The sequence below is a fragment of the Lithobates pipiens genome, unplaced genomic scaffold, assembly GCF_037356315.1.
Source record: "Lithobates pipiens isolate NorthernLeopardFrog02 unplaced genomic scaffold, aLitPip1_a1.2 Scaffold_16, whole genome shotgun sequence".
In the NCBI taxonomy this organism is placed as follows: Eukaryota; Metazoa; Chordata; class Amphibia; order Anura; family Ranidae; genus Lithobates; species Lithobates pipiens.
The window spans coordinates 473,680,898-473,969,255 of NW_027507748.1; the positions used below are offsets into that span (position 1 = coordinate 473,680,898).

The 288,358-nt window shown below is 43.3% G+C and overlaps 3 protein-coding genes across 20 annotated transcripts in view; 1 reads left to right on the forward strand and 2 right to left on the reverse strand.

Annotated features, from left to right (window-relative positions):
- Nucleotides 1–7,393, forward strand: part of PCCA (propionyl-CoA carboxylase subunit alpha) — a 1,052,859-nt gene extending 1,045,466 nt beyond the window's left edge. The window contains exon 24 of the mRNA XM_077482961.1: nt 7,173–7,393. Within this exon, the coding sequence (XP_077339087.1) occupies nt 7,173–7,241 (69 nt within the window). The 3' untranslated portion in view covers nt 7,242–7,393. The remainder of the gene's footprint in view (nt 1–7,172) is intronic.
- A 1,936-nt stretch (nt 7,394–9,329) lies between these two features.
- Nucleotides 9,330–51,694, reverse strand: GGACT (gamma-glutamylamine cyclotransferase). Its single transcript, XM_077482962.1, has 2 exons — nt 51,550–51,694; nt 9,330–12,499 (listed from the first exon to the last, which is right to left on the reverse strand). Exon 2 carries the CDS (start codon nt 12,488–12,490, stop codon nt 12,023–12,025), a length of 468 nt encoding a protein of 155 aa, XP_077339088.1. The 5' UTR covers nt 12,491–12,499; nt 51,550–51,694; the 3' UTR covers nt 9,330–12,022.
- Nucleotides 51,695–94,291: 42,597 nt separating this feature from the next.
- On the reverse strand, nt 94,292–231,733 carry TMTC4 (transmembrane O-mannosyltransferase targeting cadherins 4). Of its 18 annotated transcripts, none has more exons than XM_077482953.1 (21): nt 231,629–231,733; nt 229,908–230,023; nt 229,658–229,812; nt 227,731–227,833; nt 216,957–217,167; nt 208,890–209,005; nt 187,699–187,912; nt 181,477–181,564; nt 160,346–160,443; nt 159,866–159,958; nt 156,652–156,813; nt 154,560–154,762; nt 152,540–152,711; nt 136,244–136,375; nt 133,705–133,784; nt 127,907–128,014; nt 127,664–127,805; nt 120,815–120,929; nt 112,341–112,453; nt 105,205–105,274; nt 94,292–95,287 (listed from the first exon to the last, which is right to left on the reverse strand). In XM_077482953.1, the coding sequence occupies exons 5-21, from the start codon at nt 217,122–217,124 to the stop codon at nt 95,145–95,147; spliced, it is 2,217 nt and encodes a 738-aa protein (XP_077339079.1). In that variant the 5' UTR covers nt 217,125–217,167; nt 227,731–227,833; nt 229,658–229,812; nt 229,908–230,023; nt 231,629–231,733; the 3' UTR covers nt 94,292–95,144. The 18 variants fall into 18 exon arrangements, with proteins under 18 accessions (XP_077339079.1, XP_077339075.1, XP_077339078.1 ...); XM_077482949.1 differs by having other exon boundaries at nt 231,527–231,646; XM_077482952.1 differs by lacking the exon at nt 231,629–231,733 and adding an exon at nt 231,451–231,469.
- Between the last annotated feature and the right edge of the window lie 56,625 nt (nt 231,734–288,358).

Genomic DNA, 288,358 nt, shown 5'->3' on the forward strand with positions numbered 1-288,358 from the left:
TAATGAACACTCCAAAAGAGTAGAGGGCTATTGCGTGCAAGGAGAGGAGGGGCCTGTGCTTAGAAATTGCTTTTTTTATAGCAAGTTTAAAGGAGCACTGCCAAAAAACATATTTATGGAAAGGAAAAATACTGCAAGCAAACATTTAAAATGTTCTGTTTTTACTTTTTTTTTTTTGTAGCAGGGTCTCTTTAATTGATCTTTTGAAAGTGGTACCACATGCTTGCATACATGCACACTCAGAACCTATAATAACTATGAATACATTTGGAGGCTTTCATATTTATTGTTGTAGATAACTAAATCAGATTTGTTTTTTTCTTTTTACACTGGACCAACAGAAATGTACTTTCTTGTCAAAGTGAAAACAGATCTCTTCAGTGTGTTTTTTTTAATCTAAATAATAACTTTTGTTTTTCTGAGTCCTCCTTGTAATGTAGACCTATGATTTTGTCAAATTTTGTGAAAAGGTGACAAGGATGTTTGGTCTGCAGTGAAACAACACAATGGGGGTTAATTCTCTAAAGGCAAATCCACTTTTCACTACAAGTGCACTTGGAAATGCAGTCGCTGTAGATCCGAGGGGGACAATCAAGGATAAATAAAAAAACAGCATTTTTGCTTGTACATGATAAACTCAGCAGAGCTTTCCCTGATTTCAGATCTTCCCCTCGGGTTTACAGCGACTGCACTTCCAAGTACACTTTCAAGTGCACTTGCAGTGCAGAGTAGATTTGCCTTTAGTAAATCAACCCCATTGTCATCCTGTAGATAGGCTGGTCTTATATATATACACACACCTAGTTTTACATGAGTCTAGAATATGTGACAAACAAATTTAAACCTATCTCCCACCAACATTTTTTAAGTGGTAAGAGCAGCAGGTTTAATTTTTCCTTTGGAGAAAGAGGGTTCAACTCTTTCGCTGCCAGTAACATATGGCGGCACAAAACCACTCCCAGCTAGCCAAGTCAGTATGCCTTACATCAGCTACATTTCCTACACTGCTTTAGGCTCATGGTCACTTCAGCAACCATGAACTACTGGTAGAATGGTCCTCCAGACTCTGCTGAATAAATAGATGGTGAAAATCAGCATCTAGCATGCTGCTGATCATAGCATTTCACTCATAAAGTGACTCCCTGCTGCTCTACTGACCACAGCAAGGAGAAGCCAATGACAGGTAGGCCCTGGCAAAAATTTCTGTGTATTCTTCACTGTGCACTGTCTCCGCTATGACCACCAGATCCCATAGCTAGTAGCAGCAGAGACAGCGGGCTGTGCAGGCAAAAAAAGAGTGCCTGCCGATCCAGATGTTCAGGATGGCTGAGGATCGTTAAATATGACTATAAGTATAACTTTCCTGAATGAACACCAGTGCGATCACCTGGTGTCCATTCATTAATACTGAGATAGTAAACTTGAATGCCCATTTATGTTTACAATCGCTTTGTGAATGAACAGGAGCACTCTGTAAAGAACCCTTCCTGCTCAATGTATGAGTGCAACTGTGGTTGCAATAGAGAGCTTGAGGACTCAAAAGCTTTCTCTATTTCATAAGTGAAATATCAGGGGTCTATTCAGACCCCTGATATTTTACTAAAGCACCCTCAGCCAGTAGTAAAAAAATAAACAATTTTCCCTATTATGGGATATGGGAATGCATGTGCCATTGTGCCACAGTGAACAGAAAATAGATACTTTTGCTGGTGTGCTGCTGTGCCAGTCATTGTCATTGTTAATGGCACCTTAACTCTTTTTTTATTAAAGTGGAACTTTAGTTCTGCTCCTTTGCACCCCCCCTTGAATTATTGGCACTTTTTTTCAGGGTGAGCAGGTACCTGGTTTTGATCGGTACTCCCTTCCACTTCGGCCAGATCACCATGGTGATCTGAGCAGAAGTCCCCCCTCCCACAGTTCCCAGAAGACTGTGGGACCATTCACAGTGCAGCACTGTTTGTGCATGCACAGTGGGAAACTGAAGCTGTACGGCTTCACTGCCAGTTTTTCTTACTTGCAAAGCCAGCGCTTGGAACAAAAGAAAAAGAAAACTGAGTTGTCATATAACGTACACCATGGTAAACATTTAAAGCGGGACTGTACTGGGGAAAAAAATATTAAAAGCCAGCAGCTATAAATACTACAGCTGCTGACTTTTAATAAATGGACACTCACCTGTCCCGGGGTCCAGCGATGCCGGCAGCCGAGGCCGATTGATAGCTCGGCTCTAGGCTGCTGCCGCCACCATTCTAGGTGAGGGAATCAGGAAGTGAAGCGAATCGGCTTCACTTCCCGGTTCCCTACTGCGCATGCGCGAGTCGCGCAGCGCAATAGGAATTGTCCGCGCTGCCTCTGGGACCTGTGTGTGTCCCAGAAGACAGCTCGGCAGGACAGGAAGAGGAGTCTATGCCCGGAAGTGGGTGTAAATACCTGTCTTTGACAGGTATCTGCACCCCCCTCCCCCCTGAAAGGTGCCAATTGTGACACCGGAGGGGGGAGGGTTCCGATCAGCGGAAGTTCCACTTTAGGGTGGAACCCCGCTTTAAGCACAAATAACATGGTACAGAATGAAAGAACATCTCTTCACAAAAAGTAAAGTGCTATCGTGTCAATACCAATAACAGCATTACCAACAAACATCAGGTGGGTTTATTTGTGTATAGCAGTACCCAGCTAAAGATGGGATAGCAAATAATCTTGCAGCCAACACAGGATAAAAACAGGTCAACAAATATCACAACACTTATTACCATGCTTTGTGGTGTAGTAAATAAAAATAAAAAACTTGTAGCACTGACCCCCGAAGGAGCAGCTGGTTTGGCTGGGCTTACCGTTACCTTCTCCACCTCCTGCTCATCTAGGGGTTTCCCGAGGTTGATGGCCCAATAAACTGTAGAGACCGACACTTGAATCCCTTTAGGAATTTTTATTTGCAAAAAATGTTAAACAGAACACAGTCAGTAGGGAATAGAGGGTATGCATGGTAAAGCTCAGGTACTCTTGGAACTGCTGACACTTGAAATGTCTCTCTCTAGGTGATCCAGGGAATAGCCATTCGCAACTGGATATCTCATCTATTGGATAAATCCCCTTTTAGTGAATTTAGCAGCCGACAGGTGATTTAAGTTTAGCAATGTCTCTGCCACAAACTTAGTTGTAGGACTTTAGAATAGATCAGAAAGTCTCTCACAGAACTTAGCTGTAACTGAAGGATGAAATTAGGAAACTTTAACAGAACCAGTATCTTGCAGCTGGTCTGGCGATACTGTAAGAATGCGGATTCACTTGGTGCCCTTTCAGCTTAGCTTCCAGGCTCTTACCGAGCAGCCAGCCTCATGCATGGCTCTCTTCTGAAGAGTCCTCCCCTGGTTGCGTTTTCAGTTGTTGCCATGAGGGCCTCTGGGGGCTGGTCAGGAGGACCAGGACCAGGGAGTCAGAACATACTTCTGGACTGGAACCCAGAACCACGTGATCTCAGCATCTTAAGTACCCTTTCCCTGAATACACAGCGAGACAACGTACCCGCTTATTGGCTCAGAGAGAGAGATTGGTTCCCAATGCGTCCAACCAGACTGCATTCCAATGCCTGCCAAAGGTGACACCTACACCTATGACCAGGCAGAACATAGTACAGTCCAGCCAAACTGATGCCGATACCATAATTTACTGAAATTAACCCTAAAACCAAACTGGTCTTAGGAAAAACATAAACATAGCGCATGCTCTTCAGGAGCCCGGCGCTACAAAAGTATATACACCTTTTTAGTGTGATTTATGCACATCGGGAAGCCCATTTAACTGAAATGGTCTTCCTTAACATAATTTATGGTAGTGCAAATTAAAATGCCTACCAATGCACAACATTTTGTAATACTTTTTTACTTTTTTTTTACTTTTTTAAATGATATATATTGCTATTCACAACAGCACATTGCCCTGCATTAATAAAATGTATGCCTGGATAATTTTATTACAGCACCCACGTGGTATTCTGGATCGAATGTTACCACAACACATAAGTGTAAAGCCAGCCTCCAGATTTATAGCATTGCTTATTTACAGTTTTGGGTACCTTCGATCTTCACAGTTTCACATAAAGGCACAATTTTAAATTTACACCTGTTAATTATTAACGCAATACAGTTTTAGCTCTGAGATTTAGTAGAAATTGTGTAAGTTATGTTGTGAGCCTAATAATCAGAACCCGATCATAGACACACAACATTAAGCCTGTCTTACGAAAGTAGAAGTTTCTGCTGCTATGTCTGAATTATTTCAAAACCTGTAAACGATGTTCTGCCTCTACACCCCCTTATTATCTACAAAAGTTACAACCTGGGCTACCAAGTTCATTTTCATTTGCAGAAGGCAAAGGGAAAGCTGAATTTTTTGTGGAGGTTACAAATTATTTTTCATTGCCTGAATTATGGAAAATTATATCTTCAGCTCCCGCCACATGCTAGCTATTGTGTACTCATTGGTTGCAATAGGTATATATTGCTAGCACACTGCTTCTACCAATGAACATGTGCAATATTCACACACGTTCCTGGAAAAGGCCATAGAGTAAGTGGATGCTGCAGCAGATACCAGCTAGAAACTGGTAATGCCATACATCAAAGTATATCTCGTACACCGTGAATTGTCAAAATGAATGTTCCAACGTTTACTTGAGAAAATCACATCACAGTAATAAAGTGCACTATTTTGGGACTGCACAGACCCCCTTTGCCAGGCATGTGCAGCCAAGAAACGTTTTACTTTACCTTTGTGATGTGACCTCACATATGATATATACTCTGATGTATGATGTCACCAGTCTCCAGCTGGTATCTGCTGCAGCACCCACGTATGGCCTTCTTCAGAAGCTTGTGCGATGGGAATAGTGCATGTTCATCGGTAGAAGTGTGTTGTAGATACACTTGGTGCAACTAATTCCTTACATATTCTTTCTTACATATTCTACATACTCTTCCAAGCACAAATTTTTTTTTACACCTTGTACCCTATAGAAGAGGGTTTTAGGAAGAAATTAACTATTCCTGGCCATCCTTTGGATTAAAGGTTTGCCCCCGCCCCTTGTCAAAAGAGGGGAAGTAAGATGTCTATTGACAGTTGCTCCACCCTAGAGCAAAGGCATCCCAGCCTTTTGTTTTACTTTGCCCTTTAGAGAGATATATACGAAAAGTCTCTATTGCAGTTTTCTCTCCATTCTTTGTTTTTTCTCTGCTGTATGTCCTTACTTGCTGCTTCCCAAGGCAGACTGCTTTACCTACATCTTGTTGCTGTTTACATTCAAAAGGGGTGTCCTTCTCCTTCCTATCTATGGACCCTTATCTATTTAACAATACATGTCCTGTAATATTCCAGAAAAACGTCTATTTTCATCACTGCAGTGACTCACCCGCACAGAGCCCTCCCCTTGTGCTGAAAGGGTTACTCTCATATAGGGCCTCTGTAAGAATAAAATCACCCTGTTAACTCTACTCCGTAACAGCAGTTCTGCCTTGACTCTCCCTATGTTCTTCCTGGGATGCCCACCCCCCCCCCCCCCCCCCCCATTCTTGCACTATTTGGCAATGAAGTATGCTGGAAGACATTCCTTTTTGCTTCCCTAGGCTTTTTTATTTACCCTTTGTGAAAATGTTATTCCCCATATCCTTCCTTGAAGACATGTCATACATTTATGATTTGCATTGTGGGTGGGGTCCGGACTGTTATATATGTCTGCAAACCATGTTTTTCCCTTGCCGCCTGACTCTATTTCAGTCTTCTCAGGGCGGTCCTTCTATGGGATTCCTCCGTAATCTTCCACTCAGCTGGGAGGTTATTTTGCCATTCTTTCTAGGCTTCTGCCCTTGGGGAACGAATCCCTCTTTCCCTACCTGTACCCATCCTCATAAGACACTCTCAGATTAATGTAATAGTTGCTGGCATGTGTTATTGTCAGCTTGTGTTTTTGTTAAACAAAACCGTGATGCTCTACAGCATGGTCATTCACAACACAAGCCAACAGTTGCAGCTGTACTATCTCCTCTTGCTGCTGGCTGGTCTGTGTTAACCAGCTTTCTTTAGACCCCTTTCACACTGAGGCAATTTTCAGGCATTTTTGCCCTAGAAATATTGCCTGTAAAAAAAAAATCCTGCAAGCAGCATCTTTGGGCCAGTCTGGGAGCGCTGTATACAGCGCTCCCAAAACGCCCTGCCCATTGAAATGAATGGCCAATGCTTCCAAAGTGCCTGAAAAGCATTTTTGGAGCGCCGCAACGTGGCGCTTTTAACCCCTTCGGTCACTAGTGGGGTTTAAAAGCACCCCACTGGCAGCCGAAAAGTATCAAAGTACAGCGGTAAAGCGCCTCTAAAACGAGCAGCGATTTACTGCTAACGTTCAGCGGCCCCATTGTGAGAGTTGCTATACAGAATAAAGGGTCTGTGGCTTCAGCGTTGGCTGTACCTCCCCCATGCAAACACCCATATATTGGGCTCTAGCACTGACAGAACTAAAAGTGTAAGTTTAATTAAAGGATATGTATGGAATAAAAAAATAAAAAAAACATACATACTCACCTCAATGCTGCAGCTGTTCTACTTTGGCTCTAAGACCGAGAACTGAGCCATTGATCACTCAGCTCTCCGTCTTCTTGAAGCAGTGACTGTCAGTCCTCACTCTCTGCTCTGCCTCTGCTCACTGTAGTGCCTGCCTGAAGAGCTAAGATTAGAGAATTATTTCACCTTATTTCTACTTCTTCTAACCCACACAGTATGAGGGGATCACACTGCACAGGTATATATTTAACAGAAGCCAGGGACAGGGATTTAAAACTTGACAGAACCATTGATAGCTGCAGTTAAAACTATTTTGTTTCCAGCTTGCAATACTACAAAATGTAAATATGACTGAGAATGAGAGGTGAATATTTATGAAAAGTAAGGTGTACGTGATAAAACACATGGTTAGATCATCTATAGTTTGCAGAGAAGAGAATTCAAGTGAAGTTTCAATTTCAGAATATTTAATTTGCCTTTCTTTTGTGTTTTTCTTTGTAAATCTCCCATTCTGGGTGGGTAGGTGTTCACAACTGTGTTTCAGACATAAGAGCTAACCATCTGAATACTATAACACTGGATAAAATTATTCTATGTATCTAACTTTATTGTAATGTTTTGAACAGGTAGTAGCTGTGCATTGCAAGCCTGGTGAAACTGTGGGAGAGGGAGATCTACTGGTGCAGCTGGAATAAATCCCATTTTCTTCAAGATTTTGATACTTTAAACATGATTTCACGTCAACTCATATATTCATGTTTTGAGATGACATTCCTACAAAACCAATTTTATACCGTTATATTTATTAGAAATAAAGGTGGGATAAATAAACATGATTAAGAAATTTTCTGTGGTGCCTTATTTTTGTTATTATCACTATTCAGTACCTTTAAGTGGAACTTTGTGATGAATTACAGTTTCTACAGAACTTCTCAAAATGTGGCTTGTAAATCATGCTAATGCTTTTTTTACTTTTCCATTTCTCAGAAGACAAGAAATGTTAATTATTTACTAATCTTTGAAAATTGCATTGCCTAGCATGCGATACATTGCTGTAACATATTTTTTTGTATTATGTTTGTAATGCTTAATCTTCCATGTAGAATCAGTGGCTACTGATTGGTGAACAGTAGATTGTTCTTGAAGGGTGTTGTAATCTTAAGCTTGCTATACACTATGTGATACGATTTTTTTTTTTTATTCGGTGCAGTCTCATTTAGATTTACTAAAGCTAAGTAATTTGAGGTCAAACCTTAACAATCCATTCAATTGGCATAAAATCAAGCAAGCCTTTTGTGCTAAATAGTTGAAGGTAGATATATAGTAGATTGTACAATCATATTGTATAGTGTATGGTCACCTTTTAACCCTTTAAGGTTCTGCTCCACCGTTTGGTAGAGTACATTTTGAGTCACGCTAATGCATTTGAAAAATGTGGACTTGAAAGAGTTAAGGGGAAACTTCTGAGCAGGAAAAAACAATCTTCACCTTGTGCGCTTTACATGTTGGCAGTTTTGTGGCAAACTTCATCACAAATACCATCTTCCTCGCTTTTGATAGAAACTCACGCCTGCATTTTTCCTTCTTTCTGGGTACCAAATGAGAGCGTATGCCTTTTACAGTTACAAAAGTAGCCCCATTGTTTTCATAAGGAAAAAAAAAAGTGGTATTGTCCTTTAAAGGTTTATAACGGACTACCTTCTATAAAGAATTCACTCCGCACGGGACTTTGAAGCAAGTGTAGATCACTGGAGTAGCAGTGTTTAGCAGTAGCAGTACTTCATTGATTCCCAACATCCAGGAGCATCAGGGTCAGTTGTGGTACATGCACAGTTACATTGGCGCAAGCTGGACCAATGTAAAAATATACCATGCCTGGAATTATTTAATGTGTTTCTTGACTTATTAAACATTTTAAAGTGCGTAAATATAAATGTATATTCCAGGCAAAGTGGTCCTCGTTTTTGTAACACTCATTTGATTGTAATACCCAGAGACGTATTCACCATGCTTTTTTTTTCTTTTTTAAATCAAAGAAGATTTATTTATAGTGTAGCAAGCAGGAGGAGGCATATGGTTTCAGGGCAAACAATAAAGTACACCATACAAAAATAGAGCTTGCAGGCCCATTTCTACTCCATAGAGAGTTACATAATGGAGTTTCTGATAATGCTAATATTTACCTCCAGAGTGAAAGCAATATACCGAGAGGCAGCAAAGACACTGGGCCCGAACGGGCCGATTAATGGTCCATAGACAAATATATTGTCTGTCAGCTATGTAGAATCCTTACTACTACCAAATCAATTGGAGATAGACCCGAGGTATGTAACCATTGAGCTCAAAGTTTTTCAGATTTATTGGGACAGCCCAATATTGATTAATATATCTTTTAAATCTGTGTGTCTCCCATGAACTGCAACCATTCCTTATGGGTAGGGGGATCCCCCAACTTCCAATGTACCAAAATGGCCTGGAATATGGCTTATATACACAATACTTAGTTTTGTGGGAAATGTGCTGTTTTAGTAGTGCATGCAATTTAAAATTTCTTTGCTGTATTGATAATTTGTGTCAATTTATGCAGGAGCAAAATGAATCAGTATTACAGTGGAACAGAAACAAAAATGCGTCTTGATTAATAGTGCAATGCTGATACTCCAGGAATGTTTTAAAATCCAGCATCTTAACAAAATAGTCCTAATTGTCAGATTCATTGGATAATCCAAAAAAATAAAAGGCAACTTACATTAAATAGACAGTAGGACAGAAATGATCATAAATGAGTTAAAATTATAATTTTATTGCACTTTATAGTAGAGTATCTCACCAAAATGGCATTTTTATTGCAGGGGGTGCTCAAAATCTGATTTGTATCTTAGTGGAGACTTCAGGGAAAAATCAGTAAGCCAATCACACAAGCAGAAAATATCTTTTCTGGGGGGCGTTCTGTACACCATCTGTGTACAGAATACCTCCAGGTAGCCATACTGCTTTGCATGTTACAGAAAATTACAGAGCTGCACATTGAAAAGGAATGGTAACATTGAATTACAATATCATGACATTGAATTTCATAACACTGAGTTACAATATAACTTGTGGCATAATTGTATATGCTATATTATAATTTATTTATTTTTTCCCATGAAAGTGGAGTTGCTTTTCCCCTTAAAATAACTCAACACACAGCCATTAACCACTTCCCGCCCGCCATATAGCAGAATGACGGCTAGAAAGTGGTTCTGTTATCCTGACTGGGCGTCATATGTGTAGCAGAATAAGCCACGATTGCGCGCAGTGCAGCGATCGGTGGTGTGTTAGTCTGACACACTGCATCTCCGATCGAGGTAAGGTGCCTATGATGTGATCAGCTGTGTCCAATCACAGCTGATCAGTGGACACAGCTGATGGCTTTTCCTCCTTTTACCACCAGGAAAGCCCAATAGAGCCCACCAGGGATGCCAATCGGTGATGCCTGCCAGTGCCTCCTGATCATTGTTGCCTATTAGTGCCAGCTATCAGTGCCCACCAGTGCTGCCTATGAGTGCCCATCAGTGCTGTATATCAGTGCCACCTATCAGTGCTGCTTATAAGTGCCACATACAAGTTCCAATTGGTAGTGCCCATCAGTGAAGGAGAAAACGTATTTTCAAAAAAACAAAGAAAAACTTATTTTTTTTAATTTTCGGTCTTTGTTTTTATTTGTAGAGCAAAAATTGCCCTGTATTAAAGTGGTTAATGTTTAAACCACTGGCAAAAAAAGTGAAAAAAAATGTCCAAATTGTGCCCAAAGTGTCAATATTTTGTGTGGGCACCATTATTTTCCAGCACTGCTTTAAGCCACTTGGGCATGGAGTTCACCAGAACTTCACAGGTTGCCACTGGAGTCCTCTTCCATGACGACATCACAGAGCTGGTGGATGTTGGAGACCTTGTGCTGCTCCACCTTCCGTTTGACGATGCTCGATATGGTTTAGGTCTGGAGACATGCTTAGCCAGTCCATCACCTTTACTCTCAGCTTCTTTAGCAAGGCAGTGGTGTTTGGGGTCGTTATCATGTTGGAAAACTGCCCTGTGGCCCAGTCTCTGAAAGGAGGGGATCATGCTCTGCTTCAGTATGTCACAGTACATGTTAGCATTCATGGTTCCTTCAAACGGTAGCTTCCCAGTGCTGGCAGCACTAATGCAGCCCCAGACCATGACACTCCCACCACCATGCTTGACTGTAGGCAAGACACACTTGTCTTTGTACTCCGCACCCAGTTGCTGCCACACACTCTTAATACCATCTGAACCAAATAAGTTCATCTTGGTCTCGTCAGACCGCAAGACCTGGTTTCAGTAATTCATGTCCTTAGTCTGCTTGTCTTTAACAAACTGTTTGCGGACTTTCTTGTGCATCATCTTTAGAAGAGGCTTCCTTCTGTCATGCAGACCAGTTTGATGCAGTGTGCAGCGTATGGTCTGAGCACTGACAGGCTGACCCCCCCACTCCTTCAACCTCTGCAGCAATGCTGGCAGCGCTCATATGTCTATTTCCCAAAGACAACCTCTGGATAGGACGCTGAGTACGTGCACTCAACTTCTTTGGCCGACCACAGCAAGACCTGTTTTAAGTGGAACCTGTCCTGTTAAAGCGCTGTATGGTCTTGGTCACTGTGCTGCAGCTCAGTTTCAGGATCTTGGCAATCTTCTTATAGCCTATGCCAGTGATGGCGAACCTTGGCACCCCAGATGTTTTGGAACTACATTTCCCATGATGCTCCACTACACTGCAGAGTGCATGAGCATCATGGGAAATGTAGTTCCAAAACATCTGGGGTGCCAAGGTTCGCTATCACTGGCCTATGCCATCTTTATGTAGAGCAACAAATTTTTTTTTCAGATTCTCAAAGAATTCTTTGCCATGAGGTGCCATGTTGAGATGTGAGAGCGATGACACCAAATTTAGCATACCTACTCCCCATTCACAACTAAGACCTTGTAACACTAACGAATCACCTGACATTGGGGAGAGAAAATGGCTAATTGGGCCCAATTTGGAAATTTTAATTTAGGGGTGTGTACTCCCTGTTGCCAGCGGTTTAGAAATGAATGGCTGTGTGAGTTATGAGGGGGGACAGCAAATATATATATATATATATATATATATATATATATGTGTGAATTGTATAATTTAATGCAACAGCGCTGGGGATATGCACATGTTTAATTTAAAGCGACCACACACCTCTTTCCCAGCAGCAGCCCATACACCAGTTTTTAACACTCTATTGTTACTTCATAGACACTTTCCTTACCAAAGCACGGGTACACAAACATCAGATCAATTTATTAAGATAGTTGAAGCCAAATTACTAAAATAGCAGTAAAATTAGTATCTTAAGTATGAATTTGTGTATAATTTAATCAGAATATCTTGTAAACAGTGTATTAAGTGGTAATATTTCCTTTGTGTATAATGGCACGTTTATTATCTGTTCTGGCGATCACAGAAAAGCAATCCATGTGCCCCACAGGAATCGTAACAGTCATGGTAAGTTAGACTAAGCCACTCTGGCTTGTAGCTCGTCGTGCTGTAGACAAAACACTCTATGGTGCTAGCAGCTGGTCTCTCCTCAGGTGAGTCATCTTTACCTTCCCAATCCAATATTTCAATCCTCTTAATAGTGCGTTGGTACATGTCTGGGCAGCCTTCAAATTCATCCAGGAATTGTAGCATCTGGTCATCAACTAAAAAGATTTCTCCAGCAATACGATGACCTGTTCTTGGGACTTCTAAGAGAAATGGAATGTTCTCTTCCTGTGCAATGACCAATGGATACTTGTCCACAGTGCGTCCCCTGCCTTTAAATAATGCTTTTCCAAGCTTAGAATTTGTCATAATGTGATAGTTTGGCTGTCCTTGTTTCAGAGTTCCATATACAAAGATGTTATGCATGACTTCTTCCTGTGGGAAAATGAATTTAGATATATGGATCATTAATCCATTCAAGATAAAGTAAATGGTAGGCTATATCAAATGAATGACACACTGGGGTTGATTTACTAAAACCAGAGAGTGCAAAATCTGGTGCAGCTGTGCATTGTAGACAATCAGTTTCTAACTTTACCTTCATTGTTCAATTAAGCTTTGACAAAAAGAAAAACCTGGATTGGTTTCTATGTAGAGCTGCACCAGATTTGCGCACTTGCGTTTTAGTAAATCAACTGTGTTAATTCTATTTTCTCTAAAACAACTCCTAACATGTCCTATTCTTTAGATGTGGTTTCGGTTATGTTTAGAAAAAAAAAAATCATCTGTTCACCTTCATAAAATGCAAGAGTTTTGCAAGCGTCATTACATCTTCTTATTGTGCCTTACTAGCGTACATAAAATAAATGCTCCAACAGAGAGGTTGAGACTCCAGTAGTTGCCATGGAAGCCGGACAGAATATGGATCGCCTCAGAGTTCCCAACAGTTATAAGAAGTTGTTGCAAAATTCAACTGGTTGTATTACACCTAACACCTCTTTTTAGGCCTTGTATATGCAGACTTAATCTTGTACAGAAAGCTTTAAAAGGCTTTACCAAGATTTCTGTAGCTTTCCAGAATTGAGAACAACTCTCAGATCATTATGGTAGTGCAGGATTTCTTTATACAAACTGCAGGCAGGTTTCTAGTAGCGCTAAAGGTTCCCGGAAGCCTGCTTAAATGTTGGTTTGTTAACCACTTCAGCTTTCGTACCTGTATACCTCTAAGGTCCCTTTCACACAGACGGACCATCCATTGCTCTCTATGGAGCGGTGGATGTCAGTGGACACGTGTCTGCTGACACTCACCGGCATCCGTTCTGATCGGCTAAAAAAAGCCATTCAGTGGGTCAGTTGAGAGTCAAATGGAAACGGACTGCCCCATAGAGAAGAGCAGACTATGTCCCTGTCCAGTCTGTATAGCGGAGAAAACAGGGACCTGTCATCCACCTGCTCAGTGGGGATCAGCGGAAAGATCCCCCGCTGAGCAGGCTGATCCACTTGACGGAGTCTGCCCCATCTGAAAGGGGCCTTATGAATCAAAACAATGTTTATATTTACACTATGGGCCTGTTTATTGACATCAACTTTGTCATCACTTATAATAGCAAAGTAATGCATACATTTTATTCTATAATTTGACTAGTTTAAAATGAAACTAAAATGTTTGTGGTATGGCAGTTATTTGCAAATGAAAAAACAATTCTTTTTGCGACACTGAAAAAAAAACAATTATGAAAACTTTAAAAAAAAATCATGGTAAAAGAAAAAATATATATATACAGGACAAATAACTAATCTCCCAAATTGGGACACAGACAGCAACAAAAACTGACGAGGGTTTTGGTTTTAATTTCTCTCCACTCTATCCAAAACTAAAAAAAAGTTTAGCCTTTAATTACACTTTTACTTTGGATTAATAAGAGGTTAAATAGAAATACATGTTATTAAAAAAAAAAAAATGTAAAGATAATTTTTTTATATAATGTAAATGCTACCCAGTGCTTGAGTTGATGCCATATTGGAGATACGGTCATGTTCAAACAACCCCTATGAAATAAGACAGTTGGTCGACTGGCAAACAAAATGTGTTGTATATGTTATGCTTTATCTCCTTTTTATTAAAATATTCTGTTCAAGGGATTACAAAAGAATACAAAATAGCCATACAGTGACAGATTGGGGGTCTGTCAAAGTTGAAGTATCCTTCAAACTTTTAACTGAATAAAGAATACATGGTCGCATATTCACTGATAAAGTGTATATATAATAGACAACACAAAAAAGATAAATGCATTGTCTAATCCAAAATTTGGTCATAACAATTGCAAACATAACATTACAGGCATACCCTAACTAACCGACACTTGGTAAGTGGTAGAATATACTCGCATGTATAGTACTGAAAGTATCCGTAAACAAACAATGATTCTAGCAAGACTAAACCAACAAAGATAATAATCATTGTAGAATGTTAACAGAAGAAGAAAAATTCTGGCAAAACGAGCAACACTTGTTTGGGTGTTATATACAGTATCTAACAAAAGTGAGTACACTGCTCACATTTTTGTAAATATTTTATTATATATATATATTTTATATCTTTTCATGTGACAACACTCAAATGACACTTTACTACAATTTAAAGTAGTGCGTAAACAGTGTAACTTTGCTGTCCCTCATAACTCAACACACAGCTATTAATGTCTAAACTGCTGGCAACAAAAGTGAGTATACTCCTAAGTGAAAATGTCCAAATTGGGCCCAAAGAGTCAATATTTTATATGGCTACCATTATTTTCCAGTAATGTCGTAACCTGCTTGGGCATGGAGTTTACCAGAGCCTCACAGGTTGCCACTGGAGTCCTCTTCCACGTCTCCATGATGACATCACAGCGCTGGTGGATGTTAGAGACCTTGCGCTCCTCCACCTTCCGTTTGAGTACGCCCCACGGATGCTCAATAGGGTTTAGGTCTGGAGACATGCTTAGCTAGTCCATCACCTTTACTCTCCGCTTCTTTAGCAAGGCACTGGTCATATTGAAGGTGTGTTTGGGGTTGTTATCTTGCTGGAATACTGCCCTGTGGCCCAGTCTCAGAGGGGAGGGGATCATGCTCTGATTCAGTCTGTCACAGTACATGTTGGGATTCATGCTTCCCTCAATGAACTGTAGCTCCCCAATGCTAGCACTACTCATGCAGCCCCAGACTATGACACTCGCACCACCATGCTTGACTGTAGGCAAGACACACTTGTCTTTGTACTCCTCACCTGGTTGCTGCCACACACGCTTCACACCATCTGAACCAAATAAGTTTATCTTGGTCTCATCAGACCACATGACATAGTTCGAGCATTCCATGTCCTTAGTCTGCTTGTCTTCAGCAAACTGTTTGCGGGCTTTCTTGTGCATCATCTTTAGAAGAGGCTTCCTTCTTGGATGACAGCCATGCAGACCAATTTGATGCAGTGTGCAGCGTATGGTCTGAGCACTGTCAGGCTGACCTCCACCCCTTCAACCTCTGCAGCAATGCTGGCAACGCTCATAGTCTATTTCCCAAAAACAACCTCTGGATATGACGCAGAGCATGTGCACTCAACCTCTTTGCTCGACCATGGTGAGGCCTGTTCTAACTGTAAAATTTCCTGTTAAACCAATGTATGGTCTTGGCCACCGTGCCGCAGCTCGGTTTCATGGTCTTGGCAATCTTCTTAAAGTGTAGGCCAGGGACATGCAATTAACGAACCTTCAGCTGTTGCAGAACTACAAGTCCCACGAGGCATAGCAAGACTTTGACAGAGACAAGCATGACACCCAGACGCAGAGCCATGATGGGACTTGTATTTTTCTAACAGCTGGAGGTCCACTAATTGCATATCTCTGGCCTAGGCCATCTTTATGTAGAAAAACTATTTTTTTCTTCGTACTTCACAGACACAGAGCCATAGTAGTTACTATGTTTGTTATAGGCCACCTTCAGGTGATGGACACTAGCACGACCTAAGACAAAAGTGTACTCCCTATATAACCCCTCCCATTACTGGGAGTACCTCCGTTTTTTCACCAGGGTCTAAGGTGTTGGTCATGAGTAAAGATGTGCTGTGCTAAGCTCTACTGGAGCAATCCTTGCTGGGGCTAGCCATGCAGACCGGATCCATTCAAAGTGTATTTTTGACCGAATTGAGTAGTGCCCGGGCTTCGTATCTGAGGAAACGAGGTCTTGCCTGTAACGCTAATCTTTTTAGAGAGCTGGACCCCGGGATCCAGTACTTTTTGGTAGCAAGACCATAAAGTTTTACTGGCAGAGGTGCTATTACAGGTCCAGGATAGTGGGTTTCCTCGAGGATCCCCAGCTCCTGAAGGTTTAACTGAATAACTGAACCCACCATGAAGGGTGACGATTGGGTCTGTTGGTTTACCACAGAAAACACTGTGACGGGAAAGGTAAGTGGAATTTTCAATTTTTTTTTAATTTTTCTTATGAATGTCTCCTTTAACCACTACAATACAGGGCACTTTCACCCCCTTCCTTCCCAGCCCAATTTTCAGCTTTCATCGCTCTAGCGCTTTCAATGACAATTGCGCGGTCATGCTACACTGTACCCAAATGAAATGGTTATCATTTTGTTCGCATAAATAGAGCTTTATTTTGGTGTTATTTATTCACGACTCCGTTTTTTATTTTTTGCGATATAAGCGCAAAAAAAGCGGAAATTTGGAAAAAAAACAATATTTTCTTTTTTCTATTTGAAAAGAAATCCAATAAAATCAAATTTTGTCATAAATTTAAGCCAAAATGTATTCTGCTACATGTTTTTGGTAAAAAAAATTCCGTTAAGTGTATAATAATTGGTTTGTGTGATCAGGGACATATGTACGCAAATGATCATGTACATATGTGTGCAGGTGATCACGTACATATGTGTGCAGATAATCATTGGGACATGTGATTTTAGTGGGACATATGTGGGGGACATGTTTTTATTATTGGGGACATGTGTTTTTATTATTTGGGGACATGTATGTTTTGGGGACATGTGTGTTTTGGGGACATATGTGGGGACTGTGTTTGTACTGTGTGGTGTGTTGTGTGTTGACACTAGACTGATGATCAGTGAGTAAAAAGCTGTAAAAAACAGCTCATACTCACTGATCATCAGCCGGCTGCAGCGTTCTGCTCTCCTCTCCTCAGCGATGACTTCTGTGTGAGGAGAGGAGAGCCGATTGCCTAGCAACCGGCTGTTTGTTTACATCACATGACGGCCGTGATTGGACACGGCCATCATGTGATCAGGAGGGCCAATCACAGAGCCCTCCTGCCGATCTGAGATGTGCCGTGTCCGGGTGACACGAGCACATCGGGATCGCGCCGCTGCGCGGGCACGTGCGCGCGATCCCGCTACTTCTGAAGGACGTTCCTGAACGGCCTATCAGGAGTAGACGGCTCCCACCCGGCCGTATATATGCATTGGCCGGGTGGGAAGTGGTTAAGATCAGTAAATGCTTTCATGCCTATGTGTCACCACTGGGGGCTGTATTGAGCACTCACTGCCTCACGCTCAGAGAGAACGCTGTGTCAGGAGAGCTGAGATGCTTCTTCCTCCAGCAGACAAGACCTCTGGTAAGCTGGGGGGTGGTTCTTCTCCCCACCAGTCGCCCCCCCCCCCTGTGCTGTTTGTCTTTCCCTCTTCTTGGGGGAACTGCTGTAGGTTTTAAAAGAAAAAATTGCACGAACGGCACACTGCTCGGCGGCTTACAGACCCCCCCCCCCCCCCTCGTGCCATGCTGCTCCATCCCGTGGGTCCCATAGGACCTGTAGCCCGCCGCTCACACGGGAAAAAGCTTCTGTTTAAAAGTAAGGGGGAGAGCTGTAGGCAACATGGGGGGCGGGGCTTAGCATGGCATTTGCGTCCTCTGACTTCTAACACAAGGAGGCAAGTTTTAAAAGGCACCATTTGTGTGGTTGCAGGCTGTGGAGGGTCACAAGAGCAAAGGTGGCATTAAGAGGTTTGGTGACAGGCATTTCCTTTGACACATTTTACTGTTGCATCAGGCTGGGCATTAAAGGTAGCAACTGTTCTGGACTATCGCTCAAGCAGTGAATGCAATCCTTCTGCTAGTACATCTGCTTTGTGCATCGGACTATGAGCGGAAGGGGGGGTAAAAAACACCTCAAAGGGCTCTAGAGGTCTGTTGTCGCATAACAGCCTAGATTCATCTCAAAAAAGATGGCATCCTCCTCTGAGAGTGATGGGGCCGGTCAGAGTGAGCCATCAGGAGGGGCTGGTGTTGCAACTGCTCTTGACACTGCAGCCCCTGTGTATATCACTAAGGAGGTTTTTTCTTCTACCATTTTAAGTTTGGAGCAAAAGATTGATACTTTAATCGCATCCCAGCGCGGACCTAAGTGTAGCAGATCCCCGCCCACTGCTCAGGACCCTCATGCTGAGGAACAAGGGGCAAGAGATAATGAATTTCTCTCAAAAGATCAGGAAGAGGCTGATGACTCCTCTTCCGAAGATACTATAATGGAAGGATTGGCTTCACAGAAGAGACTGTTGGTACACTCTCTCACTAAATTGGTCCACCCGACTTTTTGTACTGCCTGTAACGCAGTCAGTCGATGAGCCCACCTCTGGATTGGGGTCATCAAAGCCTCCCCAATGTGTCAATGCCTTTCCTATCCATTCATGGCTAAAGAAGCTTATGTATTCTGAGTGGGAGAACCCAGTTTTTTCCTCCTAAAATGTTTTCTATACTTTATCCTATGGAGCAAGAATTCTATAAGAAATGGAGGATTCCAGCATTTGACGCTGCCATATCCTCTGTGAATAAGAACCTGACTTGTCCTGTAGACGATGCTCAAATGTTGAAGGATCCAACAGATAAGTTAGAATTTCTCTGTAAGAACAACATTTCTCTTGCAGTTTCAGTCGTTCAGCCTGCTTTGGCAGCGATTGGGGTATCTCAGTCCTTAAAGGACCAGTTTGTAGAGGTACTTAAACTTGTTCCTGATCAGCAGGCACAGGAGTTGGCCGGTATATCAGAAGCATTGTGTTTCACAGTAGAAGCTATGAAAGATTCTATTCTCTAAGCCTCACGACTTATGCAAGAGCTGGTGCATGTGCATAGAATCCTATTGTTGAAAAATTGGTCAGCCGAAGCGCCATGCAAAAAGCTCTTAGCCAGTTTCCCATTTCATGGTGAACAGTTATTTGGAGACGATCTGGATAAGTCTATCCAAAGAATTTCTAATAGGAAAAGTTCTCTTTACCAGTTAATTAGAAGTTTAAGCATTTTTCCTTTAAACGTGCATCTTCTCCAGTGCCGACAGCATCAGCCTCCAGGCAGTCTCGACGGCCTCCACCATCAGGTTCAAGAGGTAGATCTCAGGGTCAGTCCCAGGGCCAGAAGAGGACCTGGGGCAGGAAAGACGCAAAACAAAATACTAAAACCTCCTTTATGAAGGGGCGCCCCCGCTCGCTCGAGTGGGGGGGAAGGTTTCTACAGTTTTCAAAGATCTGGCAGGAACAATGTCAAGACTCCTCATTTTCTCAGATCAAACATTCCCAGAAACTCGGGGACAAGGAAGTCTCTCTTTCTGGCTTTGGATCATCTCTTGTCTCAAAGGGTGATATCAGTGGTTACCATAGAAGAGCAAGGGTCGGGGTTTTATTCAAACCTCTTCACGATACCAAAACCAAACAAGGAGGTCAGACCCATTTTAGATCTCAATGATTTAAACCAGTGCTTGAATATCCATTCCTTTTGAATGGAGTCAATCCGATCAATAGTCTCCATCCTATAAGGAGGAAAATTTCTGGCATCAATCGACTTCAAGGATGCTTATCTCAATGTGCCAATTTTCCCTGCTCACCAGAAATGTCTGCGCTTCAAGGTAGTAAATCTTAATTTTCAGTTTGTAGCTCTGCCTTTCGGTCTAGCTACTGTGCCTCGAGTGTTCACAAAGATCCTGGCCCGTCCTTTAGCCACATTAGGGTTCAGGGTATAACAATACTAGCCTACTTAGACGATCTACTCTTGGTAACCCGCCTAAACCCAAGTTTAGTCTCAGCAGTGAATTCCTAGGCTGGATTCTCAACCTAGAGAAATCCTCCCTAAAACCATCAACGAGATTGCAGTACTTGGAGCTGATCGTAGATACAGTTCAGAAGAGGGTGTTCTTACCACAGGAAAGGATCAGTTCCATAAGGGAACTGATTCAGCTTGTCCAAGGAAAGTGGTCCAAATCACAGAGGACCTTGCCCATCAATATTCTAGAGATACAGGCAGTACGTCTGGCCCTAGAGGCTTGGACACTCAGACTATGGAATTGTCCTGTCAGGATCCAATCTGACAATGCCACAGCTGTGGCCTACATCAATCATCAAGGGGGCACGAGAAGCCGTGCAGCCCTAAGAGAGGCGAACCATGTTCTATCGTGGGCAGAAACCAACATTCCTTGCCTATCGGCTATTTAAATTCCAGGGATAGAAAATTAGCAGGCGGACTACTTGAGTCGCCAACAATTGTTTCCAGGAGAATGATCCCTTCACCCTGACATCTTTCTGCCGATATTTCAAAGATGGGGTGTTCCGGATGTGGATCTGTTTGCGTCCAGATTCAACAACAAGGTCGACAACTTTGCGTCAAGGACAAGGGATCCGCTGGCATGTGAAACAGACGCCTTGGTTTTTCCATGGGATCAGTTTTCACTAATCTATGCATTCCCTCCTGTTCTGCTTCCACACCTTCTTCACAGGATCAAGCAGGAAGGGAAGGAGGTGATTCTTGTGGCCCATGAGATCTTGGTTTGCCGAGATTATAAAGATGTCGGTAGGGGACCCTTGGACCCTACCACTATGGCCAGATGTTCTCTTGCAAGGTCCGGTATTCCATCCTACCTTTCAAACGCTAAACTTAACAGTTTGGCTATTGAGTCCCATATTCTAAAAGATTGTGGACTGTCAGCTTCAGTAGTTTCTACCTTGATTAATGCTAGGAAACCGGCCTCCAGGGTCATATACTATAGAGTCTGGAAGGCATATGTCTCTGGTGTGAATACAGGGATTGGCACCCCAGGAAATATGTCATAGATATGATCCTTGAATTCCTACAGATGGGATTAGAAATTAAGCTGGCCCCCATCAAAGGCCAGGTATCAGCCTTATCAGTGTTTTCTTCTCTTACATCAGGGGACACAGAGCCATAGTAATAACTATGTGGGTTAGATTGGCGTATCAGATGCTGGACACTGGCACGCCCCTTAAGGTGTGAACTTCCCCATATAACCCCTCCCAATACTGGGAGTCCTGAGTTTTTCCACCAGTGTCTAAAGTGTTGGGCATGTGTAAGGATGTGTGTACTGAGCTCCACAGGCAGTAATCCTTTGATGAGAGCCAGCCATCCTGACCGGATCCGTTCTGTCTCCGTAATGGACTAAATGAACGGTACCCGGGCCTCGTAATCTGAAGACACAGGGTTTTGCTTGCGAATGCTTTTAAAGCTGGGCCCTGGGATCCAGTACTTTTTGGTAGTAAGGCCAATAAAAGTTTACTGGCAGGGTCTTCTTGCAGGTCCAGGATTGCGGGATTACCTGAGTGTACCCCTGTTCCTGAAGGTTTCCTTTCAAGGTCTCGGAGCCTACCGTGAAGGGTGAAATTTGGGTTTTTTATCTCTGATAAACCCTAGTGTGAGGAAAGGTAGGTGAGATTTTCTCAGCATAAAGGCAAATGCCTTCATTCGGCTGCAGGAGATTTTTAGGGGAAATAGTGGCCCCCTTCAGGGCCATCCCTTACGCGCAGTTTTAATCAAAAACTGCTTCAAGACACCATCCTGTTGGTCTGGAATAAAGAGGATTCAGGCCTTGTTTGTTTCCAATACGTTTGGCTCCTGACATCGGTCAGAGCCTAAATTGGTTGTTATCCAGCAGGAGGGAAAATCTTTATCCTGCAAGGTGTTAACAACAGATGCAAGCCTTCTAGGCTGGGGAGCAGCCCTGGAAGAAGATTCTGTCCAGGGGATATGGTCCAGGTTAGAGGACCTTGCCTATCAACTTTGTTGGAAGTTTCAGGCAGTTCATCTGGCCATGGAATCTTGGCGATTAGATTACGGGACTGTCCTGACAGGATTCAGTCTGACAGAGCCACGGCGGTGGCTTACATCGATCACCAGGGGCGGCAGGAGAAGTCGTGCAGCCCAAAAAAGAGGTGAATAATGTTCTAGCTTTGGCAGAACACAACACTCCTTGCCTATCGGCAATTTTAATATTTCAGGCGTATTGCTTGAGACACCAACAATTATTTCCAGGAGAATGATCTCTTCACCCTGACATCTTCCTATCAATATATCAGATGGGGTACTCCGGACATGGACCTATTCGCGTCCAGATTCATTAATAAGGTCAACAACTTTATGTCAAACAAGGGGTCCGCTAGCAGGCGGAACAGACGCATTAGTCTTCCCAGGGCATCAGTTTTCACTGATCTATGCATTTCCTCCAGCTCTGCTACTTCCGCGCCTTCTCCGCAGGATTAAGCAGGAACAGAAGGAGGTGATTCTGGTGGCCCCAGCCAGGTCCCAGGAGATCATAATTTATCAAGATCATAAAGAGGGCAGTAGAGGTCCTTTGGATTTTGCCTTTATAGCCAGACCTTCTTGCACAAGGTCCAGTATTTCATCTTACTTTATGGACAAGGAGTTTAACAGGTTTGACTGTTGAATCCCACTCTATAAAAGATCGTGGGTGATCTCCTTCAGTAGTGTCTACTTTGATTAATGAATCACTTACTATAGAATCTGGAAGGCATAGGTTTCTTGGTATGGATCCAGGGGTTGGCACCCCAGGAAGTATATCAATAGGCAGGATTCCTGCATATGGGATCTGAAATGAAGCTGGCCTTGACTTTTATTAAGGGCCAGATCCAGGCCGTGTCGTTGTCTTTTCCTATAGCCTCTTGCTTCCCACTCTTGGTGCGTAGATTATTCAGGGGGTAACACGGTTTATCCCCCTATCAAGGCACCTTTAAATCCTTAGTATTTAACCACTTCAATACCAGGCACTTAAACACCTTCCTGCCCAGATCAATTTTGAGATTTCAGCGCTGTCGCACTTTGAATGATAATTGCGCGGTCATGCTACACTATACCCAAATGAAATTATCATTTTTTTGCCCACAAATAGAGCTTTCTTTTGGTGGTATATGATACGTTTTTTATTTTTTGCTTAACAAAAAAAAAAATACCGAAAATTTTGAAATTTTTTTTTTTTGTTTCAGTTTCAAAACTTTGTAAATAAGTAAGTTTTCTCCTTCACTGATGGGGCTACACTGAGAGGCATTGATGGGCACCGATGAGGTGACACCAATGAAGTGGCACTGATGAGGTGGCATTGATGGACACTGATATGTGGCACTGATAGGCGGCACTGATGGGCAACACGGTTGGGCACTGATAGGTGGTACAAATTGGCACTGATAGCTGGCACGGATAGGCGGCACAGATGGGCACGGATAGGTGGCACAGATGGGCACTGATAGGTGGCACAGATGGGCACTGATAGGCAGCACGGATGGGCACTGATAAGCGGTATTATACTGTACTGATGGATGCCAATCAGTGCCAAACAATGCATGCCAATCAGTGATGCCCATTGTGGGCAAGTGCCAAACAATGCATGCCAATCAGTGATGCCCATTGTGGGCACTGATTGGCATCCATTGTGGGCACTGACTGGAATCCCTGGTGGTCTAGGGTGGCATACCTGGTGCTGGGCATCCCTGGTGGTCTGGCGTCCCCAGTGGTCCAGTGTGGGCATCCTCGGGGGGCTGCGCTGATAATCGATCAGCACAGACCCCCCTGTCAGAGGAGCAGCCGATCGGCTCTCCTCTACTCGCGTCTGACAGACGCGAGTGAGGAAAAGCCGATCACCGGCTCTTCCTATTTACACTGTGATCAGCCGTGATTGGACACGGCTGATCACGTGGTAAAGAGTCTCCGTCGGAGACTCTTTACCGAGATCGTAGTTGTGGGGTGTCAGACTGACACCCCGCAACAATGATCGCCGCGACATCCGGTCAGGATTTTGAAACCACTATGCTGCCGTGTTTCTGCTATAGGACGGCCGTCAAGTGGTTAAAATTGGTCTTTTCGGCTTTGCTGAATCAGCCGTTTGAACCTTACGAGAAATTCCCTTGTTTCTTTGACAGAAAGATAATCTTTTTTGCTTGCCATTTCTTCTGCTAGGAACTAACGGCTCTGTCTTGTAAGAGCCATATTTCATCATGCATAAGGATGAGGTGGTTTGATGTCCTCATCCTGAATTCTTACCAAAAATGGTAACAGGTTTTCAAATAAACCAAGATATTAAATTCCAGCACCCTTATTAGGGTTGGTTTTGGTAATTTATTTGCCATCACTGGAGTTCATGTCCTGGTACCGCCTGCAGTATCCATTATATCCATGGTCGATACCATGTGAAGTTGGAGTAAGGTCAATCCAGGAATTTCCTGACATCGGATATACAGTAATCGTGGACATGTTCCATGGGTGCATTCATGCTCTATTGACTTGTCTTATGATAGTCGAGTCCAACATCTCTGTTAAGCGTATATGAACATTGATGTTTATTTTGAAGACGCCCTGTGTATTCTCCAACGTGTCTAGATGGACATTTGGTGTTTCATTTACCTCTGTGTGTAATTTTTCTCAATTATTACTTTTTTGTCTGATTAATCTCACTCACAAGTTTGCACTGTTTATATGTTTGGTTTAGTGCTACCTGTTCAGCACTATTACTGATTTTTCATTTAAACCGGGATATTGTTCTGCCTCTTTTTTTTTTCCAGAACCTCTCAGATCTGTGGAAGAGAGGTCACTACATTCTCTTGATGTAGTGAGAGCAGTCAAGGTCCATTTAAAGATGACTGATCAGATTCAGATTTTTTATTGCCAGATGGTCCTAAAAGAGGACAGGCAGCATCAAAATCTACTATTTCCAAATGGATTTGTCAAGTGATTGTTCAGGCTTATGGTTTAAAGAGAAAAAATCCTCCTTTTCATGTTAAAGCGCACTCCACCAGGGCTGTTGATGCTTCTTGGGCAGTGCATCACCAGGCCTCCATGGCTCAGATTTGCAATGCCGCACCTTGGTCTTCAGTCCATACATTTACCAGATTCTACCAAATTTGATGTAAAAGGTCATGAGGATATCGCCTTTTGACGCAGTGTACTGCAGGCTGCAGTATGACTCACCTTGTCTCTTGGTGCCCTACTTTTGTTTCGTCTCCCTCCCTTCAATAGCCATTACTGTGGGACATTCCACATAGTAACTACTATGCTCTGTGTCACGTGATGTATGATAAGAAAACAGGATTTTTATAACAGCTTACCTGTAAAATCCTTTTCTTTGAAGTACATCACGGGACACAGGGGTCCCTCCCTTCTTTGGTATAGTGTATTGCTTTCCTACAAAACTGAGGTACTCCCAGTAGATGGAGGGGTTATATGGGGGGCACTTTTTGTCTTGGGGCATGCAGTGTTCATCACCTGAAGGTGGCCTTTAACCCACATAGTAACTACTATGGCCCTGTGTTCCGTGATGTACTTCAAAGAAAATGATTGTACAGGTAAGCTGTTATAAAAATCCTGTTTTCCAGCTCTTTACAGAGTTCTTTTCTATCAGGTGCCATGTTTAACTTCCAGTGACCAGTATGAGAGAGTGAGAGAGATGACACCAAATTTAATACACCTGCTACTTTACATTGTAGCAGTGTAATTTTTTCAGTGTTGTCACAAGAAAAGGTATATGATAAAATATTTTTAAAAATGTGAGGAGTGTACTCACTTTTGTGAAATACTATATCTTATAACCTGCATACAATGAAATATCCAATATGTAGGCTGTATGACTAGATGCCTTTGTGACAGATAATGTGATCATATTTTGAACATCAACACTAATAAAGACACCAATGTAGCCAGGCACTTTAGATTACAGCGTGGTCCCTCAGAATACAAATGATAGAACAGGTTGACTCTCCCACCATCATAGGAGGAACTTGTTTCTCTTCTCTGTAAAAGGGATGTTTATTGCATTTTGAACTTTAAACCCGCATTTCTAAGTAATTCGAAATAAAAAATAGTGTAGCGCTTCTAAGGTGAAAAATATGTTGAAGGAATGCTCCTATAACAAAGAACATATAAATGTGTAAATAAAAATAAAGTCCAAAGAAATGGATGTAAGCTTCCGTGGAAGGACCGGCACAATGGTAGTCAGACCGTATCACAATACGAGGCAAATCTCATTAAACGGACATGTCCATGTACGACAGCTTATCTGGAAACATTGGGAAAGAATAGATGGGTACTTCTTACCAGATCTGTTGGACTCACACAGTCATATGACGGTTGAGTCAATAAGGCTTGGGGTCACAATCTGGGACCGAGGAGTGGATCAGAGTGGGTTCATCAGCCTGGTGGAGAGACTTCAAAAGACCGTATATCCAAATGATGAATCTCACCGATGGAACTTCGGAATGGTTAAGAAATCCAACTCAGGTATAGCTCACTGCACTCCGATACTCCAAATACCCCAAATGGAGGGGAAGATATTTAAAGGGTTTAGACCAAAAAAGAAAAAAGAAAGAAAAAGCTCCACATGGTGCGGGTCAGGCGATAAAAAATAGTAATTTATTAAAAGTCAAAAGAGTAACAAATGACTTAGTGATCACAAAGCAATAAGGTAAAATTTAAAGTAAAAGCAATGTGGGGTGCCAACAGCTAGCCCGACGCGTTTCGACACATGTCTTCGACAGGGGCAACCGTCATATGACTGTGTGAGTCCAACAGATCTGGTAAGAAGTACCCATCTATTCTTTCCCAATGTTTCCAGATAAGCTGTCGTACATGGACATGTCCGTTTAATGAGATTTGCCTCGTATTGTGATACGGTCTGACTACCATTGTGCCGGTCCTTCCACGGAAGCTTACATCCATTTCTTTGGACTTTATTTTTATTTACACATTTATATGTTCTTTGTTATAGGAGCATTCCTTCAACATATTTTTCACCTTAGAAGCGCTACACTATTTTTTATTTCTGTTTGTTGAACTTTGTTTGTTTGAGTGTTGGCTGCTGTACTTTTTCACGTATATTTGACCTTAGCGCAGTTGGCTGCTGTGCTTTTTATGTATATTTGATTTTAGCGCAGTGTTTTCCCCTATCCCTATTTCTAAGTAATTCAACCAGTAGTGGGATATTACTCGTTAGTATGAGTAAACCACCCCCCCCCCCCCCCCGATTCTCTTTTTTTCCCTTTCACAAAACCCAGCCCTCCTCCAAACCCCCCCCTTTCCTCCTCCCCCAAACCCCATTTCTTGTCCTTGTTCCCCACCATCTCCCCCCACTTTTCCTTTCCTCACTACCCCACTCCTGTCAGGCTACCTTTAGATCACATTATACAGTATGTGGCTGCTCTCTAACCCCAGGATTTACACTATTTACCTTCTCATTTACCTTCTGATTCCTGTTATTTATTTATTTTTTTTCCAAGGGACTGTTTCTTGCTTTAAGGCTAGGGTCACATCTATGTGGCTGCAGTTGATGCGATTTTACGGCGTCCATTCCGGTCCGTTTTGCAGTTTTGAAGCTTTTCATGCACTTTGTTTTTTCCTCCCTAAACTGTGAGTAGCCGGTTGTTAAGGAGCAGGCAGCCGCCACGTCCTTAACCACTTCACATCCCACATATAGTCATATGACATTCGCAGGAGGGATCTCCCATCCTAGGCAGGCATATGACATCCTGGGCTTCCCGGCCATCTGGGGGGCACCCACGATTGCCTGTTAACTGAGCAGGACCGTGGATCTGTGTGTGTCCTGTCAGGTGAGTTGAGACCGATCATGTGTTCCCAGTACAGAGGAACACCGATCGGTCTCCTCCTCTTGTGAGTCCCCTATAGATAGAATCGCTCTCTAGGACACACAGTTAACCCTTTGATCGCCCCTAGTGTTAACCCCTTCCCTGCCAGTGACATTTATACAGTAATCAATACATTTGTACAGCACTGATCGCTGTATAAATGCCAATGGTCCCAAAATGGTGTCAAAAGTGTCCGATCTGTCCGGCGCAATGTCACAGTGACGATAAAAATCGCAGATTGCCACTATTACTAGTAAAAAAATAATAATAAAATGCCATAAAAATGTCCCTTATTTTGTAGACGCTATAACTTTTGTGCAAACCAATAAATATATGCTTATTGCAAATTTATTCATTTTTTTTACCAAAAATATGATATGGGGGGCACGCATTTTTATTTATTTTTTGTACGTTTTTTAATGCTGGCATTCTTTGGTTTACATTCGGCTGTCAGCAGGGAAGCGCCTTAACCGATTATCCACAGTTTGTTGAGGAGCCTTTCCTATTAGAAAAAAACGCAAAATTCATGGTCCATTGTGCAGGTCCAATGAAGTCCTATATGCAAAACACAATATGCTGTGGGGAAAAAAAATCCCAGGCCCTTTCCAGAAATGCAGTGGCTGAAAAATGCATAGATGAGAACATGTCCCATTAGAAACCATTTTAAATGGACTGTAGTGTGTTTCTGCAAAATGCACTAAAAACACTAACTATTTTTATTTATGCTTTTGCACATGTGTGTGTGTGTGTAAATATACTGTAGATGTTTTATTCATTAGCTTGTAGAGTAATACATCAAATCTATACACTTTTTTCAAACACTTTTCTCCACTTTTCTTTTCTTTTTTTAATTCTCATTTTAATTTCATTTTTTGATGTCATGATTTTTCTTTTTTTGTTTATATTTGCATATTCTCCTTCAATTTCCATAGATTTTTCCATATTTTTCTTTAAAACTCCTTACTTTTTTAGGGCTCATGGTGCTTTCAGTACTTCTGTGACAGGAGTCACTTTGGGTGGGGGGTTTGAGGCATTCAGCTTCCCTTGGGGAACTCTGGAGACTCTGTGTCCAGCTCCCCTGGCCCCAATTATGTGTAAATCACCCGGCGTCCATTAGGGGCACAGGATGACTGTGCTATTTAGACACACTGTACACCCACACTGGAATGTTGTGTATATTGTATGTTGTCTCCTGCTGTTGTGGACTCTTTGCTGTGATCATTTACGGTGGGGATGTATTCCAATGTTCTATTGTGTCTGTCTGCCTTGGATATTATGGGATGTGTATGTAGATCAGCTGTGAGATTGGTGGGGGCAAATTCCTCCAACAGCTCTCCCTGTTGATAAGACTGTTTACTGATGAGAAATTTCAATACACCTGACCTGTGCGTCTATTGTGATTGGACAGTTTATCCCACCCTGAATCCAAGGGTGGGGGGGGTGGGGGGTATCTCTGAGTTGTATATCTGTGGTAACATGTGCTGGAATAAAGGAGTTTGAAGTTCACCCTATACTGAGTTACGGCTGGTGACTCTGTGGGCTAAAGGGTCTTGGATAGTGCTGGTTCTGGACAAAGGAAACATTTATGGCGGACATAATCCTGTTGAGGACAAGGGTTCATCACAACTACATTATGATTCTGACTCCCACCTCTATGACTAAGCCCCCATGGGTGGGGCAAAACTCATCAGGGATTGTTTGCGTAGGCTAAGGCAGTTCCTTATTCTGATCTTACATCAACTCTATCGTGTGTGAAGGTCACACCTGCTATGTAATACAACTACAAAAACTTTCATTTTGACAGCAGGCAATTGCCAGTAATAGCAGGGGGAGAATAGCTAAATGTAGGAGATGCTTCTTAAAAACTTTGACATTTTGTAAGACAATATCTTTGCATTTAAAATGCTGCTGAGTTATTAAAAAAAATGTAAAAAGCTGCCTGAAGCTTGCCTAATGCTTTGTAATAACTTACTGTACACAGTGCTCTTACACAAGCTGAAGTTTGTTAATTTTAGGCTCTGGAGTGGCCTGGCCTTTTAATGTGCAAGATTAACTTTTTGTAAGACATGACATGGTAAAAGATGACATGTTTATAGAGGACTTGTATTTTGGATTAATATCTAGAAAGAATAACTACAAAAGAATTAGAATTCACATGAAAACCAGTCATATTTTTTTTAGCTTCTGCAAGTCGGAGTGTGGATCAGATCAAACCGTTTCATGTAAATCCACTTAACGTTGGGTAGACACAGAAGGATTCAATCATCAACCTAATCCTTATTTTCTGCTCCAGCGGGGAAATCTACCAGCCAGCCTCAATCTGGTCTTACCCAGAACACATATGACACAATGTAGGCTTGCAACTCAAACTAGGTCTCCTATTTTTACAGTCAGGAACCACAAGCCTGTGCACCATCGTACTGAAAGTGTGTGCACCAAAAAAGGAGTCCCTTGTTCATGAAATATAGGGTGGTGAATAGAATTTGCATTCCCCCCCCCCCCCCCCCCAATAATTGAGTGTTTTTTATTATACTGTATTTGATATGTATAGGACCTAATTTTAATTTCCAAGATGTAAGAGTGTGTCAGTGTTCTTCATATTTCTTATTTGAAAATATTTAGATATCTATTATACATATTTTCAAAAATATATTTGGCAGCTGCAAAAAAATGACACATAAAAACATTTGGCAATGAGGTATACTAGTTCTACTATATATATGTGTGTGTGTGTGTGTATATATATATGTATATATATATATATATATATATATATAAAATTGTTGATCATTTTAGAAATGCAATAGTAGGGATACAGAATCATTTTACATGTCTATAAAATTGCTGCTATATAATAGTGTGTTTTGTTCTACTAGCCGCAAATGTTATATTTGCAATTTTCTGACACAGTAGATCTCAGTTCCAAACATGGAGGCTTCCGTTACCTGGAAAACAAAGAACCTTCTGCTTCTTCTATTTTTATTAACAGAATCTTTACTCTTATAGTTAAATGTTCAGTAATCAACACTTATACTCTAGGAAGAAACCTGCCCCAGAAGGAACTGCAAAAGGGTCAGAGGTGAGCACTAAAACACGCAATTAAGTCTCATAAGAGGATTAAGCCACTCATGTTCACTCTGAATCAGAAAAATGAATTGTGTATACATTGTTCAAATCCAAGAATTTAGATGTCAAGACCAATAACTGTTAAATGGAGGAAGTGAGCACATAGAAGAACCAAGCAAGCAAGAAACTAATAAAGGCCTCACATCACAGGCAGCACTGATGAACATTAATGCATCCAATTAACCAGAGCAAATGCTCCAGTGACGTCAGCTGCAACTGCTAAACCACAGTGAGCTTACTATTTTATACCTACAGAATATATTCACTGTAAAATGAATCAGCCATTCTTTCTAGTGAAGTATCATAGTAAATTGTAGGGATGCAGGTATATACAAATGCAAAAATTTGATTGACGAATGCAGTTATAAACCTAAAATTACCTACTGTTATGTTTTTACATTTATATTTATTTTTTGTTACAGCAGTCACCTAATTTTCTTGTAATGAAGTATGCTGCAGGTTGTAGAAGCCTCTGCAGTGATGCTTGGTCCTTCAGAGTGGTGAACTTACTGTGGTGTGGATAATAACAGCTTTGGGTCTAATGTTGAAGAACACGATGGACATTTGCCACTTTGTCCTTTCCATTATTGACAAAAGTCTTTCTGATATTTTCACAGAAGGCAACACGCTCTGACAGGTACCCCTTCTCCACAGCTCCTTAAGTTCATCACTGTGAGGACTGGACATCACTAGAGAGAATCAGCCTGAAGGACACGGGATACCTTTTTTACTGCCAAATTGAGGCTGCAGTTATAAACAAACAAATAAACTATATTCTCAGCTTTAAAGACAACTGCACTTTTTTTTTTTTTTTTTTTTTAACCAATGTTGTAATGAGCCTAGCACACATATTACATCAGCAATATAAATGTCAAAAATGTTTCCACATAAACTAAGATTTTGTACTGTGATTTGTTTTACCATTCTGTGCATTACCTAATCAGCTCTCTTACATTTTTTACCTGTTAAAAAAAAAAATATATATATTTTATCAAGGTCTGCCTAAATTAAAGACTTAGTTCACTTTTTTTATAAACTGGCCAATGCAGATAAGGGGCCTCCATATTTTTGAAAACTGACTTTTTGTTGAGTTTTTACCCTAACAATACAGGGTAACTATTGAGTACAAGAGTTCCAAGACATTAGAGTCCAGTACAACAGGAGAACGCTCCAATCAGAAGCAGATAGTAAGAGTAATGTATATCGATAAGCAGTTAACTATAGGGGAGGGCAGAGAAATATATAGAAACAGAGAGTGGAGTGTGGGAACCCCACCCATTCTCCACAAGTAGTGGTGGCAGGTACCAATGTGCATGTAACGAGGGTAGAAAACAAAATAAAAATTCCACTAGGTTATGTATAAACAGTAGACAATGTTGTCATCACAAGTTCGACTGTAGAATCATATAAAGTGCTCAGCACAAATCTATCCAACCCTATATAAATGACAGAGAGAAGGGCGAGGACATCAAAGAGAGCAGGTGGAAATAAAGGGGGGGTAGAGTAAAATGCCCACTAACCCTGATTCAATTTCCGGTCCACGGGCACTGATGGGGTTCTGCAGGGTAAGAGTCTATTAAGTAGAAAATGTTCATGGAGGGAAACCCAAAAGAAAAGTTTGGGCATAAACAGGATCCAAAAAAGGGATTAAATAAGAGTGTTAATGGCCTGCCAGTAAGGAAGGAGCAGTGAGCAGGACCAGTAAATGTGGGGTAATGTCTCTAGCTCATTTTTAGAGCACCAACAGTGGTTATCAGCAGAAAGATATATAGAGCAGAGCAACTCTGGGATTTGGTACCAGTAAAGAAGGTTTTTATACTGGTTTTCTTTATATAAGGTAAATACTGAGCTTTTTGGAGCTTGCATTCATATAGCTTGCCAAGTCTTCAAAGGCAACTCTTCACCCAAGAATTGCTCCCACTTCAACATGTATGAGGGGCTGGAGATAAGAATTCTATAAATCTGGTAAATAAAACCTTTGGATGATGTTCTTTCTAAACAGAATCTTTCAAACTCCGTCAGTTTGGAAAATTGGAGGGAGGTAGTTGAGGCTTGTGCAAAATGATGGATGTGCAAATAGCTGAAGAAGGCTTGTCTGGGAAGGGCATAGGTTTCCTGTAAGTCTTGGAAGAATCACAAAGTACTAGCATCCACCAGTTGACCGAAAAAAAAAGTTATCTGTGAGGTTAACCACTTGCTGACCTGCCACAGTACATATAATAGGTGGGGCAGCACGTGCACTTTAAATCACATATATGTAAGTCATTTCACCTGTTCCAGTTTAGGGACACGCATATTGTAATGTTATTAAAATTGCCTCTCCTTTGCAATCTGCAGCGTTGCAGTTCTTTTCTAAAATGCAATATGGCTACCTGGAGGTGTTCTGTACACAGATGATGTACAGAATGCACCCTGATATGTAATTTCTTGCTTGTGTGATTGGTTAGCTGATTTTCCCAGAAGTCTGCACTAAGATCAGACTATGGGCATCCCCTGCAACAAAAATTTGATTTTTGGTGAGATACCCCCAAAGGGAAATTACATCTAAAGGGATGCAGACCCTGCAATTTTCCTCATTAGAGACCTGAAGGTGCAGCAGTTGACTGATAATTATAAAACCACTCCCTTGCAGATTCACTCTGAAAATGGACACAGACAAGCAAACAGCATTTTCTTCTAAATAACATAAGGTAGGAATCTGCAACAAAGTTTGGAATCCCTGCAATGTACATAGATCACCCAGAGGGCAATTACCTTTTAAATGTATACAAACCTATGGCCTTAATTTCATTAGACTACAGAGGTTGGGTGCTGGCCCCCCAGCATTGTAGGGGCAAGCGTGCTTCCTTCCTCACTTATCTCAGCAACAATGAGCTCAGCCCATGCGCACTATGTTTGAATAGTGAATTCCGTACCCTATACACAGTTACACAGTAAGGTTGAATAAAGACACCAGTCCATTCTGAGTGTCTACAATTGTCCGTATCCCTGTACATTGCAGACTCACGTTGGTCCATACCCTCAAGAAGCCCACAATCCAAGGTCCCCATTCATATACTAGGGCCAATTTTGGACAGAAGCCAATTAACCTACCTGCATGCCTTTGGAGTATGGGAGGAAACCAGAGTACCTGGAGGAAACCCACGCAGGCACAGGGAGAACATGTAAACTCCAGGCAGGTAGTGTCATGGTTGGGATTCAAACCAGCGACCCTTTTTACTGCTAGGTGAGAGTGCTAACCACTATACCACTATGCCGCCCAATTCTTAACTCCCCCAGCGGCTGACACTCTGCTCCACTGTTTGAAACTCACAGGATGTGGGCTCACAGCCAAACACCCCCCCATACAACCATATGGGTTGAGATGTGTACATTCTGCACATATGCTGCCGCCATATGAATGTAAACAATAGCATGCAGTCAGGGGGCACCACTGATCACACACTATTGTGTACATGATGGCCCTAAATGAGTCATTCATGTGGTGCATGTGCAGTCATTCTGCACATGCGCAGCATGAATGACTCATTCAAGACCAACATGTAAACAGTGTGCAATCAGTGGTGGAGCACCCAGGGTCCATTACTCTGTACACTTGTAGCACAAATGTTTACAAGTGTACAGCGTAAAATACTGTTCTAAAGCAGGACCACCAACACAGATATTTAGCTTGGTTTATGCAGTTAAAGGCTACCAACAAACACAGAAGGGTGCATGGGCTCATAGCATACAATACTGCTGCAATCAGATTAATATGAATTATAGATCTGAATACATCAAACGGGCATACCCATATGCATGAGTGCTTAGACTGGTTTTTCAAATCTATATACAATGATATCGTTCTGCGTTCCCTGGGGAAATGATTGCTGCGTGTTACTGACTCTAGAGATGCTAATGTATTTTAAACCCACAACTATTTACCTTCAGTTTATCTTTCCTTAAAGTGTTACTAAAGTAAAAAAAAAATTTTTAATTAAAATAACAAACATTTTATACTTACCTGGTCTGTGTAGATGTATTGCACAGAGTGGCCCCGATTCTCCTTTTCTGGGGGTCCCCATTGTCGATATTGGCCCCTCCTCATCTTTTAAGGGACTACCAATGCTGGGAGTGAAGATGGCCGAAAAGTTAGAGGGGCTTTTAAACTAGGCGATGGAGGGAGGGTCCAGAGATAGTCAGCGCAGAACATATTCCAGAGGGTAGTATTGGGGGCATTAGTAATAGGTTGACTAAGTAAGTATAGTAACAAGTCATATTTGCAACCTAAATGTAAGGATGGAATTAGGGCGGCTGAGATAGAACACGAAAGACACATAGCGGAGGAGAGCAAAAAAAAAAAAAAAAATTCTTTAAGTATATAAACAGTAAAAGATTGAGGACAGACCATTTTGGCCCCATAAAGAATGAGGAAGGTAATCTGGTTACAAAGGATGGTTAGATGGAGAAGGTATTGAATGTATTCTTCTCCTCAGTCTTCACAAGGGAATCGGGGGGGCTTCAGTAACCAAAACTGCAGAGTTTATCCTCGTGACACATCACAGGAAGCACCCTCATGGCTAACAGAGGACAGAATTAGAAATAGACTTGAAAAATGTAACATTAATAAGTCACCGGGACCAGATGGCTTGCACCCGAGGGTCCTTAGGGAACTCGGTGTGTTTTGTGTTCTGTCTTGTTTTGTTTTGTTCTGTTTTGTTTTCTTGTCCTGTCTTGTAGTGTCTTTGTTATTATATGTGGGAAGGTTAGAGTAAGCGAAGGGGAAAAACAGAGATTGATATTGTAGTATGAAGTTTCGGTTAGACTGAGTCACTAAATGCATGACCAAGGGGAGATGAATACTTGGAGCTTCCTCATTGCTTTAGTTTAGGAGTGACCTGAGTTATATTAAGGTAACCATTTAAGTGATTATTTGACATATGTATAACAGATATTGATGTTGTTGTCCTATATTTTTGTATTTAATTTTTGTGAAAAAAATCTAATACAGACCATTAAATAAGAAAAAAAATATATGTTCTCTGTTACTAGAATTCTAAAAAAGGACTGGTAGAAACCGTGACACTCCCAGATACATATGTACAATGAATCACTAAAACAAACAGATCGGTATCCACTTTGTAACTAGAAATCAGCAAAATGTTAACAATGTTTCTAAGTAATTATCTGCAAAGTATTGAACGGCTTTATCTTAGAAACATAAAAAAAAAATATAGGGAACTTAGTCAAGTAATTGCCAGACCATTGTTCCTAATTTTTACTGACAGTCTCTGTACCAGCTGATTGGAGAAAAGATAATGTAGCACCAGTATTTTAAAAAAGGGCCAAAATACATCCCTGGGAATTACAGACCAGTTAGCCTAACATCAATAGTATGTGAGCTCTTGGATGGGAAGATAAGGGACTATATACAAGATTTTAGAAATGAAAACCGTATCATTAGCGGTAATGTGGAAACCTTGCAAGTAGATCTGAACAAATTAATGGGGTGGGCAACTACATGGCAAATGAGGTTTCATGTGGAAAAATGTAAAATAATGCATTTGGGTGTCAAAAATATTAATGCAATCTACTCACTGGGGGAGAACCACTGGAGAAATCAAGGATGAAAAAAGGCCTGGGGGTCCCAGTAGATGATAGGTTCAGCAGTGGCATGCAATGCCAAACTGCAACTAACAAAGCAAAAAGAATAATGGCATGCATTAAAAAGGGGATTAACTCAAGAGATAAAGCGGTAATTCTCCCACTCTACAAGACTCTGGTCCAGCCACACCTGGAGTATGCTGTCCAGTTCTGGGCATAAGTCCTGAGGAAGGATGTGCTGGAAATGAAGCGAGTGCAGAGAAGGGCATCAAAACTACTAAAGGGACTATTAGTTATGAAAGGTTACGTGCACTGAACTTGTTCTCTCTGGAGAAGAGACGCTTGAGAGGGGATACAATTTCAATGATTTACAAATGCCATACTGGTGACCCCACAATAGGGATACAACTTTTCTGTGAAAGAGAGTTTAATAAGACATGTAGCCACTCATTAAAATTTAGAAGAAAATAGGTTTAACCTTAAACAGCATAGGGGGTTCTTTACTGTAAGAGCGGCAAGGATGTGGAATTCCCTTCCACAGGCAGTGGTCTCAGCGGGGAGTTTCAAGAAACTATTAGATAAGCACCTGAACGACCACAACATACAGGGATATACAATGTAATACTGACATAAAAGCACACACACAGGTTGGACTTGATGGACCTTGTATCGTTTTCAACCTCACCTACTATGTAACCATAGCCAGCCGCTGGTTATGGAGAAAGCTTAGTCCCCACGTTCCCGGCCTGTATGTCTATGGAGTCGTGCTCCATAGACTTATATAGCAGGATGTAGGACCGCCCCCACTTCCTCCCCACTGCATCTGATTGACAGCAGCAAGAGCCAATGGGTATGTTGCTGCTCGAATGCTGTGTGAAGAGGAAGTAAGGGGAGAAAAGATGCAGACATGCACAGCGCTGATCTCTTCTCTCCTCTCTTCCCTTTCACACAGGGAAAGGGGGGGGGGGGCACAGGGACACTGACATTTTGTTTTACCTTAATGCAAACAATGCATTAAAGGTATAAAAAACATTTTTAGGTTTAGTAACACTTTAATGCAATCTGTCATGAGAGAAGCATGGAGGTTGCCACTGATGTTCCTCTTCTTTTGAAAATGCTATTTGCCCAGATGTCATGCATGCCCTCTTGTATCAATACATTGATTCCCTGACCAAGAACAAGTATGGAAATGAGGATTTCTAACTTTCCTGACCTCCATACTTGTTTGAAGCCTGTGGATATCTGGAGGAGGAAATCAGAAGTGGAAGCTCCTGCATTTCTCCCATGACACCTTTTTATGAACACAAACCTAATCCTACGTTGTCAACATATATCAGTTACCTTGAGGTACATATATACGTTTACCTGGTTTGCATACATTCAAACAAAACCAATCTCATATACATATATTTCCTGATCTAATGGGCTGAGAGCCTGGTTCCACCCTCTTCTGCCCCATAAGCCTTGATATTAGTCAGTGAGGCCACCAACCATAGTAATGGACCATTTAGTGAGCATTATCAGGTCAGTGGGGTTGGAGCCAGGCTTCCAACTCATCATTCCAGGAAATGTGTATATCAGGCCCTCCCCGAAATGTTTTCATTCAAAGTAAACCTTGAGTAACTACTGCTGACTGTGCAGGACTGAGTGTTTTACACTTCAAGTTCTTTTTGTTCTTTTTTTTGTAATCTATAAGGTGGACATTCTTCCTGCTGATTATCAGTAGTGGAATAGTGCCCATCTCCCAATGACCAGTAGTGTAAGAGGCCCCTTCTCTCAATCACCAACAATCTAAGGGGGTCCTCCTCCTCTACTGTGTACAATGTAAATGGGCATTTCAAAGACCACCATACTAAGGGGGACTCGTCTTTACTAACTGATTATGTAAATTAGCTTTTACTGACCACCAGTTTAAGAAGAGACTTTACTGACCACCAATAAAAGAGAATGCTACAGTTTTCAATATCCACATTTCTTTTCTGGCCTTTATTATTTTTTATTTCATTTCATTAGTATGATTTAACAGAATTGTCAAATAGAAAAGGTTTCAAAATATGCAAAGTATGCCACATTCTTTCATGTATTTTTATAGTTTAACTTGCTGTTCACACTGATGTAGTGTAGCTGTAGATATTATAATAATAAATATTGTCAGGGATTCCCTTAGACTTGAACATTAGCACAAGGATTCCTGAATGTTGAAGGATACATTGACCTTTGTAAACGTGTTATACAAGTTAGGCTAGAGCTGCATGTTTCTGGCTAAAGTAAGAATCACAATTTTTTTGCTTAGGATGCAGATCACTATTCTCGTGGTGTAACATCATCTTTTATATTATACAAAATCATTTTTTGGGGGTTCTAAGTAATTTTCTAGCAGAAAATGATTTTAACGTGTAAGCAACAAGTGTCAGAAACAGGTTTAGTCTTTAAATGGTTAAACTAACCTCATTTACAGACCAAAGTTCATTCCTTTGATCTAAAAGAGCTAAAGTATACTTTGTTTAGTTATCTCCCAGCGCTGACAATGTTGATAAACATTTGCTTGCTTTTTTTTTTTTTTTTTTTACAGCTCTGAGTGAGTAGAGAACATGAATGAATTGTGTAAATGCTGGATAGAGATTGAGAGGAGGGTTGAATCGAGATCGCAATTCTTTTAAAAATTAGTCGTGCAGCTCTAATTTAGGATGTAACATGTTCAGCAACCTCCCCCTATAGCCTTGATCCCACTCTCCATGACAGCGGACAGGGGATCCTTTCCCCACACCTGCGGTCAGATTTCAAAAACATCACATCTGTGTGGGGCTTCTTTCGTACAGCTGTGTCATTCATTCACATGAATCTGAACTGCGAGGGCACTGGTTAGCACTCTTGTAGTCCAATAACACTTCCTATAGCTTTTAAATAGAAAGCTGATACAGCGGTACAGACAGAGACTGTAGTAAGTGTTTGCAGGATCCTGACATTGCACCCATGATCCACTAATCTGAGAAAAAAAAATTAGCTTTTTTTTTGTCCCTGCAAAAACAAGGTGAGCTTGGTGTACTTTTAACCACATGCCGACCAGCCACCGCAGTTGTACTGCGGCAGAAGGGTACGGCTTGACGAAATTACGTTATGTAACGTCGCTTCGCCCTGTGGCCACTAGGGGCTCCCATGATCGTCACTGAGACACGGAGAACCCGGAATTGTGTGTGTAAACACATAGTTTCTGGTTCTCTGCTCATAAAGAGTATGAACAGCAATCTGTTTTCTTTCCCTGCACAGTCCCATCCCCCTTCAGTTAGAACAGAAACTAGGACACACTTAACCCCTTCACTGCCCCCTAGTGTTAATCCCTTCAATGCGAGTGACATTTTTACAGTAATCAATGCTTTTTTAATTGCACTGATCGTTGTATTAATGCCTATGGTCCCAAAAATATGTCAAAATTGTCCGACGTGTCCGCCATAATACCGCAAGCATGATAAAAATCACAGATCGCTGCCATTACTAGTAAAAAAAAAAATCTATAAATCTATCCCCTATTTTGTAGACACTATAACTTTTGCGCAAACCAATTAATATACGTGTATTGTGATTTTTTTATTTATTTATTTTTTTTACCAAAAATATGTAGAAGAATACATATCAGCCTAAACTGAGGAAAAAAATGTTTTTTATATATTTCTGGGCTTTTTTTTCAAAATTGTCCCTTTTTGTTTATAGCGCAAAAAATAAAAATCGCAGAGGTGATCAAATGCCACCAAAAGAAAGCTCTATTTGTGGGAAAAAAAGAACGCCAATTTTGTTTGGGTGCAACGTCCTACAACCGTGCAATTGTCGGTTAAAGTGACGCAGTGGCAAATCGCAAAAAAGTGCTCTGGTCAGGAAGGGGGTAGAAGCGGTTAAAAAGGCTGACCTAATGTGTAAGCATCACAGTTAATCTGTGTTTAAAGGGGATCCTCAGTTCCCTTCCCAAAAAATTTAAAGTTAGCAACTACAATTGTCAGTGCCCACCAGTGACAACTTATCAGTGCAGCCTCATCAGTGAAGGAAAAAAATCACCTGTTTGCAAAATTGTATAACAAATTATGAAAAAAATATGTTTTTGTTTCTTTAGGAAGAAATAAAAAAAACAGTGCTGATTAAATACCACCAAATAAAGCACTATTTGTGTGAAAATAAATTATAAAAATGTAATTTGGGTACAGTGTTGCATGTCCGCGGAATTGTCAAAGTGTGAAAGCAGAGGCGGCTCTCTAATTAGGCAAGTTAGGTGGGGGCCTCATGGCCGCATAGTTTGCTTAACCACTTAAAAACCGGCCCATAGCCGAATGACGGCTACAGGGCGGTTGTTTAACTCTGGGAGGGCGTCATATGACGTCCTCCCAGAATTCCGCTCTCGCGCGCCCCCTGGGGCGCGCACTCGAGAGCGTCCGTGACCGCCGGGTCCACAGGACCCGGCGCATCACGGATCACGGTAAACGGCCGCTCATCGCGGCCGTTTACCACGTGATCGCTCCGTCAAATGACGGAGTGATCACTTGTAAACAAACCGGCGTCATCTTATGACGCCGGTTCCTCCCTCCCCCTCTCTGTACCGATCGGTACAGCGGAGGGGGAAGAGATCGGTGTTAGCAGCGATGTGGGCTGCATCTGCAGTGCCCACATCGCTGCTCACCGAAAATTAACCCCTCAATTCCCTGCCATTACTCTGCATTACTCTGCATTACTCTAAAATACTGTGCAATACTCTAAAATACTATGCAATACTCTAAAATACTATGCAATACTCTGCATTACTGTGCAATACTCTGCAATACTCTGCATTACTCTGCAATACTCTGCAATACTCTGCATTACTCTGCAATACTCTGCATTACTCTGCAATACTCTGCATTACTCTGCATTACTGTGCAATACTCTGCATCACTCTGCATTACTGTGCAATACTCTGCATCACTCTGCATCACTCTGCATCACTCTGCATCACTCTGCATCACTTTGCATTACTTTGCATTACTTTGCATTACTCTGCATCACTCTGTAATACTCTGCAACACTCTGCAACACCCGCCAATACCTTGCAACACTCTGCAATGCTCTGCAACACCTGCCAATACCCTGCAACACTCTGCAATGCTCTGCAACACCCCGCCAATACCCTGCAACACTCTGCAATGCTCTGCAACACCCCGCCAATACCCTGCAACACTCTGCAATGCTCTGCAAAACCCGCCAATACCCTGCAACACTCTGCAATGCTCTGCAACACCTGCCAATACCCTGCAACACTCTGCAATGCTCTGCAACACCCGCCAATACCCTGCAACACTCTGCAATGCTCTGCAACACCCGCCAATACCCTGCAACACTCTGCAATGCTCTGCAACACCCGCCAATATCCTGCAATGCTCTGCAATGCAATACTCTGCAACGCCATACTCTGAGATACCCAGCCATAGTCGGTGATACCCTGCAATACCCAGCCATAGACATCCCCAGCCCCCTCCCGCCACCCTCCGGTGCTTCTACCGACTCGCCAATACGATCAAAGCCAGAATCTTTTTTTTTTTTTTTTTGCAGGCTTCCCAGCTTAGAGGTGAGATGTGGGGTCTTATTGACCCCATATCTCACTGTAAAGAGGACCTGTCATGCCATATTCCTATTACAAGGGATGTTTACATTTATTGTAATAGGAATAAAAGTGATCAAAAAATTTATTTTTGGGGAAAAAAATGTCAAACTAAAATAAATAAAGTAAAATGAACAATATTTTTTTTTTTTTTTTTTTTTTTTTTAAAGCGCCCCTGTCCCCATGTGCTCGCATGCAGAAGCGAACGCATACGTAAGTCCCGCCCACATATGAAAACGGAGTTCAAACCACACATGTGAGGTATCGCTGCGAACGTTAGAGTGAGAGCAATAATTCTAGCCCTAGACCTCCTCTGTAACTCAAAACATATAACCAGTAAAAAAAAAAATGTAATCGTCGCCTATGGGGATTTTTAAGTAGCGACGCTTGGCGCCATTTCACGAGCGTGTGCAATTTTGAAGAGTGACATGTTAGGTATCTATTTACTCAGCATAACTTCATTTTTCACATTATGCAAAAATTGGGCTAACTTTACTGTGTTTTTTTTTTTTTTAAGCACAAAACTGTTTTTTTTTCCAAAAAAAAGCATTCGAAAAATTGCTGCGCAAATACCGTGGGAGATAAAAAGTTGCAATGACCACCATTGTATTCTCCAGGGTATTTGCTAAAAAAACATATATAATGTTTTGGGATTCTATGTAATTTTTTAGCAAATAAATGATGATTTTTACATGTAGGAGAGAAATGTCAGAATTGTCCTGGGTGCTCCAGAACGCCTGATGGCGCTCCCTGCATGTTGGGCCTCTGTATGTGGCCAGGCTGTATAAAAGTCTCACACATGTGGTATCGCCGTACTCAGGAGTAATAGCAGAATGTGTTTTGGGGTGTAATTTGGGATATGCATATGCTGTGTGTAAGAAATAAACTGATAATATGACAATTTTGTGAAAAAAAAAAAAGTAAAAAAAATCTTGATTTTGCAAAGAATTGTGGGAAAAAATGACAATTTCAAAAAACTCACCATGCCTCTTACTAAATACCTTGGAATGTGTTCTTTCCAAAAAGGGGTCATTTGGGGGGTATTTGTACTTTTCTGGCATGTTAGGGTCTCAAGAAATGAGATAGGCCGTCAGTACTTCAGGTGTGACCAATTTTCAGATATTGGCACCATAGCTTGTGGACTCTATAACTTTCACAAAGACCAAATAATATCCACCAATTTGTACTTATTTTTACCAAAGATATGTAGTAGTATAAATTTTGGCCAAAATGTATGAAGAAAAAATTACTAATCTGCTAAATTTTATAACAGAAACAAAGAAAAATTCCTTTCTTTACAGAATTTTCTGTATTTTTTCTTTTATAGCACAAAAAATAAAAAACCCAGCGGTGATTAAATACCACCAAAAGAAAGCTCCATTTGTGTGAAAAAAAGGACAAAAATTTCATATAGGTCCAGTGTTGCATGACTGAGTAATTGTCATTCAAAATGTGAGAGCACCGAAAGCTGAAAATTGGTCTGGTTATTAAGGGTGTTTAAGTGCCCAGTGGTCAAGTGGTTAAAGAGCCACCTCTGGCTATCGTCATGAATTAGTCCTAGTAAAGTCAGCGGAGCTTTTGTGCCCACCTCGTTCAGTGTAAAGTCACTCCTCCTCTCTGCTCTGTAACACCACGCCCCACCAGAGCACTGCCCAGTCTCCATTACTTTCATTAAAACTCCACCGGAGTGGAGACACACACAGAGACTGACAAATGCCCTGCCCCGCTCCACCCAGCCAGCAAATCCTGCCCGTCTCTTGAGCCAATATCTTATGCAAGGGCACAGGGGTGTGCATGTGACTGGGGGGTTGTGCATGTGACTGGGGGGTTGTGCATGTGATTAGGGGGTTGTGCATGTGACCTGGGGAGTGTGCATGTGACTGGGAGGTATATGTGCATGTGCCTGCGGGTGCATGTGCCTTGTGTTTACAGTCAGGTCTGTTCAGTCTTCTGCCAGTGTCCCAGTGTGCCTGCCCATGATTGACAACCCGGGTCCACCTGACCTGACTCCACCCCACCCTCATCCCCGGCCATCCAGGGCTCCACTGGGGTGGTCAAGAGGTCCCAGCTCAGTCCAGTGCTGATCCTCAGCCATGGTGGGCGAGGCGCTCTTCATTCTGCGCCAGCACTGCTTATGATTGGCTTCTCTGTAGCTATCTCCCACAAGGAGCTCTTCCACTATGGGGAGTCTGGGGGCACCTAATACTGCCTAACTTGGATGATGAGACCACCGAGGTGGTGAAATTTTGCACAGCCCCTTTGCTTCTATGAGGTCAAGTTCAAGGAAATCTATGTTAGTACAGCACTCAGAGAGACGGAGCACTAACACCACACCAGCACTGAGAGTAGCAAAGCACTGACACCAGCACTGAGAGACAGGGAGCACTGACACCAGCGCTGAGAGACACGGAGCACTGAGAGACACGGAGCACTGACACGAGCACTGAGAGAAATGGAGCACCGACACCAGCACTGAGAAAGACAGAGCACTGACACCACCACTGAGAGAAATGGAGCACTGACACCAGCACTGAGAAAGACAGAGCACTGACACCAGCACTGAGAGAAAAAGAGCACTGACACCAGCACTGAGGGAAACAGAGCACTGACACCAGCACTGAGAGAAACAGAGCACGGACACCAGCACTGAGAGAAACAGAGCACTGACACCAACACAGAGAGACAAAGCACTGACAGCAGCACTGAGAGAGACAGAGCAATGGCACCACCACTGAGAGAGACAGAGCAATGACACCAGCACTGAGAGAAACAAAACACTGATACCAGCACTGAGAGAAAGCACTGACACCAGCACTAAAAGAGACAGATCACTGACACCACACCAGGACGGAGAGAGACAGAGCACACTGACACCAGCACTGAGAGAGACAAAGCACTGACACCAGCACTGAGAGAAACAGAGCACTGACACCAGCACTGAGAGAAACAAAGCACTGACACCAGCACTGAGAGTGAGCACTGACACCAGCACTGAGAGAAACAAAGCACTGACACCAACACAGAGAGACAAAGCACTGACACCAGCACTGAGAGAGACAGAGCAATGACACCACCACTGAGAGAGACAGAGCAATGACACCACCACTGAGAGAGACAGAGCAATGACACCAGCACTGAGAGAAACAAAGCACTGACACCAACACAGAGAGACAAAGCACTGACACCAGCACTGAGAGAGACAGAGCAATGACACCACCACTGAGAGAGACAGAGCAATGGCACCACCACTGAGAGAGACAGAGCACTGACACCAGCACTGAGAAAGACAGAGCACTGACACCAGCACTGAGAGAAAAAGAGCACTGACACCAGCACTGAGAGAAAAAGAGCACTGACACCAACACTGAGAGAAATGGAGCACCGACACCAGCACTGAGAAAGACAGAGCACTGACACCACCACTGAGAGAAATGGAGCACTAACACCAGCACTGAGAAAGACAGAGCACTGACACCAACACTGAGAGAAAAAGAGCACTGACACCAGCACTGAGAGAAACAGAGCACTGACACCAGCACTGAGAGAAACAGAGCACTGACACCAGCACTGAGAGAAACAAAGCACTGACACCAACACAGAGAGACAAAGCACTGACAGCAGCACTGAGAGAGACAGAGCAATGGCACCACCACTGAGAGAGACAGAGCAATGACACCAGCACTGAGAGAAATGAAGCACTGACACCAGCACTGAGAGAAACAAAACACTGATACCAGCACTGAGAGAAACACAGCACTGACACCACCACTAAAAGAGACAGATCACTGACACCACACCAGCACTGAGAGAGACAAAGCACTGACACCAGCACTGAGAGAAACAAAGCACTGACACCAGCACTGAGAGAGAGCACTGACACCACCACTGAGAGAGAGCACTGACACCAGCACTGAGAGAGACGGAGCACTGACACCAGCACTGAGAGAGACAGAGCAATGACACCACCACTGAGAGAGACAGAACAATGACACCAGCACTGAGAGAAACAAAGCACTGACACCAACACAGAGACAAAGCACTGACACCAGCACTGAGAGAAATGGAGCACTGACACCAGCACTGAGAAAGACAGAGCACTGACACCAGCACTGAGAGAAAAAGAGCACTGACACCAGCACTGAGAGAAACAGAGCACTGACACCAGCACTGAGAGAAACAGAGCACTGACACCAGCACTGAGAGAAACAGAGCACTGACACCAGCACTGAGAGAAACAGAGCACTGACACCAACACTGAGAGAGAGCACTGACACCAACACCGAGAGACAAAGCACTGACACCAGCACTGAGAGAGACAGAGCAATGACACCACCACTGAGAGAGACAGAGCAATGACACCAGCACTGAGAGAAACAAAGCACTGACACCAACACAGAGACAAAGCACTGACACCAGCACTGAGAGAGACAGAGCAATGATACCAGCACTGAGAGAAACAAAGCACTGACACCAGCACTGAGAGAAACAAAGCACTGATACCAGCACTGAGAGAAACAAAGCACTGATACCAGCACTGAGAGAAACAAAGCACTAATACCAGCACTAAAAGAGACATAGCACTGACACCACACCAGCACTGAGAGAGACAGAGCACACTGACACCAGCACTGAGAGAGACAAAGCACTGACACCAGCACTGATAGACAGCACTGACACCAGCTTCAAGAGACAGAGCACTGACACCAGCACTGAGAGAAACAGAGCACTGACACCAGCATTGAGAGAAACAAAGCACTGACACCAACACTGAGAGAGAAAAAGCAATGACACCAGCACTGAGAGAAATGGAGCTCTGACACCAGCACTGAGAGAAACAAAGCACTGACACCAGCACTGTGAGAAACAAAGCACTGACACCAGCACTGAGAGAGAGAGCACTGACACCACCACTGAGAGAGACAGAGCAATGACACCAGCACTGAGAGAAACAAAGCACTGACACCAACACAGAGAGACAAAGCACTGACACCAGAACTGAGAGAGACAGAGCAATGACACCACCACTGAGAGACACAGAGCACTGAGAGAAATGGAGCACTGACACCAGCACTGAGAGAAACAAAGCACTGATACCAGCACTGAGAGAAACAAAGCACTGACACCAGCACTAAAAGAGACAGAGCACTGACACCACACCAGCACGGAGAGAGAGCACACTGACACCAGCACTGAGAGAGACAAAGCACTGACACCAGCACTGATAGAGAGAGAGCACTGACACCAGCTTCGAGAGAGACAGAGCACTGACACCAGCTTCGAGAGAGACAGAGCACTGACACCAGCACTGAGAGAGACAGAGCACTGACACCAGCACTGAGAGAGACAGAGCACTGACACCAGCACTGAGAGAGACAGAGCACTGACACCAGCACTGAGAGAAACAAAGCACTGACACCAACACTGAGAGAGAAAAAGCACTGACACCAGCACTGAGAGAGACGGAGCAATGACACCACCACTGAGAGAAATGGAGCTCTGACACCAGCACTGAGAGAAACAAAGCACTGACACCAGCACTGAGAGAAACAAAGCACTGACACCAGCACTGAGAGAGAGCACTGACACCACCACTGAGAGAGACAGAGCAATGGCACCACCACTGAGAGAGACAGAGCACTGACACCAGCACTGAGAGAAATGGAGCACTGACACCAGCACTGAGAAACAAAGCACTGATACCAGCACTGAGAGAAACAAAGCACTGACACCAGCACTGATAGAGAGCACTGACACCAGCTTCGAGAGAGACAGAGCACTGACACAAGCTTCAAGAGAGACAGAGCACTGACACCAGTTTCGAGAGAGACAGAGCACTGACACCAGCTTCGAGAGAAACAGAGCACTGACACCAGCACTGAGAGAAACAAAGCACTGACACCAACACTGAGAGAAAAAGCACTGACACCAGCACTGAGAGACAGAGCACTGACACCACCACTGAGAGAAATGGAGCACTGACACCAGCACTGAGAGAAACAAAGCACTGATACCAGCACTGAGAGAAACAAAGCACTGACACCAGCACTGAGAGAGAGCACTGACACCACACCAGCACGGAGAGAGACAGAGCACTGACACCAGCACTGATGGAGACAGAGTACTGACACCAGCTTCGAGAGAGACAGAGCACTAACACCAGCTTCGAGAGAGACAGAGCACTGATGCCAGCACTGAGAGAAACGGAGCACTGATGCCAGCACTGAGAGAGACAGAGCACACTGACACCAGCAATAAGAGAGACAGAGCACACTGACACCAGCAATAAGAGAGACAGAGCACACTGACACCAGCAATGAGAGAGACAGAGCACACTGACACCAGCAATGAGAGAGACAGAGCACACTGACACCAGCAATGAGAGAGACAGAGCACACTGACACCAGCAATGAGAGAGACAGAGCACACTGACACCAGCAATGAGAGAGACAGAGCACACTGACACCAGCAATGAGAGAGACAGAGCACACTGACACCAGCAATAAGAGAGACAGAGCACACTGACACCAGCACTGAGAGAAACAAAGTATTGACATCAGAGCTGGGAGCGTGCCAGCACTGACAACAGCTTTGAAATAGAGGACGGACACTGATGCCAGTACTCTTAAAGAGGAAGTAAACCCTGATGAGTTTACTTCCTCTTTTTTTCCCTGCAAAGGTAAAGCATAATGGACTACTACAGTGCTCGACAAAACCCGGTCGCCAGGTCGCATTGGCGACTAGAATCAGCGACCTTGCGCCTGGGGCAGCATAGCTGGGGGTATCCCGTCTCCGTGGACCCCCCCCCCGCACGATCGCGTCGGGCCACGCGATCGCGTCGGGCCGCGCCGCAGGCGGCCGGTAATTGAGCCCCCGGCTTTGAGGCCTTCTGTGATCCTATGGTTCCTTCTGGAATCTGGCGCCCTCTTGTGGTGGCCGTTGGAATTACAACCAACAATGCTAATGGGCCAGTCTTTCTCCATCCCTTTACTTAGAACACCTAAACAAAACAAAAAAAAAATATATATATATATATATTATATTTATTTATATATATATATATATATATATTTTTTTTTTTTTATTATTTATTCTAACACCCTAGAGAGTAAAATGGTGGTCGTTGCAATACTGTCTGTCACACCATATTTGCACAAAGGACTTACAAGCGCACTTTTTTTGGGGAAAAAATTTTTATTTAATAAAAAAAAAAAGACAACAGTAAAGTTAGCCCAATTTTTTTTTTTTTTATATTGTGAAAGATAATGTTACGCCGAGTAAATCGATACCCAACATGTCACGCTTCAAAATTGCGCCCGCTCATGGAATGGCGACAAACTTTTACCCTTTAAAATCTCCATAGGCGACGTTTAAAAAATTCTTCAGGTTGCACGTTTTGAGTTACAGAGGAGGTCTGGGGCTAGAATTATTGCTCTTACTCTACCGATCGCAGCAATACCTCACATGTGTGGTTTGAACACCGCTTTCATATATGCGTTCGCTTCTGCACGCAAGCTTGGCAAGACAGGGCGCATTTAAAACAATTTTTTTTTCTTATTTTAACTTTTATTTTTATTTTTTTCACTGTTCTTTTAAAAAAAAAAAAATGTGTGTCACTTTTATTCCTATTACAAGGAATGTAAAAATCCCTTGTAATAGAAAAAAGCATGACAGGTCCTCTTTTATATATGATATCTGGGGTCAGAGAGACCTCACATCTCATATTTACACTAAAATGTAATTTAAAAATGTCCCTCTAAGAGCTATGGGCAATGACTTGGAGACAGGTGGGGGGCTGGGGGCTATCTTCCCCTCACTCGTCTCCATGTCAGGCCAGGGACAGGTCCAGATCGCCGTCACGGACCCGGCTCCTAACTTTTTTAGCTGGCTCCTAGATTCCAAGCAAATTTGTCAACGCCTGGACTACTATGCATCGCATAGTAGCCCATTATGTGTCACTTACCTGACACAGGAGCCAGCGAAGTCACGCTGTCCCCTGTAGTCCGCCGCATCCATCTTGCTGGTGGCGTCTCGCAGCTCCGCCGCTGTCATTCGGCGAAGCCGTGATGACATCACTCCCGCGCATGCGCACGGGAGTCGACAAATGTGGCAGCTCCATTTTTGGAACTGCCGCGTTCAGTGCGCCTGCGCGCCGCTGTCTACGGCGCATGCGCCGTAGACAGTGGTTTCCGTTTTCGGGCAAATATCTCCTAAACCATATAGGTTTAGGAGATATTGCTTGGACCTACAGGTAAGCCTTAATCTAGGCTTACCTGTAGGTCAAAGTGGTTTTTAAGGGATTACAACCACTTTAATATATGCAATACACTTTTATGAATTATTTTTTCCCTTATGGATGTGAGTGGGGCCTCATGTCTAAGTTATTTCTAAGGCCTCACAAAGCCTGGAGCCACTTCTGTGTGACAGCGCTGAAATCTGAAAATTGGCCTGGGCAGGAAGGGGGTGAAAGTGCCCAGTAAGCAAGTGGTTGGGCACCGTAGTTTGCCGCCATTCCACGGTCAGATGCAATTTTAAAGATTGAAATGTAAGGTATCTATTTACTCTGTGTAATTTTATTCATCAAAGTGTTTTTTCCCCAAAAAATTGCAATGGAAAAAACAATGTGCAGCTACCATGTGACGTAAAACAATGCAACACCCACCATTTTATTCTATAGGGTCTCTGCTAAAAAAAAAAATATAGATGGTTTGGGGGTTCCAAGTCATTTTCTACCAAAAAAAAAAAGATTTTTACATGTAGGAGCGGAATGTCAGAATTGGCCCGGATGGAAAGTAGTTCTTTAAAAACGGATCACACAGTGAACCTAGCAACCTCTGTTTTGTTGCTACAAAAAGAAAAAACAATATGCTGACAGTCATGGTTATTTCCAGGAGAGAGCTGACAAAATGTAATAGTCTGGACCTACCTATATGTAGGATTCGTTTTGATAATAAGCCTGCCTGGAGCAGTACAAGGCTACAGTGATTTCTGGAGGAGCTCGGGGATAATGCAGACTCCATAGAGGAGTGTTTGCCTGGAAGGAGGCATGTACATGGATGAGGCACAGCAGCAGCTGCTGACAAGAAGCTGTACAGTGTGAGCTCTGCCCTCCTCTGTACAGGGTACAGAACACAGAGGTCACCTCCTGCCAGCTTCCCTATTTATATGCCATGCTCCTTTCATCCTGGAACACTTTAGCCTGTGATTAGAATGTTCTAGGACTTTCCTACTGAACACACTCACCACGTTCACAGATCAGATGAGAAGCCGTCCACAATAGGAAATATGTGAGCCCAGCACTCCTTCCTCTTCTCCTTCTCTTGCCCTGTACAGCCACACCCCCATCACATGACATGCTCTGCCTGCCCAGGGATCAGAGCCCTGTACTGGTGAGCTATTCATTCATGTTCCTTAGTAACTCATTTACTACCACCTATGGCACACTGAGCTGTGAAGACAATGGGGTTGTTTTACTAAAGGCAAATCTACTGTGCACTGTAAAGCTTCACTTTGCAAAGAATACCCAATCACATGCAAGAAAAAATAAAAACCTGCCTTTACAGTGGGGAAAATAACGATTTGATCCTCTGCAGATTTTGTAAGTTTGCCGACTTACAAAGAAATGAAGGGTCTATAATTTTTTTATAATCGGTGTATTTTAAATGATAGAGACAGAATATCAACCAAAATTCAACAAAAAAAAACTCATGATACAAATGTTATTAATTGAGTTGCAGTTCAGTGAGTAAAATAAATATTTTTTTGAAACAATTAGATTTTATTAAAGAAATAGCCAGTTACAATCAAATATAGCAATACATAACAAGCGCAAATACAATTGCCTGTGTGTACCATAGGGTAACAATAGCGTTACAGACTCAAACTCATACTTTTAGTCCTCTTGTTTGCATATAAACAGATTGACAGAAGATCCCTATTAGACTAATAAAATAAATATTTGATCCTCAAGCAAAACGTGCCTTATTACTTGGTGGAGAAACCCTTGTTGGCAAGAACAGAGATAAACGTTTCTTGAAGTTGATGATCGGGTTTGCACACATCTCAGGAGAGATTTTGGTCCACTCTTCTTTATAGATCTTCTCTAATCCTTAAGGTTGCTTGACTGTCGCTTGGCAACTCAGTTTCAGCTCCCTCCATACATTTTCTAGGCCTCTCCATGACCTTAATGTGCTTCTTCTTGAGCCATTATTTTGTTGCCTTAGCGATATGTTTTGGGTCATGCTGGAAGACCTATCGATGACCCATCTCCCATCTGATCAATACAATTTTATCCGATCCTTCTCTGAATCATTTAGATGCACATTGGTATGACTGTATACGTGCCTTCTTGAGGAGGGGGACTCGTCATGTTTGAAAGGAAGAACATTTCTGACTATGACCCTAAGAACACCATCCCTACAGTCATGCATGGAGGTGGAAACATTATACTTTTTGGGGTTGTTTCTCTGTGAAAGGTACAGACCGACTTTGCCACATTGAGGGGCCAATGGATGGGGCCATGTATTGTAAAATCTTAGATGAGAATTTTCTTCACTCAGGCAGAACACAAAAGATGGGTCGTGGATGGTTCTTCCAGCATGACAATGACCCAAAACATACTGCCAAGGCAACAAAGGAGTGGCTCATCATGAAGAAGCACATTAAGGTCATAGAGTGGCCTAGTCAGTCTCCAGACCTTAATCCTAGAGAAAATGTAAGGAGGGAGCTGAAACTTTGAGTTGCCAAGAGAAAGCCAGGAAACAATTAGGATATAGAGAAGATCTGTAAAAAAGAGTGGACCAAAAGCCCTCCTGAGATGTGTGCAAACCTGGTCACCAACTAAAAAGAAACATCTTACCTTTGTGCTTGCCAACAAGGGTTTCTTCACCAAGTATTAAGTCATGTTTTTCTTGGGGATCAAATACTTATTTTACTTTACTTTACTCAATTGCAACTCAATTTATACCATTTGTATCATGTGTTTTTTTTTTTTTCTGTATTTTTGGTTGATATTCTGTCTCTATCTTTTAAAATACACCTATGATAAAAATGATAGACCCTTCATTTCTTTGTAAGTGGGAAAAATTACAAAATCTGCAGGGGATCAAATAATTATTTTCCCCACTGTATACATTATTGGATCATTATCATCAGAGCTTCCCCTCCTAGATCTAGAGCAACTGCACTTGCAGTGCACAGTATAATTTGCCTTTAGTAAATCAATGCCAATGTGACCCAATCACACGATCACGCAATTACCTGTTAACCCCTTCCTGACCAGCTGAAGTTATACTGCGGCAGGATGTATGTCGGTTCTTTAAGATGCTTTTGCAGGTGCGCACTCGCAGCGTGCCCCCGGAGTTGATGCACTTAATGACATAGCGAGAACAGGGATCTGTGTGTAAACACACAAATCCCGGCTTTCTCAAGGGAGAGGAGACAGATTGTGTGCACCTATTAAGTAGGAACACCGATCAGTTTCCTCCCCTAGTCAGTCCTATCCCCCCCACAGTTAGAACACACCTAGAACCTCAAGTGGTTAAAGTAACGCAGTGTTGCATTGCAAAAAATGGCCTGGTCATAAATGGGGGTAAATCTGGAGCGGAAGTGGTTAAATAGAAGTCTGTTCTGCCCTTACAATGTGCTTATCTCTCACTTACCTAGTCCATGCCGGCTTTGAATCTTCACCTCTCAGTTAAAAATCTTACAAAATGCATTCTAACTCCATCCCTTCCTGTAGCATCATGTGACCTTCTAGGAACTTCATATCCCAGTGCCTTACTGCATCACAAATTAGGGCACATTTTATCACTGTGGCGCACACCTCCCTCTTTTTTTATTTCTACCCATGTTACTACTTTCTTTAACCGCTTGCCGACCGTGCTATAGCCAAATGATGGCTACAGCATGGCTCAATAACTCTGGGAAGGTGTGCATTGACATCCTCCAAGAATCGCGTGCCCCCTTGGGCGCTTACTCAGGAATATCTGTGACTGCTGGGTCCGGAGGACCCGGTGCATCATGGTAAATGGCTGCTGAAGTGGCCATTTACCATGAGATCGCTCCGTCAAATGACAATGTCACGTCCGGTTCCTCTCCCCTCTCTGTACCGATCAGTACAAAGAGGGGAGAGATCAGGTGCAGCAGCGCTGTGGGCAGGATGTGTAGTACCCACAGCGCTGATATGTGATAACTCCAGCACTCATCCAGCCATCCATCCTAATCAATACTCAGCCATCCATCCTCATACATGCTCAGCCATCCACCCTCGTCAATACTCAGCCATCCATCCATACTTGGCAATACTCAGCCATACATCCATCCATCAATACACAGCAATACTCACCCATCCTTCCATACTCAGCAATACTCATCAATCCATCCATACTCTGCAATACTCATCCATGCTCAGCCATCCATCCATGCTCAGCCATCCATCCTCAGCAATTCTCAGCCATTAATCCATACTCCGCGATACTCAGCTGTCCATCCATACTCAGCAAGTTTTCATCCATCTATACTCAGCCATCCTCATACCTCCATCCATACTCAGCAATACTAACCCATTCATACTAAGCAATACTCATCCATCCATACTCGGCAATATTCATCATGCCTATTACTAAATACCTTGGAATGTCTGCTTTCCAAAAAGGAGTAATTTGGGGGTTATTTGTACTTCCCTGGCTTGTTAGGGTCTGAAGAAATGAGATTGTCAGTACATCAGGTGTGATCAATTTTCAGCGATTGGCACCATAGCTTGTGGACTCTAACTTTCAAAAAAACCAAATAATGTACACCAATTTGAGTTACTTTTACCAAAAGATATGTAGCAGTATAAATTATGGCCAAAATTTATGAAGAAAATTTTTCAAAAATTTATAACCGAAACAAAGATAAATTAATTTTTTTACAGAATTTTTCTCTTTTTTTCTTGCGCAAAAAACAAAAGGGAGGTTAAGAGGTTAAGATGCCCATACACTATAAAATCTGATTGTCCAATCTCCTTCAGATTGCAGATCAACTATATGGTGCAAGGTTCTGCCTGATTTGATACAAATTGGATGTTCGTTCAGGTGTGTTCTCCTATTACATTGTTTTGGCAAATCTAAAGGGAATTGTACAGTGATTGTACCAGGGGCAGAAGTATAGGGGTCACAGAAGTTGCCATTGTGACTGAGCCCCATGCTGCAGGGGGCCCGTGTGCCCCCCCTCCACGAGTGGGGGCTGCATGAGCTCCCCGATCCTCAGCCGACGCCTTTATCGGTAGTGCAGGAGCTCGGTCATGCTGTGCTTACTCTGAAAGTGAAAGCAAAGGAGAGGTGTCTAGCACAATGTGTGCTGTGCTCTCTGCCTCCCCCTACAGTGCAGTACCCAGCATGGAGAGTGAAGGCACAGTGCTGCAGCTGCCGATCTTTAAAAAGGCGATCTATTTATGCATGTGTGTTTATATGTGTGTGTCTGCATGTTTGGGTGTGTGCATTTATTTGTGTGTATTTGTATATGTTTATGTGTGTGTGCATTTAGGTGTGTGTATGTGTTTGTTTGCATGTTTGTGTGTGTGCGTTTTATATGTGTGTGCGTTTGTGTGTGCATGTTATATGGGTGTGTGTATGTGCGTACATGTATACATATTACTTTTAATCCTGACCCCCTTTTTCTTTACGCACTGATTTTTTTTTTTTTTTAGGGCGGGATCATAATACCAACAAGAAATTACCATTCCTCTGAAAAGCGATGCAGGCTCAGATCACTTTTTAAAGGCATTTTACAGGCAGGGAAGAGGTAATATGTTGCACCTTGATTGGTAAAATGTTGAGAAACACTGATACAGAGAAACTGATCTCTCCATTTTCCTTCCGCAGCTGCTGAAAGCCTGCAGGAGGGAGAGGAGATGTGGGTGGAATAGAAAGATCAGTACCGATATATGCAGCCGCCCCACCACTCCTCCTATGCAGCTTCTTTGTACTGCCCCCCGTGTGCTCTCCAGTACCCCTGTACATTTTCCTGCCCCCCCTGTGCTCTCTCCTGGCCCCTCCCCTTGTCCCCACAGCTCCGCATAGTTCTCCCCTCTCCTACCGGTTGCTGCAGGGTATCTGTCGGGATGAAGCCTTTTCTGAATGAAGAGTCAGTGAGCCATACCAATCACGGACTCAGGCCATTAATAACTGAAACATAGTAAACCGTATTTACTATGTTTCAGTTTGCTAATGAAGGGGCAGCTCTATACAGAGCTATGCCTGTCCATTCATTCTGTGCAGCTGAGGCTGTGTTCTCCATCTCCTTTCTCGGTCTCAAAGGTGAAACATCAAAGGTTTGCTTAGACCCCTGATATCTCATCAAAGCCCCACAACGGGGTAGGAAAAAAAAAAAAAAAGATGCCAGTGGCAGAACTACTAGGGTCACAAATGTTGTGGTGTTTCTGCCACCGGGCTCGGAGGGAAGAGCCCCAGCTAGGGGTCAGGGGGGGGGGGGGCCTTTGTGGTTTCTTGCCCCGGGGCCCTAAAGGTTCTAGTTACGCCACTGGATTGTACGAGTAGTGTATGGCCAGCTATATATATGGGAGGGAGACAGTCAGCTGTCAATGTTCTTGTAATCCAGCTTGGGGAGGGTACAAACACCAATTTCACTTTCAGGCCTCATTCATCCAACATAGTGGGAGAGCACATTTTCTTGGTGCATTTTTTTCGGAGATACACATATTGCAGCCTGCTGATTTCAATGTGCTGCCCTACACAGGAAAAATTTAAGAAAGTAGCTCAAGGGGCATTTTGGTGCGTTGTGGTTTGCACATTTTTTACCATACGTTTGTCGGACGATTTTAAACTCAACAAAATGTGCATTTTCTTATGCATCTATATAATTTGTGGACACACCTATCTAACCAATCACTCTTTGTCCAGTCAGGCAGGCCCTTGCACTACATAGTTGATGGTAGATCTAAAGGAGATTGTACGATAAGATTGTATGGTATATGTGTGGTGAACTTTACAGGGACACACTTCTTCTGTTTTGAATACTACAGCTCTACTCCACATAGCCTGTTATGTGATCATTCAGCTCCTGCACACTCTGCCAAATGACTGATCTATGCAAGAAGAAGGTACAAAACGATCAATGGGTGTGTATAGAGGGAGAATGGTTCAATATCCTGGAGGGGGAGGGCAGGTGTAGTGTGTGCATTATTGAGGTCAGCTTCAACAGTTTTCCCCTTCCCAATTACCAGGATGACGTTTTCCTATAGAGGTTTTCTACTGGAGGCTGAGAAAAAAGCCTGTCCTATAATATAGAGAAAGCTTTATCTTTGCTGCAACAGAGTACTTTAATAAATTCCAGCTTCCCATATTTTCCCCCCATGTACCAATTTACCATTAAATAGCCTTTAGCCTTTAAAGTGTATTCTGTCCCCTACTTGCCTAGATGCATAGAGGGGCCCCACACTCACCTCCAGGCATCCCAGGGGCATAAATGACGCATCTAATTTCCTGACTACCTAATTTTTGGAGGCCCTGGTGCACCAAGACAGTAGAAATAACCACAAATGACCTCATTTTGGAAAACAAATGGGTATTTTCTGAAAGGCATATTGAGTCTTTTAAAAAAAAAAAAAAATCTTTTTTTGCCACAGGTTTTTGGAGAATGCAAGAAATTAAATGAATTTTTTTTTTTACACAAAATTGTCAATTAACCACTTAAGCCCCAGACCATTTTGCAGCTAAAGGACCAGGCCCCTTTTTTCGATTCGGCACTGCTTCGCTTTAACTGACAATTGCACGGTCCTGCGACGTGGCTCCCATACAAAATTGGCGTCCTTTTTTTCCCACAAATAGAGTTTTCTTTTGGTGGTATTTGATCACCTCTGTGGTTTTTATTTCTTGCACTATAAACAAAAATAGTGACAATTTTGAAAAAAATTCAATATTTTTAACTTTTTGCTATAATAAATATCCTCCAAAAATATATATAAAAAAATGTTTTTTTTCCCTCAGTTTTGGTAAAAAAAATATCGCAATAAGCGTTTATTTGCACAAAAATTATAGCGTCTGCAAAATAGGGGATAGTTTTATGAAATTTTTATTAATTTTTTTTTACTAGTAAAGGCGGCGATCAGCGATGGCGACATTATGGCGGACACGTCGGACAATTTTGACACATTTTTGGGACCATTGGCATTAATACAGCGATCAGTGCGATTAAAAATGCATTGATTACTGTAAAAATGTCACTGGCAGTGAAGGGGTTAAGTGTGACCTAATGTGTGTTTCTTACTGTAGGGAGGCGTGGCTTGGCATGTGACATCGCTGATCGTCGTTCCCTATGACAGGGAACAGACGATCAGTGACAGGCAACTAGGAAGCATGGGGAGAGGTTTGTTTACACTTACCTCTCCCCGTTCTTCAGCTCTGTGACCTGATTGCAGGACATCGGCAGCGATCAGGTCCGCGGGTCCCACAGGCACGGTTACGGAGCTCAGGACTGGGTCGCAAGTGCACAACGATCCATGGCTGGGCTCTTAAAGGGCAACGTACCTGTACATGCTTGTGCCCAGCCGTGCCATTCTATTTTTAATGCACATCATAGGCATACTTAGAATTACACAGTTATCACATAGTACATGGCTACATAATCTGCTGCAAGGCCTCGAGACTGGGTATGTCCTCCCAGAATGACACCTGTCCCACCCAGTTGCGTTATGCAGTTTCTGGGCGTGATTAAATTAAAATAGCCTATTCATTTTGAATGGCCTGCAGTGCACCTTAAGGTGTAAATACACCTGAAATCTATATTTTAGTATGTTTGGCATCATTCCTCACTGATTACAGTTTTCAAATGTGAGTTCCCTCAGTTATCTGACTCGGTAAGAAGCCCAACAGCAAATTGAAGGAGCCCTAGAGCAGGTTCACAACACTACTGTTAGTTGGTTCTTTTACTATCAGGATCTCCATGTAAGAAACCATGCAACAGATTTAAAAAAAAAAAAAAAGGTTTTGCTTGAGAAAGTGGTATGCAGTGAGACTTGATGCCATACATACTGAAATACAAATGATTACATACACTTTCACGCACTAAAGAACATTCTAGACCATTTTATGTATCACAGGTCGCTATAACACATATGCTGTGATTTGTGGTGCTCTGCAGTGTGGGTGTATTGCCCACTACCATATTAGTGCATTTAGGTGAATGGACACTGTAAGCTTTGTTTAAGTGAATTCTAGTCCTTCCAATTCCTGTAAGTGCCTCATCCCCACATCAACATCTGCATATTGTATTCATCCAGGTTTGTTGATACTTCCTAAAGTGTTACTAAACCCACGACCATGCATTCACTATATTTGGTCGTATACATAACACGGAAATGCAATTATTTTAGTAAATATAAAAGGCAAAATACCTTTTCTCATCAGCAGTATATAGCAGTCTTATGACTTCTATGAGTGTCTGGTTAAGCTTGTAGGAGGAGTTTTCATTCTACTCTTACTGTCCTATGAGGCTGCAGGGCCCTAACCCTCTGTCTTGACACTGCTGATTGGCTCTGTGCTGATCACATACCATGCACCCCCCCAAGAATAAAAACAAAAAAAATCTTTTGGGGACTGTGGAGATATACAGACTGATTTAACTGTTGTGGGTTTAGTAACGCTTTAATTGTGTGACAGTACCCCCTCTACGTTTATGTACAGTGTGCACAGTCTTTTACAAATAAATGTTTAATACATGCAAAATGATTTCCACAATAGTATTAGTTAACTAAAAAAAGAGTACACACGCTGACGTGGTTTGGCCGGTGCAGTGCTCTTAAGATGACTCTGTTGCCGAAAATTCTCTGTATCTGTTACAGGCGTTGCCCATTTACCTCCCTCCCACCTTTTTCAAGCGGATTGATTCCTTGTTCCGTGCTTTTATCTGGTCACACCGGAAACCACGTCTTAGATTACAACTTCTGCACCTGCCTAAGCACAGGGGTGGAGTTGGTCTTCCAGATGTGAAAGCATATTACAGGGCAGTTCACCTGACCAGGTTGGTGGATTGGCACTGTCATGCGGGGCGAAGCATTGGGTGACCATGGAGGGGGGGGACTCCGGGGACACGATCGGGAGCAGGCCATGGCTATCGACCCCCCTACCAAGGGCTATACTAGACCACCCCACATTGGGTGGTACCCTGCGGGTGGCGAGGGAGGCCTTTCGGAGCTCGTCTGTGTCCCCGGTGCCCTCCCCTATGGTGCCGGTCCTGGGCAACCTGGATTTTATACCGGGCTTCCAGAGTCCCTGCTTCCATCGTCTGCAGATGGGCGACAGGCGGCGGTTATGTGACTTTATTGGCCCAGATGGTCGACTTACTCCAGAGGCGGGGACACGGGCAGTGGACCCGCCACTGGACTTCTGGAGCGGCCTGCAATTACGGAATTTCTTGAGTAACTGTTTGCGGACGCCGGGCATCTCCCGCCCCCTCACGGAGTTGGAGCGGATCTGTCATCGGGGGGAACCGGTGCGGCACTGCCTCTCGTTTCTTTACTCTGCACTGATCCGTCCAGCTGAGGGGTATGTCCCCTCATTCATCGCCAAGTGGGAGGCGGAGCTTGGCACTCGCTTTACTCCAGATCAACAGCAGAAAATTCTCCATTTTGCGCAGAATTCCTCTATGGCCACACGAGTCCAGGAGACGTGCTACAAAATCACAACCAGGTGGTATAAGTCCCATCCGTTCTTCACCGCATCTTCCCTCAGGTGCCTGATTGTTGCTGGCATTGTGGGGTGGCGGAGGGAACCATGTTGCATGTCTTTTGGGCCTGTCCCAAGCTGGTCCCCTTCTGGCGCGAGGTGATCAACACGATCGGTCGTCTGACGGGTGTCTCCCCTGCGGCCTGCCTGCTGCACCTGTCGGAGCGATCCATTAAAAAGTATAGGAACTCTTTGACTATTCAATTGCTGAATGCGGCGAAGGCCTGCATCCCTTTGTGCTGGAGATCGGAGAACCCACCGGCTAAGTCTCTATGATTCTCTAAAATGAACGAATTAAGAGATATGGCAGACCTCACAGCGACGCTTCATAACGGGGAGGAGGCCTTCCGTGAGACCTGGAGACCATGGCAACATTTCACCTACACTGAGGCTTATCTCCGGGAGGTGGCTATGGACGCCCGTTGAGAGAGGGTCTCTTTTCTTTGGCTCCTAGACCCCCCCCCCTGCGGCCGGGTGACGCACACGGTCATTATTCTGCTCTTTTTTTCTTTTGTGTCAGGTTCTTTTGCTTCAACCTGCCTGAAGTCTCCTTTTGCATCCTATACTTGTTCTGTCTCTCTGTTCTGGTCCCTCTTCCTTTCTCTCTGACCCCCCTTCCACTTGTCCACCCTTGTAGTCCCCTTTTTTCAACAACCCCTTCCCCTCTATTTCTCCACCTATTCAGTCCTTTTTCTTTCACAGTTAGATTTTGCCGGCTAATCTATGTAGGACGAGGTGGGTTGTGGGCCTCTCCGGAAATGACTAGTTCTTAATAGTGTAAGCTCTGCCCACCTGGGGCCCGGCCCATCGCCCATCTCCCTCCTCTTCCCTTTCTTTATAAAAAAAACAAAAAATGTGTGCATCTCACTGTACTGCATGGCCATGTGATGATTACCGTTCACCTGGGTGGGTTCATATTGCCTATTGGTGTCAGAGGTCGTAGAGGGGAATTTAGCCCCCTGTCTGGGAATGCTTTCAGGTTATGTTTAAGCCTAAGTCTGGCATGGTCTCTATATCTCCCACCCAGGTGTTATTAGGATGTTTATGTTTTGGAACTATGTCTGTTATATCACTGTTGTCCATGCGTCTGTTTTTTCTTCTTGCATTCAATAAAGGAATTACAAAAAAAAAAAGAGTACACACAAGGCTAAGCGGTTGATCGATCTACACAAACAAGACCAAGGCATTGTATTTTGACAGCGAACCCGCTGGATTCGGGATACACTGGTCAATAATACATTGATCAATAATTGTAGGTGTTTGGTGCAGCCACTGATCATCCAAAACAACACAACAAGTTCTCCTTTAGCCTAGGTTCACATATGTGTGATGCAGCAACCAGCGCAATTCCAGTGCCGATTTTCCTACATCGCATCTCTCCCACAGGCAGTTCACACTGCCCTCTGCAAACCACTGTGGGTGTCAGTACAATGTTAATGACACCCCCATAGCGGTTCACAGATCGCAGTGCGAACTGAGGATTCAGACAGGAATCAGATTGCATGGGTGTGCAGGTCGCCTGAGGCAGTCGTGCTGCCTCAGTGTGAGCCGGCTCAGTTTTTTAAAACTGTAAAACTGATGGGTTTAATTCCGCTTTAATTGAAAAGGAGACTAAAGGCCCTGGTTGAATAGACCAAATAAAAAGAAAATACTTTTTTTAATGATATTTCTTTGCTCCTGACCATAATATATGAATTATGTACAAAAGGGTATGTGTTTCCTTCTGGATAATAATAAAGACTGAACTAACCATTTGGATATGTATTTGTGCATACTCTGGTTCTTTGAAGAGGCCAAGTTTAACCACTTTAATACCAGACAATTTTCCCCCTTTCTGCCCAAGCCAATTTTCAGCTTTTACGCTGTCGCTTTTTAAACGGCAATTGCGCGGTCATGCAAAACTGTACCCAAACTAAATTTTTCTCATTTTGTTCCCACAAATAGAGCTTTCTTTTGGTGGTATTTGATCACCTATGGGGTTTTTATTTTTTGCTAAACAAAAAAAAAAAAAAGAAAGACTAACATTTAAAAAAAAAAAAGTTTTCTTCAAAGTTATACAAATTTGTAAATAAGTATGTTTTCTCAAGTCATCTTCCAGGACGGCACCCTGAGAGATGACTGGTCTCACCTGACAGGAAACACAATCAAGATAGAGGTTACATAGTTTTCTGGTGCAATCTTGCGGTCTTTTAGAGGCACACTTCCGGTTTTCGGGGCTCTTCAAAAATGACGGTGCAGTGTTCAGACAGAGCTGCAGGAGGGGAGACTCACGGCTTGAGTCCAAAGGAAGCTGCTCGGCAGGGAGCAGGCATCCACAGCTACTCTCACCAAAGAGGGGACCCCAACCATGGAACGAAAGGAGGCAACAGAAGCCATTCAGGAGACCACTGGGGGTGAGTCTACCCATGTGGTGGGGGTAATGGAGGGGTGGGTCCCCTAGCCCTTATCCTCGCAGGGGGCCACGGTGTGTGTCCATCTTAGGCTAGTTGGGCTCATTTTCTTGCAGAAACAGAAGCTAATGCCCAGGGAGTCACCAGTAGATCTAGGTCTAAGTGGTGTGGTTATTGAAATGAAAAAATTGGCACCAGATCACACCAAGCCAATTTGCTACAAATGTATACACAAATTATCCAGGAAGGAGACCTCGCAGGTCATGAGAGATTTTCTCTTCGTACAGACAGAAATGTTAACTACCCTCAAGGAAGAGTCCCACCCTAGTAGAGAGGGTTCATCCTCTCAGGAGAGTGCTTCTACACGTAGGGGCAGTAGATACACATGCACTTAACCCCAAAAAACTCCAGCCTCTCAGAAGAGGAAGAAGAGGAGGGGGAGGATCACTCCAGAGCAGGCAGAAATATTTTTTCAGCAGATGATATGGAGGGTCTCCTAGGGGCAATTTATCCTTCGGAGGAAATTAAGGAGCCCGAAGCACAGGCTTCCGCCCAGGATAGGATGTACAGAGGCCTGGTCAGACCTTAGTCTAAGGTCCTGCCTATCCACCAGTCCCTCAAGGATATTATTTTGAGGGAGTGGAAAGAGCCGGAGAGGAAACTTTTACAATTTAAAACTTGGAAATGCAGGTGCCCCTTTAAAGAAGAGGCGTAGGATAAGTTCTTTAAGACACCTAGACCAGGCAATATATATATGGGACCAGATGGACCGCCGGTCCGAGACCCTTGTGCGTAGGGCCTGGGAGGCCAATGCTGCGGCCATGAGCCCAGCACAGGCATCGGCCTGTGTAGCTAGAAATGCGACTTTATGGCAAGGAGGTGTGAGCAGGCATCAAAAACAACGATTGCAAGATGGTTCAGACAAGCCATTTCCATAGCTTATGAACTAGCAGGTAGAACAGTCCCAACCAATCTCAAAGCACATTCTACATGGTCTCTGGCAACCTCTTGGGCAGAAAGGGCTGCAGCATCGGTAAACGAGATCTGCAGAGCTGCAACGTGGTCAAGTCCGAACACTTTCTTGAAACATTACAAAGTAGAATTTTGTCACCTCAGGATCTGGCTTTCAGCAGAAAGGCCCTGCAGGCTGTTGTCCCGACCTATGGTAGGCCTGAGCTACTTTCTCTTCTCTCAGGGTGCCGTCCTGGAAGACGACTTGAGAAAATCACCAGTTAAACTTAATGGTGTTTCTGGGAAGTCAGTAAGTGTAACTGGTCATTTTTCTCCTTCACTGATGGACACTAATGAGGCTATACTGATGGGCACTGATAAGGGGCACTAATATGCAGCACTGATGCTCTGCGGGCGAGGGGCTTATCAGAATCTGGAAGCCCCCTTTAACAACATGGCCCACAGATCCTGACCTTCCCATGTGAATGGATAACCTACCCAGTCACCAAAAAAGCAGTAAAATGTAAAAAAACACCAAAAGCTGTTTTTTGACAAGTCCTTTATTTAAAAAATAGCTCTATCTTCTCCCCGAGTCATCTCTCCTGGTGCCGCCTTCTCCCCGAGCCGTATTCTGCTGCTGCTGCCGTCTCTCCCGGAGCTATCTTCTCCTGCTCCGCTGTCTTCTTCCTCGCTGCCACTGTCTTCTTCCTCGCCGCTGGTTGCCTGCTGGAAACAAAAAAGACTCTCTTCTCCTGATGTTGTCGTCCTCTGTTGTGACGTTCCTTGCTGTCTGACAGTTCTTATGTAGCCATGGGGCTTGGGCAACGATGATGTCACCCAGATAGCCCGCCCCTTGTGACATCACAAGACTACATAAGAGATGTCAGACAGCGAGGGACATCGCAACGGAGGAACACAGCATCAGGAAAAGAGTGTCATGGGGGTAACCAGCTGCAAGGAAGAAAACAGCGATGGTGAGGCACAGGAGTAGACAGCTCTGGGAGAGGCGGCGGCAGAAGAGATGGCAGTGGGAGAAGGCGGCACAGGGAGAGACGGTGGCAGGAGGAAAAGACGGCTTGGGAGAAGACAGAGCTATTTGTCAAAAACCATCTCTTGTTTTTTTTTTTTTTACATTTCACAGCTTTTTTGGTAAATGGGTAGGGGTAGAACCTGGGGGCCCCCTTGTCCAGATTGCGATAAGCCCCCCCACCCGCAGACCCCAACAACTACTGGCCAGGGTTGCCAGGAAGAGACCCTTATCCCCATCAACATGGGAGCAAGGTGCTTTGGTGTGGGGGGGTGCAGAGCAAGCACCCCCCCCCCCTCCTGGACCATACCAGACTGCATGGGGGGTGCTCACTCATCCCCTCCCTTTCCTGACCCACCGGGCTGCATGCTCAGTTAAGGGTCTGGTATGGATTTTGGAGGGGACCCTCCAAATCCATACCAGACTGAAGGGACTGGTGGGGGGGGGGGGTATGCCATTTTTTTCTTGAATTATTTTAGGTGGCAATTTTTTTTTTTACATTCAGCTGTCAGCGAGGAAACCTGCTGACAGCTGATGACTCATCCGTTGCCAAGGACCCGGCGGCTGGCTTCCCGACCTGCTTCTTAGCAACTGGCTATATGAAGTGAATGTAAAAAAAAGATACAAATCACTAATGCAAATTGCGGTAAAAAGGCAGTACTGTCGTTTTGGATGCTGAACGCTGCATTTTGCTTGAAAAAAGTCCCCGTCCCTTTGCAAAAATGCTGAGGCACAAAAATGCATTAATATAAACGTGTTCCATAGGAACCCATGTTAAAAAAATTCCCCTTATTTCTGCAAAAAGCATCAAAAAACGCATTTGTGTGAATCAAGCCTAGGATGTTGTGGTCAAATGCTGAGCTGTAAGCTGACACTGAAAGATGTGAAGGTGTGTCACACTAAACCATGCTCTTAAGAACATTACTTTTCACCACACCCATCAATGTAACACAATTAAAATACCTTGCATTGTATGCATTCGTTTGACTATAGAATTCTGTCCATACTATGAAAAGTTTAGGCCTAAACTTTAGTTATAAATATTTGGATAGGATACACATCTTAAGAAGATTGCATCTACCAAACCATGACTGCAGTCCTCAGTGCCAGGTCTCTAGTAAGATACCGATTTTAGTGAGGAGAGGAGGGAACTTGAGTTCAAAGATTCACAACAGGTTTGTGTGGATATATGTCCCAAGATATTTTAGGGCTGAATCTGTCCATTTTAATTTAAAGTTCAATTTCAATGATTGAAGTAGTGGGGGAGACAATCCCACTCCCATGGCTTTGGATTTACTAAAATTTATTTTCAGGTTTGATAGTCTCCATAGACCTCAAATTCTTGAATAAGGTTTGGCAGAGAAACTACTGGATTAGTGAGGGAAAAGAGCACATCGCCTGTGTATGCTGAGATTTTATGTTGTATGGGAGGACCTATAAAAGGAAGGAATAGTTTGTAATATTGCATCGAGAAGCTGTCCGGAACTGGGGCTTTGCCTGTTTTAGTGAGATTAATTGCAGTTCGGAGTTCATCTAAGGTTATTGGGGTTTCTAGGTCTTCCCGTATCTCAGGTGTCAATTGAGGAAGTCGAGATGCAGTAATATAGTCTTCTAGTTGAGACTGAGATGGAGATCAGGCAGGTTATACAGAGAGGAATAAAATTCTTGAAAGCCATCGGTAATTGTTGGGGAAGTTTAGCTTTGCTGCCTTGGAGGGTGGTGATTTGAGGGATATAGGAGGCTAACTTTTGGTCCCCGATCGAGCAGGCTACCAATTTCCCGCATTTGTCCCCTGATTCGTAGCTGAGCTTGCAGCATCTCTGTATCGCTGCTTTGGCCTGGTAGTTTAGGAGAGTCTATATTTGTGTTCGAAGGGACATGAGTTCTTGTTCAAGTGCAGGGGTCAGGTTTTGTTTATGTTGGTGTTCTATTTTATGGATATCGATAAGGAGAGAGGTAAGCTTCTCCTCCCATTTTCTTTTAAGTCTGGACCTGTGTTTAATTAGAGTTCCTCCAATAACCGCCTTAAGGGGCTTCCCAAATAATTCCTCTGTCACAGTTGGGTTGGTCATTAGTCTGAAAGTATAGAGTTAATTCCATAAAACCTGGGTTTGGAGGAGTTGGAATTTGAGAGCTTGTAGATTAGTTCAATCGGTACATGGTCTGACCATGTGACTGAGCCTATTGTGGAGCTGATAACTGAGCATGAGGTATGAAGAAATATTCTATGCGAGTGTAGACTTTGTGAGGAGGGGAATAGTAGGAGTAGTCTCTCTCACCTGGATGTTGTAGCCACCAGATATCAATCAGCTGCGCTTCATGTAGAGATTGCAGTATGCGTTTGCGAGTGCCAGGGGGATGAGCAACGTTCGTTTACTTTATGTAACCCGGGGGAAGTATCTGCCAAGGGAACATTAACATCTCCTCCCAGTATCAACTGACCTTCTAGAAGTTGGCGTAGTGTGCGGGCCGGAAAATGATCTTGGCGATCATTAGGGGTGTAAATGGTGGCAAACGTAACTTTAACTTCCCCAACTAAACTTTGCACATCCAAGGCACTCCGTTGGATAATAGTATGGAGACACCTTTGGATTTGGCAAGATTGTTAGTCGAGTGATAGTTAACTGGATAAAACCTATTTTTCAGGATGGGAAGTTTATCGTCTTTGAAATGAGTTTCTTGAATGAACGCTACATCTACATGTATTTGTTTCAGATCATTCAATAACATTCATCTTTTTTCAGGGATATTGAGACCCTTGGCGTTGAGCAAACTTATCTTAAGAGTCCATCCAAGGATAGGGAGACGGAGGGTAGTGGGAAGAAGAGAAGGAGGAGAGTCATGTATCAGAGGGAAAGGGTAAGGCAGGAGTGGTTAGAGGAGAGAGGAAGAGGGAAGGAGGGAGGGAATGAAGAAGAAGCGGGATTCAAATCAGCAGGTAGGTCCAAAGGGCGGTATACTCAGGTGTACCGCCTTTGACCCACGGTGGCAAAATATTGCTAATAGTGCACCTCTACTGAGGGAATTCCTGGGCAGGTGTACAAGCCTAAGTGGGAGAGAGGTTAGACAGAGGCTCAACAGGGTTTGGCTCCAGTCCTAGCCAACCAATCCAGCAAATATGCATGAAAACAGCAACCAAACTTATACAACAGGAACAATAACATAGGCAGCTTAAACATCATTTGTCTCCTGTTCAACCTTTAGCAACATAAACGGTAGAGCAGTCGGGGACTAACCTAGTGTCCCCCCGCAAATGTACCTAGGGTGCCTGCATGATGGTAGCACATTAGTCCCGGCTGTCAAAAATGACTGGAGCCGCCACTTCCACAAAGGGAAGGACAGCTCCATCAGGCCCATCCCATCAACCTCAGGGTTGGGGAGTAGCTTCAGAGCCTCCCAGCTAACTCTCGGAAGACACAACCCCTCGGCTCCATCCACCCCCGTGAGCACCCTGCTCTGGTCCAACCCTCCTTCCCAAAAAGGGGGGAAGGGACATCCATCCCAAATGGGGGGAGGGGGGCGAAAAAGGGGCCACTCCCCCCCGCATAGGCTAGAACAACGTCTCCTCTATAGTCTCCCCCTGCCCTCCCGCAGGCAGCGCCACAGGTATCCCAAGCCTCCCAGGTACCTCCAACTTTTCATCCCTCTACACAGTAGTGAATGTGGTTAACACGTTCTACCCAAGATAGAGTAGTAGTTACATGTGCTGTTTTAAGCATCTATTCATCAACATATATTGCTCCACTTCAACATTATAAAGCATAAAAATCTCTGCAGTTATAGCATGTGAAAGGATAGAACATATCATACTTACACAACAGCAGACAAAACAGCAGTGGGGGTGGAATATAACCAGCCATCCACCTGTGGGGAGCAAAGGGAAGCAGGGCACAAAGCGTGATGCAAGCAAAAGTTGGGGGCGGTAAGCTCCCGCAGATGCCTCCAGAAGCAGGGGGGAAGACCATGGTAAAAACAGTGAAGCATGTCCCAATCATTTTACAGGGTAGCAGGCATGGGGGTTAGCTTAAATAGCTGGAGCCAAAGTTAGGTGTCGAGTTTATATCTGCCACATGAGGGTGATGTATGAGTGCAGCCGACTCTCTATCCCCCATGGGGTACATGAGTATGTCCGGGTGTTGTCAGTAAGGCACAGGGAAACATCCAGGCACTGCCAGGCACCAACAGTGGTTTCCATATAATAAGTCAGGTTGGCATCAGGAGACATTCAGTTTAAATTTAAGACTCAGGTTTATCATCTTGCGAAGATAATCTGGATTTCCATCTGGATCTCTGAGGTCAAGATTGACTAGCACACCAAGCCATCCTAGAGCCGGCCCTTCCCACCGGCCAGGAGAGAAACATAAGCCAGTTGGGGATTGGCATGGGGTCCGAGTCTAGGAACGTAAAGAGAGCAAGGAGATCCCCGGGTTACGTAAAGTAAATGAGCGTTGCTCCTTCCGGAAGGTGGCTAAAAGAGGATATCCCCATCTGTAAGTGACATTAAGTCATCTGGCCACATCCAGAAGCAGTCAGAGCATAGCTCTACATTGAAGGGTGGCCTCCTGCAGTCATGTCCAGAGCAACCCCCGAGAATGTTTTTTTACCATTCTTTATTTATTACTGTGTTCTTAGGCGGAATTGTGAGTGAGCCAACTCCCTTGGCTGAGAAGCAACCCCACACATGAATGGTCTCAGGATGTTTCACTGTTGGCATGACACAGGACTGATGGTAGCGCTCACCTTCTTCTCCGGACAAGGTTTTTTTTCCCAAATTCCCCAAACAAAGGGGTTCATTGGAGAAAATTAGTTCCCCAGTACTCAGCAGTCCAATCCCTGTACCTTTTGCAAAATATCAGTTTGTCTCTGACATTTTTCCTGGAGAGAAGTGGCTTCTTTGCTGCCCTTCTTGGCACCAGTCGTCCTTTCGAAAGTCTTCTCCTCACTGTGTGTGTGCAGATGCATTCAAACCTGCGTGCTGCCATTCCTGAGCAAGCTCTGCACTGGTGGTGACCCGTCCCCGCAACTGAATCAGCTGTAGGAGACTGTCCTGACGCTTGCTGGACTTTCTTGGGTGACCTGAAGCCTTCTTCAGAAATGCGGTGGAAGTGTTTTTTTGTGGGGTTAAGTTCATTTTCATAACAAAGAGGGCCTTTGCAATTAATTGCAATTCATCTGATCACTCTTCATAACATTCTGTAGTAAATTTAAATCGCCACCATAAATAACAAAGGCAGCAGACTTTGTGAAAATTAATATATGTGTCATTCTCAACATTTTTGGCCATGGCTGTACTATATATGGTTTGTTATACACATGAAAGAAATATGTCATTTCTCAGCCACATTTAAATTTTCTCTTGAGAAAATATGTTTAGTTTTGGCTCAGTGACCACATGCACTGTAGTTACATATTCATTCTTTAGAAGTCTCTTACAAGGAAGCAGGTGAAAAAACAAAAACATTGAACTTTTAACTTGAGTGCTGCCTATCTGAATGAAGTTATTTCTAGGGCCACTCAATGCTTCATCTTAACATTTAACCCACATATTGCTTATACAACCTTCCTGCTCTTTAATGCAGCATACACTTAGACTTGCACAGAAAGGAAGGGTTAATGTAAGCCAACGTGCAAAACCACACTTGTGGAATTACATCCTGTTGGGTTTTTTTAAGCTTTCATTTTGTTATGTACATTCTTATTTTTTGTGTGTCAGACAAGAGTTTCCTGCTTTGGATGACCCTTGCAAAACCTTCTTGACTCCCTCAAAAGTTAATGGCAAGGCACCTTTCTTAGCAGCAGCCAAGGAATGAGTTCTTGCTTTGAAATCGAAGGGTTATGGTCCCTGCTCAGCAGTGGCTCTCTCAGAAACTATGAACTCCAGTCTGTAAAAACAAACAAGAGCATCACAGAGTAAATTGCTTGTAGGCTACTACAAATTACTCTTTTGATGGTATTTTTAAACACATAAATGAAAAGAAATTTCTTAAAAGTGTAATCCCTTTAAAATGTTTCTTCTGAAACACCATGAAATGGAAGTTGCTGAACAATTGCACAGAGCTCCTCAGGGAATACTTTAAAGGAAATTATCATTAAAAGGACACATTGCCCTTATTTAATGGAGAGCCTATCACTCATGAGGCTGGGCATGTCATTTCATGAAAGGTAAAGGTGACCCTTCTGTCACCTGGAGATCTAACCACATTTCCTGAGTATACAATCCTGTGTTAATTTCATAGTATAGTGAACAATTATATAAATATGAAATTGTGGAGATTGTGAGATGAGTTGCATGATGTAATCAAGGATCATGCTATCAGATATGGAGTACTTTGTACCTTTGTATTTTAAGGATCACATAAGCAACAGAATGATGAGGGCACTATGCATTTAATGGTGTATATACTGTGTGTGTGTATGTACTGTGAGTATGTGTATGTATATATATATATATATATATATATATATATATATATATATATATATATATATATATATATATATGCTGTGCTCATAAGTTTACATACCCTGGCAGAATTTATGATTTCTTGGTAATTTTTCAGAGAATATGAATGATAACACAAATACTTTTTCTTTCACTCATGATTAGTGATTGGCTAAAGCCATTTCTTATCATTCAACTGTGTTTACTCTTTTTAAATCATAATCACAACAGCAATTACCCAAATTACCCTGATCAAAAGTTTACATACCCTGGGGATTTTGGCCTGATAACATGCAAGTTGACACAAAGGGGTTTGAATGGCTATCCTCACCTGATATCTGTTTTCTTGTTATTAGTGTGTGTGTGTATAAAAGGTCAATAATTTTCTGGACTCCTGACAGATCCTTGCAACTTTCATCCAGTGCTGCACTGACGTTTCTGGATTCTGAGTCATGGAGAAAGCAAAACAATTGTCAAAGGATCTGCAGGAAAAGGTAGTTGAACTGTATAAAACAGGAAAGGGATATAAAAAGATATCCAAGGAATTGAAAATGCAAATCAGCAATGTTTAAACTCTAATCAAGAAGTGGAAAATGAAGGGTTCTGTTTAAACCAAATCACGGTCGGGTAGACCAACTAGAATTTCAGCCACAACTGCCAGGAAAATTGTTTGGGATGGAAAGAAAAACCCACAAATAACTTCAGGTAAAATACAGGACTCTCTGAAAACATGTGTTGTGGCTGTTTCAAGATGCACAATAAGGAGGCACTTGAAGAAAGATGGGCTGCATGGTCAATTTGCCAGAAGAAAGCCATTACTGTGCAGATGCCACAAAGTATCCCACTTACAATACCAAACAGCACAGAGACATACCTCAAACCTTCTGGCACAAAGTAATTTGGAGTGACGAGACCAAAATTTAGCTTTTTGGCCACAATCAGAAACACTTCATTTGGAGAGGAGTCAAAAAGGCCTATGATGAAAGGTACACCATTCCTAATGTGAAACACGGAGGTGGATCGCTGATGTTTTGGGGATGTGTGAGCTACAAAGGCACATGAAATTTGGTCAAAATTGATGGCAAGATGAATGCAGTATGTTATCAAAAAATACTGGAGGAACATTTGCATTCATCAGCTAGGAAGCTGCACATGGGACGTACATTACAACATGAAAATTATCCAAAACACAAGGCCAAGTCGACCTGTCATTGGCTACAGCAGTCATTGGCTACAGCAGAATAAGGTGAATGTTCTGGAATGGCCATCTCAGTCCCCTGACCTCAATATCATTGAGCCACTCTGGGGAGATCTCAAATGTGCAAGACAGCCCAAACATTTACAGGAACTGGAGGCTTTTTGCCAAGAGGAATTGGCAGCTTTACGATCTGAGAAGATAAAGAGCCTCATCCACAAATACCACAAAAGACTTCAAGCTGTCATTGATGTTAAAGGGGGCAATAAACAATATTAAGAACTGGTATATGTAAACTTTTGATCAGGGTAATGTGGAGACACTTATAAATTTGTAGTGTTAGGACTGCAAGCAACACAGGGTGCCGTGACGAGGCCTTGCAGCTTTCACGTGTGCTTGCAAATGTGTGCTAACTAAACCCCTGCTTTTAACAGATGGTTAGACAGGTTAATTTGGTCAGCAGACTGGTTGGTGGGTTGAGCTATGGAATTGTTTTTGTCTTGCGTGTATATGCCCTCCATGTGCTCCTTACTGTGAAAGCCAATTATGGGTGTGGGCAGTGGCCAGTTTTTTGTAACTGTTCATATATATGGTCCGGGGACACACTGGGCACCTTCTCTGCCATTGTGCTCTTGCTGGGTGTCCAGTTCCCTTAAGAGGGCTTGGGCAGCCTCCAGGCTAACCTGTTCCACATCTATCCATTCCATGCATGTGCTTCCACTGTGGAGACACTTATAAATTTGTAGTGTTAGGACTGCAATCAACACACGGTGCCATGACAAGGCCTTGCAGCTTTCAAATGCGTTTGCAAATGTGTGCTAACTAGACCCCTGCTTTTAACAGATGGTTAGACAGGTTAATTTGGTTGGTCAGCAGACTGGTTGGTGAGTTGAGCTATGGAATTGTTTTTGTGTTTTAGGGTAAACTTATGAGCACAACTGTGTGTGTGTATATATATATATATATATATATATATATATAATACACATAAATCCTACAATTTAATTGATACCTGGGATAACTGTCAGGATCATTAACTGATATGGTCATCTTACTAACCTATGATCTACCAGGATATGTTTATAAATACCCTGGTATTCAAGGGGTTATGACAAGCTCATTGCTTTTTTTTTTTTTTTTTTTTGCTGTGAAGCCGTCTGATCCTTACAATATCGAGAAGTTTCTGTCCACTGTGGTTCCCATGCTCTCTTAATCCCCCGTGGAGCCCAGGAAAGAGGTAAACTGCTTTAGGATGCCAAGCACGAGTACTTGGAAAACAGATTTCCTTCAACAAGCATTTTCTCACTTAAGGTTCAGGGTTATGTTGCCCTGTCAACTGAAGCCAGGTAAGCTGCTATTTAAGCACTGCCTGTGCTTGAATAGCTGCAGTGAGGGGCAAAGGCAACATTAGGTGTCTAATAGACCCCTGGTTTCTCAATAAAGAGGACCTGTTACCTGACCCTGCTATCAAAAAGGGGGCATGTTAAAAGATAATTGTAATAAAATAAAAATGAATAAAATAAATGTAATGGGTGGACAAATTAATTCAGTATCTGGGCCTAAATATTACCCCTGATCTTGCAAGACCTATATGTTTCTAACCTGCGGCCCCTGCTACATGACCAAAAAAAAGACCTCCACAACTTGCACTCTTTGATGCAGACATGGTTTGGGAGCTGCAATTCCCTTAAAATGACAGCCCTCCCAAGGATATCATATGTGCCTCAAGCCATGCCCATCCACATCCCCTCAAACCTTTTCAAACAGCTTCACTCTCTTTATAGGGTCTTTATTTGGTCCCGTAAATCCCCCAGGACAAAATTTGCAAACACTCTATCTGAAGCATGTAGGGATATTGGCCTTCCTGACCTGTTCAGGTTGTACAGAGTGATACATCTTTCGAAGATGGTAGATTGGCTGATGTGATGTGATGATTCCAAATAATGGGTGGCAATTGAGATGGAGCATGCTTCCATTCCTCTGCTGACATCACCCTGGCCCACCTCACAGCATCCCGGGAAATTGCAGAACCACCCCTTAATCGGTCCCACTCTCACTGTTGCTAGGTCGTTATTCCGCACCACAAACTTGTCCCCGCGGCCCTCTCTGATGACACCTATTATAGGGAATGTTTTACGAAAAAGAATTTCAGGAGATTGGGACAACGGAAGAGATCCTGCCTTGTGGAGATATGGCTGCATGGCGAGTCTACCTCTCTTGCAGAACTCTTCAGGCTCCTGGATCCATATTTAGACCACTGGAGTACTCTTTAATTATTACTTGAGGACATTCTAGACGGCTCATTACACCCCTCGAAAATGAACACCTTTTAAATCTCGGTGCAGGAAAGGGGATCCCTCTAGACATAGGCTTTGCCTCCCTTATGGTTACCTGGCAGCTCCCTCTGATGACCCACTTCCAGCATTTTTACACCACTGGGAATCAGAATTGAATAGGCATTTTACATCTCAACAAGTTGAAAAAGATTTTCCTCTTGTGTCACAAATCATCCATAGCAAACCAGCATTAAAAAGTACTAATTTTACACTACAGGGTACCTTACATATTTCATAAAAATGTATCGCTCAGTCTCTGACAAGTGCTGACAGTGGAACAGAGTGGTAGGAACAATGTCTCACATTTTTTGGAACTGCCCTGCTCAAGACTCTTTTAGGAGGAGGTGAGGGTGACCATAAAACATCTGACATCTGTCGACCTGAAAGACTATCCAGCAGCATGCTTACTTCACCTTGTCAGGTAACCTGAGTCCAGGTGCACAGGGTTATACACAGGATAGTCAGGAGAATAAGCCAAGGTTGGGGCAACTAGCAGACAGGGATGGTCAGGAAAGCATGCCAAGGTTGGGGTTACAAGCAGACAGGAATGGTCAGAGGGACACACCAAGGTCAGTACACGAAAGTTAGAGATAACATACAGCAGGACGCCACACCAGCAGCCTAAACACAACAGTTACTCGGGCAAAGATGGCTTTTAGTGCACAGAGTTTAATAGTGTCTCCTGTTAGAGGCTTGGGTTGAGTCATGCTGAGGGTAGATTACTTAACAAGCAGGTATGAGAGCCGATACACAGACCAGAGAGGTAAGCAGACAGCTAAGGCACGAAACATTACTGCAGATTCATGACACACCTGATGGAAAGACTCACCTGGAAATAAAAGGATTGCCTTACCATCCATCTACTCAACATGGCGAAGGCTTGCAATCCCGTCCTGTAGAGGCAGCCCTGCCCACCAGAGTCCTGTGGTTCTCAAAACTAAACAGCGTCCCAACTTTTTTTTGGAAATGGGGTTAGAGAAAATGATTATCCATTTTTTTAAAATCTGAGAATATTATTGCAGCATATTTTTTTTTAGGGAATGCAAGATGTACTTTTTATTTTTTTAATCACATCTAGAATGTGTAATCTTGTACCCACGATTAGTGCTCACATAAATTATATATAAAAAAAAAAAACACGTTACTGTAATTTTGAAAGTAATATAATATATCTGCAGAAGCTCAGGTGTTGTTGTGTACATTTTTAAATGCAGAAGAAACAAATAGATTTGTTTGGCAACGAAAGAGGATAGTCACATTAAAGGAATTGTTACTACACTGGAGATGCAGGTATTGGAAGAAAGAAGTGAAGGATATCATTTACATATTGACCTTTTATGGTAGCAAAAATATGGCAGGTTTGACAGGATGGTAACAGTTTTCTAGTCTGTAGGTAATTTATATTGTATGCTGTATATCTGTTGGGGAAGCCAACCCATTTAATATGAAAATAAATTAATGCAGGTTTCTAAAATGGAAAACATGCCCAATTATTTAGGTTTCCTTTTTTTATTCAACAAGGACGATTGCTATAGAGCAGGGGTCTCAAACTGGTGGCCTCCAGCTGTTGCGAAACTACAAGACCCCTCATACCTCTGCCTGTGGGAGTCATGCTTGTAACTATCAGCCTTGCAATGCCTCATGGGACTTGTAGTTTAGCGACAGCTGGAGGGCCCTGCTATAGAGCTTGCCATGTTTGATAGTTTGTCTACAGATTATCCTTTTTCAGTGGATTACATCTATTGCATTTGTAGCCAGGATTGGTGGAAATCTGTGCAAACCTCACCAATACACCTTGCTATCCTGCATTACACAATTTTCTTGCAGCTTGTACATAGTTATCAGTATTTGAAGTGCACTGAAGTGGAGGAACCAAGGGCATTAAGCATGGTGCTTTAATGAGGAGAGAAGCAGTAGGTACACCCGAATGGAAAAAGGCTAGACGTCAGGCAAGGTCTAAGTCTAGGCTGTTATTTAATGAAGGACAACTTATTACATTTAGGTCACATTTTTTTACACTTACAATTCAATCGTATTTAGCTAGCTCACAGCTATGTACTGCAGGTAAGCACACATTTTTTGGACATAAAATTTTGCCTACCCCCCAGCAATGCAACATCTGCATGCTCTCTTGCCAGCACCACCTTTCTCAGTCTTCCTCTGGGTTTGCCATATTTGATTATCTTGTTTAGGTGGCCCAGGATGCCATAACTCCAGCGCAAGGGCATGGGAGTGAATTTATCCCAGTACGTCGGCATGCAGAGATGCACAGCTTGGTGTATATTCAAAAGAGAAAACAGGCATGTAGGACGGTTTTAGAGACATACATATGTCTTTTCAACATTCATCCAGAAATCCATTGGGATAAAAATGATTTAAGTTTATTATGACCGGAAGGTCACATATAAAAAAAAAAAACACAATTGGCTATTGAAACAATTAGTATGATCAGAACAAACTGGGCGATTGAATTGGTAACCGTATACTAACCCACAGAGAGCCCCAAGCATAATCCAGATGGCTGTGTCAGCCTACTTGCCCACAGATAGAGGTTAGGTGAATAAATTCTCGGCTGTTGGAGAACGCACTGTAATGCCGCGTACACATGGGCGGACTGTATGGCGTACTTAGTTCGTCATACAATCCGACGGACAGTCCGTCGTACTTTCGACTGAACGGACTTGACCACACACGGATGCACAAACAGTCCGTCGAAAGCTTGCGCGATGACGTGTACAGCACGTACGACGGGACTAGAAATAGGAAGTCCAATACACAGCAAATCACCCTTCCGCCGTGTAAATCCTTTCTGAGCATGCGCCATTCTTAGTCCGTCGAACTAGCATACTGACGAGCGGATTGTCCGCTGAAACCAAAGTACGACGGACAGAATTTCGAAAAATCCGAAATTCTTAGTACGCCAGACTGCACGCTGAAAAAGTCCGCTGAAGCCCACACATGAGCGGACTGTCCGCTGAAATGTGTTTCGACGGACTAAGTACGCTATACAGTCCGCCCGTGTGTACGCGGCATTAGGAATGCCCGTGTCAGGAACTCAATACTTTATCTCCCAATGGTTTGAACGAAGAATTGGAGACACGCAGTGTAATATAATAAACCATAGTCTATTCTACCTTATAGTGCAATTTCTTTGGTAACCGTACACAGCCATATTTTTTTTGTATGGATGTGTATGATTAGATTATATACCTTAGACTAATGTAATGTATAAAATAATCTGATTAAAACATATTAATAATTGGGGTATAATCAAATGCATTTACAAATAGGCTTTATATTTAGACATTTTATTTAATGTTATTAATCATTCAGTAATACCATTATCAATGAATTCCTGTTTTTGTATTGTGTGTGTATTATTACTTTACTTGCAATCAGTATAAATGTTTTTAAATACAGTTCTCAATTTTTTATACATTTCTTCATATGATGAATTAGATTAGATTGTAAAGATTATGGTTCTTTTAATAAGGGTTTACAAGGGTTAGCGATGAGGATGGAGACAGTATGGGCAAATCTAAGGCTGTTTTTTGCACAATCAGTTGCTCTCTCCCTCCCCTTCTGTTTTTTTTTTTATTCCCTTTCCCCTTAGTTTTTTTTTCTGCTGATAATGTCACATGACTTCAGAAGCCGCAGGTGCACAAAACGCATGGCCATGGTGACTGATTAACTGGTGTGTTCTCTACTCTACTCTACCCACAGCAGCCTTCCAGTCGGCAGGTTCCATCTTCTGGTGTGGCTCTGTGACGTCATCTCTGGCCACCCTACCCAGATGCCATGTCCCCACTTAGTGTAATTTTGTGGATTCCTCTGACTAGGGATAAGCAGAACACCCCCCGGTTTGGTTCGCACCAGAACTTTTGAACGGACCGAAAATTTGTGCGAACTTTAGAACTCCATTGAAGTCGATGGGACTCGAACGTTCAAAATAAAAATTGCTAATTTTAATGGCTAATATGCAAGATATTGTCCTAAAAAGGGTTTGGGGACCTGGCTCCTGCCCCAGGGGACATGGGTCAATGCCTAAAATGTTTTTAAAAACTGACCTTTTTTCGGGAGCACTGATTTTAATGACGATTAAAGTGAAAAAAAAGTGAAATATTTCTTTAAATATCATGCCTGGGGGGTGTCGATAGTATGCCTGTGAAGTGGCACGTGTTTCCTGTGTTTAGAACAGTCCCTGCACAAAATGACATTTAACGGAAAAAAATTAATTTAAAACTGCTTGCGGTTTCAATGTAATATCTGGTTCCAGCAATATGGATGAAAATCATTGGGAAATAGCCCCCCTTGCCCATTACCAGCCCCTTTGGGTCTTGTACGGATATTAAGGGGAAACCCGTACCCATATTAAAAAAAGGAAAAGCGTGGGGCCCCCAGGCCCTATACACTCAGAACAGGAGTATACAGGTGGTGAAAACAAGACAGGGACTGGGTAGGTTTGTTGTGTTAAGTAGAATCTGTTTGTAATTTTGAACTGGTACATTTTTAAAGTGTAGCTCCAGTCAAAAAATCTATTTTTAAGCTGTTTGAAAAACATAGGGAAGGGTTATCACCCCTGTATAATATTTTTTTGCCGTCCGTCTTTTTTCATCTCACCTCCTGTTGTCTCCTTCCATTTGCAAGTAGGAGACGTTTGTAAGTTGGATGTTTGAAAGTAGGGGCCTGCCCTATATGCTCTGCAGAAATGGCGGAACAAGGTGTTGCAACAACATTGTAAGCCCTCAAAGTGACTCTTGGTGGGCGCTGGAGAACCCTGCTGTGAACGATTATATCAAGAATTGTAATTACATGCCATTGTTGAACAGTAGTAGAAAAATTGGGCCTTTGGTGGTTGTGGTGCTGGTGCCACAACACTATAAGTCCTCGCAGTTACTCTCGGTGGGCATAGGAACGGGCCCTGCTGTGAAATATTATATCAAGAATTGTAATTGTTAAACGGGCTGAAAAATTGGGCCTTAGGCACTGTGTGCTGGTACCACAACACTGCAACCTCTCCCAGATACTCTAGTTGGAGTGCAGGAATGAGCCCTGCTGCAAAGCATTGCATCAAAAATAGTAATTACACACCCCTGTTAAACAGGGGCTGAAAAATTGGGCCTTAGGCACTGGTGCTGGTGCCATGACACTGCAACCTCTCCCAGATACTCTAGTTGGAGTGCAGGAATGAGCCCTGCTGCAAAGCATTGCATCAAAAATAGTAATTACACACCCCTGTTAAACAGGGGCTGAAAAATTGGGCCTTAGGCACTGGTGCTGGTGCCATGACACTGCAACCTCTCCCATATACTCTAGTTGGAGTGCAGGAATGAGCCCTGCTGCAAAGCATTGCATCAAAAATTTTAATTACACGCCCCTGTTAAACAGGGGCTGAAAAATTGGGCTGGCGGCATCACCCAGAACCAAAAATGTTCTTCCAAGATATCAGTGGAGGAGGAAGAGGATAGACAGTCAACATAACAGGACAGTCACTCAGCATCAGCATAGGCAGTCTTGAAGGGATGTGATATTTAAAAAAAAAAATTATTCGGTTACATCAGCTTCAGGTGCTTGGTAGCTGGTGGTTATCCAAGACTGATTCATCTTTATGAAGGTCAGTCGATCAACCGAGTCAGTGGACAGGCGCACCCTGTGATCGGTTACAAAGCCACCAGCAGCACTGAAGGTGCGTTCCGAAAGAACGCTGGATGCAGGACAGGGCAGTAGCTCAATTGCATACTGTGCAAGCTCTGGCCAGTGATCCATCCTCAAGACCCAGTAAGCCAGAGAATTTTCGGTGGGAAAGGTGTCCAAGTCTGACCTTGCCCCTAGGTATTCCTGCACCATGTAAATCAGACGCTGGCGATGGTTGCTGGAACCGATCATACCTTGGGGCTGCGGACTAAAAAATTGTCTGAAAGCATCGGTCAGACGGCCACCTTCTCCACCGCTCCTTCTGACCGATGCCTCAGCAACACGTTGTCCAGGACCAGGAGTTTGTAACCTTCCAGTCTCTGGGAACACGTTGCACAGACCTTTCTGCAAGGCCTCCTGGAGATGTCTCATCCTCTGCTCCCTCTGCGATGGCAAGATAAGGTCGGCAACCTTACCCTTGTACCGTGGATCAAGGAGAGTGGCCAGCCAGTAATGGTCCCTCTCCTTGATCCGAAGAATACGAGGATCCTTCCGCAGGCTTTGCAGGATCAGGGAGGCCATGCAGCGTAGGTTAGCTGAGGCATTCGGTCCGGAGTCCTCTGGATCACTAAGGACAACATGATCCGCAGCTACCTCCTCCCAGCCACGTACAAGTCCACGGGTTTCTTGGGACTGTAAATCATCCCTACAAGACTTCTGCTGATGCTGAGTGCCAGTCTCCACCTCCATGCTGACACAATCATCCTCCTCCTCCTCCTCCTCCTCTTCCTGTGTGATGGGTGGCACAGCAGGAACACTGTCTGGATAAAGGGGGCCTAGAGAGGCAAGGAAGTCTTCTTCTTCCTGCCTCTGTTCTGCACTGTCACTGCTCACCATCCTTGTGGCCTCCTCAAATGGTGACAGGACAGTGCATGCATTCCTGATCATGCCCCACTGGCGTGGTGAGAAAAAACTGAGCTCTGTCCTGGTGCCGTAGTCACACATTGATGGCCCTCTGCTGTGTGTGCAGCCGCTGCAGCATGGACACCGTTGAGTTCCACCTGGTGGACATGTCACATATAAGGCGGTTCTTGGGCAGGTTCAACTCCTTTTGGAGCTCAGCCAGCCGAGCACAGGCATTAAATGATCTGCGGAAATGCACACAGACTTTCCTGGCCTGCTTCAGGACATCCTGTAAGCCCAGGTAACTGCCCAAGAACCGCTGCACCACCAGGTTAAGGATGTTAGCCACACAGGGCACATGGGTCAGTTGTCCCTGTCGGAGGGCGGAGAGGAGGTTGGTGCCATTGTCGCAAACCACCAATCCTGGCTTAAGCTGGCGTGGCATCAACCACCTCTCGGCCTGCCCCTGCAGAGCTGACAAAATATCTGCCCCAGTGTGGCTCCTGTCCCCCAAACAAACCAGCACAAGCACGGCATGGCATCGTTTTGCTTGCGTAGCCCCTTGAACGCCTACTGAGCACCGCTGGTTCCCAGGACAGAGCACTGGAAGAGGCCATGGAGGAAGAAGAGGAGGGGGTGGAGGAGAGAGGGGTGTCACAACCAGTAGTAGCATTTTGGAGGCATGGTGGTGGAACAACCTCCAACACTACTGCACCTTGTCCTGCATCCTTTCCTGCTGCCAGAAAAGTGACCCAATGGGCTGTGAAAGACAGGTAACGTCCCTGTCCATGCCTGCTGGACCATGAGTCAGCGGTAAAATGCACCTTACCGCTGACCGCCCTGTCCAGCGAGGCAAGGACCATTGCCTTCCACATGCCGGTAGAGAGCCGGAAAAGCCTTCCGTGAGAAAAATTGGTGTTTGGGGACCTGCCACTGAGGAACCACACATTGCACAAACTCACGGAAGGGCGCCGAGTCTACCAACTGAAAAGGCAGCAGTTGAAGTGCTAGCAATTTAGCCAAGCTAGCATTCAACCGCTGGGCATGTGGATGGCTGGGAGTGAACTTCTTTCTACGGTCCAGCAGCTAGGGGCAAGGAAATTTGCCTGCTACAATCGGACGTGGGTGTACTGCTAGCAGAGTGCCCACAAGCACTTGGCTGTGACACTCCTAATTCTACACCTTCTTTCCTCTCCGTGCAGGTTTCAGAGAGGACTGAAGGTCTAGTGGGGTTGGAGATCCCAGCTGATAAGGAGCAAGGAGAGGTCCGCTTTGTTCTTTGGTGTGGGTCTTTGAGGTAAGCTTGCCAACGAGCTGCATGGCAGGTCAACATATGTCTGGTCGAGCATGTGGTGCCCAAGTGGCTGTTTTGACATGTTGCAAATAGCAGTGGTGCAATCTGATGCACTCATCTCAAAAAAGGCCCACACCAAAGAACTTTTAGAATAACACGCAGAGGCAGCGCCCTACACAGGCGGAGCTCTGCGGTGTGTTGCCCCTAAGCTGGCCTCCTCCTCCTCCTCTCTCCTACCAGGCACCCATGTGGAGTCAGTGCCCTCATCATCCCCTACATCTTCATCACTGGAGCAAACCTGGCAGTATGCTGCAGCTTGTTGCACATGACTGCTAGATTGCTGTCCTTGAGCATCCCCTCTCTCTGCGCTCACGCTACTGCCTTCCTCTAGCTGAGTATCATCATCAGAGCCTACAAAACACTGGGCATCCTCCTGGAGCATGTACCCAACACTGTGCTCAAAGAGTTTGGGGGACTCCTCAGGAGGACGTGGTGGGTCTAGGGAAGGAGTCACTGATGATGACATTGAGACTAGGGAAGAGGATGCATTGGCAGCTGCTTTGCTAGTACCCTGAGCCTGGGTGAGAGAGGATGAAAAGGGCTTGGTCATCCACTCTACCAAGTCTTTGGCATGATGCGGCTCAACCCGTCCAGCTGCCGAAAAATAAGGACAAGCGTGTCCCATGGCCACGTGCTGATGCCGATGCACCGCATCCACGACCAGCACTGTTGTCTCTAGACACAGAGCCTGCTTGCCCTCTTTTATTGGCTCGTGCCTGTCTGCCTCTTCTTGTTGGCCTTCCAGACATGGTAATGGCTTGCAGGGAGATAGGAAAACCAGCAATTGGGTAGTGTATATTGTGCTGGAGGCACACAACACCCACTAACTCCTGCAGATCTATATGATAGAATACTAGCAATAAAGGGTAGATACAGGTGTATATTGTGCTGTGCTGGAGGCACACAACACCCACTAACGCCTCCAGGTGGCTCAATTAGAGAAGAGCAATATAGGTAGATACAGATGTATACTACACTGGAGGCACACAACACCAACTCTCGCAGATCGCTCAGTTAGAGAAGAGCAATATAGGTAGATACAGGTGTATACTGCTCTGAAGGCACCCAGACAACACCCACTAACTCCTGCAGATGGCTCAATTAGAGAAGAGCAATAAAGGGTAGATACAGGTGTATACTGCGCTGAAGGCACACAGACAACACCCACTAACTCCTGCAGACGCCGGAAAAAAACTACACAACGCGCTGGCAGCCATATGTAGTGTGGGGCGTGTACTACACAGCCACAGCTATAATTGGGCTCTCCTCGCTGCCGGCGCTGTGATTGGCCAAGCATGAACTGTGACCCCACGTGCTTGGCCAATCACAGCGCCAGCAGCGAGGAGAGCCATGATTGGCCACAGGCAGGATGCCTGTGCCCAATTATAGCTCAGGCTGTGTAGTACATAACCCACACTATATAAGGCCACCAGCGCAGTGCATTGTGGGCCCTGAGCGCCACACGAATTTGGCGTGAACGGCTCACAGAGTTCTGGCTTCGCCGACCAGCCGGTGTTCGAGACGAACATGCGTTTGACTCGAACACCAAAATCATCACTACCTCTGACATAACTTCACCATTGGTGCCGCGGGTGGCAGCCGCTACAGTAGCTGGGGGTGAGCAACACCCTTTAGTCCATCAGCGGGCCCTGACAGCCGGCATCCCTTGCAGTGCATTTTCCAACAGCCAAGGATTAATTCACCCAACATACCTGGATTATGCTTGGGACTCTCCGGATTGGTATACGGTCACCCAATGGACTGCCCAGTTAGAATTTGATTGGTTCTGATCATACTAAACGTTTCAGTAGCCAATTGTGTTTTTTTTTTTTTCTCTGTGACCTTCAGGTCACAATAAACCGTTTAATAATTTTTATCCCAATGGGACTCCGTGTGAACTGGTTATAATTTATCTAAGACATTGCATATTCAGAACAGCTACCGTTTTATGTCCCAAGCGCTCGACAGAGATTTCTGGCTGCGTGTTTTCTATGGCTACTCAATCCAAGGGGTTCTATCTAGCAGCCAGCTATGTGCACTTTGTTGTCCCAAGCACTTTCCTAGGTGTTTTTACCCCACATGGTGTCTGATCCTTTGGGTGTGCTATTGTCTTTTCAACACTAAATTCTTACCTGCATTTCTATAAATTTGGCCATGTTCAGCAGAGACACATAATGAATGGTAAACACAAAAATGCAAGTATCATGCAGCTTTGTACATTTTTTTTAATGCATCTATGCCAGAGTTAATCTCTATTTCTCCTAAATGTGTGTAATAAATGAATGCATGTAATTGTAAGAGGGCCATCAAAGTTAGAGAAACTGTTTTAACCAACACGATATTCCTAGTAAAAGGACATATTGTTAAATAATTAGGCACAAAGTTTAATGAATATTCACAGTACAGTGACCCATGTCAAGTAAACTGCTTACATGTCATTATCATCTGCAGCATTCTGAGTGGTTGATTGCAAAGCCTTACTGCACTTTGTACCTTTTTACTGTTTTATTTGTTGTAAATGTTCAAGGTTAGGATACTTGGTTTAATGTGTGCCAGTGGAAATATGCATGTTATGCAGATCAACATTTGCTGCCCTGAAAACAAATCTTTTGTAAAATTAGGATATAGTTAAAATGATAAAAAAATAGAGGTTTTAAAAATAACAAACATATCATACGTACCTCCACTATGCAGTTCATTTTGCACAGTGTGGTCCCAAACCCATTTTCTGGGGTCCCCCCGGTGGCACTTGCGGCTCCTTGCATCGATGAAACTTGCGGGTACGCTCCCGTGTTCCGCATTTACGTTCATAGACACAGAATGCCGGATTTGGCCCATTGGATTTGACTGACAGCAGCAGTGCAGACATTGGCTCCTGCTGCTATCAATCTATCCAATCAAGAGCAAAGAACCCTAGGCAGAGAGGTACAGAGCGCCTCCGCCAGGAGAATGAATGGGCTCAGGTGATAAAAATGGGGGTGGGCATGGCATAGTTTGAGGAGTGCTGATCGGGAGCTCCGCTTGCCCAAACTCCTTTGCAGCAAATCCTGGGGCTAATTTTGGCACCTACACCTCACTACGCCCACTAACAGAGAGCACGTCTCTGCCAAAGAAACCAACAGAAACGGCCTCGAAATTAGCCAAATATCACCATCAGGACAGAGGGGCCTCAGAGGAAAATGGCACCGGCTCACCCTCCCCAGTGGACTCGGCCACGGAGGACACAGCTCGTGTGCTGGAAGCAATCTCGGACTGCAAAAGCACCCTCACGTGCAAAATCGAGGAAGTGAAAGTAGATGGAGACTCGCATCAGCCACGCAGAAGATGAAATACCACCATTACAAAGTACAACCGAGCGGCTACAATACCAGTTGAACGTGGTGCTCGCTAAGCAAAACAACATGGAAAACCGCTTTACGGAAGGGTCCAACCTGAGGTTTGTGGGGTTGCCTGAGGGGGGTTGAGGGCTCCGACCCACCCCCCTCCCCTCATTCCTAGAGAACCAACTCATAACCACCTTTGGCCAAGCTGAATTCTCCACATCATTTGTTGTGGAGAGAGACCACAGACTGGCTGCCAGACCCCTTCCCCAGGGCGCACGTCCCAGAACATTAATCACAAAAATGCTTATGTTTTCCCGGACTTCTTGGCGGCAGTCCAGAAGAATCGGCACAATTCACCAAAGACAAGCGGCACTACTCCTACGCGATGCTTTTCCCCGCCAGACTCTGGGTTGTCGGAGAGGATAAGGTGCACTTTTTCGACACGCCGGAGGCCATTTTTGCGTGGTTGGAGGACAGAGCAGGGGCAAGCGTCCGTTTAAGCGTCAGCCAACCACAACAGATATGCGCTCAACTACCAGCACGGTGGACGTCAAGCACAATATACTACACCCCAGTGCGCACTGGACTGCCTCTCCTCAAGGTACTGTGTTGTGAAATCCCCCCCAATGCCACCTTTCTGCAAATGACTGGCGGCCTCCATGCGGGAATACCTCTCATACAGCTTTCCCTCTCTGGACAAATTACCCAGCCCCCTTCCTCTCCCACTTAACCTCTATCTCTCCTGCAGTTTCCAATATACCCCTCCCCCTGTGGTGGCTAAAGATCCGTAGCCCCGAGTGACTAAATTACTTTAGTGTCAAGCTAAACCCCAGCATGATTCCCAGGATTCAGACTCACATCACTACATCCTTTTATTCCCCCCCTATCCTGGTGATTATAGTCTGGGAGTCTCAGTTCTCTCACTGTTGTTCGCTCTGCAGCTGATAATCGCCCCCCTAGATACTGGTCCCCTGACAGGTCCCGCTTTTTCTAATTACAAATGTTTTAAGGTTTGCTACTTAGTACAAGTACAGTTTCCCTGGTCCGTCTGGCTGCAGCAGGTTGCCCCTGGAACTTACGGAGGGTGCTGCTGGTCCAGACCCGCCGGAGTGTTTGCTCACAATTTAAAAAAGTTTTACCGTTTGTTGTTTGTATTGCAATTAGTTGATGCTGAGAAGAGTTCTATTTGCAGATATTTGCTAGATACTGAGTTGTACATACAATGTACTGTGGCCCACTGTGGGAAGACACCACTTCGACACCGTGGGGACAGTGGTATCGGGACATAATCAGCAGATTAACCAGGCGATGCCTAAGCCGAAATGTATCATATGGAATGTGCAGGGTATTAGGGCTAGACCCAAAAGAAATGCAGCTCTATCATACCTTAAAGCACAACGGGCTGAGATCATGGTTTTGGTTGAGACCCACTTCACAGGCCAATTGATGTTGTCACTCAAAAAAACATGGGTGGGTTGGATATACCAGGCTCCCCACACTGCAAACTTTAAAGGGGTCACAATACTGGTGGCCAAAACAGCACAACTTATTTTGTTGACACTTAGATCCGACCCCCAGGGTAGGTTCTTATTTTTACACGCCAGAACAAATGGACTGGAGCGTCTGATAATGGCAGTCTACATACCCCCACCCTTCCAATTCTCTGTACTGAGGGTCTCTCTTTCATGTCTGTTGCCTACTGTTCCAGCACTTTGAATTTGGGAAAGATGGTAGCTTCTTTCGAGGCCATTCCTTAGGCGTAGTTTCATTTAAGACTGCTGCAAAACAGTATCCTGTCAACTAGGAACAAGAAGGCCCAAGCTCTGGGCCCCAGTTGGTGGTTGATATCCAAGAATCTTTAAAAAGGGGAATTCTTTCTACCAGTTACCTGGAAGGTGGTAACAACAGACGGCAGCCCTCTGGGCTGAGGAGCAGTCCTGGAAGAAGCATCTGTCCTAAGGAAATGGTCCAAATCAGTAATGACTTTGTCCTTCAAGATTCTAGAGCTTCGAGCAGTACGCCTTGGTCCTCGAGGCGTGGACGCTCAATCTACAGAATTGTTCTATCAGGATCCAATCCGACAGTGCCACAGCTGTGGCTTTTATCATTCACCAAGTGGGCACGAGAAGTCGTGCGGCCCAGAAAGAAGTGAATCGTATTCTATCTTGGCAGAAAACAACATTCCTTATCTATTAGCAATTTTCATTCCAGGAATAGGAATCGACATGCAGACTACTTGAGTCGCCAACAATTGTTCCTGGGAGAATGGTCCTTTCACCCCGATATGTTTCTGTTGATATACCAGAAGATGGGGAGTTCCGGATGTGGAACTTTATGTCAAGGACAAGGGATCCGATGGCATAAGAAACAGATGCCTTGATTTTTTTTCGTGGGATCAGTTTTTTTAATGATCCATGCGTTCCCTCCTGTTCTGCTTTTTCTGCACCTTCTTCGCAGGATCAAGCAGGATATCTTGGTTAGCCAAGATCATAAAGATGGCGGTGGGGGACCCTTGGACCCTACCACTATGGCCACACCTTCTCTAGTTAGGTCCAGGTATTCCATCCTGCCTTACAAACACTAATTTTAGCGGTTTGGCAATTGAGACCCACATTCTGAAAAATCGTGGGCAGTTAGCTTCAGTAGTCCTACTTGGTAAATAAGAGGCCGGCCTCCAGAGTCAAGAATCTGGAAGGCATATGTCTCCTGGTGTAAAACGAGGAGTTGGCACCCCAGAAAATGTCATAAGTAGGATTAGAATTGAAGCTGGCCTTGAGTACTATCGATGGCCAGATGTCGGCCTTATCGGTCTTTTTCATCAACCACTTGCTCTTCTCTCTGGTTTGTAACTTTATTCAGGGGTAACACAGATTAATCCTCCACTTTGGTCTCCGCTGAACCCTTGGGACTTAATTTTAGTCCTGTCTGTTTATGGAAGCAGCCTCTTTTTGGAGGCAGTACGAGATATTTCCTTGATCCTCTTGACGGGGGAAAATTATTTTCTTGGTTGTCATATCTTCTACAAGAAGAGTATCAGTGTGGGCTGCTCTTTCTTATAAGGATGAGGCTGTATTGTGGCCTCATCCTGAATTCTTACTGACAAATTTATGCGAAGCTGAATAGAAGGATTCTTCTTCGACTTGAGTAACTTAATCAGTTCCCTTATGGAACTGATCCTTTCCTGGGGAAAAAAAAAATAAAAAATCCTCTTGAGCTGTACTAATGATCAGCCCCAAGTACTACAATCTCCTTTATGGATTTAGTCTGGATTCACACCTATGCATTTTTTGTGCTTTTTGCAGATTTGCACTACAGAAAGTGTTCCATAGGAAACCATGTTAAATGGACTGTAGTGCAAATCTGCAAAATGCACTAAAACTGCATAGATGTGAATCCAGCCTTAAGGAGGATTTCTCTAGCTTGAGAATCCAACCTAGGTATTCCAGGCAGCTAACTGTGGTGACCAAGTTTGGATTAAGCGGGCTACCAAATTGATCTATGAAGAGAAGATCTAAATAGGCTAGTATTGTTATACCTTGAGCCATTACCCCGGCTAAAAGGAGGAGGAGCCAGGACCTTTGTAAACACTTGAGGTGGAGTAGCTAGACCAAAAGGCAGAGCTACAAACTGAAAATTAAGATTTTCTACCTTGAAGCATACATTTCTGGTGAGCGGGGAAAAAAATGGCACATGGAAAATTGCATCCTTGGCGTCAATTGATGCCAGAAGTGCTTCCCCTTGTAGGACGAGACCACTGATCGGATAGACTCCAATGCGAAAAGAATGTATATTCAAACCCGGTTTAGATCTTTGAGATCTAAAATGGGTCTGACATCTACGTACGGTTTTGGAACCATAAAAAAGGTTTGAAAAAACCCTAATCCTTGCTCTACCAAGGGGACCACGAATATCACTCTCTGAGACAAGAGATGATCCAAAGCTAGAGAAGAAAGACTTCTTTTTCACTGGATCACTGGGAACATTTGATCTGAGAAGGAGGAGACCGGAACTCTCAGAACCCTAGTCTGTAACCTAGAGAAATTGAGGAAGCCACCTGTCTGTCTAGACATTGTTTCTGCCAGGCCCTTGAAAACTGTAGAAGCCTTCCCCCCCCCCCCACTCGAGCGAGCGGGGATGCCCTTTCATAAGGCTTTAGTATTTTGTTTTGTGGGTTTCCTCCCCTAGGTCCTCTTTTGACCCTGAGACTGACCCTGAGGTATACCTCTTGAAACCTGACGGTGGAGGCAGAAATAACTGCCTCGAGGCTAATGCCCCTGGCATTGGAGAAGAAGCACGTTTAAAAGAAAAATGTTTAAACTTCTTCTTAACCTGTAAAAGGGAACTTTCCCATTTAGAAATTCTTTGGATATACTTGTCCAGATCGTCTCCACATAACCGCTCCCATAAAAAGGGAAACTGGCCAAGAGCTTTTTGCAGGGTGCTTCGGCTGACCAATTTTTCAACCATAGGATTCTACGCACATGTACCAGCCCTAGCATGAGCTGTGAGGCCTGCAGAATAGAATCTTAGTGTCAACTGTAAAATGGAATGCTTCTGATATGCCAAACCCTGGGCCTGCTGATCAGGAATAACTGAGTACCTCTATAAACTGGTCCCTTAAGGACTGAGATACTTTGAACGCCAGCGCAGGTTCGAATGACTGAACCTGCGAGTGCAATATAGTGTTTTTTTTTTTTTAAAAGAACTCCAATATCTTATTATTGGACCCTTTAGCATATGAGCATTGTCTACTGGACAAGTCAGGTTTTTGTTTACAGAGGATATATAGCAGAGTTACCGTAATTGCTGGAACTTTCCATAAAAACCCTTCCTCCAAAGAAGGAAGTATTGAGAACGTTTTCAGAGGAAAAAAACTGTTTATCTGGGTGCTCTTACTCAGAATAGATAAGCTTTCCTTGCCATGAATGGATAGAAAAGCATGAACAGATTGGGGGGGGGGGGGGGCTTTTAGTGAACCCAAGCGGGTTCACTAAAAGCTCATCGACTGACTGCGTTACTGGCTCTAAAAATGTGGAGCGGACCAATTCATTGAGTGACTGTAAACGACCTTTCCTGCAAGCTTGATACTTTGCGTCATGTTCTTCGGAAGAGGAGACATCAGCCTCTTCCTGGTCCTAGAGAGAAATTCGCCATCTCTTGCTCCTTGTTCCTCAGTATGAGGGTCCTGAGCAATGGATGGGGACCTGTTACTCTTAGTCCCACTCTGGGATTTGATTAAAGCATCAAACTTTTACATCAAGCTTAAAATGGTTGAAGAAAAAAACCTCATTAGTAATATACACGGGGCCTGCAGTGTTTAAGAGCAGCTGTAACACTTGCCCCTCCTGATGGCTCACTGTGACCAGCCATATTACTCTGAGGGGAGGATGCTTACTGGGATGGATCTAGGCTTCCGTGTGAATAGGTCTTTCTAGAGCCCTTTGAGGTGTTTTTACCCCCCTCTGCATTAGCCCGATGCACAAAGCAGAGGTACTACCAGAAGGAATGCATATCCTGCTTGAGCTGTAGTCCAGCACAATTGCTGCTATTAATGCCCAGTCTGATGCAGCAGTAAAAAAATGTGTCAAAGGAAATGCCTGTGTCACCAAACCTGTTAACGCCAACTTTTGCTCTTGTGTCCCTCTACAGCCTGCAGTAACACACAAAGGTGCTTTTAAAACTTTCCCTCTCCGTGTGGGGCATCTGAGAACGCAGACAAGCCCCACCCACCACGTTGCCTACGGCTCTTCCCCCTTTCCTTAAAATACAGCTTTTTCCAGCACAAGTGGTGGACTACAAGTTCTCTCGGACCTACAGGAAGAAACAGCTGACTGTGCCAGTTTCTCTCTTTTTTTTTTTTTAAAGAAACTTTAGAGCGCTTATTCCCCCAAAAGGGGGAGACTGTCAGCACGGGGGGCGATAAGCGGGGAGAACCCCCCTGAAGCTAACCGGAGGTCCTGCTGTCTGGCTAGAGGAAGAAGCATCTCGGCTAGAGGAAGAAGCATCTCAGCTCTCTGACACAGTGTGTTCTTTCAGCGTGAGGCGGTGAGTACACAATACAGCCCCCAGTGGTGACGCATAGGCATGACAACATTTTACTGATTTTTAAAGGAGACATTCATAAGAAAATTCTAAAAATTTCTTAGAAAACTCCACTTACCTTTCCTGCCGCAGGGTTTTCTGTGGTAAACCAGCAGACCCAATCTTCACCCTTCACAGTTGGTTCCATTAAACCTTCAGGAGCTGGGGATCCTCAGGAAACACACTATTCTGGACCTGCAACAGCACCCGCCAGTAAAATTTTATGGCCCTACTACCAAAAAGTACTGCATCCGGGGGTCCAGCTCTCTAAAAAGAGAATCATTCACAGGCAAAACCTTGCTTCTTCGGATACAAGGCCCAGGTACCATTCAATTTGACCAGAAGAGACACTTTGAATGGATCTTGTCAGCATGGCTAGCCCCAGCAAGAATTGCTCCAGTGGAGCACAGCACATCTTTACTTGTGATCAACACCATAGACACTGGCGAAAAAACTGAGGTACTCCCACCAGTTGGAGGCGTTACATAGGGAGTGCACTTTTTCATTTTGGGCTTGCCAGGGTCCATCACCTGAAGGTGGCCTATAACCCACATAGTAACTACTATGGCTCTGTGTCCTATGGCTCTGTGTACAAGTCCAACCTTATAGCCAATAATTATTATTTATTTATAAAAAGTGTGACGTTAAGGGCTCATTTACACTTGCTTTGGCTTCAACACACATTACTGGCTAGTTTACACTTGCTTCAAAACAAAGCTTCGGACAGGCTTTGTTAAAACTGTCTGAACACTAGTCAAAACCCGTCACTAAATAGAATGGTTAGCTTAAAGTCTTGTTTACACCTGCTTTTGTTTTGCTTCAAAAATTATACCTCATGTAGCTTTAGTGTTGCTTCAAAGTCTACATAGAAGTCTATGGCAAAGCTTGCTTGAAACACCAAGCAAAAGCAAGGTGTAAACAGAACTGTAAGCTAACCATTTTAATTAGTGACAGGGGCATGGACTGGCATTCAGAGAGCTTTAATAAAGCCTGTCTGAAGCAAGTGTAAACTAGTCCCGATAGTCCACAGCCTCATAATAGCCATAATGTAATATTTATCACTTGCTCAACAAGTAACGATTATAGTTGCATTTACACCCATGCGCATTGCTTCATGTCAAAACCCACACTGAACATTTTGAAAGTGGGAAGAATGATTTCTTGTTTTTTGTCAATAACCAAAGTCACTTTAGGGTTAGAGCCCAATGTAGGATTCAAGACCACTGGGTCCAGATAAAAAGGTCAGGACAGGCTCCTTATGTCTGAGGATGCATTTCAGAAACCCTCTTGGCTGATGTAACGTCAACCAGGAAAGCTGTCTTGATAGACAAATCCTTCATCAGGATAGATTAAGAGTGGTCAAAGCAGCAGACAAGTCTGGTAAATTAATTATGTTAGAGTACAGTACATGACACGTCCCTCCCCTTTGTTCTCAGTTTCTCCATCTTGCTTTCTATAAAACCCACAGAATGGGTGGGGTTAAATAAGGGCACACTGCAGGGTGTTCCCAGCAAACCATATTCCAGCATCCAGTCACCTGAAAGTTTTTTTCCTACATTCCATGAGGCACTGGGTTTTGGGAGACCAATTCATTGATTCTGGTAAAAAAAAAATAGCATTCACATTAAGAAGGCAATAAAACTATTTTAATTATGACATGCCTAAAGTTATGCTAAACATAGTGACACACTTCAGTAACAAAAGGACATATCACAGATATACACACTGTGGAATGCTAAGGTGCAATAAAAAAAACAGAACATGTAACAGTTCTAGAGAAGTGGTTTACATTTACTATGAAGAGTGAAACAGCCTAGAACATAAAAAAAAGATGGCAAGGTTTATGAACATTTAGGTACATACACTTTCAAAGGAAAACAAACATACTGTATATGCAGCTATGTCTATAAAATGCTCTGGATTAAAGGACTGCTAGAAGTATGCAGGTACATAAAAGGTGTAACCGGCTTTTATTATTTCTTTTTATTCAACAATGGAATTGTATATAAAAAACAAAACAAAACAAAAACATTTGCGAGTAAAGGATGCAGTTTTAGGTTCAGTACACTCAGATGCTCAGGTAGGAGTAAAACCTTCACAACCTTAATGTGAAGCATGTTGCTTCCTTCTAATAATCTGCATAAAAGACTTTGCATTCAAGACACATGCGGCAAACATTTAAAAAAATAAATAAACGGTAACAGTACAATTGTTTACATCACTGGTGCCATGGGTGTAGCAAGTGATGCTATTTTTCAGAGCAATGTTTTTATTTCATATGCTACACTTTTGGGCAGAATAGCAAACAAATCATGGTTTGACAGCTATTATTATGGGTCTGCTAGAAACCATTGATGCAAAATAGAAAGCAAAAAGGCAGTTTTCAGTGCAACCATAAAACACACACTATTTCAATACCAGATCTGTCTGCCAATGGCTGTAGTGTTCCTGGCCTGCTCCCCTATCTTGATTGCGTTTCACATATGGCCCCTCTGTTCTAGCTTTCGTTTCAGAAGATTGTAGTTCTCTCTGGTCCCCTGAGCAGAAGGGTCAAGCTTCATGGAAATTTCATAGTATTTTTTGGCCAGGTCCAGATGTCCCCAGCGATGGTAAAGAACAGCTAAAAATACATTACACTTTTTAGTATTTAGGACAATCGCTAATGCATTTTTAAGAAAAAAAAAAAAAAAAGTATATTCCAAACACACATTAAAACAATTCAATGTGCCACCTTGCTATCTATCCTTTATCTTGCAACTAATCTAGTAGGTTGAAATTACTGCATTTTACAAACACCCTAGAATGAAAAGTACATGGACTTATGATATAAACATGGTTTATTCTCTATGGTTTTGGTTTTCAGGACCTGGCTAGAATCCTTATTGTAAAATAATAGATCAAGATATGTTTTTTAAGCATATGATGAAAAATACATTGTCTGAATAAAGCATTACAATTAAATGCAGCTATGCAGTTGTTATACATATCTTATCGGTTATTGCAAAAGCCAAACTTGGTCGCTTTTACAAGTTTCCTTATAAATCCTTTAATGTGATGGGCAACCTAAAGTGACCATTAGGAGTGCAGTCAAGTTGAACAAGTACTTGAGAATGCAAGATTTGCATATACTGCAAACTCTGCTTCCTACATCTCTGGAGGTCAGATTGAATTGTCCAGGTTTGTGACAAGTTTGCCTTAAAAAGGTTTGTTTTTGTTTGTTTTTTTGAGCCAGCATTCTCTCTTTTTTTGTCTGTTAACATTTCAATTACACTTTAGTATTTAAAGCTTTCTCATCTGCCCCCGTGTCCCTTTAAACACTTCTGAATGCCTGGGGGGCAGGAAGGATTGACAATCAGAAGCCGATACCGCCTGCTACCAATATTTAGCCTGGACTAAGAGCTGCGAGACAGCTTGATCTTTGAGCTGTGAGTGCGCTCTCAGCGCATGAAGATTGACAGCCCAGTGATGCATATGTGCAGTGTGTGGGCGTTAAAACCCATCCTTTTGCCACTGCACATGTGCTGAGCGGTTGTAAAGGAATTTTAAAAATTAGATTTTTTTAGGAGACCGAATATGGACTGAACTAAAATGTGATCTACCTTATTTAGAGGAAGAAAAGAAAAAAAAATTCACATATACACATATATATATATATAACATTTTTCACACAAGTGACTTAAGAATTGCGTAATGAATTTTGGCATGATGATAATTGATTCAATAAAACCTGCTCACTTGTATACATTGGACTGTGCAATAGTGAATAATGTGGGTCGACAATGTACAACATTTTATATCCATCTATAAAATCACATATCAAAGTGCATTAGGTAAAATTTGTTAATTTTTTCAAGTGAAACATGCATTTGGAAATCATTAACCCTTTTTCTATCGGAGTACATCTTTAAATGGTAGATTGGCAGCCCTAAATAGCACTTGAGTAGCCATCAGGAGGCCGATCCACCCTGAAATCGCGGTGTCCTGAGCTGTTGTTAGATAGCTTGGTACATAGATACACTGTACCAAGCCGATTGCTGTGATTGGTCATCACAGCATGCACATGGTACTGTTTAAAATGTTGATCCCTCCCCTTCCCCCCTATAACAGTGAAGGAGGGAGACTGAGTACTTGTAAATGGGGAAAGAATGAATCGGCAGCTGCAGATTCATCCATTCAGTTTCAGTGACACCGATTTTTTTTTTACCCCCCCAACATACTGTACTGAATATTAATCCTTTCACCTCCCCTATCATTAACCCCTTCCATCTCTATCCTGTCACTGTTTGTGACCAGTACATAAACTCCTTCACTTCCTCCGTGTATGATCTGCACATTACAATATCTCATTCACCATTCTCAAGCTCTGTTTTAACCGGCTCAATACCGGTTTCTTCATTTCCAACAAAGTCACAAAAAATTATCTCCTTGAAGTATCTACCTTCCAAAAGCATAATTTGTAGGGTTTTTGTACAATTCTGTCATTTTTATTTTAACAAAAAGTAAGAGAAATAGATATTTTTGTTTTTGTTTTTTTAGGACAAAAAAACTAAGAACAAAACAGTAGTTATTAACCAGTTCCTGCTTGCGCTATAGCTGAATGATGACTACAGTGCAGGCTTTCAATGCTGGAAGGGCATCCATGGACGACCTCCCATGCTCACGAGCTGTGCTCTGTAATCGCTGAGGACTCATCTGATCACAGATCGGGATAAAGGGCCAATCACAGCGCCCCCTTACCACATGATCAGCTGTTAGCCAATGACACCTGGTTACACGATGTAAACAGAAGCCGGTTGTTGGCTTTCTTTTTCCCAGCGTGAGGAGAAAAAGCTGATAACTGGCTTCTGTTAAAAGGGACATCGGTGGCAAGACTGCCCACCAGTACCACCTATCCATGCCCATCAGTGCCTTATCCATGTCACCTCTCAGCGGACATCAGTGAAGGAGAAAAATTACCTGCTTGCAAAATGTGAAACTATGGAAAAAAAATATATTTCTTCAACTTTTTGCTCTTTTTTTTCCGTTTTTTATTAGCAAAAAACAGCACCAAAAAAAGCTCTATTTGTGTGATAAAAATGTAATTTGGGTACAGTGTTGCATAACCATGCAAATGTCAAAGTGTGACAGGACTGAAAGCTGAAAATTGGCCTGGGCTGGAACTGAATAAAAGTGCCCAGTAGGCAAGTGGTTAAATATGAAAGCTCTGTCTAGAAAAATTATATAACATTTAATTTGGGTACAGTGTTGCATAATGGAGTAATTGTCAAACTATGAGAGTGCTAAAAAAAAAAACTGAAAAATGAGGTAAAGGGGCATTACAAAATCAAGTGGTTAAATCTGTTTTGTTAACTCTTTCTTTAACAGTTTTGTGTATGCAAGCCTTTGAAACGCAACCTCTACCACACTTCAGTAACTACTTCACAACATATCTCAAATTGCTTAAGACATTCGGATATAGCAGCTAAGGCTTAATGTACACGGGACATTTTTACAACCTCTCCTGAATGATTTAACTTGACAGATAGTAACCCACGTTTACATTTTTTTTTTTTAGATAGCGAAAAATTAAGAACGGAGCAACTGGGGCATTTTTTTTTTTTCAGCTGCCTCTGAACTGTCCTCTATGATATCTTATCAGTACATATACACAGGGTCGTTTATAATAGTTTCTAGGCAGTTGAGTTTAGAAGCCTTTTTTGGAAAGCAAAAAATGCGTTCAGGACGGATGTTCAGACGCATTTGAAATGCTTGTAACAGCTTGTAAATGATTAAATTTTTGACTATTTGAAAAAAAAAAAAAGGTACCAGTTACTTACGGGTATCTGTATTTCTGGGAAATCTTCCAGGACGGCACACCTGAGAGATGAGAGGCTCCTCCCTACAGGAAACACAATCAATCGACAGCTGTTTTAAGTCCCCACCCTTCCCCTTGATCCTCAGTTTGTAGAGAAGTAACTCCTGAACCAGGTTCACAAGGGAAATCATTCCTCATAGGTACTCACCTTCTAGTGTTCTAGAATTTTCCCTCCTCCAACGGGCGGGAAGTAGGCCTGCCGTCCTGGAAGATTTCCCAGAAATACAGTTACCGGTAAGTAACTGGTACCTTTCTCAAGTCATCTTCCAGGACGGCACACCTGAGAGGATAAACAAGTACCTCAGGCCTACCTTAGGGTGGGGCCACTGCAAGACCCTCTTGGCGAACCTTGGTTCTGCAGTGAGCTTTACCTCCACTCCATACGCTCATATGCTTGATGAAGGCATCTTAGCTGGATCATGCGGCTGATCTGCAGGTCTGCTCCACAGATGTTCCTGCCTTTTCTGCTTCGGATGCAGTATCTAGGCGAAATGGGCTCTTAAAAATGGAATCAGAAAACATGTTAAACTTGTAGGTTAGCAATGTTGCCTATCTCACACATCTAACAACCATGGCCTATTGTGCCTGTAGGTGCTACTTAGAACCACTAAAAATATAAATAAGAGACCTGTGTAAGACAAGGACACTACATTAATCAATAAGAGGGCCTGTCTTAACACTACCCTGTTGAGGGAAATAAAACTGCAACTGTTCTTTTATCTTTATGTCAGCAAAAGACTAAAGGGAAGCCTACTTAAAGGGAAATAGATTAACAGAAGCGTGAACCCTGGGTTTAAGGCATGCCCAATCTATGTCCTTACTTATGCCCGAGAGCCTTCTTCAGGAGATTAAAGTCCCTAGCAGGAGTAGACTACCCATATTGCTACGTCTAGTTTTGCTAAAAGGGCAAAATGAAGGCCATGGACAGAGCCGAAACCTATTTGATCGGGTATACATCTTTATACTTCATCCTCAGGCATAATACTTCTCTGAACAGAACTCTCCAAGTTCTTACTAAACAGGGCGATTCATTATCCCCTTTCTCCAGTGTCCCATAACCCTACAGGGCTTCAACCCTAGGAAATGGTTCTGGCATCCCAGAATGTAAGTGGTCAAGGTTTTCTGACATGTGGCATCTGCAGCCCGAACTCCTGGCCCCTCCATGGAAAAGAAGGCTGAAATACAAAAAGGTGATACATGTATTATTAATATCACAAATAAAATGATCATAGATTGTGGGCACGGCACAATAGATTTAGACAGAAAGGACACAAGTATAGACAACAATGTTGTGTGCCTGAGTGTGACTAGCTAAACCAATATATCAAATATGGGAAGAGACCCAAATCTGAACCTCAATGTAGACAAACAGTCCTCACAGTCTGGTTTTCTGATGTGCTGCCAAGACGTAAAAACATTAGGACTCAAGCAAACCCTAAATGCTGCGCATTTCTTTAGTGCAGCTAGCTAGGTCATAACTGATATATAAATACAGAAAGGACAGGAACCCCCTTTACTGTTGTGTTTTACCTATGTACAGAAAAACAAGGCTATAAATATGAAGACAGAAAGACCCAAACTTCTATGTTGTTTATTTCTGACAAGCCACCAAATACAGTTATAAGATTAATATGAACACCAACTCCCGTGTTGTGCATTTCTGCTATACCACAGGGAAAAATATAGAACACAAGACAATCCTTTCTGTCATGCACTTCTGTAGTGTAGTTCAGATAGAACCAACACTGAGAAAGGACACAAGCAACCTGCAGCATTGTGTTTTTCTGAAACAGAAAGCACCAACAAGCTTCAATCTTGAGTATTTCTGCTGTGCAACAACATAAAAGCAGACACTGAGGAAAAAGACAGACAGCCTTTACAGCTGCAATCTTTCTGGTCTGCTGCAAAATAAAACAATAACGCCATGATGAGTATTCCTGCTGTGTAGCAAAACCTCAATCAGAAGGGATAGATAAGTTTAGGGTTCCAACACCCGTGCGACCCAACCTGCGACTTGGGACTGCAAGACGCATGAGAAGTCATATACTATGGCTTCCAATGGGTACCATTTGTGTCTGTGCAACACCAGCAGTCCCTGATTCCTGGATCCACAGACCTCAAGATTACACAGGTCGCAGGGAAAAAAATTGCAATTTTCAGGTCGAACAAGTAAGGGGTCCCCAATGCTGTGACTCCCTGGAGGATTGCAGCCAACAAACCCCTGCTGTGTATCCCTAAGATGCAGAAAGGTAGATCCATGAGAAACACTGCTCACTGCTGTGCCTGATATACAAACGATACGGCAGTAAATATAGGACATACAGGACACAAACATTCAATCTTTGTGTATGTCTGATGTGTAGCAATATACCAATACTGAGCAGAGATGCCACCATCCTCAATGTGTCTCTCAGCTGAGCAGCAAAACCAAAATCAGAAAAAGACAAGCAATCTTCACTGCTGTGTCCTTTCTGATATGCAGCCAATAAGGCAGTATATGCAAGACATAAAGGACAGACAACCTTCAATCTTGTATATGTCTGATGTGCAACAATATAACAATTCTGAATAGAGATAGCACATCCATATTGAAGCGATTTGGCTTTGCGACTCAACATGTCAAATCGCATGGCTAAAATCAGCACAACACCACTTTGTGGTGCTACATGGATTACCAAAGGCAGTATATGTACTACACCTTGCAGGGGTTCAATTTGTATTTCTGCTATGTAGCCCAACAAATTCGAACCATCAATTTTCACTGCTGCCTTTCTGATAAGGCAGTAATACAGGACACAAAACCTCACAGACCTTAATGCTGTATATATCTGATGTGCAACAATAAAACACTATGAATAGAGATAGCACATCCATATTGAAATGATTTGTCATGCGACTCAACATGTCAATTAGCATGTTTAAACTCGGCAGCCATTGCCGTTAATAGCACAACGCCACTCAAATCAGGACCATCAGACTTCACTGCTGCCTTTCTGATAAGTAACCAACAAGGCAGTAAAACAGGACACAAAGCCCCACAGACAGACCTCAATCTTGTGTATGTCTGATGTGCAGCAATATAACCATTATGAGCAGAGATGTCACCAGACTCAATGATGTGCATTTCTGCTGTGCAGCACAAAACCAGAAAGTACAGACCACCTTCACTGTTGTATTTTTCTGATCTGTAGCCAAACAAAGCAGTACCTTTAGTATATAAAGGACAGCAAACAAGCTTCAGTGCAGTGCATTTCTGATGTACAGCAATATAGCCCTTATAAGCAGAGATGTCACAAATCTCAATGTGTATTTCTGCTGTGCCAAAAAAACATCCCAGCAAGGACAAACTTTCACTACTGAGGTCTACTGGTGTGCAGCCAATGAGGAGTTATGGTCTATCCCTTTATGAAATAACCAACAGGCAATTTATTTTATAGGCATAGCCTGGGCTGTAGATACTAAACCTCACCACCAGTGAAGGAACAAATCCTAAAATGGTTGGACACCCTACTATTAGTAGTTGTTGTCCTACCTTACCTCCATAGACTGAGCAAATGCTAGCCAGCACCTATCCAGGTGGTGCTGATTAGCAACTAAAGTCTCAATGAGCCCAGCCCTAGAGACCAATTTAAGACAGCCTCTAGAAGAGGTGGTTACCAGTTTAGCCTGGGGGGGGGGGGTAAATAGCTATTTGCAGGCTTCAAACAAGCAATTATGTAGCTCTTGCGTAGGTTTGCACAGAAAATCCTCAATTAAAAGGATGTAGGAAGCGATCTATGGTGAATCGCCTTTAGATCTGCCACTGAGTGGATTGTAGCCCAAACCAATAAAAAAAAGGTTCTTCTTACCTCATATACTATAATATAATCACAGTGTAAACGTGGAGTGGGAGGTTGGAGCTTATGAAAGTTAACCATAGCAAGCAACCCCCAAAAGGAGGATGTGTCACAAGGGAACCCCTACTGTGCCACACAGTAGCTTGGTCTCTGCCCATCCTTGAATGTTAGGGCAGCTTTTAAACATTGTTAAGCAACTTCAGATTCCTAGCAGCTGGGTTAATAGGGCCGGTAACCTAGTGCACCTGCTGACCAGGGGAGCTTCTGAATCCACCAAACACTGCCCAATTAATAACTTGTTCAGTGGTATACCTGGCCTGTAAGTAACTTTGTATCTACCAGATCCCCTCTGTACGCCATATTCATCCCTACTAATGTACCACAACTGGGCATGGCAACCTACTACTGCGATAACCACAGTGTCTCTGCTGTAAGAGGGAGCTGTGGCTGGTGGTTTTAGCAGTGGCGTCTGCGCTATTTGTATCCCGACCCCAGGTTCTGCACTGCACCAGTCAGTATATACACGGGGAAGGGGGAGCAATGGCCTACCTACCTCTTTCTCATCTGAGGTGGTTTAGGCACACTCGTTCCTCTGCACCACCTGTCCACCATACAGCTTCTCTGATGTAAGAGGAAGCTGCAGCTGGTGTTTTTAGCAGAAGCTTAAGGGCTATTTGAATCCAGACCCCAGGTGAGATCTCAAATGCCCAGAAACCCTCTGGCTGGAATTGGGGATTTTGAAGCTAAATTCCCACAGCAAAAGGAAAGTACTCACCGTTGTCGTCTTCCTCTTTTTGCCACAGCCAGCGGGCTTGCTTTTCCATCCTTATGGTCCACACGCAAGGAGGATAGCCACCAAAGTGCTCCCCCCCCCAACTGCTGTCCCCATAGGGAGGTGCCAGGTTAGGCTGTGTCCTGCACTGTACCAGTCAGTCTATATACATGGGGGGGGGGGGGGCAATGCCTTCCATTCCTCATTCCCATCTTCCCATCTGAGGTGGTTAAGGCAGACATCCACCGTAGTAAACTGGTGCCTCCTTGCTCTAGAGAAAGGAGGATGTGGGCGCCTGCTCCTACTGACTCTCAGCCTTCCCTCCTGGGTAAGAACGTCGCCGCCATTTTCCCGAAGTTTGAAAATGACGCGGGTGCTTGTTGCCACACCCTCTCCGGCAGCCCACGTGAGCTACCGGGGACCCAGGAGTCGGGGACATGATCCCCCTGGAAAGAACCGATGGCCAGCACCCCCGTCTGAACAGCCACCTGTACAGGTAAGGAGGGGAGACAGGATAATGGCCCCTGAAGTTCTGGGTACACCACTGTACCCAGGGTCCTTCAGCTCTCAGGGGGGCTCTTCCAATTTCTGCTGCCCCCCCTGAGGAAAAGATAGGGGAACCCCCCCAGGAAGGACAAGAATATCCTACCAGACCCAGAGGCTTCCCAGGCTTGTGGTCCGGCTCCCAGGGGGAGACCACCAGCCCCAGGCTTCGGGTCATTTGGAAAAAAACAGTTTTGCTGTGTAGGGAGAAACACAATCGAAAACTGAGGATCAAGGGGAAGGGTGGGGACTTAAAACAGCTGTCGATTGATTGTGTTTCCTGTAGGGAGGAGCCTCTCATCTCTCAGGTGTGCCGTCCTGGAAGATTTCCCAGAAATACAGATACCCGTAAGTAACTGGTACCTTTTTTTTTTTTTTCAAATAGTCAAAAATTTAATCATTTACAAGCTGTTACAAGCATTTCAAATGCGTCTGAACATCCGTCCTGAACGCATTTTTTGCTTTCCAAAAAAGGCTTCTAAACTCAACTGCCTAGAAACTATTATAAACGACCCTGTGTATATGTACTGATAAGATATCATAGAGGACAGTTCAGAGGCAGCTGAAAAATGGAAGATGACTTGAGAAAAAAAAAATGCTTCTAAATACAAAATGTGGCTAAACGTGGCAAAACTGAAGTTTTGAAACGTCGGTTACTATCTTTCGAGTTAAATCGTTTAGGAAAGTTTGTAAAACATCCCCTGTACAATAAGCCTCATGCACAGAGCTTTTCCTACAAGTTAGTCAGTGCTCAGTACAACTACCTAGCTAGCTTAGCCACACATGACTCGAAAAAATATATGCTAAAAGCAATACAGAAATTTTCTCTGTGTCCATTGATTTTATAGACTTTTTGGAAATAAACATGCCCATTGAGGGCTAAATTTCTTTAAAATGTTCACATATTTTTTATATAAAAAGGCTTCGGTTAAAACATATTTAAAACTTTTTTTTTTTAACAATGCTAATTAGAATAAATTGCTAAACACAGTGGTCTACAATGATAAATAGAATATATTGTGCGAATATCTCAAACTGTCAAAAAAAAACAAAAAAACCCTAATAACTGAATTGACCTAAGCATCTTCTATGTTTTGCCCTGTCCACTTTCTCTGCAGTGCTTTTTAACTCAGCATGTCTTGAAAACTTTGACAGAATTGTACTAGAAGAAAATGCAGGCCTCAAAAGTCCTCTCCTATTTTTTTAATTCTATTCATGGGGTTTCCTAAACAAAGCATCTGCACCAGGGGTCTTTACAGTTATAACAGTCATCTCCACATAAAGGAAAAAGCTTCACTCCAATCGCTGGGCCTTTTGTGCACACATATATTTGATTGAAATTGATTTTACCCCTTTCAATTACAACACAGTGAGAAAGAACTGCTAAACATATGCCTTTTTACATTCCTTTCTTGACATTGTTTGATAATTAATTTCCACTCCATCACTGTGAAAATATCTCACAGTTAATGTCTAGAGTGTGACATTTTTTCCGTTAAATGAAAATATTAATGATGCAATCAAAGCCTTACCCAAATTGCCATGATAACTCGCAGATGAGGGGTTAGCGTCAATAGCCCTAAGGAACAAACTTTCAGACTCCTAAAATAAGACAATAGAAAACGTACTTTTCTCAAAAGGATAATACATTTTGTTAGAAAAAGTAAATGACCATTTTTATTTGTAGCAATAAAAAATATGTAACCTACACGTATTCACATACATTATGCTAATATTACATATCAGTATAAAGTTCATAATAATTTCCCTTTGGGAACAATAAAATATTCTGCATCTGAATAATGTTGGTAGATATCATGTAAAAATGCAATCTTACCCTAAAGACAATTAAAAAACACTGCCCTCATGTGGCCAAACCATCTCCTATGAATTACAGAAAGCTTGAAAAGCATCATAAAGTTAAACATCTCACATTTATTTGTAATATATGAAAGGATATTAAAAAGTGCACAGTCAAATCAGCTCAAACAGTAAAATCAAACTATGACATTTGTAGCTGCATGTGTGAAGCTTGCATAACTAGCAATGTTGTACAGCTACCAGCAACAATCAACTGTGTAGAATCCTAAACATAAAATATATGATTAACTGGATACCTTGGTAAACCTGTAGTTGCTTTGTGTTACTGAAATAAACTCACATTACACAAGGAAAAAGTGAAACTTCTTTCTAATATACTGCCGCAGTCACGTTTGTAGTTAAGATTGGGATAGCAAATACTCAAAGTTTCTAACAAAAAAGATATCCGCCAACAAATGCACATGTATACTGTATGCATAATCTATTGAGTTCTCTGTAGCCTCAAGAGGCTTTTATATAATCATTTGCAGCCAAATAAATATGGCGCCTAGAGAGTAATGATCAGCAGAGCCACCCCCCGTCTGCATTATCAAGACAGTCTAAAATTACTGATAGAATCAATGTGGCTGGTGCCTGAAAACAAGCTGGGCTGCAAAATGCAACGCTTCTGGTGACACATAGGTAGAGAGTTACTAAAGCTGGTGCTCTCAGAATCTGGTACAGCTGTGCATGCTGGCCAATTAGCTTCTAGCTTCAGCTTGTTCAGTTAAGCTTTGACAATAAAACATGGGAGCTGATTGGTTTACATGCAGAGCTGCAACAGATTTTGCACATTCCAGTTTTAGTAAATAACCCCCATGGATACTTGATTCCATCTAGCAAGGCACTGATCGATGCGTATTGCCTATGCCATTTTTGTTTTGGCACTGTTAAAGTGTATGTAAACCCTCTTCTTCTAAAACAACCCACTCAGTTTAAAATAGAAATGAAAGGCAAACCATTTGTGTATAGATATAAAAATTATAAACACTTTCCACCCTTTTTGTTCCCTCTGTTCTCAACTGCATAAGAGCAGGGGGAGGAAAAACAGCAGTACACTGTGTGGTCATAGAAAAGCAGAGGGACTGGCAGAAACACCAGGGATTTCACACAATTTAAGCAATATGAAAAGAAGAGGATACTTTTTCATACATATCAGGAATATGAAATGTTGGGTTTACAAGGAAGCTTTCTGGGAAACCACCTGGAAGAGAATGCCCAACACGGCTAAAATTGAGGACCTAGTGGACTTGCTTTTCCCATCCAAATACTTCCAGACTCTAGTAGTGGTTACTAACAATGGCCATTTTCCCAGAGCCTTTTAATGCCCTTGCATTTCATTAGCTGGGGGTAGATTTTTTTTGAATACGCTGGAAGTAAAAAACTTTGAGGAAGAACGCCTGTTTGGTCCCTCATTAGATAAGTACAGCGAGGAAATCACAGAGTACAAGAATAATTTGCGTTTGGCGTTTTATATTGTAGTCCTGTATTTCTTAGGAATAACTCACTTAAATCTGTCCAAACCAGAGTCTAGTAAACATCCCGGGTATGATAAATTTAAAAAAAATGAAATCATAAATTCTAATATAATAAATATCTATAAATTATACCACATAATATAATAATAAAAATGATTCAATAATGTAATCAAAAACACTGAAATTTGCTCAGTTGCAGAATTGTCACTGTCATTACTTTTCAGTATTTGATGACGGATCTCCCCACAAATCACTATTGCTCAATTCTGAGAGTGATTCTAATTTATGATCACTGTTTTCTAGCTGGTCTAAAACCACTTTTGCTGTAAAGGGACAGTTTTGTTTGCTATGGACAATCTCCAGTTTCCAGGCAGAAAACTGTTTTTATAATATAAAACTACATGCAGGGCACTGGGCAGACCACTAGTGACAAAGGAGATGTGAAATAATTACATACAGCAATGTAATCTGTAAGATTACATTATACTGTATGTAATGTGTGTGTACTTTTTGAATGTGGCGCCGTTCTCCATCCCCATGTGTCGCAACGCTCGCAGGGAACGGAGCCTGGCTCTGTGATAGATCGAGCGGAGGACGAGCCACTCACACAGCAGGGAGACATCGCTGGCTCCAGGGGATAAGGTAAGTAAACTCATCCTGGATCCAGCGACGCAATCCCGAGTCTGGCTTGGGGTTACCGCTAATGGTACCGAATTTTCACCCCGAACCAGACTCGGGAATACGGCCAGGGGCGTTAACCTCCAAAAATACAATTCCTGCCTCCTCACTGCCAAGCAGACCTATTTTATCACTATCATTACCACCTTATCAATCAGTCACCATCAACTCTTCTCTACTTCATCCTCCACCCACTAACTCACAGGAGATCGCCAATCACTGCAAAATAAGATTGATAAAATTTGTGATGAGATCTCTGCTGTATAGATACCTTCCCCACTTAACACTTCATGTCCACAGGTACAATCAATACTTTCCTCATTCAACCCGACTACTATAGAAGAGATCGCTAAATTTTTTCTAACCCCCTGCCCCCCAGACCCCTGTTTCCTCGCATGCTATGGTTACCTTAAGATTCTATCCTACACATCTGTCCCACATTGTCTATCCCCTCTTCAGTGCATCATGAATGTTGCTGCCAGACTCATCCACCTTACCAACCGTTCAGTACTCCACTCTGCCAAGCCCTCCATTGGCTTCCCCTCTCCCAACAAATTAAATTCAAAATACTAACGATTTTTTACAAAGCCATCCACAACTCAGCTCCCAGCTACATCACTAAACTGGTCTCAAAATGCCAACCAAATAATTTTCTTTAGCCTTTCCAAGACCTCCTGCTCTCTAGCAACCTTGTCACCTCCATGACTTTTTCCAAGCTTCTCCTATCCTATTGAACTCCCTATCCGTCTATCTCCTACTCTGTCTGCTTTTAGACTATCCATAAAAACCCTTCTCTTTAGGAGAAGCCTATCCAGCAACCACCTAACAACTGTAATTTTATTTTCTCCATCAGCTCATTCCCTTGAACTAATACCTTTTGTATCACTTGACCTGCCCCTATCACTTGTAAGCTCCAATAAGCTGGCCCTCTGATTCCTCCTGAATTATATTGTAACTATCCTGTCTGCCTTCATATTGTAAAGTTCTGTGCAAACTGTTGGCGCTATATAAATCCTGTATAATAATAATAAAAATAGACAACTAATCCAATTCTTCAGACGGAGGAGAGGGGGGGATCTACAGCAAAGGCAAAATTAGACACAGATTCACAAAGGAGAACTAAAAAGGGGCTCATGTGTTATCCTCGTTAGCGTTGGCTTCTAATACTACCAAAATTCTGCCCATGAACTAAGACAATGTGGCAGAAAATTCCACCCTGGGAAAATAAGAGGAAGGCTGTAAGGTCAAAGGGCCAGCTGACTGTAGAGGAAGGCAGGGAGTCAGACTGAGGACAACAGTACAAACAGGGGGCTCTAGGGCCCCATGGTGAGAGATTACCATACATCATCTGAAGTGAGTGAAATTCTCTGACTGTAACCTAGTGCTCTTGTCACTTGTGTATATCCCTTTCAGCCAGATACCCCTGAAATGGTCTTCAGGGACAGGGCTCCACTGCTGGTAGATCACAGCACTGGACCTGTATAGTGCCCTATTGCCAACTCCAACAAGATGCACCATGTGCCAAGGTGAGCATGCCCCCACAGGATTCAGTGCCACACCATTACAGGCCAAGCATTTTCATTTAATTGAGGTTTGGGTATGGTCCCCCAAAACCCAGAAGGTGCAGAGGGGAGGGGATGCAACAAATGGTATATTTAATTAAAACCAGCCAAATGGCTACTCGCACTAATATAAAGATCAATATGCATATACAGTATCTCAGAAAGGTGAGCACACCCCTCACATTTTTGTAAATATTTTATGTGGTGTGTAGATGTTAACACAAGAGGAGAGGAACAAACGGCCGGACATGCGTCTTGTCATCTCGAAACCAGCATGGAATACACTCGGAGTCGCATCGGAAGTGACGTCAGAACATGGAGATAATGTTTCAAAGCATTTGCTGCTTCAATAGGCATTAGATCCGATGAAAAAGCAGATGCTTTGAAATGTTATCTCCATGTTCTGATGTCACTTCTGATGGGACTCAGAGTGTTCCATGCTGGTTGTGAGACAAGATGGATGTCCGGCTGACTGTTCCTTTCCTCTCGTGTTAACATTTACACACCACCATCCACCGGGGATCTACAGAGTGACCACAGTATTATACTGTTATATGCCTATTGATCTTTATATTAGTGTGAGTAGCCATTTGGTTGATTTTAATTAAATATACCATTTGTTGCATCTTCTGCACACCTTGTTTTCTCCCATTGTTCTTCCAGAGACTGCGTCGCTCTCAAGGAAGCTGGCACCAATGCTGCATATGTATACGTCTCAGGATTTTATAAACATTTAGTTGTGTTATCAGTGTGTTTCTGTACCCCTTAAGCGCCATTCTGTTTTTGTCTTGTCGCTCTACGCTATGGCTCTACGTATCTGAACAGATAAGCCCAGAGAGAAGGGGACATATCGCCTCCTGTCCATTTACATCCGCCACTCCATGGAGAGTCCGTTTGGGTCTGCTAGGCGGGGGGGGGGGGGCGCCTTTCAGCTGCTGCAGGAGGAAAAGGGGATCAGCTCCCGTAAATGCCGTCACCTACCCGAGATTGCAATCAAAGGATTGCTAACTCTGGCTTATACTGGTTAAAATCCACTCTCACTCTGCTCTGCACATCCTCAGTTGCTCTCAATTTTCAGCACTGTGCCTAAAAATCAGAGCACCCAGAGGCTGATCAACTGACAGCTTAAGATTTACTGTTGCTGAATAGGGAAAAAAAGCAACAGGAATGACAGACTGTACTGAAGGAACACAGATAAAGGAGGGAGAAAAGAAAAAAAAAAAGAAAGACAAGTCAAGACAAACTCTGCTGCCTGGGAGACACAAAAGAGTTAAACTCACAAGGATAATGTCTTATCTGATCTCCCAGATTCTCTCTCTTTTCTCCCTCATCCACAGACTGTGAATCAGCCTGTTTTTTTTTCTCCAATCACTGCTGGCGGATATAGTTGCTGGCAGTGACCACTGTATTCTAACAGCTGGGAAACCTCTCGCTGTCACAAAATAGCGTAGTAGGAGGGATTGCCCCCATTCAAGACTGACTTTGTTGGCTGGAGAATGGAGCAATTTTCCTGTGGTTGAAAGAAGAAACATTGCACTATGTATGGCCTGCCATAAGCCTTCCTCTCTAAGGCAGCCTATCCATTTTGAATACACACTACAGTTCAACAATAACACCATTTCAATAGTCTGGTTCACCAAAATATGGAGGAGTTGTAGCAGAGATAGGTCTAGATGGCTATTATATTCTTGATGATCTGGTGGCAAGGAAGTCAGGGCATGTCTGATTTTAAATGACAATTAGGCCCCTTTTACATGGACGCTGTTCATTGTGATCAGCAGGGGCTCTGTCTACTGGGCCCCTGCTGATCAGAGCAGAGTGGACAGATGATAGGCCCATGTCCACTCATTTTATACAGAGCAGACATGGACTCCACTATTCATTTACACTCGACTGCCCTTCAATCTGATCCGCTTACACAAAGGAGAATGGAACCTGCTTCCATTTGTTTTTAATGGACAGGATTGGAGGTAGGCGGGTATAAACGGAGTTGGGGAGAATGGACCGTTTGATCAGGTCCTACTGAAAAACTGACAGGTTGACCAATCGGAACAGTGACATGAAAGGGGCCTTAGTGCAAACTTAACCTGTTTTTTTCATGCCTGGCTAAATCAAGTTGTGTAGACCTGTGAAAAAAAGTACTTTACAGCAAATGCCTAACCTATGCTGCAAAGTTCAGCAAAACTTTCTAGTGGATCTATGCTAATATATAACAGAGTCCGTAGAATCATTAAGAAGGCGAGTGATAAATATAATTTTTTACAAAAAGCCCTGCTGGAGTGCTACATTTTCCAAAAAAGTTGCAGAAAGGCAGTATATATGCTTTAACCAATAACTACTTTTAAAACACATGAGCTAGTTTTACAGGTTAGCGATAAGATCAGGACTGAGAAAAAGGGTTACTGCTCTTAAAGCACAGGGAATAAAAGCTAATGTGTTTGCACAGTTACTCTACAGCTTTTTTTTTTTGCAATAGGTTTGGATTTGTTACAGAACACTTAAAGCGGAGCTCCACCCTAAAGTGGAGCTTCCGCTCATTGGAACCCTCCCCCCCTCTGGCACCACAATTGGCACCTTTCAGGGGGGAGGGGGGTGCAGGTACCTGTACAGTACAGGTATCTGCACCCACTTCCGGCATAGATATCCGCAGAATCTATGGATATTTCCGCCCCTTTCCGCATGTCCCCCCGCTGTCTGCTGGGAAACGCACGGATCCCAGACAGCGGACCATCCTTATTGCGCAGCGCGACTCGTGCATGCGCAGTAGGGAACCGGGAAATGAAGCCGCAAGGCTCCACTTCCTGATTCCCATACCCAAGATGGCGGCGGTAGCACCCGAGAGATGATCGAGAGATCGGCTTCGGGTGCCAACATCGCGGGCGCGCTGGGCGGGCAAGTGTCCTTATTTTAAAAGTCAGCAGCTGCAGTATTTGTAGCGGCTGGCTTTTTAAAAAAAAAAAAAAACGGCGGAACTCCCGCTTTAATATCATATCATGGCACAATTAAAGCTTGGTTATAGGAAAAAAAATATTTGTAGAAACAAAGATGGTTTGAAAGGCATGTGTAGCAGATACTAGACTTTAGACAAACCTTGTATTTCTCTGCTTTTCCAAGCACATTGGCTAAAGAAAATGTGATGGAGTGGTCATGTGGCAACAGCTTTAAGGCTTCTCTTCCAACAGCTTCTGCTTGAGCTAAATTTCCTGAAGGAAAAAAAAGAGTTAGATACAATAAATTATTTGAACTCCTGACTTGCACCCCTTCAGCTTTAAAGTGACCCTATGGCCAAAGTAAAAAAAAAGACATATGGTATAGTCTGTCACTAGCATTAACAGTCTGTTTTTCTGAGACACCCCTGTAACATAGCTTAATATCTGGTGATCCAGCCAGTACTGCTGTTTTTCATCTTTTAACTGGCCAAGCTGTCCAGCAATAGTTGCAGTTAAAAGGCTGAGACAAACCATTGACCACCGACAAGGAAAATAAAACTATTGCTGTAACAGCTTAAAGCAGGGGTGCCCAACCAGTGGCCCGCGACCTCCTGCTCTGGAATGGTGGTTTGACAATCCCAGAACGCAGGTTGCCGACCCACCATCCCAGAGCATCAGTGTTGTGAATGAAGCCGGCGGTAGAGAAAGCAAGAAGCTCCAGAGCAGAGCCACATAAGCTGATGCTTCCTGTATAGCGCCAGCTCCTGTCACAATCGATACCAAATGCACTCTGCCTGGGACAGCAACAGCCAGGGAAAACTGAATGGAAGACTGTTATTGAAGGTGTGTTTGTTACTGAAGGCTGCTGTTAAACTAATCCTGCACCTGCGGGTTACCTGCACTGAGCCATAGACTTCTGTTATTACCTGTGGGTTTGGTGAGCTTTTCAGAAAGTGCACTATACCATCAGGATATAATAGAAGTCTATGGCAAAGTGGCATCTAACCTGTAGGAAAGCCACAGGTGTGCATGGCGCATCAGTGTGAAAGCAGCCTTAGGACCCAATCAGACCCGTTATTCACCTTTCTTACCTTCAATCCGATACGTTAAAAAAAAAAAAAAAAAAAAAAAAAAGCAGAAGGAGAACCGCCCCCTTCCGTCAGATTGAATTGGAGGGCTCATAGAGTAGCATGGGCTGTGTCCATATCTGTTCTGCATATGCAGTGCAGATACAGACCTGTCACCCGCCCATTACACTTATTTTGGCCCGCGACCTGTTACCAAGTCGCTTCGATGGCCCTCGCTCATCAAAAGGTTGGGCACCCCTGGCTTAAAGAATTAGCTGGAGCTGGGATTTACATTGTTAGTCACTTATGTAAAGTCCACCTAAACCTACAAGTCAGCTTAACACAACCCTCTCTACTGAGTGAGGATGCTGATTTCTAAGGGTGGCCACATTGCTTCTCAATAGATACAGTGGAGGAGGAAAGTAGCCATCCTAAGACAAGAGTTGTGTTATTGGCTGATGACCACATGAAGTAAAACAATACAAGCTTTAAATAAAAACAAAAAACAAAACAAAAAAAAACACACAAGCTCGTTTTTGGTTTAATTGTGCTTAAATATTTTTTGAGGCATTATGTGTTATCAAGCATGTTGTCTGCAGGCTTTCTGTGGCTTTGTGGAGTCTTCCAAACTATCCACAATATACTATCGTGTCTGAACACATTGCAATGTGTATGTGGATGCTTGCAAGTGTAGAATCAACATTTTTTTTTTTTTTTTTTTTTTTTTAAGTCCAGTGTGCATGGAACATAAAAAGCTTGACAAAAAAAAAAAACACACACAACACCACAAGTTGAGCTGTTACCCACTGAGACTAACCAGGTTTCAGCTGTAATCCTCTTGTAAAACAAATAAAGGTATCTAATTAATCATTATGGGTAACAACTCCACTTGCTTTCCAGTTTGTTCACACATAAGGGCTCTTTCACACAGGACGGATCTGTGATAATCCGCCACGTGGACATCCACTTGCTCAGCGGGGATCGCTCTGTTGATCCCTGCTGAGCAGGAAGATGACAGGTCCGTCTCTGCACACTGTGCAGGGACGGACCTGTCAGAGTGCCGCTTTCCCTATGGGAGATCGGATGACGACGGAACGCAGAGTCAGTCGTCACCCGATCTGATGACGAATGGAAAAGTAGGTTTTTCCGATCGAAGCGGGTCGGATGTCAGCAGATAATGTAGGGCAAATATAGAATATTTTTAATTCTGGTGAATAAATGCATACCTTCATAAAAATATAATTGTAAAAGAGAGCAGAAAAAAGGTGCTGAGATTTCTTCAAACCAGAAAAAAATCTAAAGCAGTCAATTGGATTCACAACAATTAAACGCTACAATTTATTACGTTTGAAATCACTAATTTGGCAGGACCCTGACTAAAAAAAGGTCACTTTACCACAATAAATGTAAATAAAGATTATTTCTGTATATATAACCCCCGATTTAAGAAGGAAGGATGTGTCAATTCTGAAGCATCAGTATGCTGTAATAACTAACTATAAAGTATTTTTTACACTCTAATCCCAAGTTGAATTGTTAAACAGATCTCCTGTAAAAATAAGCTTCTCAAATGGGAAAAAAAAAAAAAAAAATCACACAAATCCAGTATGTTGTTAAGAACAGCACCAGTTTTCTCACATATCATGTCACATCCCTCAGTTATTTTAATAGAAGGATACAGGAAGTGAAATGGTGTTATTGTTTTCTTCTTAGTTTCATGCTGAAATTCAAATTAAAACTTCATAATAAAAATATAGGATAACTATAAGCTTAGTCGGTTAGGCCTCTTCACATGGGAGTCCATCAGCTCAGCAGATCTCTCCATTGATCTCCACTGAGCCGGTGGATGACAGGTCCGTCTCCGCTCACTGAGTAGGGAGGGACCTGTCAGAGCCCCCACTGATCTCTATGGGGAGATCGGACAAAAACCGACAGCATATCAGTTTTCATCAGATCTCATCCAATCCGATCCACCAAAACGGATGGCAGATGTATCACCATACGTCTGTCTTGAGTGGATCAGATGACAGGCGGACAAATCTCCGCTGACACCGGCCTGCCCATAGGAGTCAATGGATGGCCCATTTGGATCCACCTGAAAAAACAGGCGGATCCGAGAAGGCTCATCGTGGGAAAGGGGACTTAGAGATAAATAATGTTTGTTTAGTTTAAATTAAAAAAAGGTACTTAGAGCAATTTTCAAAGAACATCCTCCTAGACTTCTCAGACATGGTCTCAGGGCTCCTTCTAGAAAGATGGCAGGTGGTCATTCGTAATTAAGATGAGCTTTGTGTTGGTACCAATAAAGCTGGATACAGTTTGAATTCGTTTTGTTCAACTAGCTGGTTGAATAAAAAAAATAAAATAAAAAAATAAAAAACTCAGATTCCCACATCTGTGCAGGCTTATTCATTTGAATGTGCTGTTGTGCCTCCTGAAATACAGGGAAAAGGTCCTTGCAGCACTTCAGAAATCTCACACAGGGAACTGCATGTGCAGTGTGGATGCAATTTCCAGTACCTGTGGCGTGCTATTAGCATTAATGGTATTTGCACACCACTCCTTTTCTGTGTGGAACAGCTGCAATCAAGTTTGCTAGGTTCAAATTTAAACCTAGCTTAAAGATGAAGTAAACCCGATGTGTTTTACTCCCTTACTTCGCCCCTACAAAGTAAAAGCATGATGTGCTAATATGCATCGTATGCTAGCACATTATTTGACACTTACCTGCAAACGAAGCCTGCGCCGTCCCCGCTGCAAGCTGCATCCATGTTCGCTCCTCTTCCTTCCAGGCCACAGACTCCAGCTCTGTGACTGGCCAGAGCCGTATGCGCACGGGAGCTGTCAGTCAAGGCACTCGCTCGTAAAGAAATTGCGCGGGGAGCAGTTTCTTCACAGCACATGCGCCAAATTACATCATTGGCGCAGAACACAGTAAATACCTTCTAAACGGCGCACGTTTAAGACAGATTTACAGTACCTATAGGTAAGCCTTATTATAGGCTTACCTATAGGTACAACTTCCACAGAGAGGTTTATAACCTCTAACCACTTTCAGACCGGACCATTTTGCTGGCTTAAGGCCAGACCACTTTTTGCGATTCCGCACTGGGTCGCTTTAACTGACAATTGCGCGGTCGTGCGATGTGGCTCTCAACCAAATTCGGACGCCCTTTTTTCCCCACAAATAGAGCTTTCTTTTGGTGGTATTTGATCACTTCTGCGGTTTTTATTTTTTGCGCTATAAACAAAAATAGAGTGCCAATTTTGAAAAAAAGAAAACGCATTATTTTTTACTTTTTGCTATAATAAATATCCCCCAAAAATATATTAACAAAAACAGTTTTTCCCTCAGTTTAGGCTGATACGTATTCTTCTACATATTTTTTTTTTTTTACCAAAATCGCAATAAGCAATTATTGATTGGTTTGCGCAAAAGTTATAGTGCTTACAAAACGGGATAGTTTTATGGCATTTTTATAAAAAAATTTGTTTACTAGTAATGGCGGCGATCAGCGATTTTTATTGTGACTGCGACATTATGGCGGACACATCGGACATTTTTGACACATTTTTGGGGCCATTGTCATTTATACAGCAATCAGTGCTATACAAATGCACGGATTCCTATGTAAATGACACTGGCAGTGAAGGGGTTAACCAGGGGGTGGCAGTGTAGGGGTTAAGTGTTCCTAGGGGCGTGTTACCAACTGTTGGGGGCTGGGCTTTGTGTTAGTGAACACTGATCTCTGCTCCAATCACATGGAGCAGAGATCAGCGACACTTGTTGCTAGGCAGAACAGGGAGATGCTGTTTACAACGGCATCTCCCCGTTCAGCCGCCCCGTGAGACGACCGCGGGTATCCCCGAGGTGATCGAGTCCGCGGAACCCGCGACCGGACTCACGGGGGTCCCGACCAGCACGCGAGCGTGCCGCCGGCGGCGCACGCGATGGCAGGGCGGCATATTTTTTTTTCTTTTTTTTAGCAGGTTTATTTGGAAACAAGGCAAGATGGAGAATATTTAAGTGCAACAACACCTAGGCTGCGCACACAGAACTGCAACCTCAGGAGTAAAGGAGGCTGTGGGTGAGAAATCCGAGGTGGAGAGTTGTAGGGCTTTTGGCAGAGTGAATGTCCAGCTGAATATTTTGCTATGGTTCCCCTGCATCTGGTTTCAGCCATAGCCATGGGTAAGGGTCATCCCCTGTAAAGTACTCACTAAGTATGGAGCAGCTAATAGGGTAAACATGTCTGAGAACAAATACACAACAAGCCAGGTGCAGCTTCTGATGATGCAATTTGTGATGACTAAACGTGTTAAGCTAGGACGCATGGTGTGCTAGATGCTATGCAACAAGTACAGCTGTTTGGAGAGTCTGTGAGGACTTTATGTGATGCATCAAATCTTTATACCAACCCGCCTGAGAACTGTATTTTTTAAATAAGTTTTATTAAAGAGTTTACTGGTTTACGCTATAAAGAGCCCATTTTTCTTTTCTTCTTGAATATCACGTGGTTGTCCCACTGGAGTACGGATAGCAGCAGGGAGCGGTTGGTCGGAGCCCCTGTGTTGAGCCTTTGATCATTGAGACTGCATCATGGTGTAGATCTCGTTCAGTGTGGGAGAGCGGGGATGGTTTCCTCTGGGCAGATCACGCATCACAAGGTAGTCATGGGAGTCGGTTCCTGCAACCTCTGATCATTAAGAACATACAACACATTTGACCTCTCATCATAAGATAATGAGGTCAACTCCATTCAGTGAATAGGGACCTTCACCTTTTTCTATGAATCGTTTGGGAGAATTATCAAAATTTGTCCACATGTCTACAAAGAGCATGTTTATATCTGAATGAGGCGATCATTTAATTCATTATCACTGGACTATACTTGCACTTATTTATCTATTTATTTTTTTAAGGTCACTGTTCGTTTTTTATTCACTGTGAACATTTTTTTTTTTTTTTGCTAGTGCCGTTTATCTAAGGATTAGTTCACGTGACACCACTTTTCTTATATATCACATTACTGAAACAGCCTCTTCGTTGATATATTATATTTAAAATATATAGATTCAGGCGCAGGGTTTTTTTCTCACTATTAATACATTTCAAATATGGCACTGTCTTTCACAGTAATGGACAAAGATACAGGCCGACCCTGTCTGACCAGTCTACGATTCTGGTCCCTGCATATGTAGGATCTTGGCTTCTCCCGTTACTGTGGGCATAGCCCTGAAGCGGTCTTCAGGGCCTGGGTTCCATAGAAATGAACCACTGCCCTGGACCTGTGTAGCATCCTGTAGCCAACTACATGTGTTTCAGCAGGTGCCAAAGTGCGTGCCCATGCAGGATACAATGCCTGAAGCAACATTATGTCCCCCATGGTTTTACTGAGGCAACACTGATCCAGATACTCTGCTTTTATCGTATTAGAAGATAGTGAAGAGTTGTTTGAAGAATCAAAAGATAAAATAATTATGTAGTTAAACTAAGAGTGATTTCCCCTAAGTGAGAAGGTCCATCACCTTAGCACACTAGCAAAGAACTGAGGAATCATGGAGTCAGTTTGGGTTATAGGGGGTATATCCTTAAAAGCTTTGCCAGTGTCCAACCTGAAGGTAAGAGCCTATAATCCAGGGCCTATGAATACTCTGCTTGGGTCTGGTACTGTACAATTAGGGTAAAACATTTTGGCTATATATACACAATTTTTAACTATTTCACATCAGGTTTTTTGCTGTGGATCAAACAGCTGCATCCACCACCATGTCAGAGATATCTTTAATCAACTATATGACAGTGGCTCAAACAGTCACATTAACTATCATTTCTGTTAAGTCTATATTTTAATAAAATACTTAATTAAAAATTGAAAAAAATATGTCAATCTTGTTGAAAGATATTGGAGTTTTCCACTGCATTCAATCTAATTCAGTAGAGGCAGACTGAAACCCATCTATGTATTCAAAAGATTTGCAAATCTGATAAAAATGATACAATTTGAATAAAAAATTTAAATACTCTATGAAATTACCAAGTGTGGGCAGCTTGAACTGAATGATCACAATGTTGTGTCAATTTTGGAAGCTTTATTTCAGCAGTCAGATTGAAAGAAAACATTTACATTTAAAGCGGAGGTCCACCCTAAAGTGGACCTTCCGCTCATCGGAACCCTCCCCCCCTCCGGTGCCACAATCGGGCACCTTTCAGGGGGGAGGGGGGTGCAGTTACCTGGATAATCCAGGTAACTGCACCCACTTCCGGGATAGCTCTCTGCGGAAAGGGGCGTAACTTACGCCCCTTTCCGCAAGTGCCCGCCCCTTCCCGCAAGTGCCCCGCTGCCTGCTAGGAAACACACAGATCCCAGAGGCAGCGGGGGAGCGTCCTTATTGCGCAGCGCGATTCGCGCATGCGCAGTAGGGAACCGGGAAATGAAGCCGAAAGGCTCCATTTCCTGATTCCCATACCCAAGATGGCGGCGGCAGGACCCGACAGGCGACCTAGAGATCGGCTTCGGGTGCCGACATCGCGGGCGCGCTGGACAGGTAAGTGTCACTATTTTAAAAGTCAGCAGCTGCAGTATTTGTAGCTGCTGGCTTTAAAAAAAAAAAAAAAAAAACGCGGAGTCCCGGTGGACTCCCGCTTTAAGTGGATGGTCCACAGAAACCTGCTTCCCAGTGTAGAATGTCTTCTGGTTTTCAGCAATCAAACAAATGAAATGGAGGTAAAAATGTATCAGAAATGGCTTTTGTTTAGGTTCTGGGGTGGTTTGAACAAGTGCCATTGCAATTTTGAGGGTCTGGTGCTCAACACTGGGAAACAATACAAATCATGAGTTACACTGGATGTTGTGGTGAGTTTTATTTGTGCAATTTGTTTTTAATCAAATAAAATTTGATGGAAAGGTTCCAAAAATGGTTGTGTTACCACATTTATAGCAATCATTCTAGTACCAACTTTTCAGAAATCCAAACAAAACAGGTGTGTTTTAAGCAAACACACATGCACCTAAGACATTGGGCAGATAGATAACCCAAAAAGGTTGCGTCTAACCACCACAACATCATGATGACCATCATGCACAGCTTACATAGAAAAAAAATGCTTCAATTATATCATGTGAGCCAAGATTAATTTTTATTTTTTTCAAATTCAGGATTTAAACCTGAATTCCAGCCTTACCTTTTTTTTCCCCCTGAAAGAACTAGAACTGCCTCTGACATTTACAAAGATCGTAGTCTGAATATAGCCTTCCCTGCGGGCTTCATTGAAAAAACACAAGTAATACAGGCTCTCTCTCTAGCGCCCCCTGCACTTCCCTTCCTTATTTTATGTTTTGTGCGGATCCATACAATGGCAAAGCTTAGAGCAAGATTTGATTTGTGTATCAATGCCGAAATGTTCTGGGGGGCCTTGATGTGAGACTTTACTCAGTAAAAGGCAAGTGCTGACAGCTTATGCCATCAGCTACCTCCTGCTTAGCTGTTTAAATGTAGCTATTCCTACACAGAGACATCAAATATTATCTTTTACCAGGAAGCACATATCATATAAACAGCTTACCTGTATTGTCAAGCAGTATGATCATGTTGTTCCAAGCCAAACTGTGATTTGGTCTAAGAATCGTGGCATTTCTCCATGCATTTAATGCGTCCATATTTCGATTTAAATCTGCATACTAAAATTAAACAGTAAATCCACACTATTGAACAAAAACAACAATAGTAAATATCCTAACAGCATTCTTTACATCTAAAAGTAAATAATACATCATTTTAGGAGTAGCCAACAAAACCAAAATGTAAAAATAATTTTTCTTTTGTGTGCGCTCAAAATCTGTTGCTCCCTTACATTGCAGTGGACAGAACATGATAGAAGATCACTGGGACTAGATTGTGGATAAACTGAGGAGAGCAGGGACAGTCGGTCAGCATGTGGGAACAGATCATGGTTAGTATGAGGGGAAGAAGAGGGAGTGAGTGCATATCACAGACGGCAGGGGAAAGAAGATAGAAAGCAGATTGTGGAAGTAAAGGGGCAGTAGAAAAACTGGGTCAGAAGGAGCATAGTGGGTTTACAACATCCTATCCTAAGACATTTATTTTGTGTGCCTGTGCCTACAGGACCCCCATTGACTAAATGTGTGAATCAGAAGACCCAATACTTTCATACATAAGGTGAAAGGAATAACCAAAAGGTGAGACACAGAAAGCAGGAGTGGAAAGAGATGGAGAAAACAAAATGTTGGCAGAGCAGAGCAGGGACAGAAAGGAGGAGAAAGAAGCGTAATTCTCTGACTGAGTGAACCCTAACCAATAAAATCAGGTGTTTTAAAATTTCTCATATTGAGTGGAGGTAAGGCCCTCTGTTTTAATTTCTAGGACCTTACAGACAAAAATGTTAAAACACTGTAAGGAGGAACTCAGTAAAGGGGGAGAGAAAATTAATAAGGAGGAAAACCGAGCCTGTGCATGTTACCCCAGTAGTGTATAGCGGATATGTGCAAATATAGGGGTAAAATCACTAAGAGTTAAATAACAGCCAATAAAATGCAGTAAATCAGTTTTGCAAGTGCCCCCAATGCATACCAAGTCCCCCCCCCCCCGGGCTGTGGGGGTCTGCTATGGGGGCAATCCGCAAGGCAGGAATAGCTAGGAGCACCAGTGGGTACCCCAGAAAAGGAGGATCGGGGCTGCTCTATGCAAAAGCATTGCACGGAGCAGGTAAGTATAAAAAAAAATTTTTTTAAAACAAAATAAACACCTTTGCATTCACTAACATTAAATGGGCAAATGTTGTATATTACTGTACTCTAAGGCAGCCAAATAATTTTGAATGGGCTGCCATTTCTCCAAAGTGCACTCCCAAGAAACTGCATCCTCTTTTTGGTGGGGGGGGGGGGGGGGGAATGCAAGTCAAGGCAAAAAAAAAAATACTGAATGTCTCCGCAGCACACTTAAGCATGCATGGCACTTTATCCTGCTTTACTGCAGCGCAAAGGTGTGACAACAGCATAACTCCAAGGAAGTAATCTAAGTCAGCCATTCCCAGACAAGTTTTACTGTGGATCAAGCCAACAAAATTTCTTACATATTTTTACAGTTTTTTTTTCTGAAATCCATATTATAAAGAAACAGTGGAGTTGATTGAATGGATAAGTTACCCTTTAGCTGCATGTTGCATTTGTATTTAGGATGTAACATGTTGCTAAGAACCGAACAACCTCACTCCCAGAGCCCCTACCCTGTGACAGCGGGTGGAAATTCCTCTACTCAGCAGCTGCTATCACATTTAGAAATCCACCTGGTCAGACATGTCAATCATTCACACTGTGAATGAATAAAATACAAGTATTGCCTGCCACTGCAGCAGACAGATTAAAGCCAGGACCCTGCAGGACCTTGCCAGGGTCCTCCATTCACTATATCTGGTCTCCCACAGTACACAGAAATGCAATTATTTTAGTAAATGTATGTAGCGGTACCCCCCGTAGGAGCTGCTGGATATTGTGGTGCACCCATCATCTTGCCCAGCCCAACATTCACTTCTCAGACACTCAGAGAAATAAAATCAGTCAGAGAACTTTTTTTTTGTTTTTGTTTTAGTGAGGGGATTGAACTTGGATGGGGTAAGGGACATATGGGACGCCCAACAGAATTGACAAAACTTACTTGGGACAACTATATACACTCCATGTCTGCTCCAGCACAGCGCTTCCTCTCTAATCACAGCTAGCACAAAAGTGGTTAGGCCCGACACTGGCTCAGTCACGCCTTTAGCAGTTGCCCCCTATAGTGCAGCAAAATAGAAAGTCTCTGATGCTAGCTGTCCTACACACAGCTGCTGAGTCCAGTAAGCCATCTTCAGGTCCTGCCAGGCCTCCTGACTGCAGCTGCCTCACTCTGCCCCTTTCACCACAGTCCACTCTCCTGGTTCTGCACCCATCTCAGACAGAATGCGCCCAGTCCTCTCAGGTGTGCCTCCCTAGTCCTCTTGACTGTGCCTCACTCCCCAGCCCTCTTGGCTGTGGCCAGTTGTCTTCCTTAGAGTCTAAGCAGTACACTCTCCTGCAGTCCTCTCCTTGCTCTCTTGTGCCCCCAGTCCAGGACCTCTTGAAAGTGGTTCCGAATGCACCTAAACATATGCCTAAGGTCACCCCCCAGACTAGGGAGCTCCCTCAAAGACCCCAACAGCCTCAGCACTGTCACTTCAGCTCTTCCACCCAACTCCTCCCCAGCTGAGCTGGGTATTTAAGGAGGCCTTCCCCCTGCCAATCCAGGTTGGGAATTGGTCAAGCCTCCTTAGAATACCCCAGGCAGCTCCACCGCTTCGCTTTTTACAAAAGCTTCTGGAAAGAAGAGGGAAGTGTCTGTGATGCTGCCTGTGAGTCGCCAGCTGCTACCCTGATCCACTCCCAGCCCAGAATGAAAACAAAACAGGCCTGACTGCTAGCCAGGTCTGTCTAAATTTACCTGTCCACAAAAATCCTACCTAGCACCTACATACCTAGAGGATGCTACATATAAAAACTGCTAAATACCTTTTCTCACACGCAGTATATAGCAATCTTGTGACTTGTATCAGCGTCTGAATAAAGCTTGTAGAAGTTTTAATTTTCCTTTGTCTGAACAGTGCTGATTGGCCCTGCACTGATCACATACTCTCCCAAGAAGAAAATAAAAACTCAATACACACCAAACTGAGCATGTGCAGCCTGACTCTTAATGCTCTGTTTCATCAGTAGATGGGTTGGAGTCAGTTAAAGGAGGAGGATCAGACAGGATGGATCACCCAGCCTTTATACACAATCCAGAGGATTAACCCCTTAGGTTCCACAGCGAGTATAACAGGTATTGCTCTATTGCAAGACTGATTTTACTGTTGTGTTTTTTTAGTAACACTTTAAAGTTCTCCATAGACCGAGTGCACTGATTTGCACACTCGTAGTCCACTGAATCTTCCTCCAGCTTTTTAACTGAAAGCTCACATGGAGGTATGGACAGAAAGCTGGAGGAAGAATGTGCAGGAGCCTAACACTGTACACCTGATCCACTGATCGCTGGTGCAATACTGTGCAGACTCCTGCACAGGCAGTCCTTGAGTTACGAACACCCAAGTTATGAACGACTCCTATTTACGAATGGACCTTAATGCTGGCTGCTTGTGCTCCACGCTGGTCATGGATACCTCTGAGATGCTATCTTGCAGCGCCGGACACATTCCACACTGCAGTACTACATGGACTGCATGCCCAGAAGTGCCCAGAACATTCCACATCCCTGCACAGGCTGAAGTTACAGTTAAACATGCACTGTTCCGATTTACACACAAATTCCACTTAAGAACAAGCCTACAGTCCCTATTGTGTTCGTAACCTGGGGTCTGCCTGTATACAAAAAAAAAAAAATATGCAAGTTTGTTTACCTGCAAAAATATGTGCATTTATTTACCTGAAGGTGAACTTAGCCTTTATTAAAAGAAGAAGGGCAGTTCACTTTGTAAAATTAATGATGGTAAATACGATGATCCTGTGTTTACTTTGATCACTCAATCATGTGAAAGGAAATAAAAAAAAAAAACAAAAAAAAAAAAAAACAGGATTTTTGCTAGGACATGACTGGTTGTCTGAAGTGCACACAGCCTCACCTTGTTTATGAAGCAGAGTGAGCATTCACATTACCAAGTTAACAGTCTTTATTCTTTTACTAAACCTAACCCCAATCAATGGGTGGTAAATGGCTTTCAGTCACTTTTTAGATTTACATTGTTTTCATACGCCTTTTGCTGCAAAAGTTCATAGACAGTGTCTTATGTATTGGGTTTCAACCGGTAGACAGTTGAAAAATGATTAGACACATGTGTAAAAAAATAAAAGCTGTCACTTTTTACTTAAAAATTAATTAAAGACTTGAACACAGAACTTTGATCTTCAGTAATCATCCATCTTCTGTATTTAAATCCCTGAGCTGGCACAATTTTACAAAATGTTTAAATATTATTAAATTGTAATTTTATGGATCTAAACACTGAATATAAAATGGTCAAAATATCAAATTTTCAGCTGTTCTGTTTAAAAACTAACAAGCCACTGGAATGTCTTAATTGGAATAAATTAATCCTTTTCAATCTAAGCTTCCTCTTCCGACTGTAACACCTTTCTTCATTAACCATCTTCAATGTTAAAGGAATAAGCTGTGAATTGCATTATTTAATTTATCCAAACTATTGAGCACTGCGTACAGATTTTACAAACATAAAGGTTTTAAGAATTTTTTTTTTTATTGTCCCTATGGCAATAAACAAACAATTGGGTAAATCGATATGGTAAATTGTTAAAAATCAAGAATTTAAATCTAATATTTCACTTGTTAAAGCGATTGCAAAGGTTAGTTTTTTTCCCCTATAAAAATAACATGTTATATTTTACCTGCTCTGTTGCAGGGGATTTGCACAGAGCAGTCCGGATCCTCCTCTTCTCGGCTTCCTCTTCTGTGATCCTGGCCCCTCCCTCTTGCCCAGTGCCCCCACAGCAAGCAGCTTGCTACGGGGGCACCCAAGTTGAGTCACAGCTCCCTGTGTCCATTCAGACAAAGAATCCTGCCCCAGCCCTGCCCCCTCTCCCCTGATTGACAGCAGCGGCAGCCAACGGTGCCGCTGCTGTGTCTAAGCCAATCAGGAGGGAGAATCTCAGATGGCTGAGACACTTGTGGACATTGCTGGACAGAGAGGGACCTCAGGTAAATGTTAGGGGTCTGATGGGGGCTGCTGCACACAGAAGGCTTTTTATCTTAATGCATAGGATGCATTAAGATAAAAAAACTTCTGCCTTTACAACCCCTTTAAGGAAAAAAAGAAAGAAAGAACTGCAATGGTTACAGTGGTATTAAACCCAAAAACAAGAAGGGGGGGAAACACAAACAAATGCAGCCACCACATCGAAGGATTGGTAAACTGCATTTATTGACTCCCTGCGGTACACTTAGGCCCCTTTCACACATGTGGATCTGTTATACGGATACCAATTGCTCAGCAGGGATCGATCTGTTGATCCCCGCTGAGCCGGTGGATGACAGGTCCGTCTTCGCTCACTGCGCAGAGCTGTCAGATCAGACGCCTGGAAAATAAGACCACAAGCCGTATAGATTTAGCTGAGCCAATCGAGTGTTAGCGGACATGTCACCGCTGACATCAGTCTCTCCATGGTGGTGCATGGAGCGTCCGGTCAGGTCTGCATGTGTGAAAGGGGCCTAAAACTTACACATTAAAGTGATTGTAAAAGGAAAAAAACAAACAAACAAAAAAAAAAATGTTATTTTAAGAAAAATAAACACGTCATACTTACCTGCTCTGTGCAGTGGTTTTGCACAGAGCAGACCCGATCCTCTTCGAGTTCCCTGCTGTCACGCTAGGCACCTCCCCCTTGATGGGTGCCCCCATAGCAAACCGCTTGCTGTGGGGTCACTCGTGCTTGCTCTCTTCCAAGCTGGCTCTCTGTGTCCTATGGACACACAAAGCTCAGCCCAGCCCAGTCCCACCTCAAGTCAATGCCTCCTGCTGCTTCATCTCAGCCAATCAGCAGGGAGCGACCCGGAAGAGCCTTGGGTCTTGTGCACATTGCTGGATCAAGATCAGCTTAAGTATTAGAGGGGCTGGGGGGCCATGTGTTGGTGTTCTAGAAATATAGATTTTTCCAGATTTACAAGTCACTATAGTGACTTATTTAGAAGCAAAACATATACTTGTGATGTTCTTTTAAAATCTTTCCATATTACAAAAATGACACTGTTCAACTCATGCTCTTGTACTATTTAGTAATAGTAATACTAATACTATTTAAGGGACAAAGCCCCATTTACTGAAGCATAGCCATATCCAAGGAATGCAATGGTGGCTCTGAAATACAGCAAACAAATCTTATTTTTATAAAGACGAATTAGCCACTTTTTTCTATTGATAATTGGGATTTGACCAGCTTAATAAGCCAGTCTGATTAAGCACAGCAATCAGTACAATTGCTAGGGTCTTGATCTGCACTGCCAAAGTGCTTGGTCCATATTTTGATACAGACATTTTTTTTAATGCTTTTTGTCTTATGTTAAAGACAATCAATTTGACACCGTTTATAGAAGCAGAAATTCACCTTCTTTTCTTCATATAAAATACATCTGAAGTGAGTAAAATGCCACCTAAACTGCTGGGATTTTGTACTGTGTAATAGGTGTTAGAACTACAACTTCTTTTAAAGCCTGAATATAAAATACACAAGCCATGCATAGTATGGACATTAACTACATCCCAAAAAAATACACACAAAATGGCAAGCATAAAGAGAAATGAACAATCACATTTTTGATTTCAGAAAACATGTCTAAAAATAACAGGAGCAATTTTCCTGAAAACCAGGACACTTACCAGCCGCCCCAGGTTGTAGTAACAGTCTGGATATTTTTTTCTGTATTTGATAGCAGTTAAGTAGCTTTTTTCAGCTTCTTCAAACCGTTTAAGGCTGTTCTGCACAATGCCTAAATTCATCCATGCAGCTGAAAAATCAGGCCTATAATCACAATATAAAGGACATACATTGAATAAGGCCAGCCACATGAATATAAAGAACCAAAAAGCACAGTTGCCATCAATTTCAACCTATTTACTTACTGGATTGAGACAGCTCGTGACAACAGCTGCTCTGCCTCATGGAGTTCTTCTTTCTCTTTTAGAATGTTGCCAAGATTGTTCATTGCATGCACATACTTTGGATTTAATCTGTAAATTTCAGATATTTGATTAACTATGGCTACTAATGGGTGACTCAACAAACAGTTATATCCCCCTAATTGGGAAGCAAAGTACTTAAAACAAAAAGAAAAAAAAACACACAAAGGCAATTGCATGCTTAACCTTAGTTTATAGAATATGCATATCACTTCTTTGGCAAATCTAACACAAAATTCTACAATGACTTAAATTTTAAGAGAAGGAATATGTCTTGTTTCCTTTTTTTACTAAGGCTCAGAGAGGTCAGGCAGGCACCTGTCTAGCTACATTGTCAAATATATTTCACTATTCCTTCTCAGTATGTCATAGTTGGGCAGTTTTGGAACACAAAAAGCGGATATCCATGATGCCTTGGAAGCTTTCCTGTTCTACGCTATGTAATCTGGGGTGCAATAGACGTAATTGAGTAAATTAAGTCGGCATTGACACAATGTGAGGCAATCAGGAATCTGCACTTTCTTATTGCCCGTCAGCCAGCCAATTACAGCGATAGGCCAATAGGAATGTATTAGCACAGTACATACAGTACAGTAGGTAGCAAAGCAATCCAAGTTTTCACCCAGAAGTGCCAGAGCTTTCCCTGTTCATACTGGCCTGCCATTCAGATATAGGGGGACAATAAAAAGATGCAGCAGCTATGTTTAGGCACTTTTAGGTGCCTGCACTTTATACCTTTAAGCAGCTCAAATTTTTTATATGACAACATCTCTTTAGGGTTAAAATCAATACTTCAGCATTTTTATTGATAAATCTTTTCTAGAAGTTTCAAATATGTATTAAATCAGAAATTCCAATGTAAAAAAAACAGGAGCAGGTGGGTTTTTATTGCAGATGTCTCTTCTGCAAAAAAATTGCCCCTAGCTGCCTGCTCACGGTCTTCTCTGGCACTGTAATCTGAGCTGCATGACTTACAGTGTCAGGCCGGTCTCTGAGTGCCTGCGTGATTGGCTCTTGTGCAGGAGTTACATCATCCTATGCTGGCCAATGAGGCAGCCCAAAAAACAGCACTCAGAAGATGCTGATGCTGGCGAGGGACTGTTGGGCAGGTGAATATTCCTAATTTTTATCAACAATACACTTCAACTTGCAAACTATAAACATTTTCAGCATTTATTCACTTTACCCTAAAAACTGTCAAATTAAACTAAAGATAAACAACAGTTACACCCCCTCAAGTGCATTGACATTTGAAAATTTATATTTACAATATTCCCAATTCTGTCAAGGCACTTAAAGTGAAAATAAACACTACATAATCCCACTGAAGTGACTAGCTCAGGTGATAAATTATGAAGTGGTACATAACCACTTGTTGACCGCCCCATAGCAAATTTACTGCTACAAGGCAGTCGTTCTGTTCAGAATCAAGAATAGATATGCGATTCTGCACATCCCTGTTTTTGGTGCGAGTGCGCCGCCAGCGGCTCGCTCACACTGTGATTTTACACAGTGGGAGCTAATCCGCAAGTCCCATGGACCCGATGTCCGCTGGTACCCGCTGATCGTTTGGTACACTGACAGAGTGCCAGTCTGCCTATGTAATCAAGGCAGATTGCCATTCTGTCAGTACAGAAGACCTGGATCCTGTATTTCTGTAAAGCAGAAACACGGATCCATGCCTTCCACTAGTAAAAGCACCTCCAACACTACACTAAAACATTAGCTTGGCACACAGTTAAACCTTTGATTGCCCCGATGTTAACCTCTTCCCTGCCAATGTCATTAGTACAGTGTCACTGCATATTTTTAGCACTGATCACTGTATTCGTGTCACTGGTCCCCAAAAGATGTCAAAAATTTCAGTTAGGCGTCTGATTTGTCTGCCACAATATTGCAGTCCTGCAATAAGTGGCTGATCTCTGCCAATACTAGAAAAAAAAATCCCAAAGTTTGTAGACACTATATAACGTTTGCACAAACCAATCAATAGATGCTTATTGGGATTTTTTTTGTAACCAAAAATATGTAGCAGAATACATATTGGCCTAAATTCACGAAGAAATTTGTTTTTGTTTTTTTAATTATTGGATGTGTTTTAGAGCAGAAAGTAAAAAAAATATATATTTTTTTTCAAAATTGTTGGTTGTTCTTTGCAAAAAATAAACAACCCATGAGGATACACGAAGTCAACTGTTCCTTTCAGAGTTTATAGTCACTTTAAGGTATTGTAACTGTTTATTTAACCACTTGCCGACCGCCGCACGCCGATGTACGTCGGCAGAATGGCACGGGCAGGCATAAGGGCTTACATGTACGTCCTTGCCTGCCCGCCGGTCGGGGGCCCGATCGGGCCCCCGCCCGGTGCCTGCGGCGGTCGGTATTCGTTCGGGAGCGATCCCGGACGAGGGGACGGCCATTCATTCATGGCCACCCCCTCGCGATCGCTCCCGGCGAATGAAAATGTCCGGTGACATCACTTCCTCTCCTGTAATGTAAACACAGGAGAGGAAGTGATGTATTCTCTCCTCCGTGTCGGTAGTTTTCGTTCCGGCACCGAGGAGAGAGGTTTGGTGAGTTGCACCAACACACCCCACATACAGTAGAACATGCCAGGCACACTCACACCCCCCCTTTACCCCCCGATCACCCCCCAATTACCCCTGCCCCCCCAGTCACAGTGACACCAATTGCTTTTTTTTTTTTTTTGCATTGGTGTCATTTGTGACTGTAGTAACTGTTAGGGCAGTTAGGGTTAGCCCCCTTTAGTTCTAATGTGCCCCCCTAACCCCCCCAATAAAGGTTTAACCCCGTGATCACCCCCCGTCGCCAGTGTCACTAAGGCTGGGTTCACATTGCAGCGGTTTATGAGAACGAATGTGATTCGCACCGCACTGCAGTGCAAATCACATCCGATCTCTGTGCGATTCGAGTTCAGCCATACAGATAGTATGGCTGAATTCGTGTCGCACCCGCCGCAAATTCGCACGGGACCCTTTTTTTGGCCCGCAGCAGAATCGGATCGCATGGGTGTTCACACCATGCGATCCGAGTTTGCAGATCGCACTGCGATATGCGAACTGATCTGGGGGTGTCATTAACATTTCACTGACACTCCCAGCAGTTCGCATAGGGCAGTGTGAACTGCCGCCGGGAGGCATGCGATGCGGGAACCCGCCACGGATTCATGGCGTTCCCGCATCGCTCCAGTGTGAACCCAGCCTAATAAGCGATAGTTTTTCTGATCGCTGTATTAGTGTCACAGGTGACGCTAGTTAGGCAGGTAGGTATTTAGGTTCGCCGCAGCTTTTTATAGCGCCAGGGACCCCCATATACTACCGCATAAAGCCCCCTGATTGCCCCCTAGTTAACCCTTTCACCAGTGATCACCATATAACTGTTACAGGTGACGCTGGTTGGTTAGTTATTTTTTTATAGTTTCAGGGCACCCGCCATTTATTACCTAATAAAGGTTTAACCCCCTGATCACCCGGCGGGTGTCATTTGTGACTGTAATAACTGTTAGGGCAGTTAGGGTTAGCCCCCTTTAGTTCTAAGGTACCCCCCCAATAAAGGTTTAACCCCGTGATCACCCCCCGTCGCCAGTGTCACTAAGGCTGGGTTCACATTGCAGCGGTTTATGAGAACGGATGTGATTCGCACCGCACTGCAGTGCAAATCACATCCGATCTCTGTGCGATTCGAGTTCAGCCATACAGATAGTATGGCTGAATTCGTGTCGCACCCGCCGCAAACTCGCACGGGACCCTTTTTTTGGTCCGCAGCAGAATCGGATTGCATGGGTGTTCACACCATGCGATCTGAGTTTGCAGATCGCACTGCGATATGCGAACTGATCTGGGGGTGTCATTAACATTTCACTGACACTCCCAGCAGTTCGCATAGGGCAGTGTGAACTGCCGCCGGGAGGCATGTGATGCGGGAACCCGCCGCGGATTCGTGGCGTTCCCGCATCGCTCCAGTGTGAACCCAGCCTAATAAGCGATCGTTTTTCTGACCACTGTATTAGTGTCACAGGTGACGCTAGTTAGGCAGGTAGGTATTTAGGTTCGCCGCAGCTTTTTATAGCGCCAGGGACCCCCATATATTACCGCATAAAGCCCCGATTGCCCCCTAGTTAACCCTTTCACCAGTGATCACCATATAACTGTTACAGGTGACGCTGGTTGGTTAGTTATTTTTTTTATAGTTTCAGGGCACCCGCCATTTATTACCTAGTCTCACTAGTGTACCCCTAAATTTAGGGGTGTCTACTTTCCAAAATGGGGTCATTTGGGGGGGGTTTGTGCCATCTTGGCATTTTATGGCCTTCAAAACTGTAACGCCCTTAGAAAGCCTGAAGGCGGTGCTTGGTTTTCGGGGCCCCGTACGCGGCTAGGCTCCCAAAAAGTCCCACATATGTGGTATCCCCATACTCAGGAGAAGCAGCAGAATTTATTTTGGGGTGTCATTTCACATATGCCCATGGAATGCGTGAGCAATATATCATTTAGTGACAACTTTGTGGGGAAAAAAAAAAAAAAGTTTGTAATTTTCCCGCAACTTGTGGCAAAATATAAAATATTCCATGGACTCAACATGCCTCTCAGCAAATAGCTTGGGGTGTCTACTTTCTAAAATGGGGTCATTTGTGGGGGTTTTGTGCCATCTTGGCATTTTATGGCCTTCAAAACTGTAATAGGTAGTGAGAAGTGAAATCAAAAATTTACGCCCTTAGAAAGCCTGAAGGCGGTGCTTGGTTTTCGGGGCCCCGTACGCGGCTAGGCTCCCAAAAAGTCCCACATATGTGGTATCCCCGTACTCAGGAGAAGCAGCAGAATTTATTTTGGGGTGTCATTTCACATATGCCCATAGCATGTGTGAGCAATATATCATTTAGTGACAACTTTGTGTAAAAAAAAAAAAAAAAAATTTTTTTTTGTCATTATTCAATCGCTTGAGGCAAAAAAATAAAATATTCAATGGGCTCAACATGCCACTTATCAATTTCCTTAGGGTGTCTACTTTCCAAAATGGGGTCATTTGGGGGGGGTTTTGTACTGCCCTGCCATTTTAGCACCTCAAGAAATGAGATAGGCAGTCGTAAACTAAAAGCTGCGTAAATTCCAGAAAGCGTACCTTAGTTTGTAGATGTGACAACTTTTGCGCAAACCAATAAATATACAATTATTGACTTTTTTTTTAACCAAAGACATGTGGCTGAATACATTTTGGCCTAAATGTATGACTAAAATTGAGTTTATTGGATTTTTCTAATAACAAAAAGTAGAAAATATCATTTTTTTTCAAAATTTGCGGTCTTTTTACGTTTATATCGCAAAAAATAAAAAAATCGCAGAGGCAATCAAATACCATCAAAAGAAAGCTCTATTTGTGGGAAGAAAAGGACGCAAATTTTGTTTGGGTACAACATTGCATGACCGCGCAATTACCAGTTAAAGCAGCGCAGTGCCAAATTGTAAAAAGACCTCTGGTCATTTACCAGCAAAATGGTCCGGTCTGAAGGTGGTTAATTTAGATTTTATTTCTTCTATTTTATAGAGCCATTCAATTTGATAAAAAAAGTGAAATTTGGTAGCAAAGGGCGTTGTGATTCAAAGTATGTAAAAGAGAAAGCCATAACAGTAATCATCGATCACTATTGTTATGGTAATCATTTATCACTATTGTTATGGTAATCATTTATCACTATTGTTAGAAATGAAAACCCATAATGTTACCTTACAGCCTCTCTGTAGAATTTAATGGCTTCTGTTTGTTGGCCGCGGTCTGCTAAATTTTTACCTACATTGTAGTGCACCTGCAAAGTTAGCAAACATATTTCAATTTGACAATTTACACACTTAAAAAAAAAAAGTTAACATTTGTATATATAAAACACCATAATTATCAGACTTGTGATGCGTATATTTATATATATTTTTACACATTTTCATTGTCTGCTTTCTTATAAACATACACTACAGCAAGCGCACAAAGCAGCAAATAGCCCATGGTTAATGCATAAAAATTCTCTAAACGGACACTCACTCACTTAAGAGAGCTCCTGTCAAGCACCCTTAGCACCACTAGACAGGATTAGAAGTAAAAAAGCCTGTTTAATTGGCACACTTGTTTGATTATTTAACTGCTTAGTTTGAGATGTGGTTTGGCGACCAGGAACATTGGCTGCTGCTTCTATCATCAGAAGAAAAAAAAAATTCAAAACACTGTTGCAGAACTATAAAAAGGTATGGGCTGTTCTGTTGGAGAGCCTTTATCTTTTTCTCTCACAGCTAGATTAGGTAAACCAAATAAAAAAAAAAAAAAAACACACACACACACACACACACACACACACACACACACACACACACCAGCCCTTTCTTGTGTGCCACAACTTGACTGCAGTTTTTATTTTTATTTATTTTTTTATTTTTTATAAAATTGGGTTTTGCAAATTATGACATGGAGTAACACTGCATTCCAAAATGTTGGAATAATTGGAAACAAATTATATAAAAGTAAATAAAAAGCCCTTTTGCGGTACCATGGTTATGTTTATGACACTGTAGCTGTCATGTCCGTCACCAGCTAAATAAATGTGTTTTATTACTGTCCCTTAACTGAATGCTATTCATTATTCTAACACTATTCACAATGGCATTTCAAAAATGGTTTCCCACAATATTTACTACAGCTCCTCCTTTACCAGTAACATTGTAAACACTCGGCGATAGACCCCTCCCCAAAAACGGTGATACAGTTAAACAGCTAAAAGTCCCTTAGGCCTCATTCAGACAACTGGGCCATCCACCTCCAAAAATCTATGTATTTATGCAGTGAATAGCACAGGTGTTTGTGATTTGCCATGGCCAGCAGCTTGTACAAATCAATGGCAGGCCTACAGACATCACTACTGTTCACATGTAACCACAGATCAAGCTGTCACATAAAATTAAGGACAAATGAGCAGTCCTTGAAAAAACCTGAAAAAAAAGAAAAATGAATAAAACAGAGATCTTAATTACAATATTGTAGCGTAATAATACTTAGCGCAGAGCTGAATACTCTCCCTCTGCTGTGGTATGTTACAGACTTTCTCCTGCTGTGCTTAAAGCTGTGCCTCCTGATTATGATCACATTGATTGCTGGGGTTGCACTCGGGCTCATTGCTTATAAACAGCTTGTTCATTAGATGGGAATCTTCCACAATTATGGCCACCTTAACGGCCAATTGCTGGAAAGGTTGAGTGTTGTCCATCTCTGGTACAGTGTGCATCTGAATGCACTAGGGAGGATGCCCACAGCAGCAAAGAAAGGAGCAGGCCATGCGTATAGCTGCATCAATAGCAGGAACAGTCTGCACTATAAGGCCTGATTTACACCTATGCATTTTAGCATTTTGCAGATTTGCACTACAGTCCATTTAACATTGTTTCCTAGGTTTATTTTTGCCATCTGTGTCTCATTTGGGAGATTTCCCTTCACTTCCTGTCTCATAGCCACAACAGAAGGGATAGAAAACCCCTCTAAAATAAGGGAACAACTCACAATTTGGGATTTTCTTTTACTTTCACTTTTAGCGTTAATAATAAACAGGACTAAGAGAGAATGAATTTCCCTAATGGTGGCACAAACAGCAATACAAACTTTACAGGTGTTCCAATCCCTCTCCATTGTATCCATAAAGAAAAGAAAAAAAGTTTTGCCTTTAGTTATACTTTAATTTTCAATGACAAATCGCACCAGAAGCTCAGAACTTCAGTAATTTTTTCAACTTTCCATCTATTAAATCTTCTGTCCAAGTTGTTTTAACTTTGGATAGTAAAACGTTTTTTTTTCTTCTGCCAGTAAATACCTTATACAGCCCACTTAGTTTCTTATCTGGTAAAAATCCTAGGCTTAGGACATCATGCACAGCTCTCTCTAACTCCAGGAAGGGAGGAGGGATAAGCAGTCATAAGAGGGCCAATGAGAGCTGCAGAGCTGGAGGTGTGCATCTGTGTGTAAATCCAGGAAGTGAACAGGCAGAAGCTTCAACTGCACACAGTTAAAATTATTGCAGCCAGACTCAGTGGAGCGATATTGCTGTAGCATATTTGGCAAGTACAGAATCACAGTAAAAGAATATGCAAAGTATGCACAGAAAAATAATATTGCAAATTGGTTGGAGGGAAGCTTCACAAAGGCAAAGATGTTTTTATTACAAATTTTATGAACAGACTGAGGACAGACAGAGGGGTAAAATACTGTGAATTAAACAATTGCTAAACTTACTTTAGCATTCAGTGGACAAACAAAAAGGGCACTTTGAAAGAGAAGTTCTTCAGATTTCCACTGGTTACTTCTTTGTACACAGCGTATTACGTTGGTGGCCAAAAGTCCCAATACTGTCAGAGTCACAAGTTTCTTAAAAAAAAAAAAAAAAAAAAAAAAAACAAGCAAACCCATAAATAAAAAACATAATATGTGTGAAACAATCACAACTTACACATTTTCTATAAATTTTAACAAATTTGACAACGTGATTTAAAGCTTCACCTCATAAACTTCTGGAAAAGTGTAAATCAAAATTATAGGAACCTGTTGAAAGCACAAGCCCTGCATATAAAGAAACAAGTTTGTATATACATAGTACTAGAAATTTTTTTTTTAAAAAGGCTGAAATAACTATTTATCGGCGTATAACACGCACCCTAATTTTAAGAGGGAGGTTTCAGGGAAAAAAAAAGTTTTTAAAATAAACAACTTTTAAGCTAATTAAGGGTCAGTACCCATCAATGTCCATCTGCAGCCTGAGTAACATCCTCAATGCAGACAGATTAATGTCCTCAACTCCGCATAAATATAGTCCTCAATGCATCCTAAATAAAGTCCTCAATGTAGCCTGATTAATGCCCTTTTTTAAACTACCGTCATTTGCAGCCTCACCATCTCTCGGCAAGACTGTGTGTGTGACGTGAAAGACTGGAGAGGAGTTGGCGGCTCGGTTAGGTACGCTGTCGGCGTATAACGCACCCCTGATTTTCCCCCCGATTTTCAGGGTAAAAAAGTGCATGTTATACACCGATAAATACGGTAACCGATTATAATCATGAAAATAGTTGTCAACTATTTTCATAATCGATTAGTGGGTCAGCCAATTAGTTGGCCTGCAAACAGAATGCATTATTTGTTTACATATCAGAAAATACAGTGCAGCACACATACACCTCAGTACACCATCCATACAAGTCAGTAAGTGTGTGAAAACTTGTGAATGTGAATATATGAGGAGCAATGCCTCATGGGACATGTAGTCCTGGGCAGGAGAAGGAAGTCAGTGATTCTAAAAAGGCAGAATTATTTTTACCTTGTGATTGTGGTACCTTATTTTTACCTTGTGATTAAGATAATAGGAATTTTGACTTTCCTATAATCGTACAGTACACAAGCTGTAAAGTCATAGACCCTGTGATGTCCCCAAGCAATGAATCAGAGGGGCAAGCAACAAGACAAACAGAACCGTGCGAACAGGCCCGACAAAACAAGCAAGGGTCAGTGACCCAACTTCAACTCAAAGTGCCACTGAAAGGCTACATCCGAAGAGTCCTGAAGACTCATGTACAGGGTTGCCAATTATCCATAAATTTACAGTTTGTAAAAATCATCACATTTTTACACTGTCCATAAATCTCCGTTATAGACGGCGGCTGTCTAAACAAATGGCCCCAAGTCAGCTCCCAAGTCAGCTTTGAAACTCTGCATGTGCTGTTTTCCGAAGCAGTCTGGGCTTGGAAGCCACTTGCCACCAGCACATATTGCTGGTGGTACCTCTTTTGAACTAACTTTACTCTGATAAAAGCCTTTATTGTAATGAATAGGCAACGTTCATGTGACAACAGAAGCAGGACAAACAACTGACGCGTTTCACAACATCATTGTTGCTTAATCATATCTAGAACTTTGGTAACTATAGAAGGAGCCGGGCGTCACGCGAGAGTGCTGCCGGAGGTCACTGCATTCCAACAATGCTTGTCCCGGGAGTGCTGCCAGAGGTCAGTGCATGCATTCTAACAGTACTTGATACATGATACAAGGGCAGAGATTGTACAAATGGAAGGAATGATTTAAGGATTTTGGTTGTTGCTGGGGGTGTGTCATTTAATCGCTAACCATACTAAAAGGACACTGGTAACTGTACTAACAGGGCACCGATAGGTGACATGGAGCAGGGCTGGCCAGAGACAAGAGATGGAAAGCAAACAGGCAATTGAAAATGAAACAAAGAGCAGAGTGGGGGAATGACAAGAGATTCAGAGCACAGCAGATCACCGATAGGAGACATGGAATAGAGGGGGGCAGTGAAAAGAGAAGCAGGGTACAGTGGGCCACTTATACGGGACATGGAACAGTGAGAGGAGATGCAGGCCCGAAGAGTGCTATATACTGGTACTGCTATTTGAGAGTTAGGAATATAGGATACAGATTACAGAGTGGAGCGATGGTATTGAGCATAGAGGACTATAGGAATGAATGCAAAGGTGAAGTGCTATTGGGAATGCATAAAGAGGAGTGGTGCTATTTGGAAGGTGGAATGCAGAGAGAGGAGCGATGCTAATCATAATGGGGGAATACAGAGGAGTGGTGTGGTTGGGAACTGGGGAATGCAGAGGACTCGGAGCAGTGCTTTTGGAAATGAGGGAATGCAGAGGACTCAAGCCGGTGCTACTGGGATTGAGAATGAGGGAGTGCAGAGAGAGGAGTGGAGCGGTGCTATAGAGATGCAGTGGAGCGATGCCAAGTCAGTGGAAGGAGGTGGTCTCTAGAGTGCTCCCCCCCTCACATAGGTGTTCCCCTTTAAATCAGTGTCCTCAGAGTTCACCTTTACATCAGTCTTTATTGCCAATGCACTTTAAGAGGAAACCCTGGGGAGACGGATATGTAAAAGGATGACTGATGTAAGGGAAAACTCTTATTAACTGATGTAAAGGGGAGCTCTGTGGACTCTTGTGTAAGGAAGGGGGGGGGCTCGGGTGAACAGAGACCCACTTAGTTTCCCTTTACACCAGAGTCTGCAGCAGTCCCTGTTACATCAGAGCTCTCAGAGTTCTCCTTTACATCAGAGTCCACAGTGTTCCCTTTTAAATCTGAGCCTGCAGGGTTCCAACTAGCACTGTAAGGGGAACCCTGCAGACTCTAACTGGGTTATATTAACCATTTAAGGACCCCAGTTTGAGGGTTCTGGGTAATGGAAGGGGACCTGTCATGTTTTGTCCCACACTGGGATGCGATTAAAGCCACTAACCTATCTTCCCAACCTATCATGGCTGCAGAAAAAACCTCTTCAGTAATACAGACAGGGGCTGAAGTGTTGGAAACAGTTGTAACATTTGACGGCCCTGATGGCTCACTCTCACCAGCCACCTCAGATCTCGCAGAGAAGGATGCCATTGTAGAGAGGAGTTTAGCCTTTTTAGAGCTTGAAGGAGTCCCTCTTGAGCCCTTTTTTGGGGTGTTTCTACCTCCCCTTCTGACCATATTCCACTGGCGGCCCCCCAGCTGTTGTGAAACTACCATCATGCCTCTGCGAGAGTCATGCTTGTAACTGTCAGCCTTGCAATGCCTCATGGGACTTGCAGTTTCACAACAGCTGGAGGGCTGCCAGTTTGAGACCCCTGGTCTAAACCACTGGCAACAAAAGTGAGTACACCCCTAAGTGAAAATGTCCAAATTGGGACCAAAGTCAATATTTTGTGTGGCTACCATTATTTTCCAGCACTGCCTTAACTCTTGTGTGCATGGAGTTCACCACAGCTTCACAGGCTGCCACTGGAGTCCTCTTCCACCCCTCCATGACGACATCACGGAGCTAGTGAATGTTAGAGACTGTGCGCTCCTCCACATTTTGTTTGAGGATGCCCCAGAGATGCTCAACAGGTTTTAGGTCTGGAGACATGCTTGGCCAGTCCATCACCTTTTACCCTCAGATTCTTTAGCAAGGCAGTGGTCATCTTGGAGATGTGTTTGGGTTTGTTAGGTTGGAATACTGCCCTGTGACCCAGTCTCTAAAGGGAGGGGATCATGCACTGCTTCAGTATGTCACAGTACATGTTGGCATTCATGGTTCCCTCAATGAACTGTAGCTCCTCAGTACTGGCAGCACTCATGCAGTCCCAGACAATGACATGCCCACCACCATGCTTGATTGTAGGCAAGACACACTTGTCTTTGTACTCCTCACCTGGTTGCCGCCACACACGCTTGACACCATCTGAACCAAATACGTTTATCTTGGTCTCATCGGACCACAGGACGTGGTTCCAGTAATCCATATCTTTAGTCTGCTTGTCTTCAGCAAACCGTTTGCTTTCTTGTGCATCATCTTTAGAAGAGGCTTCCTTTTGGGACAACAGCCATGCAGACCAATATGATGCAGTGTGCGGCGTATGGTTAGAGCAATGACAAGCTGACCCCCCCCCCCAACCCCTTCAACCTCTACAGCAACACTGGCAGCAGTCATACGTCTATTTCCCAAAGACAATCTCTGGATAGGACGCTGAGCACGTGCACTCAACTTATTTGGTCGACCATGGTGTGGCCTGTTCTGGGTGGAACATGTCCTGTTAAACCGCTATAAGGTCTTGGACGTCATGCTGCAGCTCAGTTTCAGGGTCTTGGCAATGTTCTTATAGCCTAGGCCAGTGATGGCGAACCTTGGCACCCCAGATGTTTTGGAACTACATTTCCCATAATGCTCATGCACTCTGCAATGTAGTGGAGCATCATGGGAAATGTAGTTCCAAAACATCTGGGGTGCCAAGGTTCGCCATCACTGGCCTAGGCCATCTTTATGTAGAGCAACACTTCTTTTTTTTCAGATCCTCAGAGTTCTTTGCCATGAGGTGCCATGTTAAACTTCCAGTGACTCTCGCGAGTGAGAGAGATGACACCAAATTTAACACACCTCGTAACACTAATGCTGGGTACACAGATTTTCCGACAACAAATGTTCGATGGGAGCTTGTTGTTGGAATTTACGACTGTTTGTAGGCTCCATCTGACTTTTTTTGTCGGAATTTCTGACAACAAATATTTGAGAGCTGGATCTCAAATTTTCCGACAACAAAATCCGCTGTCAAAAATTCCGAGCGTGCGTACACAATTCCGACACACAAAATTCCACGCATGAATCAAGTACTAGACGGAAGTGCTCGGTCTGGTAAAACTAGCGTTCGTAATGGAGATAGCACATTCCTCACGCTGCACATTTTGTAATCTTTCAGTGCAGCGTATTCTCCTCTTCTTTATAATGCTAAAATAACAGTTGTTTTGCAGCTGATATTCACACAGAGTTCTGACAAACTGATTACTTTATTATTTCTTGTGAGCTCATGAATAACATTTTTTGTTTTATCGCCAGATCTCCAGAATATTTTTTTTTTTTGGAAATCAAGATATTTTTTTAAAATTTTGTGTGTCAAGTTACTACAACAACATTATTATCTTGTATTTTTTAACCTCAAGGAGATTGTTTGGTGTTGGTGTCCCTTGTTAATTTTACATTGTCTTTTTGAAATTTACCTGCCTACTCACAAACAAACGGTCCTTTTTTTAATTATAACACATAGTCAATGATTTAATAAAAAAATATACATTTATTAGGGGTCATAACAAAATAAAGAGGAAGGCAACGCTGGATAAACTCGTGAATTATTTGGCAGGAAAAATTGGGAGCCTGAGTCCATTTAAAGCAGTTCTCCACCCTAAAGTGGAAGTTCCGCTAATCTGATCCCTCCCCCCCTCCGGTGCCACAATCGGCACCTTTTAGGGGGGAGGGGGGAGCAGTTACCTGGATAATCCAGGTATCTGCACCCTCTTCCGGGACAGACCGCCGCAGATGCCCTGCCCCCCCATTGTGTTCTGGGAAACACACAGTTCCCAGGACACAGCGGGGACCAGAAGAGACGCGCAGCGCAACTCGCGCATGCGCAGTAGGGAACCGGACAGTGAAGCCGCAACGCTTCACTTCCCGATTCCCTGACAGAGGATGGCGGTGGGGCAGCAGAGAGACGAGCGATCGCTCGTCATCTGCCGCCGACATCGCTGGACCCTGGGACAGTTAAGTGTCAATTTATTAAAAGTCAGCAGCTACAATATTAGTAGCTGCTGGCTTTAATATTTTTTTTTTTTTTTAGGTGCAGAACACTTTAATAGGGATCACAATCTGGTCCAGGACTCAAAGATCAGGAACAGCAGCAAATGACATATCTATCCCCAGGCTGTGGTCTTACAACAGCCTGCGCCTTTTGCCAGACCAGACTGAACCCAGGCCATCACTCTCTCGTCTTCCTTACACACTTGCTTCCAGGCTGTGGCTCTAGTGTGGGGTTGTGGCAGGAGGATGGTCCAACTCACACAGGTGGATTTTGCTTGTGATTTCGCCCCTCAACTCCTTATCATATATATATATATATATATATATATATATATATATATATATATATATATATATATATATATCAGTTCCTCACAAAAGAGGCCCACCTCCATTTCCTGCATTTTGTTGGCAGCCATAGGCCTCCAGAAGACTAGTGGGGTTCCGAGGACCGCAGAAGCCTGCCAAATTAACCCAAGTGCTGACTCCTCCACACTCCTCCCTTTCCTGGGCCTTTTTTATTGGAAGGTGGAGGGGAGGGACCTGGGATTCGATCAGGCTACTGGGCCCAGCAACCTCCTGGCTGCCACTTACCCCTGCCCCCTCCTGGCTGAGGATTTCCTGTGTATGAAAAAGGGACATAGTTTTAGTTTATTGTTCATCACACACAATTTTGATAAATATGTTGAAAAAATGCTGACTCAAGCTGGGCTCCTCCCCATCTTCTTCCTGGGTGGAAGGCCTCAGCTGGGGTGGAAGGAAGGGTTGAGAGTGATGGCCTGATTTGTCTGGTCTGACAGAAATCGCAGTCTGTTGTAGTACCACAGCCTGGGTACATAAATGTCATCTGCTGCTGCTCCTTATCTCTGGGAATCCTGGACCTTCTTGCGCTCCCTATTAGATGTGCTCCACGTGCCACCAAATTTTGCACTTTTGCACAATAGTTGATGTCTGCCGTGGGGATCTGCGGCTTCACAAATTACAGCAATTTATCCAACACTGCCTTCCTCTTTAGTCGATTTGTATAAAAGGGGTGTTTTGTTTGCCACAGACAAGGCAGCTCTCTGTACAAATCAATGAAATGAATTGGGGGAGGAAATCGATCCATTTTATCTGCAAGACAACACAAGACAAACCCTAATGTCAGGCTAAACTTGCATAATCTTGTTCCAATATAGGCCTCAATCTCTAAGCAGTATAAGCCACTGATGCCCCAAGTTGAAATTGTACCTCCATTAGAACGATCCGTGCTTCCGCTACTCCGTCCACAGATCGTACGTACGACGCATGCGTGTTACGCTTTAAACTCCACCCATGACATTTTTTCTAGTATATTCCCTGCCCCTTGTTTTTCGGCGCAGTGGGAGAGCACTTGGCGGAGAGACAACAGGTGCAAGAAGACAGCAGCAATGACGAAAGCCTGGAGCCAGGAACGTCCCGATCCTAGAGGAGATTTAAGGCCTCTAATATGTCCTTGGGTGAGATGGCGGAGATGGTGGGCATCTTGAAGTAGGCCGACTATGACGGGAAGCATGGACCTTACCCAAACGTCAGAAAGGCCAAGATCATGACTAAAGTTGTGAAAATTCTGGAGAAGAATTTTGGGGTAAGGCGATCGAAGGATCAATCGATGAAACGATGGTCAGCCCTCAAATTGAGGGAACAGGTTCAATACAGAAGAATCAAGAGAGTGCTGCAAAAAAGTAAGTATTTTGTTGTGTGTTCCTATTCTTCTTGAACTTTGTAAGTTCCTGAGTTGTGTATTGTATTATGTTTTGTAAACATGCCTGTTCAGTGTTTAGCACAAAAAAGGAAAAAAAAAAAAAATTCCAAAAAATATTTTGGTTTGTTCAAATGCTTTTCTAAATGCACATGTGAATGTGCACAGAGTAAAAAAAAAAAAAAAAAAATAAAAAAAAAAAATCACTCCAAAACATTATTTCAGGGTGCTGAAAATGATGATTATTATCATTAATGCATTACATACATTAATAACAAAAAGAAGGTGCGTGTCTAGCAGACCCACAACATAATAGTTAGCTGAAGAAGAGATTGTCACCTCATGCATCAAATAAATGACGCTGGAACTAATGAAGAAAAAGGCCAAAAAAAGAAAAAGCCCATTGGAGAACCTAGGAGACAGCTAAAAAACACAAGCAGTAAATCAAAAGGAAATGTTTTTCTTTTTAAATACTAATTTATTTTAACCTCCCTGACGGTTTTCCCAAGTGTGGCTCGGGGTGAAATTTCAGCACCATTAGCAGTACACTCGGGATTGCATTGCAGGATCCTGGCGCAAAGTACTTACCTTGTCCCCAGGATTCTGCAATGTCCCCCCCGCTTTGTCTGCGGGCTGTGTCCTCCGCCCCGATGTCCTGTGTGCTGGCCTCCATTCCCTGCGAGCGTCGCGATGCACAGGGGCAGAGCCCGGCAGCAAATTCAAAAAAGTGAAAAATCATAATACATACAGTACACTGTAATCTTACAGATTACATTAGTGTATGAAATTATTTCACATCCCTTTTGTCCCTAGTGGTTTGTCCAATGCCCTGCATGCAGTTTTATATTTTTATATTTTATGTTTATATACTGTTCTTTCTGCCTGGAAATTGTAGATTGTCCATAGCAACCAAAAAGTGTACCTTTACATCAAAAATGGTTTTAAACCAGCTAGAAAACAGCAATAGTATATTAGAACACTTTCAGAATTGAGCAAGAGTGAATCGCGGGGAAATTCATTTTATTATTATATTATTTTTTATAATTATATTATAATTTATGATTTTGTGTTTCAAACTTTATTATACCCGGGATATCTACTAGACTCTTGTTTGGACAGATTTAAGTGTGGTTAAAAATACATTCCTTTTTTTAAATAAATATAATGTGGTGTTAAAGGATAAAACTTACCTTAATATAGTCCTTCTGCAGGATCTTAATGGTGGCAGAACAGATCTCTAGAATAATGATTCAAAGAGCCTGGGGGGAGATGCCTGTTGAGAACTTGATGTCCTGTCCTCCCTGTTGCCAAGTACAGAAAAGTGGCGACTAGCCTCTTTTCGGGAGTGATGGCTTGCCGCATACAGGTGTCCTGCTTCATAATATAAGGGGACAGCAAAGCCAACAGACGGTGAAAAACTGGGTCCGTCATCCGGAGAAAATTCCTGAAATCATCAGGATTATTCTCCTGGATCTCCGGCAACAAAGGCATATGAGAGAATTGGTCGCGCTGGAGCAAACAATCCTTTGTCCATAAACTCCTCCTCGCCCTGTTCATGGACTGAACTTGGGTCAAAGTAAGGACCCCAACGCCAGGCCCCCGCACAGCACGAACTGTATGATTAGTACGTACCCGCAGCATGGCTTCAAAACGGTCGGCTGGACAGAATGCACTGAAAAATCAGAAACGAGCGGACAAGAATGCACTGAAAATCAAATATGTAATAAAAAAATACGCACTGAAAACCAGATGCAAAATGACTACACGCACTGAAGAACAGATACGAACCCACAAACACAAACTGAAGAGCATTAACGAACTTAAAAGCATGAGGCTGAATAGTCTCTCACCAAACTTCTACAAACACGAGAGTAGCATAAGGAGCCCAAAGGGTGGCGAAATGGCTATTGAACTTCCTCTTTATAGTGCAGTCATACGTGTTGTACGTCAACGAGTTCTTGACGATCGGAATTTCTGACAACATTTGTGTGACTGCGTGTATGCAAGACAAGCTTGAGCCAACCTCCATCAGAAAAAAAATCCCAGGATTTCGCTGTCGGAATGTCTGATGGTGTGTACGCAGCATAACAAGTCACATGACACCGGCAAGGGAAAATGGCCAATTGGGCCCAATTTGGAAATGTTCAGGGGACAGAAAATTGACACTGTGTAAAAAAGTGTCATTTTTTCAGTGTTGTCACATGAAAAGATAATAAAATATTTACAAAAATGTGAAGGGGTGTGTATATTTATATTACAGACACACACACACTCCTTTATGGGAATTAAGAAATCACAGTATTCTGTTGAAAGAGGTTTACATAGGGTCAAGCCTTAAATGTTTGCTAAGGCAAAAGCGTTCTCTTTCAGGTATCGGTTTGATCCTAGGCACTATTTGTTTTTTCCACTGGTACATTTTCAAATGGTATTTGGAAATCCCAGTATGCCCACTCTAATGCCCAGTTCTTTATTTCCTCACCATGTCTACATACACCATAGTATGGGGCCTATGTCAGAATCAGTAAAGTAAAGCGGAGGTCCACCCTAAAGTGGAGCTTCTGCTCATTGGAACCCACTTCCGGCGTAGATTCTGCAGAAGCTACGCCCCTTTCCACAGAATCTACGCCCCTTTCCGAAGGTCCCCCGCTGCCTGCTGGGAAACACACGGATCCCAGAGACAGCGGGGACCATACTTATTGTGCAGCGCGACTCGCGCATGCGCAGTAGGGAACTGGGAAATGAAGCCGCAAGGCTCCACTTCCTGATTTCCATACCCAAGATGGCGGCGGCAGCACCCGAGAGACGATCGGCTTCGGGTGCCAACATCGCGGGCTCGCTGGGCGGGTAAGTGTCGTTATTTTAAAAGTCAGCAGCTGCAGTATTTGTAGCTGCTGGCTTTAAAGAAAACAAAAAACTGCGGACTCCCGCTTTAACACTAGTTTGGTTTAGCCACAGTTTCTTAGAAATATTATACAGGCGGTCAGTGCCCTAGTTACAAACATCCAACTTACAAAATGGAGGGAGACAACAGCAAGTGAGAGGAGATCTACCCTGGGAGGTGAAATTCATTCCTGTAAGAGTTTTAATGGGAAGAAAGGTGTCTCCACCGAAGCTTTATCACCGAGGCTAGTTTCCACAACAACCCAAAATTTTCAAAATCCAATAGTCATGGGGACAGAAAGTGAGGTGACATCTTCTGAACAGGGGCACAGCAGCAAAACAAATGTTGCAGGGGTCTTAACCCTTCTCTATGCTATCCAAAAAGCTTAAAAATATATTTTTTTGTCTGGAGCTACACTTAAATTTTTTTACCTGTTCCGACTTACAGATTCAACTTAAGAACAAACCTACAGATCCTATCTTGTTTGTAACCCAGAGACCGCCTGTACCGTGTTTCCCCAAAAATAAGCCCGGGTCTTATATTAATTTTGGCAACTAAAGACCCAGTAGGGCTTATTTTCGGGGTAGGGCTTGTCATGTGCTGTTTTCTCTCCCCATCTCCTTCCCTGCCTGTCAGGAATCCCCAGTGGCACAGAGTAAAAGTGGCTGCAAAACTCCAGAATGTACTGTATTACACAATGAAAACTGTACCTTTCTGCAATCCATATGTGACAAGAGCACCATAGCGTCGCTCCCCTGACCTGCCGGAGCACTGCAGAGGGAGGGGGGCCCCAAGATCCCCCACTAACAGCAGAGAAGAGCGGCGAGGGATCAGCTGAGCACTGCTATACCGAATGCATCCAGCACAAACAGACCACAGAAATGCACACAGCCCACATCACATACCACTGCAATACAGTGCATTCCAGGATTCCACAATCACCTTAAACGGTCTTATTTTTGGGGTAGGGCTTATATTGCAGCCCTCCCCCAAAACTCACAGTAGGTCTTATTTTCGGGGAAACACGGTAGATGCAAGAGCTGTGAGATGTCATTGTCTGCAATGTTAAGCTTTGCGTTAATTGTTTTCATCCTCCTTACCTAAAGCTCTCTGGAAGGATAATACATGGACGAGATTTTGAAATTACACCCATCTACCAATACATTTCTAAGGAGGACTTTGCATCGTTTACATGCCTTATACCTTTGCAGTAAGTGTAAGAATTATATTGCTCAATAAATTATATATTTGCAGGGAATGCATGCAATTTATACATTTCCATGGGATTATTAGGGAATATGGGCTTAGTTTGAATTGACAAGATTGTCAAGACTGTCTCCTGTTTATCAGAGAACAAAAGCTTTTGCTTTGTGCCTTCAATAGCATGCTAAAAGCCAAATGTTAGACACTGTGATTAAAGTGGTATTAAACCTAAAAGCAAACATTTATTTTGCAGCTTACCAGTTCTTAGATAGCTGCATCAGTTTACTTTAAGCTTTCTTCTATTTTCATCTGGTGATCTGGCCAGCTTTTCCAAAAGAAAAGGCTCTCCAGCAGAATCTATCAGTTACAGAGGCGAGACAAACCATTAAACACTAGCAGGGAGTGCGTATAGTGATCTTCATTTTAAAATGTATGTAAAACTCTTATCCCAAAAGGAATAAAAAAACTGTTAGCTGGAGTTTGCCTTCAATTTGTTAGTGTATTTAAATCTGCTAGTCCACCTAACATTCCCCTCCGCCAAGCCTGCCAAATCTGCGGTTCAAAAGGTGTACCCTGTGCTCATTCATCCAGAGTGGGGGCACTCCAATACAGGAGGTGTGTTACTGGCCAGATCACCAGGTGAAAGCAGGAGGGGCAAAAAGCCTAATTAAAAAAAAAAAAAATGATGTAGACGTCACATCTAATGATTTGTTAAATGCAATATATTACATTTTTGATCATAATACCACTTTAAGATTGCCCCTAAAGCCCCATATACATGGGCAGAATGTCGGGGGACATTTGCCGTTAAAAAAAAATAAAAAAACGGCCAACATTCGGCCCATGTGTATGTCGGTCTGTTCGGACAGCTTCTGTTAGACTAGAATGCTGGAGAACCAGCAGCTGATCGGAGTGTTCTCCGACTGAGCAGAGCGGTCAGGTTTTTTTTTTTTTTTTGTGCAACCCGTGGCGCGACGAAAAAAAGCTGTAGTGTATACCCGGCTTTAGTCTTTAAAGGGCTGATGTATAGGTGGAGGCCAGTTGCCAGACTACATGTTTTCAAGGGTCCTGTGACTTTGCGAAATTGGTTGACTGTTTGTCAGGAGATGAACTTAAAAGGAGTTGTGAAGGTAGTTTTTTTTTTATATTAATGCATTCTATGCATTAAGACAAAAAGTCTTCTGTGTGTAGCAGCCCCTAATACTTACCTGAGCCCCCTCTCTGCCCAGCGATGTCCACGAGTCCCTCGGCCATCCAAGACTCTCCCTTTCGATTGGCTGAGACACAGCAGCGGTGCCATTGTCTCCCCAAACTGTCAAAGTCAGTTATCCAATCAGGAGAGAGGGGGCAGGGCCGAGCAGCAGCTTCGTGTCTGAATGGACACACGGAGCTGCAGATTGGCTTGGTGCCCCCATAACAAGTGCTTGCTGTGGGGACTCAACAAGAGGGAGGGGCCAGGAGCAGCAAAGAGGGACCAGAGAAGAGGAGGATCTGGGCTGTTCTGGGCAAATCCACTGCAACACTGCAGATATGTATAACATGTTTGTTATTTATTTACAATTATAATAGTCAGTACTGGACCACTTTCACCCCCTTCCTGCCCAGGCCAATTTTCAACTTTTAGCACAGTCACATTTTGAATGAGAGGTTACTCATGCAACACTGAACTCATATGGAATTTATATTACTTTTTCACACATATAGAGCTTTCTTTTGGTGGTATTTAATCACCACTAGGGTTATCTTTTGCTAAATAAATGAAAAAAAAAAAATCAAGGATCGGCAAAACCAACTGCACAGAGGAGGGAAATTACATGTTTGTTTAAAAAAAAAAAAAAAAAAGATTTAGATATCCTTCAATGCTGTATTTAAAGAGTACAGATTGCCTACTGTTCCAAGCAAAGTTTGTAAGGGCATTTAAAGTATCTAAACCCAAGAACAAAAACGCAATATGTTGCACCTAACCATTCCTTAGACATGGTGACTGCATTAACTTTCAGGGCCTTTTTTTCCCTTTAACAAAATGCTTTCCATTACATATTTAATAGACCAAATGGGAGCAAATAAGAAAAATTCATTGTTGGGGTTTACATACCCTTAAGAAAGACAGAGACATGAAGAAATTGTCTGCATGTGGTTCAGCGGAGACCTAGATGATCTCAGAATTTATAAGCATATATAAGTCTAACAAAAAAGTCACCTGCTTATTTATTGATATCATTAGTATGACTGGGATTATGAATTCAAAAAAATTTACAACCGTATTTAAATTTTGCAGTCTTAAAATTATACAACAGACCAATTCTCGGATTATGGTCTCCCAGCTGCACATTAAATATAATAGAACTAAGTTATATTAAAGGTTCAGATTTAATAAACATGGCATACTTATCTGCTCTGTGCAGAGGTCTTTCACAGAGCAGCCTCGATCCTTCTTTTTGTTTCAGATCCCCCGCTGGTGCTCCTGGACACTCCCTCCTCCCAGGGCAAGCAGCTTGATCCGGGGGCACCCATGAAAGAGCTGTTGCTCTGTGTGTATTCACACACACACAGAGCCATAGATTGGCCCTGGGAAGGAAAGTCCCAGGAGAGCTGATGCACAGCATTGGGGAAGATCGGGCTCAAGTAACTTTTGGGGGGGAGCCGTTGCACAGAGATTTTTTTTTTACCTTCATGCATAGACTGCATGAAGGTAATTAACCTTGAGCCTTTAGAACCACTTTAACATAATATGAATACTTAAAGCAAGAGTGCTGGTATCTGTAAACTTGATGGAGTTAGGTACAAGAACATTTAAACTGCCCCCCTTCTAACCAGAACACATTTTTTTGGAGACTTGGAATCAGGGATTGCATTCGTGGTTTGGCAGATTTAATCTCATAAAGATGTGCATCCTACCTAAATATCTTTATCTTTTTCAAACTTTACCAATCAAGATGCCGTTTCAATACTTTAAACAAGTTCACTCATTCATAAAATTTATATGGGCAAACAAAATACCACACACTCCCCGATCCCAACTCTCCCTACCCAAACACAGTGGAGGTATTGCACTCCCAGACATCTTTAAATACTACCAGGCTACACACCTGGGGAGACTGATAGATTGCCATCTGAATGGCAACACCAAACTCTGGGTACAAGTATAACAAGCCCAAACCAATATCATACTGAGGGGGCACCTTGGTATTATAATAGTCTCTCGTCCCACTGATAGGCCCCACAATGAGTATTTTCGCACAGGTGTTTGACAAAACTCCTCTCTCGTCAATGAGTTTTCCCCTAATGCCTATACTAGGGAACCCAAGATTTCCACCAGGTCTGTCATTTTGGAGTGGCCTACAACTACATCACTTTCTTCACTCCCTACCCCCGGACAGGTTCAGCAGACAACTGTCCACATTTGACGAGTATTGTTCAGGAGATGGGACATTACCACAAGTACTCTCAAAGATGTATAGTCTACCAAGTGCCCCCCCCAGAGATACCACACTTCCCCTGTATAGAGAAATGGGAAAGGGACTAAGTTCACAGAGAATCAAAAACAACATATGATTAAATTCTCATTAAAGTCCTTTATCTGCACTAAGATTCAATAGACTAATTATAACATACTGACGCGATGGTACCATACCCCACAGATGCTACATACATTTTATCCCGACGTGCCAGATCGCTGCTGGAGATGCCAAGAGGGGGGAGGTACAATGCTACACATTTTCTGGTCCTGTTCAAAGAGAATCCCATACTGGTGGGAAGTACGGAACGTTTTGCAAAAATCACTGACCACAGAATACCCGAGGATTCAGCCATTTTTCTACTTCATGTTACAACTATCCCAGCTAGAAAGTATAAAAAATCCATATTTCAGCACCTGGTGAATGCTGCTAAAATATACATCCCTCTTAAATGGAAGAGCACATCACCCCCACTGTTGGAAGTTGGCTTCATAAAGTGGAAGAGATCAACAAAATGGAAGATCTCACGTTGTCTGCACAAAATAAACACAAAGTATACTCTGACTTATGGAGACTGCGGAATATGTTTATCTTCTCTGAAGAAGGTTTGACTCTGATAGATGAACATAAACATCATAACAGGACATTAGATTTCCACTTACTGATTGTCTACCCAGGACCCCCCCTTTCTTTTCTCATCTCTATACTCAGTTCTAGTTACCTTCCTTTTAATGCTATCTTTTTTACAACTTAGAAAATGGAAAATGATAAGGGAGACACAGGATGTGATTGGCGTGGTTTATTCCTCAGTAGTTATAATAGGGGTATAAAGCACTCCACAAATGCACATTGTGTACGATATGTGTGACCTGACTTAATAGTCAGATAACTGTTTATCATCTTATTGTATCTGCAATGTTAATGGGTGGTTTTGTGGTTGAAATAATATATTTGAAAAAGAACATGTAAACTCCAAAACAGATAATCAGGATATTTCAAATAGGAAATGTGCAAAGTACACTTAGCCACTGCAGAATATCCAACTTAACAGCAGAAATATGGTTGCTAAGGGTAAATCTTCAGCTTGCACTTTGCAATAAAATAAACTGATTAGCAGCAGCAATGGTGAAAATTTGTCTTTGTTATTATGAAACTATGACTTTGGAGGTCTTACCTTTTTAATATATTGTCTACAGATTCTACTGTAGCCATAAGTGAGCAACATGCAATAACCAACACTGGGAAGATAAAGAACCCGTTCAGCAACAGCAAATCCGACTCTGAAAAATAAATTACTGGCAGGGAGAAAGGGTATGACGAGAAATCCCAGCGCCATGGTGACAATCCTGTAGGGAAACATGAACATGGATTAAGAAATAAACAGAGGCAGTAAGAGCAGATGTATGTTACTGTCTGTCTAACGAAGGATTGAAAATTAAGGTTTACATGGACTATGCCACTATCTTGTATTAGCCTTCATTTTTTTGGAGCGCTGTTGTAAAAACAAGTATATGCACTAAACAGTATTTTCACAGCATTCAGTTTCCTCAAAATACTGAGCATAAAAGCAAAATGAAACAAACATATGTCAGCAACACAACTGTACATGGATTACACCTCTATATGATAGTGTGGCTAAAATTGTTCAAATATTTGTCTGTACTGCCACTGTTATTACATTTTACCTATAATATTTGAGTACTGTCTTCAGAAACATGAATGCTTACAACAGCACAATTAAAGCTGACATTCTGGTATAGCAACATGTGGGACCCTCGGGGAAACAGGAAACCATTGTAGTAGGCAGAGCTACTACAGTGATCTTCAGTAGCTCCCAGGTCCTGTCAAGCAGCTGACCAATGCTCAGAAGGGGCACCATGCAGGGAACACTTTGCAAAGCTTAAGTCTAAACTGTCTCTGTTATGAGATTTGAAAATGCATTTCTTTACAACTATTTGTATACAGTATTTAAATTGCTGCCAAAAAAATTTCTTTACATACACTTTCACTAATACGTTACATGAAGAGTATTCCACCAAATAGAATAGGCTTTAAAAGAGGAGTTGCGTCTTCAAAAAAGTACGCTTATCTCTCCTGCCTAGGCTTGTCAACTTAAAAGCGAGGAATAATCTTTCCTATCCCATATGTATACTTGCCTGAATATCAGTGCCAAAATCTTTATTTCCATAATTTGTGTCTACACAGTTGATCCCTTTAGACTCCTTGGGACCATTTTTATGTGCACATAAATTTGATCAATTGAAAATATGAACATTTTAAAAACCTGGTCTGTAGTTATAGTTTACAACTTTACACAGTATGTACATATTTGATTATTACATAAACACATCTAGGCTGCACACAAGTAGGCAGGAATCTTTCCAAAATCAATAGGCAGGAAGATATCCGTCTGTTCTCCAATAAATCAGTAATGAAACAGATCAGCTGTAGGTACCTGGTTGATGATGACCACAATACAAACTTTGATCCTTTCTTCACAAAAGAAGGAAAGGATTGGACATGCTTCTACAGAAAATGTCCTGCTGGTCTTCATGTTCTCCTGAATGCAGGGCAGATACTGAGCAGCTGTCTGTTTGAGCCGACTTAATACAATGTGTAGGTGACTAAAGCTTTTATCTTAGCAAAGTCAATAACTACATTTCTATATTTCAGTATCTGACATACAGACAGCTACTAAAAGACATTATAAATCTTTAGATTAAATACATTTGTGAAAACATGAAACCAGCAGGCAAATAAAACTTTACGTTTTTTATTCTTCTGCCACCAATCTCAAAGTAAAAAAAAAAAAGTCTTTGTAAAAATCTTCTATGCCCATTGATCCATTTGCTGTTCTTCAGAAATTTATAGTGAAGTTCAGTAATGGACAGAGGTCCATGTGGAAATTACTGTGTCATCAACCTACATGTGTTAGGCAATAAGAGGTTTTGGGAAGGGACAAAGAAGAGAAAAGACCCATATTACACCAAATGAGCAAAAAGGCCAGACATATACTAGCATGGAACTCTATATAACAGCTGAGCCAGACAAGAGTATATGTCGTAAAATAAAGCAATAAAATTATGTTACTGATTATTAGCAGTGTCTTGAAATGCAGGTTTCATGAGCTCCTGGCACCCTACTGATAAAAAAAAAGCCATGCTTCCATTATTGGAAATACACAGAGATCTCACCTTCTCGTTTGGCCATTATTGGAGAATAAAGCCTGGTACATTAAGCCAAACAAGCAGAACCAAAGTGCTGCTGGTGCCATTATCCGAAAATCACTGAGAGATTTAATAAGAGGTATGCAGCCCATTGACCAATCAAAGCACAGCCACCATGGGCACAGCAGCAGCCATCCATTTAGGGAATAATAGTAATTATAGTTTATTACCTGTCATTAAGACAAAAAATATATTTCAATGTCTGATATTCAATGTTAACAGAATCATCAGTACAGGTGCACTTCCTTGCATACATTTATTTTGTACAAGTTAAAAAAAAATCCCTAATAAATTAAAGCAAATTACAATCTGTACTGTGAGCATTAATTTGAGATCACAAAAATGTATCATGCATATGGATAAAATTGAATTTTTATTTAATATTTAAAACTTTTAGCAATTAAAATTCTACGGAAAAAACATCACTTGGCATAAAAGAACCCACGTTATTTTATGTCTCCTTTTTGCTCTACTAGTTACATGCATAATGTTTCTACCTCAATGCCAAAGAAGAATGGAAGGAAATACTAAAATAGAATAGAAGGCAAAAAAAACAAAAAAAAAAGGTTTGGACAGAGCAAAGGATTGTTTCAACTCCTGTGAGGGTTTTTTTATTTTGCCATCCATGTCCCTTTGGGGAGAATGCCCTTTAAATCCTGTACCATAGCCACAACAAGAAGTCAGGCAATCCCTGGCAGTTGAGAGAACTAATGTCTACAATTGAAGATTAACCCTCTATATTAATTATGAACACTAAAAATGTGGGATGTTCTTTCACCGTTGGTGATAACGGACACCAAAACATATAGATAGTTAATCCCTCCAATGAGGACACAGACAGCAATAAAAACCTGACAGGTGTTCTAATCCCCCCCCCCCCCCCCCCATTTTCTATATATTGATATTTTTTTTTAATAAAAAGAGGTTTTCCATCAGTTATACTTTAAGGTTTCCAAACAATTTTGACATGGCATCTTCGTTCAGGTCTTAAATACCATATATAACCCTAATACTTTTCCCATTCCATGTCTACTGCTCAGTGTGAAATACTGTAACACTTTAATAACTTCAAACACTCAACATTTTACCTCTTGTCATCTTCAGCTTTAAAGCATTTCCTTCGTATGTTTTTTTTCCTCACACGTGACATTACGAATATACTATTTATTAACCTCACCATATAGTACTTGACTGCTGTGACCTTTTATGTCATAATATCAGGTAGAATTCATGCAGAGTATAAAATCTCAATATATCAAAAGGCACAAATGAACCATTCGGGTCAGTTAATGTTATATCTTTTTGTAACAAGAGCCACAGACAACTGCAAATGTGCTACTAAGTCAGTTGTATATGTCACAGTCTAATCCAAGACCTGCACAGTGTTACATAAGGCTCAGTTTAGAAAGCCTTAACACAAGGATATAAAACTCTCCAATTTAGCCATGTAATTGTAATTTTAAAACCTCATCATCATGTTTTCAAAAAGAAAAATACTTATCCTGCTGTGTTAGTTGTGCAAATTGAGCTCATTGTGTTGTATTCATTCCATTTTATCAAGCACGCCCCAACTAAATCTAAAACCACCATTTTAAGGAAAAAGGGCTTTGTATAGTTAGTCTGAAAATATATGCATAGATTAAAAGTCATCACAGCACATCATGCAATAAAAACAAATACATCTGGATCAATATCAGAATTGTGCAATGCACTGTAGTTAAAAATGGTAAATATGTATGCCATGCTAATCGACAAACAAGGCCACTGTAAGAAAACAAAACAAATACACAATAATAGTCTCATTTATCAAATTAAATGCCCCAGTTGTGTAATTTTCCAACAACCAGCCAGATGGCTTTTATAGTATAGAGGATTATAATAAGTTGCTGTGGTACAACACAAACTGGCTGAAGCCACTCTTAACTCTTACACTTTCAAAGTTAATGCAATGGGGACCAACATTGAAAAATACATCAGCATTAGTCTGCTAACAATACATCCATCTCAGTATGAGCTGCCAATGCTTTGCTCATGTAAGAGTGTTAAGTTTGATACTCACTCTAACAAATAGGCTATCAGCAAAAGATGCCGGGTTGTCAACATCAGTGAATGCTGGTGGTCCAGTGCCCATAATACGCCAGCGTATATAAAGCACACACATTGCCCCAATGGCTAAGAGGCCGATTCTTGTAAACAATCCCTTTTTTAGAAATGAAAACTTCTGTGGGGGAAAAATAAAACAGAATGCATCAACTATATTAATGTTAATATACCAACAGATAGAGGGAACACAGACCATGCAGATTTTTTTCATTCATATATAATGAATTCTACTGAATCATTCTCTCTTCTTTAAAATAATCACATTTTGTTGCTTTGCAGCCTGAAATGAAGACAGACACAATTTATCCAGCTGTATTCACTCAGTGCAACTTATAACATCCATTTGAAAGATAACACCAAATCTGTCAGACACTTTTTTTTAAAAGTTCAACAGACTCACCGAGTTGGAAATAGATTACCCCCTCCTAAAAATGACTTGTAAACTTAATCAGATGTAGCTAATCACTTTCTCAATGACACACAAAGCCATTTGATTTTTCAATTGTGATCAGCTGTGGTCAGTTTGATTAGTTCAGCATGAAAAGAGCTTTCCTGGTAGTGCAACAAAAGCAAACAACTATGGGTGGCAAGGTCCTGTCAAAAAATCTCCGGGATAAAGTTGTGGACAGGCACAAGTCAGGAGACGGATGCAAAAGGATTCAAAGGTTTTATCAATGCCTAGAAAGAGCAGTGAAGTCTATTATTAAGAAGTTGAAGGTACTTGGTACAACACAGACTCTCCCAATCGCCAGGAGGAAAGTGATCAATCAATCAGAGAGGCTACCAAAACGCCTATAGAAACTCTGAAGCATTTGCTAGAATTGATGACAGAGTGGTCATTGTGTGAATATGTCAACAACATCACAAATTCTCCACATATGTGGCTTGTTTAGGAGGGTTACAAGAAAAAAGCCACTCCTCAAGAAAGGCGACATGCAGTCACGACTGAGCTTTGCCAAAAACACACCTTGAAGATTCTGAGGTCACATGGAAAAAGGTTTTATGGTCAGATGAGACTAATATTTAATTATTTGGCTTCAACATCAAACGACAATGTCTCGTGGAAATCCAATACTGCTCACCATCCAAATTATACCATTCCTACAGTAAAGCATGGAGGTGGTAATATTCTGTTATGAGGGTGTTTCTCTGCAGCAGGGACTGGAGCATTTGTCAGGATAGAAAGAAAAATGGATGAGGCACAATACCGTCAAATTCTTGAGGAAAATCTGCTGCCCTCTGCCCGAAAGTTGTCAATGGGAAGGTGGTTTACTTTCCAACATGACAATGACCCAAAGCACACAGCAAAAATGACCACACAGTGGTTGAAGGAGAAAAAAGGTGAATGTCCTTGCATGGCCTAGCCAAAGCCCAGACTTAAACCCCATTGAAAATCTGTGGAATGACTTGAAAAGACTGGGCAAATATTGCAAGGTCTAGATGTGCAAAGTTAGTAGAGACATATCAGACTAAAGGCTTTAAGTGCTTCCAGACCAGCCGTCGCAGGTATACTGCGACAGGTTGGCTCCCCTGTGCAAGCCGTCATAACTGTATGCTGGCTCTTTAAGACGCTTTAGCAGTGTGTCCCCAGAGCCAATGCGCATCGCACCCGCGATCACTCGTGATGGAGTGAGAACTGGGATGTGTGTGCGTGTATAAACAGACACACACACACCCCGGTTCTCTCAGGGGAGTAGAGACAGATCATGTGCATCTACTAAATAGGAAAACCGATCGGTCTCCTCCCCTAGTAAGTCCCATCCCCCCACAGTTGGCACACACCTAGGGAACACAGTTAACCCCCTTGATCGCCCCCCAGTGTTAACCCCTTCCCTGCCAATGACATTTATACAGTAATCAATGGCTATTTTTAGCTCTGATCGCTGTATAAATGTCATTGGTCACAAAAAAAGTGGCAAAAGTGTCGGATCTGTCCACCACAATGTCGCAGTCATGATCACGATAAAAATTACTGCTCGCCACCATTGCTTGTAAAAAAAACAAAAATAATAAAAATGCCATAAATCTATCCCTTATTTTGTGGGCGCTAAAACTTTTGCGCAAGCCAATCAAAATATGCTTAGAGCATATTTTTGGTAAAAAAAAAAAAAAAAAAAAAAAAAAAAAAAAAAATCAGTGTTTTTGTTTAAAGAACAAAAAAAAAAAAAAATGCAGAGGTGATCAAATACCACCAAAAGAAAGTTGTTTGTGGGGGAAAAAAAAAAAAAGGACATGAATTTTGTTTGGGTACAAAGTCGCACAGCCGTGCAATTGTCAGTTAAAGCGGTGCAGTGCAGTAACGCAAAAATTGGCCTGGTCAGGAGGCTGAAGTGGTTAAAGCAAAAGGTGGTTCAACAAAAAACTGACACAAGGGGGCAATCCTTTTTCCAACTCAGTGATTCAGTTTTTGATTTTTTTTTCTGATATGTTGGTGTTATATCTTTCACTTGGATGTTATAAGTTGCACTGAACTGGATAAAACAAAACTGTGTGTCATTTCAGGCTGAAAGCAAGAAAATGTGATTTTAAAATGGGGGCGATTCTTTTCTATACCCACCGCAGTCTGTAGATAGCCCGTAGTATTGTATGGTTATATTTACTAATAAGTGTGTGTCACAGAAAAACTGTATTAATGGACAACCTTTGACTTGCTTCCATACTTCAGCACAGAAACTAGGCTAATTCAGTCTCAGTTCACAAAACAGAGAACCAAGACAGTTGCTTTTTATCCGTTCACAATGTTTATTGTACAATAAAGATATTAGGTATCTGTGTACAGAATGCATCTCTGGTAGCTCCAATTTTGTTTTGACTATCTGTGCATATGTCAGTGTTTAAAATGTGTCCACATAAAATAAAGATGTTAAATAAGTGTGTATAACATATGAAATAGGTATGCTTCTGCTCTGGTAAAATAAGAATGCATGTTATTAAGAGTTACTTCCTAACCACACCTTGCAAATATGGCTTTTGCTCCTTTCAACAAAATGAGTTTGGCTATGTATTCCCACAGCAACAACGAAATCAAAGGGCAGGAGTTTTTTTCTTTTCTCAAATAAAAAGACTCTTTCAAGAATGCAACTGAGCGACAGACACGAGATCACACTGTGCAGTAACTGAGGAGCCCAGAATCTGTTCTGAATAGGGAATGGGAAATTGAATACACTCACCTCTGGGGTTTTGTCCCTGTGCAGTACCTTCTGGATACATTCCAGCATGTTTAACTTGCAGATTACAAAGACATCAAATACAGCATTCAAACCCTAGCAAAGACAATAATCTTTTCTTATTTCCATTTCCAGAGACCATAAGCTTCAATGGGGTAGAAAAAAAAATTCTAAAATATTTAAATTCAACATCAATAACGCAAACGCTTTTTTTATGGTTTTATCAAGAATATAGGAATACTATATCCCTCTTGGATATTAATTCATGCATAGCAGCCACGCTTTTGTGTGTTCAAATATTGTTCTTATGGAAGCATGTTTTAAATGTTTTAAAAGTTATTTGGTTTTCAACATACTTTTCCTATTTTGCCAATTGCCATTTTCAAGGCTGTCACCAAGCAAGAAAGTTTTTCAACTAAAGCATGACTTAATTATTTTATCAAGTTTGAATATTTTACGCCATTAGTAAATTAGTTTTCTTACCAAAACAGTTATGCCTTGCTCTTTACACAACATAGCAACTGCACCAAGAAAAACACTAAATATAACCCAAAATGGAGAGGTATGTTCTCGTTTATTAACTGTAGGAGAAAAAAAAAAAAGGTTTTAATTAAATGCTAGGTTTACACTTATGCATTTTGTGCACTTTAACATAGGATTTAAATGCATGGTAGATGTATGGACATCTGGACTCTGCCATACGAGTTAAGAAAAACAAAAATGTTAATTTTATCCAGTGCTTCAGATTCTTATGCCCCGTACACACGATCGGACTTTCCGACAACAAAAACGTGTTTTTGTTCAAAGGATGTTGGCTCCAACTTGTCTTGCATGCACACGGTCACAAACATTGGCCAACAATTACAAACATACGTGATATCTCCATTACAAACTCTAGTTTTACAAGTCCGAGCGCTTCCAGCCCGTACTTGATTCTGAGTATGTGTGGACTTTTGTCTGACGGACTTGTGTACACACGTTTGGAAAGTCTGACAACAAACATTTGTTGGCGGAAAATTTGAGAACCTGCTAACCAACATTTGTTGGTGGAAAGTCCGACAACAAATGTTTGATGGAGCATACACACGGTCGGACTTTCCGCCAACAAGCTTACATCCAACATTTGTTCTCAGAAAATCCTATCGTGTGTACGGGGCATTAGACTTTTCAATAAAGCGTCACTTTAATATTGCAAAGCTTAACCTTTCAGATATAATAGCTCATTACATAGCTGTAAAACATCCATGATTTTCAGGAACTGTGTTAAGTGATAGATGCCTTTGGAAATGCCTCCAATTTGAACTTCAATACTGTATATCTAATAGAAATCCGTACCAAGATAAATACAAGGGCTATTGTGTTTAAACAGCTTTTGAAAATACAAGATACTATACATGACTGTATGGAAAATATAAAATGGTGTAGCGCTAATAACACTTGAAATTAAATCAAAATGCAACTAAAGGTGATCTGAACGACCCAAAAACCTGTAAAACCATATAGAAACACAGTGATAATTAAATAACTGTATACAAGCGAAACTTATTTAAGCTCCATATATTACAAACACGAAGCTATATTCAATGTGCAATTCCAGTGAAGTAATACACATTATAAACTGCAAATATCTATGGTATACTACAATGAACTAAAAAGTCCACTCTGTGACAAAGATGTGTTGATAGATGAATGAATCTTAAAGTACATATGTAAATCTTGATGATTGAATCGTTGATTATTAAACCATCAAATAAAGTGCATGGAAAGTGAAGACAGAGCACCACCACCGATAATACTGAGGCTTATCGGAGTGTATGGATTCTATAGGACATACGCCCCAAGAATCATTCAAGCTTAGCCAGTGATTGATCACTGATGATCGAAGCACCTCAACGAATAAGGATCTATCCCACACTCTTTACCAATGATCACAGTCAACAGGGCAGAAAAGACTCCAATGGTATACGTCGTGGTATGGACTCATGCATATATAGCCAAAAAAGAATAAAGAGCGCACATAGCATAAATCCACATAAAAAGAGGTTTAATAGTATTAAATAAAATGGAAGATTACACTCACATTTTAAGAAGCGCTTGTCTATCCAATATGGTAATGCAATGGGAACAGTAGGCTCAACCAAACGCGTTTCATCTGCAAAGATATGGTCTGGGGGGACATCCCATCCTACTGTACCCATTGCGTTACCATACCGGATAGACAAGCACTTGTTTTACTTCTTAAAAATGTGAGTGTAATCTTCCATTTTTTAATACTATTAAACCTCTTTTTATGTGGTGGTGCTCTGTCTTCACTTTCCATGCACTTTATTTGATGGTTTAATAATCAACGATTCAATCATCGAGATTTACATATGCACTTTAAGATTTAATATTCATTTATCTATCAACACATCTTTATCACAAAGTGGACTTTTTCGTTTATTGTAGTATACCATAGATATTTGGAGTTTATAATATGTATTATTTCACTGGAAATGCAGATTGAATATAGCTTCATGTTTGTCATATATGGAGCTTAAATAAGTTTCACTTGTATACAGTTATTTCATTATCAGTGTTTCTATATGGATATAAATTACAGGTTTTTGGATCATTCAGATGACCATTATTTGCATTTTTATTTAGTGTTATTAGCGCTGCACCATTATATATTTTCCATACGCTTTTTGCAATTGTCACTTGCGGTGCTAGCAGCTGCCCTTTTTGGATAGCACGGTAATATTTATATATTGTTTTCACTATACATGACTGTGTCTGGATTGAGAACTGGATATACCTCAAATCAGTTGCAATTATTGCACAAAAACACAGATATTTGACATTAATACCTTCTACAGCTGGTGGCGACTGGGTTGCAGGAGAAGAGCAGAAGGCTTTGTAATTTACAGCCTATTGAACTGTCAATTACAGGCTATGGCAGTTGCACTGTATTTTTGTGAAGTAGGTGCACACAGGAGGATACTCTGGGTGGGCTAGTCCAAGCCTGCGCACATGACACTTAAATATTTTTAAAGTTCCACTGAACATGACATCTGCCCGCCTTAACACGCATGTCTTAAGTTGCCTCAGATCTTATAAAGCCATGTACTTGGAAATATACTGCAAGTAAATCAATGGTGATTTCAGAATTTCAGATTAAATACTTTGGTTATAAAAGTAACATAGAAAAATCCAGAATATTTTTGTTACCAGTTGTGAGCGATTCTCCCAAATAAGGATATAGCAATAAAAACCTGACAGGGGTTAGAATCCTTTCCCCCTGCTCTTACAAACTAGAAAACATATTGGCTTGAGATACACATTAAAAAACAGAGGAGTCAGAAATACTAAATATTGGTCACATCTTAATTTAGCCAAGAAATCCATTTAGAAATGATTTATGCTATGGCTCCTGTTGGTGGAATAATATTGATAATGATAGTAAACAACAATAAACATTAAGTTGAAAGCATGTTGTCACTGCATTATCTTTGTAATTTTACTCCAGAATACACCACATAATTTCACTTATATGCTCAGCAAGACACTGTAGATTACATTTGTGACCATACAACTCTTTGATGTTAGAAGAATCAATGTCTTCAGAATCAGAAAGAATATGATGTTATTATGGGAAATGTTTTGGAAGTAAGTGGCATTGATCTTGGGTAAAAATGCAGAGAATCTAACTGCTGAATGAAATATGAAATCAATACACCAGCTCAAAGCAAGCAACCTAATAGGTTACAAGGAGTATCTCTAGGGAAACCAACATTAACTACAGTGTTTCCTAAAATGCTTCGAGCTGCCACTGACAAATGTGGAAATACAACCATATTGCTTAACAAAAAAATAAAACCAAATACTCTGGCTTAATACAATTACATAATCACATGTAAGTGATGCCATGGTTTAAAAATGTACTATGACCCTGGAAGCTGCAAATCAATAAAGTAGACACCTCAACTTGCTTCCGGGTCCCACGCTGAGCAAACCACCTAATGTATTATGAATAAAGGAAGTCCCCACTCAACACAGGTGCCATTCAGAGAATGCACGGCATATTCTGAAAGAATACAAAGCAGTCTCTGATTGGAAAAGGTGGAGAGCGTGACATCACCCCACCTCATCCAATCACAGAACACTTTGCATTCATTGAGAAAATGCAATGCATTCCTTGAATGTTGCTGGTGCTGAGCTGTTGACTTCCTGTATTCACAATGCATCAGGCCAGAAGCTCAGCATGGTACCAGAAAGTAAATAGGGATCACTGAAGTAGTGGGGGATTACTTCAGTGATAACAGCCAGGTATGGTTTTTCACACATACATACATACATATACATATATATATATATATATATATATATATATTTTTTTTTTTTATTTTTTTTTTATTTGGTTCAAGCTGATAAAAATATTACATGCTGAGGAATGCTTTAAGATAATTTCATGTGGCCAAAAAACTGAATGCCTACTATAGTTTTAAAGGAAGAGGGTAAACTGGATGCACAACCGCAGAAGATGTTTAATAAATCAGAATCTGCAGTCTGAGAGAAAAAAAAAAAAAACACAACCTCAGTTGGCTGTTTTTTTTTTTTTTTTTAACACGTCAAAATGACAGGGTAGTCTGCAGTACTGAAATGACAACTTGGGGATATTGGCCTTAGGAGGGGGGTTTCTTTCCTCTCCTTGTTTTTTCCAGTTATTTTATTTATACACTGAAGGGGGTTTGCCTCACATGGTGAATTACCTCATGACATTACGTCTCCAGCTCAATGGAGTTATGCAAAGTGTGTTCTATGAGGGCTTGACCCTCCGTTCTCATACTTAGGCCCCTTTCACACTTGGGTGTTTTACAGGCACATTAGTGCAAAAATAGCACCTGAAAAATGCCTCATCTGCAGTCCCAGTGTGAAAGCCCGAGTGCTTTCACTGGGTTGGTGCGCTTGCAGGACGTTGGAAAAAGTACTGCAAGCAGCATCTTTGGGGTGGTTTGTGGGCAGTGTATATCCCGCTTCTCCACCGCCTCTGCACATTGGAATGAATGGGCAGCGCTGCCAAACGCTCAGGCAGCGGCGCTACACAGGTGCTCCTACAAGCGCCTTTTCCTGTGCTGACCTGGACATGAAGTCATACTCACTGACCGAACGGTCCTGGTCCGCATCCTCTGATACGTCTGAACAGGGGCCGCCTGTCACAGCGGAGCGCGAGTCTGAATCAGAGCTTTCCCCAGAAGACGGTGGGGGGAGGGTGTGTTTTTTACCCCCTTGCGCCCGCACGCCGCTTCCACCCTGGCAACAAAGGCCTCCAGGACCGCCAACAAGAGCGCCCATATGCACCGCAGATGCAGGGGAACCAGTTGCAATAACAGGGATGCCTAGGGAAAAAGTGCCAGTTTCCGACGCCATGCTGACCCACACTCGCCTGTCGCCACTTAGGGACCTAAGGCAAGTCACACAAAATGTCCACCCTCCTAGCTGCCACAGACTGAGGGCCCCCCCGCAGGACTCACCACACTGACCCAGGTACTGCACTGTGCTGTTGCTGTCCGTTCTCCCCTGTGTCATCTACAAGGTGTCTGTGTGAAAAGCAGGCTGTTCTAGAAAGAAACAAGCACCCAGCGCTAGAGGCAAAATTACCCGAGGCTACTGGAAAATGGCCGGCTGCCTCAGCAAAAACGTCTGAGGGCACAGAGAAAATGGCTGAAGGCAAAAACTGGCTGTGGCTGCAAGAAAATTGCTGCGGATCACACGGCGGCCTTCTCACATGTCAAACACAGCACAAACACCCCACCATGGCCCAGAAACAGAGAAGAGGACGAGCGGACCCCCAACACCCAGCGCAGCCCCCTGCGAGGACCCAGAGCCCCCCCAGCCAGATACATGCACCACAACCCCATGTGCCCAGTCACACAGCAGCCCATAGCATGGGGGAGGAGAGAAGGGACAGGGAGAGAAGAAAGGGAGAGTGAGAGACCCCTAGTTGACATCCCAGGGTATGCCCAGCTACTCCATCCCGCCAAGACAGGTGGAACCAAACTTACCCATCCTGCAGGGACTGGACGCATTCCACAGGCAGACCCATCACCCAAGCAGTACGGGTGGCTGTTGGCCATGGCACATTGCGACACAAATAGCCCGGTCATATGTGTGCCCTGGAGCATATAGCTCACTGGCTGACTTTGGATCAGACAGGGCATGTCATGGCCGACCCAGAACGTAACTAGGGCCTGCTCACCCTCGATGGCCAGGTGGGGGAGCCTACCAGGATCTATATTATCCAGCCCGTCACCCAGCCCGGCTGTTGAGTGAAGATCACAGGAATCAAAAATGCAGAAACATTTTAAAAAAATTCCCAGGGCCAATGGTCCCACTGGGAGCCAGTTCTTTCTACACTAGGCAGAAAAAAACTGAGCTGCTGGATGTAGTGTGAGGGGTTATAGCCTCACTGGGCGGTACTGTGCAAGTGTTGCTGTTTTTAACACTTTCTGCCTAGTCCTCTCCTAAAGGGGCGATATAACCCTAAGGTCAAGATGAAGATGCTGTGTCCGTCAATGAACAAAAGAGAAAAATATTTAACAAGAAAAAAAAAAGGCATATCTGGCAAATAAAGAGAAAATGGTAAAGTGGACAAAATAATGCAGACATAGGTCTGAGTTTGAGGCGTTTGGATCAACAAGGAGAACATAAGACATAGAACATACAAAATGATAATGGAGGAGCACTTCACGCTTTCTGTCAAACAGAGAAGTAAATGTAAATGTACAGGGCTGTGGAACTAATGAACCACAAAAGGTAAGAACTTTTTTTTTACAATGTCATGCTATCCCCTATGATCAGAGCAATATGAAGAATACTTCTAAACTATACAAACCCCATTTGTTGAAGTAATAGAAGGCCTGAGTACTGTCTCTGAAGGAGTGGCATCTACAAATCAATAGTCCAAAACTTTACCAAGCTCTTGTGGGCAGAGCTTCACCATAATATCATAAAAAAATGCCCTGCAAGTCAGTTACAGCTTTAGAAGGAGCTAAGATTGAAATCCCCCCCCCCCCCGAATATATTCACAAACTGACAGGTAGAATACCAGAGATGAGCAAAGCTGAGATTGCTATAAATAGGAGGATTATGTGATGAATGTAAATGTACAATGAATTGGAAAATTATACAAAATAAAGACAATGCTCTAACATTGTCAAGTTACTTTAACCACTTGCTTACTGGGCACTTAAACACCCCTCCTGGGATCACTATGTTAGGGATCCTTCCCCTCTCTGTTATCAGAACTTGCAGAGCATCAGTAGAGAATATGAACTGGCACTTCTTTCGAAAACTCAGAAAAAAATCCTGTACCAACGGCAGCGGATTTTTGAAATGGGTGATAGGAGCGGAAAACTGCTGGCGTTTTTGGCCGCACCGCTCCCTGACCCCATCTTCGTCCCTTGCATCTATGATGCTTCTAACACACTTAGAGACACACGGGAGGAGATACTGGAGACTTTCCAGAATTTCTATTCAAACCTATATCTATCCCAGGCCCACTATACCATACCAGAACTGTATTAATATGTTGATACGATTGAATTCCCTGTGTTTCCCTTAGAACAGAAAATGACACTGGAATCGCCCATCTCTGTAGAGGAGATAACGCTAACTATTAAAAAAACTTTGCTAAACACAAAACCCCAGGCCCAGACGGTTTTCCCATTGAATGGTATTTAGAATATCAAGAAGTCCTGGCCCCAAGACTATGTAAACTTTTCTCCACCATTTTTACACAGCGTGGTCTACCCCCATTCATGAAAGAGGCACTCACTGCATTAATCCCCAAGCCCAACAAGGACCCCCTTTATTGCGAATCCTACAGGCCAATTACCCTAATTAATACGGATCAGAAAATTCTATCGAAAATTTTAGCCACCCCGAATTAATTCTGTAATTACCACTCTAATAAACTCGGATCAGACCGGATTCATCCAGGGGAGTACTTATAGTAACATACGCAGATTATATACCAATCTCCAGGCCTCAAATGCATTAACAGTCCCTAGAGCAATAGTGTCCCTGGACGCACATAGGCGTTTGATTCTGTGGAAAGGCCTTATCTCCTCTACATTATGGAAAAATTTGGATTCGGAAACAACCTTATTACCTGGATTAAGATATTGTATGACCAACCCATAGTCCATCTTCAGATTAACGGTTCCATTTCTAGACCCTTTAGAATTCATAGAGGCACCAGGCAGGGATGTCCTCTATCACCCCTTCTATTTGCGTTGGCAGTGGAGCCCCTTGCTAGGTTGCTCAGAGTCTCTGCGGAGCTACAAGGAATGTGGATAGGCTAGCTGGAAGAGCGTAGATCTTTATACGCAGACGACATGCTGCTATATTTGTCAAATCCAAAATTTACGATCCCCAAGCTGCTCCAGCTAATCACCGATTTTGGTACATACTCCAGGCTGAAAATTAATTGGACTAAGTCCATTGTGTTCCCAATAGATTCGGACTCTCCTGCTGACTTACCACAGAACTGTCCTTTGCAGGTTGTCACAAAGTTCAAATATCTGGGAGTGACGGTCCAATTACCAATTAGGAAGTATATCTCAGATAACCTTCTCCCCTGTATAGACTCCCTCAAGGTTAAACTAAATAATTGGGTCAACTTACCTCTAACATTGATGGGGAGAGCTAATATATTTAAAATGGTGTTTTGCCCCAAACTATTATATATTCTAGCAAACTGCCCGGTCTATGTGCCCAAAACGATTTTTCAAGAGATTGATTCCTTAATATCCACATTTCTTTGGTTCCCTAAGAATCCACGAATAGCGCTGACTACCCTGCAATTACCCACAAATAAGGGGGGACTAGCACTGCCAAACTTGAGAATGTATTACTATGCCTCACAACTAGTCTATGTCCACTGGTGACTGTTCCCACAACTGAATAAAGCTGCGACTGCAGCGGAGGCAGCCTTGCTTTCCTCTTACGAAGCTGTCAAATGTAATATTCAGGGGAAGGGTTGGAGGAAGGGGAGGCACAGAGATGATTCAAGGTCTCTCTCAAAATCTTTAAACTATGTCAGATACTGGTCCCTGAGGCCCAACCCACAATCTCACCCAATCAGCCCATATGGTATAATCCTTCGTTTCTGCACTTCCATGATTTACCCGATGCTGGTAGATGGGCGGCGAAGGGCTTAAAATATGTTCATCAACTATATGAAGGTATTTTTAAAACATTCCCCACGTTACGACAGGAGCTGGGAATACCCGAGACCTGGAGATTTAGATACCTACAACTAAAACATGCCACTAATTCCCAACTGGGAATCAGGAATGTCTTTTCAGAACTCTACATTAGAAGGGGCATTAGCGCGCTCAGAACATGTAAAACTGGTCTCCACTTACTATAAGGTGCTGAATGAACCTAGGACTACTCGATTACAAATTTTGAAACACTGGACGAGGGATAGATCTGATCTCGGAGGATAATTGGGAAGAATTCCTTGATACATACTTTAGCACTGCTATCTCCGCCAGGGATAGAATGATACAGATACGTATTTTTCATAGGCTATATTACACTCCACTGCAACTTTTCTGAATGCGGAAAATACCTAGCCCAGTGTGTCATAAATGTGGTAGAGGGGTAGGGAACTTGCTGCATATGCTATGGGACTGTGAGAAAATAAGACCGTTTTGGTCCCAAGTGACCCACTTTGTTGTGGTCACTTTTGACCTGCCCAATAAATGGTGTCTCCTCTCAATCTTTTAAGAGGTGGAACTTAGTAGCTACTGCAAACAGTTCCTTCACTTTCTATTATACTATGCTAGGAAGTCTATACTTCTACAATGAACACAATCAGCAATGATCTCCTTAAACCGCTGCAAAGCACTGATTAACCAGGATATACCAGTGTACAAAATTACATACAAGACAAGGAGAAGGGCAGGGAAGTTTCTTAAAATATGGGGAGACTGGGTTGGAACTCCGGAACTTTGAACCTGACCACAACAAGAGTAATACTATAGAAGATTTCCTGAGCCTATGGAAATGGGTCTGAGCTTAGTGGTAATGATAGACTGATTGTCCAGCGTATGTGTGCAGAAGTTTGACTGTTTAATATTGTTTGGGGAATGGGGGGAGGGAGGGGGGAGAAAAGTACACATTTAATGTATAAATAAAGAGCAGGTAAAATGAGATTGAAAGATACGGTGTTCGGAGTTGTAACTTTAATGCTAACAAGTTTATGACATGGGATCATTCTACACCATGATGTGGATATGTAAAATGTTTGTCGTACATTACCTGTCTGTAATGATTGTTAATAATAAAAGAAGTAAAAAAACACCCCTCCTACCCAGACCAATTTACAGCTTTCAGTGCTGACGCACCTTGAATGACAATTGCATGGTCATGCATTGTACCCAAATTAAATTTGTATCATTTTTTTCCACACAAATAGAGCTTTCTTTTGGTGGTATTTAATCACAGCTGGGATTTTTATTTTTTGCTAAACAAAATAAATGGAAAATTTTGAAAAAAAAAAAAAAAAAAAAAAAAATCACGTTTCATAGTTTGTTACAAAATTTTGCAAACAGGTAATTTTTGTCCTTCATTGATATGCGCTGATAAGGCGACACTGGTGGGCACTGATAGGCGGCACTGATAGGCACAGATAAGGCAGTAGTGATGGGCCCTGATGGGTAGATGGCACTGATGATGAGACACTGATTGTGGGCACTGATAGGTGGCACTGTGGTCACTGATAGGCGGCACTGTTGTGTACTGCTGGTGGCACTGGCAGGTGGCACAGGTAGGCACTGAGGAGCTGGTGGCAGCTCTCCTGGGTCAGATGTCCCTCTCACAGCCACTAGTGAGCGGCTTTTTTTTTCTCCTTGTGCAGTCAGCGCAAGGAGAAAAAATTGCCGATTACCGGCTCTGTTTACATCACATGATCAGATGTCATTGGCTGACATCCTGACCCCTTACTTCGATCTGTGATCCAGCGAGACTCCTAGACTGCGACTCACAGATTGCGCCGTGCGTGCCCTGCAGGAGGCATGCATGCTGCTCAGGCACGAGAGGACGTCAATAGAGATACTCCCAGCTATAGCGTGGATTTAAACAGGTTAATTTCTGACCACTTTAATCCTAACTAGATAAAAAGGATCAACTGCTATATGAAAGTTTGCAGAATGCTTTAACTATCCCCCACTTATTAAATCGCTGACCCAATACTGTATCCCTTCTGTGTTCTATCCGTTTTGGTTCCTCCTCATATTTTCTCTGGGGCTTGACTAGACCTCGGCTTAATAAAACTGTGCTTTACAGGCAGAAGGTTGGAGGGGACTGGGGATGCCAAACGTAACCTGTTCTTAAAAATCAGCACAAATCACGCCCTTAGTATAAATGTTTGCTGGAGCTGAGAAGCCCGTCTGGACTTATATTAATGTGGTAGACAGGGACCCTGTTCCACTCTCATCCCTCCTTTGTTTGTCTCCTCAGCTCTGTCCCAGGCCTCCAAACACAAACTTTAGAGGTCTGGGACATGGTGAAATATTTGTGGGACTTTATCTCTCCACCTCTACCTCTCCTAGAAATTATTAAATGCCCATTATTCCCTCCTGGTCCTAACAGCCCTCATAGTTTCATCTGTTGGCGATCCAGCGGTTTGTCAATGGTTCGCTCCTTTACCACCCGAAGTATGCGTACCTTTCAGCAGTTAAACGAAACCCATGATATTCCCGATTCAGAGTAATATCACTATATCCAAATTAGTCCGTTTCTGGATTCCTTGATCCAAAATTACAACAGTGCTAAACCCTCAATGGCAATTGAAAAAAGGATTTGTACCATTACTATTCACTTCTGAACATTATCACCACCCAAATTCCCTCCTATTGTGCACAGTGGGAACATAACTTTCGGGTCCCGCAGGCTCCTGCAGATTGACCCAAGATGTGGGAGGCTCTATATCACGCTTCACGAAATGCAATAGCGCTGGAGAATTCATTCAAGGTAATGTCCAGATGGTACTATATTCCAGCAAGAATTGCAAAATACCTCCCTACTTACCCCGATCGCTGCTTTCGGGGCTGTGTAGAGACTGGCAACATGAATCACATTTGGTGGATGTGCCCCAAGGTTAAACACCTGTGGATTTGGGTCTATGCCATGGTCAATACGATACTGTACCTGAACATACGGAAGGACACATGTGAAGCCATTTTTTGCACAAGCTAATACCAGAAACAATGAAAAAACAGCGCATGTTAGCAACCCATGTTTTTTTTTGGCCACAAAGCAGACCATTGTAAAAGCATGGAAGAGGCCATTACTTTCACTTGATGAGGTAAAACCATGAGTACACGGTACGCTTGTAAATAAAGAAATTAACAGCGATCCTCACGCACAATCATTTACTTGGCAGTCCTTGCTTGATCAGTTCTCATTGAGACGTTCGCAGTGCTTCTGGATTTGTAAGGCACTGCTTGGGCTTTTCAAAGCTGGTCATGGACCCCCTGGAGAGGAATTCTGTTCTCGCTCTACCAATCCTCTCCTCCTTTCTTTCCCTTTTTTACCTAATAATTTCCTTACTTTTTTCTCTGGTGTCCTCTTTGGTGCTATTCATGTTTGTTTATTTTTTTTACCCAATCCACCATGTAATTTGTCAGATCCCTTGAGATTTAATGTATTCTTGCACTATATACTCTGCTCCTATGCAGTTTTAAACGTGGACTCTCATACGGGATGGTCCCCATAGTAGCTCCGTAGAGTTTTGGCTCAGCTCTTTGGCCTGTGTATAGAACAGTGGAGAACAAAAAAAAAAAAAATAAATAAAAAAAAAGGAGGTATACTTACTAAGTAGCCCTAGGTCGTACTATAAAAAGGCATAGAAAACAATAGAGAGGTATAGAAAAATATAACCATGTTTATTGAAAAAAAAAAAAAAAAATCAAGAGCATTCAAGAGTTAAAATTCATGTACAATGATACAAAGTATACAGTGAGCCCTTGTGTGTCAACACGTTTCCCTGATAGGCTTCCTTAGGACACATTCAAGGTTCTAAGATAGGAAAAAAAGAGGATGGATCTCACCGTCTGAAATAAAAACACACTTGTTTTAAAAATTCTGATCATCCCCAACCTCTGTGAGAAGGCTTCAGATCCTGGGCCCTCTTCTAGGCGTTTGGGCCGTGTGTGGGAACCAGTCAGCAACCAGAAACACCCCCTTCCTGCTACCCAATCACATGCTCGATCCCCCTATTCAGATCCGGGATGACGACCGCACGGGTGAGCCCGTCCATGATCCCTTGCTTTTGGTTCGGTTGCCCTCCCCGGACCTTTGAAGCGCTGTTTGTTTCTGCCTGGTGTTGGATTTTGCCTCCTATCAGATGATGGGATCATGCTCTCCTGGCCCATACCTCCCCCCTCCCTTCCTTGTTTTTATTTTATAAACTTAGTTACTTGTGGTTTTTACTTAATCTACAGGCCCTATGCGCCTTCACCTTTGACTTTAGGCTTTTGTCAGTGCTTCAGCCCTACTATGACTGCCCAGTTTTGCCCAAGCCCCCCAGCTTATCTGGGGGCCTTCTCTTGGACCAATGGTTTCTTTAAAAATAAAGAAAGTGGGACTGTAACCCTGGTGGGATAGGGGTAGTCTGGGGGGCCGGTTCCAGGGCTTACTGTATATAAAGTCTAATTTCCTATGTATATTGGTTGGTTTATGGACCCTAAGAACTGTAAAGGGTTCTAATATTTTCATCTTTTACCCTGCCTTCCCTCCTCATCCCCACTCCCTCCTCCTCATCCATGCCCCCTCCCCGTTTCCCTTCCATTCCCCCGCTCCCCATACCCTGCGCCTCTCTTCCCCCCTTCCTGCACTTTCCTTCTTCCCCCTGCTCCCCCTCTTACTTCCCCCTCCCCATCCCCCTCCTCACCTCTCCCTCCCGCTTAAATTAGTAATTTTTTTTCCCTTTTCTCTCTTCCCTGTTCCCCCCACTTCCTTCCTACCCTCCCTTCCTTGCTCGGGTCAAGCCATGGTTCATTCCAGGTCCACCCCCTTAAGGGTGCGGGCCATGATCAGCACTGGTGGCCCCCCGCTGGACCGTGGCCCTAGGCCATACGGGGTCCCCTCTTATTGGTGGACCCCTGACGGCCTGGCGGCGCTCCAGCGCGGGGGTCACGTTCGGGGACCGAGGTTGTGTTCTCTCCGCGGGTGCTCCCGGTGGGGCGGCGCCGGCTGGGGAGGACCTTTAATCCCATTGTTAGTTTTATTCACTACTACCCAGTAGCAGTACTACGGTATGGGCTTAGTCCGTCTCACCTATTTCTGTTCTAGTTTTAATTGCCCTGTGCAGGGGCGGTAATAAGATAATAATGTAGTAATATTCTAGTACTATTGTAGTTTTACTGTTGTCAATGCTGTTATGTTTTACTATTTGTTAGCCTTGTGGTTGGTGGTGGAGCCACCTCCTTTAGTGTCCTGCTGCAGGATGCAATGCCCACCAATTGTGGTGTTTATGTGTTTCACTTTTCTATTCTGTGCTTCTTTTTCCCTCTCTCTCTCTTCTTCCTTGTGTTTCCCTCCCTCCCACTCCCCTATTCGGGCTCGGATAGCCTCGCCATGGGATCAGGGTAAGTACGTACCTTGTTGGTCGCTCTATAATTCTATGAACCTTCCTTTATCCCCCAGATGGCTCAGAATGTGCTGAAAATATTCTCGCAGAACATCCATGGGTTCAATTCCCCCATTAAGAGGTCAAAAAATAAAATAAAATAAAATCTCAATCCATTGATGTGGTTTGTCTGCAGGAAACCAGCTTCTCCCTATCCTCTTCCCCCAAATGTTTGTCCTCCCATTATCCAATGTTTTTTACGGCTTCCGCTTCTGAGAAGCAAAGAGGGGTGCTGATGGCCTTTAGGCGTAACCTCCAATTTACCTGTTCTAAGGAAATAGCGGACCCTACGGGTAGATATTTGATCTTGCAAGGCACCCTCTGGGACCAGGAGGTCACTTTGGTTGGGTATTATGCTCCTAACTCATTTCAACAGAGGTTTTTCTCCCATTTGTTTCAGGTGATCACTAGGCACCAGAAAGGCCTTTCGATTATGATGGGAGACTCTAACTCTGTTTTTAACTCCTCTTTGGACAAGCGTAGTCTCAGGGAAGTGCCTCCGTCCCGTGATGCCTCCCAGGAACAAATATTACATGATCTCTTCCAGTCATATGGCATGGTGGACGTGTGGCGAGAGCAACATCCGTTGTCACAGGAATTCACTTTTTTTTCTAACCCCCACCAGAGTTTTTGTAGAATAGATCACGTGTTTCTGCAACTTAGCTCCCTGCCGTTGGTACATAAGATCATTATTGCTACCTCTCCCTGGTCTGATCATGATCCCCTGATCCTCGGAATATCCTTAGCAGGATTCTCCCGCCCGGCCTATCTCTGGCGGCTTAATGAATCCCTCCTGAGTACGCAAGCTACATCTTCTCAGATAGAAACATATATCCAAACCTATTTCACAGAAAATGTAGGCTCAGTTGATTCTCCAGTTGCCTTGTGGGAAGCCCACAAGGCGACGGTCAGGGGACACCTAATTCAGCTCGCTTCCCGTACAAAGCGGGCCAGGGAGCAGCGGATACGGGAGTTGACCTCCTTGTTAGAAGCGGCAGATGCGACGTGGAAGGCGCGTCCTACGGTAGCCCATAGGCGGACACGTGACAACTTGGCCACCGAGTTGGACCTGCCCGCCTCCGCTCAGGCGGAGAAAGCTCTGCGCTGGTCCAAATATAAATTTTACAGTTGCTCGAACAAACCTGGTCCCATGTTGGCTAGGAAACTTAATTCAGTGGGGGGTCCGGGCAGGCCGGTTCGATTACAAGTGACAGGTGGGGGATTCACGTCCAATCCATCCAAAGTAGCTGCTGGCTTTGCCTCCTTCCTCTCCTCCCTCTATAGTGGACCAGCTGCCTTCGACCGAGACAGGGCCGAGAGTTTCTTCCAATCAATTAGTCTTCCTTTATTGTCCTCAGCGGCACAGGCTAATTTGAATGCTCCTATAACTGAACTGGAGGTCGCCCAAGCCCTAAAGTCCCTTAAGCCGTCCAAGGCCCCGGGTCCGGACGGCTTTACCGGTCTATACTATAGGACATTTGCATCCCTGCTCATGCCCCATTTAACGTCTTATTTCAGCGCCTGGCGGGAAGGTGCGAGACCCTCGCCGGACTCGCTGAAAGCCCATATCTCTATGATTCCCAAGTCATCCGAGGAGGCCACAGACCCACAGTCCTTTCGTCCCATCTCCCTGTTGAATGTTGACCTGAAGGTTCTGGGAAAGGTTCTGAGCACGCGAGTCAACAGATATCTTCAGGCCCTCATTCACAGGGATCAGGTGGGCTTTGTGCCCGGTCGCCAGGCGGGGGACAGTGTCCGCAAGGTGGTCCATCTCCTTCATATACTTCGTCAGCGTAAAATACCAGGACTTTTGCTATCCCTAGATATTTATAAAGCGTTTAATTCGCTCTTCTGGGATTACCTTTACTTTGTTCTAACCAAATGGGGATTTGGACCACATTTTCTACAATGGGTCCAGGCCCTCTATTCCGCACCGTCGGCGAAATATGCGGGCTTCCTTTCTGAACCTTTCCCGATACTCCGGGGGACTAGACAGGGATGCCCCCTGTCCTCGGCACTATTTATTCTGGCATTGGAGCCGCTGGCGGCGGCGATCAGGGCCTGTGGCGATATCTTGGGAATCCCTTACGCGGGCACTCAGTACAAAGTGAACCTCTTTGCGGACGACGCCCTATTGACCCTGTCCAACCCGCTTATCTCCCTGCCCAACTTGCACCTAGTATTGGACCGATTCTCAGCCTTCTCAGGTCTTCAAATTAACCTCTCCAAGACCACAGTGATGAATGTTAACCTCCCTCTGGAACTGGTGCAGCGCCTTCAGGACCATTTTCCATACCGTTGGGCAACCCACTCGATTGATTATTTATTTAGGTGTCAAATTGACACCGTCTTATTCTTCCCTTTTCTCGGCTAATTATTATCCCCTGTTGCGAACGGTGTCCACCCTTATGCAAGCCTGGCAATTCCCCACACTCATGGGTAGGCAGGATCTCGGCGGCGAAGATGACCATCCTCCCTAAAGTCCTTTATTATTTTCGTACTTTGCCTGTCCGGGTACCCACTTTTTTTTCTTCGACTCCTGCAGAATAGGATCCTCCAATTTATATGGGAGCGCAAACGCCCCAGGGTACCTAGAGCGACCCTTTACACCCATAGGCTCCGGGGAGGCTTGGGGGTCCCCAATATCTCTAAATACTACACAGCGGCCCAGGTCGCTCCGTTGACTATGCTCCATGCAACCACGGATGTTCCTCTGTGGGTGCTCCTGGAGGTGCCTGACTGTGACCCTTGTGCACTTCAGGCACTCCTCTGGCTCCCCAGAAATCTGCGCCCTCCCTCCCTCAGCCCCATGCTCCTACATAGTCTGCAGGTGTGGGACTCAGTTCGCTTTTACAGCAATCGGATGTCCCCCTTTCTACCCCTACTTCCCATCACCCATAACCCTCTTTTCCCCCGGGGTCTGGAGGAGCCCCAGGCATTTTCCTGGTGGTCCTCACATGTCTACCCACGAGTCCAAAATTTTCTTTCCTCACGCTTATTCCCCTCCTGGGAGAGTATCCGGGAAACAAAAGGGGCGCCGGCTAACGAGCATTATCACTTTATCCAATTAAAGCACTGGATTGCAACGTTGCGCCGCAGGTCCACCTACCCCTTCCAAAAAACGTTTTTTGAACATTCATGCCAACACGCCCCAGGGTACCCAGGCCTTATTTCGGCCATTTATGCCTCCCTGAATAGCCGTTCGCCATCAGCACCCCTCTCTTATATGACTCAATGGGAAAAGGACCTTCAGACCCCAGTAGACCCAGAGGACTGGAGCAGGGCCTGGAAAACAATCACCAAATGCTTGTTCAACACAAATACCCTGGAGGCTGCATATAAAGTAATGCTCCGATGGTATTGGGTACCTGCCCGCACAGCTCGGGCTTTCCCTGGGAGTACGGACAGATGCTTCCGCAACTGTGGACAGCGAGGTGATGTTATGCATACATGGTGGGCTTGCCCAAGGCTGGTGGGGTTCTGGTCTAGGATTTTTGGTTTGCTGCAGACACTTTTCCACCTAACCATCCGAAGGGACGCTAAGCTAGCTCTCCTACATTGCCCAGTATCTGCTTTGCGGGGCCCTCAACAGAAGTTGGCCACTTATCCATTTATAGCGGCCAAGCGGACCATTGCCCAAGCCTGGAAGTCCCAACGGGTAGATTTTCAAGGTGTTAAAACCCGCATGACTGCAATGTTACTTCAGGAACGTATGTCCAGTATTGTTCATGATTCTCATGCTAAAATTTCTAAAAATCTTGGAGCCGTGGATCTCCTATGAGTTCCCCGCGCTCCAAGCTGCATGCCTGGGCTTGGTCTAACTCCTCTTGGCGAGGCACCCACACCCAAACGTTCCCCCTCCTTCCTCCCCCCTCTTGTCTCTCTATCTTTTCTTCTTTTGTTCCCCATCTTTCTTCACTCTTTGTAATCTCTCCCATTGCTAACGAATTCTGCTGCCCCCCGTAGGAGGGGGTAGTGGAAGAAGGTCCTGCCCTCCGGAAATGACGAGGGAACGAGTTGCCTGGTTCTGGAACCAGTCTCGATACCATCCCCTACTCATATTCACTCCTTTTCTTCTGTTTATTATAAGTATAATGTGATGGCTGGCCCTTTGGTTTCATATTAATGCTTTGTAGCCCCTGCGAGGGCGCACAAGGAGCAGACTGTAGTCTCTTGTTTATTCCTGTTTATTCAACTTTTCAATAAAAAATATTGCAACAGAAAAATTCTGATCATCATAACACACATTAAAAAGTGCTCATCTGTCCAAAAAGAGAAACCAAAGCACACATGGGTACAGAAAACAAAGAAGCGAAAGGACGAAAATACTTTGCAGGAAAATAGGCCTTGTATATAGGTATCCAATAACAGGGATGTTCAAAGGGATAATTCAGGAAAGGCTAGTTCCAGTAATTTGTATATAGGTAAGTGGAGACAGCCAACTCTGGTAATCGATACAAAATCACACAGTCAAGCAAACATCCTAGTAACCCCTAGAGTTTTAATAAGGATGAATGTCCCAAAAATAAGTACCTGCTAACATAGGTAGATCGAGTATAGTAACCAAGTACTTCTCAAACAGGAGTGAGGCAATATCATAGGGGATAACCCAGGACCAGTAGTCAAGATAAAAGGTATTGAGGCCTTAGAGTCAAGATGGCTACAGGGCAAAGACTCATGTGCATAGACAGAGTGCTATATTGCCTGCAAGGTATTTTCGTTCTTTTGCTTCCTTGTTTTCTGTACCCATGTGTGCCTTGGTTTCTCTTTTTGGACAGATGAGCGCTTTTTAATGTGTGTGTTATGATTATCAGAATTTTTAAAACAAGTAAGTTTTATTTCAGACAGTGAGATACGTTATCTTTTTTGCCAACTTTGAACCTTGAATGTGTCCTGCGGAAGCCCAATGGTCAAATGCATTGATGCACAAGGGCTCACTGTATACTTTTTATCATTATACATGAATTTTAACTCTTGAATGCTCCATCTATACCATGTATTTTTTTTCAATAAACATTGTTATATTTTTCTATACCTCTCTATTGTTTTCTATGCCTTTAAAGTCCGACCTAGGGCTAATACGCAAGTATCCCTCTTTTTTTGTTCCCCTTAAACCAACGGATGTGGCTATGTGAGTGCTCCCTTTCTCACTTGTATAGAACACAGGCTTATACCTGGTGCTGCTCTTACTATTATTTTGTTTATAATGTTTTACGATATACCGTTTCTAAAATGTGCATATGCTTGGTGTGAATTTGCATCATCCCTGCTCTGCAATGGAGCAAACCATTTTGCTGGGACATTGTCTCTGGAACAATCTCCTGATTTTTGTCTTCACGCAATTTATGTGTTACGTAAAGGGATTGGCTGTTTTTGCCAATTCATATATTGGTTACATGTTTTCTATCCTCACTGACTCAAAAAACTATTTGTTCAGTAAAAATATTGTAAAAGAAAGTTTGTAAAATGCTAACAGAAATCTACAGATATAGGGATTTATTTACTAAAGGCAAATCCACTGTGCACCACAAGTGCAGTCGCTGTAGATCTGAGGGGGACATGCAAGTAAAATAAAAATGAGGATTTTTTCTTGCACATGATTGGATGATAGAAATAAGCAGAACTTCCCCTCATTTCAGATCTTCCCCTCAGATCTACAGCAAGTGCACACACACACACACACACTTATTTCAGCAATATTCTATTCAAATATATTGTAATACTCATCATTGTATTGGGATATACAAATGAAGCACAAAGATGCTCCAAGTAAACTTGAATGTGCTGGAGAGTCTGCATTAGCAGATACTTGGTGCATTTTCCCTACATAAAAACTCAGATTTTCAACTCTAGAATTCAAGTGACAGATGCTGTAACTACTAATTATATATAGGTCAACGATCAAGAGAAGATCTGTTATTCAATGGTAATGATTTGTTAAAGTTTTTTTTATATATTCATCCTCCAGTGCAGAAATGACAATTTATCAAGTTTATAACATTTAACACAATTTTTTTCTTTGGAAAACAGTTGTATTTTCCCATCAGGTTTTCTTCTGCAGAGTATACTTAAGGATGCGTTAGTGCTTTTATCAGAGGCGGTCATGAATCCTTTGTTCTCATCTAACAGCAGGGATTTTTCTATGATATATGGAAGGTCAGAGCACTGCTATTATTTTTGCATATGTTAAAGACAGTGCACTTAAAACAAATGTGAGCTCCACTAAGGCCAGGCATAAATGGAGAATTTCATCTGTTGTGAACATACAGAAGAGATTTTAACAAGCAATGTGCACTTACATCTGTGGCTAACTTTTGACTTGCATATTTTTCTAAACATTAAATATATAAAATGTGTGTGGACAGCAACAAATGACTTCTAATACGGTGTCCAACTCCATTCTAACTTTTTCCATCTGAATGGGGATGGGGGAATTGGGCTAAAACCTCTGGCACATTTTAATTGCGGTTTTATCTCCCCCTTCAGGAGATTTACCTTCACTTCTTGTCTCCATAACACCCTGTTGCACACTGCAACATAAATAGGTGACATTTATCAATTTTACACGTTAGAGATACAATTATTTGCAATGCCAGGCTGCTCCTCATTTAGTAAAGCCCATACTATAGTTTCTCCATGTATAGGAACCCCCCCCCGTGCCTATACTCCTAGCCAGCCAAGTGGCCAGATCATTTCTTAATGTATTTATTTGCTATAGATAGTTTACTGTAATAAACGTTGACAGGTAAAAGTTATTTGGTCTAGGGAAGAGAAAAGTATCTAATTTTACTGGTTTATCAACTTTGGTGGTTGATTTTTGGATATATAATGAACAGAGATCTCCCTCAGCACATGAACTTAACATACTGGTTTTATTCTATTCTTGCAAAAGTAGCAATGCAGCTTTTGTACTATGAATATGAATACTTACATCCTGGTAGAGCTTTGCAGTATCCAAGAAATGATAAAACAACAAATAATGCACACAGAAGGTCTGCCCTGCCAACAATTCCAGACACCTATACATAAAACAAATAAAAAATAAATAATAGCATTCTGAGACCAAACAATCCACTAAAATTACTTTCACTTTAAAAATTCTTATAAACGTTTAAAAAACTAAAACGAATGTCATATTTCAGAACTTGCAACGGCAGCTCCTGGTACCTTCTGTCTTTACATTTGTCCAGAATCAGAGTATCACTCTTGTACCTGGGCTATATAAACCATTGCTCCTTTATGCCTACAAAACTTTTTTATACTCCTGATGATGCGCGTGTGTGCGAAACAGCTGTAAAGGTTTATTACTATACAACGCCTGAGGTCCTGGCCTCCACTATGTTTCAAATTGGCGGCGCTTCATGTAAGTGCGAGCTTACTATTTTACACATGAAGTTTTGCATTTGAGGTCCTGCTGCCATTATGCCTGCTTGGATTGGCGGTTTTTTATGTAAATGGTATAGGCACAATTGTTTTATATGTTTGTTTTTATGCTGGTTCACCACTAACTACTGCACCATGAGATTTTTTTTTTTTCTTTGTCATTGGTGACTTATTACTACGGATGGGCTATGCGGAGCTGTTTTTAACCACTTCAGCCCCGGAAGAATATACCCCCTTCCTGACCAGAGCACTTTTTGCGATTCAGCACTGCGTCGCTTTAACAGACAATTGTGTGGTCGTGCGACGTGGCTCCCAAACTAAATTTACGTTTTTTTTCCCCCACAAATAGAGCTTCTTTTGGTGGTATATGATCACCCCTGCGGTTTTTATTTTTTGCGCTATAAACAAAAAGAGAGTGAGACAATTTTGAAAAAAACAAAAATAAGAAAAAACACACATTATTTTTTACATTTTGCTATAATAAATATCCCCCAAAAATAAACTTTTTTTTCCCCCCTCAGTTTAGGCCGATACGTATTCTTCTACATATTCTTGGTTAAAAAAAAAAAAATCAAAAGAAAAAGAAAAAAAAAAAAAAAAAAAACGCAATAAGCGTTTATTGATTTTGCACAAAAGTTAAAGCGTTTACAAAATAGGGGATAGTTTTATGGCATTTTTATTCATTCTATTTATTTATTTACTAGTAATGGCTGCGATCAGCAATTTTATCGTGACTGTGACATTGACACATTTTCGGGACCATTGTCATTTATACAGCAATCAGTGCTATACAAATGCACTGTTTCCTGTGTAAATGACACTGGCAGTGAAGGGGTTAACCACCAGGGGGCAGTGTATGGGTTAAGTGTGCCCTGGGGAGTGTGGCTACATGTGACACGTCACTGATCTCTGCTCCCGATCACAGGAAGAGACACTGTCACTAGGCAGAACAGGGAGATGCTTGTTTACATTAGCATCTCCCCGCTCTTCCTCCCCGTGAGGCGTTTGCGGGTATCCCCATGGCGATCAAGTCCGTGGGACCCGCGTCCTCGACTCACAGAGCTTGCCGTGCGTGCCCACGCACCTCTGATGACCTGGATCTTATATGCAATTTTTGCTTTTCTTTTAATTAGACAGCAACTACAGTATATCTGGTGATTGTGTTTTTTTCTGACATTGGTGGGAGATCGCACTGGGCGATTAAAGAGGAAGTAAAGCCTCTTAAGAAAAAAAAAAAAAAAAAAAAGACAACCTGCAAGGCAAAGGCATAATGAGCTAGTATGCATAGCAGTCACAGACGTCACTCCCGCCTATGCGCGCTGGTGCTGCCACCAATGGCATGATTGCCGTTTGAAACGGCACGCTCAGTGTGCCTGTGCCCGATGTCTACGGCCATGCAGCGCAGACATCAGTGTCGCTATTCTTGCGAATATCTCCTAAACCTTTTAGGTTTGGGAGATATTTCTTGCACCTACAGGTAAGCCTTAATCTAGGCTTACCTGTAGGTTAAGGTGGTTATAAGGGGTTTACAACCACTTTAAAGCACTAGAGGAGGGAGATCACCTGAATCATATCACTTGATATTTCTTAAAAATAACTATTCTATGTTTGATTCTTTTGAACATTTTTAATGTTGGACTTGCATATCATAACACTTTAGGTGTTTTGGGTTTTTTGATATTGTGCCGAGTGCTGCCATTTTTCTTTGCTGGGCCCCTTCCCCACTTGTGCTACTTCAAAGTCACGCGATTTTGCCGTGATTTTACGGCTGCGATTTTGACAAGAGTTATAAGTCTGTGGATCCGACTTTGCCCCACGACTTGAAGACTTCAATGAGCAGGGATGCGACTTTGATAACCAAATAATTAGGGGGAACTCCACGCCAATTTTTTATTATTATTTTTTATTAAAATAATTTTTTATTATTTTTGCAAACGGTGTGGGCTCCCCCTCAAAATCCATACCAGACTCTTATCCGAGCACCAGCCTGGCCGGTCAGGACAGGGGGTGGGGACAACCGAGCTAGCGCAGCCTCCCCCCCTCCTGAGCTGTGCCAGGCCGCATGTCCTCAACATGGGGGGTGGGTGCTTTGGGGCAGGGGGCCCTGCGCCGCCCCACCACAATGCACCTTGCCCCCATGTTAATGAGGACAAGGGCCCCTTCCCCGACAACCCTGGTCATTGGTTATCGGGGTTTGCAGGTTTTTAAAACTATTTATTCGGCAGCTCCAGGGGTCTTCTTCCGACTTCTCTGCTCTCCGGTGTCTTCTCCTACTCTCCAGTGCCTTCTGTCAGGCTCATCCACTATCTTCTTCCAGCTCTTTTACTAGCATTGGCTGGTCTACCCGTCATCTTCTTCCCTCTTTTCTTCTTTCGATGTTGACACGACACTCTCTTCCACTGTAATGCCGCGTGCGCAACGATTTATATAGGCATGGAGCGTGGTAACCGGGTGATGTCATCCGTGGCACCGCCCCTTTATGACATCACAATCAGGGGAATGACGGGGCTATGTCGTCATAAGGGGACGGGGTCACCGGGTGACATCCCCCGGTGACCACGCCCCATGCCTATATAAATCGTTGCGCACCACTCACATGCGTTGTGTCAAAATCGGAAGAAGAGAAGAGGGAAGAAGACGATAGAGAAGACCGGGCCAACGCTAGTAAAAGAGTTGGAAGAAGATAGCGGAGGAGCCCGGCAGAAGGCAAAAGGCACCGAAGAGCAGGAGAAGAGGCCGGAGAAGTCAGAAGAAGACCCCCGGAGCTGCCTAATAAATTACTTTAAAAACCTGTCTAGTGTGTTTTTTTATTTACTTTTTCCCCCAGGTTGAATGGGATACGATATACCTCATACTCGTTCACATAGGGTGGGGGACCCGGGATCTGGGGGCCCCCTTATTAAAGGGGGCTCCCAGATTCTGAATAGCCCCCCGCCCCCAACAACCAATGGCCAGGGTTTTCGGGAAGGGGCCCTTGTTCTCAACAACATCGGGGCAAGGTCCTTTGGGGTGGGGGGGGGCAGGGCCTGGTATGGCTCAGGAGGGGGAGGGGCGCTCGCTTGTCCCCACCCCCTTTCCTGACCGGCCAGGCTGGTGCTCGGATTAATCTTGTATGGATTTTGGGGGGAGGCCCCATGCTGCATTTTCGGCGTGGGTTTCCCCTTAAAAACCATACCACACCGAAGGGCTAGGTATGCTCATGAAGGGGAAAACCATGGCGTTTTTTTTTTTTTTTTTTAATTGGCGTGGAGTTCCCCTTTATGCACAAGTCGCGTGCCAAATTCGGATCAGTTAATACGGAATCAGACTTTTATACGACTTCAGAAAAAAAGTAGTGCAGGAACTACTTAAAGTTGTGCCAATATGAATGGTAGTCATCCAAAATCATGGAGAATGACTTGTCATGCGATTTTGCAGTCCAAAATGGTGGGACAAGTCGTATAAGTGCGAAAGTGGGCTTAATTTTTCTGGTTGTTTTGTTATTATTATTATTCAGGATTTATATAGCGCCAACAGTTTGCCCAGCGCTTTACAAAATGGCAGACAGTACACTTACAATACAAATCAATACAGGAGGGATCAGAGGGCCCTGCTCGTTAGAGCTTACAATCTAGAAGGGAGGGTCAAGTTGAAACAAAAAGGTATTAACTGTGGGGGGATGAGCTGATGGAGAAAATGAAAATACAGTTAGGTGTGGGTGGGGTAGGCTTCTCTGAAGAGAAGGGTTTTCAGGGATCGTCTAAAAGCTAATAAAGTAGGAGATAAGCGGACAGATTGGGGTAGGGCATTCCATAGGATTGGGGAGGCTTTGGAAAAGTCCTGGAGGAGAGTATGGGAGGAGGTGATGAGGGAGCTAGAGAGCAGGAGGTCTTGAGAGGAACGAAGAGGATGAGTAGGTTGGTATTATTATTCTCTGCAATGCAAACTCTTTGCCTTATATGCCAGTCACATTGGTAACCTAATATTGGGGTTGTGGGGCATTCTAATCTTACCAAAACTAGAGGGCTGAGTAGCGACAGTGGTTTCAAGATGCCACTGTGGAGTTCCCTTCTACTGCTCACTAGACTACAACATGCATACCAACCTGCAAAAACTTCAGGGAGGTTTCAAACTCATTTCAGGGAGGGGACGCTTCACCCTTCCCCACCCCAATAAAATGCAGCCTTACCGGTGGCAATTAAATGCAACTATACCAGTGCCCATGAAATGCAGCCTGATCACAGAGCTGCTGGTCCTGGGGTCTGGGCTGCTGGTCATTGGTTCTGGCTGCTGGAGTCTGGGCTGCTGGTCATTGGTTCTGGCTGCTGGAGTCTGGGCTGCTGGTCATTGGTTCTGGCTGCTGGAGTCTGGGCTGCTGGTCATTGGTTCTGGCTGCTGGAGTCTGGGCTGCTGGTCATTGGTTCTGGCTGCTGGAGTCTGGGCTGCTGGTCATTGGTTCTGGCTGCTGGAGTCTGGGCTGCTGGTCATTGGTTCTGGCTGCTGGAGTCTGGGCTGCTGGTCATTGGTTCTGGCTGCTGGAGTCTGGGCTGCTGGTCATTGGTTCTGGCTGCTGGAGTCTGGGCTGCTGGTCATTGGTTCTGGCTGCTGGTCATTGGTTTGGGCTGCTGGTCCTGGGGTCTGGCTGCTGGAGCCGGGCTGCTGGTCCTGGGGTCTGGCTGCTGGAGCCGGGCTGCTGGTCCTGGGGTCTGGCTGCTGGAGCCGGGCTGCTGGTCCTGGGGTCTGGCTGCTGGAGCCGGGCTGCTGGTCCTGGGGTCTGGCTGCAGGACCAGCAGCCAGACCCCAGCACCAGCTGACCACAAGGAGCAGGGGTCCGGCTGCTGCTGGTCCTGAGATCTGGTTTGCTCTGGTGCTGGGGTGAGGTTTGCTGTTGCTGGGGAGCCATCCCAGTCAGAGAATTCCCCAGCAGGAGAGGGTGGGCAGAGGCAGAGAGAAGACTGGGCACTGTGATCTGTAGCAATTAAAAAAAAAAAAACACACTATCTCCTGTCAAGCAGACTCTTTCTCCACTTTTGGGTAATGCCTCGCAGTGATCTCCTATGCGACAAGTACATGACAGAACCCGGTCTGCCCGGCGGATTGATATAGAAGACGACTGTCATATACATGTCGCATAGGAGATCATTGTGCAGCGGCACCCAAAAGTGGAGAAAGAGTCCGCTTAACTGGGGAAAGTTTTTATTTTAATTGCTACAGCCTGCAGATCACTGGTGGTGCACAGTCTTCTCTTTGCCTCCACCCACCCCCTCCTTCCCTGCTGTATTGGCCTGACCGACCTGACCTAAAACAAAAAGTACCCATGCAGTAGTATGAGCTGTCCCCCTCTGCCTCAGCTCACAGCCTACATCCGCCTGTCACTCTGCCACAGACAGAGCGGCCATACTCCATTCGGCCGCTCGGGCTGTCCTGTCTGTGGCTGAGTGACAGGTCCAGGCAGGAGATCGCCCCTGCACTCGCGGGTGTCCGGTAGCCTGCCATCAAATGCGGGAGACTCCCGCAACTTGCAGGAGACTTGAGATGTCTGCTAAAACTATTCAAATCAGTGTGATAAAGTTCATGGGGTGGCATAATACAGGAAGTATGATCTGTCTGAGGTGAATTGAGAATATTGTGGAGTCCACTTTTTAGTTCTCACAAGAACGTGGCTGTACAAATGTCCAATTGTACACATTAAAAGAAATTAAAAAAACTAAAAAAGGAGTAAAGCACATTTTATCTTTGCCCTATTTAAGAGAGCACAGCTATTTGATTCTGTGTGGGAAAAGATACTTACACATTCTGTATGTACAGGATGGACTGCAAACAATAAAGCACTTAGTAGCGCAGATTTTGGAGCACGCATGATTTTCTTGCCTTTGTCAGTAGCTCCACTACTAAACAGCAGTGAAAAAACATCAAGCATCAGGACAGCGACTATGCAATGTAATAGTATGTTGACCACATGAAAACCAGCTGGGTGCAGACCTCCTGCCAAAATGTAATTGATCCTGAAAGAGAAAGTAAAATTAAACATGTATAGTGACAAATGATTAAAGGGGTTGTAAAGGTTTTTTTTTTTTTTTATAAACAACAACCATGTTATACCTACCTCATCTGTGCAAGGGTTTTGCACAGAGTGGCCCGATCCTCCTCTTCTGGGGTCCCCCAGCAGCGCTCCTGGCTCCTTCCCGTATCAAGTGCCCCCACGGAGACCCGCATTCGAAGGAGACACCCATGTGGGCTCGCTCCCGAGTCCTGCTGCGTTCATTGACACAGACAACAAGACTCGGCCCCGCCCCCCAACTCCCATGTTATTGGATTTGACAGCAGCAGGAGCCAATGGCTGCCTTGCTATCAATCTATCCAATGAGGACCGGAGACAGTGGCTGGAGCTGCTGTGCTCATCCCCGACGATGGAATGATCGGGTTGAGGTAAGTAAAAGGGGGGCTCTGGTGGGCTACTGCACTAGAGAAGGTTTTTCACCTTAATGCATAGAATGCATTAAGGTGAAAAACCGAGGGTTTACAAATTTTAGATGGGTGGAGAATGGTTAAAGCCCCTCTCAGGTTTATTTTTGGATGTCTGTGTCCCAGGGGGGAATTTTCCTTCCCTTCCAGCCTTGAGATATACCAGGAAGTGAGAGAAGATCTCACCAAAGAATGAGAAATTCTCTTAGGGTCAGTTTATAGCTTACAGTTTTAGCTTGATGTAGTGACACTTATTTTCAGGGCACCCCGATGCACACACATTGCAGTGTCCCCCAGTGCACGGTAACGCCATGTGCTGTGGTGTGCAGTATCAGAGAAAATGGTGTGAATGGACACTAAGGGCTTGTGCACATGTGCATCAATACCCTGTGTTTACGCTGCATTTAAACTTAACTTCCCTTTAATGCCTGCCATAATTATTACTATGGGCACCACAGAGTGCAGTACACACAGGTGTGGTAACCTGTTGTGTTGTATTGTGTTAAAGTAAGCAGAATGTTGCTTTCATGAGGCATTACCCCTGGTCAGCCACCTACTAATTTGAATTATAGAGCATCATAACTGCGCCTATAGCGTTTACACCGAGTTAGTCATGTATAAAAAGTGTTAGAAGGGTGCTGGGGGAGCAAAGATGACAACCCTTAAATTTATGACATATAATGTATGTGGGCTAAATACTTCCATAAAAAGATATAAGATGAGAGATCAAACTTTATAAAAGCAGATGTAGTTCTATTACAGGAGACACATATCTCAAGATTCTAACCTTAAAATAATTTCAAAAGATTACCCAGTTGGTTTTATGGGGACGCCCCAACAAAAAGAGCTAAGGGAATAGCTATAGGATTTGCCAGAGGGGTAAAGTTAACTTTGGAGGAGAGAAGTACAGACCCGGAAGGGCAATATTTTTTTTTTTTAGGGGCAGAAACAACGAAGTGGAGTACTCCCTGGCAAATATCTACAGTCCAATTAACAATCCGATGAAATATTCAATCAACGTCATTAAAAAAAAAAAAGGAATGGATTTTAAGAGAGGAGGAGCCATTATGGGCGGAGATTTTAATCTCTGTATGATGGTCGATAGTACGTCAAGTGTACAGAGGACTGAGAACGTACAGAGGAAGTTATTAAAAAAGATCTTACATCAGAACAACAGAATCAATTGATGGATGTATGGAGAACACAACATGCTAAAATGCCGGGATTATACATTCCACTCCTCTGTACACGGGACATACTCAAGAATTGATTTCTTTTTGGTTAACTAACGTGAATATTGAAATTTCAACGTTCTCTGACCATGCCCCTGTGATCACGAGAATAAAGATTGAGGGGACTCAAAATAGGCCACCCGCCTGGAGATTAAATTAAGAACTATTACAGGATAAATCAGCGGAAGAAAGGATCAGGCAGGAGTTAGAGGTGTACTTTAAAATAAAGGATACAGAGGAAATGACAGAAGCTACACTATGGGAAGCCCATAAGGCTTATATTAGAGGTATACTGATCCAACTGGGAGCAGAAAAAAAAAAGGGCAGAATAGAGGAGGAATGTTTTGATACAAGAACATTTCTGAGCTAGAACAGCAACACAAAAAAACTGGGAAGAAAGAAATAAGAACAACACTCATCTGTAAAAGGGAGGAACTGAAAGATAAAGTTGAGCACAAGACATGGTCGGCCTATAATAAAAATAAAAAGGAAAGGTACCTCTGGGGAAATGAGACTGAGAAGTCTCTGGCAAGATTAATAAAAAAGAAAAATCTGCACTAAACTACATAGAGAAAATACAAAATAGTGCTGAACTAATGGTATATAATACAGACATAGCTAGAACATTTCAGGATTATTATGTGACCTTATATGCAATTAATAAGGATGAAACAACAGGTTAAAAAAAGGAAGACTAAAACAAGTTATTTCTTAAAGCATATAGATCTAAAGAGAATCTCAGAGGATCAGATGAGGGGTGCTTGAAGTCCCTGTAACAGAGCAAGAGGTTATGAAAATATTAAAACAGACTCCCCTAGGTAATAGGAAAGACGTCTCTCTCTGCTCTAGTTATAAACCTATATCACTTTTGAATGTTGGCACCAAGTTATGTGCGACGGTAATGGCAGGAAGGCTGAAATTAGTAATGAATGAGCCAGTATATGCGGACCAGGCTGGGTTTGTTCCAGAGAGAGAAAGCCAGGATAATGGAATCAGAACACTCCTGGTGTTCATAACATAAAATAAAAAAAAAAGAGACCAAGAACCCCGGTATGCTCCTGTCAATAGACACTGAAAAAGCGTTTGACAGGGTAGACTGGGAGTTAATGCAAGATACCTTGGTGGCAATGGGACTCGGTCTGAGATTCATGCAGTGGATCAAATTGCTTTATAGACATCCCACAGCAAGGGTAAAAGTAAATGGGTCTGCCTCGGGATCTTTCGAGATGTAAAATGGTACTAGACAGGGCTGTCCCCTGGCCCCCCTGTTTGTGCGGTCATTAGAACTGTTGTTGGTGAAGATAAGACAGGACGTAAACATTAGGGGGATTAAGACAGGAGAGGAGGAACACAAGCTCGCTGCATATGCCGACGATATTTTGTTCTACATAATCCACCACAGAATAAGTCCCCCTAATTTAATAAAATGTTAAAACAATATGGAGAAATATCGAACTTTAAAACAAACCTGGCCAAATCTGAGATCCTAAATATAAATGTACCAATACAGGAGGCCCATACCCAACAAGGGGAGTTCCTATTCATCTGGAGACAAAAAATTCAAATACCTAGGTGTTAAAGAGGAAGTAAAGGCACTTTTTTTTAAATGCAACCTGCAAGGCAAAGGCATAATGAGCTAGTATGCATAGCATATTAGCTCATTATGAATAACTTACCTGAGAACGAAGCCCCCGAAGCGGTCCTCCTCCATCTTCACCGCTGCCATGTATCCCGGAGTGACTTCCGGGTCTCGCTGCTCCGGCGCTGTGACTCGCCGGAGCCGTGATAACGTCACTCCCGCACGTGCGCACGGGAGCCGACACGAGCGCCATATCTGTGATCTGCGGCCTGCTCAATGCGCCTGCGTGCCGCTGTCTATGGCCTGTTTTTTTTGTAAATATCTTCTAAACCGTGTAGGTTTAGGAGATATTTCTTGAACCTACAGGTAAGCCTTACTCTAGGCTTACCTGTAGGTCAAAGTGGTTTGTAAGGGTTTACAACCACTTTAAGATTACCATTTCCTTGGATACGCTCTATCACTCAAATTTCCTGCCATTACTGAACGACATTAAATTAGAACTGAGTAAAATCGCATCAAGATGTGTCATGGTTGGGGAGAATTAATCTCTTCAAAATGAGTCTCTTTCCAAAAATCACATACAAGTACCAGATGTTGCGGATCCCACTTCCACAAGTGTATTTTAAAACTCTGAATAAGATACTCCTCAGACCCCTTTCACACTGGGGCGTTTTTCAGGCGTCTTATATGCGCTTTAGCGTTAAAAAAGCGCCTGAAAGAAGCTGCAACTGCAATCCCAATGTAAAAGCCAGAGTGCTTTCACACTGAGGCGCTGCGCTTGCAGGGCATCAAAAAAAGTTCTGCAAGCAGCTTCTTTGCAGCGCTTTTGGAGCGGTAAATACAACGCTCCTAAAGCGCCCCTTCCCATTGAAATCAATGGGAAGCGTCTGTAAAACGCCTGAAAAACGCTATTGGCAGCGGCGTTTTGTGGGCGCTTTTAACTCTTTATTTGGCCACTAGCAGGGGTTTAAAGCGCCCCAATAACGCTCAAAAAACGCTGGTAAAGCTAGTTTAAGCGGCGCTTTACGAGCGTTTTTCAGGCTGAAATTGTGAAAGGGCTCTTAAAGCACTTGGGCTTTCACATTGGGACTGCAGATGAGGCTTCTTTCAAGCGCTTTTTTTAATGCTAAAGCGCCTGAAAAATGCCCCAGTGTGAAAGGGGTCTCAAGGTTCATTTGGCAGGGTAAAAACACACTGATTAGCATACCAGCATTAACCAGAGATAAGAGACAGGTGGGTCTGGGGGTATCAGACCTAAAGAACTTATAAGGCACTTCTCCTTTCACGGGTGATAAATTGGTCTAAAAGTAACAAAGATAAAAGAAGGGTGGAATTGGAAAGTACAATAAGACGGCTTTGGGGAAAATAGTATGGATTCCTGCACAATTAAGGAATTTAGGGGAGAACACACACACAAGATGACACAGAGAGCACTAGAGATATGGGACTTGACACATAAAAAAAAGGAAACTGGGGATACAATCTCCATGTATTCCATTAAAAGACACAGATTATTTTCCACTGGGGAAAGGTAGTTTGTTTGGAAACTGGATCAAGAATGAGAACGCACAATTAAAAGATGTAATGGCGAAGGGTAGAATTTGCACGTTTCAGGAGCAAAAAAAAAATAGTTGCGGTATTTCCATTTGAAATATTTCTTTGAGTCCCTCCCCCAACCAGTGCAGTCAATAGACAATTTGCTCCCAATGGAGAAATTGTGTCTGGCCACAGCAAAATGGAAGGGGGTTTCTACAATATATAAAATCTTGATGGAAGGAAGTGGGATGGAAAGACCACCATATATTGGTAAATGGGAAAAGGAATTAGGAGCACAGGTAAATGATACTGAGATGAGGAAAATTTTGAGAATGGCATTTGTAACGTCACTAGACAGTAACAATGAGTTTTAAATGTTTAGTTTACCACGATGAACATAACCCCAGATAAGGCTCATAAATTTCAAAGGGAGACCTCGCAACTTTGCTGGAGGGGGTGCGGAGGACTGGGAACTATGGGGGTAATTTACTATAGCGCAGCGGCGCTAATGCGTGTGAATTTGCGGCAATTAGCACTAATTGCTGCAAATTCGCGCTAAAACAGTATTCACTATAGCGCTGGTGAGAAAAAAATACTCCCAAAATCGAATTTACTAAAGTTCCCTAAAACCAAATAGCGCCCAAACCCTTAAGGCCCGTACACACGGTCGGACTTTTTGACAACAAACATGCAAATTATCTGTTTTGGAGCAACATCCGACTGTGTGTACGCTCCATCGGACAAACTTTTTCTGTTTTCATCTGACGTTTGTTGGCTGTGCGAACGGACAAACTTTCTGGCAACAAAAGTCCGATGGAGCAAAGTCCGACCGTGTGTACGCAAAAGCATCGGACTTTTGTACAAGGTACAAACACGCATGCTCAGAACCAATGCAAAAGATCAGACTACAATACAGAAGTTCACCAAAGGTGGCGCTGGAGTCATTAAACGTCCTCTTTTGAAGCGGCGTCAGTACGTTGTGACGTCATTACGTTCGTGTTTGTTGTCAAAAAGTCCGACCGTGTGTATGCAATACAAACTTGTGGACCACGCCCTTTGTACAAAAGTCCACGGAAAAGTTTGTACAAAGTCCGACCGTGTGTATGAGGCTTTACTCTGCTAAAACCTGGAGAATTGCACATGGAAATAATGTTTAGAGCATGATATAATTGCCTAAATTGTACTGAAATATGCGGTATATTATTTAAAGGTAATCTGCTTTTAAACTGTGTGAAAAAGTGATTCCTACACTGAAACAACTTTAAAAGTCTGAGAAGTGAAAAATTCCCCATTTTGGACAACTAGGTGCCAACACAACGGAGCATGCTCAGACCTGCAAATAGCTCTCATTGAGTGCCCCTGGACGACGTAAATTATTACGAAACGCGTAGGGCGGTGCGAACGTGTCGACGTCACCCCAGTCGTGTTCGTGCTTTTTGGACCAGGAAGGACGGGTCGGTCTCTGCGTTGGCGTGCATCCGGCCGGTGCACGCTTCTGTTTTGAACCTGCTTTTAAAGTCTTTTATGTAAGTGTATACGTTCGTTTTTGCAAATTAAAGTCATTTGGTTTTACACTATCTGGAGCCTATGTTTTTCCCTATGTGATACCACGTTGAGTTGGGAGTGATATGTGGAATAACAGCCATAACCCTATCGCGTGAAAGATTCAGGATCGCTTGAGGAGGAATCGCTATCCGGATATCCTTTGACTATTGTCGCCTGTGGTGACCCTCTGTAACGGGGGGTCGCTTGGATCTGGTAAGAAGCCAATTCACTCATTCGGTGTTGGGAAAAGCACAGTACATCTTTGGAGAAGATTTTATTTTGTGTACTTATGATTCAGCTGTTTGAAGTTTGTCCTTCACTGCTGCACTCCACTTGAAGCTTTACTTCACTGGTGTTTGTTTACTATATGGACATTTTATTATTATTTTTTGACATATGACTATATGGACATTATATAGGGTGTCTCTAAATATAATCTTTTTTCTTGATATTTCATTTATGTAAAAATTGCAAATATTTTTTTCATATTCTATTCTATTTTTTATTCTTTAGAGGTATATGCACTGAGTTTGATTTACTCATATTGTGTTTGGGGAACTCACACTCTTGACACGTATTTATGGTTTGTTTTTGCATTTAAATTGCACTTATTTGTATATGGTTTGCATTATACTTTGGAGGTGGTCTTGGAGACATTAAGATACTAAGACCCTTATCGTGGGTCTGGCACATATATATACCCTACTCACATTTGGGTATTCGTGGTTAGCGCAGTTCTTTCTTTTTTCTAGCTCTCATTTTAACTCTCTTTTTTTTTTTTTACCCAGCTCTATAGTAAATACCAAAAGGAGAGTAAATTAGGCTGGGTTCACACTGAAGCGATGCGGGAACGCCGCGAATCCGCGGCGTTTTCCCGCATCGCATGCCTCCCCTGCCGGCAGTTCACACTGCCCTATGCGGACTGCTGGGAGTGTCAGTGAAATGTTAATGACACCCCCAGATCAGTTCGCATATTGCAGTGCGATCTGCAAACTCGGACAGGAATCAGATCGCATGGTGTGAACACCCATGCGATCAGATTCTGCTGCGGACGCGATGCGAATTCAGCCATACTATCTGTATGGCTGAACTCGCATCGCACAGAGATCGGATGTGATTTGCACTGCAGTGCGGTGCGAATCACATCCGGTTCTCGCTGCCGCAGCAGTGTGAACCCAGCCTCAGAGAGCATTTTTTGGAAGTGAAAATCTGCAATGCAAGTTTTAGCCATTGATTCTAATGGGACAATTGTAGCTTTCACAATAAAAAAAAAAACCTTTTAATGTTGAGATGAAATGTATCTTTCTCTGAAATAAAATTTCCTTTGCAACATTGTTGCTACTACATAAAATATTTTGTTTTTAAGAATGCTAGAATGTGGAATGTTTTGATAAAATATATTTTTCTCTGTCACTTTCACTTGTTAGGCCGCGTACACACGGGCGGACTGTTGGCTCAACTTTGTCCGCTGAACAGTGTTTCAGCGGACAGTCCGCTCGTGTGTGGGGCTTCAGCGGACAGTTTCAGCGGACAGTTTCAGCGGACAGTTTGACGAACAAAGTTTTTCGGAAATTCCGAAAAACTGTCCGCTGAAACTTGGTTTGAGCGAACAGTCCGCCCGTGTGTAGGCCACTTTCGAAATGAGCAAACTGTTCCCGCTCGGAGGAAAGTCTGCTCATTTCGAGCGCGTGTGCAGGTAGGCGGGGCCCGCGAAGGAGACGTCGCGGGCTCCGCCGCCTGGAATGGACTTAAAGGGGAACCCCAACGCCGAAAAAATCGGCGTGGGGGTCCCCCCAAAGTCCACAACAGACCCTTGTCCGAGCAGGCTACCCGGCCGGCCAGGAAAGGGGGGCAAGCGAGCGCGCCCCCCCTCCTGAGCCGTACCAGGCCGCGTGCCCTCAACATGGGGGTGCCTTGGGGAAGGGGGGGCCGCGCGGCTCCCCCACTCCAAAGCACCTTGTCCCCATGTTGATGAGGACAAGGGCCTCTTCCCGACAACCCTGGCCGTTGGTTGTCGGGGTCTGCGGGCGGGGGGCTTATCGGAATCCGGGGGCCCCCGGATACCGGCCCCCCACCCTATGTGAATGAGTATGGGGTACAATGTACCCCTACCCATTCACCTGTAAAATAAAAGTACCCAAAAAAAAAACACAACACACGAGATAAAATATTTTATTGCACAGCTCCGGGGGTCTTCCGTCTTCGGGGGTCTTCTCGCCGGACTCCTCCGCTTTCTTCTTGTAGCTCTTTTGCTAGCGGAGGAGTCCGGCTTTCTTCCTCCCCGCCGCCGGCCTCTTCTCCCGACTTCGGGGGTCTTGTCCCCCTCTTCGGTTCTTCTGCCGGGCCACCGCGCCTTCTTATAGCTCTTTTGCAGGCGGTGGCCCGGTCTTCTGTTGCCGCTGTCGCCGCCGCCTTCCGTTCTTCTTCTTCTTCTTGTTCTTCTTGTTCTTCTCCAGGAGATGTTGACACGTCGCTCTCTCCGGCCGGAATGCCAGAGCCGCGCTGTGCGGCCACTTATATAGTGACAATGGGGCGGTGTCATATGGTATATGTCACATGGGTTGGTCACATGGGTTGATGTCACATGGGGACTATGACATCGTAAGGGGGCGGGGTCACCATGTGACCAACCCATGTGACATATACCATGTGACACCGCCCCATTGTCACTATATAAGTGGCCGCACAGCGCGGCTCTGGCATTCCGGCCGGAGAGAGCGACGTGTCAACATCTCCTGGAGAAGAACAAGAAGAAGAAGAACGGAAGGCGCCGGCGACAGCAGCGACAGAAGACCGGGCCACCGCCTGCAAAAGAGCTATAAGAAGGCGCGGTGGCCCGGCAGAAGAACCGAAGAGGGGACAAGACCCCCGAAGTCGGGAGAAGAGGCCGGCGGCGGGGAGGAAGAAAGCCGGACTCCTCCGCTAGCAAAAGAGCTACAAGAAGATAGCGGAGGAGTCCGGCGAGAAGACCCCCGAAGACGGAAGACCCCCGGAGCTGTGCAATAAAATATTTTATCTCGTGTGTTGTGTTTTTTTTTTGGGTACTTTTATTTTACAGGTGAATGGGTAGGGGTACATTGTACCCCATACTCATTCACATAGGGTGGGGGGTCGGTATCCGGGGGCCCCCTTATTAAAGGGGGCTCCCGGATTCCGATAAGCCCCCCGCCCGCAGACCCCGACAACCAACGGCCAGGGTTGTCGGGAAGAGGCCCTTGTCCTCATCAACATGGGGACAAGGTGCTTTGGGGTGGGGGGGCCGCGCGGCCCCCCCTTCCCCAAGGCACCCCCCATGTTGAGGGCACTCGGCCTGGTACGGCTCAGGAGGGGGGGCGCGCTCGCTCACCCCCCTTTCCTGGCCGGCCGGGTAGCGTGCTCGGACAAGGGTCTGTTGTGGACTTTGGGGGGACCCCCACGCCGATTTTTTTCGGCGTTGGGGTTCCCCTTTAAGTCCATTCCAGGCGGCGGAGCCCGCGACGTCTCCGTCGCGGACCCCGCCTACCTGCACACGCGCTCGAAATGAGCGGACTGTTGCCTCGTGTGTGGGCGAGTCCGCTCATTTCAAAAGTTGCGCAGACTTAGTACGACGAACAAAGTTTGCCGTATTTGTCCGCTCAAAAAGTGCCGTGTGTGGGCGTGTTCGTTCATTCAAAAGTTTGAGCGGACTGTTTGACGAACTTAGTTTCGGCAGACAGTCCCCGCGTGTGTACGCCGCCTCACTCTCCATCTCACAACAATCTTTACCCAAAACTCACACAGATGTCTTTAAAAAGCACAAACAATACCATTGATGATGCAAATTTAAAATGAATCACATTTTTTGTGCTTTTTATTATTTCCAAATATTCATAATTCGAGCCCAAAATGTGATATGTACCAACATCAGAAATCAAAATGTAATTCCCAAAAATGTGAGGGTAATATTCTATTCTCACCCACAAAAATCCAAATATCACAGAATAAATCAAGAAGAAGAACTCGAGTAATGTAATTCCATCACCTGTCCAAAGAACTGCAGTATTTATGTGTATTTATGTGTAGGAGGTTACCACATGTGGCAGCTCTGTGGCTTAGGATGTTAGAGCTTCTGCTTAGCATGTCTGGGTTCAAATCCCCAATGATGCTTCATGTAGATGCATTTGTCTCATCTCCCAGGTCCTATAACTATGTCTAAATGTAGTAATTATGTGCAGGAGGATTCCACCACCATTGTAAATCTTGCCAGATACACTATTTAGCCAAAAGTATTGAGACACCTGCCTTTACACACACATGAACTTTAATGGCGGCCTAGTCTTAGCCCGTAGGGTTAAAAATTTGTTTTGGCTCACCCTTTGCAGCTAGAACAGCTTCTGGGAAGGCTGTCCACAATGTTTAGTGTGTCTATGGGAATGTTTGATCATTCTTCCAGAAGAACATTTGTGAGGCCAGGCACTGATGTTGGATGAGAAGGCCTAGCTCGCAGTCTCTGCTCTATTTCAGCCAAAGGGTGTTCCATCGGGTTGAGGTCAGGACTCTGTGCAGGCCAGTCAAATTTCTCTCCCCCAAACTTGCTCATCCATGTCTTTATGGACCTTGCTTTTTGCACTGGTGTGCAGTCAGGTTGGAACAGGAAGGGGCCATCCCCAAACTGTCCCCACAAAGTTGGGAGCATGAAATTGTCCAAAATGTCTTGGTATGATGATGCCTTAAGAGTTCCCTTCACTGGAACTAAGGGGCTAAGCCCAACCACTGAAAAACAACCCCCCCCCCCCCCACCATAATCCCTCCTCTACCAAATGATTTGGACCAGTGCACAAAGCAAGGTTCATAAAGACATGGATGAGCGAGTTTTGGGTGAAGGAACTTGACTGGCCTGAACAGAGTCCTGACCTCAACACAACATAACACCTTGGGGATGAATTAGAGTGGATACTGTAATCCAGGCCTTCTCATCCAACATCAGTGCCTGACCTCACAAATGCACTTATGGAAGAATAGTTAAACATTCCCATAGACACACTCCTAAACCAGAAGAGTTGAAGCGGTTATAGCTGCAAAGGGTGGGCCAAATGAATTTTGAACTCTACGAACTAAGACTGGGACACCATTACAGTTCATGTGCGTTTAAAGGCAGGCGCCCCAATACTTAGGCTAATATATTGTATAATGCTTGTGACACTGAGCATGGCTATGGACTTAGGGCTGGTTCACACCACAGAGAGGCAGACACCATGTGTGAGGCTGCCTGCTGGCTTAGTGGGTAGCAACTCAGTCTAGCAGCACTGGGGTTGCTGGTTCAATTCCCCAACATGCTAATGCCTGTGTTGAAGTTTGTATGTTCTCCCGGTGTGGGTTTCTCACTACAATCCAAAGACACGCTGGCTTTTTATTTGGCTCCTGTCGAAAAAGTCTCTAATGTAAGAAAGTTCATTTTGGACTTTAGATTGGAAGCTCATTGCAGCCAGGGACTGAAGTTAATGGGGGTCATTTACAAAAGGAAAATCCCCTTTGCACTACAAAGTGCACTTGAAATTGCACTGAAAGTGCTCTTGGAAGTGCAGTCACTGTAGATCTGAGGGGGAAGATCTGAAATGAGGGGAAGCTCTGCTGATTTTATAATCAAATAACGTGCAAGCTAAAATGCTGTTTATTCTCCTTGCATGTTCCCCTCGGATCTACAGTGACTGCACTTCCAAGTGCACTTTGCACTTGTAGTGCAAAGTGGATTTGCCTTTTGTAAATAACCCCCAATGTTTGTTAGCACTAATCATGCCCAGGGACTTGGACATTTAAAATTGTAAGGGGGGGGGGGGGTCGTTTGGCCTGAGAAGGTCAGGTTTTTTGCTGTGATGGGTGGTGTGGGAAATATATTGTGCAGATTGACAAACCCCCAACTAGGGCTATTTGTTTGCTAAAATTCTTGTGCATTTTTTCCATCAAAAGTGGCTTTTTGTGGCCATGCTGTCAATGTTGTGTGTGTATTGTTCCCGCTGACTTTTTTTTTTTTTTTAGCTAGTAAATGTACATAATTTTGTTTCTGCTGGCAAAATAAAAGTATGTTATTGAGCTTGTTGGTGTTTTTTTTTTCTCTTTTCTTTCTTTTAGTTTTGGGGGTGGTTTTGGGGAAGTGTAATATCTTTTTATCTTATTTGTATATGTATTTGTGCACCAAAAAAAAAAAAAAAAAGGCTCTTCGCCCTGGTTCACATTGATGCTACTTTGATATTGGGCTACTTCACTTGAAGTAGCCTGATTTCAAAGTAGCAAGGTCAGTGTGATTTCAGGTACTACTTGATAAACATCTGTGTGGCTTCATACAGATTTCTATTGAAGTCACACCTGAAATCAGCAAAAAGTAGTGCTGGAACTACTTTAGCAAATCGGTGCGGCGCAGCAAAACCGGTATCGCATCAATTGGAACAGTGCCATTGCCGCTAATAGGCTGTGACTTGTCATGCAATTGTCTCAAATTGCATGACAAATCGCTCCAATGTAAACCTAGGCTTCAGCACACCTGCAAGTAAGTGATAAAGGTGGGAAATATATACATGCATAGATACACTGTGGAGAATTGTAGGTAATGAATTCAGCTGGTGGATAGGCAGTGTTTGAATGTGTCAGCTCTGGTTCACATTGGTGCGATTTGACGTGTCAATTTGAAATTGTGCGAGTTCAGCTGAATGTTTTCCTCCCGCTGTCAGTGGGAACCAGGTCTCTAACTGGGCTTTTGTCTTTGTAATTCACCAGCTGCTATCCCAGGGACACCATTTCTTATCAAACTCCCTTAAGTTTACCTTCACATAACATATGTAGAAATACAGATTTGCATATCTGAAAATAAAAAATACTAATCTTGATTGCGATCAAATACTCGCAGCTGCAATGAAAAGAGCGTGGTTTCACCTTCTGACCTGGAGATGAGTCATTGTATGCGCCCGGAAGTTCCTGTGCTGGTCAGGTTCTCCATCTAGGTGGACATGGCAAGATCTCTCTTTAGCAAAGAGGAGGTGCTGCTCATTTTCTGAGTAAGTGTAGGATATGTACTTACTCAATGTGGGGGTGGATGTGGTAGTTGGATTTGGTGTGGGTGGGGTTTATTGATTTGTTTGGCATCACCACACATTTGCTTCTGGCCCAAGTGCACACATCACTTCCCAGAGAGTCCTACACTGAGGAGTTGGTGTAACAGGATAAACAAAATCTATATCTCGGAATATCTGAGATTTAGTGGGGAGGAGGGATGGAAGGATTTGAGGCAAAGTGGAAGGATTGGCTCAAATTTAAGTATACAACCAGGTTTGCAGAAATAATGGCAGTTTGATGAAGAGAGAGGTTAAAAAGGTAGATGTATAGATGAGGACAACTAATTAGGAACTGGGTCCAGAGTGGGGGGGGTAAGAGGTTATTAGTAATCGAGATATTGATGCAAGTTAATTTTGATTGATTATATGTCATCAATTTATTTTATAAGAAAGAAAATCTAATAAGCAGATTGAAAAAAAAAAAAAAAAAGGGTGCTGGAGGAGATACAGTGGAGGTTTCTGTATCCCAGAAGGTGCTGGGAAATAATAGAGAACTAGCAGCTCCAGCCACTTCCCCCTTGTGCTCCTTTGTGCAGGGAAAAGCATCAAGCCAGCCAGTAGTAGGAGCAGAGGCATTGAGCATTATTGCCAGTGGCAACATTTCTTGCATCTTTCAGTAAGAGTCAGTACCAGCAAGCAACCTCACCAACAAGTGAATATGCCAGCAAGTTCTGGTATTCCGTGATCAGCTTGAGCTGGACCAAGCCAAGTGTCAAAGAAACCAAAATATACAAATCCATCTTGCAAGGAAATTTAAAAAAAATGCTTGCTATCTCACCACAACCTAACAATGTTTAAAAGTAGATCATTTCACCTACTACATCACTTCCCCTTAAAGTGTTACTAAACCCAGGACCCTGCATTTACTATATCTGGTCTCCCACAGTGCATGGAAATGCAATTATTTCAGTAAATATAAACTGCTAAATAACTTTTCTAACCAGCAGTATATAACAGTCTTGTGACTATCAGTGCCTGGTTAAAGCTTATAGGAGAAGTTTTCATACAGCACTGGCTATCCTATCAGGATTCAGGACCTCTGACCCTCTGTCTGGATGGTGCCGTGCTGAGTACATGCACTCTCCCAAGAAAATAAAAACTCCCTAACAAAACAAACGCCAAACTGACAATGTGCAGCCTGACTTCAGTAACTGTCTTATCCGGATCTGTTTTGGAGTCTGTGGAAGAAGAGGGAGGAGGATCTGTGCATACAGGATCAAACAGCCTTTTTACACAATGCAGTGGATTAACCCCTTAGGTGCCACAGTGAGTATAACAAGCATGCTTTACTGCATATACAGATTGATCTTACGGTTGTGCGTTTAGTAACACTTTAACCGCTTCAGCCCCAGAAGATTTTTAACCCCCTTCCTGACCTGAGCACTTTTTGCGATTCGACACTGCATTAACTGACAATTTTGCAGTCGTGCGACATTGCACCCAAACAAAATTGATGTCCTTTTTTCCCCACAAATAGAGCTTTCTTTTGGTGGTATTTAAAAACCGCAGAGGTGATCATTTTTTGCACTATAAACAAAAAAAAAAAAAAAAAGAGCGCCAATTTTGAATTTTTTTGCTATACTAAATATCCCCCAAAAATATAAAAAAAAAAATTTCCTCAATTTAGGCAGATATGTATTCTTCTACATACATCTTTGTAAAAAAAAAAAAAAAAAAAAAAAAAAAAAATCGCAATAAGCGTATATTGATTTTTTTCCGCAAAAGTTATAGTGTCTACAAAATAGGGGATAGTTTTGTGGCATTTTTATTATACATTTTTTTTTTTTTTATAGTAATGGCGGCGATCTGCGATTTTTTTCGGGGCGGCGACATGGCTGACACGTCGGACAATTTTGACACATTTTTGGGACCATTGCTATTTTTACAGCGATCAGTGCTAATGAAAATGCATTGATTACTGTAAAAATGGCACTGGCAATGAAGGGGTTAACCACTAGGAGGCAATCAAGGGGTTAATGTGTTCCCCATTGTGCTTATCAAACTGAAGGGAGGATGGGACTGTGCAGGGGAGATGACAGATCGCTGTTCATACTCTGGAGTGTTGCTTAATTCTTCATAATCAACATACGTGTGAACAAGGCCAGTCAGACTGATGAGCTCCACCTGTAAGTTTTTCAGGCGGAATGATCAGACCATCTATTGCCCTCAATGGAGTGGCAGGTGTCAACAGATAGCCGTTGGGAGTAAACAGACAGGCGGACCATTTACATCCGACTACCCATAGTGGAGTGGAGCAGACATGCACAAGCCATCGGCCTAAATGGGGGGATCAGTGGACAAAATTCCCTGATGAGCAGTGGAACTAGTGATTTGCTCTTTTGGATTTTCCAAATACAAAATTTTGCTATTTTGGATTTGGAACTATAGGATTTGCTCTCTATTCATGTTCCAGTTGAAGAGTTTAGCTTTTTTCTCTTAGTACCACTCAGAATAGTCATCACTTAAAAAAAAAAAAAAAAAGGAAGGAATGTAAACAAGGACACGGATTTATCTGGGCATACAATGCTGTTTCATTAGCAAAGTCATACTTTTACCTACAGAAGGTGAAGAAAAAAAAGAAAATGAAAAAATGGACTCACAACCAGTAACATATCCATAGAGACACAGTCAGTACCAAACTGACACAACCAGAAGCATGTCAGCAGCGTCAAAGCACCCTGCTGCCAGGATTGTCTCTTAAACAGAATAGAAGGTTGTGTAATCAGGCAAAGACTATTGCGCAGCAGCAAGTGTATAGAGAGCAGTGGTCTGCTGTAGATAACATTCAAAACAGCAGACAGTGCACAGAGGGAGAAAAAGAAGGTCCAGCACAAAGGGGAGAAAATAAAATGCTTTGGCATTAGTGGTTAGAATAAAAAAAAAAAAAAAAAAAAAAAAAAAGGTGGTAGGAAGAATGTTCCCATGTCCATGTCAGTGAAAGAGACAAATACCCCAGCTGGAGTAGGAACAATAAAACGCCCTGGCTGCAGTAATCAATCAAAATGCCCCAGCGCCAATGATAGGAAAAAATGCCCAAGGTCAAGTGTGGGTAAAAATATGTCCTGTCATGAATGAGGGAAATAATATCCCAGCGTTGGTGTTCAGTGAAAGGTAAGCACACCGCATATGAAAAATATTGGGGATCGGAGGTAAGGGGAAGAGCTGTTATAGTGAATATCTAAAAATGTAAAATGTTCCTGGAAAAAAAAAAAATAAAGTACCTCTTTTTAGAAATCCTTCTTAGAAATATTTTTCTTTAGAAATTTGCATTTGCCATTAGTTAATTAGGAATCCACCACCACCGTGGTCATCAGCCCTGTCCTCAGAGCCCACTCAGTAGCAGCTTGTCAAGTCACGCTCCGTTCTGTACTATGGAACCATTCTAATAGGAGCGACTCAAGTCGCTCCGACTTAGAAAAAGGTTCCTGTACTATTTTTGGGGCGACTTGCATTGACTTCTATACAGAAGTCGTTTTGCAAGTCGCTGCTGAAGTCATGTGCAGGTCGCGTTTGAGTCGCGCTGCAAGTCGCGTCGCCCCTGTGTGAACCGGCACTAATAGGCCAGGTTTGCAAGATAACTGAAATACATCACTGGGGATATCATTTGCTGCTCAGTGATTGCAGTATTCTAGTTTACATCTCCCCAAGGTAATACAAAAAACCTAGCCTGTTAGTGGGCCCTGAGGACAGGGTTGATGACCACTGTCCTCAGGGCCGGTGCTACCACTAGGCAAACTAGGCAGCCGCCTAGGGCGCAATGCTGCCTAGGGGCACCCAGCCACTGATTTTCCTCTGCGTCTGCATGGTCTGCAGGCTGCAGCATTTAACTAACTCAATCCCAGGCAGCTGCTCCATCTGGCTGGTATTGTAATTAGAGGCGCAGCACTGGAGCCAGTGCTAGAGGAATTAAAGTCTATGCTTCCTGTATAGCGCCGCCTTCTGTCACATAGGCAGGGCACAGTGGGTGGAGTCAGGGGTGGAGCCAATGGGGCGGCAAAATTAGGTTTCGCCTAGGGTGTCAAAAATACTTGCACCAGCCCTGACTGTCCTAATGAGTAAGAAATTGGAAGTGCCACCAAAGTGAGCAGTGGCAGGAATGAACACACCTATTAGCCTGGAACCACCATCAGAACGTCATTTCTGTGTCCCCACGAGGCAGATTTCCCCTCACTTGCTGTCTAGGCATATGGGGAGTCAGAGGGTAGACAAGAAAAATTACCTCCTCAAGGAGACAGAAAGCACTTTTAAATATCACAGGAAAAAAAAAAGACTCCATAGCATGGATACAGATGGCATTTCATTTTTCTATAAAAAATAAATAAATATGTTTTGCCGGAGTTGACTTAAAGCAGACCTTTCCTCCCATAACACAAAAAGCCTTGGTGGATGCAGCTCTGCATCTTGATCTGTGCTTTGTGTATTTCTTCCAGATCTGTGAAGTAACCCAGTACGAAGCTTCCTGTATTACAGACCAGTCACTGCTGCTCTCTCCTTGTGCATGGTGACTGGTCCTGTCTCTGCCCCCTCCTGTAGGCAGCCTGTAGTGGGGTGGACCTGCTGGGTTCTTCTCACAGGTCTATTTTCCTCACAGGCCATATGCGGCACAATGACGATACCACTGCTACCTTTAAAAGGTAATATTTGTGTTTTCAAGCGAATTTGATGCACATAAAGTGGCTTTATAGCTTTGTGGTTACTGAGAAGTATACTGTATTTAGGAACGTTTTTGTGTCCATAAGTTCGGCTTTAAACAAATCAGAATTTAAAAATTAATGCTATATCTGTATACAAACGAGATAGATATCTATATCCAAATAACACTCCCAAGCTCATCCTCATCCTAGATTTTCTGCTGATTTTTGTCTTCAGATTTACCAAAACCATATAATATGAGGTCAAACCTTAGGAGTTTCAATTTGTTTGCAATCAGGCAGGCCCTTGCACTAAGGGGATTTGGTAAATCTGAAGGAAAAACGCAGCAGAAAATCTGATAGTGTGTATGGGGCTTTAGACTCTTCATGGCACACAGCAGTGTGCAGGCAAGTTTTTTCCAATTGTAAAATCTCAGTTAATGTCAGTTGGTCTAAATCAGTTATAAATATATTTGTACACAACATGTATACTTGGTGTTATATTCCTGTTCATTTTTTTTTTTAACTTAAAAGTTGACAGACAACCTGTAATGTACATTACAATGTTCCTGACATACATTTCAATTTTCTTGATTTTTTTTTTTCCATCTGGCCTTCAGATATGAAAGGCAGGGTGATTTAACACCTGTTTAGGTTTGTCATCTATGTGTCGAAATGAAAAGTATGCCGTTTGCAATAAACTTTGCATAAAATAGATAATTTGCTTTTAATTTTAATGGTTCAAAGAATGTACGGCAAAATGGTCGGCCCTCACGCATGTTCACTTGATCCAATCTGACCCGCTTTGAAAAAAGTTTAGACACCCCTGAGCATTCAGTTTGCAGAAGACCCCCCCCCCAATCATACATTTTCTGAAAGCATAGGACTGGTAGATTAAAAGCTTCATGATCGTTCACCACTTATACTGCGCTATGCCATATAATATACATGTACATTAATTGGTATTACCGCGTAAAAGGCACGCGAGCATTATTCGCTGTAGCACGAGCCGATCATTGGGTCCCGCCCAATGATTTATGGCTGGAACCTGCTGATTGAGCGAATGACAGAAGGAAGCCCTGTGTATATAAACAGCACAGGGCTCTCTACAAACAGCAGTGATGTGCAATCTTTTTTTTTCTCCCTGCAAAGTAGGGAGTAAAAACAGCACATATTTAACCCCTTGACCACCCTAGATGTTAACCCCTTCCCAACCAGCATCATTAGTACAGTGATAGTTTATATTATTAGCACTGATCACTGTACTAGTGTCACTGGTGATGTCAGTGTGAGTTAGGCCGTTTCCCCCACCATCTGTTAGTGTCAGATTACCCACCGCACTATTGCAGTCCCATTATAAGTCACTGATCACGCCATCAGTAGTATATTATATATATATATATATATATATATATATATATATATATATATATATATATATATATATATATATATATATATATATACACACATACACACACACACGTTTTAACTTTAATGAAAGCCAAAAAAATATACACTACGCTTACTGGGTTTTTTTTCTTACCAAAGACATGTAGCAAAATAAATTTTGGCCTAAAGAAATTTTCGTTTTTGTTTTTTATTTGATATATTTTATAGCAGAAAGTAACTTTTTTTTTTTTTTCATTTCTATTGCAAAAAAATAAAAAACCCGGTGGTGATCAAATACTACCAAAAAAAAAACATGTGTGAACAAAAATTATAGAAATTTTGTTTGGGTATAGAGTTGCCTGACCATGCAACTGCCAGTTAGAGTAGCGCTATATATGTGGAAAAATGACCTGGTGAAGCAGGGGGAAAAATTTAAAATTGTGTGGAAAAAAAAAAATATATAGAAATAAGCAATCTGAAGGTTGGCTATGCATTTTGCTAACACCCAATTAAAGTGCCGTGTGTGCACTGAATTAGTGTATTTTGTATAAAAAATAAAAAAGGAGGATGCAGGCATACATTTTTTTGCAATGCAGTGCAACACGTGGCAACATGTTAACATACCACAATGCGCTGATGCACATAGAGTTGGGTGAAAGAAAAAAAAAAAAAACACACACACACACAAACAAACTAAATCAAGTACTGTGATGCTGTGTAACAATGGACATCAGTGGTTGGTACAAGATATACCACCACATGAGGTTATGTGCATGATAAAGCATGCCACCAGATGTGAATTTGCCCCTAGTGTGCTGGTGCCCTGGCTTGGCCTAATGCAGCTAAAGCTGGCGGGAGGGGGAGGAAGAGAAGCGACTGATGAAGCTGGGGGAACCATTGGCAGAGTTTGATCCCCCTGTGGCTCCCTCAGCAGCAGATTAAGCTGGTAGGAGGATGAGGAGAAGCTGGCAGCACTGCAGGAAGAGCCACAGAAGTATCAGCACAGGGGGGGGATGTGGTGGTCTTATTGTAAATAGCTGCGATCAGCGGCATGTCAGCCACTGATCACAACTATTTGTTTATTGAGCGGAGTCTGTTGAAAAATGACGGCAGTGACCTTGAGCTTATAGCAAAAAGAGGAATGCTAGCGATGCAAGACTTACTGAGCTGGCCAGCTGGAAGCAGTTCTGTGGCACTGTAGGTTTTACATCGCTGGCACTGAAAGAGTTAAATGAAGAAACCTAAAGAACAGCACATAAAAAATTATAAAAATGTACAATCCATAATTTAAAATGATACATCTTTTTTAAAAAAAATTGCCCTGTGTCCAGTGATTTGTAGCATCAAAAACAGAAATAACTTAGCTGACAAGCTAATTTTGTGAAAAGACTAGACCTTCTAAACCAAAGATAACCAATATATAAAAGATGTTTGCATCCCCTGGAGCTACATGGTTAACAGATATGCAACCATTGTAAAATATGTAGCTTACAAGAGCAACACAGGATACACAAAAACAAAATAGATTACTATCTTACCTGAATGTTAAGACTGTGAGTGGCCTATAAGACTTATGACTAGCATTGCTGCTGAGTTTAGTACCCCAAAAATCATGGAGCCACAAATCACTGATCGATGCATCTTCTCGGAGGTCCTATAAACAACAATAAGAAAAAAATATATATATTGTACTGCACCAATATAATTTTTGTAATTTAGTACTGTATATTCCTAATATATAAAGTGAAAATATAAACAGGGGATACTAAAAAAAAAAAAAAAAAAAAAAAACTATAATCAACTTGTGCTTAAAAAATGTCAGGTTAATCCTGTATATGTCAAATGTATTCTGATAGCACATACAGCAATAATATGATGTGCAATAACATAGTATTTTACAGTAGTCAGAACAATTGATTTTTATGGATTACTGGCCTTTACAAAATGTCTTAGCCGATTTGAAATGTTGCTCTGTCTACAGTTTCAACTACATTACTTACCTGTAATGAAGTATGTCCCACATCATACAGCTGGATTCTGGGGAAATCTTGACTGTAGGGGTGTCCCAGCCTCTTCCTGTGCATGGACTTACAGCACACAGGGGGTTAAATCATTAGTAAAAGGTCTACCACTTATTTTTAGGAGCTCCCTGCAGTGGTATGCCATATGTGCTACTATGCACCACATACTAGCACTTTATGGTAGACTTGCCTTTTTTAAACAGAGCCCTAAAGCACTAAGCTGTCACCACTGCTGGGGCTCCCATGTTCGGTCTGACTACTGGTTTCACAATATCTGGCTGTTCGAATGGCCAGGCTGCGATCACATCACTTACATGCATCTATATGGGATTCGATACTGCGGCACAGCCCTCTGCATTCAGGGTACACTTGGTTTGCCCTGAAAGAAGTGACGTCACCTGCTATTGATGTTGTGAATATCTTCTAAATGGTGTACGTTTGGGAGACATTCACTGTACCTACAGGCTAGCTACATCATAGGCTTACCTGTAGGTACTAATGAAAAATGAGAGTTTACTAGCACTTTAATAGCTTCGGGCTCTGGGCTGCGGCTGTGGAAAAAGTTCCAGATGAAGACCTGTCCCCTCTTCCCTCCTCTCCTAAAAAATGTTCATTAATTGTCTGTAGCATGACCTGTGAGTGGAGGAGAGAATTATGTGACAAATCAGACTCTCCTCCAGTCACAGATTGGGGTAATAGCGATCGACAGTGAAAGCAATCAAAAAAAGGTTTCTTAATGGAGGAGGGAGGAGGGGATGGGGGAACTCTTTTTCCACAGCCTCACAGTCCAATGCCTAAGGTCACCCGAAAGAAGAGGACATAGCACCCCTGCAGTGAAGATTTATCCAGGATCCAGCTACCTGCATGATGTGAGATGGCTTCCAGGACAGGTAAGTAATGTCACTGAAGCTGTAGAGAAGAAAAAAAATTACCTAAACTTCAGCCTTAAATGAACCTTATTTAGGATACCAACAAACATGACAAAACGGTAGCTGCATGCAGCTACTTTTGCCTGGATCAGCTAACAATCTTACGTCAAGAGGGATTATTTACTAAAGGCAAATCCACTTTGCACCACAAGTTGGAAGTGCAGTTGCTGTAGATCTGAGGGAGACATGCAAGGAAAATAAAAAAACTGAATTTTTGTTCGTACGTGATTGGATGATAAAATCTGCAGAGCTTCCCCTCAGATCTGTACTTCCAAGTGTACTTGTAGTGCAAAGTAGATTTGCCTTTAGTAAATCAACCCCAATGTGTGTCAATTAATACAGGAGCCCACTCTATTATTAAAAGGAAGCTGGTGACATGTTTTTTCAGGGTATTCTTATTGGTCTAAGATGTTGCCCTGGGATGATACAATCATGATGTAATCTTGGTTCCTGTGCTATATATACTATGGCTTGCTTACACAGCTATGACCCTGCTTCTGCCCATCATCCTGTTGCGAGAAATTGTTACGAGTGATTACTATGGGGGGGGGGGGCAAAAAAACTAAAAAAAACGCTTCCTTCTGGCAGTAGCAGACTAAGGTTACATCATTAATCTGCCGTTTTTCCAGAAGGATTTTAAGAGAGGCGTTGAAGCAGTTACTTGACTGAAGTTTAACCACTTCAGCCCCGGTAGAATTTACCCCTTTCCTGACCAGAGCACTTTTTGCGATTTGGCAGTGCGTCGCTTTAACTGACAATTATGCAGTCGTGCGACGTGGCTCCCAAACAAAATTGAGCTTTCTTTTGGTGGTATTTGATCAAATCTACATTTTTTTTTTTTTTTTTTAATATCCCCTAAAAATATATTTAAAAAAACGTTTTTTTCCCTCAGTTTAGGCCGATATGTATTCTTCTACATATTTTTGGTAAACAAAAAAAAAATTTAATTTATTTTTTGCACTATAAACAAAAGAGCGACAAGTTTTTGCTATAATAAATATCCCAATTTAAAAAAACAAAAACAAAAAACAAAACACGTTTTCCTCAGTTTAGGCCGATATGTATTCTACATATTTTTAGTAAAAAAAAAAAAAAAAAAAAAAAAAAAAAAACACCTCAATAAGCATATATCGAATGGTTTGAGCAAAAGTTATAGTGATTACAAAATAGGGGATAGTTTTATGGCATTTTTATTATTTTTTTTTCTTTTTACTAGCAATGGCGGCGATCTGCGATTTTTATTGTGACTGCGACATTGCAGCGGACATATCGGACACTTGACATCATTCACATTTATACAGCGATCAGTGCTATACAAAATGCATTGATTACTGTATAAATGTCACTGGCAGGGAAGGGGTTAACACTATGGGGCAATCAAGGGGTTAATTGTGTTACCTAGGGAGTGATTCCAACTGTAGGGGGGAAGGAACTCACAAGAGGAGGAGCCCGATCGGTGTTCTTCTGTACTGAGAGCACATGATCAGTCTCCTCTCACCTGACAGGATGTGGATCTGTGTGATTACACAATCGTGGATGCCCAGCGGACATCGCGGCCGCCGGGCACGCTTATTGGCTCCAGAGTGATGCAGCAGGGGCACATGCGCACCCCCCAGAAGGCCGGGAAGCCCAGGACATCATATGATTTCTGTCCAGGATGGGAGATCCCTCCTGCGGACTACATATGATAATGAGCGGGATGGGAAGTGATTATCGGAACAGGATATTTTTTTTACTTTTTTGGTTAACAAACACTTTATTATTTATGCATTATTTACACATGATTTATTTTATTTATAATGATTTTTAGTTATTTGTGTATTTATATTTAAAATGCGAGACAAAATGAATGACGCAACTGCATTCAGTTCTATGGGAATAAAAACACACACAAAAAAAATAAATAAAAAAAACTCAAATCTGTCCGGTTTAAGGTATAAAAAAATAAAAATAAAAAAAAACTTTTTTTGAGCAAACCATCGCCACAGAACAGAATAGTTGTGTTTTTTTTCTCCCTCCAGTGTTCGAGCTTCCATCTACAAAATGCTGGAGGTGAGAATGGGACCTAAGGGTTGCTTTTCAATACAGTAAATATTATATTATATATATTATATATACACACACACACACACACACACACATATACACACACTTGAAAAGTTCATAATTGATTCAACTTTAAAATGTAATTTCCAGACAGACTTTTTGTTTTTGATAGGGTAAAAAAAACAAAAAAAAACAAAACAAACTGTTGTTAGAGCTCAGGTCTTTATTGCTAGGGAGGATTTCTCTCTAATGCAAAACTACAAACCTTCTAGTACAAAAAGTTACCCATTTGAGTAATACGCTACTTTTAAGAATACAAATCATCACAGGGCAGAAAAAATAAAAATAAAAAAGGGTATAAGCATTTGAGAATATCAGTCCATACAAATGTATACAGTATTCCCTTTCTTATATCTGTAAATGCATTAGCCAATTAGGGAATACACATTTAAAAAACACGAACAGGAAGCTATATCCCCTAAAACATTGTGTAGAATGATAAAAAAAAAAGAAAAAATTAGTACTCTTTAAAGTGGTCTTGCTCCTGACCCCTGAACTGTAAACATCCCCTGTAAACAGAAAAAAAAAAAAAAAAAATGACAGGACCTGTTTAATGTGAGATCTAGGGCCAAAAAGACATCAGATCTCACATTTTTTTTTTTTTTATTGCATTTAAGAGTGAAAGTCCCTTTAAGGTCGTCGGGTGGAAGTGACGTTTGACGTCGCTTCTGTTATTGTCATCGAGTAGAGTGGGGGCCAGAATTCCTTCATTCCACTTCCAGCCTCTGAGGGGAAAGGAAAGGATCAGATCGTCTCCGCTGCTACCGACAACAGCGAATCCGCCACGGAGGCCACTTTTGTCCTAAAGTGGACCCCTACGCCGTTTAAGAAACTACCATGGATTATGGCAGCTATCGGCTGCCATAACCTCAGTATTTAATGTCAAAGTACCGATGTATAACGACGGTGGGCGGTCCAGAAGTGGCTAGTGCTGGCTCCTGTGCCATGCCGAGTGATACCAATGGCAGTCCACTTGCAGGATATAATAAAAGTCTATTGCAAAGCACAGCTAACCCAGGAAAGACAAAAGGAAAGACCCACGGTGCATGTGAACCACAAAACACAGTGTGAAAGCAGCCTTATAGGGTAGAGGTTTAAATCAGGTGAGCGGAAGTGGCACTGTGCCCAGTGATCTTTGACTTCTTCCATGTTGTTCGGGTATATCTCTACCTCTTTAAGGTTGTCTACCCCTGGTGTAGAGTGTAGGCTCAGGTTTTATTTACAGTAGAACTATAGGCAAAGCTTTTTGTTCCCCCCATTTTGGATAGAATAAGGGAGGGTTATAATCCCTATAATCTCATTGGGGAAATTTCCTTCACTTCCTTTCTGATAAGTGAGAGGAAATCCCTCTAAAAGAAAAATAAATCATTGGTTGTCCTCAGGGTTACTAGAACCGGTGTTCCCATTGGAAGTTTTCCCCATTATTTCTGTTCTGGGGACAACCCAAAACTTGTGATTTTCACTTTAATGATAATGGTAAAAAGGGCAAATAATAAAGAGGCTGAAGGAAGCACGAACAGCAATATAAACCTGGCATATATAATAAAAATATTGCCTTTAGTTATACTTTAACTGTGCTTCTTTAACCACTTCAATACCAGGCACTTTCGTGCCTTCCGGCCCAAGCCAATTTTTAGATTTCAGCGCAGTTGCGCTTTAAATGACAATTGCGCGGTCATGCTACACTGTACCCAAACAAATTTTTTATCATTTTGTTCCCACAAATAGAGCTTTGTTTTGGTGGCATTTGATCACTGCTGGCATTTTTATTTTTTGCGCTACAAATAAAAAATACCAAACATTTGTGGGGAAAAAAAAGGTTCTTTGTTTATGTTATAAAATTTTGTAAATTAGTTTTCTCCTTCACTGACGGGCACTGATTAGGCTGCACTAATGGGCACTGATGGACACTGACGGGTACTTATGGGTGGCAGAGGTGGGCACTAATGGGTGGTAATGATGGACACTGATAGAGGGCACTGCTGGGCATCACTGATGAGGAGACATCTGGCAGGCACTGACTGGCATCCCTGGTAATCCATCTGTTGTGGTGGTCCTGGTGGTACAGTGTGGGCAACCGCGGGGGGGCTGTGCCGATAAACAATCAGCACAGATCCCTCCTGTCAGGAGAGCCGCTGATCGGCACAAGTGAGGAAAAGCAGATCAATGGCTCTTCCTGTTTACATTGTGATCAGCCGTGACTGGAAACGGCTGATCATGTGGTAAGGAGCCCCCGTCAGAGGCTCTTTACCAAGATCGGTATGTCAGACTGACACACCACCGATTGCCACGATACGTGCTCTCATGGGCGCACAGTGGCCGTTATCCTGCTGGACGTCATATGACGGCCAGTCAGGATAACTGAACCACCGCCTGGCCATCATTCTGCTATAGGCCCGGGCAGGAAGTGGTTAAAGTAGTTATGAATCTGCATTTTTTTACCTTAATGCATTCTTTGCATTGGGGTAAAAAATGTTTAGGAATCAGTATGCCCCCTCCCCCCTCCGTAAAGCCTGAAATATAGCCAAAGAGCCAATGACAGCAGTCTGCAGAGCAAACAGTTGCCAGAGTGACCATAAATTCATTAAAAAAAGAGAAGTATACTTCTTGTGGGTGACAGAAGTGCACTTACTTGCGTACTCCCGTGATCCAGAAGCCCGCTGTCAGCTGATGTCACAGAGAGATTGCAGATTTCGGCATCCACCCATATGCTTTACAGGCAGCTGCTCCCTCCACAGCCCAATGCTCTAGCGAGGGGCAATCACGCAGACCCGAGAACTGAGTGATCAGTGGTCACATTATCGCTCAGTTTTCGGGCTTAAAGCCGGTGGAGGACAGCTACAGCATCAGACCAATGCTGCAGCAGGAAGGTTTTATCAATACACTTTTTCTACAGTCTAAAAAGATGCAATATCATTGAAGGAAGTTACAGCTGGTGACTTTGGGTATGTAGACCAAAAGAACCTTTTATGTCCATGCATCAATGTTCAATTTAGATACTGACCTCAGTAAACTAATATGACTGTATACATCTCAAAAGATCAGCTCTCAATAAGGCAGTCATAGCAAATATGTTACGGCATAGTTTAAAAGGTTTTTATTTTTGTCTGTGTCCCCACATATTTCAGCACTTTGTCCTCAAAAGGCACAAAAGGAAATAAGTGAAAAGGTCACCAAATCAAGTGTCTAAATTGGAATATATTGCCTCGTCTGTTTTGGTGACTACTATAAAAAAATGTTAAATAGCCCCCTCATTTTGTCTGCATAACAAGGTAAGACCTCCCTGATGGGAACACACATAGCAACAGAAACCTGAAAGTGTTTCTAACACTTCCACACTATATTCAAAACTGGGAAAAAACGTTTTGACTGGAAATTTACTTTAAAAAAAAAAAAAAAAAAAAAAAAAAAAAAAAAAAGAAGGGTTAGTTCACCTTCAACGACATATTTTAAAAGTAATTCCCAATGCATAACAGTTTTGATGTCAAGCCGTTTTTGCACACATTTAGATTACTAAACCCCTAAAACATTATATATTTTCTGAAAACAAAGACCCAAAAAAAAAAACTAGCAGTTTCTATTTTTTAAAATCACACATTATTAGCACAACACTGTTAAAAACCAAAGTTGTCAAAAAAACAAAAAAAACATAAATGTAATTTGATGCACTGAAAGAAATAGGCTATCCAATTTATAAAATATAAAAAAAATGAGGTTGCACAATGCGAATAGATACCTAACATGTCAAGCCTTAAATTTGCATAGACCCGTTAAACAGCAACAAACTTCAGAACCCTAAATTTTCCATAGGAGATGCCTTCAAAGCCTCTACAGGTCATTGGTATGTAGGGTTTATATACTTGAGTGTAACCTTATATTTTTACACCAAACAATAAAAAGTCGAGAGACACACATGGAGGGGTATTGGGCTTTTGGGTGAATGTTCCCTGGTTGTTTTGGAAGAGATCACTTTCTTCTGACAGCCAAGAGTCCGCTTCTCAGGTTTACACACAGCTAGCAGCTGGGCCTATGCATAGATCATGCCATAGATCGTGGCTAGGGAAAGCGACAGCTGAACCTTGAAGTGATATAATGCACATCACTTCTGTGTTCATCCTACCTAGTCAAGCTCAGCGAATATATGATCCCTAGTCTTTCTGCCCTCTACCTGGCAGCACCTGCTATGCATATTCCAGGACTGCAGATAGAACTGCAAATGGTGATGGGAGGGCAAACTGTGGGGGCCGTGGAAGTGATTGGGCAGCTGTTGAGTTGTAGGATTGTTTCCAACAGTTGGCTTGTCAGATTTACATAAATTAATCTGTTTTTGTTTTTTATTTAGAAATTACATATACAGAATCATACTTTATGTGAACAATATTGTCAAAATTTAGCCCAGTTTGTCTTCCAAAAAAAAAAAAAAAACACAACAGGTTTACGGCATAAGTCCATAAGGAATATAAAAAAATAAAATAAAAAAGGTACAAGAGCTGAAGTGGTTAAGAACGAACAACTTTTTGTACACATAGTAAAACGTGGCAGCCCTTACCTTGTTATTGATGATGGCCTCCGAGTCATCAAACACAAAGTTGCCATTATAACTGTTTACAAAGCACACAAAAGAAACAAATCCTACTAGGCATCTAGCCCAGAATGGTGAAAGGCTGAACAATGGAATGTCTTGATCCAGGGATTCTGATGATGCCATGTTATACATTCATTACAACCTATGCACTTCAGCATCGTGTATATTTGCAAACCTACAATTTAAAAAGAAAAATGTTTACCATCCTCTTCTAAGTGGAGGCATTTGTAAGATCAAAAATGACAGATGTATTCGCACCATAAAGTTTTCATAAAGGACATAAATAGTGGTATACAATTCATACGTACATAAAATTTTGCATTTTGTTGCAGACATTTGATTTTTTTTTTTGCCAAATTACATTTTTAAATAACATATCAAAATCAAACTTTTTTTTTTTCGTTTAGAAGACTAAAAAAGAAGGATGAGTTATGTGGCAGAACATAGCAAGATTTAACAGTAAAAAAACATCTAAAAAGGTCAAACCACCAATTCACATACTATATGTATTAAATATCAGATATGCATGTCAATTGTAATTTTGGCTGTCTGTTCAGTTTTCATAAATGTAAGATAGGTCTTCTGTGTTTTCTACACACATCTACTATGTATTCTAACTTATACTTCCAACCTTCTACTGTACATTGCATCTACTCTTTGAAGTTTGTGTGAGTGTATGTGTGCTGAAGAGAGCGATAGACAATTAGCTGAGATTTTACTTAAATCACTGTCAATTACATTGCCTAGATCAGCGCTCCAAATTTCCACTTGCCTGCTGGCATTTGGCGGGTGGAAATTAGCTGGGGGTCCTAGTAGATGATTGTTAGCAGCAGCTTGGCATTGCATGCCACTGCTGAGCCTAAGTAAAAAGAATATTGGTATTTATTAAAAAGGGGATCAACTCCAGAGATAAGACAATAATTCTCCTCTCTACAAGACTCTGGTCTGGCCTCACCTGGAGTATGATGTCCAGTTCTGGGCACCAGTCCTCAGGAAGGATGTACTGGAAATGGAGCGAGTAAAAAGAAGGGCAAGAAAGCTAATAAAGGGTCTGGAGGATATTAGTTATGAGGAAACGTTGCGAACACTGAACTTATTCTCTCTGGAGAAGAGACGCCTGAGAGGGGATATGATTTCAATTTACAATTACCATACTGGTGAGCCCACAATAGAGAAAACTTTTCCGCCGAAGGGAATTTAACAAGACTTGTGGCCACTCATTAAATTAGAAGAAAAGAGGTTTAACCTTAAAGTGGAGGGCCATCAGGCCAAAAAAAAAAAAAAATCAGAAAAAAAATAAAAAAAATTTTTTTTTTTAACTTACCAGAAATGCCTGTTGCTAGGCACATCATCCTAATCTGCCTCTTCCTCCTCCGCGGAGATCTTCTGTCTTCTCTTTTCCGTGCGGCGTCTTCTGGGTAATGGGTCACGCTGTGTTCTGGGAACGGTGTGTCCCAGAACACAGCGCGCCCCATTCACAAAGCGCTGCGCGACGCGCGCATGCGCAGTAGAGAACAGGCAGTGAAGCTGCAAGGCTCCACTGCCTGTTTCCCTTAGCCAAAATGGCGGCGCCGGGACCCGAGACCGAGGGACGGGTCAGCCTCGGGCGGCCGACATCGCGGGCGCCCTGGACAGGTAAGTTTGTTTATTAAAAGTCAGCAGCTACAGTGTTTGCAGCTGCTGACTTTTAAAAAAAAAATTTTTAAAAATCGGCCCTCTTTAAACTACGTAGAGGGTTCTTTACTGTAAGAGTGGCAAGGATGTGGAATTTCCTTCCACAGGCGGTGGTCTCAGCGGGGGGCATTGATAGTTTCAAGAAACTATTAGATAAGCACCTGAACGACAGGAACATAAAGGGATATACAATGGAATACTGACATATAATCACACACATAGGTTGGACTTGATGGACTTGTGTCTTTTTTCAACCTCACTTACTATGTAACTATGTAGCTGAGGGCGAGTGTGGAGCCGCATGGGGGGGGGGGGGGCATGGCGCTGCTGGCAGGTGGGGTTAATATGGAGCAAATACTCCTCCCTGCGTTTGTCCAGGAAATTGTGGGGAAGGGAGAGGGGAGGAAGCGGAGAGCCAGTCGGATCACACAGAGAGGGGAACTCCTTCTGTGACACAGCTTTGATGTGAAATGCTGCCAGCTGTCAAAGTCCAGCCTCCTGGACTAGTGCCTATGATGATAGACAGCACACTGGTCAAATGCCAGGAAATTGAAATAGGATGACGTCCATGATAGGAGTCGGTCCAGGAGGCGGGACTTTGACAGCGGCCAGCATTTCACACCCAAGCTGTCAAAAAAAGGAGATCACTGTGTGATCTGGCCAGCTATCCTCTTCCTCAGTTTCCTGGCCAATCGCTGGGAGGAGAATCGGCTCCCATGAAGCTGCATTGATGGATGCTGATGAGCTGTGTCATTTCATAAGATAATTTATGAGGGTGTGTTTAAGGACAGGGTGTATCTCTTAAGGTCTGGCTAGATGTTCAGGACTTGTAACTTTGAACCCTGGCCTGGATATTTGCCAAAGTTTAAAAATCTCATTGAATATTGACAATTTTCCTTTTAAAAGCAATTCCAGACATTGACTCGCTATTTTTAAAGGGCAATGAAAAACTTCAAAATAATGTGCAGAGAGCAGGAGCACATAGTGATAGTGTTTATTCATTCATTATTTAGGGTTCATTCACAAAGGCAGAAAAAAAAAACCCACTATGTTTAGATGCATATTTTAAAGAAAGGTTCTTGCTGGCAGAACTAGACCTTATTCACACATGCAGGAAAAAAAAAAACTGGAGTTAGTACTTACCGGTAACTCCTTTTCCGGTGGTCTTCCAGGACAGCCCTTGAGAGATGGAGCTCCTCCCATCGACACAGGAAACACATTGCCACAGTTCAAAAGGCGGTCCCTCAGGTCCCTGGTCAGTCATTCACCAAGAACCGAAGGATGGAACTGAAAAACATATAAACCATAACAGGTAATAACATTAGTACATCACTATAATCAAATAAAGGGTGGGATCGTGCTGTCCTGGAAGACCACCGGAAAAGGAGTTACCGGTAAGTACTAACTCCAGTTTTCCCAAGTGTTCTTCCAGGACAGCCCTTGAGAGGATCCCCAAGTACTTACCAGATTAGGGGGGGACCACGGCCTGGAGGACTTTCCTCCCAAAGGCCTGATCCTGACTAGACATTAAGTCCAGTCGGTAATGCCTTGTAAAGGTGGAAAAGCTTGACCATGTGGCTGCTTTACATACCTGCTCCGGGGTGGCACCAGCTCTTTCTGCCCAGGATGCAGACAACGCTCTTGTGGAGTGAGCTTTAACACCCTCAGGAGGATCTCTATTCAAGGCCTTATACCCCTCTGCTATAGCTAGCCTAATCCATCTAGCTATGGTTACCTTTGAAGCTTTCTGTCCCCTACGCTGTCCGGAAAAAAGGACAAAAAGGGAGTCTGAGATTCTGAATGGATTTGTTACTTTAAGGTATTCTAGAATACACCTCCTCACATCCAATAAATGAAAACGTTCCTCTTTCTCATTTGCTGCATTTTGACAAAATGAAGGGAGGACAATATCTTGGGACCTATGGAAGCTAGATGCTACCTTTGGTAAGAACCCAGGGTCTGTCTTTAGTATGACTCTGTCTTCTAGGATCTGTAAAAAAGGTTCCCTGATGGAAAGGGCTTGGATTTCACTGACTCTACGGGCTGAAGTGATTGCCACCAGGAGTACTGTCTTAAATGTAATAAGCCTTAAGGAGGCCTCTGAGATAGGCTCAAAGGGTGACCCCAAGAAAGCTTTTAGTACAACTGCTAAATCCCAGGATGGGACTTTGGTGATTCTGACTGGCTTGAGTCTAGCGACTGCCTTACAGAATCTAGCGACAAAAGGATTTTCCTGTAAGCGTTCATCTAGGTACACACTTAAGGCAGCTATCTGTACCTTAATAGTACTTAGGGTTAAACCCTTGTTTACGCCTTCCTGTAAAAACTGTAGAAGATTAGCCGTATTTATGTCACGGCTATTCAGCCAGCTATTAAATTTTTTTCAGACTTTTTTGTAAATAGCCCTCGTGACTGGTTTGCGACTCTGTAGTAAGGTCGCAATTACCTCATCTGTCAGGCCCTTACTCTTTAAGATTTCCTCTTCAGTAACCACGCTGAAAGCTTCAGTGTGGCGACCTGTGGATGGTAAAGAGGTCCCTGCGACAGGAGGTCCTGTCTGTAGGGAAGCCTTAGAGGCGGACAATCTGTCAACTGTAGCAACGTTGTGAACCATGGTCTCCTGGGCCAAAAAGGTGCTACTTCAATCAAACAGGTTTTCTCCTTGAGGAATCTTGCTAGGACCCTCGGAATGAGATGAAGAGGGGGAAATGCATACGCCAGACTGAAAGTCCATGGAGTTTGTAAGGCATCTACAGCCAGGGGCTGATCTCCTGGGTTTAGCGAGAAAAAATTTGGAACTTTTGCATTATTTTTGTTCGCAAAAAGGTCTACCTCTGGTTTTCCCCAGTGAGTTGTTATGAGATTGAATGCCTCTGGGTGTAAGGACCATTCTTGGTTCGAAATCTTTTGTCGACTCAAGAAGTCCACCGTGTTGTTCAGTTCCCCTTTCAGGTGAACTGCAGAAATAGATTCCAGATTGGCTTCTGCCCACTGGAAAATGCGTCTGGCTACCAACATCAAACGAGGACTTTTGGTACCTCCTTGTTTGTTTATGTATGCTACAGCCGTCGTATTGTCTGAACGGACCTGTAGATGGTGACCCTGTATTGTGGGGTGAAAAGCTAGAACAGCTCTCAGGATTGCTGTTAGCTCTTTCCAATTGGAAGAGAAACATTTCTCTTCTGGGGTCCACTTGTCCTGGACCCAGTTTGAGCCGAGGTGGGCTCCCCAGCCCCAACTGCTCGCATCCGTTGTTAGTGTTGAAGTGATAGGAAGGACCCAATGAACCCCTTTGTTTAGGTTCTCCCTGTCCTTCCACCACCAGAGGGAGCGTTTTATCCTTGAGGGGATCGATACCTCCTCCTCCAGATCTCTGCCTCTTAATTGTTCTAACAGAAAACCCTGAAGGTCTCTTTGGTGGAACCTGGCCCATTGTATGGCTGGAATGGCTGCCGTCATAAGACCTAAGACCGACATTACTTCCCTCACCGTACATTTGGGGCTGCATTGAAGAAAAGATATTCTCTGCCACAGATTCAAAATCTTTTCTTCCGGCAGTATAATTTTCTGATCTACAGACTTGATCCAGTAACCCAGATACAGGATCTCCTGTGTTGGGCTTGTCTTGGATTTCTCCTGACTGACAATCCACCCTAATCGACTCAGGTTGAGTTGAGTCAATTCCAGATCCTGAGAAAGACGACTCTCTGAGTGTGCTGTTAGGAGCAGATCGTCTAGATAGGGGATAATTGAGACTGATTGAAGCCTCAGTGGAACTAAAGCCTCTCCGAGAACCTTGGTAAAGATTCTCGGAGAGGATGATAGACCGAAGGGAAGTGCTCTGCACTGAAAGTAGTAAACCTTTGTGTCTATCTGCACTGCCATCCGAAGGAATTTCTGGCATTCCTCCCTTATTGGAATATGCAGATAAGCATCCCTTAGATCCAGGGTCGCCATAAATATCTCTTTCTGCAGGAGATTCTTTATGGAATAAATGGACTCCATCCGGAATCTCTTGTAACGGATGGAGCGATTCAATGGTCGGAGGTTCATAATTAGCCTGAATCTCCCTGAAGGCTTTTTTACCACAAAAATGTGCGAGTAAAAACCGTCTCCTTGTTCCTGAATAGGGACTGGTGTCAATACCTCTTGATCCACCATTTCCCCTATCAGTAAAGGTAAGGCCCTGGCCTTTTCTGAGTGACTTGGAAGCTTTGTCACCAGAAATTTGGAAGGAGGGCTGCTGTGGAATTCCAGCGCATGACCCCTTTTTATTATGTTTAAGACAAACTCGTTCGAGGTTGTCTCTTCCCATTGTGGAAGAAATTTGCTTAATCTTCCTCCCACAGGAACCCTGACGTCACTGGGGTTTGGGATCCTGATTGGGGCGGCTAAACAGTATGCCCCCTTTTTCTTTCCCTTTATGTCCCGACCAATGTTTTTTGGGGGTTGAACTCTTCTCTGATTTAGAGGGTTCCTTAAAGGGACGAAAAAATTTTCTTTGAAAATTTTTCTTTTTTGCGGGAAAGGTTTTCTTTTTATCCGCCGTCCTTTCTAAGGCGGAGTCTAATTCAGGCCCAAAGACAGTCTCCTGTAAAAGGGACGCTGCACAGGCGGGTTTTAGACGCCGTGTCTCCCCCCCAAGTTTTCATCCATATTGACCTCCTTGCTGCCACTGAAAGTGCTGCTGACTTGGCCGTAAATTTTACGGAGTCCGTGGAGGCGTCAGAGATGAAACTGGTGGCCTTAAAAAGCATAGGGAAGGATTTCAGAAGCTCCCCCCTAGGAGTGCCTGCTTTTAAATGTTCCTGTAGTTGTGATAACCAGAACTCCAGGTTTCTAGCTACACAAGAAGTGGCTAGAGCTGGTTTTAAGCCTGCCATAGAGGCATCCCAGGCCCTCTTTAAGACAATGTCTGTTCTCCTGTCCATGGGATCTTTCAGATGGCCCATATCCTCAAAGGCCAGATCAGCTTGTTTTGAGATTTTGGACAGAGGGGCGTCTAGTTTAGGATTTTTATTCCAGACCGCCTCTGGGCTCTCATCAAAAGGGAACCTTCTCTTAAGGGATTTAGGAAAGAAAACCTTTTTATCTGGTTCCGACCACTCCTTAAGGACAAGGTCAGAAAGCACCTTGTGTATAGGGAAAACCCTTGCTTTCTTTTTTCCCAGAGCCTCATACATCATATCATGTCTGGATAACTGAGTTTCTTCCTCCTCAATTTCCAGCGTGTCATAGATAGCCCCCATTAGCTCATCTACTTCCTCAAGAGACAATCTGTACTTTGAGGCTTTGGATGTTGCTTGATCCTCTTCCTGATCGGAATCAGTGTCAGAGGAATCGGGGCTAATCAACGTGGGGCTAGGCTCCCTGAACATACGGGGCTCCCCTGAGCTGGGTGTTGTAAAGCATGGTGAGGAGGAGACTGCAGTTGTTTTACTCGTGGAGGCAGCCGCAGCTGACCCCACGTCAGTGATTAACTCTCGGAGGGACTTAAAGGTCGACGCCATTTCCTCTTTAAAGGAGCCCAAAAATTTTGCCAAAGGGGAATCTGTCTCAGATTTAAGCAGGTTTGTAATGCATTGCTTGCATAGGGCTTTGTTAGAGCCAGAGGACAACCTATTCCCACAATTAGGGCACTTTTTGCGGCCTGCCTTGTCTTCCTTTGGTATCTCTTTAACCTGAAAATAAGAAGACAAAGGATTTTTAGCGCCAGCCCCCTGTCCCTCCTTAGAATCACCACTAACTGCACACAACCTAGACTGTGAGTAACCACCACCGTGGGGCACTACAGAACCCATCCTACAAACACCACCGCTCCATCAGAGTAATAGCATGCCCGGCAGCCTACCTGGGATTGGCTGGTGCCTGTCTCCGCCGGAGTGTCCTGGGGAATAGTCTCCATAGTCCCCCTCTGGCGCTCCGGATCCCGCCGCTAGTCCGGTATTGCTGGACGCTGGTCGGGCTTTACAGGCACAGCGCTGGCTCTCCCTCTCCCCCTTGTACCCTAGAGACCCGGAACCGGAAGTCTCGGCACACAGAGATGACGCGGTTCCGCCGGAAGTGAACGCTCGGCGTCTCCGACCCCCTGCAACGAGGAGGGAAGATGGAAGGTTCCACTCACCACTCCTGGGGGAAACCCGGCGTCATTCTGCCCCTGGCCACCTCGGCACTGGAAGGAGGAGGGTAACGGGTCTGCTCCGGTTCAGCTGGACGGTACCCGAGCCAAAGAAAAAAGGTATGGACCCAAACTGCAGCCATAAACCAGGACCCGGTCCCTTAGGCTTGCAGGTTCTCAGGCAGCCCCTGAGAGGGGCCTCCAGGTTCCTGGCAACATGTTCCTCCGACGGAGGAAACACAAATGACTGACCAGGGACCTGAGGGACCGCCTTTTGAACTGTGGCAATGTGTTTCCTGTGTCGATGGGAGGAGCTCCATCTCTCAAGGGCTGTCCTGGAAGAACACTTGGGAAATTATCTTTTCCGTCAACAGGTTTATACTGCAGAAAGTTACGTCAGTGTAGCTTCAGATAAAACAAAAAGGCAAAACTTCTGTGTCCCATTGGGTAGATTTCCCTTCACTTCTTGTCTCAGAGCCAAGACAGGAAGTAAGAGGAAATCCCTCCAAAATTAGCAACTACCTGGTTGTCCCCAGTAGGAGTGACCCCATTGGAAGACTCCTGCTCTTAGGATAACCTAAAATTTGGGATTTTTAGTTGATGTCTGTTAACCACTTGCCGACCGCCTCATGCAGATATACTGTGGCAGAATGGTACAACTGCGCAAAACCCCATACAGGCACGTCGTCCCCTGTAAGAGCCACCAGAGGGTGCGTGCGCTGCATGGCGGGAGACCCGATGCACGTGGGGGGCAGGCACAATCGCATACATGAGAGCCAGCATAGGGATTTGTGCGTGTAAAAACACACAAATCCCTGTTCTGTCGTAGGAACAATAGGTATCGTGCCCTGGTCAGTCCTATACCCATATAGTTAGAACACACATTTAACCTTTGATCACCCCCTAGTGTTAACCCTTTCCCTACCAGTGACATTTACACAGTGCATTTTTATAGCACTGATCGCTGTATAAATGTCAATAGTCCCACAAATATTACAAAAGGAAATCTTTCCCATAGTTTGCAGATGCTATAACTTTTGTGCAAACCAATCAATATACGCGTATTGTGAATATGTAGAAGAATGTATATTGGCCTAAATTGATGAAGAAATTTGTTTTTTTTAAAAACATTTTTTGGAGATACTTCTTATAGCAAATAGTAAAACAAAATAGTAAAACAAAATATAGTTTTTCGAAATAGTCACTCTTTTTTTTTTGTTTATAGCACAAAAAAGAAAATGCCACCAAACGAAAGCTCTATTTGTGGGGAAAGAAGTATTCAATTGTGTCCAAAAAACAAACAAACATGAAACTGCCTTTACTTATACTTTAATACCCAACCACAATAGTTTTTTAGTTTTGGATAAAGTAGGATTGGTATGGGACTGCTCTCAGGTTTTTATTGGGTCTGTGTAACTAATGGGGAACCCCTCCCCATTTCCTGTCAGGACAGGAAGTGATAAGAAATATCTCCTCTGCAGACACAAAAACACATCTATTTAGTATTATTATTACTACTTGTGTCGCGGTGACAGTCACGCCCTTCATTTTTATCCTACTGTTACAGGGATAGGGTGCAAACTTTTCCAACAGGCTCTTGTACAGCAATAACAAAGTCGCAAGGCTTCATTACTGGTTTCCCTTAGGGGAGATGGTGGCGGTAGCACCCGCTAGACCAGTGGTCATCAACCCTGTCCTCAGGGCCCACTAACTGGCCAGGTTTTATTTATTACTTTGGACAGATGCAGACTAAAATACTGAAATCACTGAGCAGCAAATGATATCACCTGTGATGCATTTCAGTTATCTTGCAAACCTGGCCTGTTCGTGGGCCCTGAGGACAGGGTTGATGACCACTGCGCTAGACGATTGAAAAATTGGCTTCGGTGAAGACACCACTGGATTCCTGGACAGGTAAGTGACCTAATATTAAAAGTCAACAGCTACAGTATTTTTAGCTACTGACTTTTTTTCCAGGACCTGGAGCTCCTCTTTAATCACTTGCCACCCGCTCACCATCAAATTATGGAGGGACAGTGCGGCTCTTGTTCTGGGTGGACGTCTTATGACTGTACGCAGAACGGCCTCTTGTATGCAGCTTGGCAATCGAGGCTGCGCTGTGTTGCTAGGACACAACATGACCCTGATCTCTGTAAAGAGCCGATTACTCGGCTCTTTAACCATGTGATTGGCCATGTCCAATCACAGCCAGTCACATGTAAACAGAGAAGTGCCAGTGATTGGTTCTCATCACCTCACACAGAGTGTGTGGCGAGGACAGCCGATCAGCGACATCTCCTCACAGGTAACACCTGGACATGTAATTTAGGGCACTGATCATCAATGCCCCGATTACAGTAAAGCCCCCCAGTGCCAAAAATCAGTGCCCATTAGTAATGCCAGTCACTGCTGCCTTTCAGTGTCCATCAGTGCCACCTATCCGTGCCCATCAGTGCCTTCTCATCAGCTCTCATCAGTGAAGGAGAAAAATTACTTATTTACAAAACTTACTGACAGAAACAAAAGGAAGTTTTTTTTTTCCTTTTTAGTAGAAAACCCAGCAGCGATTAAAAAACCACCAAAAGAAAGTTATATTTGTGTGAAGAAAATGATACAAAATTAATTTGGGTACAGTGTAGCATGACCGCGCTATTGTCATTCAAATTGCGACAGCGTTGAAAGCTGAAAATCGGCCTGGACAGGAAGGGGGTGAAAGTGCCCTGTAGGCAAGTGGTTAAGGGGAACTACAACGTTTTTGGATCCATTTATTTAGTTTGAAGTTGCTAGTTTTATTTTTATTTTTTTTTAGCAGCCTGCTATGGGGGCTGCACTCTGCAAGGCCATTGCACAGAGCAGGCAAGTATAACATGTTTGCTATTTAAAAATAAAAATGTATACCTTTACAATCACTTTAAATGTAAAGGATACTAAAAGGATTTTACCTACCTTATCCCACACTTCCTCCCCCTGGTGCTCTGGCTTGTGAGCAATCCCTCTGCCAGGCTATTGGCCATGCATATAGACTTGATGACGTCAGTGCTTGTGAGCCCTAAAGCAGACGAGGGATTTGGTAAAAATAGTGTTCATTCATGCCTCTCTCTCATATATATTCTTTTCCATACACCCCCATGCTCTTTTAGGGGATTTTGGGCACATGCTTTATAGATCCTCACCTTTCTCTTGAAATATATATATTACATATATACACACACACTTACTTCACATGCATCACTATCCAGAAATCCTGACCCCTCTCTCGGCTGTTCCTGCCTCAGCCCAGACACTGTACCTGATGTTCCCCTGTTTCCCCATGCAGAAGCTGGGCCCTTGCCTGAGCTGATATTCAAGTACTAGACCTTGTATCTTTTCAAGCTAAGGCATTTGTTATATCATATTTTTCTGACTATTTACATCTTTTAGATATTTTACATCCTACTCTGGATGGGTTGAGAGGTTCCATGAAATGCATAGAGTTCCGTAACATCAAGATAATTTGATCTTAATAACTCCTCAGATTTACAGCGACTGCACTTCCAAGTGCACTTATAGTGCAAAGTGGATTTGCCTTTCCTAAATAACCCCCAAAGGTGTCATTTTTGTTTGCCGCTTTGTTCCTCTGCTATCAGCATGAATCACTTCAGGCAATTTTTGCTGACACCAAGAGGAAAAAAAAGGTGGCAGGGGAGGGATCTCCAGCGGATTTACAGCCCCAGCTCTGTACCTGTGTGCTGTGTAAAGGGGTGTCCCCCTCCCTCCAATCAGCTCTCAATGAGCTCTGTATAGTGTAACTTCAACTCTATGTCCCCATTTTTCTGACAACCTTTATAAATTCTGGACTTTGAATGGATGAAGTGAAGAGAAAACTGCAGATAGGAGGTACAACTTTTGTAGGATTAGTTTCATCTTTGTGTATCACCTGATACCAGTAACTTCACTGGGTTTATGTAAGTGTTTACAAAACACTTTAATCAAGGGTACAGATTGTTTTGTCTGAAGCAAATTCAAAATACAGTAGAGCTGCACGATTCTGGCCAAAATGATTTTTTTGCTTAGAATAAAAAGATTACGATTCTCGCGACGTAAAGTCATTCACATTATACAAAAAAAAAGGTCTCACTTTACTGTTTTTTTTTTGTTTTGCTTTTTTTTATTCATTAAGGTAATTTTTTCCAAAAAAAATTGCATTTGAAAGACCGCTGCGCAAATACAGTGTGACATAAAATATTGCAACAACCGCCATTTTATTCTCTAGGGCATATATATATATATAATCTATCATTTTAGTAATGTTTGGGGGTCCCAAGTAATTTTAAAGCAAAAAAAATGATTTTATCTTGAAACCAACAAATGTCAGAAAAAGGTTTAGCGTTTAAGTGGTTAAACATTTTTCACTTACACAGGAAGTCTATTCCATTGACAAATTGTTACAATGTTTATACTTAAGTTCAACTGATAAAAAATGTTTTGATTTTTAGCAGACTGCCTGTTTTTTCTCTTCCTTTCGAGGGTTGTGGCTTCAGAAGAGCAGACAGAATTCTTTGCATAGAAAGAATTGTGAAACACTTTAGTCAAGATTGCGATCACGATTTTGACAATTGTGCAGCTCTAAAAGACACCCTACACAACTGTATCTAAAATGCCTTTGTGAAACCATGAAAGGCAAAAGTCCAGCTTTTAGGTAAACTTTACAGCAATAATTTTAAACAGTGCACTTACTCTAGTTTCCCTTTATATTCATCCATTGCTTGTAATGTGTTTATCCAATGGGGAAGGTCACAGCACGCCCCTACATTTAAATACTAATAAATATGTACAAATATTCTACACAACTGACTTTAATCTTTAGTGCACATCTGTGAAAGCTGGATCATACCTGATGTAGTCCTGTGCTCATCTGTGTAATGTTACAGTGCAATAGTAGCTGAGCTTTCTTTAGCAGTACACATCACCTGACATGTACTGTGTGAGTCTACAGGGGTTAGGGATGATGTAGCTACTATGCAATACACAGGCACCAGCAGAATCAACCTAGAAGTAGGTACAAAGCATGCAGAGTTTGTATAGATCTCCTCTGGTCATAAAGATTGAATACAAGCATCCTTAAAGACAAAAGAAAAACTCACTAGATGCTGGCAGTGCTGCTTCTATTGTTACTGTACTAGTGCTTCTGTCTTTGTTGTATCCACCTTCTCCTCCTCCTGCTGCTGTCTGGGTGCTTCCATCACAGGGGAGGGAAGGGCTGCGAATGACAAACACACGTTAATGGGGAGAAAGCACAACACACACCTATTAAAAAGGAGCCTTTAACACACTGCTCTGCCTCGTAACATCACACTTTCCATATGGTCGAATCAAAAGGCCATCCCTATTGGCTCATCCTCCTCCATACACCGATTGGTCAATCTCATCTACCTCCCCATTGGACAGGCTTCGATTGTTCTAATAAAGGCACACAATGTATAGAGCTGAAAAGAATACATCACGTTAGGTAGAATACAGGTGACCGTCATGCTTTCCGTGTAACATGCATTGACTGGAACATAATCTGCTTAGTAAAGTTTGGGTCTGGATAGCACAGCGGGAGTCAGACACCAGCATGTCCATTGATTCATGTTCTGTGTCCACATACATGTATAGTAAAGCAGATTGTTGGTAATGACTGTAGTAAATCATAATCAGGAAACACAGGCTGCCCAGTATGGACTAGTGCTGCAGATTTCCTTCTTTTGTTATTGCTGCTTAATAATGGCAAGGCATATGTAGGAGCAGATGTGTTTGTGTGTGTGCGGATGACATTGTGTCATTTAGGTATGCCAGACTCCTGTCACTACGAATGGCTCACTAAGATCTGGCGGCGAGCCACAAACGTTACAACCGCCGCACTTCTATACTCCGCTATTGTGTCATGTGGAGTGTAACACTTCTATTCTTAACAGATTAAACAAATTGGAGGAGAACAACAATACAACACTTCCTTGGTATTATTAGTGGGTACCCCCACCTGCTCTGCACATTACCCTCTCTGTTTACATCCACCAATGTAATTAGGAGGGCTCCTTGCCTCTGTGCCACCATCCACATGGCTCACCTATGGGCACCTGTGACAATGGGGATCTGAACCCTCATCAGCTGGATCCCTCCGCAGGGGAGACTGGCACAGGGAAGCTGAGGAATGAGCTAGCACCGGGCCACTGCCTGACTGCAGGTGATCTCCACAGGAAACCAGGCATGCCTCGGAATATATAATGAGAGCAGGATAAACTTCATTACGTACGAGCTGGAGGGAAAAAAGCCGAGGAAGTGTACAGAGCACGCATGCTTACTGCTACACTGTGCAGTGCCAGGTTTACCTGGTCCATACTACTGTACGGAAAGCCCTGCTCCCCACTGTACGGAATGACATGCTGTCTATTGTACGTAATGACCTGGTCCCCTACTACTGTACGGAATGACCTGGTCACCGCTATACGTAATGACCTGCTCTCTATTGTACGGAATGCCCTGGTCCCCACTACTGTACGGAAAAAGCCTTGCTCACCGCTGTACGGAATGACCTGCTCACTATTGTACGGAAAGCTCTGCTCACCGCTGTACGGAATGACCTGGTCCCTCCCTATAACTGTACGGAAAGCCCAGCTCTCTCACTTTACGGAACAACCCTCTCACCCTGTATGGAACCCCACACATGACCATGTCGCTAACCCTGTGGAGTGACCTGCCCTGTACGGAATGAACCGCTCACCACTGTACGGAATGACCTGCTAGTCCTGCCTGCACCAGGCTCAGCCCGAGGAGCAGAATGGGAATGGGAGAGGTTGAGAAACGCTGGACAAAAATAACTAACCCTTTTCTTTTTCGTAGTAGGAAACCTCGGTTTCCGCTTTGGAATGCGCCCTGCACAAGTACTGCGTGAGGTATGGCCATGAGCATCCCAGACAAGCCAGCCTTTGTCCCAAGGGTTACCCTCCCTCCAGGTAAAATACAACGCTTGTTTCCTAGAAGCACATGGACAGGTAAACATTACAGGGAAGGGAGGAGCACTGCAACTAATCCACTAAAATAAGGCAATGCATTCCTCCCAACTTTTTGAGATGGGAATGAGGGACACCTATCAGCAAAAGAATGTAGGCATAGGACACACCCCTTGATACGCCCCTTAAAGGACAATTGTATTAAAAAAACAAGATTGGTTACCCACAAGTGCTTTTTTTTAATTCTTTTTTGTTTTGGCTTTTGGAATTTACAAATGCAGCAATTTAGAAATTGGATGAAAGGTTTAGCACTGGAAAACACCTTTTGATAGATAATTATATTGTTGTGCCTGATTTATAGAAAAAAAGAGTATATGGTATCCTCATCCATATATATTAACTACAAAGAAGATTTTTTGGGGGAACAAAAGGAATTCATACATGGAACATCATAACCATGATTTGCCTTAAAGTCACCCAGCAGAATGATGGACTGTCTTGATACCAAGTTATATAAAAAATACAAATATTTATTATTAATTATAAAAGATTTTTTTAGAAAAAAGAAGAAAATTATACAAGTATAAATAAATACATAATATAGCTGTAACATAGACAAAATCTATTGCGACAGTATTAGGTGTCCAATACGGTCTTTGGTTTCTCTACTAGTTTCGCGACTATTCTGTCGCTTCTTCAGGAGACTTTGTTTGTCTGAAAACAAAATTTATCACAGTTTACTTAACAAAAAAAAACATATTTCAAGATATTTGATGTATTGTTTTACAGAACAGTTAAAGGGGGGAAAAAACACCAATTGTGCAGCTCACCACCATGTAGATATCACAAGGCATTTGGAGTTCGGGTAGTCCCTGCCAAGCCAGGTTTTGACCACCCTTTGGGGCGGACACGGGAGGTTCAAAGTCAGCTACAAAACAATAATCAGAGATTTTTAAAATTGTGGATATATATATAAATGGTTTGCACAACTAGGACGTAACATTTATGTCACAGTGTGGGTATAAAGTCCACATACCGGTATAGCCAGATGCTTTTGAAAGATGCAGCATGGATAATAATGCAGCAGTTCAATAACGCCGAAGCCCAGATACAAATATTGGTATGCCAAAAAGGCGGAGAAGGTGTATTTGTATTAGATCTGGTTCACAGTCGACATTGTGCCTATATCGGGTAAAGCAGGGGATCCAAGTCTCTGCCCAGTCTACCATAGATGTACAGTATTGGCCTAGTAAAAATATATATAATTCAATCAGCCAGATGGACATATATTATATAAAGGTGACTCTAGATTAATGGTCTTAATGCAGAGTATATAAGAGAGCTCATACCAATCGGCGATATCCCTTCTGTTTACCAGTCTTGAGTCCAGGCGACAGTTCTGGCCTGGAGGCCCTACGTCCTCCGTTCTGCTTGCTGTAGAGGAGCGCCATGATGGCGCACCTTTAACCTCCAACCCGGCGGCGTTAGAGGCCCGGCGCGGGCGCCGAGCTATGACGTCGCCGGGTCCGCCGCTCCTATTGCGCATGCGCCAAGCCGTGGCGACGCGCATCAGCTAGAGTCACCAGGGAAACCCTCGGTGACTCATTGCTAAAGCGGACCTGGTGCCGCCCACAAGTGGGGGCCTTACAGGGCCACCGGAGAGGCGCATGCCCGCCCCTGGGAGTCTCCTCCCATACTCCATTTTATGCATCAATATCACATGACTTGAGCATCGCACACCTCGTTTTACAATACAAATAGATAAATACAGAAGGTAAACAAAAAGGGTAAGCTTTGCAGCTATTACATTGGCAACATTTTTTACATATTGTTATATATGCAATTCTCACCATTACGTTGAGCTTATCTGTGGAAAGATAATACAAAATCATAATTGAATAAATAAACGAAATTGAGGTGCTAAGTCAAAACGGACAAGTTTGTCCACATGATACATTATTGACTAGTACCAGAGATTCGTGGTGGTGTCAGAGAAAGGAAGCAATGAATCGAGCTCCCAAGGTACCAGGCAGGTTGAGGGACAAGGATAAATGGGGGGAAAAAAATGGTAAAAGGAAGGAAAAGAAAAAGGAAGGGAAAAAAGGAAAAGGGAGGGGGGGGAAGGGAAAAAGGGGGGTGGAAAGAGGAGAGGAAAAGGGGGGGGGGTTGGAAAGAGGAGAAGAAAAGAGGGAGGAGAAGGGAAGGAAAAAAGGGAAGGGGAGGGGGGGGGGGAAAGCAGAAAGATACATACATACATAAAAGACACTACTGATCTTCTGCGACACCTTGAGGATGTGCAGGTCCCTCCGGACGCCCTCCTCGTGGCGTTAGATGTTGAGGCTTTATACTCCAGCATCCCCCACGAGCAGGGCGTACGGATGGCCAGCACTTTCCTCAAAAAACAAGACCACACTACCTGGCCCCTAAATGATTTCATATTGCATCTCTTAGGCCGCGTACACACGCGCGGACTGTTGGCCCAACTTTGTCCGTCCAACAGTTTGAGCGAACAGTCCGCTCAAATTTAGCATGGACGGACATGGCCACACACGACGGACGAACAGTTTGCTGAAACCGTGCGCGATGACGTGAACGGCACGTACGACGGGACGAAAAATACGACGTCCTATACACTGCATTATAGCTTTCGGCGTGAAAATCCTTTCTGAGCATGCGCGAGACTTAGTTGGCCGAACAAGCCTACACACGAGCGAACAGTCCGCTGAAACCTTGTTTCAGCGGACAGTTTTTCGGAATTTCCGTAAGACCTTGTTCGTCCAACTGTCCGCTGAAACTGTCCGCTGAAGCCCCACACACGAGCGGACTGTCCGCCCAAACACTGTTCAGCGGACAAGGTTGGGCCAACAGTCCGCGCGTGTGTACGCGGCCTTAGATTTCATCCTTAGCAAGAATTTATTTACATTTATGGATCAAATTTATTTACAAACTCAGGGTGTGGCTAGGGGGACAGCTTGCGCACCCTCCTATGCAAACTTATATTTGGGGGGTTGGGAGCGATCACTGTTCGCCGATGAGTCTTTACAAATTTATCTTGATTGCATCCTTCTTTGGTATAGATTTATAGATGACCTTCTAATTGTCTGGACAGGTACTGTCCAGGCACTAGAAGAATTTGTCAAAAGATTAAACGTAAACACGTTTAACTTAAAATTCACATATACATACCATCTAACCAAAATTGCCTTCTTGGATCTCAATATCATCAAAGACAATTCTGGAAAAATAATCACTGATCTTTACCGTAAGCCATCATCTGGAAACACGTTACTACATGCTAAAAGCTCGCACCCTCGCCCCCTAATACGTAGCATACCATACGCTCAATACTTAAGAATAAGAAGAAACTGTACCACAGATCAAAACTTCCTTTTTCAAGCAAAGAATTTACAGGAGCGTCTCCTCAATAGAGGTTATTCACGATCTAATTTGAGAAAAGCATTCAACAAAGCCTTACGGGCGCACACGAGAATCTCTACTTTATGGCCCTCCCAGGCCAGCCCACCCCTCCACAGTTAAGATTATCACAAAATACTCCGCACATCAAAATACTCTTAGAAATATCTTATCGCAACATTGGCACCTCTTAACGGACCATCACACTTTGAATAAGTATATTAGACAAACTCCGGAATTGGTTTTTAAAAGAGCAGCTACCCTTGGGGACAAACTCACCAGAAGTCACTATCAAACCCCCGTATTAAACCGGCGAGGTCCCCGTGGCACCCACCCTTGTGGTGGCTGTCCACGTTGTCCTTGGATTCTAGAGGGAATCACCTACAAGCTTCCAAACGGAGAAGCTTTTATTCCACCATTTCATGCCAGCTGCGACACGAAAGGTGTTGTCTATATAATGGTGTGTGCCTGCGGGGCATTTTACGTAGGCAAAACCATTAGGGAGCTCCGCCAACGTATAGGGGATCACCTCTATTATTCATCGGGCGGCAAGCTCACTGCAGTTGGTCGCCATATAGGTATTCATCATCGGTACCAGCCACAAGTGGTGAAATTCTTTGTCCTCGAGGTAATTCGCGAGGACACTCGTGGTGGGGATTGGGATAGAGAAATTTTAAAACGAGAAACCCTATGGATAGAACGTTTAGATGCCCTGGTCCCGCCTGGCTTGAATGAAACAAAAACATACAAGTACTTCCTCAAGTGAAAAAATTTACCATATGGGCCTTTCTGCTTCCCCCCCCCTCCCCTTCCCTTTTTTCCTTCCCTTCTCCCTCTTTTCTTCTCCTCTTTCCAACCCCCCCCCTTTTCCGATCCTCTTTCCACCCCCCTTTTTCCCTTCCCCCCCTCCCTTTTCCTTTTTTCCCTTCCTTTTTCTTTTCCTTCCTTTTACCATTTTTTCCCCCCATTTATCCTTGTCCCTCAACCTGCCTGGTACCTTGGGAGCTCGATTCATTGCTTCCTTTCTCTGACACCACCACGAATCTCTGGTACTAGTCAATAATGTATCATGTGGACAAACTTGTCCGTTTTGACTTAGCACCTCAATTTAGTTTATTTATTCAATTATGATTTTGTATTATCTTTCCACAGATAAGCTCAACGTAATGGTGAGAATTGCATATATAACAATATGTAAAAAATGTTGCCAATGTAACCTACAAGGTGGTGGGATCGTCATAGGGTGAATTATCTTCACACCACAGAATCCTGGTTGATATCACAATACGTTGAGATTGATATCCTGCACGTCTTTATATGGACTTTATATTTTTCATGGACTCTATCACTGTTATTAGTCATATTTGTATGTGTTTATATTGACTGGTTTTTGCTTTGTTTCTTTTTTCACCGGGATAAGTATTTATACAGTCCCCAATTAGTTTTATGCACATATTCACAGGTCACTATTTTTTTCTTATTAATTGTTTCAATACAGTACTATCCCCATTTTTCTTTTTGGGGTCATTTCACATATATTTTGCCACACAGGTGTACACATACACGTCTGTATTACTTTAAGAGTCACACATATATAAGTTGGGCGCTTACACTTTATTTTTGACATTTAGCAATGAGTCACCGAGGGTTTCCCTGGTGACTCTAGCTGATGCGCGTCGCCACGGCTTGGCGCATGCGCAATAGGAGCGGCGGACCCGGCGACGTCATAGCTCGGCGCCCGCGCCGGGCCTCTGACGCCGCCGGGTTGGAGGTTAAAGGTGCGCCATCATGGCGCTCCTCTACAGCAAGCAGAACGGAGGACGTAGGGCCTCCAGGCCAGAACTGTCGCCTGGACTCAAGACTGGTAAACAGAAGGGATATCGCCGATTGGTATGAGCTCTCTTATATACTCTGCATTAAGACCATTAATCTAGAGTCACCTTTATATAATATATGTCCATCTGGCTGATTGAATTATATATATTTTTACTAGGCCAATACTGTACATCTATGGTAGACTGGGCAGAGACTTGGATCCCCTGCTTTACCCGATATAGGCACAATGTCGACTGTGAACCAGATCTAATACAAATACACCTTCTCCGCCTTTTTGGCATACCAATATTTGTATCTGGGCTTCGGCGTTATTGAACTGCTGCATTATTATCCATGCTGCATCTTTCAAAAGCATCTGGCTATACCGGTATGTGGACTTTATACCCACACTGTGACATAAATGTTACGTCCTAGTTGTGCAAACCATTTATATATATATCCACAATTTTAAAAATCTCTGATTATTGTTTTGTAGCTGACTTTGAACCTCCCGTGTCCACCCCAAAGGGTGGTCAAAACCTGGCTTGGCAGGGACTACCCGAACTCCAAATGCCTTGTGATATCTACATGGTGGTGAGCTGCACAATTGGTGTTTTTTCCCCCCTTTAACTGTTCTGTAAAACAATACATCAAATATCTTGAAATATGTTTTTTTTGTTAAGTAAACTGTGATAAATTTTGTTTTCAGACAAACAAAGTCTCCTGAAGAAGCGACAGAATAGTCGCGAAACTAGTAGAGAAACCAAAGACCGTATTGGACACCTAATACTGTCGCAATAGATTTTGTCTATGTTACAGCTATATTATGTATTTATTTATACTTGTATAATTTTCTTCTTTTTTCTAAAAAAATCTTTTATAATTAATAATAAATATTTGTATTTTTTATATAACTTGGTATCAAGACAGTCCATCATTCTGCTGGGTGACTTTAAGGCAAATCATGGTTATGATGTTCCATGTATGAATTCCTTTTGTTCCCCCAAAAAATCACCTTTTGATAGATAAAAAGTGCATTTTATATATATATACAGACCAAAATGAGGGACAAATGAGGAATATGGCATATGCGAACACACCAGAGCTCATCCTTACTCCCGCATTTGACTGTGGGCTCCCGGACACCCGCGAGCACCAGGCAATCTCCTGGCTGAGCCTGTCACTCAGGGGGTCCCTGTCAGCTGCTAGGAGCTTTGGAACTTTTTTTTTGTTTTAAAAAGAACAACTGAGAGAGAAGCAGGAACTGATTTGCTGTGAACAGGAGGCGGGGCTGAGGAAATGTCTAGCAGCGGAGGGCTGGAGGAGCAAGTGGCTATATTGTGCAGCAGACAGAGTGTAACCCTCTCCATCCCACCACATTTGATTGTACACAGGTGCTGAATGGGGCGCCGGGAGGGAGATGCACAATACCTGAAGCCCGAGGACATAGCAGAAGAGCAAAACGAATCATGCAGCACTGAGCAGAAATCTCTGGCTAAATGGAAGCGAGATCATGTGGAGCGCTGCACAATCACATATAATGCTGGCCGGCCAGTGTCTTCCAGAAATGTATGCCTTCAGATAGTGCAAGCTTACTGATCAGTCTCCCTCTCACTCTGTACTCTTTCTTTTTCTTTATTGCTGCACACTGCTTAAAGGAGTTGTAAACCCTGGTGTTTTTTTTTTTCACCTTACTTCATCCAGTGCAGTAAGGTGAAAAAACACCTGTCAGTGACCAGCCCCCCATTTTCCTTACCTGAGCGCTGGAATTTCACACGCCAGAGATGCTCTCTTCCTATGCCCGGGGTTCCTGCCTCTCGATTGAATAGATTGATAGCAGCGCAGCCATTGGCTCCCACTGCTGTCAGTCAAATCCAATGACGTGGGGCTATGGCTGCAAATGCTGGACTCGGGGGCGTGCCCGCAAGGTAATCCCCTTGGGAGAGCGCTTCTCCTAAGGGGTTACCCGATGCGGAGAGGAGCCACGAGAGCCGCCAAGGGACCCCAGAGAAGGATGTTCAGGGCCACTCTGTGCAAAACGAGCTGCACAGTTGAGGTAAGTATGATATGTTTGTTATTTAAAAAAATAACCTACTACAATCACTTTAGTCACACTGATAAGATCTCTGGAATATGCTGCAGCCTGCCATCATTCTATGCCCAGTAACAGGCTCACACATGGTTGGTTGTTAACCATTTCAGCTCAGCTATTTAGTCAGAGCTCTGTGTGTGCTGCATAGTTTTATGTTTTTGTGAAGGGTTTACTGCTGATTCAGGCTAGAAGTTTCACAGAAGCATTACCTGTTTACTGTCCTCCACTAATCCTGACCAGTTCACTGCTTGTAAGAAAATTTTTATTTTTGGAAATTAATTGTGCTGCTGCCTTGTCACTTGGTTGTACTTTTCAATTACTGACTTGATCTTGCAGAGCTGGTTTAAATAGAGTGGCACATAAACGCAGTCTCTGACCATCTCTTGTATCATATCTGCAGTCTCTGATCGTCTCCTTATATCATGTCTGCGGTCTCTGATCATCTCCTTTTATCATATCTTCAGTCTCTGATCATCTCTTGTACCATGTCTGCAGTCTCTGATCATCTCTTGTACCATGTCTGCAGTCTCTGATCTTCTCTTGTATTATATCTGCAGTCTCTGTTCATAGCTGCAGTCTCTGATCATCTCTTGTATTATATCTGCAGTCTCTGATTATCTCTTGTACCATGTCTGTAGTCTCTGATTATTTCTTATACCATGTCTGTAGTCTCTGATTATCTCTTATACCATGTCTGTAGTCTCTGATCGTCTCTTGTACCATGTCTGCAGTCTCTGATCATCTCTCGTACCATGTCTGCAGTCTCTGATCATCTCTCGTACCATGTCTGCAGTCTCTGATCATCTCTCGTACCATGTCTGCAGTCTCTGATCATCTCTCGTACCATGTCTGCAGTCTCTGATCATCTCTCGTACCATGTCTGCAGTCTCTGATCATCTCTTGTACCATGTCTGCAGTCTCTGATCATCTCTCGTACCATGTCTGCAGTCTCTGATCATCTCTCGTACCATGTCTGCAGTCTCTGATCATCTCTCGTACCATGTCTGCAGTCTCTGATCATCTCTCGTACCATGTCTGCAGTCTCTGATCATCTCTCGTACCATGTCTGCAGTCTCTGATCATCTCTCGTACCATGTCTGCAGTCTCTGATCATCTCTCGTACCATGTCTGCAGTCTCTGATCATCTCTTGTACTATATCTATAGTCTCTGATCATCTCTTGTACCATGTCTGCAGTCTCTGATCATCTCTTGTATCATGTCCTCTGTCTATGACCATCTCCTGTAGTTTGTCTTATACATATACAACTCACATCACTCACACACATAGCCTACATAGGCTGTGTGTGAGTGATATGAGCTGTATATGTGTTGCATAGGCTGCATGTAAGTGACAGTATATACACACACACACACACACACACTGAAAATGTTCACAATTAGTTTGCCACCTACCTGAAATTCGTTTTTGCAGGTTGGGATGTCTGAAATAGATAGTGCCCCATCATTAGTATTGTTGGAAGGAATAGTGTTCCTAATATTGGTGTCGGTGGAAAAAATGGTGCTCCATTGTTGGTGTCAGTTGGCAGAATAGTGCCTCATATCAGTGAGAGGAAAAGTGCCCGAAGGGCCAGATAAAGGCATACAAAGGGCCACATCTGGCACCAGGGCCTCAGTTTGGAGATCACTGGACTAGAGAAATGTTTCTCAACTCCAGTCCTCAAGGTGCCCCAACAGGTCATGTTTTCAGGATTTCCCTCAGATGAAATGGCTGTGGTAACTATTGGCAGGAATACACGGTTAGAAAATTGACTGATCGCTCAACCGCTGACCAACAAAACAGCATTGGTCGAAATGATTGCCAACATTAACCAATCAAAACAAATTCTTTAAAAGAGCAATAGATTTCATACGTAGTGGTGACATCTCACGTACAAGTGTGATCATCTACTAGTTCCGCTCATGTGTGATAATGTTCAAGAGATGTTTTACGAACGACCTTCACACCAACGAATATGATATAGATAGTTTGCAAATGATACAACACAATTTTTTAATTTTTTTTCAATCAGTCTTTTTCGTTCACAATATCGATATCAGGTATAACTTGCTGGACATCAATAAGTAGAAAATCGGCCGATCGTTCGCAGACAGAACTTTTCACCCATTTTTATTTTTTTCTTATCGTGTATTCCTGCCATTAGGTAGTGAAATTGATCAAATCACCTGTGCAAAATAATGAAAACCCTGAAAACATCACCTGTTGGGGCGCTTTGAGGACTGGAAACGGAAAATTGTATACTCACCTTTCTTTAATTTTCCTTTCCTGACGCATCCTTATGGCAGCACACACTGGGTTGTGACTCCGCCCCCACAACCTGACAGGATTGGTTTAACTATAAATTTGAAGGGGAGACACTCCGCTGCATTCTCTGTAAATATCATAATAAAACCGGGGTGGGCAACTGTGTGCTGCCATGAAGATGCGTCAGGAAAGGAAAATTATGGAAAGGTGAGTATACAATTTTCTGTTTTCCTGACTCCTTCATGGCAGCACACACTGGGAAAGAAAGAAAAATAATATTTATTCCTTATAATGTGGAAGAATTGGCTCTAACAACGGATCTACCGAAGTCTGCCATGGACAAGTGAGCGGAATCCACTCTGCAGTGGTTAAATGAAAGTGTGTCTGGAAGACCATGGTGCTGCCCTGAATATGGTCTCCGGAGAGACCCTGCAATACGCTGCCCAGGAGCTAGCCACTGCCCTAGTCGAATGAGCCCTGATGTCTTCAGGAAATGTTAGATGTTGGGTGGAATATACCTTCTTAATGGCTCTCACTAACCAGGATGCAATAGTGCATGATAGTGCCCGCGTCTGGTCCCATGTGGAATGACCATGAGAGAATCAGTCCTTCTAAAGGAGGTGGTAGCTGCTAAGTAATAAATGATGGTAGTCTTGATGTCCAGCAGATGAGGTTCACCCCCATCATCGGTGAAGGATGGAAGGAAGATGTCTTGGTTGTAATGAAAAGAAGTTGTTACTTTTGGTATGAAGTGATCTGAAGGTCTTAGAACCACTCTATCAGGGAAAAAACTAAGTAGGGTTCCAAAATCATTAGTGCCTGAATCTCAGATACTCTGATGATGTTATTGCAATGAGGAAGGAAAGCTTCAAAGTCAAGTCCCATAGTGAAATCAATTCGGATGGAAAAAATGGAGGATTAGAGGAAGCATGGAAGACTACTGACAGATCCCAAGATGGGAAAATTGGTTTCCTGGGAGGTTTAATCTTTAGACAGGCTCTTAAGAATTGTACTACCAGAGGGTGAAGTGCCCACCTAGTACCTGTCTTAGCAGACAGTGCAGATATCTGTACCTTGAGGGTACTTGAGCTCAGACCCTTGTTAACTCCTGATTGAAGGAACTCTAGAATTTGAGAAGGTTCCGGAGAAAAAGGGTTCCATTCTTTCTGTTTGGCCACGGAGCGGAATTTTTCCCAAATCCTTGTATAGATGGTGTTAGTAGAGTTTTTTCCTGGCTTGCATCAGGGTTGATATAACTTCCTGAGAACAGCCTTGAGCCCTTAGCCTAGCCCTCTCAACCTCCAGGCCATCAGATGTAACTTCCCTGGTGCTGGGTGTAAGAACTGTCCTTGGGATAGGAGATCCGGGGTTACTGGAAGAGGAATTGGAGGTTGAAGACTGAGCTGCAAAAGGGTCATAAACCATGGTCTTCTCGGCCAAAGTGGAATTACCGCGATTACTGTCACTGAGGACCTCCGGAGCCTGGACAGGAATCTTGCGATTAACGGAGTAGGAAGGAATATGTACCCCAGCCTGAAATTCCACGGGTGGATTAGACAGTCTACCCCTCGGCTGATGGAAACGAACCTCTCGAAACGAACCTGCGACACTTGGTATTCCTTGGAGTGGCTGCTAAGTCTATTTCCGGCATTCCCCAGGCTTCTGTAAGGAGAAAGAAGGCCTGAGGGCTCAGGGGCCACTCATTTGATAGTGTCTCTCGACTCAGGTAGTCAGCTAACATGTTCTGTGCCGCTGGGATATACACTGCTCTCAAGTCTGCTAGGTGTATCTGAGCCCATTCCAAGATGGGACGGACTTCCTCCATCAGTGTGACTCTCCTGGTGCCTCCTTGTTTCTGAATATAGGACACTGCCACTCTGTTGTCCATCCACATAAGCACATTCTTTCCCCTTAGGAGCGGTGTGAATGCCCTCAAAGCATGGAAAGCCGCCCTGAGTTCTAGTATATTCGAGACCACACCTTGTGCCTGGAAATGCCACCGGCCCTGGGCTGCCTGATCTTGAAAGGGAGCTCCACATCCGCTCTGGCAGGCATCCGAGGTGACTACATCAGGATCCGGAGGGACTATTGGTCTGCATTTCCGAGATTGTTTGGGTGCATCCACCACCATATTGACCGCTTCACTGATCTGGAGATGAGAATGGTCTGATGCATCGATACTCCATCCCACTGCCTGAGAAATTAGTTCTGCAGGACTCTCATGTGCCATTGTGACCATTGCACCATGGGTATGGTGCAATGGTCAGGCTCTGGCTGGTAGATGATTTGTTGATAACAGTTTCTGCATTTTCTATATTAAAGGCTGAACCTTCTCTTGTGGGAGCTAAACCCTGTTTGATTTGGTGTTTAAATCTGCTCCCAGAAATACCATATTTTGAGTGGGCTGTATACTGCTTTTCTTCCAATTGATTATCCAACCAAAATTCTGGAGAGTTGTGAGGAGAATTTCCCAGTGTTGGATCAGCGTCTCCCAACTTTCTGCTAAAAGTAGGATATTGTCCAGGTAATGGTGGATTTGCAATCCCTTTTTCCTGAGGAATGCCACTAATGGTAACAGAACTTTGGTGAATGTCCTGGGTGCCAAGGAGATGCCGAATGGGAGACGCCGAAATTGGAAATGACATAGATTGATGGCGAACCAAAGAAATTTTTGAAAAGCCGGATGAATTGGGATATAAAGATAAGCGTACGATAAATCTATTGATAGTATCCAGTCTCCCAGATTTATTGCCAGGAGTATGGACTGGAGACTTTCCATTTTTAAAGCTTCCACTCTGATGCCTTTGTTGCGTTTCTTGAGACCTAACAGGTCGTAAGTTTCCTGTCTTTTTCTTTACCAGAAACAAAGGGGAGTAGAATCCTCTCCCCATCTGACATGATGCGACCTTCAGAATAGCCCCCTTCTGTTTCAATTCTGCTACATATTTTATTAGCAGACTTCTCTTGGATAGTGAGGATGGCAATCTAGTTGGCTGGAAGTGATTTCCTGGGAGTCTGTTTGTGAATTTCCATTTGTGTCCAAATTTGATTGTGGACAGTGTCCATAGATCTTCTATATGAGTTGTCCAGATTCGAATGAAGTTCTTTAGCCTGGCACCCACCTGAGCAGGGTGGGCGGGCAAATTTTCAAAACAATTTCTGCTGCTCCCCAGCCGGGGTAGCCTTGGATTTTTGCATCCTAAGGAAAGAAGGTTTTGTGTTCTTCCAGTCTCTCCTAAATTCCCTACCAGGACGGTAGGTATGTGGATTCTCTGTACTTATCCTGAAGATTACGTCTGTAAGATGGCCCTTTCTGAGCCTTGGGTCTCCTATCGGAGGGGATCAGACCTGACTTCCCTCCTGTTACCTTGGAGATGGCGGAATCTAATTTGGCACCAAACAGATTTGAGCCATCGTACGGAATTCTGCACCAGTTTATTTTGGATGCCGTATCGGCCATCCATGGCTTAAGCCACAAGGCCCTTCTTGCTGTCACTGAGGCTAGCCTTGCCCTGGCTGAGGATCTTATAATATCCACTGACGCCTCCGATACGAAGTCACCCGACAGTCTGATTTCTTGAAAGGAGGAAATTATTTTTTCCATTTGATGCCATCTTGTAGATCTTTTTCCATCTTAGTTGCCCATCCTGAGATGGCCTTAGCCACCGCTGCTGTGGTAATTGCTGGCCTACAGGCACCCCCAGCTGTGGAATATGCCTTCTTCCATTCCAGGTCCATTTTCCGATCGAGCACATCCCGAAAGGAGACCGCATCCTTGATTGGTAGTGTGACGTGGCGGGCGAGATGCATCAAGGAAGAATCGACGTCAGGAGCATTAATCAAGGACTAATTTTGACTCGTTCAAAGGGTGCATCTTAGCTACTCTGTTGGTAAGACTAGATCGCTTATCAGATCTCTCCCACTCGTCTTTAATGAGATCCTCGAGTTCTTCTATAAACGGAAAAGATTCTGGATCCCTTTTTAAATTTGGAAAAAAATTTTTTTTTGAGGTTCTGCCTTATCGCCTTGCCAGGCGATTGCTTCCATGACTGACTTCGCAAAAGACTCCACTAGAGAGAAATCAAACCCTACTGGCATTTCCTGACCTTCATTTTCAGAGGAAGATTCTGATGCCTGGGTGTGATGGGGTTCTTCTGAAGATGTACTGGGAGCAGCTCTATCCATTGTTGGTGCTGTTTCCAGTATGGACTCCCGCACTGATTCTCTTATGGGCTCTGTAGCCATCCTTGCATCTGCTTACTTCTCTTTGGTAGCTTCATTGAAGCAAGAGCAGCAGGCAAGTTTATCTGGCAGTGCCGGAGCGCCGCATACCCAGCAAGCATTGGCTGCAGGTCGTGTGTGGCGGCTCTGACGGTGCGAGGAAGGAGACCACCTAAAATCTGACCGACTATGACGGGACCGACGTGAATAGCTGTGCCGTGAGTGGTTATGCCTTCCATGGAGAGATGGAGATCTTGAACGGCTCCTGTGGGACCTCCTGCTTGAAGTATGGCTTGATCTTCTCCCATGCCTGAAACTTGGGGCTCTTGATCTGGTAGGGCTGCCAAGAAAATGCAGCATTTAGCGGTCTGGCACTCTTTTTTTTTTTTTTTTTTTTTCTTCTCTTCTTCAATACTTACCTATACCTCGTACCCTCTCTTACCTAACTTGCTGATGGTGGTCTGTGTGGGCAGTGGACTCCATATGGAAAAAAAGGGATAGGGCAGTCTGAGGAATATAAGAGAAATACAAAGTCGTTTTCCCCTCCTACTTTTTTTTTTTTTTCCGTTAATAAACTATTAAATTATTTCCTTTTCTTTTTTTTTTTTTTTTTTTTTTTTTTTAATTAAATAAATAGAAATAAGCAAAAGCAGGAACCCAAAGGGACTTACCTAGGAGCCTGAGAGATTTTGGGTAAATGCGAGGAACAGCAATCCTTTTTCTCCAGCTTCTTGCAGTAATACACAGATATACAGAGAAAAAACTCTGTATTTAAAAATGGCACCATTGCGGCGGCCAAATGAAACTCTCTCGTGCATGCGCAGGCGCATCCCGAGCGTTCAGGCGCCATCTTGGATGAGGGCACAATGTAAGCTAGCATTAACCTGGCTCTGCACATGCGCAGAATAATGAAAACAACGAACGGCGTTCATGGCAGTCACAGCGGAGGACAGCAAAGACCAGCAGACCAGAGAAAAATAAGAAAATAATATTTAACCACTTGCTTACTGGGCACTTAAACCCCCCTCAGTCCCAGACCAATTTTCAGCTTTCAGCGCTGATGCACTTTGAATGACAATTGCGCGGGCATACAACACTGTACCCAAATGAAATTTTTTTTCATTTTTTTCCCGCAAATAGAGCTTTCTTTTGGTGGTATTTAATTACAGCTCGGAGTTTTATTTTTTGCTAAACAAACCAAAAAAGATGCAAAAAAAAAAAAATCATGTTTTAATAGTTTGTTATAAAATTTTGCAAACGGGTCATTTTTCTCCTTCATTGAAGTGCGCTGATTAGGCGGCACTGATAGGCTGCACTGGTGGGCACTGATAGGCTGCACTGGTGGGCACTGATAGGCTGCACTGGTGGGCACTGATAGGCTGCACTGGTGGGCACTGATAGGCATAGTTAAGGCGGCACTAATAATCACAGATAAGGCGGCACCGATGGGCACAGATAAGGTGGCACTGATGGGCAAAGATGGGCACGGATAAGATGGCACGGATGGGTGGCACGGATGGGCACTGATAGGTACCACTGATAGATGGGACTGATGGGCACTGATAGGTGGCACTGATGGGCGGCTGCTGCTCGGCACTGATGGGCGGCACTGCTGGGCACTGATGGGCGGCACTGGGGTGCAGCACCTTTGAGGCAGATTGTGGGCACTGCTGGGTGGCACTGTGGGCACTGCTGGGTGGCACTGTGGGCACTGCTGGGTGGCACTGACGGGGGGCACTTACTTTTAATAAGTGGGGCACTGCAGGGGGCAGGTGGGCACTGGCAGGGGGCAGGTGGTCGCTAGCAGGGCTGGCCGTGATCGGGACTGATGTCCCGATCACGGCCGCCGGTGATCGGCTTTTTTTTTTTTTCTCCTCGCGCTGTCAGCGCGAGGAGGAATAATAGCCGATTACCGGCTCCGTTATATCACATGATCAGCTGTCATTGGCTGACAGCTGATCACGTGATAAGGGGTCGGGATCGACCCCTTGCACGGAACCATGAGATCAGGCAAGTCTCATGGACTCGCCGATCACGGGGCGCGCAGGCCGCTCGTACACGGGACTACGTCAATAGACGTAGTCCCGGAAAAGGAGATCCGCGCTGTAGCCGTCAATTGACTATAGCGCGGATCTCAAGTGGTTAAAAAGGGAAATATGGAAAAAAAAGTGGCAGAAAATAGGGGAAGTCGACTGCAAAAATGAAAAGCTTCTTTAAAACGTACTTATTGCCAGAATCCAGTAGCCCCCTGAGACCACCAGAACCAGAGTTCCCTCCATAGAAGCTCCTTTAGAGACTGTACAGGAGGGACTTCCAAACAGGAGAGGCTTGAACCTGCTGGGGCGATTGCGGTAAGAGGCTTATTCATCTGTAAATAGGAGAAACCTGTTCATGCAACCTGTCAGGTGAGGATAAAAAAGAGAATGCAGCGGGGTGTCTCCCCTTCAAATTTATAGTTAAAACAATCCTGTCAGGTTGTGGGGGCGGAGTCACAACCCAGTGTGTGTTGCCAGGACCATAAGGCCCCTTTCACACACGCGGAGATTAATTTAATCAGTTAAGTCACATTTTTTTAAAGAAAAAAAAAAAAATGAAGTTTACATCAGTTATTCATCCGTTTTTGCATCAGTTTTTTACATTCTTCAGCTAGAGTCCTTAACCACTTGACCACTGGGCACTTAAACCCCCTTCTTAACCAGACCAATTTTCAGCTTTCGGTGCTCTCACACTTTGAATGACAATTACTCAGACATGCAACACTGTACCTATATAAAATTTTTGTCATTTTTTTCACACAAATAGAGCTTTCTTTTGGTGGTATTTAATCACCGCAGTTTTTTTTTTTTTTTGCGCTATTAATCAAATTTTCTTTGTTTCTGTTAAAATTTATTACAGAGTATTGGCAGAGTATTGCAGTTTTGCATAGTATTGCACAGTGTTGCAGAGTATTGCACAGTTTTGGCAGACTATTGTCACTGAACAGCGCTGTGGGGCACTACACATCCAGCCCACAGCGCTGCTGCCATCTCTCCGCCTCTACCCTCGCACTGTACCGATCGATACAGAGAGGGGAGGGAGGAACCGGCGTCATGACTTGACAGAGTGATCACATGGTAAACGGCTGCTACCAGCAGCTGTTTACCGCAATTCGTGATGCGCCAGATCTTCTGGACCGACGGTCACGGATGTTTGTGGGAGCGTGTCCAAGAGCAACATATTTTGGGAGGACGTCCAAGGACGTCCACCCAGAAAAACACGACCGTGCTGTAGCCTTCTTTCGGCTATGGCACGGTCGGCAAGTGGTTAAAGTGGAGCTCCACCCAAAAGGGCAAGTGTCACTTGTCTGTCTCTCCCTCCCCACCCCGCTGGCACATTTGGCACCTTTTGGGGAGGAGCAGATACTTTGACAGGTACCCACTTCCACTTCCGGCTCAGTTCAGCCCCCTCATCCTTCCCCTGCAGCCGCATCCTGTCAGAATACCGCTACCCATCAGAAAATGTAAAGGAAGTGAAATTCTGAGAAAAAAATGCTCACTGTGCATGCGTCATGCGTTCCAACATGGCCGCTATGTGTTCCAATAGGTTCCCTAATCTGACAGAACACGATGGCAGCAGCGGACATCTTCTTACACCCAGGCAAGCAGGCAGAAGGTGGCGACGGCCATCTTGGTACACCCCGCAATGCTCAGTGCCAAACTGATTATATACTGAAATAGACTATTTCACTCTGTCGCAGTGAAATAGTCTATTTCAGTATATAAGGTGAGTTAAGTTAAGTAAATAAGTGTGAAATTGAAGACTTGCCTGGGTGTAAGAAGATGTCCGCTGCCGCCTTCGTGTTCTTTCACATTAGGAAAACTACTGAATTGCATAGTGCATGCCCAATAAGCAATTTTGTTTGCAACATCACTTCCATTTTCTGATGGGTAGTGGTATGGGACGGCAGACATTAGGATTTTAACCACTTACAGACCGGACCATTTTGCTGATCAAAGACCAGACCACTTTTTGCGATTCGGCACTGTCACTTTAACTGACAATTGCGCGGTCGTGCGACGTGGCTCCCAAACAAAATTGACGTCCTTTTTTTCCCACAAATAGAGCTTTCTTTTGGTGGTATTTGATCACCCCTGTGGTTTTTATTTTTTGCGCTATAAACAAAAATAGAGCGACAATTTTGAAAAAAACGCATTATTTTTTACTTTTTGTTATAATAAATATCCCCCAAAAATATATAAAAAAACATTTTTTTCCCTCAGTTTAGGCCAATACGTATTCTTCTACATATTTTTGGTAAAAAAATCGCAATAAGCGATTATTGATTGGTTTGCGCAAAAGTTATAGCATTTACAAAATAGGGATAGTTTTATAGCATTTTTATTAATAATTTTTTATTTTTTTACTAGTAATGGCGGCGATCAGCGATTTTTATTGTGACTGCGACATTGTGGGGGACCCATCGGACATTTTTGACACATTTTTGGGACCATTGTCATTTATACAGTAATCACTGCTATATAAATGCAGTGATTCCTGTGTAAATGACACTGGCAGTGAAGGGGTTAACCAGTGGGTGACAGTGTAGGGGTTAAGTGTTCCTAGGGGTGTGTTACTAACTGTGGGGGGGTTGGGCTTTCATTTAGTGAACACTGATCTCTGCTCCAATCACATGGAGTAGAGATCAGCGTCACTAGTTGCTAGGCAGAATGGAGAAATGCTGTTTACACGGCATTTCCTCCATTCAGCCGTCCCGTGAGACGATCGTGGGTATGCCCTCGGCGATCGAGTCCGCGGGTCCCGCGACCGGACTCACGGGGGCCCCGACCAGCACGGGAACGCGCCGCCGGCGGCGCGCTCTTGATGGCAGGGCGGCATTGAAGATTGGACGTACCTGTACGCCAATATGCCTGCCCGTGCCATTCTGTCGACGTACATCGGCGTGCGCTGGTCGGGAACCGGTTAAACAATAAAGTAAAACACATCACACGTTTTTTTTGTTGGATAAATTTGGCTGCGCCCGTTATTATTATTATTATTATTATTATTATTATTATTATTATTGGCTTTACAATAAATAAATATCAGAATTTTTTTTTAAACACCTGCCATCAGCTCAGCCACTGCTGCTCAAGCTGGAATATTTTTTAGTAAAAGCCTAGGTTTTTAGGACTGAGTCTCTTAAAATTGTTTATTATATGAAGAAGATAATCATATAATAAACACTTTTAAGAGACCCAGTGATGAAAACCTAGGCTCCCAAACTGTCCCCCTTAACAAAGGTGACACTGCCACATAATAATTAGCCACGACGGATAGGGAGGGTGGGAACACCACAGTTTGTGCTTACTGGGGCAACTGAACCTCAGGGGCTCTGAACCCCTTTTTTATTTCAAATTCTTCCCGCTTTTTTCTTAAACTGCCTGGATACTAGGACAACTGACCTATCCAGGGAAAGGACCAATAAAACCCCTTCCTGCTCTTTTTCAAAACTGCCTGGATACTAAGTGCCAGAGGAAGGTAACCAATAGCACACCTTCCCACTTTTTTAAAAAAAAACTGCTGGAATACTAGGTGATAGAACATCCAGCATTTTCAGTTAAGGGGACACATGAAACCCCGCTGCCGCAGTCCCATGAGGGATGGGGGGGTTTAGAAACAATTTTCCCCCCTTTCCCTTTCATTCTGCTAGAACACTGGCCCATTTACAAAGCACTTTGCTCAGTAGGAAACTTCCCTGCTGGTTTCTCTTGGGGCTCATGCACACAGGACATTTTAAAAATGCCAGCGTTACAGTAGCGCTAAAAACGCCCACATTTAGCCTCGTTTTTACATTAGCGTTATTGCACATTTTCCTGCTTTTTTTGGCGTTAGTGTTTTTTCATTAAAAACACTCCCTGTGATGTAAAAGCGCCTAACGCAGCTTGGTGTGTTTTTTGGCATTTTTGGAAGTACAAGCTGTCGTTTTTTCCAATGCCCCTAAGAGCCCTCTCACCCTGCCAGCTAGCTGTGCTAGCGGTAAAGCGCCGCTAGATTTAGAGACTCTTTTCTGCCAATAGAGGGGTGCTTTTAGCCCATGCTAGTGGCCGAAGAAAGTTAAATGCGCCCTAAAAGCGCTGCTGACGAAGTGCTTTGCAGGCGCTTCAGCAGTGGTGCCCATTGATTGCAATGGGCAAGGGCGGTGGAGGAGCGGTGTATACACCGCTTCAAAGATGCTGCTAGGAAGGCTTTTTTTAGCGTCCTGCAAGTGCACAGCTCCAGTGTGAAAGCACTTGGGCTCTTACACTGGGGCTGCAGGGGAGGCATTTTTCAGGTGCTTTACATGCACTATTTTTAACTCTTTAGCACCTGAAAAATTTCTCCAAAGGGGTCCACATGCCTCCAAAAGCCTCTGGCAATTTATGTGTGCATAGACATGGATAACATGGAAGGACTTTTAGAGGCAGTTAAAAAAAAAAAAGTCAAACGCCCCTAACAGCAGCTGTAAAAAAGTCCTGAACCATTAGTCAAGATGGAGGCGTCAGCAACCGATAGTCAATTTAAAAAGTGGCTTAGGTGAGGACACTGCTGGATTCCTGGACAGGTAAGTGCCCTAAAATTAAAAGTCAGCAGCTGCAGGATTTGGAGCTGCTGAATTTTTTTTTTTTTCTGAAGGAGCCTGAGGCTCCTCTTTAAAGGGGCATTCCGGCTGTTTTTTTTTTTTTTTTTAAACACTGTAGCTGTTGACTTTTAATAAGGACACTTACCTGTCCAGCGAGCCTGCGATGTCGGCCGCCTCAAGGTTGATCTGTCCATCGGATCGGCTGCCGGCACCACCATCCTAACTAAGGGAAACAGGCAGTGGAGCCTTGCGGCTTCACTGCCCGTTTCCTAGGGCACATGCAGGAGCCGTGCAGCGCTTTGTGCATGGCCCCGTTGTTTCCTGGGACACATACATGTCCCAGAAGACAACGGGGCCGCTCGCCGAGGAGGAGGCATTAAAGAAACAGTGCTGTGGAATAGGAAGAGGCAGATTAGGAAGACTGCCTAGCAACAGGGGTTTCTAGTGAGTAAAAAATTTTTTTTTTTTTAGGAATATTAATGTCATTTTTTACATTTTTTTTTTTTTTTTTAGGGTGGCCCTCCACTTTACCACTTGCCAACCAGGCTAATTCTGACATTTCTCTCCTACACATAAAAATTATAATTTTTTTGCTAGAAATGACATAGAACCCCCAAACATTATATATGTGTTTTTTTTAGCAGAGACCCTAGAGCAGTGATGGCGAACCTTGGCACCCCAGATGTTTTGGAACTACATTTCCCATGATGCTCAGCTACACTTCTGAGTGCATGAGCATCATGGGAAATGTAGTTCCAAAACATCTGGAGTGCCAAGGTTCGCCCTAGAGAATACAATGGCAGTCACTGCAACGTTTTATCTTGCACAGTATTGCGCAGCAATCTTCCAAGTGCACTTTCAGTGCAATTTCAAGTGCACTTTGCACTTGTAGTTTGCACTAGGGGGCGAGCAAGGGTTTAAGTGTGTACTCTAGGTGCGGGGGGTGGGACTGACTAGGGGAGGAGAGAGATCGGTGTTCATACGCAGTGTGAACAAACGATCTGTCTCCTCTCCCCTGAGAGAATCGGGATTTGTGTGTTTACACATGCAGATCCCGGTTCTCGCTCTGTCACAACCAATCTCGGATGCCCGACGGTCATCCTACAGCGTCTTAAAGGGCGGACGCACAGCTACAACGGCTCACCCTGGAGAGCCATTCAGCCACAGTATAACTGCAGTGGCTGGTGGGCAGCCGGTTAACCACCTGCTTACTGAGCACTTATGCTACCATCCTTCCCAGGCCAATTTTTAGCTTTCAGCGCTCTCACAATTTGAATGACAATTGTGTGGTCATGCAACACTATACCCAAACACAAATAGAGCTTTATTTTGGTGATTTAACTAATACCCACCCGGTCACTGCACATAAACTGCCGGGTGGTCCTTTCCTCGTTTTGAGTGGACAATCAGGAACGTCCCTCAGAACGAGTGCTCGCGCGGCCACATCCTGTGATCATTCTGATCCAGCTGAGCAGAGATCGGGATATGGGCGCTGTGATTGGCCCTCCCGATCACCTGACGGCTGTGTCCAATCCCAGTCGTCAGAATGTAAACAGAGATGCATGTCTCTGTGACAGGTCTCCCTGCCGAGCTCAGTGAGAGCTCAGTGTGGTGGGGTGAAGAGGGTAAATCTGCAGATCTGTGACAGCTCTCTGTGTGAGAATAATTTTACACAGAGACCTGTTATAGATCACCATACAAAAGTACACCAAGCACCACTGATATACCCCTGTCCCTATACACATTTATTGTCCCAATAAAAAATCTCTCCCCCATCACTGCCAACACCAAATAATCACTGATTTGGGTTATTTTTACCAAAGAAATGTAGCAACATAATTTTTGGTCAAACTTTATCAAGAGAATTACCTATTTGCAAAATGTTAAAACAGAAACTAAGAAAAATGCATTTTTTTGGTAAATTTTCGTTCTTTTTTTTATTTGTAGCATAAAAAATAAAACCCCCAGAATTGATTAAATACCACCAAAAAAAAGCTCTTTTTGTATGAAAAAAATGATAAAATGTAATTTGAGTGCAGTGTTACATGACTGCGCAATTTTCATTCAAAGTGGGACAGCGCTGAAAATTGGTCTGGGAAGGAAGGGGGTGAAAGTGCCCAGTATTGAAGTGGTTAATTAACCACTGAGCTTTTTATTTTTTGCTAAATAAACAAAATGAAGACCGAAAATTTTGAAAACAAAACAAAAAACTTTTTCATAGTTTGGTTTGTGATTACATTTTGCAAACAGGTAATTTTTCTCCTTCACTGATGGGCACTGATGAGGCGGCACTGATAGGTGGCACTGATTGGCAGCACTGGTGGGACCACACTGATAATCAGGACACTGATGATCACTGCCCTAATTTTCAGTGTACATGTTCTTTTTAGAGAAGCCAGTTTTCTTATAAGGGACTACAACATATCTTCCCCACCCCTTGTGACATCACGGACCCATCATGCCCCAGGTGGTGACGTTACAAGGGGGCGTGGCCTCCGGATGACATAATCCAATTGCCACGCCCCTTCGTTATTTAAGAAATGCAGGACATTGGCGCCGACAGATCAGCAGGATGCAGCATCGGAGGAGGGTTGTTGGCCGGATCGTCAGCAGAGGAAGAAGAACACTGCACAAAGAAGAGCAGAAGAAGAAGCAGAGGGAGAAGGAGAAGACAGGAGGATGAAGATGCGGGAAAAGATGGAGGAAGACCAGAGGAAGAATCGGAAAAGAAGATTTTTAATAAAAGACTTGTCAAAAACTGTTTACTGTATTTTGTAACACTACACTACTTTATTTTTATTTTTTTAATGGGTAGGAGTACATGTACCCAATACTCATTCACATGGGGGGGTGAGCCCCCCCACCCACAGACCCCGACAACCACTGTGCAAGGGTTGTTGGGAAGAAGCCCTTGTCCCCATCAACATGGGCGCAAGGTGCTTTGGGGTGGGGGGCACAGAGCCCCCCCTGCCCCAAAGCACCCACCCCCCATGTTGAGGGCGTGTGGGCTGGTATGGTTCAGGAGGGGGGGGGTGCTTGCTTTTCCCCTCCTTTTCCTGACCCGCCGGGCTGCATGCTCGGATAAGGGTCTGGTATGGATTTTAGGGGGATCCCCACACCATTTTTTTACATTTTGGTGTGTGGGGTCCCATACTAGACCCAAGGGCCTGGGGGGGACCCCACGCTGTTTTTTTTTTTTTTTTTTTTTTTTTTTTTTTTTTTTTTACACTGAACAGGAAGCCAGCTGACAGCTGATGACTCATCAGTTGCCAAGGAGGCGGCGGCCGGCTTCCCGGCCCATCCTTAGCGACCAGCTATATACAGTGTAAAAGAAGAAATAAAAAAACGCACATCACGGCAGAATCACAGTAAAAACGTGTTTTTGGGTGCGGGTCAATTGAATTCTATTACATGCAAAACCCTGCATTTTGTGGGGGGGAAAGTCCCTGACCCTTTCCAAAAACGCAGAGGCACAAAAATGCATTCATGTGAACATGTTCCATAGGACATGTTAAAAAATTTCCCTGCATTTCTGCAAAATGCATCAAAAAACGCATTAGTGTGAATCGAGCCTAAAATAGCCCCTGATTACTGTATAAATATCACTGGCAGGAAGGAGTTAACACTAGGGAGCGATCAAGGGGTTAAATGTGACCGATCGCTGTTCCTAATCAGTAGAAACAGGAGATCTGTCTCTGTCAGGAGGGATCGTGGGTAGCCGCGGGCATTGCACCCGCCGACCATGCGCATGAGCTCCAGCGTTGTGACGCGCGCCCCCTACAGCTCTTAAAGTGGCCGACGTACAGTTACGGCGATTTGCCCAGGGGAACCAATCTATGCAATTGGCCCACAAACAACAAGGTAATATGGCACACTCTGGATATGGCTATATATTACTAATAAAAAGGTATGGGGTGGAGAATGCACTGGGCAGTAAATTATGGCAATTAAAACCGTCCATATAAATATATCCGTGTGAGGAGAATAATATGCTCTTCTTGGAAGGCTGGCAGTTCAAAAGTTAGAAGAGAGCCTGGAACATGGGAAAGATAGGGAAGGCAAAGAACAGCGCCCTCTAAATGCAGCAAGTTAATTCATTTAATGGTTAAAAATAAGCATAGAGACACTCACAAACGAGCAACGTTTTCCAGCATGGGTATATAGTATTTGTGTTCATCCGCACTGTCCTGGGGTGATGCCTGGTGTCACTGGCTGTTGATGGTGACTCCAGGGAGATGGCTGTTCTTTGTCTTCCCTATGCAATTGGCCCACATCTTGTCAAACTTCCTTGGGCAATTACAGCTGGCATAGGTTAATTTGTATATGGGGTGGACTACATTAATTGCAGATTTTCCATTCCTCCATAGTGTGTGTCTTATATGCTTTCCATTTTAGTAGATCAAGCAAAACACACATAGCTTAATATAACAGGTTTCTTCCATATTGTTAGTCATGCCCGGTATGAAGATAAGGGGGTCTAGGAGGATTGTCAGGCTACCTACAGAGTTTAGGGGTAGGGCATCTGGTCAGTGCAAAACCATTACCTGCACGGATAAGCACACTGGCACCTTCTTCCAGCACATGAAGGATTGATTACAGCACTCGTCACAATCCCCAAAAATTTTTTCCTTTGTGCACAAGTCACTTTCTTCACATTTATGGACTATATAATAGTTTTTTAAGTGTATTTATTTTTATATATTTGTATTTCGTTTTATATATTTGTGTTAAATCACAGTGTATATATTGTAGAAGAGCGTCCCAGAGAGAGCCAGGAAAAGTCCTGTTCGGGGTTTATACGTCTCCCAGGCTCCTCTCGTACATATTTAGAAATCTGTGATTCATGATCCAGTTCGGGTCTTGGTCCTCTTCCCCAGGCTAATTTAAGCTCACCTGGGCAGACAGCCTTTGCTCTCTGCCTGGGACATACACACAAAGTAGGTCTGTGAAGAGAGTAAGGTTGGTAAAAGCTGTTAAGCAGTTTTTGTAGAGACTGACAAGTGTTAGGCTTGTTCAGCCTGGTAGCGAGGGCCTGCAGATTGTATAGCTAGAACCGTGACACAGCTAGGATTTGTGTTTTGCTACTTTGTCTTCTGGAACACTGTACAGCACCTGTATTTGGACTTGTATATAATAGAAATAAACACAGCACTGTTTGTCACTTCATCTCTGGATTTGGTATCTGTGCCTGAGAAACTGCTCATCCCAGGGAGCTTTGTACCTGCTACCTGTCCCCCAGGTTACATATGGTGGAGGCTGCGACCAGCTGTAGTAAGTTACTACTTAAAAGGCCAGTACCTAGAGTGACTAAACATGGAGGAAATCCTAAAACAATTGATGATATCCAACGCTACACAACAGCAAACAAATGCTGAACTACGGCAAGCCAACGCTGCACAACAACAAGCAAACGCTGCACAGCAGAAAACAAACGCTGTACTCAATGCTGCACAACTGCAAGCAAACGCTGCACAGCAGAAAGCTAATGCTATCGCACAGGAGCAAACCAAGGTGCTGTTGCAACAGATTAGTGCTGTACAGGAGCAAACAAATGCTGCACTTCAGCAAGCTAATGCTATCGCACAGGAGCATTCGCAGAGGCTGTTTGAACAGCTAGCCACTGATGCCAAAGCGGATAGGAAAACCTTGATGGAGGTTGTGGAGACGCAAGCACAGCGGTCACCTGCTAAAGTTGATGTTGGAGACAACCCCTCAGCCATCCATGTGGGTCGCTTTCTCTCTAAGATGACTACAGATGATGATCCAGAGGCCTTTCTGCTAACGTTTGAGCGGACCGCTGAGAGGGAAGGTTGGCCTAAAACCCAGTGGGCAGGACTGGTTGCTCCCCTGCTTTCTGGAGAATTGCAGAAGGCCTACTATGATTTGGAATCAGCAGAAGTGAGAGACTATAAAAAGGTCAAACGGGAAATCCTGGCACGACTTGGTGTCACTTTGGCAGTTCGAGCACAGCGGGTCCACAGCTGGTTCTTTCAAGGGGAGAAGCCCCCAAAATCGCAGATGTTCGACCTAATTCACCTGGTGAGGAAATGGCTACAGCCGGAGTCCCTGTCTGGGCCACAAATAGGGGAGCGTGTGGTCATGGACCGGTTCTTGAGGTCACTACCAATTCCCCTGCAGAAGTGGGTGAGTCAAGGAGACCCCAAATCGGCGGACAACCTCGTGGAACTCGTTGAAAGGTACTTTGCTGCAGAAAACCTGGTCACCACCCCTACAACTGCGCAGACTTTGCACCCAAAGCCACAGTCGCCCCAGGCAACCGGTAAGACTGTTCCAGGGGAAGTGGGTGGTAAAGGTGGCAAGGAAATAGGGGGGAGGAATTTTGTTGCCAGGACTGAAGTTTGGCGTCCCAAACAAGGGAAGCCATTGCCTGTCAGCAAACCAAATTGGGGAAACGTCAGGTGTTTTCGTTGCCAAGAACTGGGACATGTTGCAGCAAATTGTCCATTGACAGATGAACCGATGCAGTGCGATTTTTCCATTAGGAGACAGTTTATGTTTGCAGCTGTTTCATGCGCTGCAGCGCCAAATATGGGAAAACCAATGTGCCAAATGACTGTTAATGATAAGCCTATTACAGCCTTGCTGGACTCTGGAAGTCTAGTGACTTTGGTTACAGCTAAAATGATTGAACCTGTAAATTGTAATGCTAAAAAAATAGCTGTGACCTGTATTCATGGGGATACCAGGAAGTACCCTGTAACCACTGTTCGGTTTAAAACTGCCTTAGGTACGGTGACCCATCAGGTTGGACTTGTCCCCAACTTGGTGCACAGGGCCATCATTGGTAGGGACTTCCCTAAGTTTTGGGAACTGTGGGATCGTCCCGACTCAGTGGCAGAGCTAGAACTCCTGGCCACTACTGACAAGGTGGGTACACGGGATTCCTCTCAGGGCTCCCTGGGCTTTCCTCTATCGGTTATGGCAGGAGAACTGGAGGAGTCTGAGGAAGTCCCCACCACCAGTAGAGCTGGACAGCCGTCTGCTGAATCCGAGCCTACGTTGGAGTTTGCTGACCTTAATGTGCACAAAGAAAATTTTGGTACTGAGCAAAGAAAAGACTAGACCCTTGCCAGGGCCTGGGAAAATTTAATAGTGATTAATGAGGTACCTGTTGAACCAGGGGACAGGCCCTGTTTTCCTTATTTCAGCAGCAATGAGGATTTACTGTATCGTGTATGTAAAATGAAGGATGAAGTGTTTGAACAGTTGGTGGTCCCTAAGCCATACAGACGGGTGGTGTTGGAACTTGCCCATGGGCACTTGCTAGGAGGCCACTTAGGGGTTGAAAAAACGACTGAGAGGGTGTTGCGTAGGTTTTACTGGCCCGGGGTACAGAAAGATATTGAGAATTATTGTCAATCCTGTCCTGTGTGTCAGATGTCAGCCCCACTACCCCACTTCCGAAGTCCTTTAGTGCCATTATCTATTATTGAACTACCCTTTGAGAGGATTGCCATGGACCTTGTGGGTCCACTCCCCAAGTCTGCCCGGGGTCATCAGCATATCCTAGTAATCATGGATTATGCTACCCGTTACCCTGAAGCGGTTCCCTTACGCACCGCTTCTGCTAAAAACACCGCCAAGGAGCTGTTTATGGTGTTCAGTCGGGTGGGCATCCCTAAAGAAGTCCTTACAGACCAGGGCACCCCATTTATGTCATGAATAACTAGGGAGCTGTGCAAGTTGTTTAAGGTGAAACAGTTGCGAACCTCAGTGTACCATCCTCAAACAGATGGCTTGGTGGAACATTTCAGTAAGACATTAAAGAGCATGTTAAAAAAGGTTGTTGACAAGGATGGGAAAAACTGGGAATTCCTGATACGATACTTGATGTTTGCCATCAGGGAGGTTCCCCAGTCCTCTACAGGGTACTCTCCATTTGAGTTGCTTTATGGGAGACACCCTCTGGGACTTTTAGACATAGCAAAGAAACTTGGGAGGGGGAGCAGACACCCCATAAAAGTGTAATTGAGCACATCGCTCAAATGCAGGAGAGGATTGTAGCAATCATGCCGATGGTAAAAGAACACTTACTGCAGGCCCAGACAGCCCAACAGAGAATATACAACAGGGGGACCCAACTCCGGGTTTTCTCACCTGGTGACAGGGTCCTGGTGTTGGTTCCTACTGTTGAGAGCAAGTTCCTGGCTAAGTGGCAGGGTCCCTTTTGAAGTAATTGAAAGAGTTGGGGAAGTCAACTGCAAGGTGTATCAACCAGGAAAAAGGAAGCCCGAGCAGGTTTACCATGTGCACCTGTTAAAGCCCTGGAAGGATAGACTGGCGTTAACTGCGAGATCCCTCCCGGTAACGCCTAAGGGTACTGAGTCCCCTCTGATCCCTGAGGTCACAATTCCAGATACCTTGCCATGTTCCCAAAAACAGGAAGCTAGAGAGTTCCTGATAAGGGAGAGAAATTTTCAGAGTTACCTGGCATGACTTCGGCAGTTCAGCATGATATTGTTACTGAACCTGGGGTACGTGTCAAGCTCAAACCGTACAGAATTCCTGAAGCGAGGAGAAAAGACATCAGCAATGAAGTTAAAAGAATGTTGGAGCTAGATGTTATTGAGGAATCCAATAGTGACTGGTCTAGCCCCATCGTGTTAGTCCCAAAACCGGATGGCACTTGGAGGTTCTGTAATGACTTCAGGAAGCTTAATGCAGTAACAAAGTTTGACACATACCCAATGCCGAGAGTAGATGAACATATAGACCAACTTGCCAAAGCTCGCTATATTACCACTTTGGACTTGACAAAAAGGTATTGGCAAATACCCCTGACTGGTAGCGCCAAAGAGAAGACTGCATTTGTGACCCCGGAGGGTTCATTTCAATATAAAAAAATTCCTTTTGGGTTGCAAAATGCCCCCGCGACATTTCAGAGGGCCATGGACAGGACCCTAAGACCCCACCGGTGATATGCAGCAGCCTATTTAGATGACATAGTCGTATATAGCACTGACTGGGAGTCTCACTTGCCTCGTGTTCAGGCTATCCTTGATTCCCTCTTCAAAGAAGGTTTTACAGCAAATCCAAAAAAATGTGCCATTGGTCTAGAGGAAGCCAAGTATTTGGGCTACACTATTGGCCGTGGTGTCATAAAACCTCAAGTGAGTAAAATAAAAGCCATCCAGGAGTGGCCACGTCCTGCAAACAAGAAGCAGGTCAGGGCCTTTCTTGGCATTGTGGGGTATTATAGAAGATTTATTCCAAATTTTGCAACCATAGCTGCCCCTCTGATAGACCTGACGAAAGGTAAAGACTCTAGAATGGTGAAATGGTCCTCAGTAGCAGAAGAGTCTTTCCAAGTCCTGAAGAAGGCTCTTTGTGCACAGCCAGTTCTGTACTCCCCGATTTCTCTAAAGATTTTTTGGTTCAGACGGATGCATCTGATGTTGGTATCGGGGCAGTACTATCGCAGGTACACAATGGGGAAGAACACCCTGTGGTATACCTAAACAGAAAGCTCAATGACCATGAGAAAAAGTATGCAGTCATTGAAAAGGAATGTTTAGCCATAAAGTGGGCAGTGGATGCGCTCAGATACTATTTGTTAGGGCGCCAGTTTGAGTTAGTAACTGACCATGCTCCCCTGAAATGGATGGCCCAAAAGAAGGAGACTAATAGACGTGTGAACCGGTGGTTTTTGGCTCTACAGGATTACTCCTTCACCGTAAAACACAGGCCAGGTGTTGAGATGGGGAATGTAGCTGCCCTGTCCCGTGTTCACTCCTGTTGGGCCACAGGTGTTCCAACCCTGGGGTTGAAACAAGGGGGGAGGATATGTAGCAGAGCGTCCCAGATAGAGCCAGGAAAAGTCCTGTTCGGGGTTTATACGTCTCCCAGGCTCCTGTCGTACACATTTAGAAATCTGTGATTCATGATCCAGTTCGGGTCTTGGTCCTCTTCCCCAGGCTAATGTAAGCTCACCTGGGCAGACAGCCTTTGCTCTCTGCCTTCTTCTTTTATCATAGGAGAAGTGAGTTCATTTATAACTTTATTGAATTTTTCCTTTGGTTTGTCTAAAATGCATTTTAGCAACACCTGACAGAGGGTCTAATACAGATCTGTTTCTGAGGCACCTGTAGTCTTTCACTTTTAATTTTGAATTTTATAGACTAACGTAAACCGATATTTTATATGGTACGATATCCTGATAGCATATTATAGATTAAACCATCATGATCTTCCTTTTATAATTTTTCCTCCAGCGAATTAGAGGGTAGCGCCATTTCTACTTTTCTCTTTTTTCATACCTACAGAGTTTATAGTGGGCACAACTGTGCTACAAAAGCAAGGACATGTCCACAACTTGTATATGAAGGTACCTACTTCAGTGGAGCATCCCTGACAGATATTCAAAGTTTTTGGGTAGATGTGAGACAACCTCTGTGGAGTGCAATAAACTCTATGCAAAATCTCAACCTGAATAAATGTGTCTGTCAGAAAATGATCCAAGCGTTGTTCTAGTCCTCTTTAGGGAATGGCGGTCCACATGCCATCTCCGAAATAGAGGATCCAGTCTAGTTTCATGGTTAGTAATGAGAAGAGTGGTAATCCAGTTCCTCTGTAATGAGGAGAGCTTCTAGGACAGTGATGGCGAACCTTTTTGAGACAGAGTGCCCAAACTGCAACATAAAACCAACTTATTTATTTCAAAGTGCCAACACTGCAATTTATTACAAGGGAATTCCATAATATAAAGCACCCTGGTCGTCCCACATTTAATAAACTGTCTAATTTGATCATTTTAATTTGCACATTCAAAAGTGTCCACACGGGTACATAACCTTTACTTCTGGGAGGTCTGTGAGCCAATTCCTACTTGGTATCCTCACATATTTCGACTGAACAAGCATATCATTTAAGTTTCTAGCTCTTTTTGATACTATTAATTGTCTTTGGCCAACAATGGCTTAAACTAAGTTTCTTAGAACGGGTAAGTATATGCCAGTGTCATTTCAGGATCTCGCCCACCTTCTCCCATTGGGTCCAATGCTGCGTTATATTCCTCACTGGGCCATCAGTATTGTTAGCTTGGGTAATTTTAGGTTTAAGAAGGTCAGCTCTCACCTTACTGGTTGCCTTTTTGCTGGCCCTCCTAAGGGTACGGTGGGGATATCCTCTCTCCCTCAATCTTTCATAGAGTTCACCAGCTTCACACCTTAGGAGGGCCTAAGGTGTGCCATCAGTGGAGCAGTCCCTACGAATTTTAAGGAACTGTTCAACTGGTATGCCCCTTACAAGGAGCCTCAGATGGTGGCTACTGGTGTGCAGGAGGGGGAGGGCTGGAACACTCTTGGAGCACGGCATCATGTGCAATAATGCCACTTGACGAGCCACGATGCGTTTCCAAGCATACACACTGGCGATGACCAGTCAGGGTGTGCTCCTTTGTCAAGCTCTTCAGAGTATAGCTAGCATGCCCACAGAGGGGGCTCTGTGTGCCAGCTGTGGCACGAGTGCCACAGGTTTGCCATCGCTGCTCTAGGAGGTGGGACAACAGGGAGATTATGTGCCTAAATTGTGCATTACTCACGGGGCGGAGCTGTAGAAAGCAAAAGAACATGTGGTTTGTTAGGCAGAATATGGCTTTCAAAGATTTGAAACTTATGCCCCATACACACGTTCCGATTATCGCATTTGGATAGATCGTTCGATAATCTGATCGTTAGTACACAGCTTTCGACTGCCAATCACGACAGTCCATCCAACCAAATCCGAAAAGGGAAAAACAAGAAAACTTTGCTCGGACGACAGCCCATCGTACGACAATCGTGTAATCAGTACAGTATGCATCCGTTAAAAGTCGATAGACAAACACCACGCATGATCGGAAACACAAAAATAACCTGGAAGGGAGAATGTAAACAATGATCGTACAGCGAAAATGCTCCTATATACGAACAGAAACTCGCCTGTAGCCAATCATAATATTCCCCTAGAATCAATCAACAGATGATAATATTGTAGTTTATTATTAATCAGGATATTCCTTGAAAATAGGATATAATTATATTTATTATGTAAATTATTCATTGCACTGTACTAATTGTTCCCCTAAAAATAAATAAAAATAAAATAAAGAATAATAAAGTTTGCAGAATGTTTTCAAATCAGATCGTGTTTATTAAAGCATGTCTTATAAAACTGAACAAAATAAATCTCAGTGCTTCTACATGTGCCCAATATTGCATACATTTTTACTATAATAAACATTCCATTTAAACTTATAACACAAAATGTTAGAGTTTTTGTCACTTACTAAAGAACTATACTACTAAAAAAATATCAATTTTTTTTAGCTGTCTGCACCCCCATGTAGGAGATTCACCCCCTCTATTTGACATGTTTACCGTTATCATAAAGAATTCCAAACCGCCAGAAAAGCAGAGGGGAAATCTAAAAGGGACAATGGTTATGTATGTAGACTGGAAGTAGTTGTAATGAAACCACAAGAGATCCACATTGCTGATATCTAACAAACAATATGAATGCATTATAATAGACCTGGCGGTCAACATAAAAAAAAAGAACAAGTTTAATTCTCACAACATAAATGCAACATAATGTTGATAACATCCAAAAAAAAAAAAAAAACGCTATTTAAAACATAACGCTCATTAATCAGAAAATATATTTGTGTATAATTAAAGTCTTGAGACCAAGGTGGAATTTGACGTTCATGCTGTATGTATTGCCATTGGGCACCAGAATGATTTGATCCATGAGAAACATGTTGTGATTGTTGTGTTGATGATAGAGATGAATCAGACTCTGTAATTATCGTTTTTCTAGTTCGCTCTAGCTCCTTTATTCAGCATCTCAAGCATTAAAATTTCACCAATTTGTCTTTGTTCCACCGAAATGCTTCTCATCTTGTCTGCTATTATAATGCCCAAAGCGTCAAATACATCTGTTTTCTTTTGAAGAGCAGCACCTGCCTTCGTCAGAAAAGATGTAGTGGCATCCTCAAGTCTCCTCCTCTTCTGAGGCCTAGTCACAGGTGTGCTCAAAGTGGTCATACTTGTGATGGATGTTGTCACCGGTGTGTTCAGAGTGGACACATTCAAGTCTTCTGGTGATTCATGTGCCTGTGTTGTTGTCTAGTCAAAAAAAGGGAAATTATAGTATTGCAAATAAATGCCATTATGCAAACCATGATGTAAGAAAACATGTGAAAAGCCAAATATTTGTTAATAGCTGTGTCTGTGGTATGTCCTCTGAATTCTCAAACTGTATTTCAGGAGACATTTGTTCAAAATACGCAGAGGTGGATGGTAGAGTACTGGAGGTCGAAGGAAGAGTAGATATTGATGATCTTGCATCTACTTGATCTGTTAGAAACCTCAGGCTTTGAAAGTACCATAGTCTGGGAACATATATATCATTGGCTCCTGCTCCAGATCTTTGAGAATCATTAATTTTATTGCGTTCCTGTCAGAAACCATGAAACAGACTGAGACAGAAGTATAATCAAATCACACTTGTTTATTAATAAAAATAAAAAGGTAAATAGAAAAAAGCGTAGTTAAGCATAGCCAGAGTCCTGTAGCCAGATTGGGTAGCCAGCCAGTCCAAAGTTCATTAACCAGATCGGGTAATCAGCCAGGCCGGAAGTCAGGGATCGAAGGAGAGCAATTGCAAGCAGCATAAGAAGCCAGGTGGGATGTCAGGAAGCCAGTCTTGAAACAAACAGCAGGAGATGGTTCCCTGTGATGTGACCAACGCAAAGGCAAATGAAAAAGGGAGCAGGAAGACTTTTTAAATAGGCAGGTCAGACGAGCATCATCGGGAACAGCTGGTAACTGTGGAAAGAGAAGAGAACTGGCAATTAGCCGACAGCTGAGTGGCCAGCCCAGAGGAGGAAGGGCTAAGCCAGCCCTGACAGTTTCCTTTTAAAAACAGTTCTTAGGTTAGCAATTTTATTGCGAACATACTTCAAGTCCGCAGAACTACAAAAAGGTTTGCACAGTTCAACTAGTTTAGTGAGGGCCTCGTGCCCTTTATTACGGTTGGAGTACTCCTTAGATTTTGTCTTCAACAAGCATGGCATCTGCTTGTACATGAATTGTACCAAGAATTCTGGGCTTGTAAACCTGTCCACCATCTTGCCTGCAAAATAAAATGTAAATATTCTAAATAATTCCTATCTTTTACATCGGACCTACATATACATTATGTTATCACCTCACGATATGCACTAATTTCTGCCATTAAAGAAGGCCTTAATGTACACAGAACTTGAATAAAAAAAAGATTTTGCAATGTAATACAGAAACAAGGATTAAAAAACATGTTTGAAACATACCTACGTTCGTGTGTAAATAGCGTTTGTACATGGTGTAAACTTGTGATCTTGTCCTTGGCTAGTGTCAACGAACGTCGCAATGTTCAATACATACGTTACACACTGATCATGTGTACGTTGCCCCGTCTCTTTCTGATGTGTGAACGTGGAATATTCCCGATGCCTGCGACAGAGCCATGAGTTCTCACTGGCAGCATGGAGAAAATGGTGGATGTGGAGGGCAGAAAGGCACATGCTGCCAGATCTGGACACAAAACAAAAGCAACTCCAATGTCAAGAAGTAAGATGGTGGACATGGTCTATATTCTTGAGAAGAATGATTATGATGGCAAACTATTGAACTATGAAAAGCCCAACAGAAGAAAGGACATCATCATTGATAAAGTCATTGCATTGCTAAAAAATAAACATGATCCAAAGATCCAAGGATCAGTTAAGGAAGCGCTGGTCTGACCTAAAGCACCATGAAAAAGAACAGCTTGAAAAAATATATCAAACTATTAAAAAAAGTAAATAAAAAAAAAAAAGGGTGTACACACACACACACACACACACACACACACATATATATATATATATATATATATATATATATATATATATATATATATTGCCTTGTTCAGATGTTTTTTTGTGGCTTTTGTAAATATGAAAATATCTAATACCCCTAAACCGAATATGTTGTATGTTTAGTCCGAAAAGAAAAAAGGGTCCTGTGCGTGTTTGCACCGAATGCGGTGTGATATCAGCCAAACTATCTGTATGGCTGACATTACACCGCACAGACATTGCATGTAATGTGACCAGCAGTGGTTCTGCGAATTACTGTCTGCCATCGCAATAGTGTGAACCGGCATAGTTTGTGATCAGAGATGCTATGCTGCTGGGAGAAACTGTGTATTCAAGTGTGAACCCAGCCTGAAATAAATAAAAATGGCAGACATGCCAAAATAAGGCAATTTTGTTTAAAGCGTGAATGACATTGTTTTTTCTTTGCACTATTAAACACTTTGAACAAATAGAAAACCAGAGAAGTTTTAATATTGCTGCTGCTGAAGTTAAGTAATTATATGTATATGCATATGTTCTTCCAATAATTGCACTTTAAATTGTATTGTCTGCTTTATAATAAAGCAAAGATTCTTTGTAAAATTTGTTGTATTTCTTGACTACAGTGAATAATGGTATCAACATTATATATTAATTTAGTATTTATTTCTTTGTTAAATGGCGCATGTAGTCATGCATAAAGATAACAGAATGGTGGAACTATTAAACTAATTTTACTGAACGTTAACACAAACAATTACGTAAACCCAATAACACATAACGCAAAAGATTTTCAGAAAAGTGGCTAAGTGGGGATTTTAGTTGTCATCCTGCCAGGGAACTGACCCCCTTCCAAAAAAATAATCCATGTAATCCAGTCGGCATTGCCAGGCGTTTTGTGTGGGAAGCCTGGGATGTCCAGTATTCAGGGGAGTGAGTACCCCCATACGATCATGACTGTCTCCATGAAGACTAATACCTGGCATTGCTGTTGAAGTATCTGACTCTCTTTCAAAGGGCAAAGATGTCATATATCCATGGGAATTTCTCCACAGATAGTTGTGAAGGACACAACAGCACAGAACAAGGGAGTTGATTTTGTATAAAGCTAGGTTTATAGTGGTAAGGAAGATTTGAAACCGATTGGCAAGGATACCAAAGGCATTTCAACCACCCTGCGTGCCTGGTCTCTTGTAAGAATTCTCATGGGGAATGGTTTCATTATATGTTCGCTGAATGCATCATCTGCAATGAATACAAAGTTCATGCCTTCAACGCTTTCATCACGGTATGGTAGGTTGGGTGTCCCTTCCTTGAGCCGCTTGCAGAAGATGGGTTTGGTCAAAGGTGCTTCCATCGGAGTTCCGATCATTTTTGCCAATATCCAGGTAAAGAAACTCCTAGTTGGCGTTGACTATTGCTAACATAACAATACTAAAAAAGCCCTTGTAATTGTAGTAGTAAGAGCCTGAATTTGCAGGTGGTAAAATACGAACATGTTTGCCATCGATGGCTCCACCACAATTAGGAAAGTTCCAATCTTGTTGGAAATCATTGGCAACCTCCTTCCACTGCTGTGTATTGGTGGGAAAGTGAAAGGAAAAAAAACAGGCTATTAAAAAAAGTAAGATGGAATGCTACAGTATTAGCAAACATTTTTTTAAATTAGTTGTAAAGTCTATAGGTTTTCTAGTTTGATTCATTCCATGCATTAAGTTAAGAAACCTTTTGTGCTGAAGTAGCCACAAAAAGGTTGAGGAGGAGGAGCCAGGAGCCCCCCAGGGACACACCATACAAGGAGGATCAGGGCCAATATGTTCAAAAACCATGCACATAGCGTATGACATGTTGGTTATTATATAACACTTTAAAGAAAAAAGCACTGTACCTTAATATATTCTTCCTTTAACCACTTACAGACCGGACCATTTTGCTGGTTACTTTTTGCGATTGGGCACTGCGTCGCTTTAACTGACAATTTGCGCGGACGTGCGACATGGCTCCCAAACAAAATTGACATCCTTTTTTTTCCCACAAATAGAGCTTTCTTTTGGTGGTATTTGATCACCCCTGCGGTTTTAATTTTTTGCGCTATAAACAAAAATAGAGCGACAATTTTGAAAAAAACACATTATTTTTTTACTTTCTGTTATAATAAATATCCTCCAAAAATATATAAAAAAACATTTTTTTCCCTCAGTTGAGGCCGATACGTATTCTTCTACATATTTTTGGTAAAAAAAATCGCAATAAGAGATTATTGATTGGTTTGCGCAAAAGTTATAGCGTTTACAAAATAGGGGATAGTTTTATGGCATTTTTATTAATAATTTTTTATTCTTTTTTTTTTTAACTAGTAATGGTGGCGATCAGCGATTTTTATTGTGACTGCGACATTTTTTACACATTTTTGGGACCATTGTCATTTATACAGTAATCACTGCTATATAAATGCAGTGATTCCTGTGTAAATGACACTGGCAGTGAAGGGGTTAACCAGTGGGTGGCAGTGTAGGGGTTAAGTGTTCCTAGGGGTGTGTTACTAACTGTGGGGGGGCTGGGCTTTCATTTAGTGAACACTGATCTCTGCTCCAATCACATAGAGCAGAGATCAGCGTCACTAGTTGCTAGGCAGAATGGGGAAATGCTGTTTACATAACATTTCCTCCATTCAGCCGTCCCGTGAGACGATCACGGGTATGCCTGCGGCGATCGAGTCCGCGGGACCCGCGACCGGACTCACGGGGGTCCCGACTGGCATGCGAGCGCACCTCCGATGGCGCACTCGTGATGGCAGGGCTGGATTGAAGATTGGACGTACCTGTACGCCAATATGCCTGCCCGTGCCATTCTGCCGACGTACATCGGCGTGCGCTGGTCGGGAACCGGTTAATGCCAGTATAATAGCCTTGTAGGTTTCTGGGATGATTTGTCCAAGTGCTTGGGGAGAAATGGCGGTTGAAAATTTCAGGTCCTGAAGACTTCACCCTATCGCCAAGTAATGGAGTGTGGTTATTAGCCGTTGTTCAGGGCTAATAGATTCTCGCATTGGTGTATCCTTTTTGATGATCAATGGTGTGACAGCTTGCAGCAGATTTTGGAAAATGTAATCATTCATCCTTAGAAAATTTCTATAATCATCTGGATTGTTCTCTTGCAACTCTTTGATAAGAGACATATGGGAGTATTTCTGATGGTCCTGTAGCCATTGTTTGGACCATGTCCTCCTTTTTTTTTTTTTGTTTTGTTTCCATTTTCATAACATTATGGACAGCCAATATCCCCAACATGGCAATTGGAAGTGCTGGGTCCTGCATTAATTCTGTATGTTCGTTCAGTGAGGTTCAGAGAATGAGCGTGTGTAAAGAAAGGTTCCGGAGAGCAAATAAGCCTGTACACTATGAATGGAGAGGCGTGGCAGACACAGAGGTCATGCGTATTTGATATAATTTCCGATACGTAGCTACGCACACGGAAGGTTTTTCTGGAATCGTATGACAAAAATCGTAACTGCATAGAGCACTTTTTGCACTGTTATATTCGATATTAGTTTTTAGTCAACAAAAGTCGTACGATAATCGGAACGTGTGTATGGGGTATAAGGAGGAAGACCTGGGAGACAACATGGCAAAGAATGTAACAATAAGGAAGGCGCGGTGAACATAAAAAACGTGTTTTTAAAAAAATCGCGCTCTCTCTACCACTAATGAATACATGAAATTTGAATTCACCAATTATTGGTAATTCTGATAGTACAAGCAGAATTACATTTTACTTATAAAATACCGGTATAATATAAACATTGCTCTCTGCTTCTTTTTTACAGTAAAGTACACTTCTTTTCTTATATCCTCATTCTTAGTGAAACCTCAATAGTGCTTGGTTTATTATTGACAGGTATTCTATGTAGCAACAACTTCCTGCAATCTATTCTTTAAAACCAACATAATGTGTTCTAAACAGATATAACATATACATTCATTATACAGTACTGTTATATATAATTCTACTTTATTGATTTTGATTGTTTAGAGGTCCACCACCAGATGGCAGCAGTGAATCTCTCCCATTTACTATATTGCTAGACGAGCTTTACATTTCTGTATTAATAATAACAAAACTTTGCTTTGGAGGAATAAAGAGCTTTAAACGTGTTAATGTGGTAACAACAACCAAACATATTCAGTATACAGGTAGTGTTCATTTAAAGCAATACTTTTACTTGTTTTCATAATCATAGCACTGAGAACATGTTCAGAGAATGTAGAAATTGCATTAGTGCACAACTGGGCAAAATAGTAAGTAAGACTGTACAGGATTTTGTTTTAAATCAAGCTTTATTGAAGATTCTACAACCATCTGTACAGTGTTACACCAGTAGCATATAGAGCAGTAACATAGCATGTTGTCAACCAGAATGAAATGATCCATAATATTCTATGAACACTTCATGAAGGTAGATTATAGTGCACACAGTATAGTTTGAAATGGCATAACTTCACCTAAAAGGGTTTTGCTTGTCTTCCTCCTCCCCCTTATTTAACTTTTGGCATTTTGATTTGTGGGGAAAAGCGGGTACCTGGAGTCAGGGCCATATTTAATATTGACTGGACCCTGAGCAAACATTTTCTTGGGCCCCCTCTTCCATGCAATTTCACTCTCCACTTGCTTCGAGACATACAATAAATAGCAGCTAGACTGAAAATCCGTTTACTGAATCAGATCAGGGAGCGCTTGCGATTGGTTGTCAGAGGTTACAATGTATCATTACGGCTCACTAACTGGCTGCTAGAAGACACTAGCACACATTATGGCTCACCGTTTCTTTTCTAGAGGTTACAGCAGATGACTTCTACTTGTTGATTGATGGCTAGAGCTTACTGTACATCAATACTGCTCACTGGTTGCTAGAGGTTACAGGGCATCTATACCACTCACTAATTGGTTGCTAGAGGTTGCTGTACATTATTACTGCTCACTGGTTCCTAGAGTTTACTGCATATCCTTACCGCTCAATGATTGGTTGCAAGATATTAGTGCACAGCATTACTGCTCACTGATTAGTTGCTAAAGGTCACAACATATCATCTCCTAACTGCCTGCACACCATGGACTGGGGAGGCGAGGGGATCCAAGAATAGACAGAAAACTCCTAGAAATCATAGGACTCCTGGTATCAGTGGCAATTCTGGGGGAAGTTTGATCAGTGGCAATGCTGGGATCAGTAACAGTGGTGGGGGGATGAGATTAGTTAGCAGGCAGTACACTGTGGCAAATTCTGAATCATGTAGAGTAAAGCTGGAAATCATTGGCAAGTATATTATGGGTGATTCTACCAATGTAATGGAGAATTTACATTGACTAACCAATGTGATGGGGGATTTACACTGACCATCAATGTGAGGGGGAATTTGCACTAACTATTTTACACCACCCGTTAAACAAAATAGAGATTAAGGAAAATTGTTGCCCATACTTCTACCGTAATTTTCCTTTCCTGGATCCTCCCCATGTCAGCCTACTATGGGTCATCTCCACTACCTCTGACCCCTCCAGGACCACCTTTTTTCCAGCCCATAATGGGCGGCTGTCGGACCAAGAAGATGTTCCATCACCCTTCCTCGCGACGGATGATAGCGTGGGAATCCCCGGCTGACATGGGGAGGATCCAGGAAAGAAAAATTACGGTAAGTATGGGCAACAATTTTCCTTATTCCTGGACCTCCCCATGTCAGCCTACTATGGGATGTAGCAAGCTTCTTTCAAAAAGGGAGGGAAAAATAAAAGACTCGGAGAGAGAACTGCTGCTAAACAAATTTAATGGCCGACAGCCGCAGAAATCACAGATGAACCAAACAATTCCGTAGGAGTGAATGCTACATTCAGCCTATAATGCTGGATGAAAGTGTTGGGAGCGCTCCAGCTTGCTGCTCTGCAAACTACCTCGGATGACACCTTTGCATAGGCTGCCCATGATGCTGCCAAACCTCTAGTCGAATGTGCCCTGACCTCCGCTGGCGGGGGAAGACCTAGTGAGTCGTAAGTGATCTGGATGGTCTTCACAATCCAGGATGAAACAATCCTAGGAGGCGCCGCCATGCCCTTTTTAGGTCCCATGGGAAAGATGAACAGCTGATCGTGCTTGCAAAACTTCTCAGTCCGCTCCAAATAAGCTGAAATGGAGGAGACCAAGTCTAACTTCCAATCACCTTGGGACTGATCTACGGTGAAGGCTGGCAAGATAGTCTCCCAATTCATGGGAAAAGCCATAGAGACCTTCAGTAGAAAGCTAGGAACCGGCCTGAGAACAATCTAGTCGGGAAAAATCATACAAAAAGGCTCTTTGGATGAAAAGGCACATAATTCGGAAACTCTCCTAGCGGAGGCAATGGCCATCAGGAATACTGTCCTCAATGTCAAATGAAATACCGAACAGGATGATGTTGGGTCAAAAGGAGGAGCCAACAAGGCTTTTAAGACCAGAGTCAGGTCTCATTTGGGAAAAAAAGACTTCAGGGGAGGTCTGATCTTAATGGCTGCCTTCAGGAAACGGACCACGAGCGGTTCCATTGCCCACCTGGAGTTCGTCATCACTGAAAGGGCCGAAACCTGGACCTTCAGGGAGTTGTAAGCCAGGCCATCATCTAGTCCCTGCTGGAGAAACTCCAAGATGTTTGAGACTGAAGGAGATTCGGGCTGCCAGCCCTTCTTCACAGCGATACGACAGAAAGCCTTCCATACTCGGTGATAGGTCATGTTCGTCGATCTTTTCCGAGACTGCACCAAGGTGTTCAATACTTTCTCTGAGAAGCCTAAACACTTTAGAGACCTCCTCCTCAATTTCCACGCTATTAGCCTCAGACTCCTGGGATTTGGATGACATATTCCGTTCTGGAGAAGGAGATCCCGACAGCATGGCAGCGGGATCGATTGACACATTTTCATTCTCCACACCAGCGGGAACCAAGGCCTTCTGGGCCAAAACGGTAGAATTGCTATGACTGTTACTTCCTCTCTGTAAATCTTCAGTATGGTCTTGAGGATTAAAGGAAGCGGAGGGAACACATACACCAGGGGGAAGTCCCATGGTTTGGACAGGGCATCTTTGCCGCAAGCTTGGGGATGGTATGTTCTGGAGAAGAACCAAGGAAACTGGGCGTTCCTCTCTGATGCCATGAGATCTATAACAGGTAACCCCCAAATCCTGAAGATCCTCCGCAGGAATTTCCGATTCAAGGCCCACTCACCGGGATCTACGAAATTTCGACTCAAATGGTCCGCCAATGTATTCACCGGGCCCGGGAGATATGCTGCCATCAAGGAAACAAGGTTCCTCTCTGCCCACTGGAATATCTGGCATGCGACCTGAAGTAGGACTTGGCTCCTGGTGCCCCCGTGATGGGACACATACGCAACAGTGGCCTTGTTGTCGGACAGTATTTTGACCGCTTGATCTTTCAACAGTGGCTGGAAGGCTAGAAGAGCGTGCCGAACGGCCTCTAACTCCAAGAGATTTGATGTTTGCAGGACGTCGGGGGGCCACCGACCCTGAGCCTGCTGACCCAGGCAGTGGGCTCCCCAACCCCGGAGACTGGCATCGGTAGTGAGTACTACTTGTTCTGGAGGCCGAAGGGATACACCCCGGGCAAGGTTGCGTGAGACTGTCCACCAACTAAGGGATTGCCCTATCGACCTCGGAATGCGTATCCTCTGACTCAGGGAGTGACGATTCCATTGGAGAAGGAAATTGCACTGAAAAATCCTTCTTCCCCACCTGGCCCAAGGCACTACCGGAATCATGGCTAATAATATTCCGAGATAGCGCATGCTCTGTCTTGCAGCAAAGAGCGAGGTGGACATCACTTTCCTGGTTTGGATCTGAATATCCTGAATTTTCCTCTGAGGGAGAAAGACTCGGCCTTGTTTTGTGTCAAACTTTACCCCCAGGTATTCTAAAACTTGGGTTGGCTGCATCTGACTTTTTCGTTGATTGACTAGCCAGCCGAACCGGGCTAGTGTCTCGCAGGTGAGGGTCACATGACGAAGGAGAAGATGTTCTGAAGACGCTAGTAACAGCAGATCGTCAAGATACTGAAAAATGTTAACGTCTCTGACTCTGAGGGTGGCGATGACGGCTGAAAGTACTTTCGAAAAGGTTCTGGGTGCTGTGCACAGGCCAAACGGGAGGCAGCAAAACTGGTAATGAGAACCTTCCACCGCAAACCTTTTTTTTTTTTTTTTATTTTTTTTTTTATTTTTTTTCTGAAGTTGCATCAGTTTATAGCACGCCATAATCTCTCGTCAACAAATTTGTGGCAAGTTTTACGCCCTTGTGATTTTTGGTGCCCTTCTTCTCATCGCCACTATTTTGCCTGTTGGCAGTGCTACTTTGACATCACATGCAATCCTTTTTCCTTTTTTCTTTTTTAACATCTTCCTCTATTTTATTTTTATTTATTTTATAAGAATTTCGAAAAAGTAGGAATATTACAAAAATATGCTTCCTATTCCATAAACTTATATCTTCCCGTCCCCTCCCCCTCAGATCTCCCTCCCCAACCCCCCCCTCTCTCTCTCCGTCTCTCTCTCCCGCCCTCCCCCTCCTCTCTCCTCGGGACCACTCATTCTGGGACATTCCCTTGTTTCTTAAACTCCAACCATTTTCCCCATTTGCTATGATAAATTTCCACTTGATCTCCTCTTTTAAGTATTGATTCCTCCATTGATCTTAACCACTCTACTTTAGCTAACCATTCCCTCATGGATGGGGGTTCAACAGAGCCCCATCTCTTTGGGATCAGGCTTTTTGCAGCAATCAATAAGTGAGGTATCAATGAATTTTTATATTCCCCTATTGTTTTATCTGTGTCATGAAATAGACATGTCCAAGGATCCTTCTTTACCTGTTCCCCTGTTATCTGGAAGATGTTTCCTATTATTTTCTCCCAATAAGGGCCAATCTTACCACACTCCCACCAGATATGTGCAAAAGTTCCCACCTTATCACAACCCCTCCAGCATAGTGCTGATATGTCCGGCCTTCTCTTATGCGCTCTTTGTGGGACAATATACCATCTTGCCATTAATTTAAATGACATTTCCGCTGACATATTGTCCTTAGATATTGTACCTGCTATTCTTAAAATCTTCTTTCTACGTTCCTTATCTCCCAGAGTACCCAACTCTTCTTCCCATTTTTTCAAAAACAGTGGTTCTCCTGGTTCCTTTTCCTCCTCCAGAATTTTATAGATTTTGGACAAACTTTTTTTTTTACAGCTCGGGTCTGAAAGCATTCTCTCCATAGGTCTAAGATCTCCTTCCCCGCGAAGTGGTCGGGGTAGCGCCTGAACAAAATGTTTAATTTGTGCATATCTCCAGCTGTCTAATTTCCTACATCCCCATTTTTGTCTTATTTCTCCTAAAGTACAAACTCTGTCCCCATTCATCACATCTTTCAAAAAAATATCACCCCTTTTTGCCCATCTTGTGAAATAAACATATTCTTCCTTCCCTGGTTTAAAAAAACTTGTGTCTAATAAAGAAATTAAAGGTGAATTGTGCTGCCAGTGATTTAATTCGCCCACTTTATCCCATATTCTAAACAGATTAGTAGTTAGTGGGTTAGTGCTTCTCCCCAAGTCACGGTAGTCCCGAGGTATCCAGATCCTTTTTCCTAGATTAACTCCACTTTGTGTTTTCTCTATATTTACCCACCCTTTATCGCCTTTATCATACACCCAATCCACCACCCGTGAAATTACTGCTGCCTGATAATATCTTCTAAAGTTCGGGGCGGCTAATCCCCCTTCTACTTTCCCCCTTTCCAGAGTCGCATATGAGATTCTAGGATTCCTACGTCCCCATATATGTTTTAAAATTAGGGTTTGGAGTTTCCTAAAGAACTCCTGCGGAACTTTTATTGGGATCATTTGGAACACATATATTAGTTTTGGTAAAATAAACATTTTCAACGCGTTTACTCTTCCTATTAGCGACAGGGGTTTATATCTCATGCGTTTAATACATTCTTTCACCCTATTTAATATATCTGTATAATTAGCTGCGTATGCGGATGACAATGTGGGTGTGATTTTTACTCCCAGGTACCTCAAATCTTCCCTACACCAGATGAAGGGGAAGAACCTCTGGAGTTCCTCTTGTTCTTTTTTTGGTACCGTTATGTTCAGAATCTCAGTTTTTGACATATTAATCTTGAAATTTGTCAGCTTCCCATATCTATGGATCTCCCTGATTATATTTGGCAAAGTCACCCTGAGATCCGAAACATAAAATAATATGTCATCCGCATACGCAGAGATCTTATACTCTTCTCCGCCCATTCTCACCCCCCTTATATCTCCATTCTTCCTAATTGAAGCCAACAAGGGTTCCAAGGCGAGTATAAACAGCATTGGAGACAGGGGGCATCCCTGTCTAGTTCCATTGTATAGCTTCACTACCGGGGAGAGGTTACCGTTAATTTTAATTTTTGCCGACGGGCGGGAATAAAATGCTTTTATCCATCGTAATATTTTTTCTTTTAACCCCAAATATCTTAAAGTCTCAAACATGAAGCCCCAGTCTACCCTGTCGAATGCTTTTTCAGCATCCACCGATAACAGGGCGACTGGGGGTCCACTGCTCTCCACCCCATGAATCAACATTAGGGTTTTAAGACAATTATCCCTCCCCTCCCTGCCCGTAACAAACCCCGTTTGGTCCCTATGGACCCATTGGGGGAGCAACGGTTTCAATCTCTCTGCTATCACTTTTGAGAATATCTTCACATCCGTGTTCAGAAGAGAGATTGGTCTATAACTCCCAGGGGTTGTTGGCTCCTTCCCCTCCTTTAATATCAAAGTTATGTAAGCCATCAATGCCTCTTCCCTCAGATCTTCCCCTTCTGCAACTGCATTCATATACTCACATAATTTGGGGGCCAATATCTTTTCAAACTTTTTGTAATATAAAATTGGAAACCCATCCGGGCCTGGACTTTTCCCTATTGCCATCCCTCTTATTGCCCTCGCCACCTCGTCTACCGTGACCGGGGTCTCCAACATTTCCAGCTCTTCCTCCGGGACTTTAGGAAAATCTATCCCTTTTAAATACTCAATAGTATCCTCCTTATCTCTGTTTTTCTCCATTCCCTGTCCTACCTTATATAACAGACTATAATATTTATGGAAGACCGTCGCTATTTCAGGAGTGGAGTGCTTCATTTCCCCCTTTTCATTTTTAATTTTGGGTATGAAAGACAAATTCCTTCTCTCCCGCACTACTCTCGCTAACCATTTCCCAGGTTTGTTCCCTTCCTGGTATCTTATGCTCTCTGCCCAGTGGTTAACTCGCACCCTTTCCTCCTCCATAAGTTCTTCTAATTGTAGCTTCTTATCTTTTAGCTCTACTTTCTCTGGGATCCCCTTTGATCTAGTTTGTTGCTCCAGTTCCCAAATCTCCTTATTTAGATCTTGTAACCTTTTCCCTATTTCCTTTTTTTTCCCTGTCCCAATGCTTATTAGGATTCCTCGTATATATGCTTTGTGGGTCTCCCATATCGTACTCCTCGTAACCCCAGGGGAATCATTTCTTATAAAAAACTCTTCTAGTTCTATTTCAATTCTGCTTCTAGTTTCTGGGTCCTGGATCAAAGCTTCATTTAATCTCCATGTCTCTCTTTTAGCCTGATCTATTACTAGCTCCAGCTGCACCATGACTGGAGCATGGTCAGATAAGGAGATAGATTTTATTACTGTATCTTTGAGAGCTGGGAGCATTTGATGTTCAATCAGAACATAATCAATTCGGGTGAATGTCCCATGCACCGAAGAGTAGAAAGTATAGTCTCTGCTGTTCGGATGTTTAATCCTCCAAGCGTCAACCAACTGAAATTCTAAGAGCAGGGCCTTTATTTTTTTATATCTAAGCTCCGGCCAACGCGGGGACCCGGCTGAGGAGTCCACCCGAGGGTCGATGCCCATATTCAGATCTCCCGCTACTATCAGTTTACCTTTTTTAAACTCCGCTAATAGTTCCAAAACCTTCCTTAAAAATTTATCTGGGTCCCTGTTTGGGGAGTATATATTCGCAAAGGTGTATATTCCATCCGATAGTTTCCCTCTTATAAACAAGAATCTCCCTTCTGGGTCGGCCATCTGTTTCTCGACTTCAAACCTCACACTTCTCTCAAAGCCTATTGCTACCCCCCTGGCGTTACATGTTGTAGAGTCACCGTAGAACCATGTTGGGAACCCCCGGGACGTCAGTCTCCCTGTAGCCTCGTGTGATAAATGTGTTTCCTGCAAGCAGACCACATTCGCTCCATACAATTCCAACTCCCTATTAACTCTGAACTTTTTTTGGGGAGTACTTATACCCCTTACATTATATGTTATCAATTTCAGTCTTGTCATATCTCACTGATCCCCTCCCCCTCCCCTCCTCCCCCGGCCCCCCGGGAGGGAGACATCCCCCCCCCACCGGAGGTCGACGCGGGGGAAGAGAGAAGGGGGGGGCGAGAGAGCAGGAGAGAGAGCACCTAAACCCTGTTTGAGAGAGAGATTACCCCCTAACCCACCCCCCCTCCACCCCCCTCCCATCCCCCCTCCCCCCTTCCCCCTCCTCCATTTGGAGGAGTGAACAATTTCCACATTTGTTCCTCGCTTAGGTGTCCCGGTGACCCACAGGTCACCTTTTGCCCACCTAGCATTCTTTGGGAGGACCGCCTCATTCACGGCCTGTCCACGTGCCCACACCTCCCCCCCTCACCCGCCAATGATGGTAATTATACCCCCTCCCTCCCCCCCCCGTCCTGGACCCGAGACCATTGCACCACTCTACTAATTCCTTCGTTCCCCAACACCTCCTCCCATCCTGGTAGTGCTGGTGGGGGGATTTCTAACTTATTGCAAAAGTCCGTTAAATCCTCTGGGAACCTTAGTACTGCGGAGCGGCCATCTCTCCTTCCCCTAAGGCATGCTGGGAACCCCCATTGATAGGGGACATTTAGTGACCTCATCAGATCTGTCAGAGGTTTAAGGAGCCTTCTTCTCCTCAATGTTTCCCCTGCTAGGTCCGAGAATATCTGTATCTCCGCCTCCTGAAACAAAATTTTATCCAACCTTCGGATATTCTCCAACACTAACGCTTTATCCTCGTAAAAATGGAATCTAATTATTACGTCTCTTGGTTTTTCTGTGGCTTGGGCGCGGTATCCCGTGACTCGATGTACTCTGTCTATTTTTAATTTGTCCTTCTCCGCCCTGCCTAGAATGGGATTGAACAAGTCCTGCATCACCCTAGGAAGCTCTTCATTTTTAAATTTTTCTTCTAGGCCTTTTATCCTTAGATTTTTCCTTCTTCCGCGATTTTCTTGGTCCTCGATTTTATATAGGATCGATCTGTTTGTTTTTTGGGCTAATTTCACTTGTTCTTTTAGATCCCTCATATTTTGTTCATATCCATTCATTCTTTCCTCCAACTCTTCCACCCTTCCTAGCACTCGGCCAATATCTGTCTTAATCCCGGCTATATCAGATTTAAGTGATGTTTCAACCTTGGTCAATGCCTCTGTAAATACCTCTCTCAGCATGCTCAGGCTCACTTGTGGGTCTGCCAGCACTAGGGCTCCTTCTAATTCGGGTTGGATTTCAGGTTGAATTTCGGGTAGGGGGGTAGCCTCTCCTTTTCTCCCCAGTTCTTCCCTTTTTTTGCCTTTATCTTCCTCTCGTGAGCTTACCCCCCCCGTCCTGGTACGAGTTGGGCCTACGTCCTTAGGTTTTCCTGCTCCCCGCACTTCTCCCGTGTCTATAGTTTTACTCGTGCCTGCACCTGATTTTCTTGATGTCTTCTGGCTAGGGGTTTCCTGGCTGCTTTCCAACACACTTGTCTCCCCCACTAAGTATCGTTGTATCCCCCCCGGGCTAACAGGTCCCGTACCCCCCCTTTTATTCATCTTCCCCGGCATTCTCCTTTGTTGCAGGTTAACACCCAGATCCAGGCCCTGTCCCTTTCCCCATGACTCTTATGGGGTCCGGGTTGCTCAGATCACTTTCTGGGGGCGGGGTACCTCACTCCCTTGTATCTGTATGCCTGCAGGCAACTACAAGACAAAATTGCTGTCAGGGAGTGCTGGGTGCACAATGGGCGAGGGACCGACAATTGTGAAATGAGCCCCCAACCCGACCGCTATTTTATGCCTCTATCTAAAATTGTAAAAAGAAAAAGGAAAAAAAAAAACTCTGCATAGCATTACTGATTATCAATCCTTCAAATGTCCATCTGTTCACCTCTCATCATTCCTCCCCCTGCAGGGTTTATATCCAGCTAATCAAGCAGTGTTGATAACAATCTGATAGTTCCAGAGAAGGAGTCACATTAAGAGCAGTTGTTAGCGTGCTTATGTATATATCCGCCTTACCACTTTCCAAGAGAAGTTATTACAATAACAGCTTCTAGTCAATGATAATGACAAGATATGCAGCCGACCATCACCCCTCCTTTCATTCACACAGATTGCTCAGCTATCATTGCTCCTCCACTCTATCGCTGATTATCTCATTCATAGCCTTGCCGGCCTGTGCAGGGGTGGAAAGGTCCGTGTCCGGCCAATCAGGCGATATTGGTAGTACACTGATAGACAGGTAGTAGACGTCACATTAGCAGCAATCGTTAACCAGCTTATACATGTATGTACCTTACCGCTTTCAAAGAGAGGTCTTTAGAATGATAACTTCTGATCACTGATAATGACCAAATCTCCAGCGGGCCATCTCCCCTCCACTCATCCATACGGTTGCTCACCTCTCACTGCTCCTCCACTCTGTCAATGACCCTCTAATTCTTTGCCTTACCGACCTATGTAGGGTAGGGAAGGTCCGTGCCGTCAAGCCTGCTCCGCTGAAAGGAGGGGGGGGCGTAAGGCTTCCTACAGAGCCACCTTCCCACCGCTGTGTCTCCGCTTCACAGGAAGCATTCTCCGCTCGCTCTCTCTCCTGGCTTGATCCGGGGCGTCCGCTCGCCTCGTGGAAGCGAACAGCTGACGGCGGGTGGGCGGGGCGGGTGGATCAGGAGGCATAGGCGGGTGCGGCGGGGGGAAAGGACGCGAGCCGACGGCCGCTACGTGTCCACGGCTCCTCCCATCCCCCCCTTCCACCGCAAACCTGAGGAACCGATGATGATCTGGATGGATGGGAACATGTAAATAAGCGTCTGCCAAGTCTATGGAGGCCATCCAGTCTTCCTCCTTCACCACGGAAATAATGGTCTCCAGGGATTCCATCCTGAAAGGTGAAAGGCGGGACCCTCATCTACGAGTTTAGAGCATTCAGATCTAACACCGGTCTGAAACCCCCCAAAGCTTTTGCCACTAGGAACAATGGGGAATAAACCCATAAGCCCGTTCTCGTCTTGGCACCGGGACAATGGCTTTTGCTGTCAGCAATCCACTTATATAACCTTGCAAACACTGTCTCTTCTCCGGAGAAGTCGTAACCCTGGTTTCCACAAACAAGGACTGCGGAGGCCTTGACCCGAACTTGAGATGATAGCCATCCCAAATTATGGCCAACACCCATGAGTCCCGAATTTTGTCCGCCCAAACCCCCCCCCCCCCGAACTGAGCAAGCCTTGCTCCCACGTGAGGGACTCGGGCGGAGAAACCTTCAAAAGGCCTTATCGGTTGACTTAGGGGCTTGGCCCTGCTTGGGCTTAGAAGCCTTCGGAAAGGACGAATCAGCTGGCCCCCATTGCCTGGAGAATGGCCTACCAGGCCTGTAGGTGCTTGCTTCCTTAAAATTCTCCCTGGACCTTCTTGCCGGGCAAAAGGGCTGCCGGTGTCTTCTCCTCTCTTGTGGGATTAAACCTGATCTGCCACCAGACAAACGTTGGATCGCAGATTCCAAGGGCTAACCGAAAAGGAGTTTCCCATCAAAAGGCACCGAACATAGACTCTGTTTTGAAGAAATATCCGCCGCCCAGTGCCTTAACCATAATGCTCTTCGAGCTGTCACGGAGTGGGCCATAATGTTCGCCATCATTCTGACCTGATCAACGGCCGCTTCAGCCAGAAATTTGACAGCTGTTTTCACGAACTGCAGAGGTGAGGAACCACCCAATCCAAGTTCCTCCCCAGAACAACCATCCAATTCTGCCAGCAGAGCTCCAGAGGCACAGAGAAAGGTAAAGCAATAAAAATTAAGAGAGACTTACCCCAGCAGCTCCACAAGCCTGCCTGTTCCTCCTCTGCCACAAACAAAGTTGTTTAAACTGAAGCATAGATCCCAGCACCAAGGGAACCCAGCCCCTTGGGAGATTTACAGCCCGTTTGGGGGGGGGGGGTCTTCTGTGCCGGGAGAGGCTTAACCCGGACAGGGCATAAAATCGCCCCAGATTAATATATATATATATAACTTTATTTTTATTTTTTTCAAACAAAAAATAAAAATAATTTGAAAAGGCATCCGGAGCAAGGACTGTTGGAATCAATCAGGCAGCCATATTGATACCATGCAGTCCCACGTGTTTAAAAGGAAGGAATGTGACACAAAGACACAATCTGGATAGCAGAATGAGTTCTATTCAGCCCACCTGGAATGTACTGAACTTCAAAGACAATATGGTGCCGGCTTGTCTGCAAGAACAAAGAAGACAGTTGGTGAGCGGGAGGGGCGTCCGAGATCGAGCCACAAGATGGGAACCCAGTCGGAGCAGTTGCAATTCATGGGCAGACACTGCCCCCCAGAGGCCAAGTATGGCAGGACTGTCCGAGGTGATTAGCCTGGGGGAGGAAACGCCCCAGAGACGCTGATTGGTCTAAGGGAAAAGTCGGGTGGGCTATGGGGTGTGGTATGGCTGAGGTATGTTTAACAAAAAGGGTTGCAACAATCAGCTCGGTCTCTCTATTCCATCAGGAGATCCAGTCACGAGGGTCAATAAGTATAAGGCTTATATTGTACTTTGATTGTATGCTATGTATTATTGTAACTTCTATTGATACTTGATGCACGTTTTTTTATTTCCTTGGGAAATAAATGAGATTTAATTGATCTTAGACCGTGTATTGATTTCATAGCCAGTGGTGATAGTATTGTGATATTAACGATAACATGTGCTTGGCGTATTGATAGACTAGCTGAACTATAGGAACTAGACAAAGGAATACATAATTGATAATAGTAATAATAGATTGAATTGATCAGTTACTTCAAGGACAAATAAAGAACATCGTCTTGGTCCGACAGCCGCCCTTTATGGGCTGGAAAAAAGGTGGTCCTGGAGGGGTCAGAGGGGGCGGAGCTGACCCATAATAGGCTGACATGGGGAGGTCCAGGAAATATCATTGGAGTCAGCAAACAAAAGGGGTATGTGGCGCTACTTGTATCCTGAAGAGTGATCTATCAGGTTTACTAGTTATATGGCATAGGGAAAATTAAACTACAATGGTGCAGTGATACCTCTAAAAAATGCAATGAGATAAATTAAATAAATTAAATTAATATCCCTGTGAAATAGTGAGTACATCCTGATATAAGTCCAGAAAGTGAAAAAAATATTGAAATTAGTAAAAAAAAAAAAATATAGTTATGAGTCCAGCAGGCTATATATATATCCAGTGACTGTAGTGTTATGAATTGTCCAAATATCACTAAGTGGCATCAACTGTACGGTGCTCCAAACTGTTATATTAAATGTGGTAGTACAGTATGATGGCAAAAAAAAAATTATGTATTCAAAAAACAATAAAATCAAAAGAATCAGAAAAAAAAATCGCACTAGTTGCACCGAAAAACCAAATCGCATCAATTGCAAAAAAAACACAAACGTGCAAGCTTCCCAAATTGTGAATAATTGTTCATGCTTAAACAAGTGTTTGCAGGTGACTTTAGTGTTCACAGATCTTGACAGGTGACTTTCGTGCTCCCCCTCCTGGGTCCCCACTCACCAGCTCCAGCTCCTGGGGGGAGGAGGGGGGGTAGCAAAATAATGGAGCAAGAGGACCCAAGGGAGGGGGGTTCCTGGTGCTTGGGTAGCACGGAGGGGTGCAAGAGTTTGGGTAGGGAGACATGGATGTGATTGGACTGCTGTGCTAAAAAGGGCCAATCCCCTTTTTAGAATTTCGGGGTTACTCCAAGGAGTAAATGCGAGGGGTGAAGGAGGAAGGGATTTGTGCACCTCTCCTTTTGCTTTCCATCAACCTCAATAGCCTCATCCCTACTCCCCTGGGTACCCCCCCACACACACACACCAATGTACCCCTTCTTTTGCATTCACGGTTACACAGCTTTTCTGGTGGGGGAAGCAGGAGTTTATGGGGTACCCAAAAGAGTAGATGGCAGGAGATTGGGGGGTATGGGGGTAGTGGCAAAAGGAGGGGAGTTTTTTGTGTGTGGTTGGGGGGGGGGGGAGTCCCCAAGGAAATAGATGGGAGGAACAGCAAAAGGAGGGAAATGGGAGTTTGTGGGGGGTACCTAAGGGAGGAGCTGGAGTTTGAGGGGGAGTAGCAAAAGGAGGGGGGACCCAAGGGACTAGATGGGAGGGGTTTCTGCTGCTTGGGTAGCATGGAGGGGTGCAGGAGCTTAGAGGGTACTGAAAGGAGTTGAGGTGCAGGAGTTAGGCCGCGTACACACGGGCGGACTGATCACCCAACTTTGTCCGCTGAACAGTGTTTCAGCGGACAGTCCGCTCGTGTGTGGGCTTCAGCGGACAGTTTCAGCGGACAGTCTGACGAACAAAGTTTTTCGGAATTTCCGTAAGACAGTCCGCTGAAACTTGGTTTCAGCGGACAGTCCGCTCGTGTGTAGGCTCGTTCGACAGACTAAGTTTCGCGCATGCCCAGAAAGGATTTACAGGGCGGACAGGGCGGAAGCGCTCGGTCTTGTAAAACTAGTGTTCGTATTGAAGCTAGCATATTAGTCATGCTGCTAATTTTGTGGTTTTTTAATATAGCCCGTTCTTTTCTTCTTCGTAATGCAAGAAAAGTGAAGTAGCTTTGCTGCTTATATTCACACAGAGTTATACCACATGTTTTTATTCATCCTCATCCTATGATTAATCTTCCAATTATCGAAAAAATATATTCAAAAATTTTTTTTTAAAAAAACCCCCCCCCAAAAAAAAAAAAAATATATATATATATATATATATATATATATATATATATATATATATTTATTTATTTTAAAAAAATATAGAATTTATCTATTACTATATATTTTTGGAACTACTATTGTCATTTTTTTTTTTTTTGTGTGTGTGGGGGGGGGGGGGTTGAAACAAGATGGACTTGCATTTTTTTTGGCCAAGCAGGACTATGCAAGTAGAGACAGATAGATAGATAGATAGATAGATAGATAGATAGATAGATACCCAAACTCAGCAGAGCTTCCCCTCATTTCAAATGTTAAGCCTCAAATTTACAGCGACTGCACTTCCAAGTGCACTTGCAGTGCTTTAAAAATTGCACTTGAAGTTAGCATATTTACATGAACGTGTGTTTTGTAAATAACCCCCAGAGTCTTTTGACATGTATCTGCCTACTCACAAATAAACTTTGTTTTTTAAGCCAAAATTAAAAAAAAAAAAAAAAAACATACAATATTTTTTTGAAATAATAAAGTTTTATTTTTCCTCAGAACAAAACTAAATCAAGAGGGAGGCAACACTGGAGACAATTTTGACGTTTGTGAAGCCTTTTGTCCCCCAGGCACACATCAAGTGAGTGGCCACCAAAATTCCGAACCTGTGTAGCATGTAAATAGGGAGCACAACCAGGTCCTAGAATCCCAAAGACCAGGAACAGCAGCAGATGAGATCTATGTCCCCAGACTGTGGTACTACAACAGCCTGCGTCTTCTTTCAGAGCAGACTGAAGCCAGGCAGTCACTTGCGACTCTTCCGTCTAGCCTTCCCTCCACGCGTCGCTGGAGGCTGTGCCTCTGGTGGTGGACTTGTGGTAGGAGGAGGAGGAGGAGGAGGAGGAGGAGCAGTAGGGTCTGCGTTATAAAGCTTGGTGGTGGGTGTGAGCTCACCCTTCAGACCCCGTTGGATGGCATCAAAAAATATTGCTTCACACAAGTTGCGCTGTGGTTTGTCCATTTCAAGTAGCTTACTAGCCAGATAAGTGCCATAGGCCTCCTCCGGATTGGGGGGTTTGGACATAACTTGTGTGGCTTGGCGTATAAGCGCCAAGGACTCCTCCTCTGTACGGGTCATCCTCCTGGGCCTTTTGCTGGCTAGGCGGAGGGGAGGGACCTGGCTTTCTGTCCGACTCCTGCTGGGCCCAGCTAGCTCTTGTGTGTGGCTGGTCCCGGCCTCCTCCTCCATACCACTGGTCCCGGCCTCCTCCTGGGTGAGCTCATCCTGTGTAAAAAACAAAGAAATCAATAAATAAAATATGTCTATATTTTGAAATCATCAATCACTAACAATTTTACAGTTCTCACTTGCAAATACATTTGTCTTGAAATACAAAAGGCTATCATTTTGACACCATCATTTTTCCATCAGTTCACCAAGATTTGAGCCACATTTGTGTAAACTACTGTATCCTTCTATCTAATTTAATTTGTGATGAAATCCTAGATTTGGAAGCAATTCAAACATTGAACTTTACATCATTAATATTTGAGCAATCCAAACTTTATAAACGAAAATATACCTGGCTCCAGCTGGGCGCATCAACTTCGTCCAGCAAGGAAGGGTCTGGATCTTCCAGGGATGGCTCACCTGAGGTGGAGGGAAGGGTGGAGGGAAGGGTAGACGGAAGAGTAGAAAGTGACTGCCTGGCTTCTGACGTGTCATCCAGAAAACGCAGCCTGTCATAATACCACAGCCTAGGTACATAGACCTGACCTGCTGCTGATCCTGATGTTTGGGACTCTAGGATCTTTCTGCGCTCCCGCCTATACACGCTACGCAGGTTCTTAATTTTGGCATTCACAAAGTCAGTGTCTGCCTGGGGGAGTCGGGTTTTCACAAATGTCAAAACTGTCTCCAGTGTCTTCTTCCGGGCAGCAAGGCTAGAATATTGGGGGTGTTTTGAATCCCAAAGACTACTGTGCGACTCAATTAAATCCAGAAATGTTGAGAGGAAGGCTTCCTCCTTAAAGGGGTCTGGGGTATACCTTTGCATTTTCTGAAAAACAAAAAAAGAAAAAAAAAAATACCAAAAAAAAAAAGTCAGACCAAATGCACACTATATTGTGACAATGTAGGCGAGACACACACTACCACACACGCTACCCCCCCACACACACACTACCCCCCCCACACACACTACCCCTCCCACACACACACTACCCCTCCCACACACACACACAC

Coding starts and splice junctions, on each gene's coding strand:
- TMTC4 (XM_077482947.1), bottom strand. CDS start 217,124: ATGTATAACATGGCATCATCAGAATCCCTGGATCAAGACATTCCATTG. Junction 187,913..208,889: donor CTCACAGTCTTAACATTCAG/GTAAGATAGTAA, acceptor TTTCTCTTTCAG/GATCAATTACATTTTGGCAG. Junction 152,712..154,559: donor AATAATGGCCAAACGAGAAG/GTGAGATCTCTG, acceptor GTTTCCCTACAG/GATTGTCACCATGGCGCTGG.
- GGACT (XM_077482962.1), bottom strand. CDS start 12,490: ATGCATAACATCTTTGTATATGGAACTCTGAAACAAGGACAGCCAAAC.